Source organism: Rhineura floridana, chromosome 3 (genome assembly GCF_030035675.1).
Source record: "Rhineura floridana isolate rRhiFlo1 chromosome 3, rRhiFlo1.hap2, whole genome shotgun sequence".
NCBI classification, from domain to species: domain Eukaryota; kingdom Metazoa; phylum Chordata; class Lepidosauria; order Squamata; family Rhineuridae; genus Rhineura; species Rhineura floridana.
The window spans coordinates 195,184,575-195,445,809 of NC_084482.1; the positions used below are offsets into that span (position 1 = coordinate 195,184,575).

The window sequence follows — 261,235 nt, forward strand, 5'->3', positions numbered from 1 at the left end:
GGGATACGGTTATCCCTGGATATAAACTATATCGGAAGGACAGGGAAGGACATATTGGTGGCGGAGTCGCTCTATACGTGAAAGAAGGCATTGAATCCAGCAAGCTCGAAACCCCAAAAGAGGCGGACTCCTCCACAGAATCGTTGTGGGTGGTGATACCATGCCCCAGGAGGGACTTAATACTGGGAACAATCTATCGTCCCCCTGATCAAAATGCTCAGGGAGACCTTGAGATGAGATATGAAATTGAGGAAGCATCCAAACTAGGAAATGTGGTAGTAATGGGTGACTTCAACTACCCGGACATAGACTGGCTGCATATGTGTTCCAGTCATGACAAAGAAGCAAAGTTTCTAGATATTCTAAATGACTATTCCCTAGACCAGTTGGTCATGGAACCGACCAGAGGGACGGCAACCCTGGACTTATTCCTCAGTGGGGACCGGGACCTGGTGCGAGATGTAAGTGTTGTTGAACCGATTGGGAGCAGTGACCACAGTGCTATTAAATTAAACATACATGTAAATGGCCAATTGCCAAGAAAATCCAACACGGTCACATTTGACTTCAAAAGAGGAAACTTCACAAAAATGAGGGGATTGGTAAAAAGAAAGCTGAAAAACAAAGTCCAGAGGGTCACATCACTCGAAAATGCTTGGAAGTTGTTTAAAAACACTATATTAGAAGCTCAACTGGAGTGCATACCGCAGATCAAAAAAGGTACCGCCAGGGCCAAGAAGATGCCAGCATGGTTAACGAGCAAAGTCAAGGAAGCTCTTAGAGGCAAAAAGTCTTCCTTCAGAAAATGGAAGTCTTGTCCGAATGAAGAAAATAAAAAAGAACACAAACTCTGGCAAAAGAAATGCAAGAAGACAATAAGGGATGTTAAAAAAGAATTTGAGGAGCACATTGCTAAGAACATAAAAACCAACAACAAAAAATTCTATAAATACATTCAAAGCAGGAGACCATCTAGGGAGACAATTGGACCCTTGGATGATAAGGGAGTCAAAGGTGTACTAAAGAACGATAAGGAGATTGCAGAGAAGCTAAATGAATTCTTTGCATCTGTCTTCACAGTGGAAGATATAGGGCAGATCCCTGAACCTGAACTAACATTTGCAGGAAGGGATTCTGAGGAACTGAGACAAATAGTGGTAACGAGAGAGGAAGTTCTAAGCTTAATGGACAATATAAAAACTGACAAATCACCGGGCCCGGATGGCATCCACCCGAGAGTTCTCAAAGAACTCAAATGTGAAATTGCTGATCTGCTAACTAAAATATGTAACTTGTCCCTTGGGTCCTCCTCCGTGCCTGAGGACTGGAAAGTGGCAAATGTAACGCCAATCTTCAAAAAGGGATCCAGAGGGGATCCCGGAAATTACAGGCCAGTTAGCTTAACTTCTGTCCCTGGAAAACTGGTAGAAAGTATGATTAAAGCTAGATTAACTAAGCACATAGAAGAACAAGCCTTGCTGAAGCAGAGCCAGCATGGCTTCTGCAAGGGAAAGTCCTGTCTCAGTAACCTATTAGAATTCTTTGAGACTGTCAACAAGCATATAGATAGAGGTGATCCAGTGGACATAGTGTACTTAGACTTTCAAAAAGCGTTTGACAAGGTACCTCACCAAAGGCTTCTGAGGAAGCTTAGCAGTCATGGAATAAGAGGAGAGGTCCTCTTGTGGATAAGGAATTGGTTAAGAAGCAGAAAGCAGAGAGTAGGAATAAACGGACAGTTCTCCCAATGGAGGGCTGTAGAAAGTGGAGTCCCTCAAGGATCGGTATTGGGACCTGTACTTTTCAACTTGTTCATTAATGACCTAGAATTAGGAGTGAGCAGTGAAGTGGCCAAGTTTGCTGATGACACTAAATTGTTCAGGGTTGTTAAAACAAAAAGGGATTGCGAAGAGCTCCAAAAAGACCTCTCCAAACTGAGTGAATGGGCGGAAAAATGGCAAATGCAATTCAATATAAACAAGTGTAAAATTATGCATATTGGAGCAAAAAATCTTAATTTCACATATACGCTCATGGGGTCTGAACTGGCGGTGACCGACCAGGAGAGAGACCTCGGGGTTGTAGTGGACAGCACAATGAAAATGTCGTCCCAGTGTGCGGCAGCTGTGAAAAAGGCAAATTCCATGCTAGCAATAATTAGGAAAGGTATTGAAAATAAAACAGCCGATATCATAATGCCGTTGTATAAATCTATGGTGCGGCCGCATTTGGAATACTGTGTACAGTTCTGGTCGCCTCATCTCAAAAAGGATATTATAGAGTTGGAAAAGGTTCAGAAGAGGGCAACCAGAATGATCAAGGGGATGGAGCGACTCCCTTATGAGGAAAGGTTGCAGCATTTGGGGCTTTTTAGTTTAGAGAAAAGGCGGGTCAGAGGAGACATGATAGAAGTGTATAAAATTATGCATGGCATTGAGAAAGTGGATAGAGAAAAGTTCTTCTCCCTCTCTCATAATACTAGAACTTGTGGACATTCAAAGAAGCTGAATGTTGGAAGATTCAGGACAGACAAAAGGAAGTACTTCTTTACTCGGCGCATAGTTAAACTATGGAATTTGCTCCCACAAGATGCAGTAATGGCCACCAGCTTGGACAGCTTTAAAAGAAGATTAGACAAATTCATGGAGGACAGGGCTATCAATGGCTACTAGCCGTGATGGCTGTGCTGTGCCACCCTAGTCAGAGGCAAAATGGTTCTGAAAACCAGTTGCCGGAAGCCTCAGGAGGGGAGAGTGTTCTTGCACTCAGGTCCTGCTTGCGGGCTTCCCCCAGGCACCTGGTTGGCCACTGTGAGAACAGGATGCTGGACTACATGGGCCACTGGCCTGATCCAGCAGGCTCTTCTTATGTTCTTATGAATGCTTTAATTTGGATTTTTGCATTGTGCAGGGGGTTGGAGTCGATGGCCTTATAGGCCCCTTCCAACTCTACTATTCTATGATTCTAAGCATTTCAAATAAATAACTGGGGGAGTAAAATCCATCAAAATCAGTAGGACTCTCATCGGACAGAGCTGTATTTTCAGAGATCACAGCCATGGAGCCCTATGCTATGCATGTCTATTTAGAAGGCCTACTACTTACTCCTGAGTAATATTAGTCTCATGCAGCACAATCCTAAACCTACCTCTGAAGTAGGCCCCACTGACTTCAATAGGATTCACTCTGTAAGAGTGTGCTACGATTGAAGCCTAAACATCACATATATTTGGTTTTTATATTTTATAAACTGCTTAAAAGACTATTTGGGCATTAAGGAGTATTTATTTATTAATTAATAAAAACATCTCGTGTACCTGGAGGTGGGGAGTTGGTTCTGGCCTGCAAGAGAAAATCTAAGCCACGATCAATGCACTAGTTTTCAAAGTGTTCCCTTGTTATTGCTAGCTTTAGGGATGTCGCCTCCTTTAGGGTGCTTTTTGAGAATTAGGGTCTTGATGAAAGTGCATCAGCAACGCCAGCAGGAAAAAAAACCGGGGGGAAGGGAACGGAACAGCAGGGGGGAAATTCAGGGAGGGCCTAGAAGGGGCAAAGAATATTTCTAGGCGGGTGAAATACGCTAGGGTGCGCGGGTTCCTTTTTCCGGGGCGCTTGCCGCCCCCCCCCCGCGGTACCGACCCTGAACGTCGTGTTGGCTGGCGAGATCAATCGCAAGGTCGGATCGCAAGCAGTGGCAAGGTGGCCAGATGCAAACGAGGCCATTGCTCCTACACCTTTAAAAGCTCCCTAGAAGAGGGGATTTCACGCGCTGCAGCTCCTGAAATTCCCTCTTCTAAACAGCTGTTAAAAGTGCAAGAGGGGCGCTTACTTTGCTGCCTCTCGCTGCGCCCAATTTCTTCACAGGTTTACTGAAAGAAAACCAAAGCGCTCTTCTTCTCTTCCTCCATCCACTTCCGGAGAAGGACAACTGAAACTGAAAGCAAATCCATTGAGCAAGTGGCTCGTCAAGGGACGCTCATAAGCAGCCACTGCTCCTCCGGCGCCCGTCGCCACTAGTAGCCCTGGGATCATGGCCTCCAGCTTGGTTGAGGACTTGGTGTGCCCGATCTGCCTTGCCATTTTCCAGGCACCCCAGATGTTGGACTGCGGCCACAATTTCTGCCTGTCCTGCGTGAAAAGCTGTGTCCCCGAAGACCGGAGCGAGGGAAATTGCCCGGAATGCCGCGCCCCTTTCGGACTGCAAGACCTCACGTCCAACAGAGCCCTGGGCAGTGTAGCCAGGAAAGTCTGTCGATTAAGGCTTGAGTTCTGCGAGGACCACGAGGAGCCGCTCAAGCTCTTTTGTCGCCAGGATTGCGTCCCCATCTGCGTGATCTGTCGGGACCTGCCCGAGCATCGAGGGCACGAGTTCCTGCCCACCAAAAATGCTGTCGAATACGCGCAGGTTAGCGCCAAGGTTTTTCTGTTCCCAAGCATGTGAGCTGCAATCAGACAAGCGGCACAATCCCCTGCTTATTACTCGGAAGTAAATCTTGCTTGAGTTCAGTGGGGCTTATTTCCAGGGAAGAGTACGTAAGAATTGCAATTCTGTGCCTCGCACAAAAAGTAAGGGCCCTAACGTGAATTTGGGGCATCTTTAGACCAAACGAAACTTAATAGAACAGCATGCAAACTTTAGAGTTCTCCAGAAATCGTCAACAGGCTATATTAAACCATCTAAAGGAGTTAACAGAGAGCCAGTGTGGTGTAGTGGGTAGAGTGTTGGGCTGTGACGTGGGAGATCAGGGTTCAAATCCCCACACAGCCATGAAGCTCACTGGGTGACCTTGGGCTAGTGAGTCACTGCCTCTCAGAGGAAGGCGATGGTAACCCCCCTCTGAATACCGTTTACCAGTCGGAACTGACTTGAAGACAGTCCATTTCCATTTTTTTTCAAAGAGCGGGGTGGGGAAGTGTTGGCTGATGGTGAAGCTGTGGAGCCTGCGTTTGGTCACAGGCTTATATAGAAATGGGGGAGGAGGTGGTAGATACTTTATTCATTTCTGTTGATTTTATTAGATTTCTTACTTGCCCTTCCCCATAAGGCCCCAGGGCAGGTTATAACAATAAGATGAAACGGAAATGGACTGTCTTCAAGTCAATTCTTATGGCGACCCTGTGAATAGGGTTTCCATGGTAAGCGGTATTCAGAGGGGGTTTACCATTGCCTTCCTCTGAGGCTGAGAGGCAGTGACTGGCACAAGGTCACCCAGTCAGCTTCATGGCTGTGTAGGGATTTGAACCCTGGTCTCCCAGGTCGTAGTCCAGCACCTTAACCACTACACCATGCTATAAAAACAAATTCAAATAGTTCTATATAGCAAAACAATACAAGCATTTAAAAACAATTCCACCCATCAAAACAGAAATAGTTCCAATAGATACTGATTGGTTTAAAGGTATTCAGATCAGGCTTTGTTTGTGGGTGTTCCATGGGCATCCGGCTGGCCACTGTGAAACAAAATGCTGGACCAGACGGGCCTCTGTCCAGTGCCAGCAGCCAAGCTCCTCCTATGTTATGTGCTGGTTTCAGGTTGCATGTAAAGCTGCTGGAAGTGGCCACTGCCTGGGAGCAGGCTTCCTTCCATTGCAGTCCTGTGTATTGTGAGTATTTTAGGTTGTTTTTTTGTGTGTCTATGTTGGTGTTATTTATCTAGTCGCAGGCTATGGTCTGAAGGCACATGAGGCCAGCACCCGCAGGGTCAGGTGTGGTCAGAGCCTAGGTGAGAGACCATCTGGGAATCATATGTAAGCTGCCTTGGGTTTCTATGATGGAAATTTATATCCTGCCCTTCCTCCTTTTTAAAAAATTGACTAATAAGCATAATTAATAATAATATATACTTATCTGGGAGTAAGCCCTGCTGAACTCCAAGATTTACTTCTGAGTAAGCATGTTTTGAGCATCATTGATAGAATCTGTGAATCCTGAGATCTCGCTCAGCCTATCGTTTGAAACCATTTGTTTACTCCATTTATCAGTTGTCAAATAACCAGTTTTCTGAGTGGCATACAGATGAAAATGCCTTAAAAATTATAGTATGATTATGGCCACCCAGCAATATATATATATAGAAATGTCTTGTCCCACCCTTCCACCCCTACAGGGCTACTTACAACACTTTAAAATCATATCACAAAAATAAAGGAGAGTATATACTCCTTTATTTTTGTGATATGATTTTAAAGTGTTGTAAGTAGCCCTGTAGGGGTGGAAGGGTGGGACAAGACATTTCTATAAGTCAGCTAAACAGAACCTATCAAAATAGAGGCTAAGCCAAATTCAGTAATGATCAAGTGTATCGTTTTGACTATATTATGAAGCACTATGTTGTTGTTACGTGCCTTCAAGTCGATTACGACTTATGATGACCCTATGAATCAGTTACCTCCAAGAGCATCTGTCATGAACCACCCTGTTCAGATCTTGTAATGAAGCACTATATAACCAAGATTATTTGCCAAGAAATAAAATTATGTAGTTTGTATTTATTATGATTGCTAAACAATTTATGTGCTTTTTGTAGTCTGCATAACTTTTTCTCTTATGGCGACTGCTGTTTTTAAGAATGTACAGCCTGATCTGAAGGTTAGAACCTTGAAAGTAAGCCCTTATGAATTCACTTCTGAATTTATTGCCATGAAAGCGTAGAGGATTGCAACTTGTTCTGCTACAGAACCCTTTCTTATGGATTGCTTGCCCTCTAGGTTTTGTGTTTTCACAAGGTTTGCCTGGTGTTGCCCATTTGTTGTGAGTTTCGCTGCTTTTGTACTGTTTACAGTGGGTTGGCTTACAAGAATTGGTTTATTATTATGGGTTTGGGAGTTAAGATAGATAATTTCTATGAGTCCCCTTCCAGCTTCTGATTTGGAATCCTGTCCCTTGGAGTGAGAAACCCACTCTGCTGGTCAGATGAGTTTCTTTGGTTAATCTAATAGAGTGGCCAGGTGGGTTAATGGGTCTGTCAGGTGCCCATCAACTGGTGAATGGGCCAGACAGATCCTTTTGTCATTGAAACTCTTCAGGAGAGCCTTCTGCCCCTCCTGGGGCCTAGGAGAGGCTTGTGTAGTTAGTTGTGTCTGAGAAAGGATAGGAACTGGAGGCAGGCAGGGAGACTGGCTCTCTGCACCATGGCTTTGGGGTGCCCCCTGTAACCCTGATGGAAAAGCTGGATATTGGACTGCTGATGCCGTGAACCCCTCCATCCTAAGCTCAGGTTGGAATGTGTGTAAATAAACAAACCATATTTCATAAAGACACCACAGTTTCTGCTGACCTTCTTCCCAAGGAAACCAAACCCTGGGTGAGCGCAGGGACCCCTAGAAATATCACCGCTCGGAGATTGGGGTGGCGTGCACCATCATCATCTCCTGCCCTTCCTCCCAGTAGGAGCCCAGGGCGGCAACAAAAGCACCAGAAACATTAAAACATCATAAAAACAAACAAACTTTGAAACACGTTAAAACAAAACATCTTCAAAACCGTTACTTTAAAAAAAGCTTTCAAAACATCTAAGATTAAAAACATTTTAAAAAGAAGGTTTAAGAACATATTAAAAAGCAATTCCAACAATTCCAAGCAATTATAATTCTCATGGCGTGGAAAAGAATGTTATCTTACACGGGACTTGGCTTCGCTAGACCACACAAAAGGACCTGCTCCTAAAGGGGAGTTTGCAGCCTTGTTGTTTCTCTCCTGTCCTGTTTACTAACACACTACACTGTTTGTGGCCTATTCTGATGCTATAACCTTTGTGAGTAACCATTGCAAATCTTCATTAGAATTCCTGATAACAGGAATTGGTTAGCCCACATTAAAGTAGAAAAATGGAATTTAATGCAAGGATTCTGATGACGTTTTAAGTAAGTTAATATCATTTATTGTGCATTTGTAATAGGTAACTTTAAATGTTACTTATAAGCTACCTTGGAATGAATTGTATCCCGAAAGGCAGGGTATAACCTAATTGTAATAAAGCTTATTAAAGTTCATATAACTTTTTACTTCTGTTTTGATACTTTATTTTATACTTGACATCAGCGTGTTTCTCTTCTACACAGGGAAAATTGAAAGCATGCCTTAAATCTCTGCAGAAAAACTTAAAGGACATCACTGATGATGAAGCTTTTCAGCAGAATGAGATTGCTGAGCTGGAGGTAAATATACACAGAGGGCCCCGCTTTTCGGCATTCTGCCAATACGGCAGCTTTCAATTAGAGTAAGGCCCCGCTTATACAGCGCTTGTTCTGCTTTTACAGCGTTTTTCGGGCGTCGGGCACCATTTTATTGACTGAGTTCTGCTTTTCGGCGGGCATCTGGAATATAACCCACCATATGAGTGGGGCCCTCCTGTACACCACACAGCCATATGCATATTACTTGCGGCAAGGCAATTATTTTGGGTTTTGGAGGGGGCAAGTTTACCAGGTCAATTCAAAGACTCCTAGATACGTTCAAGGCTTGTGAGCTGCTTCAAGAGCACTTTTGCTCAGGGCTTTAATCTCAGCTTAACTGGTGAGTGGTGATTAAATCCTGATTCTTTGGCTTCATGATCTTGTTCCCTACTGAGCACAGGATCATGCAGCCAGTGCAGGTCTAAACCCTGCCCATCAGCTGTGGTCAGCGCTAGTGATATCAGTGGGTGGGCATGGTTTGGGCAAAATGGCCTCACCGGCCAAATTGGACCTCCGGTGAGGACATGATTTGCTCAAAGGCTGGAGGTTCCCCACCCCTGCTATATGATATTGGTCCTAATAGGTGTTGTAACCACTATCATCCCCATATCTGCAAGAGAAGTGAGCGTATCTGTGGTTGTGTGAACCTAAAACTGAATTGCAATAATAAAGAAGATTCTATTTCAAAAGTATGTAGCAATTGCAAAACATGTATATTTAATTTAGAAGGCTGATATATATTCAGAGATGTTGATGGTATGTGCTGTTTTAAAATTGATTTTGTAAATCTGATGGTATTTTTTGACCTTTAACAATAAAAATTGCTCCTTGCGTGCTTGTTTTTTTCTTGCTTGTAGAGTTGTGCTGAAGGCATCTTGAATCACATTTCCATAGAATTTGAGGCTCTCCGCCAAATCTTGCAGAAGAAGGAACAACGTTATAAGAAGAAAGTTCAGAAGATGATTGATGAGAACCTGGAGGAAATGCAGAATGCCTTAGAGTTACTGAAAGAGGAAGCGTCTGTACGTACTGAGCTCATTGCCAAGATTAAAGCAGCATTGGAAACTACAGACCACATTGCCTTCCTGAAGGTAAGAGCTAGTCTTATCAATGGTTTACCTACAAGACTGAATGAAATAGAGCCAGAGAAGAGCATGGGATCCAATCGGTCCTATAACTGTGCAATGCAATAGGGGTTCTTCAGGCACTCTTTCACATGGGGAACAGGTGGTGGAGGGAAGCACAGTTTAAAGGTTCTTGATCAAATAATAATAGTTGGTTCTAATTCAATATGGCTAGACTAGATCTGATTTAATATGACTGCCAATTAGCTTTCCACATAGATCTGAATCCACTTCTTGAGTTATTGTCAAGCCCTGTGTGGCACCTGTCTTCATATGTGCATAATGCCCACTTTAAATCTGTCTGGGAGTCATCCGGAAGAAGCCCTCTAACCCATCCTTGGGTATTCAGATGTTGCGTTGATGCCCAGTTTCCATCAGCCTCAGCCAGTGTGGCCAGTGGCTAGGGATGATGAGAACTGTCGACCAGCAGCATCTGAGGACTTAACGGTTGGGGATAGCCACTCTAATCTGTATTCCACATGGATCCTCTGGATGACTATAGCACTAATTTTTTTTACAGGCCCTCATGATTTTTGGTTTGTATTTTTGTTTTTTGTTGTGTAGCTCCTTGCGTGGGGTTGTTTTGCTTTTTGGTGGGTGTTTGATGAATAGTCATAAATATTACTGTTGTTTCATCAATTTTATTCAAAGGAATTTCTCTGCTGCTCAGCAGATAAAAGTGCCAGGGTGGGTATGCTTCAAAACTTGAAGGCGCATATATATACACACACACACATATATGTTTAATTGTGATTAACAAAACGGGTTTCCATTTTTCTAGCAAAGTGTTTTGGCTTCCACCTTCATCAGCTGCTAACATACAAATGTAATGATGCTGTTATCAGTTATAGGAGCACTGAGGGCAGGATGCTCAGAGGGGCTTCCTTTAAAGAAGCTAAGTGATGTTAGTACCGTCTTCCAGGCTCAGGCCCTGTGAGGCCAGGTTAAGGCACTCTGTCCTCAAAGGTCTACACTGTCATCTTGTCAGTGAGGGCTGTCCTTCAGGACAAGGATACCTGAAATGTGGTGCTGGACATTTTATGGCAGTTAGTGAGGGAATTATGAAAGATTGTGAGTGAAGAGTGATACTCTTGTTTGCCAGTAGGTGGTAATAATAGGGCATTTTCTTGGCCTTGCTTTGCCATTAAACCCGAGGAGAAGAAGCATCGGTACATTTGTATGGTAGCAGCTAATGAAGGCAGAAGCTGAAACATTTTCCTAGAAGAAAGCTCTGTTTTTTGTTCATCACAATTGAAAAAATGGAAGTGGACTGCCTTCAAGTCTATTCTGACTTATGGCGATCCTATGAATAGGGTTTTCATGGTAAGCGGTATTCAGAGGGGGTTTACCATTGCCTTCCACTGAGGTTGAGAGGCAGTGACTGGCCCACGGTCACCCGGTGAGCTTCATGGCTGTGTGCAGATTTGAACCCTGGTCTCCCAGGTTGTAGTCCAACACTCTAACCACTACACCACACTGGCTCATCACAGTTATGTGTATTTTTTTTTCTAGGCAATGAATGGAATCCTTATGGGGTCCAGAGCAAGCTTGGGTGAAGTTCTGTTTGTTGCCTATGTTAATAGGCAAATGCCTAAAGCAGGGGTGAGGAACCTCAGGACCGGGGACCAAATGCAGCCCCCAGGCCTCTTTATCTTCCAAGGCCACATCCTTCACTGGCCCTGCTTTGCACCCCAAGTGGTGTATTTGCCTGGGTAGAATGTGTCCTTGGCCACTGGTAATACCTGCTCTTTGTCTGTATGGAGGATACAGAAGGTATTGCGAGTGTATGTATAGAAACATTCATTGCCCCACCCTCTTTTGTGTTTTGGCCCCACCCAGAAGGGAATATGGCCCTTGAGCTGAAAACAGGTTCCCACTCCTTGCCTAAAGCATAGCATCACAGATGTTTGCCAGATGACCAAAGGGAGGGAATTCTACAAATGAGGTGCCACAAGGTTCAACATCTTGCACCAGGTTGTCATCGAGTGGACCCTCTGTGAATGTAGCATGGTCAAAAGTCATGACCTCACAGCTTGAACAATGCATACTATTAATTCTTTCATGTTTGTGGGATGTAGGGAGAAAAGAGGTAAGTGTGGTGAATATAAGTGTCACATGTGGCCTTGTCCAGAGGCCACATACAGTGTCCTGAAAATGTATGGAAAGGCATAATATGATAGGCCTTTGCAGGCAGAAGAAGCACTTTTAGCCATGAGAGTGGCAGAATGTAAACAGTCCTGGTTGCCTAGCCATGCCTTCTTTGATAAGCTCCTGCTGTAGACTAAGAGCTGATGAGAAACATTAGTTTAGAACTCTTTCCCTAGGGTAGCAAATGCCTTGGAGGAGGAGGGAGGGGAGTGCCAAGCTTCTGGTAGTTTCCAGAAGTAGAGAAAGATGTGTCAAAATCCTAGGCTGGCTGGCAAGCTCTCTGGCCTCCCACTGAAGACAAAACACACGCATCTACCAGGAGACCAAGGCCTTTGAGTGATCCCCGTTGCATCTTTGGGAATCAGTGCAGCATTGATTGTGGAGATCCAGATCCACCTATCAAAGGGGAATGTGTGAGTTTGCTCTGCTTTGCTTTTAATCGGTGGAGGCTGGTACTCCACATGGAGCCGCCATTGCTTTTAATGTTTATAGTCTGCATAAATGTTTTCCATCTATATAGTCAATAGAACTTATCAGTCTCTTCACACAAATGAACCTGTTCAGTATTGGTATCCCAGAATCTGTCTGGTTTGTGCTCTGAGTGAATCAGACCTCCAGGTTTATACAATAAGTAAATACACTTCCATTTTTCTCTTCCATGTAGGGCTTCAAGGACCTGATGGACCAGTAAGTTGTTTTTTCTTTAAGTGTTCATGTTTCACCTCTGTGTACTGTTTTTTTTTAAAGTCTCTTCCATGAGGCCCTTGGCATAACCCCTTAATCTCTAACTGAAACAGTCCTAAGTGTATTTATTGGCATCTGATTGGATGGATGGACGGACGGACGGACGGACGGATTTCATGGTAAGCGGTATTCAAAGGGGGTTTACCATTGTCTCCCTCTGAGGCTAGTCCTCTCCAGCTGGCTAGGGCCTGCTCAGCTTGTCCCAGCTGCACAAGCCAGCCCCTTTCCTGTCCGCAGCTGCCAGCTAGGGGGCAACTGGGCTACTATGCAGCTTGCCCACAGCATTCCCCCACCCCCTTCCTCCCTCAGACCTGACATCATATGTGACATCAGGTGTAGAGCAGATCGATGCAGGTGGATCTTACTGCTGGAAATGTTGTGTATTATTTATTGCATTTATATCCCACCTTTATCTCCAAGGTGCTCAAGGTAGCTTACATGGTTCCCCCCTCATCATTTAATCCCTGTAACAACCCTGTGAGGTAGGTTAGGCTAAGAGGCAGTGACTGGCCAAAGGTCACCTATTGAGCTTTGCGGCTGAGTGGGAATTTGAACCCTAGCCTCCCAGCTCCTAGTCCAGCTCTCTAACCGCTACACCACAAGCAGGACTGAACTCCCCGTGCATCAGCTGATGTGTGGGAAGTTCAATTCTACTTGGTCGCTACTTCCTACCTATCCCCATGGGCCAAGTTTGACGAGCCGGTGGGACCACCCACCTGCCAATCACCTGATGTCACACCATCAGATGATTGACAGGTGAGTGGTCCTGACCTTGTATGTATCTTTTTAGCATGCTCAATGAATCTGCAACAGAAATAAGACTTTCAATTAATGTCTTCAGTACTGCTCTGCTGTCTGTGTTGACTGTTGAGGTGTATTTAGATGTAATTAATTTATTTTTATTAACAGTTTGTTATTGCACCCTTTTCGCCTTATCATACCCTTCCTGTCAAAGATGCCCAGGGTAGCAAATAAATAATAGAAAAACACGGGCAATTGTCAAGCCCCCCCAAATGGGGAAAACACCTATCCTCACCCTAAAACAGATCAAACAAAGAAAAAAGCAGGCAATGTTCTCCCCAAAATAGGCAACCTCCATCAAACAAACTAAAAATTGGGAGACCAGGGGACCGTGGTGGGTGCCAAGAGCAATGTCTTGAAGGGCCATGGTCCCCCACAGGTGCCATATTGGGGACCCAAGGATTAATAAATAATTCCTGGTTTGAACAAACCATAGTCCTACTCTTATGTCTATAGTAGTGAGCTATCATTTGGGTAAGCCCTCCATGCCAGTGAAGGAGTGCGCACAGAGCTTATTTCCACTCCTCAAGCCATGTCTCAACCTTGGAGTCACACCCATTAAAAAAGACATCTCAACTCCTGTCTTCAGAGAGAGAAGATGCCTTTAGTAAGAGCGGTCTAGGGAAGTACTGCCTGTAGGGTAGGATCAGCAACTGGATACCTGAGGGCCAACCTGTCCTCCAGAAGGCTTCTCCGATTACACAAACACCACTTCCAGCTGTGCACCTCTTTCACTTTTTCCCAGGCTGAGGCAGAGCTCTTACTTGTAGCGACCTCTTCGATAATGAGAACAGCAAGAGAAGCTGTAGTGGAGGCTACCCCCTCAGTTCCCAATTAAGGGCTACTCGCTTCCTTGCACAAGCCAAGATCCAGGTAGGCAGCACTGCCTGAAGCAGCCTTTCCTAAACTCATGCCCTCCAGATGTTGCTGTACTCAAACCTCTGTCGTCCTTGGCCGTATTGGCTGAGGCTGATGGGAGTTGAAGTCCAAAAAAACTGGGGGGGAAGGCTGGCCCAGTGGTAGGCCTTTGTCCAGGCCTCTGTTGCAGTTCACAGTGGGGAGGGTTAAAGAGCCCTTTTGTCTGTATATTTCATTCATTTAGAAATTAACCAGAGGGATTGTTTTAATCGTCAGAGCCATAGGCAACCACAATTCAGTACATACTGTATAGGTAGGGGGTGTGTGAGTGTGATGTGCCTTCAAGTTGATTATGACTTATGGCGACCCTATGAATCAGCGACCTCCAATAGCATCTGTTGTGAGTCACACTGTTCAGATCTTGTAAGTTCAGGTCTGTGGCTTCCTTTATGGAATCAATCCATCACTTGTTTGGTCTTCTCTTTTTTCCTACTCCCTTCTGTTTTTCCTAGCATTATTGTCTTTTCTAGTAAATTATGTCTTCTCATGATGTGTACAAAGTATGATAAGCCCAGTTTCATCATTTTAGCTTCTAATTATAGTTCTGGTTTATTTTGTTCTAACACCCAATTATTTGTCTTTTTCGCAGTCCATGGTATCCACAAAGCTTTCCTCCAACACCACATTTCAAAGGAGTTGATTTTTCTCTTATCTACTTTTTCACTGTCCAACTTTCACATCCATACATAGAGATCGGAAATACCATGGTCTGAATGATCCTGACTTTAGTGTTCAGTGATACATCTTTGCATTTGAGGACCTTTTCTAATTCTCTCGTAGCCATTTTCCCCAGGCTTAGCCGCCTTCTGATTTCTTGACTATTGTCTCCATATAGCAATACAAAACACAAAAATGCAATTTAAAAATATAAGTAAATTTAACATATTTCACTGAACAGCATACAGAAAGAAACAACAGCCACAAAGAAACTTCCACATGAAACTTCCTCTCTGCAACAAAAGGCACACTGACCATCAGCACCACCACCCCTTGGTAAATTGATGTATAGGTACCATAGCCATGGTAAAGCAAGAGAACATCCCACTAGGCTTTTTTAATGCCTGACTCAACTTTGTAGCAACTAGAGCAAATTTGGCCACTTGGATAATGATAAATACATAATTGCCTGCTAGGAAATTTACATTCTACCCATCGCCAAAAAGCCACAAAACAGTTTACAATATAAAACACAATTACAACAAATATGGTAGAAAAACAAGTATTTCAGCGGGGGGGTGTAACATCACAATTTGAAAATGGTGCCTTATAGCAGGATTCCCTTCCTAACTGGGAGCCTTTTCTAGCCACAACAAAGACATGAAAGAACCACAATTAATTATTACTTTAGAACCAGGACATGCTTAAAGCCACTTTTGGCATAAAATATCTCCAGGATAGCGCATGGCAGTTGAGTCTCCAGTTTTGAGGTGTACCTGAATCCTTTCGTGAGCATGATTTACATTGTCCTTTTTATTCTCTGGCTTACTGCAGTCCTAGCTATTTCAAATTACAGGCTGACAATGTAGAATGCATACACAGAACTTCAAGAATTAAGGAGGGAGAAAATCCAAGAGATATAATCACCCACATCAGTAGCTCCATTCTCAAAAAATTTGATTTGATGTTCCAATTTTTTAAAAAAGGGGGCAAGCTTATATGCGAGGGTATGCAGATACTTGTCTTTCAGAATCTGTGCCCAGAAACACTTAAAAGAAGAAAAGATGTTTGTCTCTCTACTTCTCTGCTCTCTAAGCAAGGAATTAAGTACGGATGTGGTTTCCCATTTAAGCTTCTGCTTAACCTGACTGGTACAACCTATACTGCATCAACTCAACTGGAAGAAGGGGGGGGAAACCCTCCTTCAAACATTTAACATGGAGTTAGACCCATATCAAGTGGAATTGGGTGCTGATGAAGATAGTGGTGAGGAAGAGGAGGGACCCAGTTCCCTAGTCTTGCAAATGAAACCACCAAAAAAGATGGAGGCAAGAAATCTAAGACAAAAACACACACAGAAGAATTCCAGATTTGCAATGGATGGATCCATCTCAGCTTGAGCATCTCCTTGCATTGACTATTCAGTGGTTTCTATGTCAATTAGTTATTTCTTATTCTGGATGGGCCCCAAGGTGGGGGTGGGACATGACGGTGCAGTATTACATCTCCCCTTTACTCCTGTTGTGACAGACGTTTACCAGTCTGACTATGGCCGTTCCTGGTATGAGGAAGGAGGGAATCGGGGAGGTTTTCCCCCCTGAAACTGGCCAGGCCACCCACTTGTTGTGAATGCACAGGATTGACCGTTCTTGTTTTCTCCCCTTGCATGTATCTATTCAGAGTCCTTATGTTACATCTAAGTAACGTTAGTAATGTCACAGGTGGAAACCTGCGAGCTTAGGTGAGTAATGTTACTCACCTAAACTCGCAGGTTTCCACCAGCAGTCATCTGAATAGGCAGGTTTAAATAGTTGGAGACCCTGCCCAAGGATTCTTGCGAGGTATCAGGAAATTACCTGGGAAGTCAGACAGCAGAATATTCCCATAATATGCTATTTATTCATGGCTTGCACACTACAGATAGGAAATGCAGTCTAGGTGGCTGCAAAATCTGGTATAATAGCTCAAGTGGCATGGCTTTTAATGTGTTTTCTTATCAGAAGGTGTGCGTTCTAGTGAATCTGGTTCCTCCATCTAACTGCTCAACCTGGTTGCTCAATCACTTTTCAGATACCTAAAGGGATCCTGAATACACTATCCTGAATACACCATCCTGAAAGTTGCAACAATCCACTGCCTTTTAAGGAATTCTGTCCACTCAGGCAGATATACTGGTATCCTTCCGAGAAATGTTATCTCTATGTACTCAGTCAACTGCATCTAAGCAAAGATTCACTACAACTTACACAGGAAGGGAAGAGACTGCTCTTTGCTCTATGAAATAAAAGCATATAACAAAAATGTGAGCAATAACAGCAATATGAAGCAGATGAAAGCCAATATAGGGCCTGGCTCATAACTCCCCTTTGTTCTGTGTTCTGTTTTGTGGAGAGCAAAGTTCTGTTTACATTGATCATTTATAGGAAGCAGGTTCCTATATAAAGTGCTGTCTAGGCAGTGTTATATTTTAAAGCTGCTTCATTTGTTGTAGAATAACAGAAAATAAATGTGATGTCACAGGATGTTAATGACTTGGGCAGTCCAATTGAAAGACCGAGGGTGATTAAATCTATCAAATATTTGAATCCTGATCTGTTCCTTTTACAGAAGATTTATCAGAGTAAAAAAAAAATGGTGTTGTGAAGACTCATCCTCTGCCTTTGGGAGGGGGTGTTTAGTTTGTTTCCCCAGCCACCTCCAATCCAGAGGTGTTGCAATATGGGTCACAAACAGACTTGTTTACAAACTATAAACATCCCAGGTCATTATGTTTTGTTAAAACACAGATTCAAAATACATGATGCATTTTGGGACCCATTGATAGCCCTAATAACCAAGATACTTTGATGGATACCCTTTTGGGCACTTTGCAATTCTTCTCATGGGGAAACTTGTGGCTAGGAGGCAATTTCAATATAATCAGTGATACTCTATGTGATAAGAGTTTTGTATGTTTTTTGTAAATTTCCTATAGTTGACAGTGCCTTGCGCAAAAAGTAAGTAGCGGGCCAGACTCAACTCTATGGCATGCTATCGGGGATGTTTCCTTAGAATCATAGAATAGTAGAGTTGGAAGGGGCCTATAAGGGCATCGAGTCCAACCCCCTGCTCAATGCAGGAATCCAAATCAAAGCATTCCAGACAGATGGCTGTCCAGCTGCCTCTTGAATGCCTCCAGTGTCGGAGAGCCCACTACCTCTCTAGGTAATTGGTTCCATTGTCGTAAGGCTCCAACAGTTAGGAAGTTTTTCCTGATGTCCAGTCGAAATCTGGCTTCCTGCAACTTGAGCCCATTCTTCTGTGTCCTGCACTCTGGGATGATCGAGAAGAGATCCTGGCCCTCCTCTATGTGACAACCTTTCATGTACTTGAAGAGTGCTATCATATCTCCCCTCAGTCTTGGTGGTGCAAGAGCATCTAGAAAACAAAGCATACTTTGGAGAAACAAGGTGTGGCTTATTTGATTAACCCTGTGGAAAACCACAAACCATGGTTTAGTATTACGTGCGTGGGGGTGGGAAAAGGTGGATGTCATTCAATATAACAAGCGGTTGGAGGAGGTGCCCAGAATGACAAAACAAAAAGATGAAAAGTCACAGTTTTATTCCGTTTTTGCAATTAAAATGTGTAAAAAGCCCAATGCGTTTCGGCTAATCAAATCTAGCCTTCATTAGGGGCTGAAAGAGATGGATATACATTGAAATTACTTAACATGCTATTCAAAATTGTAACTTACAGTTTTAGTTTTTTTGGAGAGGGAGAACAAACGTTTTTCTGTCATTATGTTGTTATAACTCACATGCTTGTTTCAATTTTTTTCAAAATAATGATAACGTTGGTCTTGTTCAAAGGAATACAAGTAGTCCCTCTCCAAAAAAAAAACTAAAACTGTAAGTTACAATTTTGAATAGCATGTTAAGTAATTTCAATGTCTATCCATCTCTTTCAGCACCTGATGAAGGCTAGATTTGATTAGCCGAAACGCATTGGGCTTTTTACACATTTTAATTGCAAAAACGGAATAAAATTGTGACTTTATCTTTTTGTTTTGTCATTCTGGGTACCTCCCTCCAACCGCTTGTTAGTATTACGTGCAAAATATTACAGTTAATGTTTAGGGGCTCACTTCATCTTCTGAAAACCAATTCAAGGGTCTGAAACGGATCAGCCCTGCCCTTTAGCATGGCAAGACCCTTTTAGTACGGGCAAGTGGGTGTAATGCTACGAAATTGGCCTCCCTGGCAACCTAGTTTACATTGTTGTGTCTTCTTTTCTCAGAGCTGTGAAGGTTGAAGGAGACAAGGGCAATGCGAGTGAGGAGGAAGGAGAGAAGTCTGATGAAGAAGAAGCTGAAAACGAGGAGGAGGAGGAAGAGGAAGAAGAAGAAGAGGAAGAAGAAGAAGAGGAAGAAGAAGAAGAGGAAGAAGAAGAAGAGGAAGAAGAGGAGGAGGAAGAAGAAGAAGAGGAAGAAGAAGAGGAAGAAGAAGAAGGTGGTGATGGCTTTATCAGTGACAGAGTGGTACCAATGGAGCCAGGCCTCGAGGAATTCAAGGCCTCGCTGGATTTTGACACTTGGAAGAAGACATTGGCACGTATCAAGCCCAGGAAAAGAAACCCATCCAATCCTGTGTTACCACAGTGAACCACAAGGGGTGCTCCTGTGCCCTACTTTACAGGCAATGCCATCCTGGGATTTAAACAAAAATGGTCCTGGTGCAGTTATCTGCCTAGCTCCGAGTTTGGAAGATTACTTTTAAAAAATAATAAATTACAGTTTACAATTACATGGCCCAAAAGAGTAGTAATTACTGTTACAGTTACAATTGTTCTGAAAGTGACTGATTTCTTCAAAAGTAATCACTACAATTACATTTCAATTACTTTTTTTAAAAACACCTGCAAGGTGCTGGCCTTGGCTGCTGCACATCTAAGTAGACTAAAACAACATTAAAAATAAACACACACATACAGAAGTAGTAGAATAATTATTTTTATCCATATGAGAGCAATGGTGGTCTCTCCGCTGGGGAGGGAGGCAGAGGCCACTACTCAGAGCTTTGCACGCCAAACCAAGTGCAACTCCCCCCCCAGCCAGCAAGCATAATCTCTCTCGCTAACCACCTCCCAGACCCTGCCCTGCCACCAACTAAGGGACACTCAGCCAAGCAAACATTTTCCCCTGAGATGCAAAAAAGTTACAGTACTGCAAATGCAGCACAGCCAGAGAGGGGGGTGGTGGGCACTTTGTGTGCCAAGTGCAAACACAGTATTCACACACACACGTTGTCATCTTTCACCTCCACAGTTCTTTATCTCTGTTCTGCTGCTGCCTCCTCCTTTATCCATGTTCTTGTCCTCCGGGTCCTTTCTCCCTCCACTCCACTCTTCTCTACCACCATCCATTGTTCTCTCCGCTCCACCCCTGTCTCACTTTCCATCTCCTCCCTCGTTGCCTCCTACCCACCCACAGACCATGAGGAAGAGCGAGGCTGCACAGAAACCCAGTTTGAGGCACATGATTTTCATCCACAAATCAGAGGAGCAGAAGACTTCCCCCACCCCCAGTAATGCCCAAAAGTAATGCTGGAAACATTACAATTATTCCACAAAAATAATAAAATTACTCCTAGTTCCATTACAATCAAAATATAAAGGAATTGCCCACTCGTTCCTCAAAAAATTAATTAATTACAAGTAATTCGTTACTTGTAACAAATTACTTCCAAGCTCTGGCCTAGCTCCAAATGAAGGCCTGGAATTGAACTACAACACTGTCAGTGCCTGGATTTGATTTCTTCTTCCCTTCCCCCACCTACCCCCAACAATGCCACCACTACAGTTCTAAAGCAGGTTTAATTTTTTTATTGGGTTTTCCTATAACAATGGGTAAAGGAAGCTTCTGTTGAGGTCTTGGTGGAAAGCAGCCCTGTTTATTGTTGGCCTTTGAAAATATTCCATCTACCAGTCTTTGCCAACCTGGAGCCCCAGCCAGCTAAATGGAAAAGATTTAGAGGGCATGAGCTGGCTGGGGCTGATGGGAGTGTAGTCCAAAGCAACTGGAGGGCATCAGGTTGGCAAAGGCTGCCCTGGACAAAGAAGCCAGTATCATGCTTATCTGCCTCTGAGCAGCACCAGGAATTGAGCCAAGAGAGAGAAGGGGTAAGTGGGCAGTGGCTGTGGCAGAAAACGTGGCCCATGGGCGTATGGTCTTACCCAGGGCCCTCAGAGGTGTTAACTCATTCTTTCTGGGCAACACAAGTATATAGGCATTAAACTAAATACTTGATAGTTAAGTGACTTTCATTTTTTTAAAATAATCTAAGGCAGGGATGAGGAGTCTTTGGTCCTCCATATGATGCTGAACTACAGCTCTCATCATACGTTGGCATTAGCCATGCTTACTTGGGCTGATGGAAGTTGTAGTTCAGCAACACCTGGAAGGCCAAAGGTTCCCCACTTCTGTACCTAAGCCAAAATCAACATTCATTGTTCTGACCTGTATTTTCTCCAAGGAACTCAGAAGGTCATGTTAGCGTTTCCTCGCCCCTGTGGAGCAGAGCTCAGCCTGTCTTACCCATTCATGCATCTCACTTGTACTTCATTACTATATACTTCTTAAATTGATGGTTTATTAAAATGTTGCATAGTTCATCAGAGTGATTTTATTAGACATAATAAGGATTTATCTGTTGCATTTATATACCACTGTTCCGCCAAGGCACCCAAGAGTGGTCTGCAGTTTAAAATACTAAAGCAAATAACTTTTTATTTGCCAGGGGTGAGGAGTGTTGGTTAACTTGCCAGATGCACTTACGTATCAAACACCACAGTACTTAATACCTGCAGCTATAAAGTTGATTACGCATATCTCTGGACTGTCGCTACAGAAGCTAGAAGTTGATGCTCAGTGGATCGTGAAGGTGAATTTAAAATGTTCTGATATTTTGAATGTGGGTATTTATTATGAGATTATACTACCCACCTTTCCTCCAAAGAATTCACGGCAGCATACAGAGTTATCCCACCCTACCTGTGTTATCCTTACAACAAGCCTGTGACAAAGGAGGCTGAGAGGTGACTGTTCCAAGGTCCCCCCATATGAGTTTCGTGGCTAAGTGGGGGTGTGATCCTGAGTCTGCCGGTTCTAACATGACTCTAAACCAGGGATGGGGAACATCTGTGGTTTTCCAGATGTTGGACTACAACTCCTATCATCCCTAACCATTGGCCATACTGGCTTGGGCCTGATGGGAGTTGGAGTCCAATAACATCTGGAGGGCTACAGGTTCTCCATTCCTGTTCTAAACCACTACACCAGACTGACTCAGGCAACCATCTTAGATTTCTGCATTGTAGTACTTAACAGAGACATCTATAGCAGCCAGGGTCTTCAACATCTCTAGTGAGAATTTGACTCAGGTTTGCTACTAATAAATCATTGGGGGTTTGAATTCTGAGTTGCCCTTCTGTGAATGGAAGGGACTGTGAGCAAAAAGGGGAGGGAATTTTCATAGATTCCCTCAGCCCCATCTCCTCTCGCAGTGCGCAGAGGCTGGGGTATAGAAGAGAGTGCATTCAGAAGAGTTCTTCTGTAAAAGTGTCGTTTCCATATGATAAATGGATGCAGGACTCTGGAGAAAGGACAGAGAGCACATCTATGGAAATGAGGATATCACAACATTTTGTATGACTGCGCATGGAACGAAACATGCTAAAGGGAATGCTCTTCTGGCTATTTTTGTTCTGTATGTTCCTGTTTTACTGACTGATGTATTTTTCTTTAATTTTTTATTAATTATGTAAACTGTCTTGAGTGGCGTTTCAGTTTTGGAATTGGAATGGTGGGATGTAAATCCTTCCATGTGATCATATATATATTATAATGTGCACATAACTGACTGCCCATATGCTACTGAGCCAGAGTTACAAAGCCCTTAACAACTTGGGTCTGGGATTCCTTAAGACAGTGGTTCTTAACCTTTTCCACTGCCAGCACCCCTTGGATTTCCAAAATATGCTCTCGCACCCCTTGAAAAAATACTATTCATTGTTTTTAATTTTACTGCGTGTTTTGAAAATGAAACAGACTGCCTTCAAGTCAAAGCTGACTTATGGCGACCCTATGAATAGGGATTTCATGGTAAGCAGTACTCAGAGGGGGTTTACCACTGCCTCCCTCTGAGGCTAGTCCTCCCCAGCTGGTTAGAGCCTGCTCAGCTTGCCACAGCTGCACAAGCCAGCCCCTTCCTTGTCTGCAACCGCCAGCTGGGGGGCAACTGGGCTCCTTGGAACTATGCAGCTTGACCACAGCTGCGCAGGTGGGAGGGCACGTAACCCCTGAGCCACTCACTGTGGGGGTGATCTTTAGCTGGCCCTTGACACCCAGGAGACACGAGCGGGGACTTGAATTCATAGACTCTGGACTCCCAGCCGGGCTCTCCTCCCCACTGTGCTATACCAGCTGTCATAATGTGCGTTTTAGCTTCTATTTAAATGACTTTTTAAAATTCTTGAACAATGCCCTGCACCCCTAGAAAAAGTGTCTCGCACCCCCAGGGGTGCATGCACCCCAGGTTAAGAACCATTGCAAGGACTGACTCCTTATATCCTTGCTTGATCACTGAGATAGTGGCCTCCCATGGCTCGGATGAATAGCTTGCATCCACAAGGACCTGTGTGTTCGGTTTTGTGGCGAGACTCTGGAACGCTCTCCCGGCTGAGATCAAGCTGGGCCCCTACCTGTTGAGCTTCCGGCACTTGGTAAAGAAGTTTTTATTTCAGCAGGTATTTTAAGTCAGTTTTCTGAAACAGTCTTTTTTGGGCAATATCCATCTAAAATATCCCATCAGCACAAGAATATCCTCTTTGTCCAATGGCAGCCCCCTGCCCTCTCTTCCCCCCATGTGCATCCTGCACCATCCCCAAATCTGCTCTGGAGGATTGGGGAAGCCCCTAGAAAAGATTTAGCAGGTGCATGAGAGGAAGGAGGGAAAATCCCATTGTGCAAGTAGAAATCCTTATGCAGCCCACTTCTGCCTAAACCTTATCATTCGGCTTAAATTACTGCAATAAAAGGGATTTGTTTATGAATCAGCAATTGAGAAACCTGGGTGAGTCATACTTTTTCTCTTTTAAATATAATTAAGGAAGAAAGAAAATATAAACAACTTATATACTTTTTTTACGACAAAAAGCTGGCTTGAATTTGGACTTTTAAAGTTTAAAAACGGATGAGAGGTAATTATTATATTTTGGACTATTTTTCTCTTTGGACTATTTCTTGTTGGATGAATCCGCTGCTCGTATATGCTACTAATTGTTTAGTCTTGGCAACCAGAATTGTTTTGCATTCTTGGAAGCAGATAAGGACTGTGTTGTGCTGGCTGGATTTCAATAATAGGCCTGGAATATTAACTCTTCTTTTTGGTGGAGGGAAAAAAAGAAAAGAAATAGACTGCCCTTAGGTTCTGAAACAGTGATTAATATTAGAAATTAAAGGCCTCTTTTTGAAAATGACAACTAAAAAAACAACCAAGGCCCAGGGGCGAAGAGGTTCTATTGATACACAGGAAGAGGATATACCCCCAGAAATGTTTCAAAAAATAATGGAAGGGATTAATGCTATAAAACAGGAAATGAAACAGGAAATGAAAACTGAATTGACAGATATAAAAGACTATATTAAAACACAAGTGGATGAGATTAAAGGGACAATTGGGCAAATAAAGGAAGATGCAAAAAATACTAAAGAAAAGGTACAAACCTTGGAGAATAGAACAGATATACTAAATCTGGAACTAGAAAAAAATTTGGACTATTTAGCTGTGACTGAAATGAGAAATAAAGAGCATTGTTTGAGATTCCGTGCAATCCCTGAGGAAACAGGTGAAGACATTAGAGATAAAATTGTTAATGCTTTAGTAAAATTTCTGGACTTGAATGAAGATAGGATGGAATTTGAAATAGACAAAGTTTATAGAATTAACTCCAGATATGCAACAATGAAAAAAATTCCAAGAGATGTGCTTGTTCATTTCGTAAAGAAGACGACCAGAGATATGGTTTTACAGCAACACTTTAAATATACCTTTAAAATTGATGGTAAGGAAATACTGGTGATGAAGGAAATTCCTATTAGACTTTTACGTAAGAGAAAAGAATATGCTTTCCTTACAGAAAAACTTAAGCAATGCAAAATTCAATTTAGGTGGGACGTTCCAGAAGGAGTGATTTTTACATTCAGACAACAGAAATACAGACTGAATACTGTTCAAAAAGCAAGGGACTTCTTGAGAAAAGCTTCAAAAGACATGGAAGAAGATAAACTCAAAGATATGGATATAGTTCCTGGGAAACAAAGTCAACAAGGATATGCAGAGGAGGGGAAGGAAGATGATGGATCAAAAGGAGCATCAGGCAAATTTTAAAATACACGCTTAATGATGGATTACAAATACCTAACTTGGAATATAAATGGAGCCAACACGGCGCAGAAGAGAAAGAAAGTGTTTCATTATTTGAAAAAATTAAAATTGGATATAATTTGTTTACAAGAAACTCATATTCAGAAGAAAGATTCCAAATATTTGGTTTGTAAAAATTTGGGTGAAGAATTTATTTTAGCTGGACCAAAAAAAAAAAATGGAGTTGTTCTCTATATTAACCCACAATTGCTTCCTAAATTGGTATTATTGGACGATAGTGGTAGATTTGTGGGGGTTGAAATTACTTTACAAGGTACAAACATTTTGATAGTGGGTATTTATGCCCCCAATGAAGATAAAACAAGGTTTTATACAGGACTTATGGAAAAATTGTCAGAGTTTTCATATGAGCATTGGTGTGTCATGGGTGACTGGAATGGGGTAATCTCACCAAAAATTGATAGGCTTTCTGAAAAAAATATCAAAGAGACACAAGGTAAATTACCGAAGATTTGTTTTGAACTCATGGAACATTTAGAATTGGTGGATACCTGGAGATATATAAATGATAATGCAAAGGAATTTACTTATTTTTCAGAAAGACATAAAACATTTTCGAGGATTGATATGATTTGGATGTCAAAAATTTTAGCGAAGGATATTTTTAAAATGGATATATTACCAAAAACTTTTTCGGACCACAATCCTGTGATATTAACTTTAAAAAAAAAAAATCTTGGATTTAGATGGAGACTAAATGAATCTTTATTACAGAATGATAAAGTAGTACAAGAATGTAAGAAGAAATTAAAGGAGTTCTTTGAATATAATTTATATAAAGGAACAAGTGAAAATATTGTTTGGGATACTAGTAAGGCATTTATGAGGGGATACTTTATTAAATGTAATTCTGAATTAAAAAAAAAGAAACAACAGAAAATGCAATTAATTTTGGAAGAAATAAAACAAAAAGAGGAAGAATTGAAAAAGAATCCAGCTAAAGTTTCTATTGTAAATCAAATTAAAATGTTACAGAAGCAAGTATCAATGTTGACAGTTAGAGAAATTGAAAGGAAATTAAATTTTGCTAAACAAAGGACTTTTGAATTTGCAAATAAACCTGGGAAATGGTTAGCATATAAATTAAGAAAAGAACGTCAAAAAAATATTATTTTAAAGATACAAGAAGGAGATGAGACGCTGACAGATAATGTAAAAATCAAAAAGATTTTTCATCAATATTACTCAACATTGTATAAGTGTCAAGAAATTCCATCTGAAAAAATAGAAGAGTATTTATCTAAACAGAATTTGCCGAAAATTACAGATTTTCAGAGACAAGTTATTAATGGCCCTATTACGTCAAGAGAGATATCTGAAGCTATAAATAAAATTAAATTAGGAAAGGCGCCAGGACCAGATGGGCTATCTGCAATGTATTATAAATGTTTGGAGGAAGAACTCTTGCTACCCTTACAGTCTACAATGAATTCTATTTTGCAAGAGGGAAAGATACCGGATAGTTGGAAAAATGCTAATATAACATTAATACCTAAAGAGGACCAAGATTTAACTAAAACAAAAAATTATCGGCCAATATCTCTACTGAATAATGACTATAAAATTTTTACAATGATTTTGGCTGAAAGATTGAAAATAATATTGCAACAATTTATTCAGGAAGATCAATCAGGGTTTTTACCTAAAAGACAATTACGTGACAACGTCAGGAATGTTTTGAATGTGTTGGAATATTTAGAACAGCGAAATGATAAACAAGCAGCTTTGATTTTTTTAGATGCTGAAAAAGCATTTGATAATTTGAATTGGAAATTTATGTTCCAGGTTTTGGAGCAAATGGATTTTGGAGACAACTTTATAAAATGGATCAGATCGATTTATACATCACAGAAGGCCCAGATAATTGTTAATGGAGACTTAACGGATTCATGTGAAATACAAAAGGGTACAAGACAGGGATGTCCATTATCTCCCCTTTTATTTATTCTGGTTTTAGAAGTGCTGCTTAGAGATATAAGGCAAGATAAAAGGATTTCGGGATTAAAAATAAAAAAAGAAGAATATAAATTGAGAGCATTTGCTGATGATTTGATAATTGTACTAGAAAACCCTTTGGAAGGAATTCATATATTGATGGACAAATTAAAAGAATTTGGACCGTTAGCAGGATTTAAGATCAACAATCAAAAAACAAAGATGTTGGTGAAAAATTTAACTTTAAGGGAACAGAAAGAGTTAATGGACAAGACAGATTTTACAATAGAAAAAAAGTTGAAATATCTAGGCATCATCATGACAAATAAAAACTCAAAGCTGTTTCATAATAATTACGAAAAATTATGGACAGAGATTAAGAAAGACTTGCTAAGATGGGATAAACTACAACTGTCATTAATGGGTAGAATATCTGTGATAAAAATGAATGTATTACCGAGAATGATGTTTTTGTTTCAAACAATACCTGTAATATCCTCTGATTTACCTTTTAAACAATGGCAAAAAGATATTTCTAAATTTGTATGGCAAGGAAAAAAACCAAGAGTTAAATTTAAATTACTTCAAGACGCTAAAGAAAGAGGAGGACTGGGATTACCAAATTTGAGACTTTATTTTGCTGCCTGCTGTTTAGTCTGGATAAAGGAATGGATCTTATTGAGGAATAAAAGACTATTGGATTTGGAGGGCCACAATCTGAAGTGGGGATGGCATGGATATCTATGGTATGACAAAGTAAAAGTAAACGTAGACTTTAACAATCATTTTATAAGACGTTCTCTGTTGAAAATATGGAATAGATACAAACCAAGGTTTTATTCGAAAATACCATTATGTGTCTCAAGTCAAGAAGCGTTTTATAGAAGAGAAATGTCTGGAAAAGAGAAATGGTTAACTTATCAAGAACTATTAGAAAATGTACATGGAGAATACACAATGAAAGAGAGAGAACAATTGATAAAGGAAGGATATAGTTTTCATTGGTTTGCCTATTTACAATTGTTAGAAAGATATAAAATGGACAAGAAAATGTATGGGTTTGAAATAAGTAAATCTGATTTTGAAATAGGTTTGTATACAAATGATGACAACATAATTGCAAAAATGTATAAACTTTTATTGAAAATGGATATGGAGGAAGAACAAGTAAAAGAGTGCATGGTAAAGTGGGCAAAAAATTTTGGTCATAACATACAAATGGATCAATGGGAAAATATGTGGAAAAAAGGCTTGAAATTTACATTATGTTATAATCTTAAAGAAAATTTTTATAAAATGATGTACCGTTGGTACATGACTCCAGAAAAGCTGTCAAAAATGTATAGTAATGTCTCTAATGTTTGTTGGAAATGTAAACAACAAGAAGGATCTTTTTATCATATGTGGTGGTCATGTAAAAAGGCGAAATTATTCTGGGCACAGATAGGTAGGAAGATGCAAAAAATTTTAAAGATAAATATTCAGTCAAAACCAGAATTTTTTTTACTGGGTTTTATGGATAAACAAATAGAAAAGAAATATGGAAGAATATTATTATATATGATTACGGCAGCAAGATTATTATATGCACAAAAGTGGAAAATGGAATCAATACCAACAATGGAAGAATGGCTACTGAAATTAATGGACTTAGTAGAAATGGATAAATTGACGTGTTTACTTAGAGAAAAATCGACAGATACATTCCTTAAGGATTGGAAGCCTCTCTTAGACTTTTTGTCGAAAGATCAAAATAAAATGATGATACTGGGATTTGATGATTAATTAAGACAGCTTATGGAGAAAAGGGATTCTGTATGTACATATTAAGGGACAGGTTTGATGTATATTATATACTTATAGCTGATCTGTGACAAATCGGAAGTCAACCATTTTATTTTTATTTTTTGTTGTAGTATTGTTATGTTTTTTCTTACTTTGTTTTGTTTGTTTTTTGGAAAAATTTGAATAAAAACTATATAAAAAAAAAAAAAGAAATCCTTATGCTGATGGGACACACTATTCAGTGCTACTTTGGAATACCATGCATTGTGTCTTTTTAATAACTATTTTACACTGTGTCGACACCATGTTGTTGAGCGGTATATTTACTGTTGAAATAAATAAATAATAGATTATTACACTATTAAATTCCAACTGTTTGAAAGTAATGAGAAAGAAAGAACTGCGCTACAATACGTGAATGGGGATGCAGCCTGGAAATGATGGGGCATCACTATCAACACCACTAACTATGTCAAGTGCATCAATAGTTCATTGTGTTGCCATTTTTTTTTTTAAAAATGCCACAAGCCAGGTCTTTAAACTAAAGGAAGGCAGCAGGGAAATGGCTAGATTGCAGTGGTTTGCCAGTTCTGGCATAAACTGGTTTCTCTGTAATAAGTGAGTGAGCAAACGATGTCCATTCTGGAGAAGGCCCTGAGTTTGGAGGTAGCCTCAGTAATAAAGGATCAAAATGACTTCATGTGGATGATTGAATCATATGTTAGGCAACAGCCACAACACTTCTGCATCATCTGATTAGCATGTGATTTGTGGCCTACAATTGTGACAAACTTCTTGCATCAGAGACGTTGCGTCAGAGACCTTGAGAAATGGAAATTTATGAGGCGGCTTGACAAGAAGTTAGATGCTAGCTAGGAATAGAAAGTTATTTCAGGTCTTGTCTTTACCTGCACAGCTGTCAGACTAGATACAGTTCAACAGGAGTTCTACACTAAAAAATGGCAAACTTCTGGGTCAATCCTCAAATTCTGCAACTGGAATTTCCTTTATGTAAATAAGCAGGAGATTGTAAGCTAGCAAACAAACAAAAAGGATGCATTTTAGGTCTCGGGAGAAAGTTTTGTTCCACAGTCTAGGGGCAATTGATTCTAAAAGGCCCTATTTCTCATAGGGAAATTGTGACAACATAAAGTTAGAATTTTGAGGAGGGCCTGAGAAAAATATCAAAGCTGGTAGAAGGGAACCAATGAAGAGTGCCACTCTCTGAGATATGTGATGTCATGCAGGCCAGCAATAGATAAAGATAAACAAAAGCAAAATGAACTGGGAGGGTCCTTTTGGGGCAAAACATCTGTAAGCATGTCAAGGGAAGTAAAAAGGATTCTGGTGATATTTCACAGGACAATCTATAGATCGTACACCTATTTAATAACATAATTCTATACAAGTTTTCTCAGAAGTAAGTCTCATTGAATTAAATGGGGCTTATTCCCAGGTAGGTGTGTTTAGGATTGCGGCTTATGACAACATTGTCTTTTTGTTATTATAGTTATCCCCACCACCATCAAAATAGTTATACTCTGCCTTTCTCAGGCCACATTTTTATTCCACTATTATTCCAGTTTAAAAAGTCATGGTTTCCCCCAAAGAATCCTAGGAAGTGTAATTTGTGAAGGGTGCTGAGTGTTGCTAGGAGACCCCTATTCTCTTCACACAACTACAATTCCCTGAGTGGTTTAACAGTCAGTCCTTTTCCCCCAGAGAACTCTGGGAATTGCAGGTCTGTAAGGGGACTATGGCTTTCCTAACAACTCTCAGTATCCTTCACAAACTATACTTCCCAGAATTCTTTGGGGGAAACCATGACTGTTTAAAGTGGAATAATAGTGGAATATATGTACAGTGTGAACGTAGCCTCAGCAGTGACATCCAAGGCAGCTCACAGTAGTCTTTGTAAATCTATCATAATACAGTATAATAGGAATTTAAATTATTCAACAAAACCAGAGAATATATAGCAACAGCATGTATCAATGATGGAATCGTTTGTCAGTATGCACCATCTCTATAGGCCCTTCTGAAAAATAGTTTCACTGTTCATTAGAAGATCAACAATGATGGAGCCAGGCAGTTTTTCCTAGGAAGGGCACTTGCCCACCTGCCAAACTGCAACTGTTCGTTTCATGGCCTCTGATGTTGAGCTTGCTGCTGAATTACAACTCCTATCATCCCCGAGTCTGACCATTGGCCACACTAGCTGGGGCTTATAGGGTTTGGAGTCCAACAATATCTGGAGGGCCACAGGTTCTCCATTCTTGAACTAAGTGTATGGGTAAGGATGTATGGGAGAAGGCAACCCCAAATCTATTTAAAGTTTCAAAGCTAAGAACCACATTTTGAATTGGGCTTGGCAACAAAAGGAGAGCCAGTGACGATGGAACAATACCCACAAAGTTCTGTATACTGAGTCAGACAATTGGTGCATCTAAGCTAGTGTTGTCTATTCTGACTGGCAGCAGCTCTCGGGACTGGCAGTACTCTTTCCAACTCTGCTACCTGAGATCCTTTTAAGCAGAGATACAGGAACTTGAACCCAGGACCTTCTACATGCAAAGCATGTGATCTACCACTGAACAGTAGTCCCTCTTCCAAGAGTTACCTGCTGTCTGGCCAGTTTCAGAGAATATACTGGCAGCTGCATGTTGAACAAATTGCAGCTTCTAGGCACTGTTCAAAGGTTGCCCCAACAAAACTCTTAGCCAGTTGGAAAAGCCCCCTTAAGAAATTGTTTAAAGCACATGATACTTTTATTCTGCAAATGCTAAGCAGGTCTTGCTCTAAAAATGACCTGGAAAAAAGATCATCTAGGAAACAAAGAAGATTCCATATAATTACAAGCCATGGTTTGGCTATGGAATCTCAGCAATGACGGCAGTGATAATGTCAGAAATTTCACACAATTTAAAAATTCTCCAACGTGTGAACATGAGGAAGGTCTCTCATATAGATGTAGATGTAGATATAGATGAAAGTGTCATGCCAATAAATTTATTCCCGGTTTTTAGCAGATGTGATCTGTCAAGGTCTGGTTTTTGTTCTGCAATTTGTGGTTTGATGCAATCATTATCTCTAATCTCTCATTGTTGTGTTGTTGTTACTGTCCCCTTGGGGCCAAACTACGTGTTAGTTAAACAATTTGCAATTGTTGCAGCATCTGTGGGGACCAACCACAGCTGACAATTTTAGCAGGAGCTTTTAGGGAGCACATTTCAGATGAAGGATCTGCAGCTTCTTTTTCTTTAAAATAAAAGTGATATGCTTTAAGCACTTTCTTTAAAAATAAGTTTGAATAACATACTAAGTAGCTTGGTTCTTAGTTAGCTCCAGCATAGGTACCTACTCAAAATTGTGTTTGGTTATGATGCCTGATATGATAGCCCCTCACATATGAACATAAGAAGAGCCTTGCTGGATCAGGCCAACAGCCCATCTAGCCCTCCTGTTCTCACAGTGGCCAACCAGATGCCTATGAGAAGCCTGCAAGCAGAACGTGAGCGCAAGAGCCACTCTCCCTACTTCCCAGTAACTGGCATTCAGAGATATACTGCCTCTGACAATGGGCATGGAACATGATGGTTAGCAGCCATGTTGATAGCCTTATCCTCCATGAGTTTACTTCTCTTTTCAAGCCACCCACATTGGTGGAGGCCATCACTACCTCTTGTAGGAATGGATTCCATAGTTTAACTATACACTGTGGGGATGGGCTGTATGGCTCAGTGGTAGAGCATCTGTTCTGCAGGTAGAAGGGCATCACCAGAGAGGACTGGGACAGATTCCCTGCCTGAACCCTGGAGAGCCACTGCCAGTCAGTGTAGACAATGCATTTGATTTCTTCGCAGGGCAGAGGGACAGAAGGACCTGGCAATTTTGGTTCTCTCCATTTGTCATTTTCCTAGTCTTAAATTCAGTTCTCCACATTACTACAGCAATCTGCAATTTAAAAAAAAAGTCCTCAAGAAAATTCTTCAGCATTTTAGTGCAAATTTCTCCTAATAAACACATTTTTGTATGTAGTTTGAGTTCAACCCACACTTTTCAGTGCATTTCCCCATCATGTTCCTAACAGCAAAAGTCTGTTTGTATTTGGATTTGTTGTGCTCGGGCATCTGAGCACTTTAATCCCCTTTAATAGCCCAAACCTAAATTTCCAGTATGTGTATGAATCCCTCCTGCAAAATCCTAACAGTCTGGAAGCCCCCTACAGTTCTGCAACATTTGGATCCTTTTTCTCCTGTTTTCAGGCAGGAGATTAGTTGCTGTATGTTCATCTCAAGGACACTGCTTCTGATGTAAGCCCAGCCGAACCTTTCAAGAATTGCAGCCACTAACTAGGAAGAGCACAGATGCTTTGGAGAAAAACTTGGGGAAGGTAACTGCAGGGTCAGTCCTGGGCCAAGTGCTCTTCAACATTTTTATTAATGACTTGGATAAGGAGGTGCAGGGAATACCCTGGAAGACAGAAACAAAATTAAAAATGATCTTGATAGGCTGGAGCATTGGGCTGAAAACAACAGAACAATATTTAATAGGGATGTGCAAAGTTCTACACCTAGGAAAAAGAAACCAAATGCACAGTTATAAGATAGGGGATACTTGGCTCAGCAGTACGACATGTGAGAAGGATCTTGGAATTGTCGTTGATCACAAGCTGAATATGAGCCAATAGTGCGACATGGCTGCAAAAAAGGCAAATGCTATTTTAGGCTGCATTGACAGAACTATAGTTTCCAAGTCTCATGAAGTATTGGTTCCCCTTTATTCAGCACTGGCTAGGTCTCATCTTGAGTACTGTGTCCAGTTCTGGATACCACACTTTAAGAAGGATGCAGACATACTGGAACAGGTTCAGAGGAGGGCAACAAGGATGATCAGGGGACTGAAATCAAAGTCTTATGAGGAGAGACTGAAAGAACTGGGCATGTTTAACCTTGAGAAGAGAAGACTGAGGGAAGATATGACAGCGCTCTTTAAGTACAGTGGAGGGCCAAGATCTCTTCTCAATCATCCCAGAGTGCAGGACACAGAATAATGGGCTCACGTTATAGGAAGCCAGATTTCGACTGAACATCAGGAAAAACTTCCTAACTGTTAAAGCAGTACGACGATGGAATCAATTACCAAGGGAGGTGGTGGGCTCTGCAACACTGGAGGCATTCAAGAGGCAGCTGATAGCCACCTGTCAGGTATGCTTTATGTTGGATTCCTGCATTGAGTCGGGGGTTGGACTTGATGGCCTTATAGGCCCCTTCCAACTCTATTCTGTGATTCTATGAACTAGTCAAATCAGTTTAATCATGGCCTTAGCAACACTGTAAAATCTATTGCTGGTCCGCCACTGTTAGGATATCAGGCCATGCATCCTCAGTTTCTAGAGAGGCAATTGTCCTGACAAAAACAAGATGCAATATTAAAATTAACTATGGGTTTCCTTTGATTTCCTGTCATGTCATCTTTTTTTTACAGAATATATTTCTGAGTCAGTACAAGCATTTAAAAAAAAGGTTTCAGAAAGACAACTTTGTAGTTTTGGTTTCTGTAAACCCGTTGCCTCTTGTTCTCCATCTGATCACTCAAATGCCCTTTTCTTGTCAGCACAGATCTGAATGCAGCAATCCAGTGTGCAGTGGTTGTGAAAAAGGTGAATTCCATGCTAGGGATTATAAGGAATAGGAAAGGGATTGCAAATAAAACTGCCAATACCATAATGCCATTAAACCGATGGTGCAGCCACACTTGGAGTACTGTGTACAATTCTGCTTGCCTCACCTCAGAAAGGATACTGTAGAGCTGGAAAAGGTTTCAAAAAGGGCAACCAAAATGATCAAGGGATTCAAGCACCTCACCTGTGTAGAAAGGTTACAGCATTTAAAGCTATTTTCCTTAGAATAAACTGGGTAAGGAGGGGGGGACAGAGGTGTATAAATGATGCAAGCTGTGGAGAAAGTGGATAGAAATGTGTTTTCTCCCTCTCTCATAACACTAGAACTCTGGGCTGACCAATGAAGCTAAAAGTTGGATCAGATGAATCAGGACAGACAAAAAATAAGTACTTCTTCATAGGGTTGTGTGCAGCCCTTCTACCAGCCCCATGGGTCTGATCCAAGGGAGCATCAAACCAATCCGCCCTGGGTTGACCTGGGGACCACCACCACCACCCTACCCCAGATTTGGTCCCAAATAAATTTAGGGGTGGGGCTAGTGTTTATTTAGGGTTTCAGAACCTTAATTAAACATATAGCTGAGAGAAGGGTGGGGGAAGGAGATCGTGCCTCTCCTCCCCTCCCCCCACAACTGAGATGGAGGTTAATTCCACAGGGTGCTGCGAGGGCTTTCCCCCCATCAACACCTCAGTGGAGGCAGTGATGGGGGGGAGGCATCAGAGCATCCTGAAGAATCGATCCCTCTACTGAACAGCTGATGAGTGGAGGGGGTGATCCTATGCGATGCAGGTTTGCAAGGCGCATTCCTGCAGGGAAGCACCCTGCAAACTAGCACCCAAAGCAATCCAGTGGGGCAGGAGTGGCGCTCATTCAGGAAGCTGCAGCTGCCTCTTGTCCCTGCTTGATGCCCCGCCTCCACACAGCCTCAGGCCACTCTGGGTCATCCAGTATGACCAGTAACAATCCATGACTGTCAGCACCTGGCTTGGCCAAGGCCCAAAAAGGTCCAAAGAGACTTGGAGTCTGCTAACAATTCTCAGCACCTTTCACAAACCACACTTCTCAGGATTCTTTGGGGGAAGCCATGTCTATTTGAAGTGGAATAATAGTGGAATAAAAGTATGGTGTGAATGTGGCCTTAAGCCCATCAGACCTAATCCCACCCAGAGAACAAATCTTTGCCCTCTTCTCTGTATGCCAACCTTCCTTTAGATATTTGAAGAATGCTATCATGAACCCCTTTAGTCTTCCCCAGACTAAAGACACCCAATTCCTTCTCCCTTTTCTCATATGTTTTCCATACCCCTGACCATCTTTGTTGCCCTGTTCTGAACCCACATAGTGTGGTTAGGATGTCAGACTAGGACTGAGGAGACTTGAGTTCAAATCCTCACTCATCAGTGAAGCTCACTGGGTGATCTTGGCCAACTCACCATCTCTCAGCCTAATTTACTTCACAGGATTGTTGTGAGGTTCAACTGTTGGAGAAGAATCATGTACTCTGCCTAGAGCTCTTTGGGGGAAAGGTGTCATATGAATGTAATAAATACTGTAATACCATTTATGACATCAACATGTTTGGTTACTTCATAAATCTGGCCATTAGAGCTCATTTAAAACACATTTAAACGTTTGTGGAGGGTTTTTTTATTACTAGTTTGTTTCAGAATAAATAAACAATATAGTTGATTAAGAATGAAAGTAAAGAGTTGGTTCGCAAATGGATTGCTTCTTTCTTTTGTTCTTTTATTTTTGAATCTGTGGAAGCGAGAAGGAGCGAAACTATGAGTAGCTACAGATTTCAACAACTGTGAAGGTCAATACACCCCTTGTGTCACCATGAGAAGGCCTTTCTTTCCACTAGTCCTGGAGTGGAAAAGCTTTTTCAGGCTGAGGGCCACAATCCCTTCTGCGCAACCTTCCGAGGGCCACATGCCAGTAGTGGGTGGGACCAGAGGCAAACTGGATGGGGCCATTAATATAAATTTTATGTTTGTACATTAGACTAGTTTCTATACACGCTCGTACACTCCTCTGTGTTCTTCATCCAGGGAAGCAAGAGGCACTATCAGAGTTCGAGGACACCTTCCAGGCGGGCAAAAATATGCAGGATGCAAAGCAGGGCCACTTAGGGGTATGGCCTGGGGAGATTTCCGAGGGCCAGGTAGGGAGTTCTGGAGGGCCACATTCAGCCCCCAGGTCTGAGGTTCCCCACCCCAGCACTAGTTGCCTTCCTTTTCATGTTCTTCATTTGAAAGGAGAACACAGTGGCCCTCTTCATTAGTTGTTAGGGATGGAAGGATCTGTCCGTTTCAGTTCTCTGATGTTCTCATTTTTCCAAACTGAAATTCAGTTCAGATTCCTTTAAAAAATCCCTCATGAAAATTTGTCAGCATTTTTGTTCAAATTTCTCCTAATAAACACCTTTTTGTATGCAATTTGACTAATGTACACATTTTGCAAGCAAATTCCACTAATCTGTGCATTTTTGTAAACATCATTTGGCTGGAGAACTGCATTGCAAAATTCAGGTGTTTTGGTTTTCATAAAGCTTTCGGAAAGTGCTAATTTGATAGATTTGGCTTTAAATGTCAGTGGAATCGGATTTCTTGCCCATCCCTATTAGGCATTAAGAAAACATCTAAGGGAGGGCAGTAGTTCTGCCCTGTCATAGTTGCTGTTACCCTCCAATTCATGGAGTGTGAATTTCTAAAGCAGGGAACCTCCTGTAGTTGTGAAAGCTCCCTGTGTGTTTTAGAACCCTGTGCAGGGAGGCTCCGTTGGTACAGGAGGTTGGCCACTGTGAAGACAGGATGCTGGACTAGATGGGCCTTTGGCCTGATCCAGCAAGGCTCTTCTTCTGTTATGCTTTGGAGTTGCATTTGATGGTTGGTTTTAATTGTTGTCATCCGTCCCAAGTGGTGTGTAGACACCCAAAGGGCAAGATTATACATTTTCAGGAGTGGGGGCGGGATGAAGGTAAGGAATTGGCACAGGGCCAAAGGGTTATATACTCCCTCCCCTCCCTATGCTGCTGCCTTGATCCAACTTTATCTGCCCCATTGGTACCTGCCCGCTTTTTTGTAAAATTAAACGTTATGTTGAAGAAGATCATGCAGCCCACCAAAGAGCCCTTTTGGTCCAAAGCTGCCTCAATGATGGAGCCATCCCACTTATTTCATTCAACAGGGGAAGTAATTATCAAACTGAAAAATTAAGTGAAATAGTAGTAAATATGCGGAAGGAAAGGCATGTCTACATATTTTAGAAGAATCCCGTGGTGACAGTGAGTGACAGTCTGGACCTGGAAACAGGGTTTGCGCTGATGCTCATTTTGTCATGTGACATGGTTGACATCGTTTCCTGCGTCTGTGAAAGTGCATCCACTGCTAAAATCACTGGAGGAGGGGGAATATTATGGGAGCGGGGATGTTGTCGTGCAAGCCATGCAGCGCTGTCTCTGAGAGTTTTGCGGGCTTTAGCTGTTGAGCAATGCGGTTGTTGCTTTTCCTGTGATGTGTTCATGGGCTATTTTTGTGCTTGAATAAAACACAGCTGTGTCCCTCTGAGTCTACAGTTTGGAAGCTGGCTCTTCTGCAGAAGGACCGAAGATCAGTGGGAAGGTTTTGTCAGAGAGACTAAGAGTCGTGTGCGCATATACTTCAAAACAGGTAAGGAGATCCTAGGGGAGGGAAAGGATTGATGGAGCAATCTTCTCATTTGTTGATTCAAGTAAAAAGGAAATTGAATTATTCCATAAGCATACATTACTAAAATGTCCTGAGCAGAGCCTGGAATAAAGCAGTTCTCTGCCAAATCCCTCCACAAGGAGAAAAAGAAAGAGACAGAGACAGGGAAAAAAACCGGGTTGGCAGTACATTTATTTTGCTCAGTTCCAGCTTCCCTCTCTTTTACTTCTTCATGTATTGGAGAAGATTTTGAATGGCCTGTTTGATCTCCCTAAGTGAAACTAAAACATTTGTACTTGCTGGGAGAAAACTAATGATGACTGGTTCTCAGTTCAATTTTGGGCCTCCCCAATACTATTTTTATTTTTTTCATGCCACTGTTAATCCTTCCAACTTGACCTTTAAAAAAAAAAAGCAATTTCCCATTAAGTATTCTAGTGATTTTTTTTTTTTAGAAAAAACACAACTCTATGTAATCAACCAATCTTGCTGGGTTTAATGCATTTCAGTAGCTATTCCTAGGAAGCAGCGCATTCCAATGGCCATTCTCTGTCATCTGTTTTAGTCTCACTGTCTCCTTGACCTAGCCACATTTGGGGGGGGGGGTATGAGGTATGGACTCACCCTCTCCCCAGCATCTTTTGGCTCTTATCTTACAAGAACCTTCTTTATGGACTGAAGGGTTCCAGATTCTACAGAAGTCTTGCCATGCTGCTCAACAGAAAAGATCCCTGTGGCTTTCCCCTCATCTTACTTGCTGCCCATCTTCTCTTCTCAAATGCTTGTGAAAATGAGCCAACAAGTGAGTATGAAATTAGGGTTTCAGAAAAACAACAGTACTTTGCTAAAAAGACAGGAAGCTTTCTTTGACAAGGGCAGACTATTTGTCCTCTATCTAGCAATACTGTCTACTCCTGCCAGCCAACGTGGTGCCCTCCAGATGTTGTTGGACTACACAACTCCCATCTGCCCTAGCCAGAGTGGCTAATGGTCAGGGATTATGGGAGTTGTAGTCCAACAACATCTGGAGGGCACCTTGCTGGATGTCCCTCTTATATTCTAACTGGAAGCTGATCCACAGGTTCTCAGGCAGGGGTCTTTTCCATCACTTGCTACCTGATCCTTGTAACTGGAGATGCCAGAGATTGAACTTGGGGGTCTTCTGCATTCAAAACAGATGATCTATCACTAAACTATGGTTTTCCCCAGGGGAAGAAATCTAGAAATGAGAATGAAAACCCTGGTGGGAATGTATCTTGGGGACTTCTGTGTTACCTTGCCTAGGCTTTGGAGCGTGTGCGTGCACAAACATACACACACACACATGCCCCAAGGAGATTCATTTGGACAGGGATAACCTGGCTTCAGTTGTCCATGCTCTGGTAAGCTCCAAGTTAGATTACTGCAATGCACTGTATGTGGGGCTGCCTTTGAAGACGGTTCGGAAACTGCAGCTTGTGCAAAATGCAGCGACCAGATTGGTAACAGGGACCAGACTGTTCGAACATAAAAAACTGATTCTGACCTGCTTGCATTGGCTGCCTGTATGTTTCTGAGCTCAAGGTGCTGGTTTTAACCTATAAAGCCTTACACGGCTTAGGACCACAATACTGATGAAACGCCTCTCCCGATACGAACCTACCCATACACTATGCTCAACATCGAAGGCCCTCCTCTGGGTGCCTACTTTGAGGGAAGCTGGGAGGCTGGCAACAAGGGAGAGGACCTTCTCAGTGGTGGTGCCCAAATTATGGAATGATCTCTCTGACAAGGTGCACCTGTTATCTTTTCAGCGCCAGGACAAGGCTTTCCTCTTCTCCCAGGCATTTTAGCATGTGTTTTTAAATTGTTTTTAAAAATGCTTTTTTAAATTGGTATATTTGTTTTTAATGTTTTTAATTGTTGTAAACCGCCCAGAGAGCTTTGGCTATGGGGCGATATACAAATGCAATAAATAAATAAATAAAATTTGGTTGTCTCTAGTGTTGTGCTGAAAATGTATCCCAAAATGGCTTTTTAAAAAAACATTCTCCATCAATTAATAAGAAAAGAAATTGCATTGGAAAATTATTAAACGGAGTGGAATTTTGGTGAAATTCTTATGGATGGAGTTAGGACAAGATTGTGTGTGTGCTTTGGTAAGTGCCATAGCTCAGTGGTAGAGCATCTGCCTTGCATGCAGAAGGTCCCAGGTTCAATCCTTGGCATGTCCAGGCAGGGCTGGGAGAGACTCCTTGGCTGAAATCCTACAGAGTTGCTGCCAGTCAGTGTAGACAACACTGCGCTAGAGGTACCAATGGTTTGAGTCAGTATACAGCAGCTTCCTATGTTCCTTATTTTAACTTTTGAGAAGGCTGAGGCTTGTTTGTGAGTCCTTTCTTTCGTTCTATGAATCATCTCTCTGGAGGTCAGCACTCTGAAGCCCCCCTAGGTGCCCGCACTTACAGGAAAGAGTCTGACATCTTCCAGGGCAGCCTGTCCCACAGTCAGACTGTAGCATCAGGAAATTCTTCCTAATGCCTTTTCCTGTAATCTGAACCCATTCATTGAGCTTACATGTGGCAAAAATTGCATTTTACACATCGGTTGCCCACAATTTCCTATATGGAAGGGACTTCCATTTTGCATTGCATCTGTAGTGTATTTCATTGTCATTTTGACTATTTGTAACATTTGTTTGCATTGTACCACAGTTATATGCTCCATTGCCTGTTGTCTTCTTTCATTCATTCATTTGATAGTATTGACTTCTCCCCCTTTTTTCCATGGTTGTTTTGTGGAATCTGTCGTGCCAGCTTGCCAGCCTTGCCCTGGCCTGCATTTAAAATGGCTGTACACCAAAGCCTTGTGGGGATTTTTTCCCCTTGACATCTTCTTCTGTAACCTGCCAGTAAGCAGTTAAATGTTTAGTTTTGCCTCATCGCTGTGATTTGGCAATTTACAACCCCAGCTGTATGAGATTACAAGCTAGCTTCACACCTTGTTATCAGTAGAGGGGCCTGGTTCCATCAAGGCCATAAAATTCAAGGAACTGCCTTGAGAAACCAAGGCCTGGTGTTGTGGGAACATAGTTTTTTCATCCTTTGGATAAAATCTTAATTGGTTAATTGTCTCCGGCTGGGCGGAAGATTTCTTCCATAAGAAGGAGCTCAGAACTTTGGGTTTTTGTGTCCTACTTTGGGAGAACCACCATGTCCCATAGGTGATGTTGTGTTGTGGCTCCATTTCTATCCTGACTCGCAGTTCCCTGAGGGGAGAAGGCTATTCATCTATAGATCCTATGGTCTGTAAGTATAGCTTAGGAAAGAAAGCTTTGTTATTTTGATTTGTGCCAAAAACTATCTTACTTGTATTTCTTACCAAACCTTACCCAGTTTGGGCGTATGGTAACAAGATTCAATTTGCTGCTAAACCTTATTTTGTGCACCTCTTTTTTATCTGTAATACTTTAATGCTTTTCTTATTCTTTTTTAATAAACGTTAATTTACTTTAACCAATGTGTGTTCACCTCAGAGGGGGGTCAGTTCCTAAATTCAGTCCTTGCCATTCGACTACAACTACCATGTAAGGTTTTGCCTGAGACTTCAGAAGGGGCAAGGAGCGTATAAAGGCTCTTGTTCTGAGAAGCTCTGGTGTTTAACTGGTCTCTGAGGTTCCCTTCGTCCCAGAGTGGCTAACCAACTAGAAGGGTGGTGGCAGTTACTACCTTGCAGGGTTGGTGTGAGTGTGCACAACCTTGGCAAACCAGGATTTGCTGGGATCAATTGCCCAAGGCTGGGGATTGACTCCTGGGACAGTGAGAGCAGACGGGGAAGGCTACAGATTCACTACAGAATCCTCTCCTTTTTGGCAGTTCATTTGGAAGTCCATAAAGTGACATACATTTATTTTGTTACCCATCTCCTGTTCCCCACTCCCTACTGTTGGTCCCTACTCCTTTTCCAAGGGACACTTCTTCTCAGGCCTGTTATTCTACATAACGCCATTGATTTTCCACAAATCAGAATGGTCCCCAATAGACAGAAATGACAGCTGAGTTTCCTGTGCAAATCATGCATATGTCTATTCCCAATCTGCATACCTGTGACTGCATGTGTTGGAAGTGGGGCAAAAGCAACTCCTGTTTGGGTTCTTTTGTTTGTATTCCATCAGGAAGATAGATAGGGTCCTCCATCTGGCTGGACTTACCTACCTTTACCTGTGCACTTCTATATCTAACTTTCTTCCATTGTAAACTGATATGCTCAGGGAAGCTGACCTGGCCCTCCTTCGTTTTCTTCTTCAACTGTCCAGGAGAAGGAGATATCTTTGTCTTTGCTCTCTGTCCTGAGCCATGAGGGCAATACCCACGTCTGGGCATTGTGCCTCCAACTTAGTTAGTCAGAACTAGGTATGCCTTTCCTATCTACTATGTATTTCTATAAATAATGTAGCTTTTCTTATTTTACTAAGTCTTAAGTCTCAGTGATCAAGATACATGGTAAAAGCCTGCTGGTTAGGTAAATACACACACTGGCACACATGCAGCTCAAATGTTGGGGGTCTCTGCATATTTCCATAACAGCATGAACATAAGAAGAGGCCTGCTGGATCAGGGCAAAGGCCCATCAAGTCCAGCATTCTGTTCACATAATATCCAGCCAGATCTCTAGATGAAGCACATATGCAAGACATGGGCACAATAGCTCACACTGGAAGTAATACACAATGCTGGATCCTGGAGATAACATATGAACCAAAGCCTCTTTTTGGCCCCATCCTTGACAGGTGGTGAGAGCTGCATTATTACCCCAATCTCTGTACAAGAAGGGAAGTCAATAGAAGTGCTGCTGAATACCTCCAAAGAGATCCGAGATGTCTGCATATGGAACACTAAAACTTCCCGGTGGGATGTCGCTTGCCACTTTTCCAAAGAAGGCTGCAAAACATTCCTCAGTTACTTCAGAGAGAATGTCTCCGTGGCAGGGGAAATGTTTCTACTACAGAATGTAACCAAAGATGCTGGCAGGATTTACAAGCTTCTGGACAAACCTGGACACTGTGTGGACTGGATAAAAGTCTCCATACTGGGTAAGTCTGGACTTTTGCTAAGAGGTGGGGCTGTGGTTGCTCTGATAGACTGTACAGGCATCAGTAAAGGATTTCTTTTCCCTTTTAGGTCCCCTGATATCACTGGGATGTCAGGTGACGGAGAGGGCCTTCCACCTGCAGTCATCTGATGCCACAATGACATCAGGTGACTGACAGGTGAAAGGCTCCACCCATCTGTCAAAATGACCTGTGGAGGTTGGGGAGGTCAGGATCTGGCCTGCTCTCTGGATTCTGTTCCCCACCCTTGCTGTGGAGTTGCTATTAAAGGCACGAAAGTAGGCCTGGTAATTTTTCTGGTCATTTGGCAGCTCTACACCCTGTAAATCTGTTCTCATTTCTTCCAGATCCAAAGGTCACTCCAACTTATTCCCCTGCAGAATCAGGATCCTCCATCATCAAATTAGAAAAGCAAAGTAAGACGGCAGGGTAGGATAGGGAACTGGGGAAGGGAAAGTTGGGTGCCTGGGTTTATCTTTTGGCTATGCTACGGACTCTCCGTGATCTTGGGCAGGTCACTGCATCTTTTTCAAAGGGCTGCTTCTCATCAGATGTTTTGCACTTAGGTACCAATAACTGAGTACGTAATACATGTGTATTCCCATCATTTTAAGGAGATGTGTCTTCCACCCTCTTCTTGCCAGCTTTTGCCCTAATCACTGATCCTGCCCTTTAACTATGGCTTGATTTTCAGACAAAAATAAATAAATCACCTGCTGATTTCTAGATTGTTCTCTTGTTAAAGGTGCAAGGTGCAGACCAGCCTGGTATTTTTTTCTGATCTGTTGGCCTGATCTTTTCTTCTTACTGAATTATTGCAGTTTTACCCCTCTGTTCCTCCTCAGATCTCAGGGAAGTGTACATGGTTCACTGCCACTTGTTTTAGCCATATAAACCTATAGGCATGCTGTATGCATGTATTATCTGCCCTTCAGTACAAAAAAAATCTAAAGCAAGAATAGTCAATGTGGTACCTTCCAGATATTGTTGGACTCCAGCCCCCACCATCCCTAACAGTTAGCCATGCTGGCTGGGGCTGACAGGAGTTCTGGTCTAACAACATCTGGAGGGCACCAGATTGGCTACCCCTGACCTAAGTGTGCCTCAAACAGGCCATTGTTTCCTAGATGGAGCTCTAAACGTAAAGGGTTGCTATGTGTTTATTTTGAACAGAAGATGCCTACTCTGAGGGGAAAGGAGTCGGACTTTCCAGCATTATGTCAGTTTGGCCACAGACACTCAGTATTTCATCACTTCCTTTTAATGTTCTGAAAAAAAGACAAGGCCAATGAAGCTATTTTTAACTGACTCTGCTTTTTCCAGGGCAGGGGGCAGCTGGAGGTATGGAGATGTAAAGGGGATGGAATGAAAGTGCTCTAGAAATGAGGAGGGCAGAGAAAATATGTCAGGGAAGGAGAAAGTGAATGGACAGCATTCCAAACTGTCAAGGTTCTCCAAGTACATTTTACCTGCTACAAGGAACTTGCACAACTTGCACTGATTTAAAAAAAAATGAGTTGAAGATGTACTTGCACAATCAATACCACTGTCATTTGATGATTCCTTCCCAAAAACTCTGATTGTATATAAATGTGGGGGACCTGCAACCTAATGCATCTGTTAGGGTCCCAGCTGGCCCAGGTGCCATGCCCTCTTCCAGGATACTCTGTTCCATTGTTTTCCATTTTTACATAGGAAGGTGCCTTATAGCTCAGTGTTGTCTACACTGTCTGGCAGCAGTTCTCCAGGGTTCAGGCAGGCATCTCTCCCAGACTTACGTGGTGATGCCAGGGATTGAACCTGGGACCTCCTGCATGCAAATCAGATGCTCTGCCCCTGAGCTCTGGCCCTTCCCCGTTTGTCACTCCTGAACAATCAATCAGCATCCTATGACCACCACTGAGTATGCTGGGGAAGGGCATCTGCCTTCCATTCAGAAGGTCCTAGTTCCAATCCCCGGCATCTTCAGGCACGGCTGGGAGAGACTGCTGCCTGAAACTCTGGAGAGCACTGCCAGTCAGTGGGGGCAATACTGAACTAGATGGGCCGAGGGTCTGGCTCAGTACAAGGCAGCTTCCTATGTTCCTGTATGGCGCTGTTTTGATTAAATACAGATCCACACTCAGAGAATGAGTTCGCTATTAGTATATAAGAGAAATACCCCAAGGATATTAAATGCAATGTTTACATTTATTTTCCTTTTCACCCTCCTGCAGGTGGTGCACTTTGGCTGTACTCTCTCATTTTAATTCTAGTCTTATAGATTTCCCATGAAAAAGATTACTCTTGCCTGCACTGGTGGATTTCCTTGGGCACTTTTTTTACATACTGTAAAGCTATTTTCTTACTGTGCAATAAAGACTGATTCATTAATTTCATGCCTGGGCCAATACAGAAACAATAGAAATGCATACAATTGCCGTCCTGGGCTCCTATTGGGAGGAGGAGGAGGAGGAAGAAGAAGAAGAAGAAGAGAAAAGGAGACCACAAGGCACCAAAATTAAAGAAGTGATCTCACCAGGATAATAAACTGTGGCTGAAAAATTGCATCAGTGGTTTGCATCATCTCAAGCCGGTACAGAAGTATTGTGTGAAAATTGTGGCTGTGATGATACTACATAGATTTGTCTTTTCATCTCCTTTTGTCTAACCACCAATGGCAACTAAGGCAGATTTACGCCTTACATTTAAAGCACATCCTTCCTCTCTGCTTCCTCAAAAGCAGTTGGCGGCTATATAGACCAGCACACACATAGGGATGATGGGAGTTGGTGTTAGGGCTGGGGAAGAAATTAAATTTAATTCACTTTAAAGATGAATCTATCAAATTCATGCACTCCCCGAAACAATATCCACACCAAAACATACGTAATCTTCCAAATTCGCACTTATCTGAATTTTGCAATGCAGTTCTCCAACTGAAACAATGTTTACAAAATTGTATCTAAGTGTGCAAAAAAATGATTAGTGGAAATAACATACAAAACTGCATTATATTAGGGCCATTGCTTGCAAAAATGTGCACATTGGTCAAAACTGCATACAAAAATGTATTTATTTTGAGAAATTTGCACTAACTTGCTGAAGAATTTCATGATATTTTTTTAAATTGCTAATTGCTGCAAAAATGTGGAGAACTAAATATAAGACTGGAAAAATGAGACATTTGGAGAGCCAAAATGGACAGATTCATCCACCCCAGTTGTAGTCCAAACACATCTGGAGGGCACCAGGCTGGGGATATCTACCTGAAGAATTTCCAGCTATCGCACATTGGGTAAGACAAAAGATTTCCTACTACCCACACATGCAGGGTGATCCTATACATCTTTTCTCAGAAATAAGACACATTGTATTCAATTTGGTTTACTCCCAGGTAAGTTTCATTGGGTTAGACTGCAGCATTAAAAGCACATTTGAGTCTCTCAGCCTATTTGTGTCCTTTGCAAACGTTAATGCAAAAGATTATTCAGTTACACATTATAGCTACGTTACAATTGCTTTGCAGGAGCTCACAATCCAAACAAGGGACTTTGCAGTGCAATCTCATATATGTCTACTCAGAAGTAAGTCCCACCGAGTTCAGTCATGCTTGCTCACGAGGGCATAGGATTGCTGCCTTTGCTGCTCGTGTAAAAGCCCACCTCTAACCATCTAAGGGCTTCAGATGAGAAGTCAATGGAATATCATTTTTTAAAGAACATTGGGAGAGGATCAGAGGCCAATGTTATAATACGTCTTCTTCTCCACATCATCCGAGCTTGGCATCTCAAGAAGCAGGGAGATGTTGCCCAGCATAGGGGGAAAGGTGGATTTCATCCCAGCTCGGTATAGTTTGGCTTCATTTCCATCCCCGGTTGTTGCATGTCTGTCATTCCAGCAAGTGTCAGAAATATGCTGTGGAAAGGAAGAACAATCCCTGACTTAGCTGGACACTAGGCAGTTTGACGAGACACACTTGGAAAATTGTCTTGTGTGTTTGTTTATGGATGTGTGTTTATGTAGGCACACGTTCACATTGATTAGACTCAAAGGTGTGAAGTTGTTACTTTTTCATGCTGTAGTATCAAAGGTGTACCTTTGCTTCAAAGGTCAATGAGATCAGGATCTCCCACTTAACTTGTAGTTTAGCTGTCGCCCTGGATCCCTCTTCCTCCACTCCAGTTGATAATACAAGACTACGATAGAGCAGAGAAGATTTTCTTGGCTAACAATGGCTACTAGCCATGATGGCTATGTACGAACTCCACTGGCTCAGACCAAAGGTCCATCTACTCTACCATCCTGTTCCTACAGTGGTCAACCAGATGCCTCTGGGAAGCTCGCAAGCAGGGCCTGAGTGCAAGAGCCACTCTCTCCACTGGTGATTCCCAGCGCTTGGATCACAGAGGTATACTGTCTCTGACACTGTGGAGGCGGAATGTAGCCATTATGGCTAGTAGCAAATGGTAACATTCTCCTCCATGAAAGTGTCTGTCTTTTAAAACCATCTGGGTTGATAGTCATCACTGCCTCTTGTGGAAGGGAATTCCACAGTTTAACTATGCGCTGCATGAAGGACTTTCTTTTGCCTGTCCTGAATCTTCCAACATTCAGTTTCATTGGATGTCCCCGAGTTCTAGTGGTATGGGAAAGGGAGAAAAACTTTTTGCTATCCACTTTCTCCACATCATGCATAACTGTATACATCTCTATCTTACTTGCCCTTTTTCTAAACGAAAAAGCTCCAAATGTCATAATCTTTTCTCATAGGTTTCTCCATCCCTGCGGTCATTCTGGCAGCCCTTTTCTGAACCTTTTCCAGCTCTACAATATCCTTTTTGAGACGAAGTGACCAAACCTGTACATAGTATTCCAAGTGTGGCTGCACCATACATTTATATAATGGCATTATGATATTAGCATTTTTATTTTCAGTCCTTTTCCTAATGATCTCTAATACAGAATCCTCCTTTTTCACAGCTGCTACACACTGGGTCAACATCTTCATCAAAGTATCCACTACAATCCCAAGGCCTTGTTCCTGGTTGCTCACCACAGTTCAGATCCCATGACCACATACATGAAATTAGAGGAGGGGGGTTGCCCCAATGTGCACCACTTTACACTTACTTACGTTGAATTGCATTTAAAATTTTACTGACCCTTCACCCAGTATGGAGAGATTCTTTTAGAGCTCCCTCACAATTCCTGGACAATTTGGTATCATCAGGAAAGTTGGGTACCTCACTGCTCACTCCTAGCTCTAGCTAACTGATGAAAAAGTTAAAAAGAACATGTTCAGGAGTGTAGTCCAGGGTCTCAGGGGGTCTTAAACCTTTTACTTTTGGGGGGATCAGGGTTCCAGCAAGGTCCCTATGTCTCCAGCATCCTACAAGCCAATCAGCATGAAAGGGCAGTGTGTTAGTCACTGTGAAGAATCTTCTAACATGCTTCCTTGTCCTTTCCTGATGCTTGGAGCCAATCAGAGTGAAAGGAGGTGAATGAAACACTGAGAAGACTCTTCTCAATGCTAACACTCTTCTCTTTCATGCTTATTGGTTCCTAGGCAACCCTACAGCACAAAAAAGGGGAGGGGGCATGGCTGTGATTAACATGAAGGGACTCTGCACTTCCGAATTTACCCCTATACTACTGAACATGTTCCAATACCAATCCTTGGGGGACTTTGTTTTCTACATCCCTCCACTGGGATAATTTTCCATTTGTTCCTACTCTCTGCTTCTTGTTCCTTAATTTTATTTATTTATTTATTTATTTATTTATTGGATTTATATACCGCCCGACTAGCGATAGCTCTCTGGGCAGTGAACATAAAATAGCATAAAAAATACAATAAATAACAAAATAATATTAAATAATACAATCAAAAATCCAATACAATAATAACCAGTCACTGATCCATAACGGGACCTCTTCTCTTAACTATGACTGTTAAACTTACTCAAGAGTTTTTGATGACCATCAGTGAGCGACTTCATTAAGCTTTTTTGATATTTGAAATATTACAAGCACTGCATGCTTCCAGTGTTCTATATCTGCAAGAAAATAGCTTGTAAAGATCTCCTTGAACTTCCCACTGACTGCAATGGGAAAGGGAAGATGAGACATTATGAATGTCTTGGCTAGAAACATGGGACGGGGGTGAGAGTCACTTACCTCTGCTATGATCAGCCCAAGGAGGCAGAGGATCAGGCCAGCTAAACTCAGCTGGATGATATTGGACACTGTATAGTCTCTGTCATTTGCTGACTTGATGAAAGAGATACCCACTGCAGAAGAGAGGTGGGAACCATCAACTCTTTTTTTTTTAGGCTCAGAAACATAGAAGATAGCAGCCAAAGAAAGTGTGGGGATGTTCTACCCCTTAAGACGTAGGCTCACAAAATGGGGGCAGTATAGTGGGGTGAGGCTAAGATGTCTGCACAGCAGGGGGAGGGGGAGAAAAGCCTAAGAATCTTGGAGCGATCCCTCCCAGAAGCAGGAGAATCTGGGTAGGAACCCTTAAACTGCAGCACAGGCTTCCAGGTGAATGTCGCAGGCTATTTTTATTTATTTATTTATTTTATTACATTTCTAGACCGCCCTATAGCAGAAAGCTCTCAGGGCGGTGTACAACAAATAAAATCACAATTAAAATATGAGCAAGTGTGAAAAATATAACATGATAAAAATCCGAAATAGAATTGCCATGAGTTTATAAATTAAAATCCATATTAGGTTTAAAATTAAATTTAAAATGTTTAAAAAGCCTGGGCGAAAAGGTAGGTTTTTACCTGGCGCCGAAAAGATAACAAAGAAGGTGCCAGGCGTATCTCATCTGGGAGGGCATTCCATAGTTCGGGGGCCACCACTGAGAAGGCCCTAGATTTAGTTGTTGATCTCCGGGCCTCTTTATGAGTTGGGACCCGGAGAAGGGCCTTCGACGTCGAGCGTAGTGAACGGGTAGGTACATAGCGAGAGAGGCGTTCCACCAGGTATTGCGGTCCGATGCCGTTTAGGGCTTTATAGGTAAGAACCAACACTTTGAATCTGGCCCGGAAACATATCGGTAGCCAGTGCAGCTGCGCCAGGACAGGTGTTATATGGTCAAATTTCTTTGTCCCAGTGAGAACTCTGACCGCAGCATTTTGCACTAGCTGAAGTTTCCGAACCGTCTTCACAGGTAGCCCCACGTAGAGTGCATTACAGTAGTCCAATCTAGAGGTTACCATAGCATGGATAACTGAGGCGAGATTCTCCCTGTCCAGATAGGGTCGTAGTTGGGCTACCAGCCGAAGCTGGTAGAATGCATTCCGTGCCACCGAGGCTACCTGAGCCTCAAGTGACAGGAGCGGATCTAATAAGACCCCCAAACTACGTACCTGCTCCTTTAGGGGGAGTGTAACCCCATCTAGGGCAGGTCGAACGTCAACCATCTGGGCAGAGGGCCCTCCCACCAACAGCATCTCAGTCTTGTTAGGATTGAGTTTCAGTTTATTAGCTCTCATCCAGCCCATTATCGCGGCCAGGCAGCGGTCTAGTACATCAACAGCCTCACCTGACGAAGATGAAAAGGAGTAGTAGAGCTGCGTATCATCAGCATATTGCTGGAAACGCACTCCAAAACTCCTGATGACCTCACCCAGCGGCTTCATATAGATATTGAAAAGCATGGGGGACAGAACTGAACCCTGTGGGACTCCATATTGGAGTACCCAGGGACTCGAGTAATGTTCCCCCAGCATCACCTTCTGGAGACGATTCCCGAGATAGGAGCAGAGCCACCGCCAAGCAGTGCCTCCCACTCCTAAATCCGTAAGTCGCTCCAGAAGGATACCATGGTCGATGGTATCAAACGCCGCTGAGAGATCAAGGAGAACCAACAGAGTTACACTCCCTCTGTCTTTCTCCCGACAGAGGTCATCATACAGGGCGACCAAGGCCGTTTCTGTACCAAACCCCGGCCGAAAGCCCGATTGAAATGGATCCAGATAATCAGTTTCATCCAAGAGAGCCTGGAGTTGGCGAGCGACCACACGCTCTAGGACCTTGCCCAGGAATGGAACATTTGCTACCAGCCTATAGTTGTCCAAATTATCAGGGTCCAAGGAGGGTTTTTTTAGGAGCGGTCTCACCACCGCCTGTTTCAGGCAGGATGGGACCACTCCCTCTCGTAAAGAGGCATTAATCACCTCCTTGGCCCAGCCGGCTGTTCCATTCCTGCTAGCTTTTATTAGCCATGAGGGGCAAGGATCCAGAGCAGAAGTGGTCGCCCGCACCTGTCCAAGCACCTTGTCCTCATCCTCGAGCTGTACCAACTGAAACTCATCCAGTAAAACAGGACAAGACTGTGCTCTGGACACCTCATTAGGATCAACTGCTACAATAATGGAGTCAAGGTCCCGGCGGATGTTCATGATCTTATCACGAAAGTGTCGCGCAAACTCATTACAGCGGGCAATTGATGGTGTTATAGCGTCCTGGGGACCAGAGTGTAAAAGTCCCCGGACAACTTTATAAAGTTCCGCTGGGTGGTTAAGAGATGACTGAATAGAGACAGCAAAGTATTGCTTCTTTGCTGCTCTCACTGCCTTCACATAGAGTTTGGTAGAGACCCTCACAAGTGCATGATTACAGCCGTCGGGAGTTCGCCTCCATTTGCACTCAAGCCGTCTCCTTTCTTGCTTCATCACTCTTAGCGCCGGGGTAAACCAGGGAGCCAATTGAGCTCTGCAACGGAGAGGGCGCACCGGGGCGATCGTGTCAACTGCCCGGGCCATTTCTGTATTCCACAGCGTGGCCAGGGTTTCGACAGGACCGTCAATTCTATCAGCCGGAAAATTCCCTAGTGAGTTGTTTTCTTTTGCCAAGCATACCAGTGGGAATGGCAAGAGGGAAAGGGAGCAATCCTGAGTTGCTGCCCCACATTATCTGGAACAAGCATCATTGTTTACACTGCAATCCTAATCCCACTCACCTAAGGCTAGAATAAGCCCTACTGAATCTAAGAGGGCTTACTTCTGAGTAGGCATGGTTAGGATCACACTATTGCTCAGCTATTACAGAGAATCCAGACAGCGCTGCTGCCACAGTATTACATTCCAGAGTTTTTGGCATCCTCTATAATGAGGGTTCTCAATCATGCAGGGAGGACATTTGCTCTCCAACGTGTGGAGGGCTTAAAACAAGGAAACAGTGAGGTGTGTGATGTTCATTACATGAAGAATCTAAACAGCCCAATAGAGTTATAAGGGCCAAGCAATTGGTGATGTACTTTAAAGAAAAGGGGCAGTAGCTTCACGATTGACACAAGATGAGCCAACCAATCTGCACTGTGCAAATCCAACTTCTTCTCAGACCAACACACACACACACATACACGATGCTCTCAGACAATCTGTTTATTGACCACTCAGAACAGCTACTTTCTGAGTATTATTCTGATCTGTTTGCAGGGCTATTTCATGAGTATTCATCCTGATTTGTTTGTGGAGAGGTTACATGACATTGCATCAAGTGAGCGTTATCCTACCTCGTTCCAGTGCATTTTCCCATTACTTTCCGTACCGCAAAAAATCTGATATTTTGTGGAAGCTGGTTTATTGTGCAAGACCTCCGAGTCCCAATCAGCTGCAATATTGTGACCCTGAATTTGCTGTTATGTGATTGAACCCCACCCAAGAATAGTGACCATCTGGAAGTGCCCCCCAAATTCTTTGCTAAACAGTTTTTACTGATGCATTTGGCATTTTTATTGGTTTTACTACAGTATTGTGATTTAGGTTGTGTACTGCCTTGCAATATTTAATATGAAAGTGCAGTCTAGAAGTACCAAATAAATAAATAAAAGTAAACTTGCTTCCACATCAGGCTCACCAGTGAAATGCCAAGCATCTGTTGCTCTCCAAAGACTTACCCAACACTGGAGCAAAATATGCATTCACACAGCCCTTTATCCCCATTAATATAGGGTTATCCACATGATGTCCTCCCCATCCTAATGTAGTCCTGGACCTTTCTCCCTTAAAATGCAAGATTTTTTTAACCTGTCCTTTCAGATTTTTCAAGGATTGAAAAAAAAGCACCTGCATTTAAAGGGGGAAAGGTCCAGGGCAACATTGGGATGTGGAGGACTTCATAAGAACATAAGAACATAAGAAGAGCCTGCTGGATCAGGCCAGTGGCCCATCTAGTCCAGCATCCTGTTCTCACAGTGGCCAACCAGGTGCCTGGGGGAAGCCCGCAACCAGGACCCGACTGCAAGAACACTCTCCCCTCCTGAGGCTTCCAGCAACTGGTTTTCAGAAGCATGCTGCCTCTGACTAGGGTGGCACAGCACAGCCATCACGGCTAGTAGCCATTGATAGCCCTGTCCTCCATGAAGTTGTCTAATCTTCTTTTAAAGCCATCCAAGCTGGTGGCCATTACTGCATCTTGTGGGAGCAAATTCCATAGTTTAACTATGCGCTGAGTAAAGAAGTACTTCCTTTTGTCTGTCCTGAATCTTCCAACATTCAGCTTCTTTGAATGTCCACGAGTTCTAGTATTATGAGAGAGGGAGAAGAACTTTTCTCTATCCACTTTCTCAATGCCATGCATAATTTTATACACTTCTATCATGTCTCCTCCGACCCGTCTTTTCTCTAAACTAAAAAGCCCCAAATGCTGCAACCTTTCCTCGTAAGGGAGTCGCTCCATCCCCTTGATCATTCTGGTTGCCCTCTTCTGAACCTTTTCCGACTCTATAATATCCTTTTTGAGATGAGACAACCAGAACTGTACACAGTATTCCAAATGAGGCCGCACCATAGATTTATACAATGGCATTATGATATCGGCTGTTTTATTTTCAATACCTTTCCTAATTATTGCTAGCATGGAATTTGCCTTTTTCACAGCTGCTGCACACTGGGTCGACATTTTCATCGTGCTGTCCACTACAACCCCGAGGTCTCTCTCCTGGTCGGTCACCGCCAGTTCAGACCCAATCAGCGTATATGTGAAATTAAGATTTTTTGCTCCAATATGCATAATTTTACACTTATTTATATTGAATTGCATTTGCCATTTTTCCGCCCATTCACTCAGTTTGGAGAGGTCTTTTTGGAGCTCTTCGCAATCCTTCTTTGTTTTAACAACCCTGAACAATTTAGTGTCGTCAGCAAACTTGGCCACTTCACTGCTCACTCCTAATTCTAGGTCATTAATGAACAAGTTGAAAAGTACAGGTCCCAATACCGATCCTTGAGGGACTCCACTTTCTACAGCCCTCCATTGGGAGAACTGTCCGTTTATTCCTACTCTCTGCTTTCTGCTTCTTAACCAATTCCTTATCCACAAGAGGACCTCTCCTCTTATTCCATGACTGCTAAGCTTCCTCAGAAGTCTTTGGTGAGGTACCTTGTCAAACGCTTTTTGAAAGTCTAAGTACACTATGTCCACTGGATCACCTCTATCTATATGCTTGTTGACACTCTCAAAGAATTCTAATAGGTTACTGAGACAGGACTTTCCCTTGCAGAAGCCATGCTGGCTCTGCTTCAGCAAGGCTTGTTCTTCTATGTGCTTAGTTAATCTAGCTTTAATAATACTTTCTACCAGTTTTCCAGGGACAGAAGTTAAGCTAACTGGCCTGTAATTTCCGGGATCCCCTCTGGATCCCTTTTTGAAGATTGGCGTTACATTTGCCACTTTCCAGTCCTCAGGCACGGAGGAGGACCCGAGGGACAAGTTACATATTTTAATTAGCAGATCAGCAATTTCACATTTGAGTTCTTTGAGAACTCTCGGGTGGATGCCATCCGGGCCCGGTGATTTGTCAGTTTTTATATTGTTCATTAAGCCTAGAACTTCCTCTCTCGTTACCACTATTTGTCTCAGTTCCTCAGAATCCCTTCCTGCTATGTTAGTTCAGGTTCAGGGATCTGCCCTATATCTTCCACTGTGAAGACAGATGCAAAGAATTCATTTAGCTTCTCTGCTATCTCCTTATCGTTCTTTAGTACTCCTTTGACTCCCTTATCATCCAAGGGTCCAATCGCCTCCCTAGATGGTCTCCTGCTTTGAATGTATTTATAGAATTTTTTGTTGTTGGTTTTTATGTTGTTAGCAATGTGCTCCTCAAATTCTTTTTTAGCATCCCTTATTGTCTTCTTGCATTTCTTTTGCCAGAGTTTGTGTTCTTTTTTATTTTCTTCATTCGGACAAGACTTCCATTTTCTGAAGGAAGACTTTTTGCCTCTAAGAGCTTCCTTGACTTGGCTCGTTAACCATGCTGGCATCTTCTTGGCCCTGGCGGTACCTTTTCTGATCTGCGATATGCACTCCAGTTGAGCTTCTAATATAGTGTTTTTAAACAACTTCCAAGCATCTTCGAGTGATGTGACCCTCTGCACTTTGTTTTTCAGCTTTCTTTTTACCACTCCCCTCATTTTTGTGAAGTTTCCTCTTTTGAAGTCAAAGGTGACCGTGTTGGATTTTCTTGGCAATTGGCCATTTACATGTATGTTTAATTTAATAGCACTGTGGTCACTTCTCCCAATCGGTTCAACAACACTTACATCTCGCACCAGGTCCCGGTCCCCACTGAGGATTAAGTCCAGGGTTGCCGTCCCTCTGGTCTGTTCCATGACCAACTGGTCTAGGGAATAGTCATTGAGAATATCTAGAAACTTTGCTTCTTTGTCATGACTGGAACACATATGCGGCCAGTCTATGTCCGGGTAGTTGAAGTCACCCATTACTACCACATTTCCTAGTCTGGATGCTTCCTCAATTTCATATCTCATCTCAAGGTCTCCCTGAGCATTTTGATCAGGGGGACGATAGATCATTCCCATTATTAAGTCCCTCCTGGGGCATGGTATCACCACCCACAACGATTCTGTGGAGGAGTCTGCCTCTTTTGGGGTTTCGAGCTTGCTGGATTCAATGCCTTCTTTCACGTATAGAGCGACTCCGCCACCAATACGTCCTTCCCTGTCCTTCCGATATAGTTTATATCCAGGGATAACCGTATCCCAATGGTTTTCTCCATTCCACCAGGTCTCCGTTATGCTCACTATATCAATGCTCTCCTCTAAGACCAAGCACTCCAGTTCTCCCATCTTGGTTCGGAGGCTCCTAGCATTAGCGTACAGACACTTGTAAGCCATGTCTCTCTTCAAGTGTCTTTGGCACTTTTGGTTTGGCCTGTGGTAATTTTGCTCTTCTGAATTTATATCCTGTGCCCCTGCTCTCACAATGCCTACTTCTAGGCCTACCCCTTTTAAAATTTCATCATTTCTTTGGAGGTTTATTCCGAACCGGACCTTCCTCAGCTCCTGTCGGGTTTCCCCCCTCAGTCAGTTTAAAAGCTGCTCTGCTACCTTTTTAATTTTAAGTGCCAGCAGTCTGGTTCCATTCTGGTTCAAGTGGATCCTGTCCCTTTTGTACAGGCCCGGCTTATCCCAAAATGTTCCCCAGTTCCTAACAAATCCAAACCCTTCCACCCGACACCATCGTCTCATCCATGCATTGAGACTGCAAAGCTGGGCCTGTCTGGCTGGTCCTGCGCGTGGAACCGGTAGCATTTCAGAGAAAGCCACCTTGGAGGTCCTGGCTTTCAGCATCCTACCTAGCAACCTAAATTTTGCTTCCAGGACCTCACGGCTGCATTTCCCCATGTCGTTGGTGCCAACGTGCACCACGACCACTGACTCCTGCGGATCCCACTATACAAATGGGGAGACAGGGCTGTGCAAATCCACATTTTGTTCCTTTGTGGACAAGCCCAAACTTTAGACAAGGCCCACGGGACAAAAAGCTTGAGCAACTCTAGCTTAATATATAATCCATTTTATATTTTGGTAACTGCTGGAATTTGCAGAGGATCTTGATCCTCAAAGTTCCGAGCATGAGGTGGGTGGGCCTCTTCAAAGGGTGTGCACAAAGAGAACTTACTTGAGGCAGAAGATGCCAGAACTGGCCTGCCAGTTGAACTCTCTGCCTGATAGGCTGAAGCACTCCTTCCTGGTGGGAAGAAACGAAAGAAGGAAAGATATATGAGAGTCCAAAGTGCAAAGATGTACGAGCTTGCTGTTAGGGAGAAGGGGGGGAAATTTGAAGAAAGAAAGTAACAAAAAATCTGTCTTTCACAAAGTTGGTCTCCCATTACTGACCTTGTCATCAGCGAACTCTTGACCACATTCACACCATATATTTATCCCACTATTAATCTGATTTAAACTGTTATGGCTTCCCCCAAAGAATTGGTAGTTTGTGAAGGGTGCTTAGAGTTGTTAGGAGACCCCTATTCTCCTCACAAAGTTACAGTTTTCAGAGTAGTATAACAATCAGTCCTTCTTCCTAGAGGACTCTGGAGCTGTAACTCTGTGAGAGGAATAGGGGATCTCCTCACAACTCTCACACTGCTGAGGACTACAATAGGTCATAGGAACATAGGAATTTGCCTTGCTAAGGACTCTTCCAGACGACCTATTTATTAAGCATGCATCCTGATTTGCTTGGACAATACTTATGCAGGGGTTAGATTATAATTTATATCTGGTCTTCATTGAGCATTCTTTCTGATTTGCTTGCGACGGTGAACATACATCCTGATTTGTTTGTGAGATCCTCAAATGTCTTCCCGTTAATAATTCCCTCTGCACTTTCTTAAATGCAGAAAGTGAGTTTCTTTTTTAAGGTGGATTTGTTGCACAACGGCATGCAGAAGGTTTCAGGTTCAATCCCCAGCATCTTTAAGCAGGGCTGGAAGAGATCCCTGTCGGAAACCCTGGACAGCCTCTGCCAGTCAGTGTGGAAACAACACTGAGCTACATGGACTCTGATTTAGGCAGAGCTTGGAAAAGTTACTTTTTTGAACTACAACTCCCATCAGCCCAGTCCAGTGGCCATGCTGGCTAGGGCTGATGGGAGTTGTAGTTCAAAAAAGTAACTTTTCCAAGCTCTGGTTAGGGCACCTCCAGACTGTCAGTATTTGGCAGGAAGGATTCAAGTACATACCAGTGAATTTAGGTTTGTGCAATGAAAGTGGATTAACCAGTATGTTTGTTTCAGGGGACTGGAAACAAAACCTTATGAGGAGAGACAGAAAGAACTGGCTTTGCTTAGCCTTGAGAAGGGGAGATATGACAGCACTCTTCAAGTACAGTGGAGGAGCGATTTTAATCAGGAAATGATTATGCTGGGGGAAATGGTTAAGTCCCATCACATCCCACAGTGCTGTGGTTCCAATCTGATCTGGAGGCCTCACAGTTGCTTTTAACTTTTAACAAACCACAAGAGATCCAAATCATGCATCTCCTGCATTATGTCTAGTTTGGTTGTTTTTCTAACAATAGCAAATGAAAGCCAAATCAAACCACAACATCATGAACTGAAACACAGGATGAAGCATCATCCCTCAGTTTATGTTTGTATTTTTCTAAACCACATAAGGATTTTAAATATTAAGTGGTTTAGAAATGCTTTTCAATAAATAAATAATAGGGTCACACTGTGGTGCAGATCTAATCTAACTCTCTTACCCTTGGTCACTGTTAGGTTGATGTTAGCTGACAACATCAAGTCCAAAGCCAGCAACGTGATGCAATAAATCCCAGAATCCTCAGCTGTCACATTCCGGAGTACCAGTGAAGCATCCTCAGAAGACAATTTTGCACGATGGCTGTATACCTCTGTTTCATCAATGCTGATTACACAAGAGTCCTTCCACTGTTGGGTACCATTCTCTGCTATGCAGTTATCAGCCTTGAGTATCAGCACCAGCCGAGCGCCAGTGACAAAACGCCATCGCACCTGGAAGTAGTTTGGGACTGAAGTTGAAAAATTCAGTGAGGCAGAGAGCAAGACTGAATTACCTTCTGAGATGGAAATCAGGGATTCAGGAACAGTCAACAAAAAGGCAGCAGCAGGGCCTGGGGGAAAGAGGCGAAGGGGTTAACATTGAGAGCAGAAGCCTGACTTCTTGGGTTAGGCCAACAAAAAGCACCTTTCCCCAACCTGTTGGCAAACATACTGTCACTCAATGAGATTTCTCTACAGGGAGAAAGATCAACACTAGGCTTTGGGGGACTAAGTGAAAGGTGTTTTGTGTTTGTGGATTTAAAGAAGTTGAACTCCCAAAGCCAGTATTCCATATATGTTAAAATGTAAATGTACTGCCTTCAAGTCGATTCCGTCTTAAGGCGGAACTATGACTGGCCCAAGGTCACCCAGTGAGCTTCATGGTTATGTGGGGATTCAAACCCTGGTCTCCCAGGTCGTAGTCCAACACCTTAACCACTACACCACCAGATTCAATTGATGTATATTATATATATCCCTGCATCAAGGATACATTACACTCATAATTATATTGACACTAGGACAAAGGAAGCGAGGGGAAGAGCAAGGGTTACAGTGGATGGCTATGTAGAAATACCTTGGGTTTCAGGTGGGTTAGGAAGTGAAGCCTTCTCCCTTGGGTTTCTAAATGCAGTTTTCGGAAGTGTACATATCATACAATTCCTGGGAGCACAGGCTAGTTGAAGTCCGTAAGCCAAAACAAGCACAACATGTGTGAATTTAGTAGGTCCTTTAGTACCCACTTTCTTCCCAAAGTGGTATGCTAGCAAGAGTTGGCATACTGGCTTGAACAGGAGTGCTCTGCATGTTGTACATGCAGAAAAGCACTCAGGTTTTTAGTACATTAGGAGTGTCTGTCTGCAAAACAAAAGCTTGCACTGCATTTCAGAAGTGGCTGTCTAAACATTCTCCCACCTGTCACCTCTGGTATGGATGATCTCCATGTGAGCAAAATGTCACGCACAAAGAGGAAGTAAGTTATATGCTGTTTGGCTGTAATCATTCTGGCATGAATGAAAGGTATGCTGCGTTGTGCTTGGGGATACACTAATATTATTCCATTAGGGACACAACCCAGCGTTATAAAATAGCCTATTATTTTAAAGATCTTTTTTCTTTCACCCTTTATCATATCCACACTCTACTGCTCATTTTAGGCCCAAACCATATGTGATGTGAGAGATCCATAATCAGATCTCTCAACATTAAAAAAAAAAAAAGCAGGCACAGGGGGCCCCAAATTTGATTGGAGAAGCAATGCTTTACAGTTTCTCCAGTCTAAATCACACACACCCTCAAGCTGTGATTAGCCCCACAGGAGAGAAATAGAGATATAATATTCACTAACAGGCAAAAAAAATCTTTGCAGTTTAAGAACGTATCTATAGCCAACAGATATTTCTACCAAACTTTAAACAGTAGGGAAATTGGGCAGCTATAAATGCACCAGGGGAGCAGGAGACCTGACCTCCTCTCTGAGATATTGTACTGCCCTACAAATTTGGCAAAATGCAAACAATTTGGGTTGGTTTTTTATAATCCAATCTACTTCCTGTGTAGCTTGGAAGAATTTGGTAACATGTGCCTCTGAGCATACGGTGAGTGGTGGCAACACCTGCACTCAAGACTACATCTCCAAAGATGGAGAATTACATTTTTGTATGTTTGTTGGTGTTCTTCTTGCTTTGCTGCTTTCCTGTGTTACTACTATTTCTACAGAGCATCTAACCTAGAAAATTATATTTCATTATTCATCCTAGAAATCTGTGTCAAATTTATTTTTTATTAATTTCAAAGCCTTTTTATTGGTCAGTGTCATATGATGGTAAAGACAGCCTTTTGTGTTTCAAACTGGAGGTTATGTTTTATTTAAATTTTGGGTGCATTAGTAGTGAAACTGCAGTAAAATCAGACTGATTACAATATGTTGCTACTTAAGCAATGAATCTAGCTGTTGGGGGGGGAAACAAACTTGGCCTGCCCAAGATGCATGTGTTCAGCCTGCTATGCTTAAATCATCCCACTTAAGGAAGGATTGGCATGGTCAATTAAAAATATAGAGCACACCTAAACATTTGCTAGAATATATTTCACCTCCCACTGCTTTATCTTGTGCAAACTGAGACACTCCTCGTGTCCACTGGAGACTATTATGCAGAATAGTCAGTGCCATTATTCCACAATTGTTTTTTGGGGGGGGGTTGTGTAAATTATGCAAAGTATTGCTGTACTCCACATATTCAGAGAAACAAAAGCAAAAGAAAATGCTTCACTAAAATTGAAAAATAAATCAAGCATATTTAAACTGACTATCTGAACTATATCAGATAGAGGACATGTTACCCCTGGAGATCTTCTTGTCGGAAATTCCTTGGTGGGCCCCTTTACTTGCGATTCTTTTCACCCATATTAATAACACTGGTGAGTTCCCCTCGGGATGGCGAACCAGTATAATAGTTCCTATCTTTAAAAAGGGTGATCCTTCCCTTCCTAAAAATTATAGACCTATTAGTCTATTAGACATTACAGCTAAGTTATAGGCCCGTTTCCTTCTTAACAAACTTACTGAATGGGACTCTAGGTACTCGGTTATACATCAAGAACAGGCGGGTTTTAGGAAAGGGAAAAGCACAATGGACCAGGCCTTCATTTTAAACCACTTAATATATAAAGCTTTAAAAGGTTCACACTCTTCGCTCTACGTGGCGTTCATTGATTTCGCTGCAGCTTTTGATTCGGTGGATAGGGAACTGTTGTGGTTTAAGCTGGCCCAATCAAATGCCGACAGGAGACTAGTCTGGCTAATAAAATCTCTTCACCAATCAAATTCCCTAAGAATTCGCTTAGGCAGAAATGGCGCACTTTCGAGCGAAATACTGGTCCTAAAAGGGGTCAAACAAGGCTGCATTTTGGCCCCTTTTCTTTTTAATTTTTTTATAAATGATTTAGTCCCAGTATTGTCAGCTCCATCCTTTTTCCCCCCCTCTGTGGGCAGAGAAAAAATTTCAACTCTCTTGTACGCCGATGATCTGGCCATGTTCTCCATTAATAAAATCGGCCTTAGAAGATTGTTAATTCGATTGGAGGAATATTGTCAATCCAATAGGATCCAGATAAATCTCTCCAAATCTAAAATTATGGTAATTGGGAAACACAGCAATACTAAATCTGTCTGGAAGCTAAATGGAATCCCCCTAGATCAAGTCCAGAATTTTAAATATTTAGGGATCACTTTTAATAACAAACTTTCATGGAAACCTCACGTTAAAGAACTTAAACTAACGTTGTCTAGATCAGTTGGCCAATTGAAAAGGTTCTTCTATACTCGTGGAGGCCAACTAGTCCCTCCTATGCTGAAAATTTTTAGCACTAAAGCCTTATCCAAATTACTTTATGGGTCTGGTCTCTGGGGCCAATCATATAAATCTTTTCTTGAACCCATACAAAACACCTTTCTAAGACAGATCTTGGGGCTCCCTTGTGGCGCCCCTGCTGCACACGTTAGGGCAGAATTAGGCCTTCCCTCCATCTCTGCCAAAATAGATTTGGCGGCCCTAAGGCTATGGAGGAAAATCTCTTTGATGGATGACTCCTCGTATGTTAAACTTCGTTGGCTTGAACAAATGCAAATAGGAGGTTGGGCCCATACCATCTTTAATCCAATCATATAACTTTCCGAATAGCAACCTTTCATCATGGTCGCCTTTAGAGTTACGCAATTGGATCTATATCATCTGTCTTAATATTGTTGCTTCCTCCCTGCTAAACCAAGATCAGCACAGCACATGTCTTGTTTCTGTTATTTGGGCTGATTGTAGGGCAGTACAATATCTCAGAGATGAGATCATAAGAACATAAGAACATAAGAAGAGCCTGCTGGATCAGGCCAGTGGCCCATCCAGTCCAGCATCCTGTTCTCACAGTGGCCAACCAGGTGCCTGGGGGAAGCCCGCAACCAGGACCCGAGTGCAAGAACACTCTCCCCTCCTGAGGCTTCCAGCAACTGGTTTTCAGAAGCATGCTGCCTTTGATCAGGTCTCCTCCTCCCCTGGTGCAGTTACAATAGCTCCCAATTTCCCTGCTTTTTAAAGTTTGATGGAAATATCTGTTGGCTATAGGGATGTTCTTAAACTACAAGGTTTTTTTTGCCTATTAGTGAATTTCTCTGCTTTTTAATCTGAGAGGTAAGAAATGGGATCCTGTACAAGTTTGCTGAGAATGGATTGATCATTTGCATGCTTATTGAGTTCAATAGGATTTACTTCTCGGCAATCATGCTTAGCTGACTATGGGGGAGGAGGCAAAGAGGAAGGGAGGGAGGGCTGGAATGGGCAGGGGAGGAGGAAGAAGGAAGGGGGGAGAAAGAAGGGGGGAGGAGGGGAGAGGAAGGAGAGACAGAATAGGAGAGAGGAGGAAGGAGAGGAGAGAGAGGAATGCGAAAGGCAAGTCTGATCATTTGCATGCTTATTAAGTTCAATGGGATTTACAACCATATTTAGAATACATGAAACTGACCATGGGGGAGGAGGAGAAGTGGGGAGGGAAGGGAGGGGAGAGGGGAGGAGATTGGAAGGGGAGGGGGTAAAGGGGCAGGAGGAGGAAAAGGTGGAGGGAGGGAATAGGAGGGAGGGAGAGTGCAGGTTTGATCATTTGCATGCTTTTTTAGTTCAGTGGGATTTACTCCTGTACAGTCATGCTTAGGATAGGTGAAACTGACCTCAGAGAGGGGCAGGGAGGGGGAAAGAGGGGGAAGGGGAGAGAAAGGGAGGAAGGGCAGGGGTAGGAAGGAAGGGGAGGGGACGGGGAGGGATTGGGTCGGCGGGCACTGGGCAGAGGGAAAGCCCCTTTCCTTTCCAAAAGGAAAACATTGTGAACAATATCATTGTTTTTCAGGGTTTCCCCCACCTTTTTATTCTACAGCAGGTATATGTAGTCTCCTACCCAAATTTAAACCAAAGCTGTCCCTGGCCACATCCACACCAGACCTTTATTTCACTTTAGACAGTCATGGCTTCCCCTGGGAACTGTAGTTCGTGAAGGGTGCTGAAAGTTGCTAGGAGAGACCCTATTCCCCTCACAGAGCTACAATCCCCAGAAGAGGGCCTGACTGTTCAACCCCTCTGGCCACTGGAGCTCTGTCTGGGGAATAGGAGTCTCCTAACAACTCTCAGCACCCCTCACAAACTACATTTCCCAGAATTCTTTGGGGGAAGCCATGCCTGTCTAAAGTGAAATAAAGGTCTGGTGTGGGTGTGGCCACCTGATTAGCCAAGCCAAACCGCTGTGAGTCTGGCTTTTAGAACAAGGACAGCTGGTTTTTACTGAGCATGCCTGTGCTTATCATTGACTTCAGGCCTTGTAAGCAGAGACCTTATCCTAGTCCGTGTCTGTGTTGGAATTGCTTTTTTAAAAAATATGTTTTTAAACCTTTTTAAATATATTTTTAAAGCTTTTTTAAAAATGTTTTTTTAAAAGACGTTTTGTTTAAATATATTTTAAAGTCTGTGTTTATGATGTTTTAAAGTTTTGTGGTTTTATTTGCCGCTCTGGGTTCCTACTGGGAGGAAGAGCAGGATATAGATCAAATAATAAATAAATGAATAGACTTCAATGTATAATTTCTTAAATTAATTAAAAATCAGCCAGGCACTTTTTAAAAACTTTTAAACTGCAGAAGATGAAGGTCAGCATATGGGGCAAGGTCAGTAATAGGATTACAGGTACTCTGTGAACATGGCTGATATTTAATTAATTTCAACAAATTATGAGACCACTGACAGAAAAAGGAGTCTGGTTATTTTACTCTTGTTTTAGACTTTGAACTCTGGATTCTCTCTGAGTTTTGTGTATTGCCATGAAAACTTACATAGTTGGTGTACTGTATTGATCCTCCAGGCTTGCCATACCAGGAACTGCTGAGTCAGGTAAGCAAGCCTTTTTGAGTTCAGGACTGTAAGTTTTGTAAGGTTTTGTTTTGAAATGAGCTTATGGGAAGCAGCAGAATGGCATAGGGGGTATTTTAAATTTAACGATAACAATTTAGCCATATGCTCAGAGGTGCATGTTACAAAATTCTTCCAAGCTACACAGGAAGTGGATTGGACTGTAAAAGACCAACACAAATGGTGTTTGCATTTTGCCACATTTGTAGGGCAGTACAATATCTCAGAGAGGAGGTCAGGACTCCTGCTCCCCTGGTGCATTCACTATAACTGCCCAATTTCCCTGCTTTTTAAAGTTTGATAGAAATATATGTGGGCTATAGGTACGCTGTTAAACCGCAAGGTGTGTGTTTTTTTTGCCTATTAGTGAATCAGTATTCTATCTACCGCCCTCGCTGGATAGTCACCTTGTAGTGGTGAGTGGGCTTGTGTGTTTCAATGAACCGTGTGAGCGATGCCGTCGGGAGTCATGTGCTCCCAGCAGGGTCACCCATGGCAGTAAGGTCAAGGGAGAGGAACCAGACAAAGAACGATCCAAGAATGTCCTCAATGGCAGAACAGGCGGAGGATAACAATGTGTATGTTACAACGGCTGTGAAGGTGGATGAAGGCTGCAGCAGATAAAAGACTTCCAATCGTCGTGGCACCCATGCCATTGGATCAAAGTCTTTTTCTGTCAAGATTGTGCGTTGATCGTCGTGCGCCAATCTCCCCACATAAAACAAATTCACGCACAGGCGTCTTCCAACCAAAGTATCTTGGAAGACAATCTTACTCGGCCACGAGTGATCGCCAACCATTCTATCTACCAGGCCCCTGCAGGACTAACATTTTCAGTGTGAGGTAATTTTAATCAGAGCCACTGGAACAGCATAGATTAAACACCCACTTTCCCCAGCACCATTGCTCCGATCAAATTCACCCCCTTTCCTTTCTAGTGTTTAAAACGGGGGACAGGGAGATTTCCTGACAAGTGAGGTTTGATCCTTAGACTGTGATCCTTTTAGGGAACCATACCAATTGCACAATGGAATAACAAACAATAAAAATCAACCATAGCATTTGTGTGGCCTTTCTTTAAAGCTTTACCAGGACCATATGCCATTTCACACAGCACAGACACCTCCAGAATATTGTCAGTATTTTGCAGGAAGGATTGAAACACATACCAGAAATTGAGGTTTGCGTAACTAAAGTGGATTAAAGAGCTCTGTCACTCTGGTGTAACAAATCAACTTTAAAAAACAAAACAGACTTTTTGCAGTTGGGAGAGTGATGGGGAAATGCATTGAAAAGTGTGGGTTGGATGAACGATTAATGGAAAAATGTGTACATACTCTGTCACCAAATCAGGCTGAATGCAAGCCGAGTGCTCATTATCGTATAACCTCACCACAAAAAAAAATCAGTACAAATGCTCAACAAAGACTAGATGTAATCTAAACTCCTTGTAAAGTTTGTGCAAGCAAATCAGGATGAACGCTGAATAAACAGGTTGTCTGGAGGAGCCCAAGTGGAGATTGCATACTGAAAAGCTCTCCCGCCCAACTAAACTGCCTTTTAGAGCCCCCTTGGTCAACAAAGCTGAGCCATCCCATATTCTGCTCATTTCGAGCGCAATCTGCAGCCTGAAGTGTACAGTCCTGAGACAACTTTGCAATTTTAGTCATGCTGCATTCATAAACCTCCCCCACCACCCGTCTACAGAAGCATCTCCACAATGTATCCCTTTACTCACCAACCAGAATCCCAAACAGCCACAGCTTTGCCATTACAACTCTCTGCATTTAGTCCCCGTGTCTTTTGCTAAGCTAATGTCAGCAATCCTCCTATTGACGCTCACATGCTGTGTCCAGGGGAAGATCAGTGGAGCCAGGACTTCCTGCTGGCTCCAGGCAAACTTTGCAGTTTCTGCTTGAAAGTGAAATTTAGGGTCAAAAGTGATGAGATAATTATTCCTGAATTAGCAAGCACGTCTTTTGTTATGTAAACAGCAGCCATGGGGAAGCCTCTGAAGCCTGGAAACTTGCCCAGCCCCCACTGTCCCAATGCTGCAGTTCACATAACCAAAAGCATGTAAACTGCAGTCACACAATGTCACCGGAAGTTTGGACCTAAAACTTTATTTCCCTCCGTGTAAACAGCAAAGTGATGAAAGAGAGTATCCTGGAGCATATGCAGAGTGACTTTCCCCATCTGATAACCACAGGCCCACGCAGGGCCAGATTTAAACTTCTTGTGGCCCTAAGCTATAACATGAGTGAGGTCCTTCCCTCTTCAACAAGTATGTGCATTACTTATAGGGTTAGCACAGTTGATGCCGATGCTGACATGCGGGCTGTTTTCTACAAGAATCCAAAAGGCTGCATGTGTACAACATTCTATAGAATTGTTTACTGTTTACTGTTGTTGGCAAGCAAGCCGCAATAATTATATTCAATACCTACCAAAAATTATCTTCATTTTGTATGATGTGGATGGTTTCCCAGTAGCAATGTCGTAAACATTTTTGTTTTCTTTCTTTCTTTCTAATGCAAGGGCCCTCGTAATGTGAGGCCCTAAGCTGTAGCTTGTTTAGCTTGTACGTAAATCTGGCCCTGGGCCCATGGTTCATACAGATACCATTAAATCCAGAACCACTCCAATGAAGGTGTGTTGAAGTCTCAAAAATAAGTAAAGTTTGCAAATACAGAACTGCTCCTTGAGATAAAGAACACGCAGAAAGTCTAGGATCTGCCCACGATTTTGCTTTTGGTGTAGTCATCTTGCTTCTTTTGCTGTGAGGCTGGGCAAAGCTCAGGGGTAGAGCAACTGCTTTAGCTGCAGAAGTTCCCAGGTTCAATCCCTGGCATCTCCAGGTAGGGCTGGGAATGTCCCCTGTCTGAAACTCTGGAGAGCCACTGCCAGTCAGTGCAGACGATAATGAGCTAGATGTACCAGTGGTCTGACTCAGTATTCTACTGTTTCTTGTGTTCTGAGGAGGGGAAGCCCTCACTGTTAGAACTACTTGACAGAGTAGGAATATGTTAGGGAGTAAAGGCCTATGGACATTCTGTAGGCCAGATGTAGAAGTTAGCCATGAAGAAAGCAAATTGCTAAATTGGCCATATTCTCTAATCCTAGTAAAGGGCTAGGCTTGTTTTTCAGCTGTGAGAGGTAGTTATCTCAGCTTTATAAAGTTTCACTGGTTCCAGAGATTGATCTCTCTACCATTTACACCATTCTAGGGCTCATAAGCCCTATCTCTACCACCAGAAATTTACTTTCTCAAGAGGCCTGGGTAACAGCATCCCATTCTCTGCCCACCCCTTCCTAGTCCAAAACCTCTCCTTCCTGGATCATGATACACATGCTAAAGGGGCAAAGGTCATTGGGATCCTGTCATTAAAGGCATCCCAACCGCACACACTGATATGCCATAGGGGCTATTGCATCAGCCTCCTCTACCTCTGCAAAGGTTCCATTGTGACATCAACGTGGAACCTTGTAAAAATCATTAGGAAACTGCCAGGCTAGTTGGTGGGATGTGGGCCTACAGTTCACCAATACAGGAAGGGAAGAGATTATGGGTGTGCACCTCGGCCTTGATCCTAATTTTGGGAGGTCTTTTGGGACGATGGATCACAGAGGTTCGAGCTGCGCCTATAAGCAGAGAGGCAGCAGGTAAGTGACACCCGGCATGGGGAATGGACTCTAGGCCTTTTGTTGGTCGAGCCCATGTGAGGCAGTGTTTAGAGCGGGGTTGCTAACTTTTTTTTTTACCGGAGGGCCACATTAGCTTTAGGCCAACCCTCCGAGGACCAATATTAGACGTGGCCAAAGCAAAAGTAGGTGTGGCTTCTCCCTCGCACAGACATGTACATACAGCTTTCCTTGCCCCCCCAGACACATACACAACACATACAATACACACGTACAACTCAGACAGACCTATCACGTCTATGTAGCGCTGAGATCGCTCCGTCAGCACAAACATATCTGTTTGACTGATGGAGCAATCTCCCCTCTCCTCCCCCTATGTGCTGTGGGGCCAATTTGGGTGAAGCAAAAGGAGGAGGAGATCCATGTTCTGCTAGCGGGAATCGTTGCAATGGCTCCTCCTAGTCAGACGGTTAGTTGGATCTGTCATTATTTCCATTCCTGTGTGCATACAAGAGGGAATATGAATGATAATTATAAAAAATAAGGTGGTCCATAAAACAAAAATAACAGCTTTAACCAGGACCTTTGGGGGGGGGGCACAAAGGACAATTATCCCGGGCCTCACACATGGAGAGGGCCACATGAACATTGGCATTGCTGCATTCTTGCCAACTCTTTTCTTTCAGAATCCCACTAATTTGACTACCATGAACCTAACAGGGAAAAAATTACAAAACTCTACTGGCGGCCGTGTCCTTTTGTCATGACAGCATGAGCAAGATGGTTGTCGCCACAGGCAAGGTTAATAGTAGCAAACCCAGCCCAACCAGAGTCAGACTTTTTTTTTATCTCAGAAACATCAGTTGGGCAGACAAATGGACGGACAAACCGAATAATTATGCCTGTTTAAATATATATGCTTTAAAAACATTAAGTGGAATATAGGGCAAAATATTTCCCAGTTTACCAAAAACCTCAGCCTAGATCTGCCCTTGGGGTTGGGGGTGCCGATTGCATGGTTTACTTAGGGTGCCAATTGCTGGCAGCTATCTGGTTTATTTCCAAGCTAGGGATCCTTCGCTAGGGCCAGGCCAATGGAGAATCACCAAAAGAATGAACCTGAACACCTTTCAGAAGAGTTTCAAGGTTGTTCAAGTTTACTATTTGGATTTTGGCAACTGAAGCTGAGCCAATGAAGAGCCTCAATGGATGTTCTGATTGAATGGGATATTAACAATGCCCATTTATTTATATTCTTTTAACTGATAGCTGAACCAAGCCTTTGGGATAGAACACATCATGCATCTAAATCTATAACCATATATACCTGACCTAATTTCTTTCCACCAGCACCTGGTCTTTGCCCCACCATCCACCGTTTTATCCCCCGTGACTCCAAAGCCTTCATCCCTATACCCCGAACCAAGGGATTCTCAATTCTCTGCAAAGTGAACACTTCCTCATCCCGCTGTGAGTGGGTCCTGCTTGCTAGCAGGGGGCGCTCATACTATTTCAACATGGACCTGAAGGAGCACCTCATCCTATACAACATGGGCCTCATCATCACGCGCATGAGCAAGGAGCTGGAAGGGGAGTACCATGTCCTCTCGGGCATCAACAAAACCTGTGAGGGCCGGGTCTTCATGACGGCTGTGGGTAAGAGTCCCGCAGAGAAGGAGGATGGCAATGTAATGAATCACTAAAAAAAAGTGATGGTTGATGTATGGATTAGGGCAAGGGGTTGCCAATGTGATGCCCATGGGCACCAGTGAATCCACCAGTACCTTCTATGGCACCCACAAAACGATTCAGTAATATCTCCCAAAATTTCATAATGCGCAAGAGGCTGTTTGCTCTTCCTGATCAGTTCCAGCGTCTCCAACACTGAACATGTCAGTGGATGCCTCCTCCTTCCTTTTGTTCAGAAGAAAGGAGAGATGCAAAGAGTGCTGGCTGATGTAGGCACCTTTTTTCCTGTTGATGGAGTAGCTGATAGAAGGGTTTGCTTGCACCAATTTGTGCTTTTTTACATGTGGCAGCCATTGAGCCACACCCCTGTGGCAACCGCTTTGTGTTGTGCCATGCTCCCATGGCCGCCATTTTGTAACTGGCACCTACAGGCACTTCCACAAAATTCCAGATAGTGCACACTGGCTCAAAACACCTGGTGAATCTTAGATTAGGGTGTCTTATTTATTTATTTATTCATTCATTCATTCATTCAATTTGTATCTCGCCCTTCCTCCCGGCATATAAAGAGAGGTGATGCAGTGTAGTGAACAGAGCATTTGACCAGAATTGGAAAGACCTGGGTTTAAATCGCCACTCAACTATGAAGCCTGATGAGCTATAGTAGGTGTCTTATTAGGGTGTTTTGGCTACAGCACTAAGATCATGCTGAAGCTATGGGAAAAGAGTGAGTTTGCTTGGTGTGGCAGTGCCATTTCTAGGCCACTTAAAGCACAAGACTATGGATGACTCAGAGAAAATCAATAATCCTCTTAGTATAAAAGCTGAACACAGAGCATTTAGACATCAGACCATGTCCAAGAGGGCCTAGAGAGCAAGGTCAACTTGACCCACAGGAGACTGGCCCCACTGTTAACAGATGTCCTAATGAGGACCTAGGGCTGTCAATATCTGCTGTTTCTTAACCCTGTCTTTAATAAATATTTTGTTAGACCTTATCAAGCTGATGTCTAATTGCCTTGCTGTTATCAAATGTGAATCCTACCCCAGGCCTAGCTACCTTATGGTGCAACATGCATTCATGATCACATATGCACCCATATGCGAATTTCCACACATGTTGCCAAAGGGGGCACATTTGCTAAAATTTTGGGCCAGAGTCACAGCATGCCCAAGGGATAAGAACTTAAGACAAGCCTGCTGGATCAGGCCATCTAGTCCAGCATCCTGTTCTCACAGTGGCCAATCAGATCTCTGTGGGAAGCCTGCAAGCAGGACTTGAGCACAAGAGCACTCTCTCCTCCTGCAGTTTCCAGCAACTGGTATTCAAAAGCATATTGCCTCCAAGGATGTGGTCCTCCAGATGTGTGTTGGACTACAACTCTTCCACCATCCCTGACCACTGGCTGGGGCTGGTTGTAGTTGAACAACATCTGGAGGACTACAGGTTCCCCATCCGATGTAGACTAATATCAGGGAGGAAATCACCAACCATAGAATACAAGGAGAAGGAACTCAGGATTCAGCAGGTTGTAATGGAGGTCTAGACACAACAAGGCAAACGCAAAATGTAAGTCACACAAGTTTGGGCCATGGAGTGCTAGCTGAGTGAAATCAGGCAAACAGGGAGGGAAAGAGAGAGCTTGAAATGATGATATTTTCCTACAAGAAGTAGCACTGGCCACCAACTTGGATGGCTTTACAAGAGGATTAGACAGATTTGTGGAGGATATGGTTAACTAGCCATGGTTATGTTCTACCTCCACAGTCAGAGGCACTATGCCTCTGAATCAGAACTTGGAAAAGTTACTTTTTTTGAACTACAACTCCCATCAGCCCAATCTGGTGGCCATGCTGGCTGGGCTGATGGGAGTTGTAGTTCAAAAAAGTAACTTTTCCAAGCTCTGCTCTGAATGCCAGTTGCTGCAAATCACAAGCAGGTAGAGTACTGTTGTCCTCAGATCCTGCTTGTGGGCTTTCCAGAGGTATCTGCTTGGCCACCATGAGACCAGGATTTTGGACTTTATGGGCCATTGATCCAGCAGACTTCTCATATGTTTTTGATATTTACCAGTTTCAGAAAGGTGAGGAGCTGAAGCTCTGCCTGGGGTGTTTGCAGTGAGCTAGGGGTGAGGGTAGCAAGAGTTGGTGTGAGTTTGGGGGGGGGGGACACACAGACACCTTGGCTGATAACAAGATACAACTTGTTACCACAACCAACCAGGAAAAAGGCTATGATGGAGGAACCAAGGGTTGGCAAGCCTTCAAAGGTCCCCTTGAGCCCTGCAAATGTACAGTTCCCAAAGCAAGGAACTAAACTTTCCCAATTTGTAGAAAAACAGAAGAATAGCTTAAAGGGAGAATGCCAGACAATGTGTCCCCTTCAGGGCCTTGACCAAGACCAAACAAAATAACAAATGTGAAGAGGAAACAAAAGTGGGGGAGGAGAGGCAGAGAAGGGAAAGGCTAGTTAGAGCTGGAGTAATCTAGCCAAGGAAAAGGTTCCACAAAGACTGAACTGGCTTGGAGCAGTCTGGTTGAGGACAGGACCCATGAAGCCTGAACAAATGTGGTTCTCCTGGAGAGAACTCTAAAAATGTTCTCTTTCCTAAGGGCAGAAGTTTATTTTATTTATTTTATTTATTTATTGTACTTTTAGACCGCCCTTTAGCGACAAGCTCTCAGGGCAGTGTACAGCAGAATAAAACCACATTAAAATACAGGTGAGTGTGGGTACAATACAACTATAAAAACATTTTAAAAGCACAGTTAAGACAAAGATTAAAATAAAATTAAAATTAAAATGCCTGGGCAAAGAGGTAGGTCTTTACCTGGCGCCGAAAAGATAACAAAGAAGGCGCCAGGCGTATCTCGTCAGGGAGGGCGTTCCATAATTCAGTGGCCACCACTGAGAAGGCCCTAGATCTAGTTATTGCTCTCCGGGCCTCCCTATGAGTTGGGACCCGGAGAAGGGCCTTCGACGTCGAGTGTAGCGAACGGGTAGGTACATAGCGGGAGAGGCATTCCACCAGGTATTGCGGTCCAATGCCGTTAAGGGCTTTATAGGTAAGAACCAACACTTTGAATCTGGCCCGGAAACATATTGGTAGCCAGTGCAGTTGGGCCAGGACAGGGGTTATATGGTCAGATTTTTTAGTCCAAGTAAGAACTCTGGCCACAGCATTGTGCACCAGCTGAAGTTTCCGAACCATCTTCAAAGGTAACCCTACGTAGAGTGCATTACAGTAGTCCAATCTAGAGGTTACCAGAGCATGGATAACTGTGGCGAGGTTCTCCCTGTCCAGATAGGGTCGTAGTTGGGCTACCAGTCGAAGCTGGTAGAACGCATTCCGTGCCACCGAGGCTACCTGAGCCTCCAGTGACAGGAGCGGATCTAATAAGACCCCCAAACTACAGACATGCTCCTTTAGGGGGAGTGTAACCCCATCTAGGGTAGCTCGGACATCAACCATCTGGGCAGAGAGCCCCCCCACCAACAGCATCTCAGTCTTGTCAGGATTGAGTCTCAGTTTATTAGCTCTCATCCAGTCCATTATCGCAGCCAGGCAGCGGTTTAGTACATTGACAGCCTCACCTGAAGAAGATGAAAAGGAGAAGTAGAGCTGCGTATCATCAGCGTATTGCTGGAAACGCACTCCAAATCTCCTAATGACCTCACCCAGCGGCTTCATATAGATGTTAAAGAGCATGGGGGACAGAACTGAACCCTGTGGGACCCCATATTGGAGTATCCAGGGGTTCGAGTAATGCTCCCCAAGCATCAACTTCTGGAGACGGTTCTCGAGGTAGGAGCACAGCCACTGCCAAGCAGTGCCTCCAACTCCTAAGTCCGCAAGTCGCCCCAGAAGGATACCATGGTCGATGGTATCAAAAGCCGCTGAGAGATCAAGGAGAACCAACAGAGTTACACTCCCTCTGTCTTTCTCCCGACAGAGGTCATCATACAGGGCGACCAAGGCTGTTTCTGTACCAAACCCCGGCCGAAAGCCCGATTGAAATGGATCTAGATAATCAGTTTCATCCAAGAGGGCCTGGAGCTGGCGAGCGACCACACGCTCTAGAACCTTGCCCAGGAATGGAACATTTGCTACCGGTCTATAGTTGTCAAGGTTGCCAGGGTCCAAGGAGGGTTTTTTTTAGGAGTGGTCTCACCATCGCCTGTTTCAGGCAGAGTGGTACCACTCCCTCTCGTAAAGAGGCATTGATCACCTCCTTGGCCCAGCCGGCTGTTCCATTCCTGCTAGCTTTTATTAGCCACGAGGGGCAAGGATCCAGAGCAGAAGTGGTTGCCCGCACCTGTCCAAGCACCTTGTCCACATCCTCGAGCTGTACCAACTGAAAATCATCCAATAAAACAGGACAGGACTGTGCTCTGGACACCTTGTTAGGTTCAACTGCTACAATGTTGGAGTCGAGGTCCCGGCGGATGTTCGTGATCTTATCTTGGAAGTGTCTCGCAAACTCATTACAGCGGGCTGCTGATGGTATTATTGCGTTCTGAGGACCAGAGTGTAAAAGTCCCCGAACAACTTTATAAAGTTCCGCTGGGCGGTTAGAAGATGACTGAATGGAGGCAGCAAAGTATTGCTTCTTTGCTGCCCTCACCGCCTTCACATAGAGCTTGGTAGAGACCTTCACAAGTGCATGGTTACAGCCGTCGGGAGTTCGTCTCCATTTGCACTCAAGCCGTCTCCTTTCTTGCTTCATCACTCTTAGCTCCGGGGTGAACCAAGGAGCCAATTGAGCTCTGCAGAGGAGAGGGCGCACCGGGGCGATTGCGTCAGCTGCCCGGGTCATTTCTGTATTCCACAGAGTGACCAGGGTTTCGACAGGAGCGTCAGTTTTATCAGCCGGAAAACTCCCTAGAGCCTTCTGAAAACCCTCAGGATTCATTAGTCTTCGGGGATGGACCATCTTAATTGGTCCTCCACCCTTGCAGAGGGGAGAAAACATTGTGAGTCTAAACCTCAATAGGCGGTGATCTGTCCATGACAAAGGAATAGATGTAAAATCCCTCACTCCCAGATCACCATCCCCTAATCCAGTGGCAAAAATCAAGTCTAGATTGTGCCCCGAGATATGCGTAGGGCCAGTAACAAATTGAGACAGCCCCATGGCTGTCATGGAGGTCATGAAGTCCTGAGCCACCCCAGACAAAGCGGTCTCGGCATGAATGTTGAGATCCCCCAATGCCAAAAGCTTGGGGGATCGCAACAATAAATCCGCGACCACCTCTGTCAGCTCAGTTAGGGAGGCTGTTGGGCAGCAGGGTGGACGGTACACCAACAGTATTCCCAGTCTGTCTCGCTGACCCAACGCAATGTGGAGACACTCCAGACCATTAGCCACCTGGATAGGGTGCCTAACAAGAGGGATGGAACTTCTATAGACCACAGCGATTCCCCCTCCCCGACCCTCGGATCTACCCAGATGCTGAACCGAGTACCCAGGTGGGCATAGCTGGGAGAGATTAATGCCTCCCAGATTGCTCACCCAGGTCTCGGTAATAAATGCCAGATCGGCCGCCTCATCCACAATTAAATCATGGATGAGGGAGGTTTTATTATTTACCGATCTGGCATTAAGAAGCAGCAACTGGAGATCCGAGAGTTGGCTGATAGAACTACCAGCAATCCTGTGGATGTGGGGAGGACCGGAACACGGCACAGCCACCAATTGTCTGGGTCGAGTTCCCCTCAACTGGCATGTCCTCCTCACAAGTTACAGAATAATAGAGAGGATTGAATACTTTAAGTTTCCCACCGAGGGTGTATTTGAGTTGGAGTGAAAGTGGAGACAGGTCCCATGTGCAAATTGAATAATGGCTCATGGTATGGATATCTTGCTGAGCCACTCCCAGAATGCCATGCGCAAACCTGCTGGATGAGGAGTACCTAATTTTTACAGATGCCAGTGACCATTGATTAATTTATTGCAGGGGTCACTATTTTTCTTAGGCCAGTGGACACATTTGGATTTTTGAGTCAAGGGTACCACCCCCTTTGGTCACTTTTCCCTTCTTCAGATCGGTCCCCTTCCCTGCAAGTCAGAGAAAAAGCATGCACACACAAACTTTGCTTTTGTAAGGGATCTGGGTAAAAGCCGGATCCGGTACAAATAATCTGATCCCTGAAAAGCACATAGAGCTGAAAGAGGAAGTGGGAAAGAGTGTGACTCTTCCAGCTTCCTCCTTCAGTTCTATGTACTTTTCAAGCGAGACAAGGGTAACCACCCTTGCTAAATCATGAACAAGGGAGCAGGGAGGGGGGTTCAGAGGCTTCATGGGTGCCAGGGGAAGACCTCAAGGGTGTCATTGTGGCCATGGTGTCACATGGGTTACCCCTGACTTACAGGCAGAGCCAGTGGTTTTTTGGAATGGTGCGAAGGAATGGCCAAATAGAGGCAAGTGCTTAAATGTCAGTTAAGACATTTGTATATTTCTAGAGTCCTTGCTTGTTGTGGATGCAAGCATAACTCCAGCAGAGGAGGATTTCCAGGGTACATCACTGCTGACTTCCTCTATTTTGGTGCACAAGCCCTTGCTTTGCACAAGCCCTTGCAGAATGAAGCTTCTGGAGTCATGGTGTGCAGGGGTATACTCAAAATGCAAGTGAGGCTGCACAACTGAGTAACACCCTGAGCTCCTTTGAGGAAGGGTGGGATTAAAAAAAAATCAGTAAATTCTGAACCACCATCTAAATTAAGAACCTCACTAGCTGGGGGTGCAGTAGGAATATAGAATGCAAACCCGCAACACAATTTTTGACACATTTACTCCAGTGTAAGCCCAGTTAAGTTCAATGGGACTAATTCCCATTGAGGAAAGACAGTTCTGGGGCAGGAAGGGGCAAACTGGCAACCAGTCTCAGCCAAACAAATGAAGTGGGGCCACAACTCAGTGGTAGAGCATCTGCTCTGCATGCAGATTAAATTCCTGCCTTCTATAGGTAGGATTGGGAAAGAGCCCCATCTGAAATCCTGGAGGGCCTCTGCCAGTCAGTGTAGACACTACTGTACTGAGCTAGATGGCACACTAGTCTGTTTCAGTATAAGGCAGCTTCCTATAAGTGGCACGTGCTGTCTCCTTGTGTTCGTAGACAGTTGGCAACAGCTTTTAAACTCCTCCCCCCTTCTGCTTTTCAATTTCAGGTCCGTTGTTCCTATATCGGATTTTCCTGCTGATCCCTGGTATTGTGTTCCTGTGTGGACTGGGTCTGCTGTGGGACTGGCTGATAAAAGCCCGCAACCGGCTTGCGACCTCTGAGGAAGGGCAAGGTGCTAACGCAAGGATTCAGCACGTCATCCCTCCATTGGATCTGAGCAGAAACCCCTAATGGAAGTTCGGTCTCTTCCCCCATTCACTAAGGAAAGAACTTGAATGTGACCCTACAATCCATGTGCTCCGCATGTGTGGCTTGTACATATATCTCGTACGTTTTGCAAATATCCTGCTTGATTTTCCAAATATCCAGCCTATCTCCTGAAATCTTGATGTTTTCATTTATTTCCAAAGCCTTCGGTTGCTACATTTAATAAAGTTTTGTACATTGATCAGGTTTCTCATTGGTGCTAGATGGTTGGCTGACTTTTAAGGCTCAAGAATTTGTTCCAGTGACAAGAACTTGAATTCGGATTTGTAGCTGAAGTTGCAGCTGAGGGCTAAACTATACTTTATGTTAATGGCACGGATGCAATTGATATGTGGTGCACATTTTTAAAAGTGTAAATAGCAGCAGAGTGGCGACAGAGAGGGAGACTTTCTCTTTCCCCCTTGCTGTGGGGGTGTGCTATTAAAAGTGCCTCTCTCAGGCTGCTATTTGCATTAGGAGGAATCTTTCATTGGCACCAATGGAGGCTTCCCTCCCTATTCAAATAGACATTTCTGGGAGCCATTTTTCATAGGGACATCAGTCTGAGGAGGGAAAAGTTAATCCCTCTTTCTCCCCCTCCCCTGGCAGTCCTGCTACCGCTCAGCCCCCCTGCAGCTGTGAATTACACATTTTTAAAATTTGCACACTGCTTGCATTCATGCAATCAACCTCATGTCTACTTTGGTCCTGAGCAACTATCTGAGCGAACAGCAACAAAGGTTCAGCAGGTTTCTGCAAGTGGGTAGGTAAGCAGGTGTTTTCAGTACAACTGCATGTTATTCCAGTTCAGAGGTGGGGAACATTTTTCTTCCCAAGGGCCGCACTTCCACATCAGCAATCTTCTGAGGGGCTGCATGCTAGTGGTGGGCGGTCCCAGAGGCAAATGTGGGCATAGCCGTAGACAAATGTGGGTGGGGCTACGGATGTGACCTTTGTTCAGCAGGCTACACTCTTGTCTTGCACGATCCAGAGGTCTTTACATGGACAACGGCATACACATACCTCTCCATCCTCCACCCAAGCAAGCAAGCAGAGTTATCACAATTGAAGGACACATACTTGACAGGCAAAAGAATTTGAGGGTGCAGAGAAGGGCCAGTGAGGGGTGTGGCCTGGGGAAGGAAAGTGGCCCAAGAACATAAGGACCTAGACTCTCAAGTTATAGCAGTAGATCCTAGTGAGATGTCTGGAGCACAGTCTTGTCCTGTTTTGTTGGATGAGCTTCAGTTGGTTCAACTCGAGGACGTGGACAAGGTGCTTGGACAGGTACGTGCAACCACTTTGGTACTGGATCCTTGCCCCTCCTGGCTGATAAAAACTAGCAGGAATGGAACAGGTAGCTGGGCCAAGGAAGTGATAAATGCCTCTTTACGAGAGGGAGTGGTCCCGGGCTGTCTGAAAGAGGCAGTGGTGAGACCACTCCTGAAAAAGCCTTCCTTGGACCCAGACAATTTTAACAGCTACAGGCCAGTGGCGAATGTTCCATTCCTGGGCAAGGTCTTGGAACGGGTGGTTGCTAGCCAGCTCCAGGCGCTATTGGATGAAACTGATTATCTAGATCCATTTCAATCGGGTTTTAGGCCCGGTTTTGGCACTGAGACAGCCTTGGTCGCCCTGTACGATGACCTATGTCGGGAAAGAGACAGAGGGAGTGTAACTCTGTTGATTCTCCTTGATCTCTCAGCGGCTTTTGATACCATCGACCATGGTATCCTTCTGGGGAGGCTCGCGGAGTTGGGAGTTGGAGGTACTGCTTGGCAGTGGTTCCGCTCCTACTTGGCGGGTCGTCTCCAGAAGGTAGTGCTTGGGGAACATTGCTCGACACCGCGGGCTCTCCAATATGGGGTCCCGCAGGGGTCAGTTTTGTCCCCCCTGCTTTTTAATATCTACATGAAGCCATTGGGAGTGGTCATCAGGAGTTTTGGAGTGCGTTGTCATCAGTATGCTGATGACACGCAGCTCTACTTCTCCTTTTCATCTTCTTCAGGTGAGGCTGTCGATTTGCTGAACCGTTGCCTGGCCGCGACAATGGACTGGATGAGAGTTAACAAACTGAAGCTCAATCCAGACAAGACTGAGATGCTGTTGGTGGACGGGTTCTCTGATCGGATGGTGGATATATACCCTGTCCTGGATGGGGTTACACTCCCCCTAAAGGACCGGGTTCGTAGTCTGGGAGTCTTTTTAGACTCTTCCCTCTCACTTGAGGCTCAAGTAGCCTCGGTGGTTAGGAATGCGTTTTACCAACTTTGGTTGGTAGCCCAGCTACGTCCCTATTTGAGTAAAGAGGACCTTACATCAGTGGTACATGCTCTGGTAACCTCACGTTTGGATTACTGTAATGCGCTTTACGTAGGGCTACCTTTGAAGACAGTTCGGAAGCTACAACTAGTGCAAAATGCGGCGGCCAGATTGCTGACAAGGACCAAGCGGTCCGAGCATATAACACCTGTTCTGGCCAGCTTGCACTGGTTGCCAATATGTTTCCGGGCTAGATTCAAAGTGTTGGTATTAACCTATAAAGCCTTATACGGTGCGGGACCACGATACCTTGCGGAACGCCTCTTCCGATATGAACCGGCCCGTGCACTACGTTCTGCTACGAAGGCCCTCCTCCGGGTTCCAACTCACAGGGAGGCCCGGAGGGTGATGACAAGATCTAGGGCCTTCTCAGTGGTGGCCCCCGAACTATGGAACAGTCTCCCCGAGGAAGTACGCCTGGCGCCGACTCTGCTCTCCTTCCGGCGCCAGGTCAAAACCTTCCTATTCTCTGAAGCATTTTAAGTTACACTGATTTACTTTTTAAAATGTTTATTGTATTGGATTGATGATTGTATTTTAGTATTATTTTGTTATTCATTGTATTTTTATGCTATTTTATGTTCACCGCCCAGAGAGCTATTGCTAGTCGGGCGGTATATAAATTTAATAAATAAATAAATAAATAAATAAATAAATAAATAAATAATAAATAAATAAGAATGTAAGACAAGCCAATGGATCATGCCAATGGCTCATTTAGTCCAGCATCCTGTTCTCACAGTGGCCAACCTGATGCCTGTGGGTAGTCCGCAAGCAGGACCTGAGTGCAAGAGCACTCTCCCCTCCTGCGGCTTCTGGCAAGTGGTTTCCAGAAGCACACTGCCTCTGAATGTGGAGGCTGAACATAGCCATCATGCCTAGTAGTTATTGACAGACTTATGTTTCATGAAGTTGTCTAATTCTCTTTTAAAGCCATCCAAGTTGGTGGCCATTACTGCCTCTTGTGGGAGTGAATCCCATAGTTTAACTATGCACTGTGTGAAGAAGCACTTTCTTTTGTCTGTCCTAAATCTTCCAACATTCAGCCTCATTAGATGTCCCCAGGTTTAGGTGTTATGAGACAGGGAGAAAAACGTTTCTCTGTTCCATTTTCTCCATGCTATGCATCATTTTATACACTATCATGTCACCTCTCACTCACCTTGTCCTTAAAATATAAAGCCCCAAACGCTGCAACCTTTTCTCATAGGGAGTCACTCCATCCTCCAGATCATTTTGGTTGCCCTTTTCTGAGCCTTTTCAGCTCTACAATATCCTTTTTGAGGTGAGGCAACCAGAACTGTACACAGTATTCCAAATGTGGCCGCGCCATAGATTTGTATAGTGGCATTATGATATTGACATTTTTATTTTCAATCCCTTTCCTAATTATCCCCAGCATGGAATTTGCCTTTTTCACAGCTGCCGCACACTGGGTCAACATTTTCATCGTGCTGTCCACTACAACCCCGAGGTCTCTCTCCCGGTCAGTCACCGCCAGTTCAGACCCCATGAGCGTATATGTGAAATTATGATTTTTTGCTCCAATATGCATAACTTTACACTTGTTTACATTGAATTGCATTTGCCATTTTACTGCCCATTCACTCAGTTTGGAGAGGTCCTTTTGGAGCTCTTCACAATCCCTTTTTATTTATTATTATTTATTTATTATTTTATTTGTATCTCGCCCTTCCTCCCAGCAGGAGCCCAGGGCGGCAAACAAAGCACTAAAAACACTTTAAAACATCATAAAAACAGATCTTAAAATACATTAAAACAAAACAGCGTTAAAAACATTAAAAAAACAACTTTAAAAAAGAGTTAAAAACATTATTAAAAAACATATTAAGTAATTCTAACACAGACGCAGACTGGGATAGGTCTCAACCTAAAAGGCTTGTTGAAAGGGGAAAGTCATCAAAAGGCGCCAAAAAGATAGCAGAGATGGTGCCTGCCTAATATTTGTTTTAACAACCCTGAACAATTTAGCATCATTAGCAAAACTGACCACCTCACTGCTCACCCCTAACTCTGTATCATTTATGAACTAGTTAAAAAGCACAGCTCCCACTACTGATCCTTGGGGGACTCCACTTTCTACATCCCTCCATTGGGAAACTGTCCATTTATTCCTGCTCTCTGCTTTGCTTTCTGTGTCTTAGCCAGTTCTTGATCCACTAGAGGACATCTCTTATTACAAGACTGCTAAGTTTACTCAGGAGTCTTTGGTGACATAACTTGTCAAAAACCTTTTGGAAGTCCAACTATATTACGTCCACTGGATTTCCTCTATCAGTATGCTTGTTGACACTCTCAAAGAACTCTAATTGGTTAGTGAGACAGGACTTACCCTTGCAGAAGCCATATTAGCTCTGCTTCAGAAAGGCAGGCTTGCTTATTAATTAATTAATTAATTAGTTGATTTAAATCCCACCCTTCTTCTCAATAGAGCCCAGGGTGGCAAACAAAAGCACTAAAAACACTTTAAAACATCATAAAAACAAACTTTAAAAGACATGAAAGCAAAACATAAGAACATAAGAACATAAGAAGAGCCTGCTGGATCAGGCCAGTGGCCCATCTAGTCCAGCATCCTGTTCTCACAGTGGCCAACCAGGTGCCTGGGGGAAGCCCGCAAGCAGGACCCAAGTGCAAGAACACTCTCCCCTCCTGAGGCTTCCGGCAACTGGTTTTCAGAAGCATGCTGCCTCTGACTAGGGTGGCAGAGCACAGCCATCATGGCTAGTAGCCATTGATAAACATCTTTAAAAACATCTTTTAAAAAAGGGTTTAAAAACATATTAAAAAGCAATTCCAACACAGACGCAGACTGGAATAAGGCTTGTTCCATATGGTTGGTTATTTTATCTTTAACAATTCTTTCTACCAGTTCTCCCGGGACACATGTTAAGCTAACCAGCCTGTAAGATTGCCAGGGCCAGATAGAGAGACCTGGAGGACCTGAGGTTCCCCTTCCCTGTTCTAAAGTGATGTCACCCTGAGCTCCTTTGTAAGGAACAGCAGGATATAAATTTAATAAATAAATAGTTCCCATATGCCAGAGAGAGGGGGGAGTCTGTAGCCATCCAGATGTTGTTGGACCACAGCCCCCATCATTGACCATTGGAGTCCAACAACATCTGGAGAAATGCCTGAAATTACTTTTCTGAACTGGGATCTATAGTAGGGGGTGGGAGACCTGTGGCCCACCCCTACTATATGCCAGTTCTGAAGAAGTAATTTCAGGTGTTTCTATTGATTGACACAGGATTCATGATAGGGTGATACACCAGAGAGCAAGCCTATTGATCCGACAGAAGCACCAATGGCAATTTAAACAGCTGAATGTATATCCCCCTTCAAATAATAAAAATCCTGGGAACTAAAAACATTATATTAAAGAGGCAAAAACAGCACATTAAATGAAGCTCCCCAGCAGCTAATGTTTATTGCCATTGAGAGAAGTCACTTGAAGGTTACAGTTAAGTGGAGAAATGTATGAATAAGGTACACAGCTGTTGCACAGTTAAACGGTATTCAAAGTGTGCACAATTAGTGGATGAAAAAAGCCACACAAATCAATCAAGCAAATCAATCAATCTTAATGTTCATAAATGTGACTTCCTAACATTTTTGGCACAGAACTTACGGGAGGCAGCAGGCATACAGTTCTGATCAAGACATTCACTGGAATAAATGAATATAGCTCCAGCATGAAAAATGGAGTCAGATCGTCAGGAATAAGAATCTCAGCTGGGGGGGGGGGGATGAAGGCATTTAAAAGTCCCATTGTCATCATCAGTCTGGCTGACTGGTGGATATGTCAACAATGGAAATATTGCCACTCTGAAAAATTATGCACGCACAAGGTCTTTTGAATAACACAGCAGTTGATATGAAAAATACAACATTCCCCCTTCCTTCCTGCATAAAATCCAGTGTACAGGATGAGAGCTTTTAAAAGACTTGAAGGAGGTACTTTAGAACCGCTGCTGTCCATGATGTACTATACATATTATACTCTGGTCTCTGATAAAATACATTTTGTCAAAAACATGCACAACAGGCTGCCAATTTGCAGTGTGTGTCTGTATGTGTGTGTGAAGAGATAGCCTGCTCATGGCTTTCTGGTGCAGCTTGATGTGCTGAAATCAGCAGGGATGGAGATAAGGGTTGTCACTGGCTAATTTCTGCGGATCAAGCTGCTTTTGAAAGGTACAGGAGCAGGAGCTGGTTAAGAAGTTGGTAACCCTCCCTGCAGAACTCCCTGTGACTAGAGACCATTTTGCAACAGGAAAATAAACATGGGCAACAATGGCTGTAATCACACCAGCTTCACATCTGTGAAGAGCTATTGCAGTCTTCCTCAGCCTAATGCTCTCCAGATTTTTTGGGGGGACTACAACTCCCATCAGCCAGAGCCAGCGTGGCCAATGGTCAGGGATAATGTACGTTGTAGTCCATCTGGAGGGCAGTGGAGGCTAGCCCATTAGGGTGGACAGGGCGCTGTCCCACCAACCTCGGTCTGCCCTTAGCCCCAGTCCCCACTTGCCTGCATGTTGGCATACAAGCAATCCAGGGAATGGCACTGCCTGTCCGCTTCCTCCTCTGCAGTCTCCATGTTGCTCTTATGGAGCTCAGCAAGGAGAAGGATGGGGACAAAACTAGAATGAGTTGGCTCTGGCTCCACCAGCAGTTGGTCTCCTTGCCTTCTGCCCTACCAGCCCCCAATGGCCACCAACCCCCACTGCCAGAGGGCACCAGGTTGTGGAAGGCTGGACACCTGTTTGTAAACAGCCTAAACTTGGATGACCCTTTAAAAAACATGCACAGACATCATCCAAATGGTTTTCAGACCTAAGGTTGTATCCAATGCTAGTCCTACTCAGAGACTAGAGTAGACCCATTGAAGTTACTAGACATGACTAAGTTAGGCCCATTGATTTCAATGGGTCAATTTTGAGAATTTAGGGTAGGGGCAAATTACAGGCTTAAAATACAGCAAGGCAGTTTTTCTCACTGCATTTCAATTTGATTTTGCAAATCCTGGGCTATAAAGACTCTAGTCGCCAGAGCAAAGTGTTTCCATTAGCCATACCTAGAGGGGGAATAGATTGATCTGCAGATCAGTTGTGAAATCTCTTTGAAGCTGAATTTTTTTAAAAAAACCTCACTCAAGCAGCTCCCACCAGGTTTTACAGTAAAAAGGGGCGGGGTTTGACTTCAGAGCCCATGACTGGCCCAGTCATTCCATGTCCAGTGCCTCCTCTGGCCACCCCCAGTGGCATATGCGACCCAGTCCCTGAACCACCTCTTATGGACGGACCCAGAGAGGACACTGCCCCACTGTGAACCTCTGATGCCACTTCGCGCATGCTCGACCAGCAGCCAAACAGAAGATGTGGGAGTGAGGGTGACTCTGCCTCTGCCCTGTTGTAGCTTTTATTTCAATTTTGATGGGAATTTCTCAAGGGGCTAGGTTGCCAGAACCCTTTGGCTCTTTTCCCTCTCCGCCCCAGTTTTGACAGGACAGCCTGTCTATCTATGCAAAAAGGTGTAAAGTCAAGTCCCATTCTGGTAGCCAGTGAGAGTTCAGAGCCCGTGTAGTTCCATCGGATAAAGAGGTGAGCTTTGATCAAGGAGACCTGGGGAAATGGTCCATGGATCTGTTGTGCGGCTTGGGCAAGTCACACCTGCCCATCTGTAAAATGGGAATAACAAGCTTACCTCGCCAAAGTGGCTGAGAAGCATGGTTTGCAAATGCAAGAGACTCGAAAATGCATGTGCCATTGAATATATTGTACCTCCCAAGCCAATTTTACACCGCTTAGAGATTTTTGAAATATTTTGAAATATTAAGTGGTATACAAATGCATTTTAATAATAATTTAATAATAAGTGTCATGTGCCCCCGTTTTCAGAAGAGAGAGGTGGAGATGCGCTGGAACCGGCAGAACAGTGAGTCTGTTTCTACCCCTGGTGTCTCCACTCACTCGCACAGCTTGGAAAAGTTACTTTTTTGAACTACAACTCCCATCAGCCCAATCCAGTGGCCATGCTGGCTGAGGCTGATGGGAGTTGTAGTTTTAAAAAGTAACTTTTCCAAGCTCTGCTTACTCGCTACCTGTACCCACTCCTCCACTCACTGCTATTGGTGGAGGTTTCATCCCTCCAACTCCAACTCCCTAGAAATCAATTTCTTGTTTCTCCTGGTGTTGGCTCTTTAAATAATCAAAGTGAGTGAGCTCCCCCCCTAGTTTACAGAGTCTGATAGACAGAGATGAGCATGGATCTCTGTCCTCCCTCCACCTGCCCTCTCTTGTTTTAAAATGAACAACACTTGAAATCCTAATCCATTTACCAGGGAGTAAGCCCCACTGAATTCAATGTGGTTTACTTCTGAGTAAGCGTGGGTAGGATTGCAGCGGATGGGTGGGAGGGAAATGAGATGCTCCTCTACGATACACCCCCCCCCCTCTAATCAGGCATGTAGGAAACATTTCCACTATATACACCGTGGATTTGCCACTCAAACAGTTTTAAAAAGTAGAGACACGTTTGCTGTTGCGCCAGTTCCAGTGCATCTCCACTTCTGTTTTCTAAAAACAGCACACAACGCTAGTCAAACACTGTCCCTTTTTACTCTAAAACCTGATCGAATCAGCTCAAGTGCTTTTTTTAAAAATTCAGCTTCAGACACATTTTGCAAGGATTGGTAAATCAGCCCTTTGCCCATCCAGGCATGGAATGCTTTGCTGTAGGCTCAGAGACAGTGATTGGCCCAACACTTTGCTGTGGGCAGTCCTGAAAGGCTTGAAGTCAGCAGCAGGGGAGGAAGGTGTGGCCAGGAGAGGGCAGAGCCGCTTCAAAACACAGCCAGAAAAACTATTCTCGCTGCTTTTCAAATGACTAGTGTGCACACAGCCAAAGTCGGAGTGAAGCTGGTTAGGGGGACACTGTGTCTAAACTCAGTATTTCAGAAGAAACCAGTGGATTGTGGGCAATTGTGGGTAAAGTAAGTCCTGTGTACCTGAATTCAAAGTACAGGAGTGACTGAGTTTTAAGTCAGTAATGTGTCCCTACCCTTAGTTGGCTACAACCCCTTCACTGCAGCCACCAGACTTGTCTTCTTGTTTTGATGTTGCAATCTGAGCCAGGGACTCAGAGCTCCAGGTCCCACATGGAGAGGGGGTGGCTGCCCTGGGTACTGAGAAAGGGAAGCAGCTCCTCATGGAAGGATACCTGGAAGGTGTAGAGGTGACTCATGCTGCTGCTGTTGTAAAAGGAGAGCTGCCCCCCTTCGAAGTCCAAGTAGACCCCAACCTTATCCACCCTCCCGCAGACTGAGAGCGGGGTAGGGGGCTCACTCAGCGCATGGTACTCCCCTGCCCTCAACTCAATGGCCCACACCCCTTCCTTGGGCTGGAAGTTCAGGCGCTTCTTGCGTCTCACGGACTTTTTCGCTGCCCCAACCACCCAGCCTGTGCTGTCCCCAACTAGCACCTCCCAATAGAACCGCCCGGTGGTGAAGCCCTTCCGCCCCACCACACAAGGGCTGGAGGTGAAGCGCTCTGGCTTTCGTCGCCAGAAACGTCGCCCCGGGCTGAACTGAACCGCGGTGGCTTCCTCCACAAGGACCAGACTGGGGTGAGCTGAGTTGCAGTCCAAGGTGATGCATGCAGGGACTGCGATGGGTGGGGGAGAGAGAGAGAAAGAGAGAATGGAGACAAAAATTAAGTATGAAAGAACGGACTATCTTCCACACAGTTGACCTGTGGAACTTATTGCCACAGTATGATCTAAAAGTCAGTAGTACAAATGTGGTCCAAAAAAAGAATAAGAAACAAGACTTAAGTATCATGAAAACCCTAATCATAAGGTCGCCATAAGTTGGGATCTACTTGAAGGCAGTCCATTCCATTCCATCACACAGAAAAATGACATATAGTATCACATTCATTCATATCCAAAATTGTCATTCCACAAGAGCTCTGGATTTTGATCTCCTGGGGGTGAGGCAGCGCGATCTTTCTACAATGAAAGCATAATCTTATCTGCAGACTTAGCTCCACCATGATTAGGGAGCTCCCTTATACTGAGGGTAGTATAACCAGTTCCAGTGCGTCTCCTCCTCTCTCTTCTGAAAACAGGGGCACATGGTGTTAATCAAACCCCGCCTCTTTTTATGGTAAAACCTGGTGGGAGCAGCTTGAGTGTGGTTTTCTTTTTAGTTCAGCCTCAAAGAGATTTTGCAACTGATTGGCAGATCAACCCATTCCCCCTCCAGATGTGACTAATGGAAATGCTTTCATCTGGTGACTAACAGCCTGAATCAGACCACTCATCCTTCAGCAACATCAGCTCTCCAGGGTATCAGGGTAGAGATACACTTACTGTTGTGCCGTTCCAGTGCATCTCTGCCTCTCTTTTCTGAAAACCGGGGCACATGCTAGTCAAACCCCTCCCCTTTTTACTGTAAAATCTGGTGGGATCAGCTCAAGTGCAGATTTTTTAAAATTCAGCTTCAAAGAGCTTTCACAACTGATCAGCAGATCAACCCGTTGCCCCTCCAGGTGTGGCCAGTGGAAACACTTTGCTGTAGGCAACTAGTGTGCTCACAGCCTCAGACAGGGACATTTCCAGTCCTACCAGGAGAAGCTGGGGACTGACGCTGGGACCTTCTGCATGCAAAGCAGATGCTCTGCCACTGACCCTTCAATGGCCAAAACATTCCCTCTCCTTCACTCTAAATTATGAAGTGTACGCATTTATGCCAGGACTCACTAAATTCTCTGTGATACCAAGGCATCATCACACACCAGGATCTGGGTGGGAAACTCTAGCTCTGCACTGGTAGTGCATAGTGAGCCCATGTGGCAGGAAGGGGAGGAGACAGATTCCAGTCGCATTCCTCACACATTCTATACACATTTAGTTGGTCATATAAACAGGCCACACAAACCAGACTGAGGCTTTCCAACTGATCAGGGACCCTGCTTTTTTGCAGGACTCCCTCCCAACCACACGCTACAGCTGTTCACATGATCAACTAACTGATCAACACATGGCAGTCAGAGATGGGGCCTTCCACCTATGCCTGTTCACCCTGTCTTGGCTACTGAGTCAGAACTTCTAGGTAACAGGATGAGCTTATACCTTCCCTTTTGGGGTTTTAAAATACATTTGACCTGCCTCCCAGAATGCACCATGAATCACCTTACCTGGATGTACTGCACCCAAGAGCTCTTTCCAGGCATAAAACTGTAGAGGACCCTTGAACTCGCCCAGGTTCAAGTCTACAGGCACCACTCCATCTGCATCCTCTTCCTTTGCTGCTGTCCCCTGCTCTGGCTCCTCTTCTTCCTCCTTCTCCTCTTCTTTCTCCTGCTCCTCCTCTTCTTCCTCCTCCTCTTCTTCCTCCTCATCAACTTCCTCATAAGCGCTCGCCAGCCCCTCGTCCGCCTCATTCTCACACTCATCTGTGTCTTCGCTACTGGCTCCCAAGCCTTCTCCTGCCACCTCAGCTTCTATTTCCTCTTCCTCCTCAGCCTGGGCTCCCTGCTCCTTACGGACCCTGCGGGAAAAGAATTCTCCAAGTATCCGCCATTTTATATGGATTTGCTCCTGTCCTCCAAATCCTGACTGAGCTGCATTTTTGCGGCCTTCTGTTTTTAAAACAATGCAATGCAGATACAAGGACAGTTTGAAGTGGTCTCCAGGTGGCAGCAATATTCCAAGAAGTCACTCTTTCAGAGCCGAAGGACAGGGATAGCCAATTCCTGCCCCCAACTCTTTATAAGGTCAAGCGCCACAAGCAAAATACATTGTTTGAGTTAGGGCTGTACAACCCCCATCATCCCTGACTGTCAGCCATGCTGGCTGGGGCTGATGGGTGTTCAACATCTGGAAGGCTACAGGTTCTCAAGCCGTGAACTCCATGCTGGGAAAGCTTCATCTGCTTTCTGCAGAATGGGCTGCTGTTTAAAAGCAGAAGAGCAGGCCACGCTGCTTTCTTCATGATCAGTTGGCAACCCTTCCCTACACACACAATGAAGGGGCAAGCAGAATCTCCTGAATGGTCAGCATTTTTCTGGATGTCTATTAATGCTAGGAGAGGTCACAGGTCCCATATATTTTTCTAAGTGTTTCTTGGGAGAGGGAGAGAAATAATGAATTTCTGGGAAAATGAATTGGGAAGTGATCTAGGTTACTGAATAAGATTGATCTTGGAAGGAGGGAAAGAATTAATTTGAGTTTTATTAAAACAGTTTATCTATGCTATATAGTTTTACTCTGTTTTAATTTAGCTTTTTATATTGATCGATTATATGGATCTTCCCTCTTATACATTTTATGTAAAATTTCTTTTTATATTAAGTATTATATAAATTTTATAAATAAATACATTTTCTCTAGAGATGATTGGAGGGGTAATGAATGCGGGGAGTTGAATTGATTTGGAGCAGGAACTGTTGGGAAATTACCTAGAGGTAAATCTATTGAAGAGGAATTAATTTGGGGTACTCTGGGACGGAATATAAATTAAATGAAGAATTTATTTGTGGTATTTGGATAAGGAACAGGGCTGGTGCCAGGCATGTATGGACCCTCAGGCATCAACCCCCCCCCATGCAGCTGATGTGGGCTTAAAAAGGCCTGGCCTGGTAACATCCGCCCACCAGCACACTGCATGCCCACACCTGAGCACATGCTGACGTGGCAACGCAGAAGGCAGGGCATCTGGGCCTATTTAAGCCTGCATCAGCTGCATGGGGGGTGTTATCTAGGAGAGTGGAGCTCCATCTCCATGATCCGCACGAGCATCAGGTCGCAAGGCGTGGTTTGTGCCCTGGGGTAAAGGTTGATGCCTCTGCTGCCATCTTGGGGGGTGTCAATCCTTTACCCCAGGCCACAAATCACACCCCGTGACCCAACGCTGGCATGCATTGTGGAGCTCCACCCTCCCAACTCCAGCCTATAGATTTAGGCAGGGGTCTTTTTGAGTCTCAGGGGCCTTTGGGCCGGTGCCCAATCTGGTCACCTGCTGGCACCAGGCCTACTGGGAATTTGCATCCTAAATTTGAATCTACAACTAGCCTATGCCCCAAATGTTTTCAGTGCCTAGCAATGTCCCAGCTCTGCAATGACTTATTACACAAGAAAGGGCATAGCACTACTCACCTCTCCAGCAACTCCTTTGCTTCCTGAATGGAAAGAAAAAGAAAGGGGTGAAGTGACATTAACATCTGAAAATGGCTCTTTCTTAGGATTCCCACCTCTTTCCCTGGCACAGACCCCTATGCTTTTAACGGCTGCGTGACATACAAAACAGACACAGCTTTTCTCTTTCATGGAGAGGGAAGTTTCTGCTTGTTATGCTGCTAGTAAAAAGCTAAAGAATCTCTCTATTTTGTGGGGGGGAGATGGTCACCACTATGAGGGCTGCTGAGAGGACTACCTGGACCAAGCCCCCCCCCCGAGAACTCTGTTTGTATGTCAGAATGCACACAGAGCCCCTTCACCCTCTGGTCAAATATATGGATGGCAAGGTGCATTTCATCAGGTGGCCGGGGCGGAGGGGGCTAGACCTGCGATCTCACTTCATGTGACAGTCATCTGAACCCTCTATCAACTTCCTCCCCAAGCACACCCCAGCCAAGGATCCTTCTCACCTTGAGGAAACTGATTTGGTCCTTGCATTCAAGTCCTGCCTCCACTCGGCAGAGGATCTCCGACCAAGAGGCCACCCTCCCATTCAGTTCCTTCAGCTTGGTTTCCATCTGGGCCAAGTTCTTCTCTTGCCGGTTCTCCAAGGCCTCCTTTAAACCCAACTCTCTGTCACTCAGCAGCTGGTGCATCTTCACAAACTCCCCAGAGACATGGTCGGACAAGGACTCGGAGCAGGTCTGGAAGGGGAGAGATGTGTCACACCCAAAGGGTCATGCTCTGCTCAAACAGGAATGGTGCCCATCCAAAAGCCAAGAACAGAATCTACCGATCCTTCAGCCCAAGGGCCACATTCCCTTCAACCCTCTGGGGGCCACATGCTGGTGAGGGGGGGCAGAGGCAACAGCAGGCAGAGCAACATATGTGAATTTTATCTTTGTAAACTTGGCTATTTTCTTCACACTCGTACATCCCTCTCCATCCTCCAGCTAGGTAAGTGGTCTGCCTTCTAGTCGATCCCGTCTTATGGCTACCCTATGCATAGGGTTTTCATGGTAAGCAGTGTTCAGAGGGGGTTTACCATTGCCTCCCTCTGAGGCTAGTCCTCCCCAGCTGGCTAGGCCCTGCTCAGCTTGCCATAGCTGCACAAGCCAGCCCCTTCCTTATCTGCAACTGCCAGCTGGGGGGCAACTGGGCTCCTTGGGACTCTGCAGCTTGCCCACGGCTGCACAGGTGGCCGGGCACGTAACCCCTGAGCCACTCACTGTTGGGTGATCTTTAGCTGGCCCTTGACACCCAGGAGACACGAGTGGGGACTTGAACTCACAGACTCTGGACTCCCAGCCAGGCTCTCCTCCCCACTGTGCTATACCAGCTGTTTAGCTAGGTAAGTAAGAAGCATTATCAGAGTTCAAGAACATATTCCATCCAAGCAAAAACAGCCAAGGAGGGTGCAAAGCAAGGTTGGCGTTCAGTATGGCTGAGGAGGGTGTGTGGCCTAGGGAGAGTCCCGAGAGCCAGACAGAGAGGCCTGGAGGGCCACATTTGGCCCCAGGCCTGAGCTTCCTCATCCCTGAATCCACTTCTCCCTAAGACCCTCTGTCTATATATCAGAGCCACGCAACACTCTACAATAAATCATTCAATCAGGCAATGGATTGTTATCCTCCTAAGAACATAAGAATTGTCTTGCTGGATCAGATGCAGTGGCAGCTGGTGGCTCCATGTCAGCGGGGCAGTGGAATCTGCTCCGGGTTTTGGTCTGAACCTTCAAGGAGCTGTCCAGGGTGCTAAAGCACTAAAACCTGGAGTACATTCCACTGCCTCACTAACATGGAGCCACCAGCTGCTACTGATCAGAGGAAGGGGCCCATCACGGTTTCCAAGAGCACCCAGCCAATATTCACAAGAAGGGCATGAAAGCAACAGACTTCCCCTGTTGCAATCATAACCAATATTAGCCATTCATGGTCAGGACTGGAGTACATGATGGAGGTTATGGAAAGCGGATCCCCACTGGGCTTGTAACATACAGAACAGCTTATGATGGGATGCACAACGTGAGTGGTCAACAGCACTCCTGTTCCACGTTCCCGTCAGTTGCGGGGGAAGTTATGGGGGGAGACTCAGAGCACCACAGCGTTTCTAAACATTACAAGCCAAGCTGAGATCGTCGTCATCATGTGTACTCTACCCTACAAGAAAGAAGCAAAGAGCCTTCATTTAGCTGAATAGACTCAACTGGCATTTGGTGTTGTATTTCACAAACGGTGACACGTGACATCAGTGTCATCTTCTCAGTGGCTGACTCATCTGCTTTCACTCTGCTTCTAATCAGCAAGAAAGCACAAGGAAACACGTTAAACGAGTCTTCTCAGTGGCTAACATACTTCCCTTTCATGCTGATTGGTTCACAGGACACTGGAGACATAGGGACCCTGTTGGGATCTGGCTCCCCAAAAAGGGGACGACTACACCACTGATCGGATATAGAACAACAGACAGGCATAACTGGTATCCACAGCAGCAGATTACAAGATGACCAGGAATCTGACAGATTCAGTCTGGCATTTAATAGTCTGAGAAGCCCAATCACCCCATCATAAAAGCCAACATCACTGCTTGCACCTTTAATTCGATAATGTTTTCCTGCTGGCGGCATTGGCTCATTTTCAACCGTCTGAGACCCTGCTCCAGAGGCTCTAGAGATGCCTTCAGCTGGTCCTAGAGGAAAAGAGAGAACCAGGCGCAGTTTAAGGGCTAGCATTGTTTTGAAGGAGGCAGAATTGAGTGGGGAAAATGCCATGCATAGACACCGAGGCCTTTGAGGGTCTCCCCATACAAAGATGGCATGTGTTGATACAGTCAAAGGATGCTTGGACAGAGATACGTGGGATCCTTGTGCTTATTTACACATTTGGGGCCACGGCTGTTAGCAGCCATGGTTGCTCTAATACCATGATTTTAAAATATCTACTGCTTGGAAATAAAGACGGCAAGGCAAGCATGCAGTGGTAACATCAGGAAAAAAATGGCGGGAAGGCAGCTTGGGAAGGCTGGGCAACCCTAAATCCATTGCACTAGGTCCTCCTTTTTAATTTCTATAACCAGATGATAAGGTACAGGAGTGTCAATAGATGGGGGCAATTCCTTTGTCCTGGTTGTTTTGTATAATTTGGGGGGGGGCATTCAGCCACTCTGCCTCTAGAACAAAAAAGAAAAAACAAGGGTGGCTAACCTATGGCCCTCCAGATGTAGCTGGGACTCCAACTCCCACCGTCTTTGAGAATTAGCCTGATGGGACCTGGAACCATACATCTGGAGGGCCACAGGTTCCTCAGACCTTCTACAAAGTGAAGTTCTATAGAGTGGCTAAGGCTACATACACACTATACATTTAAAACACACACACCCAAGATTCCTGGGAACTGTAGTTTACCCCTCACAGAACTATAATTCCCAGCACCTTTTTAACAGACTGCAGTTCCCAGGATTCCACCCCCAATGTAATTAAGGTCTTAAATGGCACATCTGGGAGAAGTCCTCTGACTGAAAGTTCTCTGACCTAGAAGCTCCCCTAGTAGGTGGGGAGCCTGTTGTTGTTACTCAGCTTTCATTTCACCGCTGAATAACAAAACATCCAAAACATTTCTCTCACCTGATAGGCCTGAACTGCATTTTTGATGGGCAAGAAGTCATGTCCACGATGCTGAGGCAAGTCCCGGCAGATGACGCAGACAGGGCCCTCATCCTGGCTACAGAAGAGTTTGAGTGGCTCCTCATGTTCCTCACAGAAGTACCAGCCTCTGGTCCCACCGATATGAGGGCCCTCATCTAGCTTGAGAAGCCGGGCCTTCTCTGCCAGACTGCAGAGGGCTCGATTGACAGCCATACGGCGCAAAGCAAATGGCCGCCGGCACTCAGGACAAAGCCCACGTCTCTGGCCCTTGGGGATGCAGGGCTCTAAGCACTGAGCACAGAAGCTATGGCCACACTCCAGCATGTGAGGGTCCCGAAAGATGGAGAGGCAGATGGGGCACAGCAGGTCCTCGGTAAAGCTGGATACCTCTCTCACAGACGCCATATTGAGAACAGTCAAAAGAGAGACCAGGCCCACCGCTTCTCCTAGATATGGTCTGTTCTGTACCTATTAGCTGGGAGACTTGTTTGCATTTTTCTCTCTGCTGACCTAAAATGTTTTTCCGGGGCGGGAGGGAAGGGGAGAGATCCCAAAACATTTGCTTTCTTGTCTTTACTCAAGCTTGTTCTTTCTGATGCAGGCCTTCTTCATTTGTACAAAACCATCAACAGTCTGTGAACTATAATAATAGCAACCATAATAATAGCAATTAATTAAAAGAACATGAAGAACGAGTTTAATTATTCGCCCTCTTTATACATCTAGCTCACCCCTTCTTCTCAGCTGATCTTTATTTGGAGAGCACTAGGTTGGGGAAGTTCCAGACTTAGGGTACTTCCAGACTGTCACTGTTTTCAGGTGGGCTTGAATCACGTATTGGCAAATTCAGGTTGTGCACAATTATGGCTGACTGGGAGGTCTCGCTTCCTCCCGAGATCCAACTTTTTGCAGTAAGGAAAGCAATGGGGAAATGCACTGGAAGGTATGGAATGACACTTGCTTTAAATGCCATCTGACTTCTCTGCAAAGAAATCAGAATGAATGCTCATTAAACAGCCAATGTCATCTAATCTCCCTGCAAACAAATCAGGAATAATGCTCAATAAACAGATTGCCAGGGAGCATCCATAGCCCATCTAGTAGTGAGTTAATGACTTAGAAGAGATTTGACCCACAGACTTGTGCTATATAGCACACCAGACCATAATCTTCTCATATACCTTTAAAGTCACATAGCAATTCTGTTCGGCCCCAGTTCTGTAGTTCATCCGCTTGTAACACTGGTCTCCAAAGATTTTTTTAAAGTCCTTTTTTATTTTATTAGCATATACAACAATGTACAATAAAAACAACCAAAAATTAACAAATCTTAATACATGCTCATTCTGGGTTTTATAATTAAGTGCAAAGTAAGTGCAAACCTAAGCAAATTTACTCAGGAGTAAGCCCTCACCCTAAGGTCAATGGGACTCAATTCCCAATAAGTGTGTTTAGGACTGTATTCAAGTCTTTTTGGGAGTTTAAAGCATTTTCCCTGGATGCAGACTGCCCAGCGCAGGGAACACAAGGCTCTCTTACCCTTTTTAGCTGAAATGTTCTCCCCCAGCTTCAGCTGCTGTATCCCAATCTTCTCCTAGGATATTTACTCCAGGATTAGGATCAGTCTAGCATATCTTCTCTTGAATAAGTCTAGGTTTCTCCTTATCCAATATTGGTTTGCCTTTGTCCGCCTTAATCCCCCTTTCCCACCCCTGTCTTCCTCCCTTTATATTCAAGTGCAAGGGGGGCGGGGATGTGGGGGGAGAGAGATTTTAGAACCTGCAAACTGCAGTAAGGCTCACATCCACATGAGAATGATGATGTAACATTTCTTCCCTCTGCAAAACTGCCAGCACTCCAGCAAATCTGATTCAGCACTTTCCTTGGCCTGTTAGCGCTCCAGATGGGAGGTGGGGAGGGGAAACTGGTGAAATAATATTGCACTTGTGCCCTTTAAACAATGCACTAAGCATTAGGTGTGCGGAACATCATACGGAGACATTCCAAGAGTATACAGAATGAATGGAGTGGGGGACAGGCAAACAGTGGCAGCAGTGAAGAGGGTCTTTTGAAATGACACGTGACAAATGTATTGGCACAGGATAGCTTGAAGGTTTTAACAGCAGCAGCATGTGTGGATAACAGTCAACCCTCAGTCAAAGAAGATTTGACTGATACATTTGGGAAGGATTGTAGGTCAGTGGTAGAACTGCTGTGCACACAGAAAGTTCCAGGTTCGATCCCTGGCATCTCCAGGTGAGGCTAGGAGAGAATCCTGCCTGAAATCCTGAACAGCCACTGCCAGTCAGTGTAGGCAATGCTAAGCTAGATGGACCAATGGTTTAATTCAGTATTGTTGGGAGTAAAGCATCAATACACGTTACAAGTGACCTGAACTAGTGGGGGGCAATGTCAGAAAGGCAGTCTATTCTTCCCTCTGCCGAATCCTCCTCTAATGTGTTTGCCGTTTTTATTTATTTATTATTTAATTTGTATCCCGCCCTTCCTCCCAGCAGGAGCCCAGGGCGGCAAACAATGTGCTAAAAACACTTTAAAACATCATAAAAACAGACCTTACATTAAAACAAAACAGCGTTAAAAACATTTGCATTTTTGCAGGCTTTGCCTCTCCTCTTCCCTTCTCTTCCTGTCCTTGTGTTAGCTGGTAATAGCTCCCTGAGTGGAAGCCACATTGCTGTTTCAACACATATGACTTTAAGTGTTACACTTTAAGTAATAAACCTTAAGCTTATTTATCCTTTTAACTACCAGCTTTAACAGACCAGCTATTTCTGCAGTCTGCTGCAATATATATATATATATATACACACACTTTCTCTAACAAGCATAAGGCATTTATATTCCACCTTTGCTCCAAGGAGCTCAAGGTGGCATACCTGGTTTTCCCCTCCTCATTTAATCTCCTCAACAATCCTGTGACGTAGGTTAGGCTGAGAGTGACTGGCCAAAGATCACCCAATGAGCTTCATGGCTGAGTTTGGATTTGAACCTTGGTCTCTCAGGTCCTAATCCAACACTGTAATCATTACACCACAGTGGCTCTATGTTCCATTCAAATCCATGTTCAGCACATTTCCCCAGCATCTTTTGGTTTAATGCTTCTTTTGTTCTTTGTCCACTCTGAACCCTCAGTCTCCAAAGCACCTTTGCCAACCTCCTTTCTGTCGCGAACCACATCATGCAAACTGACCTTTCCATGTCTCTCTGAGAAGAAGCAGTGTCTCTCAACCATCTTTTGCTTACGTTATAACCCTTAGTTGTAGTACATTCAGCAACGTTGCATAACATCAGAACAATTCACCCAATCACAGGGAGGGGTATGTGGGCTACCAGATCAACATCAGACAATACAGAATTGTCTGTCATCTATGATGTAATAAAATGGGGGTATCATATTGGTCAGAAGAAGCAAGGCTGGATTTAGATCCCGGAAGGTGGAGAGGGCCACAATATGAAAACAGAACTCAATTAAAATTGGCATTAGGGCAGTAACATTGGGAGAGGAAAGTGTTTCTGAGAATACAATGTTTTTCTCATCCTGTGCAGCAGACAATAAACCGCAGGGACCTCTTTCAAAGATCTTAACAACATCCTAACATGCTGTCAACAGTATTCTGGAAGAATTTGCTGCTGCAGTACAGTCTGTGTAAAACTGCAGATGAAGCTATTTCATTAGTCAACTCTACTGTATGTTCTTATTGAATTGCTAATAATATTCAGAGTAGTAAACCTATTGAAGAAATCAATGGACATGGCTAACTTAGTTACATTAGTTTCAACAGGTCTACTCTGAGTAGAACCTCCAGCATGCCTCCCTCATCTTGTCTCTAAACTAAAAAGCTCCACATCCTACAGCCTTTCCTCATAGGCTTTTCCCTTGATCATTTTGGTTGCCCCTTTCTGAATCTTTTCCAGCTCTACAATATCCTTTTTGAGGTGAGGCAACCAGAATTGTACACAGTATTCCACGTGTGATTGCACCATCGATTTGTCTAACACTGTTGTGATATTGGAAGTTTTATTTTCAATCCCTTTCTTTTTGTGATTGTCACAAAGGCCAGCCAATAATTTCAGAGCACAGCTCTGCTCTGAAAATGGGGGGGGAGGGGAGTTGGTTCACTATTGATAGAAGGGCCAGCACCAATCAATACCATGCAAATACAGTGTCTGTTGTAAATGCGAGAAGAACAAAACAGGCTTTCCCTGCGACCGGCCCTTATGAAAAGATGGTATGGGTGTCTAAAATGCAATGAGGGCAGTTATAGCGGCTTCACTGCTGAAACAAAATACACCCAAGGTTAAATCCTCAACATCTCCAGGTAGTGCTGGAAAAGACTCCTGTCTGAAATGCTGGAGAGCTACCTCCAGTCAGTGTTGGCAACGCTATACTAGATTGACCAATGATCTAACTCAGTATAAGGCTGCTTTCTTTGTCCTTCCTGTGTCTGCATGCATCCTTCTTATGATTCTTTCCAATTTGTTGTTGTTCATTGCTTTTACAAAACGTCTCCAAGAAATTTACAAAATACTAAATACAGATGATCTCCATGATGAGCTTCCACCGGACCCTGAACACCTGGCTCTTCAGGCAGGCCTTTGGGGTGGGTTAGATTTTAGTGTTATTGTTGGAGTTTTAAGGCTCTAATGTGAACTGTATGTTTTTATGTTGTGCGTCGCCCAGAGTGGCTGGACAACCAGCCAGATGGGCAACTAATACATCTAACAAATAAATAAATAGAACAACTTATCAAACATCTAAAATCCATTACACAAGAATAAAACATAAGAATAATAAAAGTGTGAATCCATCAACAAGAATAAAAAGGACGAACCCTACTCCACCCTTCTAAAAGGTGAACACTAAACAGCCAGATCACACCACATTATGGCTGCCTGGTTGGCACTGACACGTGTCAGGGCCTCTTCAGTGGTGGCTCCCCATTTGTGGAATGCCTTCTCCAGTAAGGTATGTCTGTCTCCATCACTATTAACTTTCAGGATGAATTTGAAAAAAAATCCTGTTTACCCAGGCATTTGATGGCTGAAGGGGACTGTTCCTGGCAACCTGAAGATTGCTGATGAAAGAAAGTTTTCAGCTGTGTTTTACAATATCTTTATCTTTTTTTCCCCTGAATGTTTTTAATTATAATTGTATTTTGGAATGTTTTTTGCTGTTTTTAGTATGTTTTAATTTTTCTTGTTAAATTATTTTGTTTATGTATGCTGCCCTTCCTTTGGGAGGAAGGGCAGAATATAAATTCAATTAACAGCAACAATAGCAACAGCAACAACAACAACAATAATTTAAGATCCAAACACCTGGGTAAACAGGAATGCTTTGCTTGACATCTAAAGATGGACAAGGCTGGTGCCAGGTGCATTTCCCTGGGGAAAGCATTTCACTATCAAGGAGCTACCACAGAAAAGGCCTATTCTCTTGTTGCCACTTTTTACACCTCCCTTGGAGGAGGCACACAGTTAAAACAATTCATTGCTGTTACATGGGAGGGCATTGTCTCTAGAAAAAAAGGTTAGAGTCAAGTTAGTCTGAATTAGTAAAGTGTCCCTTGTCACAGTGGCCTCACTCTCCCTAGTCTTTCCCACTGTCAAATGTTTTGAATATAACCTCCTCAGGACAGTGATCTGTCTTTTCTGAGAAGGCCTTCTCAGTCGTTGGCTTCCCGTTTGTGGAATTCTCTCCCCAATGAGGTCCGCCTAGCACCTTTGCTGACAAGTTTTTGGCACCAAGTAAAAAGTATATATTTTCCCAGGCTTTTGATGGACAACAATGATGTTTGATGCAAATTGGGCTGCCCATGCTTTTTGCTGCTATTATTGGGGATTGTTTTGTGGATTTTGTATTTATTGTATTTATTAACTTTATATCCTGCTCGTCCTCCCAAAGGGAGCCCAGGTCGGCAAACAACAGTGATAAAACTCTAAAAACAGTTTTTAAAAAAATCTTAAAAACAAAACATAATTAAAATCAATAACTATGCAATATGGATGCAGGCTGGGATAAGGTATCTTCTTAAAAAGCCTGTTGAAAGAAGAGCTGCATGTTTTTATTATATAAATACATATATGTCTGTGTGTATATATAAAATCTATGGGTGGTATTTAATGCTGGTCCTACACAGAATAGACCCATTGAAGTAAATGGACATGACTAACTTAGGTTCATTCATTTCAATGAGTCTGCACTGAGGAGGACTTAGCTGAATACAACCTATGCTTAAATGAAAACCAGTGTTAATGTTTTATATAAATGTTTCTCTTTTTCTCCCTATGGTATAATGCAGGGGTTCCCAAATGGTGGTCCACTGACCACCAGTGGTCAGCAAGCTTCATTCAGGTAGTATGCAATATGTTCACATTATAAATATTCATACAAATTTTAATTGCCAATATCATAATGCCTTTATATACGTCTATGGTGTGGCCACATTTGGAATACTGTGTTCATTTCTGGTTGCCTCACCTCAAAAAGGATATTGTAGAAGTGGAAAAGGTTCAGAAAAGGGCGACCAAAATGATCAAGGGGATGGAGCGACTCCCCTATGAGGAAAAGTTGCAACATTTGGGTCTTTTTATAGTTTAGAGAAAAGGTGAATAAGGAGGCAACGCGATAGAAGTGTATAAAATTATGCATAGCATGGAGAAAGTTGGATAGACAAAAGTTTTTCTCCCTCTCTTGTAACACTAGAACTCGTGGACATCCAATGAAGCTGAATGTTGGAAGATTCAGGACAGACATAAAAAAGTACTTCACACAGCGCATACTTAAACTATGGAATTCACTCCCACAAGAGGCAGTGATGGCCACCAGCCTGGATGGCTTTAAAAGAGGATTAGACAAAATCATGGAGAAAAAAATCTATAAATGGCTACTAGCCATGATGGCTGTGCCCTACCTGCATAGGTGGAGGCAGTATGCTTCCAAATACCAGTTGCTGGAAACCGCAGGAGGGGAGAGTATTCTTTCTACTCAGGTCTTGGTTGTGGGTTTCCCATGGGCAACTGGTTGGCCACTGTGAGAAGACGATGCTGGACTAGATGGGCCATTTTCCAGATCCAACAGGCTTTTCTTATGTATTGCTTCTTTTATTTCTTATATTGTATTTTATTATATTACAGTTTGAATTCTAGGGAATGAAAATACAGTACAAGAAATAAAAGAAGCAATAAAATACAATTAAAAATCCTACAGCAGCTAGCACACCACATCACAATTCCTAAAACAGGCAGAAAAATCGTTTAAGTGGTCAGCCAAGACCATGAGCAATTTTCAAGTGGTCCATGGGGAAAAAAAGTTTGGGAACCACTTGTATAATGTATTGATGTTTATGTTTTTAAATGTAACTTGGAGACCATTTAGGTAACAAGTGATTAATAAGTTTAAATAATGATGATGATGATGATGAAGTTACTTGGAGACCTTTTTTGTGTAACAAGAGACTAATCAAGAAGGGCCTTGGTCAGTGGTAGAGCATGCCAAAGGTCCCAAATTTAATCCCCAGCATCTCGATAGGGCTGGGAGGGGCTCCTATCTAAAACCCTGGAGAGCCACTGCTAGTCACAATGTGGCACAGGGGAAGGGGGTGGAGAGGTGGGCGCATGATTGAACTTTACTTCGGTTTCCCGCAGCCAACGAAACCGGAGGAGGAGGAGGAGGAGGAGGGTGGGGCGTGGGGCCCGCAGCCAGGCTCTTGCCTATAAGCCCAGCGCACTCTCGTTAGCACACGCCGCAAGACTTCTGTTGGTTTCGTGCAGACAGTGCCTCCCTCCTCCAACACAGTTTCCCTTGAGTCTTTGGGTGCGGAAGAGCCGAGGCAAAGGCTATTGATTGTCCCGATCTTGTTGGGCCCTGTGGTTCTACAGGGAAAAGACATTAAGAGGGAAGCCTTGGCCGGCCGCCTGGCCAAAGAACTCGTCCTCCAAGTAGGTGTGCGCTGCTGACGGCCTACACTTTACTTTGACTGGTTTGTTTTGCTGCGAAACTCTTTCCTGCGGCACTCGGGGCGCCTTTTCTTTCCCAGCTTCTTCCGGGACGCGCCTGGACGCCGGTGTGGAGCCCGCTCAACTCTGTGAGCGGAGCTTAGTGGGCCAGCTAAATTGGCAGCTGCTCCTGCTGCCCTTGTCTGTTTCGATGCCAATTTGGGAGCAAATCGCTGCACCTTGGCTGCGTGGATGCCGTACGTGTAAAACACGTCTTCTCTTCCTCCCCCAAGAATCCTGGCAACTGTGGGTTGCAGCCACTGGGAACTGTAGGTCAGTGCGGGGTAAACTTTACTTCCTGGGATACTTCGGGCGGGAAATGTGCTTTACACGTAGCTATGTAAGGGGTAAACTACAGTTCCCAGGATTCTTGAGGGGGGGAGGGGAATTTGCTTTAAATGTATGGTGTGTATGCAACCCCTGTGAGCTGAAATCTGAATGCTGTTCATCTCTGTCCAGCTCTTTCTATTTCCAGTCTATTCACCCGCCTAAACCTTTTCTGCAGCCCGTTAGTGTTTGTTTACAGCAGGATCCGGGAACATTTTTCTGTCTCAGAAGGCCGTGTTCACTTTTAGGCAACCTTCCCGGGTCCACATGCTAGTGGTGGGCAGGACCAGAGGCAGAAGCGAGCAGAACAGCGAATGTAAATATTACCTTTGTACAGTTAGCCTAGTTTCAACTGGCATGCCCCTCTCTGTCTTCCATTCAAGGAAGCAAGAGGCATTATCAGAGTTCAAGGATGCCTTCCAGCCAGGCAAAATAATAATAGTAATAAAATAATAAAATTTTATTTCTAAGTCGCCTATCTGGCCGAATTGACGGCCACTCTAGGCGACGTACAGAAAATTAAAATATAACATATAAATACAAATCCAGCATCAGACCCTACTTAATCTAAACCCACCCACATCTTTACAAAGACTCATTGGCCCTTTGGACCCTGAGGGGGTGTGGCCTGGGGGGAGTCCTGCGGGCTAGACAGAGGGCTTGGCCTGGAGGGCTGCATTTGGTCCCCGGGCCTGATGTTGCCAACCCTTGTTGTACAGTTTCCTTCCCTGATAGGGTGCTTGCCAGCATACACTGGCTTGGGACTGATGGGAGTTGTAGTCCAAACCATCTGGAAGGCACCAGGTTTGAGAAGGCTGCTTTACAGCATTACAGCACCCATGTGCCTGCAGTCACCCCCATTTCACTGCCTCCTGGCTTCCCCTATAACGGTCACTTCCTCACTTAGAAGGGCCCGCACCGCACCGCCTTTCAGCACAGTGTGACAGCCGCCTCAGACAGCTAATTTTGGGTGACATGAAAGGTCAGCAAAGGGTTGCTTATTTAATTTATTACTGTGGTATTTTTACTGCCGTGGTGGGGGAGAGATGCTTGAGGGATTTTCAGTCTCAGGTGCCAAAATAAATGACTGGCCCTGGGTATTACGCAGTTTGTCTTCTGGGCAGGGAAGCCATTTGCTGTCTTGGCCCTCCAGATATTGTTGGACTCCAGCTCCCATCAGCCCCAGCCAGCATGCTCAATGGTGAGGGGAAATGACAGTTGTAATCCAGCAACTTCTTAAAGGGCCACAGGTTCCCCACCCCTGTTTTAGAGTACTTGACATTTCTGGCTTCCTCCTGTGGTATCCCTCAGCAATCTCACTGCCTTAAGCAGGAAGAAATACATTTTCCCTCAAACACTACAGCTAAACAGTACCTCTGCTTATCATTGTTCATCGCCTCTGGTCCCTTTTGCCCTTAAAGGTTGCTTTGTTGCCATGGATTGCTTCGTTGAAACCTGTTACTCTCTTTCTCTCTCGGGTAAATTTTGCTGCCACCATACATTCTCTTTCAACTTTTGTTTACCTTCTGCCAACCTGTATGTCTTCTTTGTGATAGCTAGGCAAGAACCAGGAGTGTGTTTAAACCAAAGATTTATTCAAAAGAAGTTACAAATGTAAACAAGACTACTTAAGACTTGGGTTTCAGAGCATACGGTTACAGATTAATGTTCCATTGTTTCCTTTAAGTTACATTCCCTAAATTTTCCTCAAATGCTTTAAGTAAACCCTGTCTACCTTACCCTCTGCCCTTCCAAACCAACCCTCTCATCACAAGATCAAGCCTTATCTAACTGCCAGATGTCATGCATGCTGATATAAACCACCATCCCCCATCCACTCAGCCAGTCAACGTACAGCATTCCTAAACTTTCTGACTCATTCACTCACTACTCCTCCCTTTGCTGTCTACTTACCAGATTCACTCTTTTACAGACCTATACCAATGTTATACAAGATAATATATGCTGTAAGATCACACCTCCCTCGACCACCACTCCAGTCGCTGTCACGGCCCTCTTCTTGGTACAGAGATCGCCAATGTGGCACTTTCAGGTGCTAGTGTGCCCACAAGTAGAGCCTTCTATGTTGGCACAAAAGGTCTCAGTAAATATTCCTCCCAGAAATCTACAATAGGCGAGAGGCTGTTTGCTCTTCCTGCTAGTGGAGGCCTTCTTTCTCAGTTTGGTCACTTGTAGCCCCCTGCTTTCCCACCCATTGCTTCTCTACCTTTTCAGTTCGTCCTATGATCTTTCCTTCATCGAACCCATGTGTTGTCACCTCAGGAAGCAGATCCTCCTCTTCAAGTAGCAGCTGAGCTCTGGAGCAGCTGCCATGGCCTCTGTCCGGGAAGTGTCCAGCATTGCCGAAGACCTGCTATGCTCTGTCTGCCTCTCCATCTTCCAGGACCCCCGCATGCTGGGCTGCGGGCACAATTTCTGCCTGTCTTGCTTGGAGAGCTGCGTCATCCCCAAGGGGCAGCATCAGGGGACGTGCCCCGAGTGCCGAGATCCCTTCAACCTTCAAGACGCCTCTCGCAACAGAGTCCTGGCTAACCTGTCCGAGAAGGCCCGGCTCCTCAAGTTGGAGGAGGGGTCCCAGTCTGGTGGGGCTGGGAGCTGGTATTTTTGCGAGGAACACGAGGAGCCCCTCAAGCTCTTCTGCAGCCAGGACGAGGCCCCTGTCTGTGTGATCTGCCGTGATTTGCCTCAGCACCAGGGCCATAGCTTTTTGCCTATCAAGAATGCTGTCAAAGGTTATCAGGTAGGAGTCAGTGGACACTTGTCTTTCAGTAAGCTAAAAGGTTATAACAGACTTCAGTCAGATGTCAGGCTTGTGAGATCTACTTTGTTTTTTTACTAGAACTCCCTCAAGTTTCACCAATTGGAGCCAGGTGCAAAAGATGGATAGTGGGGTGGGAGGTTAACATACTCTTAGAATTCACACACTTAGCCCAGGGATTTGCTGTCAGGTACCACAGGAGTGGGGAAACTTTGGCCCTCCAGATGCTGCTAAACTGCAATTCCCATTAGCCCTAGCAAGCATGGCCCGTGGCCAGGGATGATGGGAGTTGTAGTTCATCCGGAGAGCCAAAGGTTCCCGGCACCAGAACTCATGGTCCTGTCCCACAAAAAGCCCACTCTTCTGCAGAAGTGGCTCAATGCGTGGGGCAGAGCTAGTGTGCTAGCATCCTGGCAGGTGGGTTGCTGTTGCGTACCAGGAGGGAGAGGAGCGAGGCAAAAGGGGGGTTGGTGCAGTGCAAACACAACGGCGGAGCCAAATGGGCATTCCTGCTGATGTGTTTGTACCGCATCAACCCCCCCATCACCTCTCCCTTCTCCATCCCAGTGAGCCACAGCGACCCACCTGCTGAGAAGCTACCGCAGGACTCTTCCCCACCTGGCAAGTGGCTTCTGTCTTCTCAAGAATCTCAGTCTTGCCCTACTTATCTATGGTGCAAATTATATTTCAGAAGCAAACGTCTCCAGGGACCTAAATGTAACAAGAGCCATCCAAGGAGATTGTGGTTTTTTGCTCTTAAGCATGTTCGGGCTATTCTTCTAATTTTTCTATTCTTTTTTTTTTCTTTTTCCTGTTTTTAATGACATTTTTATCCTAGCCCCTTTGAAAGGTATACAAAAAGGCTGACACTGCATAAATTAAAACAGATTTTTAATGGCTCCTAATGGAGTCAGTCACTCACAGGTAGTTTTAAGTTTGGACATATGAAGCTATTTTATAGTAGGCTTGTTCACATGTTACAGTAGGGCCCCGCTTCACGGCGTTCCACATTACAGCGTTCCGCTGATGCGGCGGCTTTCAAGCAGAGGAAATTCCCCGTTTTAAAGCCGATTGTGACGTTTTACGACGTTTTCGCGTCATTTTTTTGTGACGCGGCCCATTATAGTCTATGGGGCCCCACTTTATGGTGATTTCTGCTTTATGGCAGGGGCCTGGTCCCTAACCTGCCATATTAGCGGGGCCCTACTGTATATTGAACACAAATACAAGGGTTTGTATTCAAGTAGTGCTAAGGTGAATGTTCTGTTAGTGCAAGGATTTCTCCTGGCACAATGAAATGTTCCTCCTTTCTCCTCCCCTGCATGTCCCCTAAGTCTGTTCGAGAGGTTCCCCCAACCTTCCAGAGCAGGTTTGGGGAGGGGGTTAATCCCGTTGTACTGGTGCTAATCCTTGCAGTAGCGCAACTGTTTGGTTAAATATGACCCAAGCTGTTTTTACTTATGTAGATGTGTGAAAGAGTGTACGGCTCAACTATTTTGTATACAGACTATCCACTTGTTAAATTGTATATGTGAATAACTGTATAAGTGTACAGCCAACCTATCTGTGTGCATAGGTACGCAGCTTGTACACTTGTTGAACGTAATATGTGAACATCCCTACTGGCTCAAGCCATGTAGCCCCCAGTGCTGTCTATTCTGCCTGACTGTACTTCTCCAGGATCTGAGGACCAAACCAGACATGAGATTTTTTATTGCTGTTCTCCCCCTTCCCCACTGACCTGATAGAAAGGGGACAATTTTAACTGAGAACCTGGCTTGGCAGGGAAAGGTTAAACCTCACCACTTCATGTGCTGGAGTCTCAGTAAAAATGGAAAAGCCCTGTGATTGCCATTCATAAATTAGTTAGTTAATTCACTAATAAACCTTCGGGTTAAGAACATACCTATAGCCCACAGATATTTCTATCAAACTTTAAAAAGCAGGGAAATTGGGCAGCTATAGTGAATGCACCAGGGGAGCAGGAGACCTGACCTCCTCTCTGAGGTATTGGACTGCCCTACAAATGTGTCAAAATGCAAATACAATTTGGGTTGGTCTTTCACAGTCCAATCCACTTGCTGTGTAGCTTGGAAGAATTTGGTAACGTGCCTCTGAGCATGTGGGGAATGGTGGCAACACCTGCCATCTCCAAAGATAGAGAATTATATTTTTGTATGTTTGTTGGTGTTCTTACTTTGATTCTTTCCTGTGTTACTAATGTTTCTACAGAGAATCTAAATGAGAAGATTTTATTTCCCTCATTATTCATCCTAGAAATCTGTGTCAATTTTATTTTTATTAATTTCAAAGCCTTTTTATTGATCAATGTCATGTGATGGTGAAGACAGCCTTTTGTGTTTCAAATTGGAGGTTATGTTCTATTTTTATTTTGGGTGCATTAACAGTTGAATCTGAAACTGCAGTTTGATGTAAAATCATACTGATTACAATATGTTGCTACTTCAGCAATGATTCTAGCTGTTTGAAAAAAGGGGATGCATATTTTCAGCCTGCTATATTTAAACCACTTCACTTAAGGCAAGGTGGGCACAGTCAATTAAAAACATAGAGCACACCTAGAATTTTGCTAGAATATATTTCACCTCCCACTGTTTTATCTTGTGCAAATTGAGACACTCCTGAGGTCCACTGGAGACTGTTTTGAAGAAGTCAGTGCCATTATTCCACAATTATGTTTGGAGTTTTTTTAGTGTAAATTTTGCAAAGTGTTGCTGTACTTCACATATTCACAGAAACAGAAACAAAAGAAAATGATTTCCTATAGGAAACTTCACTAAAATTGCAAAGTAAATCAGACATATTTAAAGTGACCATTTGAACTATATCAACTGTCTTAGTAATGTTGCTTCCTCCCTGCTAAAACAAGATCAGCACAGCACATGACTTGTTCTATTATTTGGGCTGGTTGCAGGTGTTGCCACCACTCACCATATGCTCAGAGGCACATGTTACCAAATTCTTCCAAGCTACACAGGAAGTGGATTGGACTGTGAAAGACCAACCCAAATTGTGTTTGCATTTTGACAAATTTGTAGGGTAGTCTCAGAGAGGAGGTCAGGTCTCCTGCTCCCCTGGTGCATTCACTATAGCTGCCCAATTTCCCTGCTTTCTAAAGGTTCATAGAAATATCTGTGGGCTATAGGTATGTTCTTAAACCACAAGGTTTTTTGCCTATTAGTGAATTTCCCTGCTTTTTAATCTGGGAGGTAAGAAATATTGATTGATCATTTGCATGCTAATTGAGTTCAGTGGGATCATGCTTAGGATAGATGAAACTGACCACAGGGGAGAGGAGGGGGGAGGGGAGGACTGGGATGGGAGCAGGCAGGACTGGGATGGGAGCAGGCAGGAGGGGGGGAGAAGGTTTGATCATTTACATGTTTATTGAATTCAGTGGGATTTACTCCCATGCAATCATGCTTAGGATAGATAAAAGTGACCGGGGGGGGGGAGGAGGTAGAACTGGAGTGGGCAGGGGAAGAGGAAGGGAGAGGAGAGGGGAAGGAGAGGAAAAGCAGGTCTGATCATTTGCATGCTTATTGAGTTAAATGGGATTTACTCCTATGCAATGATGGTTAGGATAGGAAAAATTGACCATGGGGAAGGGGAAGGACCGTATTGGAGGGGGACAAAGGAAGGGGGAGGGGAGGGCAGGTTTGATAATTTGCATGCTTATATGGTATGCAAATGGTATTTACTTCCATGCAATCATGCTTAAGACAGGTTAAACTGACCATGGGGAGGAGGAAGAGGAGCAGGAGGAGAGGGGAGCGGAAGGAGAAGATTGGAAGAGGATGGAGATGGGGAGGAAGGGGCAAGAGGGAGGGGATAGGAGGGAGGAAGAGGAAGGGTGGGTTTGATCATTTGCATACTTTTTGAGTTCAGTGGGATTTATTTCTGTGCAGTCATGTTTGAAAATGGAAATGGACTGCCTTCAAGTCAGTCCCGACTTACGTTGACCCTATGAATAGGGTTTTCATGGTAAGCAGTATTCAGAGGTGGTTTTACCATTGCCTTCCTCTGAGACTGAGAGGCAGTGACTGGCCCAAGGTCACCCAGTGAGCTTCATGGCTGTGTGGAGATTCGAAAGTTACTTTTTTGAACTACAACTCCCACAAACCCAATCCCTGGGGCTGATGGGAGTTGTAGTTTAAAAAGTAACTTTTCCAAGCTCTGGATTCACGTGGTGGTGATGAAATGCCTTGTGCTGCCATTTAACTACAGTACATTTCTTTTTAGTAGTTAATATACATTTGCCATTTATGAAGGAGTCGGAGTCGGACAGTAGAAAAACAGAGGAGTCGGAGTCACCTTCGTTTGGCGTACCGACTCCACAGCCCTGGAGCCTGCCAGGGACTCACCTTTGGACTTGCGGCTGCAAAGCATGTGCTCTGGAGGGAGGGAGCATGCATAGATAAGAACAGCCATATGGTTTATCTTGCTGACATTAGGACAGGGGACTGAAGGGAGCGGGCTGAAGAAAAACCAGGGCTTAAAGTCTGGGTGCACTGCTTAGGTATGCAAGGAGGAATCAATATTATGCTTTGATGTAAAATACCCCAGCATAATTTTCAACTACAGGTCTCTGGCATGCCTAGGTTTATGGTGCTGTACAGTAGGACCCCACTTATACTGCAGGTTAGGGACCAGACCCCCGCCGTAAAGCGAAAATCACCGAAAAGCGGAACATCGATCAGCTGTACTGTGGGGAGCTCCAGCTGACAGAGCTTGGCCCCTGAAGCTCCCCCCGCAACAGCTGATCGATGTTCCACTTTTCTGTGCATCGCCCTCTCTCCCCCCCCCTCGCTTGCTTGCCCTCGTTATGGTGGGGGAGTAGTGCTCCCCTTCCGCGGCAGGCTTCCTGCCATGGATCGCAGGGAGGGATCTGCCCACCCGCCCGCGCCTGCTCGCTCGCCCTCCGCTGCCTCCCTCGCCCTCCGCCGCCTCCCTCGCTCGTCCCGCCTTGCCTGCTCGCACTTCCCCTTGCCTGTTTGCTTGCTCTCCGCCGCTTGTCCTCCGCCTCCTCCCTCGCTTGTCCCCCCTTGCCCACTCGCTCTCCCCCCTGCCTGTTCGTGCGCTCTTGCCCTCTGCCGCCTCCTTTGCTTGTCCCCCCTTGCCCGCTTCCTCTTCCCCCTGCCTGTTCGCTCGCACGCTCGCTCGCCCTCCGCCGCCTCCCTCGACAATAAAATGGTGCCGGACGCCTTTCTCGGTCTCAGCTGCTGAGTGCGTTGTCAGAGCTTGGGAAGTTTCTTTTTTGAACTACAACTCCCATCAGCCCAACTGTAGTTTAAAAAAGTAACGTTTCCAAGCTCTGACGATGTGCTCAGGGCGTTGGGCGCCATCAATTTGCATCATGCTGCAAAATCGCCACAAAAATGGAACAAGCGACGAACATATGGGACATGGACACAATTCAAAACTGCCGCATTAGCGAAGCGCCGAGAAGCAAAGCGCCATAAAGCGGGGCCCTACTGTATAAGGTTTAAGTCCCAAAAATACCGAAGTGACTTTTCCCTACCCCTCTCTTAAGTTAGGAGCAATAAAGACCTGCACTGTGTTGAAACAACAACCCCCTCAATCTACATTTTGATAAGAATCATAATTGGAAGTGTGGGTGAAATATATGAATATCAAGACTAAAAGCCTAGTTCATACATGTACATCATTTAATTTTGCATTAGTTTATTCCTGCATGCTTGATAATCTTTCAGCAGAGGGCCCAACCGAGAGTGACCATGGGAGAGCTCTCAGAACGACCTTTTATTTTAAGTAAGGCTGGTAGCCATAGGCGACAAGGAATTCAATGCAGGCAAGCGAGTGAATTGGCAAAGGGACATAGGAAGCTGCCGCATCAGACCATTGCTCTATATAGTTCAGTATTGTCTACACTGACTGGCAGTGGCTCTCCAGGGTTTCAGACAAGTGAATTTTCCCAGCTCAGCCTGGAGATGGGATTGAACCTGGCACCTTCTGCATGCCAAACATGCTCTACCACTGAGCTACGCCCCTTACCAGTCGTGTGCCCCTCATCTGCTCCCTATGTAGAAAACGTTCGTGCAGCCAGAGGTGGGAAGCCCTTTCCTCAGCATGCAGCACAGAAATGCAGCGGATTGCTGCAGGAAGGACAGAGCTCTCCATCCATCTTCTGCCATCCCCCCCAGCAGGCTAGTCAACATTTTTGCAAGGCTTTTTTTTGTGGGCTTATTTATAAGGCGAATAACCCTGAATGTGGGAATGGACTCCAGAGACAAATGATTTTCAATGAGGCAATTGAGGCTTCCATGCCACCTCCATCTGTGGGGTTTGATCTCTGATGATTCATTCACACATGCGGGCCATCATTTGGTTCAACAGATGAACATGCATGTGCTGAACAACCCTGCAAAAGACATGCGGCGTGATCCCAAGCATGTTTCTGGAGAAGTAAATCCCACTATATTCAATGTGCCTTTTACTACAAACTTGGATTACTTCCCAGAAGGGGAGGGGGATTTGAGAACAGTGCAGGGAGAAGGGAAGAGAGCAGTAATCCTTTTCCTGTGTTAATGTTGCTTTCTCTTCAAATCCTTTGTGCATCTCCTGATTTTTATTTTATTTATTGGCTGTGTAGGATAAACTGAAGGCATCTCTGGAACCCCTGGAGGATGGTGTGAAGTGGGCCACAAATAATCATTCTCGACAGCAGGAGACCATAGAAGAACTGGAGGTAAATATAAAGGGGAAACAAGAGTGTCCTGGGCTTGCGCGAGTCTGAGAGAGGATGCCGCTTAAAAGTGAGAGACATAGAGACAGAAATTTGTAGACTACAGAAAAGTATCTGATGTTGTTTATACATAGCACTAAACCATAGTTTAATAAACTATGGCTTATTTAAAAAAATGGAAATGGACTGCCTTCAAGTCAATTCCGACTTATGGCAACCCTATGAATAGGTTTTCATGGTAAGCAGTATTCAGAGGGGTCTAACCATTGCCTTCCTCTGAGGCTGAGAGGCAGTGACTGGCCCAAGGTCACCCAGTGAGTTTCATGGCTATGTGGAGATTCAAACCCTGGTCTCCCAGGTCATACAACACCTTAACCACTACACCATGGGTTAATGTTGTGTGTACCTTGCCCAATAGCTTAATTATAATTTGTTGACTGCCAATAAATGGTGATCTGAAACCATGGTTTGTTCTTGGCTTGTGAACCTTGCTTTCTTTTAAAAACTACCAATTTGCATGGCTTGGTGTTATGTGTGAACCCAGCACGATTCCTTAACAATAGCTTCTTTGATCACCCCACTCCAGAAGCTCACTGCGCTACAAAGGTACGAGGCAAAAGCAGCTGAAAAAAAATTGGAGAAACAAGACGTGGTTTGTTTGATCATCTGGGGGACAACTCATGGCTTGTGGTTTGTTAAACAAACCATGGGATAGCGCTGTGTGCAGTGAGACCCTTTGTCAAGTACCACTCTTGAGTAGGTCAGGTCCAGCCCAGTGGTGGACATGTTGTGGGTATCTGCTTGTCAGCTTAGGTCATCTTGCCTCGGCTCTGCAGGCGTTTGTCATCTGCCACAGAGTGTTTCCCAGGATACTGAGACGCGCAATCATGTCTCTGAATATATTACAGATCTACACTTCCAGTTGTTGGCTAGCATATTAAAAACAAGAGGCTTTATGCCAGTGTGAACCTGCATTGGATTTGAAACTGCTTCTTACATATGAAAATGTTTTTAATATTTTAAAAATAAATTGTTTTTATATATGAAATATGGTGTAATTGGTTATTATTGCTGATGTTTTTATTGTGAAATCGCTTTGAAGAGAATCATAAATGGAATTAAGCAAACAAAGCAAGACTAAAAGATAGTGATCCTTAGTGAGTTTGATGGAGATTTGAACTTGGATCTTCCTGATCTTAGTCTGACACATTGACAGCTACACTGAGATATACATAATAATCGACATTAGAAAATGTTGGTACCATTTTGTATGTCGTTACAAACCTTCCCGATGCAAATTGGTAGTTTGTGGTAATTGATTTGGGCAGCCCATTCTCTAAGAATTATAGAAAACTAACCTATAAGCCCAAAAATGTAATTTCAGCGCTCTCTCGTTTTTCTGACCCACTCTAGAGTCTAACTCAACACCTGTGTGGCTGCATCTTCATTGCATTTGAGGAACTGCGTGAAATCCTTAATGAGAGAGAGCAAAGCATGATGGAAACAGTCAAACAGATGAAAGAGGACAACCAGGGAGAAATGGAAAGGAGACTGGAATATTTAAAAGCATTTATGTCATATCATACTGAGACCATCGCCAGGATCCGAGCTGCACTGGAGGAAACCAATGAATTTGCTTTCTTGAAGGTGAGTCTTGGTGCTGCCCAATCCTGTTTGTATTTAAAGATGTAGTAGTAGTCATAGTAGTCATGCCGTTACTAGTTGCACCTGTTCCGTATGTCCTCATTTAAGGACGTGAGCTCCCCTATCTCCCCAAAGGCCACTTGGACAGGTCGGCAGGATTGCCCACGTGACAGTCCTGATGGTTAGGACCTGGGCAAGGTTCAACGTTCTTGTGTTAATTTAGAAAGCGCTAAACATGGTCTGGCAAAGTGTGGCAATTAGCATTAATGGAAAAACTGATGCAGAAACCGAAGAGTGCAAAAGGACAAAAATGTAAAAATACATTTATTGCAGAACGGTGAAGCTTCATCGCGTACACTAATGAGGCAGCTAATAAAAATAAGGTTCCAAAAGCTTTTCAGAACCTTTGGATTTCATCAATGTGACCAAATAAAATTAATAGATTATTTGTTTGTATGCTTATGGGCAGAGAAAGTTGTTTTGGTGATGATGTATCCCTCTCACTTTTGGGTTATGTACATTTTGTTGTCAATAAAAAGATTTTTTTTTAAGTGCTAAACAACTTGGGCCAAAGTACTTTGAGGACTGACTGATTCTTTATGCTCCACCTCAGTCGCTGAGATCTTCTGATAGAGCACTCTTGGTGGTCCACCACCCCCAAGAGGTTCAGTCAGCCTTTACTAAGGGCTAAGCCTTTACTATGGCAGGCCCTGCCCTGTGGGACTCTTGCCCACAGCAGTCTGGCAGGAGTCATCCGTGCTTTCTATTAGATGTCTTTTAAAAACTGCTTTTCAGTGGGATTGAAGAATGGTAAGAGACTAGTTACTTCACTGATTGGACTCGATGCTGAGTTGAGATGAGGAGGATCTGTAATTTTGATTTCCTTTTCAGTTCTGTAAAACAAAAAACTGAAAAGCATAATTTAGAAAAATAAATTATTTCTTCATATAGGCATTTGGGACGTGATTTTTTTCCCAACCAATTTTTAACGTGTTGTGGATTTTTTTATTGATGTCATTGTTGTCTTGTGTTTTTATGTTGTTTACTGCTTTGTTATGTTTTCTATGAAAGTGCAGTTTAGAAATATTGAAATAAATAAATCACATCGTCACCTTACTCCAGGTAATCTGACTTCAGTGGAAGAATTGGGCGTGCAATTCCTTTGAAGAGGAGGAGAAATATTCCGTTGCACAAGGAGAAATCCTTGTGCTGAAAGAACATTGCCTGTAATGCTATGCTGAATACAACTTAAAACTTTTGTAGGATTTTTTTAAAAACTACTTCAGAGGTTCCATGCTGCAGTGCACTTATGTATGCCTTTAAAATATAGTGGTGGTGCCCTTTCCTCACTACATTACACCTACTTTTTGTATTCAAATGCAAATATATGCAGATTTAATAACAGAACTTAATGAGTGGTATTAAGATGCTGTAAATCTCTGCTATCTTTTCAGTGCCTTTTGAAGACTTTTCGTTGTTGTTGTTTTTTAACCCAGAGCCACAGCTTTTACTCTTTTTTTTATTTTTTATTATCATTAATTTTTATTCAAATTTTCAAAGACAAAAAACAAAACAAAAATAATTAAACAATAAAATAAAATGTTGACTTTCGATTTGTCGCAGATCAGTTATAAGTCTACAATATATAACAATCCTGTCTCCTAAATTATATTATAAAATCACTTTCCTCCAGTAGTTATCTTAATTAATCATCAAATCTCATAAACATTACTTTATTCTTTCCACAAAAAGTCAAAGAGAGGTTTCAGTTCCTTGAGAGAGATATCTTTCAATTTTTCTCCAAATAAACATGTCGATTAATCCATCTCGTTCAAATCTGTTAGGTCCAATAATTTCAATAGTCATTCTTCCATTATCAATGTTAATTCCATCTTCCATCTTCAATAATGCTGTTAAGTCCAGTAATTTCAGTAGCCATTCTTCCATTATCAGTATCCCATAATAATCTTGTTGTCATAGCCATAGTCCAAATAAACATATAGATTGATCCATCTCATCAAACCTGTTAGATCCAATAATTTCAATAGCCATTCTTCCATTATCAATATTAATTCCATCTTCCATCTTCAATAGTCTTGTTCAGTCCAGTAATTTCAGTATCCATTCTTCCATTATCTGTATCCCATATTAATCTTGCTGTCATAGCCATAGTCATATAATAAGAGTCTGATGGGAATTTCCTTTATCACAAATATTTCCTTGCCATCAATTCTGAATATGTTGCTGAAATATTGTTGTAAAGTCATATCTCTGTTCTTCTTTTTTACAAAATGCACTGGCTCATCTCTTAAGAATTTTTCCATTGTCACATATCTGTAGTTAATTCCATAGATTTTTTCTATGTCAAGCTCCATCACATCATTCCAGTCCAAAAAATTATCCAAGCCATTGATAACTTTATCTCTAATATCTTCATTAATTTCTTCAGAGACAACATTGAATTCCAAACAGTAAACTTTGTTTCTAATATCCATAAACTCCAGATCTTTTTCCAATTCCACATTTGTTCCAATCTCCAGGGCTTGTATCTTCCCTTTAATTTTTCTTTTCTCATCTCTAATCTCATCAATCCCCTCTCTCACAAGATCCCCTATTTCTTTAAGCTCCTGCGTCATTTTGCCAAATTCAATTTTCATCTCCTGTCTACCCTGTCTCAGGGTTTGTTTCGTTATCTCAATCTCATCCATTATTTTCTGAAACATAATTTCTTCCATGGTCTCAGCCACTTTCCTGATTGCCATTCTTAAAACCACAAAAACAAAAATTATTTCAGCCACAATTGGGTTAATATTCCAGGTTTGATGACATCACAGTGTAGACAGTACAGCCTGCCTTATCTCTTATATGTTCAGGAATACAAAACAAATTTAGTTCCCAGCTTCAAAACAGTTAGTGGCGTCGTGAACAAGTAGATACGTCAAAATGAAATAGACCAAAAAGAAAATAGTCCCAGACATATAATACTCCAAAGTTCATAAATCAAATTTATTTATTTTTTTCCCTCCTCGAAATAGAAATCCCTCTTCCGTTTGTATCTTTAGAATGCACTTCCAGGCCAGCTTTTTGCCATAAAAACAAAGATAGGCTTTTTCAATTTCTTTCCTCCTTAATTTCGTGAATAAAAGAGAAGAGTTATAACTCACCCAGAAATTCTTTATAGCTGATTCATTGACAAATCTCTTTTTGCTGCAACGATTTAAACCAAGTGAAAAAAATTAGAAAGAATGATGCTTGCCTGTTAAAGTCCGTTTTTCTTTGAAGAAAAGATAAACGTGTCGGTTAATCAGTTAGAGCTTGTTGGAAGTCCGTCCGGCATTGTTGGCTGAACCTTCTCTCATAAATTAATGAAATCCAGTCCTCCCAACAAAAACAGGCTTTTCTGGTTAATCTCTACATTTCTCCCTGCCCGGGAGAAAATATTTACCAGTCAAAAAGAACGTTCTGACTGATTTTAAAACTGAAAAAGCTTCTTCTGAGACGAGAGCTCGTCTCAAAAAGCAGGCACAAGCGAAGTCACCCTTCCCGGAAGTCCAACCAAGACTTTTCGTTTTCAACAAGCCTTTTAAGTTGAGAGCTATCCCAGTCTGTGTCTATGTCAGAATTGCTTAATATGTTTTTTAATAATGTTTTTAACCCTTTTTAAAAAAAAGTTTTTAAAATGTTTTTAACACTGTTTTGTCTTAATGTATTTTAAGATTTGTTTTTATGATGTTTTAAAGTGTTTTTAGTGCCTTGTTTGCCGCCCTGGTCTCCTGCTGGGAGGAAGGGAGGAATACAAATTAATTAATTAATTAATTACATAAATAAATAAATAAATAAAATCATCAGATGATGCTGCAGTCCTGTGCACACACACTTCTCTGACAGTAAGTCTCTCATTGAACAAAATGGAAAGTAGAGGCTGGTCTGTGCCCCACCAGCCTTAGTCTGCCTGCCTTCTGACTTACAACCAATCAGGGGATACTCTGCCTGTCATTGGTTGTGGCTCCACTTGGCAACACTACCAGTCCCATTGAGCACCAGGCACCACTGAAGATGGGACTGACTTCTGAGTACATTTGCATAGGATTGCACTGTCAAGCCCTTACATTCAATATCTTTAACCGAGTGATAGCCCCTGCTAACAACTGATTGGTGCCCTGATCTTTCCTGCCGCCTGATCAATAGATTGCAATCGGATGTTCTGAAGGGAAGGTTTGGTGGTCTAGTTAGCTGAGTTGTGCGACGCTGCTTTGGCAGGCACTTCCAACAGTTAACCTTGTTTCTTTTTCCTCCAGGAAGTCAAAGAACTGATGGGAAGGTGAGTATCTGCATTACACCCTACACTGTTTGTAGACAGTGGCTCTGATCCAACATCTCTATGCATGTGAGTACTTGAAGGGTTACCTCTGGTAGCCCTATAGGAATCCGTGCTTTATGGATTCCTGCGGGGCTACCACCCACTGCGCAAGGCAGTAGGCTTTTCAAGCTGTGACAGTTTTAACAAACTGATCAGCAGCTCCATGCTCCCCAGCCCCTCCCTCTGTACGTCCCTTTGTCTGTGTATGTTTTTGAAAGCAGCTTCCATTCCGCATTGCTAGATCATAGAATTGTGAGGTACCTTGAAGATCATCTAGTTCAACCCCCTGGTTGATGCAGGAACTGCAGTGCAGGGTGTCACAGGTGCCTCTCTCTAGCCTCTGCTTAAATATTTTCAGCAAAGGAGAGCTCATATTCTCCCATGATGTTAGGGCCACATGATGTATTCCATCTGTCTAACCAATTAGGAATGTAGGAAGTTTCCTTACACCATGTCTGGTCATTGGTACATCTAGCTCAGACACAGGACATCCGTAGCTTTCCCTGGAGATTGAACCCGGGACCTTCTGCATGCATGCTGAACTACGGCCCTTCCTGATAATGACCATCAAATTGGTTGGTACACTGCAAAAAGCAGACCAAACGGATTCCTCCTCCTTCCCTTTGTCATAATCTTTGCACTTGGGTACTGCAGAGTAAGAGCACGATATTTGGATAGCTTCCCATTCGTACACTCCTCGTGGCATATATCTATTCCCTGAACTTACAAAGTTCTATGTGACTGCCTTATGACTCTAGTCAACCAATGGTAAGCTGGTGACAGAATCTTACATGTTGTTTCCCAGCCCTGCTGTGAAATATCTCTTTCGCTGAAGATTCTGGGGATAAAACCTGAGACTTTTTACATGCAGCCCTTCCCTCCTTCCCCAATCTGCAACTATGGTCTCTTCTCTCTCTCTAGAATCCAGGATCGCCTTAGAGAACAGAGTGAAGAAGCAGGCAATGAAGCCAGTGAGGATGGAGAAGAGGCCAAGGAAGGGGAGATGAAAGACAACAAATATGAAAATGCTGGTGAAAATCTGGGTGAAGGCATCAGTGATGAAGGGGAAGCTTATGAAGAAGGGGAAGCTTATGGAGAAGCAGCTCAGGAGGAAGAGGAGGATGGAGCCGTTGTGCCTATGGATCCAGCCCTTGAAGAGCTGGAAGAGTTGCTGGATTTTGATTCCTGGAAGGAAATGTTGAGAAGCATCAGTATTGGGGAGTCCTATGCGCCAGACTTGCCTTGCGGCTCCCCAACCCCTGAGGAGGAGATGCTGCAGCCTGGAGGCGGTGCCCTCCCTGCGGCAGCGGAGGCAGAAGTGGTGACAGTTCTGGGGAAATCGGTTTGCTCTGTGGATGTCTGCACCTTAGCACCAGGAGAAGGTTCCCTTGCTAAACAGACACCTGTGCCAAGCAGTGACTCGAATACAGCTCAGGCCATGGCCGGAGCCCTTTTTCAGTCACCACTCTCCTCCAGCTTCCCAATGGCTGACTTCCGACAGGCACCCTTTTTTCATTATACTCCATGCGGTGATTACAATCCTACCGTAGTGCAATATGGGCCTGCCCGAAGATGGACTTCTCATCCCAGGTGGAGCCGTGGCATGTTCCAAAACAGGAGGATGCAACAAAGGCAGCCTTTTGGCCCCTGGCAGGGACGCGGCAGAGGATACTATCCAAACACACAGACTCCCCAACCCATTTTGCATCAGAACCACTGGAGACACCCACGGAAAGAGCGACCCAGAGAGTCCCAGGTCTCAGGGCAAGGAGGGGGCTGTTCCAGTAGGCAGAATCCACAGACCAGTGGGAGTAACGCCTCGAGAGGGGGGTCCACAAATAAAGAGCCATCCAAACCCCATGAGGCTCATGTTTTGGGACAAGGAAGAGGAGGTTGGTTCCATAAGCAACAACCCCGCTCCAGTGCAGATCAGAGTAGAGGGGGATCCCTAAAGAAAGATGCTCATACCTCAGAGCAAGCAAAGTCAGGACAAGGACAAGGGTCTGGAAAGAGACCCCCAACCCCCAACAAAGGGGGCGGAGCCTCAGGAAACAAGGGGTCTCAGAGCAGGCATCAGCCATCCCACCGTGGAGGCAGCGGTCGGGGCGCTGGTTCAGCCAAGGGCCCCCGGAACAAATAGCCATTTCCATCAGAAGTGAGTGCAGGTGGATGCGGAGAGAAGGGATTTCATACTAGAAGCAAGTATTAAGAGCCCTGACCTCAAATCCCATTGGAGAACATGGACTGCGCAACTTCATTCATTATCTCTCCACCTCTGTGCAACGCCTCTGATGGGCCAGCTGCTGGGGATCATGGGCGGTAGAGTGCTGGTGCACTCGTGTCCTGCTTGTGGGCTTTCCTAGAGGCATCGACCACTGTGGGAATCAGGATGCTGGAGTGGACCTTCCTTTTGTTCTGATCCAGTAGGGACTCCTCTGATTTTCTAGGTTGCATAGCTTGGCTGATTTAGATGAACCGACATAAAAACCTTTTGATTTTACAATGTGCCCTGATTAAGTGGGCAGATTTTTTTTTTTTACAAATTTGTGTTGCAAGTACGTAACAACTAAAATATGCTGGCGATTTGTGCCCTCCCAGGAGAGACAGACATTTTCCACTTTCTCTCACACAAAGAAATGCTTCTTCTAAAACAGAAACCTTTTTCATCCCAGGGGCCACATTCCCTTGTGGGCAACCTTCTGAGGGCCGCATGCCCGTGGTGAGTGAGGCCAGAGGCAACCATAGACAGAGCAATAGGTGCAACGCTTACCTCTCTACAGTAGGCTACATTCCAGCCTTAAAAAAGTCAGAGGTTTCCACACGCACGCCCCATCTCTCTGTCTTCCATCAGGCATGCAAGAAATATTGTCACAGTCCAGGGACTTTTTCAGACCGATCAAAAGTACTTGAGGAAGGTGTGGAGGCAAAACGTAATGACTGTATCAGTCTGCATAAATCTGGTGCCCCAGCTAGCACATCTGCGTCGTCCGAAACAGAGGGCCTGGAGGGCACCAGGTTTGCAAAGGCTGGTTTAGTGCAGCAGATAGAGTTGGAAGAAAGGCTGGCTCATTTGGAACACCGCACACCTTCTGTCCTCCTGTGTTTGAAGTGGCAATTGCCAGTCTGGGTACGTAAGACAGATTGTGGAGTAGCATTAACATTTTCCCAAGAACTATTTCTTTGTATTGGTGATTGGAGTATCACACTTTAACATGCTGGCTTGCGGTACACCTGTCCAAAAAGTTTAACTATGCAGAATTAGTCACCTGTTTAGACTTCTAGTAGCCGACACAAAAATGCCTTGGTTTTGACATCTCTGTGCCTAAAGTTATGCATTGATATATGGCTACACTCAGTTGGATTTTTATGGTTCTTTTGTTGTCTTATATACTGGAATATATCTTTTTCCTGAATAAATGCTATCCTTTTAAAAAATAACATTTCTGAGATCCTTGTGAATTTCAATGATCGGTTCAGAGTATCAGTTTGGGATATTCATAAAGAGTACCAGGATATGGCTAAGGGCTCCTGCTGATGATTGATTTGCTGCACAGAGCTTGCACTATATCTGGTCTTCATTGAGCATTTGTTCTGATATGTTTGGAGAGAGGTTATACAACAGGGATCTTCCCATTAATAATTTGGCCATTCCACACTTTTCAGTGCATTTCCTTATTTTCGTAGCTGCAAAACTCTCATTTTTAAAAACTGTAACGGCAATTTCCCTGTATCCATCCCACAAAATACTGACTGTCCGGAGGTACCCTAAGTTGTACTTGTAACCCAACCTAGAAACCAAGTCCCTCCTTGTCTTCCATCCATTTACCTGGCTACTGTAGGGAGGAAGAGCTCTCTCCTTTGGTACTTGAAATGCTGCCATCTCAGGTGCTAGGGATGCTGGGAAATGAGGTGTTTCCAGGGCGCTACATTTCTTAGCAGCCTTGTCACACGTAACAGTGCCATAGCAATGTCTTCAGAGCCCGGGAGAAGGAAGCACAGAGACAGAGAGATTCTGTTCCCTCTCTGCCAATACAGTGCCAGAAGCCATTGGTACCACAGCAACAGCTCACAGTAGTCAGAAGGAAGAGTCACACCCCAACATGCTGCCAACGTCACTGGGAATGTGACAAGGTTTGAATTGCATTGGAATAAAGAGAGCTATGGCTTTTTTTAAAAAAAAGTTTCCCAAGCCCAGGGCCAAGTTGAGGAAAGTATTTGCCAGTCCTCAAGGAACTGAAAGCCATAGCATAGCAGCACCTAAGCTTAGCTGATAGTGTTGGGTTGAAAGTAAAAAGGCAAGGGGAGCCGAAGTTTCACCTCCTTTGTGGGTTAACTAGGTAACTATCGTTTCCTACCTGGACCTAGCTGTACGGCAAAATAACAGCTAGTGAAAAAGAAACCAACGTGAAAACTAGCTGGTTTCCTCCTGATCTTCTGTCCCAGTTCATTCTCTACTTCCTCCTCTCTCCTTCTCGCACCCCAATGGCGCTCCTTATGCTGCCTGCTCTGCTCCTCTGGCAGCGGAGGTAATGGTGCCTTTAAGATGGTACTCGGAAGCTACCTTATACCCAGTCAGACCATTGGTTCATCCAGCTCAGTGTTGTTTACGCTGATTGGCAGTAGTTCTCCAGGGTTTCAGGCAAGGAACATTCCCTGGAGTTGCCAGGGATTGAACCTAGGACCTTCTGCGTGCAAGGCAGATGCTCTACCACTGAGCTACAGTCCTTCATGAGTGCAAGGTCAGAGTACCCAAACTGTACTGTTGTTCTCCTGGTAGGCCACGCTTGCCCCCAGGTCTCCCGATTCAACCCCCTCCCTACCCCCCACCTTAATTCAAGGACGAACTCTTGACAAGAGGTCTGTACAAAATGCAAAGCACTTTTATTCACCACATAAAGGGAAAGGACTAAAAAAAACCCCCCAAACATCTATATATTAGTGTAAAAAAATCTGTATTTTTTTCTCCTGCTCTTCAAATATATACACATCTTGATGCACAATACAAACACAAAGAGCTACAAGTATTCCCCAGGAAAACACAAAAAAAGGGTATCCGGCAGGGAAGCATGGAGGCAGTGAATCGAAGTAATTATGGGCATAATGTGCCCCTGAAATAAAAATATACATCTAGTTATGATGAGTCATTTCAAACAATTGAAATTTTTTTTAAAAAAAATTAGTTTTTCCTTGTTAAGTAAAAAGTCACAGCTAAGGCTACAATCCTACATAAGCTCACTTAGAAGAAAACCCCATTCAGCTTACTGATTGAACATTTCCTGATTGAACATTTTAGGATTGTGGTGTATATCCCCAATGAAAACAATGGGACGGGGTTTAAGCTGCGATCCTGTTTATCCCGACTTAGACCCAATGAACACAACGGAGCTTCTGAGTAAATACACAGGATTGCACTGCCCATCATAACTTAATTGCCTTTTTTGTTTTCTCTTGATTATCTTCTAATAAAGTGTGCCTGCCAAAAGCTGAAATACAAGGTACAGAAAGCACTAATTATTTTAGAACATTTTGAGCAGCTGCTGTGAAAATCCCCAACCTTTAAACTGCTTTCTACAACTATCCATTTAAAAACAAGCTTTACATTCTGAAAAATACTTGATGAAACAGGACTGCTTTCAATCGATGAAAAATTGTTTTGTTTTTGCTGTTATTAGGAAACCAAACAAATAATATTTTCCTCTCCTCACTAAACAGGGTACTGGCAATGGCAAAACTTATTGCATTGGTTATCTGTTAGGAGTTGCCTGTTCAGACACCTGATTTAGCACAGAGCTATGCACAGGCTTGTATGTACACAGATTCCACTGCTGCAAGCATGACTGTGGTGCTGATTTTCAGGTTACTTTCTCGGGGGCATCTCCATAATGGAATCGCAGAAAGGAAGAAAAACAAACACCAGATCCATTCCCCAACAGCTCTGCTTGCTTTGGAAAAGTGCATCCCTTCCCCCACCGCTTTGTACAGTTCAGTAGCTACAATCATGTCACCTCAAGTCTCCAGGAACAACAACAACAAAAGGAAAATGAATTTGCAAAGAGTTGGGCTGGGTCCCCCCAGCTAGTACAGATCCGTGACCTGTTGTGAAGGCAGACTGGAACAGTGGCCCTTTTGGAAACCCAGTGTCAATTCTGTCTGAGGTTGGGCCGTGATCGCATCCAGCCCAAGGGCTTGTTTTGTGACAGACTGGATCTTGCCAGCCTAGTGTCCTGCCTCCTTTACTTGTCAAAGCGGATAAGACCAAGAGGTCTCCCCGCCACCCCTTCCCCTAATGAGCACCTAGTGCTGGGTTCTCCCAGCCTACAATGCATTCATGAAGTACCTTCTTCCAGCCTCTCCAAACATCCAGTGCTCAGTTAATCCCAGTGTACTCAGACCCAAAGGGGTCCTGTTTGTTCAGCCAGTGTTAGTCCAGGTATCAGGAATGAAATCTAAACGCAGAAATAGCAGTCCCCAACAATTGGAGGCAACTAAAAGCTTCAGGTGTTGGCCCCCAGCCTCACAACTTTCTCGGGAAGGGTTGGCAGTAAGAGAGACAAGAGGAAGGGAACAGGATATATGAAACAGAGCCACAGTTCTCAAAGGTTAAAAGAGCCAGCCTCCAGAAAGCATGGTGTGGGTGGCAGTGAACAACATGAGCCTCCTGACCCCAGCACCCCAAATGTCTCTGAGATGTAATACTCACAATTCAGCCGATGGCCAGTGCTCAATGCAACAGCGGGGTAAGCTTGGCAGGGGAGAATGGAACGCACAGGAGTAAGGAAGCTGCCTTATGCTGAGTCAGACCGTCGGTCCATCTAGCTCAGTATTGTTGACACTGGCAGCAGCTCTCCAGCGTTTCCAAGTGGAGTCTACCTGGAGATGCCAGGGATTGAACCTGGGACCTTTGGCATGGAAACCATGTGCTCTACCACTGAGCCCAGCCCAGCCTTTTGGAACCTGTTATTCCTACCACAAGTAACACAGAAATCAGCCTTATACCACCGAGTCAGACTGTGGTTCCATCTAGCTCAGTGTTGTTGACACTGACTGGCAGTGGCTCTTTGGGGTTTCTGAGAGAAGTCTCTCCCAGCCCCACCTGGAGATGCCGGGGATTTAACCTGGGGCCTTCTGCATGTAAAGCAGGTGCTCTACCATGTTCCTAACACAATCTGTTGGAGAGCAATGTTTCTCAAGCTGCTCGCCTTCCCTTTCTAAAGTTTATTTTCCAGGCTCCCTCAAATCAGCCCTAACCATCTGCTCCTAAGAGATCCTTGTATGCCGTCATGTCTGCAGACTGGGGCATTAATCTGATACTTGAATCAGAAAGGTGATTTGAACAAGGCATCTCCCGCCCCATCTGAAACCACACCCACCAAGGAGAAAGCATTAGGACACAGAAGCAGCTCTCCCCAAATCAGGCTGGCATGATGGGGTGTATGGGGACATAGTCACTTCCACAAAGAGAAAGAGACATTGGGGGTCAGTGAGGATCCCTGCTAGAGGGCTGTAAAGTCATCCATATCCTAGCTGGTCAGATAAGGAAGGTGATACCTGCCTCATGTTCCTAAACCTCCCTAGAATATTAGATCCCCCTGTCCAGTTGATTCATGGTCCCCAAGGAAAGAGGTGCTGCTCGATAGTTTAGAAGGCCACCGGCTTTGGAGTATAACAGAAAAGAGTCAGGGATTTATTTTTTTTTAAAAAAGAGAATCAAATGTTCATCATCACAGCATTGTCACGTTGGCCTGATAGAATGAAGTTCATCCTTGGCATTTGGGAGTGTTCAAAAGTGTTTTACATAGATGAGCTCAGTAATCTTTACAACAACCCTGTAAAGTAGGCCTGTATTAATACCCCCAGTTATTGCAGATGAGAAGCTAAGGCTGAGAGAAGAGTAGCATCTTGCTTAAGGCCACCTAATGGACTTTGGCTGTGATGAGACCTGAACTCAGCTTTTCCAGATTTACATACACACAGTGTCTTGAACAGACTAGAAAGAAGTGACTGGATGAGCATTCTGTCTCCTGGGCCAATCAGAACACATTTTGTGGCGGGTTTAGCATTGCAGGAATGAGGTTAGGGAGGGCTTTCTAGGATAGCTACCTAGCAACCACCCCTGTTTTCTTAGGGAGGCTCAACTGACACTTTGAGAACCTGGATATACTGAGAAATAATACAAAGGACATATATAGAAGAGAAAAATGCAGAGGAAAATATGTGTAGAAATGAACGGACACCCAGTCAAATGTGGAAACTAGTAAAGTTTGTTTAGAGGAAGGTAGATTGTTTGGATTAAGGTAGAATTTCATTACACAGAATGAGGTATAGGCCAAGAAGGAAACTAGGTACATATATGAATAGAAAGGCTAGAAAATAGAGAAGGGGGAATGTGTTTGATAGATATGGCAGTTCTGAATCATGAGACTGAAGGATCGAGGAGGCTGGAGATTAGTCAGGGGAAAATTGCGCTGGGAAGACAGAAGATAAGAGAATGACATATCTAGGGGTGAATGGAGAGCAATGGGTGGACGAAGGCTGAGCCAGGGACAGACAGACGGACAGACAGACAGATGCTCCCCCAGGCACCCCAGCAGAGTAGATTCCCCAGCCTGACGCCTGCTAAGCCACATCCTGCCCGCCCCCTCAGCAGTCTCTGTGGTGCTGCCCAACTCCTCAGTGTAGCCTCCACTGGCCAGTGCCAGTCCGCTTCACACCATATTGAGGGCATCCTCAGCCAGGAAGCGGTGCAGGTGCTGGAAAGGTGGGCGGTCCTTGGCCTCTCGTGCCCAGCATCTCAGCATCATCTCGTAGACAGCCAAAGGGCAGGTGGGAGGACGGGAGAGATAGACCTGGGGATGGAGGGAAAGGAACGGTTACAAGGCCCTGAGGCAGGCAGGCCCCAAACAGAGCCAGGACTTCCCCACAGTCTCAATTTGGAGCAGGGCACATGCGAGTTTTGGACTTCATGTCATCTAGAGGTGGGGTTCCCGAACTGTGGTGCGTGGACCATTCATGCAGGTAGCCTGTGGCAGGTGCACCTTAAGTATTCATACGCATTTTTAACTGTATTTTTATCGCTTCCTTTAATGTCTTCTACTGTATTCTGTTGTATTACAATCTGAATTCTATGGAACGCAAACTGTAATTCAATAATGTACAATAGAAGAAATGAAAGAAGCAATAAAAATACAATTAAAAATCGTACTGCATCTAGCACAGCATGTTAAAAGTTGCTAGGACAGAAAAAAACCATTAAGTGGTCCACCAAGACCTTCAGCAATTTTCAAGTGGTCTGTGGGGGGAGAAGTTTGGGAACCACTGATCCAGAGAGTGTCTTGAAGCACATAGAGAGCATGTCTCAGTTACCAGAAAGCAACTCCAATCAACCTCTACTCGCATCTAGGGACACTTTCAGACTGTCACAATTTCCAGGTAGGATTCAATCATGCCAGCAAATTCAGGTTGTGCAATCAGAGTTGATTAGGAGGCCTTGCACAACAAACCCGCTTCTCCCAAAAGATCAGACTTTTTGCGATAAGGAAAGTGATTGGAAAATGCATGGAAAGTGTGGGATAAGGCTTGATGCAACATCATCTTTGTTTTTTACTAAAACTCCGAGGTGTATCAGCCAAAGCTTGGTGCAAAACAGGGAAAATATAGAATTCTCAAGGTGCTTCTGAGCACTTGCTCAGCCCAGGAATTTGTAAATAGTAGGACCTGTGGCGTGGTAGTTACAGGAACAAAGGAATTCCCAATTTCTTCTCAGTACCAGAACTAAGGCCTCACCTCCTGTGTTGCAAAAAAACAATCCTGGTTTTACCCCACAGCCTAGTTTCGAAGGAGGTAAGGAAATGTTTTGTTGTCATTGCTATTGTTAAAAAACTGAGAGTCAAAAATCCTTGGTGATCTACTGCAGAGGTCCCCAACCTTTTTTGGGCCCTGGGGGCACATTTGGAAATCTATGAAACTGCAGTGGGCTCCACAAAATACCCATTTTACAGAAGAAAAACTGACAATGCTCAGGATGCCCCCCCATTTTTTTAAAAAAGGCAAAATACCTACACTCATCCCAAACCAAACTAAAATAAAGACAAAAAAGCAGGCGCTCCCCCCCCATCAAATAACCAAAAGGAAAGAAAACCCTCAATTTTAAAAGAATTGGGGAGGGGCACAGGCTCTTGGCAGGTACCATGAGGGGCAGTAGCGATCAACTGCAAATCATTTGAGATGTATCTGTAGGCGGTGACCTTCCTTCTTCCCACCCCTGCCACATAACATTCCTAGACAGGAATTCCTAGACAGGTTGCGGTCTCTGGCCGCCCCCCCCCATTACCTGCTTGCCCTGGTGCCGGAAGAATTCGCCTGCATTCTCAATGACGGCTTCATCGGTGAGCTGGCTGTAGGGCTGCTCTTGGCACAGCATGAGCACCTCCCAGAGGGTGACGCCAAATGCCCAGACGTCGCTGGCTGTGGTGAACTTACCCTGAGGGAGTAACGGAACATGGTTATGAACATAAAGGGGAACAACCGCTGATGCCTGACATGCAGCTCTCTTTTCTCCATAGCGTCTGAATCAGGAGAGGCTAGGAACACTCTGGATTGAGGTCTGAATGCTGTAGGAGACTGGATGAGGGCCAATAAATTGTGCTTGAATCCTGGGAGGTTCTTTTGGGGAGGTGGTTCCCATGTCTGGGAGTTCAGCAGGTTACCTGTTCTGGATGGGGTCACACTCCCTCTGAAGGACAAGGTCTGGAGCCTAGGGGTACTCCTGGATTCATCTTTGTCACTAGAGGCCTAAGTATCCTCTGTGTCTAGGAGTGCCTTTTACTGGTTTTGTCTGGTTCGTCAGCTACTGCCATTCCTGGACAGGGATAGCCTGACCTCTGTACTCCACGCGTTGGTAACCTTGAGGCTGGATTACTGCAATGCACTCCATGTGGGGCTGCCCTTGGCCCTAGTTTAGAAGCTCCAGCTGGCGCAAAATGCAGCGGCCAGATTGCTGATGGGAGCACATGACCAACAACATGTGTGACCACTTTTAAGACATCTGTGCTGGCTGCTCATCCACTACCAAGCCAGATGCAAGGCCCTTGTATTAATTTACAAAGCTCTGAACAACTTAGGTCCAGGGTATCTTAGGGGCTGCCTGAGCCCATATATCCCGGCTCAATCACCGAGATCATCTGCAAGAGCAGCTTTGGTCGTTCCTCTGAGTTGGCAAGGCTCATTTAACATCAACATGAAGTCGAGCCTTCAGTGACCAGCCCAGTTCTCTGGAATGCTCTGCCAACAGAGATTCAGCAGGCGCCTTCTGTTTTAATTTTTAAGCACCTGCTGAAAACCTACCCGTTCTGTCAGGCTTATGCAGGCAATTATGAAGATGCTTTTTTTGCAACAGCTGACCTTTGCTTGTATTGTTTTTAATGTGTTGGAAACCACTTTGTTTTCAACAAAATAGCAGTATTCAAATATTTTTATAAATATTTTTTTTAAAAAGAGGCCACACATAAACACACCCTTTCACTGCCTCTCATTCTCTCACTCTTTCCCTTCACCTCTTCCATCCCTCACTCTCTGTTTTCATCATAACTGTGGCCCAAACACTTGGAAAACTTAGTTTCTGAATTGCCACAAAACTCTGTTTTTGCTGATCACCAGAGCTGCCCTTATGCAGATGCCATTCTGAATGGAGAAACAGCAACCGACTGAGGCAAGATAAATGAGAACAGAGAGCCAAAGCACAATGCAATCCTCAAAGCAGGGATAGTGACCCTGTGGCCCTCCAGATGATGTTGGGCTCTTAACTCCCATCAGCCCCGGCCTATGACCCCAAGGATGTTGTCCGACTACACCTCCCAGCATTCATCGGGGATGATGGGAGGTGTAGTCCAGCAATATCCTTAGGGCCAGAGGCTCCACACACCCCACTTTAAAGCAATGCTCATGGCTTTATGCTCTCACCATGAGGATGCACTCCCAGGCCATCCAGCGGATCGGCAGCACTGCCCGGCCCTGGATGCGATAATAGTCCCCAGCATAGAGGTTCCGACTCATGCCAAAGTCAGCAATCTTGATGGTGAAGCCTTCGCCCACCAGGCAGTTTCGTGTTGCAAGATCCCGGTGCACAAAGTTGAGGGAGGCGAGGAAGGCCATTCCTGAGGCAATTTGGGCCCCTACATGAACCAGAGTTGGATAGCTAAGCAGCAGAAAAAGAGAGAGGAGAAAAAGACGTGTCAGGAATATTCTCCTAAGACCCTGTGACAGAAGAGATGGAAGGGATATTCCCATCAGACACTGGGGTAGTTAGGTAAAGCACCTGCCTTTAGGAAACTCAACCAATCAAGCTAGAATGCAAATGAATTTGGCTGAGCTCATCTTAGGAATCTAGTTATCCCTTGAATATGAATCTAGTGAACATTACAATCTCGCTCTTTGCAGGCTGGCCCAGCAACTTTTAGCCCAGCAGGCCTCAACTAGGGTGGAAACAAAATGTCACATATATTTCAAAATCTTAAAAAGTCATAATTGAAATTTAACTTTTAATTTCAATCTGATTTTGAAATTTGACTCTATTCTGAAATGCTTAAATTTGAAGTCTACCCTCGGACAAGATTGTTAAGCATCAGCTTGCCAAATTCAATGCTTTTCTACCTCTTAAAAAAAATAACCCTCTTAAAACTGGGAATATTGACAAAAATTCCAAAAGAGTAGTTGTGTTGATCTCTTGTATCAAAAACATCCAAGAGATCTGGAGCACCTTAAACATGCACCTGACCACTGGCAGCCTCAGGGCAGGACTTCAGGGCCAAAGTCCAAGGCCCCACTCTGCAGAATGACAGGAGGGCCCCCAAATGAGGCTGAGCTGGCTTACCACATTTTGAAGCAAATTAAGTAGTAATAGACATTACCATTTGAACAGCCTTTGCCAACCTAGTCCCCAGCCCATGTTGTTGGGCGACAACACTCCTCCCATCAGCCCTACCTAGCACAGCTGATGGGAACTGCAGCCAACAACAACTGGAGGGCACCAGGTTGGTGAAGACTTGTCTAAAGAGTGCGAGGAGGGAACAGGACCATTAAGTTCAGAGTCTGGACTACTGTATCTGACGAAGGAGAATTTTCTCTACTAAAAAAGAAGTAAGGAATGCAGTGCCCTTCAGATGTTGTTGGACTCCCAACTCCCATCATTCCTGGCCACTGACCATACTGGCAGGTGCTGATGAGAGTTGCAGTCCAACAACATCTACAGGGAATCACGTTGGCTATCCTTGTATTAAAAGTTAATGCCACAATAAATCAGTTTGCCTGTAAGGTGCCACAGAACCCTTTGTTGGATTTAAAAATAAAATTAATCTGGAAAATATAAAAGTCAAATCTAGAGAAAGTTTGATTGCAAAATATTCCACTACTGCCACCCCCCCCCCCCAGATCTCAGGTTTGTCCCAGCCCTAGCCTTGGGCTGTTGGATTTTGCTTCCAGGCATGCAGAATTGTTACCCAATGGTTGGTCTCCCACTGGGGCTTCCGCCCAGCTTGTCTTCCAGCTCGTGTCCACTGAGGAACTGGTTGAGGTCGCCGTTCTCCATGTACTCCGTGATCATGCACAGAGGGTCATCCCGCACGCAAACGCCCAGCAGCCTGACAATGTTGAGGTCCTTCAGGCGAGACATGATCTTCACCTCCTTCAGGAAATCATTCCTTTATAGGCAGGAAGAGGACAGAAAGAGAGAGAGACAAGTAGGGTGACTCACTGATCTCATGGGAAGAAATATGGACCCTGGCATGGATTTATTAAACTGTTTGATTTTTTTTATCCTGCCTTTTCTCCACAGCCATTTCCATCACTTTATAATATAAGTTTCACTTCTTCATACCTCTCCCCTCATTTTCAGTAGCAAAGCCCTCATTTTGGCTTATGGCTATAGTCCAGGGGTGGGAAAGCTTTCTCAGCCCAAGGGTCGCATTCCATCATGGGGAACCTTCTGGAGGCCACATGCCGAAGGTGACAGGCCCAGAGGCAAAAGTCAAGAGAGTAATGGATGTGACTCTTTCCTCTGTACAATACATCACATTCCACAAATGCAAAAACCAGAGGGTTCTACACACACTCCACTCCCTGCCCACCCTCCAGGCAAACAAAAGGCATGGACACAGTTCAGGAACACTACCAGGCAAAAGACCTCCAGGACAGTGTGGGACATGGCCAGTGAAGGGTGTGGCCTGAGTAGAAGAGGGGCCCAGGAACAGCGTCAAGGGCCAAACAGAGAGGACTGGAGGGCCACAATAGTGGCAAAGTGCAAGGTTTCTTCATGACAGTCACAGCCACGCACCCTCCCTTTTTTGCTGCTGGGTGGAGAATGAGGTCCTTGTTAATGCCTTCACCCACAGGCATCCCTAGGAGCCAATCAGCATGAAAGGGGAGAGTGTTAGCTACTGAGAAGAGTTTTCTCAGTGGCTCACTTACCTCCTTTCACTCTGATTGGCTCCAATCAGCAGGAAATGACAAGAAAGCAAGTGAGAAGACTCTTCTCAGTGGTGAACACATTCCTCTCATACTGATTGGCTTGTAGGATGCTGGGGACATAGGGACCCTGCTGGGACCTGGCTCCCAAAAAAGGAAGGGGTCTAACACCATCCTGAGACGCTGGACGACTACACTCCTGCCCAGGCCTAAGGTTTCCCACACCTGTTATAGCCCATCTGTCCCCACTATCTGATCATTTATGCAAGAAAACCCCAGTAATTTTCTTCTCAGCTTCAAGGCACCATTCCCAAATACAGAGGCATATCCCCATCTAGCCTACACACAAACTATCTCTCTATAAGCTCTGTATTGATCTCAGTGTAAGATATAGATGTATAAATAGGATTATAAAAAACAGACATTGGGCAATACTGAAAGCTGAGTTCTGGAACTGGTGTAATCCAGGCAACTAACAAAAACTGCTCCCACAGAAGTTGTGCAAGGGCGCTGCCTGAGATTGCTTTGCGCACCTGACCCATACCATCTCCCAGGCTGGTCTCGAGCAGAGAAGATGAGATATGTGGCCACAGGGATGTGGTGTCTCGTGCTTTTTAGGTCCCTTCCTAACTTGGAGCCTGCGGCCAGGGACAAATTTCCTTGAATCACATCAGCCCTACCCAAAAGTGGGCCAAAACAAAACTAAAAGCAGGTGAAAACAGACTTAAGGTATAAAGAATAGCTGGGAATCCTCAAGTGATGAAACAGGACTGTAGAAATTCCACCAACAGGTGTTTTAAATTCATTCATTCATTTTAAATTTTCTAACCCACCATTCCTGCAAGGAGCTCAAGGCAGCATACAAACACAGTTCTCTCCCTCCCAATGTTATCCTGGAAACATTCCCGTGAGGTTGGTGAGGCTGAGAAACACTGACCAGCCCAAGATCACCCGGTGAGCGTCATGGCCAAGTGGGGATTTGAACCTGAGTCTGCTAGGTCCCATTCTGATACTCTAACCGCTACACCACGCTGACTTTCCAATATGAGATCAGTCTCTTCCACTAGATGGCCTGTCATTCAGAGGCAAAGCACATGCTCTGCATGCATGAGGTCTTTTGACCCCCAGCATCTCCAAGTAAAGGGATCTCTGGTGCTTGCAAAGGTGAGACCTTGGACAGCCACTGCCAATCACAGCAGATCAGGGATGGGGAGTCTGTGGACCTCTAGGTGTTGTTGGACTCCAGATCCCACCAGCACAGCCAATGGTCAGAGATGATGGGATTTGTAGTCCAACACCACCTGGAGGGCTGCAGGGTCCCCTTCCCTGCAGTAGACAGTACCAGGGCTAGAAAAGCCAAAGGTCTAACTCAAATAAAAGAAACAGCAGACAAAATTACAGTGTTCCTGTGATCTGTCGCTTCTTATATCCTTGGGGACCTTGTCCTTTGTATAAAACTCTTAAATACAATCTAAAAACACAGCTTTTGTATTATTAACCCTCCTTCCATGGAGAAAATGGGCCATATGGTGACTTTTAGCTTTGCCATTCAATGACCGTATAATGGGTACCTCTCTGTTTTATTATATATCTAGGCAGAGAGGTTTGTACGCTAACCTGGCATTCTTCGTGGCATCAGAGCGTAGAATCTTCACAGCCACCAGCAGAGGGCGCCCCTTGCGCACATTGAATGGGAACTCCAAGCTTGGAAGGTCCTGAGGGTTCTCCACCTCACACAAGTGAACCTTGTGAGGAAAGACAAAGCCAGTGAATCACAAGGGAAGGACAAGAACAGAAACCAGTCACGGCTGTCAAGGAGGAAGGGGCCCCTTTCGCCATCACCTGGCCCTTCCATCACAAAACAGCAGGGCTGGCCTAAGACATTTTCACACAAGGTTGCCAGCTGCCAGGTGTTTTACCTGCCCATTCAGTGTTTTAGCCTCAGGTTTGATAATCAGATAGTTTGTTCAACAAACTGAGTATTTTGTGAGGGGAATACATTTTTTTTTCATTCTGTGGATCTCATACCCCTGATCAGGTGTGCTCTACCCCCTTGCGCCCTAAACTCATCAAGCTCCACCCCTGGCATGCCAAAATCTATTCTGGCCCCGCCCATTAATCTTTCTCTAGCTCCACCCACTAATCCACCTCTGGCTCCACCCACTGATGAGACATTTTTACCCTAAGCAAACAGACAAAATATCTCCCCTTCCCCGCCCGTTTCACATTACCATCTTTTTAAAAAATAGTACATGGAGAAAGGGGTTAGAGTCCGAAAAATTGTCCCTCTGAAAATCGGCTACCTGAATCAGGGGCAGGAAACCTGTGGCCTTCCGGATGTTGTTCTCCCAACTCCCATCAGCCCCAGCCAATATCACCAATGGTCAGGGATGATGGGAGTTGGAATCCAACAATGTCTGCAGGGCCACAGGGCCCCCATTCCTGGCCTGAAATAACCATTCCACGAGGCCAGGCCCTGCGAAACAGTTTGACAACAGGAGATGGCAGGAGAAGGACACGTTTTCACAGATGAATTGGAAACAGGGCTGGGGAGGGAAGAACTGAGAGAGATTTTTTTAATTTTTAATTTTCCATTAATTCGCTTATTTGCTACCATTGCAGATAAGATTTTTATGTAGAAATTTTCTGCGGCTATTTATGGAAACGGATTTTTTTTAAAAAAAATCTGTATCTGAAATATTGATATTAATATTGATATTTTATCGATATTTCCTTTAATTTATGGATATTTCCTTGTCTCCCTACTTAAATCCACCCTGTAAGCCAGCCTTCGCCAACCTAGTGCCCACCAGGTGTTTTGGACTGCAGTTCCCCTCAGTCCCAGCCAACATGGCCACAACCTTGATCCAAAGTTCCTGCTTCTTACGGCTACTTTTAAGTAAAGAAAAAGATTTAGGAAGACCCTCATCATGAATCCCCCATGTCCTGTCTAGTTTGTCCCTAAGGGGCTGCCTTACCTAGAATCAGACCATTAATCTCTACCCTGATTGGCATCTTCCCAGGCTGTCACAGGTTAGTCTTTCCCAAACTTGATTGCTTAGACTCTCAGCTTTTACTTACTTCTCCTTGTGTATTTGGTACAGATTATAAACAGGGTCACTTTACAAAGTAGATTTGACTTGAGCAGCTGAAAGGTCTTCAAGTGCAAAACATTAGCGTCACTTAACACGTCCACCTTCTCCTCTGACATTTTTAAAGCTGTGTTAAATTATGTGTCAACTAAGATGGAGAGATTGATGAATGGATCCCCCATAAAAGAAAGTTATCCACTAAGAGCTGTTAAAGTTGGGCAATGCACTTAATTGTAGGGCCGATTAACTAGTGAATGTCAACGACTCAGCAGCAGGAACAAAAACAGAGCACAGCAGACAAAAGTTTCAGTTTCTTTCCAAGTCGATTCCTGCATTAAATAAATATCTGAACAATGCACTGGTGATTAACAGAGACCTACAGATTTTGGCTTGATAGCCAGCCCTGAACATCAGAGGATGCTGGTGGGAACTGCTGCCTCCTATGACACCATGAAAGGAGGAGGAGGATGGCAGGAAACGCTGCCTGGATAATCCTGGTTCCATGGAGTTTCTGTTGCTGTTTGGATGTGATTTTGTTCAGACAATTGTATGGAAGCTGTTTTGAGCTATGAAAAAGAAGTTTTTAAGGATGTTTTGTTTCAACATGTTTTAAAAGATGTTTTGTTTTAATATACTTTAAAGTCTGTTTTCATGGTGTTTTACAGTGCTTTTAGTGTTTGGGCTCCTACTGGGAGGAAGGGCGGGATATAAATTAATTAAATAAATAAATAATAAAATAAAATAAAGTAGGATACAATAATTTTTTTAAAACCCTGGACTTTAGGAGCATTGACTGCGAGAAAGGCAGGAGCTCAGCAGTGACAGAACACATGCTTTGCCTGCAGAAGGTCCCACGGTTCAATTCCCGGCATCTCCAGGGGGGCTTGGAAAAACCTCCATTTGAAACCCTGAAGAGTTGCTGCCTGTCAGTGAAGACCAGAAGTAGCCAATGTGGCGCCCTCCCAATGTGAGATTTCAACTCCCATCAGCCCCAGCTAGCATGGCCAAATGGTCAAGGACGGTGGGAACTGGTCTCCACCATTATCTGGAGAGCACCATGTTGACTACCCCTGGTGGAGGCAATACAGAGCTAGACGGATCGGTGGTCTGACTCAATAAAAGCAGTGCAAATGGGCCACTGCCCACCAACCTCAGTCTGTCCTCAGCTAGACCCCTACCTACATACTTACAACCAGTCACAGAATCACAGAATACTGGAGTTGGAAGGGGCCTGTAAGGCCATCAACTCCTTGCTCAATGCAGGAATCCAAGTTAAAGCATCCCTGACAGGTGGCTGTCCAGCTGCCCCCTGAATGCCACCAGTGTTGGAGAGTCCACCACCTCCCCAGGGAATTGGTTCCATTCTCGTATGGCTCCAACAGTTAGGACGTTTTTCCTGATGTTCAGCTGAGATCTGGCTTCCTATCACTTGAGCCCATTATTCTGCGTCCTGCACTCTGGGATGATCAAGAAGAGATCCTGGCCCTCCTCTGTGTGACAACCTTTCAAGTTCGAGAGTGCTATCATATCTCCCCTCATACTTCTCCTCACAAGGCTAAAGCTGCCCAGTTCTTTCAAGTCTCTCCTAGTAGGGCTTTGTTGTTGCCATCCTCTGAACCTGTTGCAGTTTGTCTGTATCCTTCTTAAAGTGCGGTGTCCAGAACTGTGGTGTTCATGGGGTGGCACACTGTCCGTCAGGTTCATCCTCCTTAGCTGGGTCTGGCAAGCATAGAATTATGCAAGGCCACCATTGGCAAACACAGAATCAGGCTCCACCTGCCATTGGCTCTGGCTCCACCTACTGTTGGGCTCCCTGCCTTCCGCCCTACCATTTCCAATGGGCAGTTTCCTATGTTCCTTTCTACTGTGCTCCACGTTTTTTTCAAACGTATATCCCGCCTTCCCACTGAAACAATTGTCCAAGATGATTTTCATAATCTTTAAAATCTACTTTTACTACTGATGGACTTACCTCTCCAAACTGCCCTTCTCCCAGCTTCTCCTTGAAGATGAGTCGCTCCCGGGGGAATTCGCCCAGAGCCATGTCCTTGCCAGCAAGAGCGTCCACAGCAACAGCAGGGACCGCATACGTGTTCCCACCAGTCACTCCTTGCAGGTTGATGATGTCGGCTTCAGCGTAATGAGGCACGTTGTTCTGGAAGCCTGGCTGGTTGCCTGCTGTTTCCGGCTCCATGTAGTCAGCCCCACATGCTATGGATGGAAAGGGAAAAAAAGAGCTGAGTTCATCTCGGCAAGTTAATACAAGAGTATATTTGCTCCACCCAAAGACAGCTGCTTTTGTAAGGGCCCAGCAGCTGTTGCAAGCTCAGAGCTAGCTGCCTCTCAGCTTTGGACAAAAGGAACCCAGAATAATCCTTGCCCTGTCCTGTCTGCACCCCCCTCCATCCACCCCAGAAGCTGCTGCATCGCAGAACCTGCAAAGCTGAAGGTTAAACGTTGTCTGAGCGAGAGAAGTTAGCCATGCATAGGATAGACAAGAGGAGGATGAACTGGGGGGGGAGCAGACATGGTGGAGAAAGAGAGATGGAGACAGACAGTGCCCCCTGGTGGGAGGGGAGAGAAATGGCAGTAGGCAGAATGTTCTTAGCTTGGAGTGTGGCCACCCAGTTCCCAGTCGCGCGCCACACACAAGCTTGGCGCCCTCCTTACCATTGGTGTTGATTGGCTTAACCAGGTTGGGTGGCGGGAAAGCAGGCCTTCCCATTGGCTGGGCATAAGTGGCCAGGAAGAGATGGTAAGCCGGGTTGCTGAGCAGCAGAGCTGTCGGGAGAAGGGGAGGGCGGGGGGTGGAGAAGACAAGCGGACGGATGAGGAACAGACAGACGAATGGAAAGACGCATACGAAAGGTAAGGCATGACACAGAGAACAGGCAGCACTTTAGGGATCCCCGTCCCTCCGTCCCTTTTAGGCCTCTCATTCCAAATACAACAGCAAGAGACACAGACACCAAATGACATGTAATATAAAATGATGGAAACATGTCATCATATGCGCTTTGGACAGAAGGAAGGAACCCCAGAGTCCCGGCTTGTCCAGCCCTCCTGCACTAACTCACAAAGTCCTCTCTTCTCCCAAAGAATCCAAGAGTTTCACCTTTATTTCCACACTCCTCCTCCCTGTTTTTCAAACATTGGCCCAAGTGACCTCTGAGACTAAGCGTGCTTTCTAACAGCTCTGGCTGGTACGCCAGCTGCAACCATTCCTGGCTGCGATAGCCTGACCACAGTGGCTCTTGCATTGGGAATCTCAAGACTTGATTACTGTAAAGCGCTTGACGTGCGGCTACCGTTGCGTCTGGTCTGGAAGCTGCAGCCAGTGCAGAATGCATCGCCCAGGCTGCTCACAGGATATGTTACTCCTCTGCCGAGTGAGCTGCACTGGCTGCTGGTTTGCTACTGGGCCAGGTTTGAGGTTCTTGTGTTAATTCACCTAGCCCAGCCTTTCCCAACTAGTGGGCCACCAGATGTTGTTGGACCACAATTCCCATCTTTCCTGACCATTGGCAATGCTGGCTGAGGCTGATGGGAGTTGTGGTCCAACAACACCTGGTGGCCCACTAGTTGGGAAAGGCTGACCTAGCCCTAACCAACTTGAGCCCAAAGTTCTTTAAAGCCTGTCTGATCCCTTACGCTCCACCTCAATCACTGAAATGCTATGACGGGGCACTTCTTGGGATTCCTCACTCCTCTGAGTTTCAGTCGGCCTTTACTAGGCACCGAGCCTTTATTTATTTTATTTTATTATTTATTTATTATTTGATTTATATCCCGCCTTTCCTCCCAGTAGTAGCCTAGGGAGGCTTTAGTGTGGCAGACTCTGACCTCTGGAACTTCCTGCCAATAGAGGGTCGAGAGGAATCATTCCTGCCTTCTTGTAAGCATCTCCTAAGAAGGGTGTTATTCAGACTGGCCTTAGCAATGGGAATTTCTTTTTTCATCGGCCGTTATTTACTGATGTTTTCATTGCTGTTTTTGTAATAGTTCATGATGTACACCACGTTGCTGGACTTTTTAAAATTGAAATACGGTTTAGAAATATTGAAATCAATAAAAACGTCACTAGGAAGGGCTGTAGCTCAGTGGCAGAGCATCTGCCGCGCATGCGGAAGGTCCCAGGTTCAATCCCCGGCATTTCCACGTAGGGCTGGGAAGGAATCCTGTCTGAAACCCTGGAGAGCCGCTGCCAGTCAGTGTAGCCAATATTTCTTAACAAATTAAAATATTTTATTAAATTAGTTATAAGCCACACTTTTCATAAAAGTGTATCAAGGTGGCATTACAACAGACAAAAACATGACAGAATTAAAAATGAATACCAACAGTGTTAAAATTCATATTTAAAGGCCTGTTTTTTAAACAGTTTTCAGGAGATGCCTGAGAGAAAGACGGGATGGTTGCTGCCGAACCTCTATTGGCAGGGAGTTCCACAGGGCAGGGCCTGTCGCGCTAAAGGCTTCAGGGGCTTTAGGAACCACTAAGAATGCCCCCACAGAAGATCTCAGTGATCGGCATGGAACCTTCGGAGTCAGTACTGAGCTACACAGACCAATGGTCTGACTCGGTATAAGGCAGCTTTTTTATGTTCTTATGGATGACCTCATGCTTCCCAACAGCACGTGCTCCATAGCTGTGAAGCTGTTACCCAGGCATCCATAAAGGATTTGGATTGTTCTAACCCCTAGACTTGTATGAGGCCTCCAATAACACAGATGCCTGCATATTCCTGCCTAATGCCATCCCTACAAAATCCTCCCCAGGGGTCCATCCACTCACTGCCTGCTTCCTCAACAGCTTCATCCTCCTCTTCCAGCTTTCCTCCCCCTCCCATTTTTAGCTCATTTCCCTCCTGTAATCCCACAAGCGGACCCTCACCAGAGTTCTCGGCACTGTGGGGCAGGTCTGGCAGTTTCATGCGGGCCCTGCTGGGCTCCTGGTACTCCGTCTCCCCCGAGTGGATGCGCTCGTAACGGTTCGAGTGCCGGTGGGAGCCCATCGTGTTGTTGATGACGATGGTGTCGCTTGGCGCAGAGAGGTGGACGGTGAGGTCATCGTCGGAGATTCGGCGCTGAGCCTACGAGGCAAGGGAGCTCAGACACTCGAGAGACTGTAATAAAGGTGGATCTGGCAGGAACCTCATTTCCCAGTCATTCAAGGTATTGTTCCACCAAAATCCACATTTTCTTCAAGAAATTCAGGACAGTCTTGACTTCCAGTTCTTTCTCCGCTTCAACTGTATTTTATTTTCTTACATCAATATCCTGCCTTTTCTTTCATGATGGAACCCAAGGGAGGGGACATGCAGGTCCCAGGCAGTCACCCACCCAGGCAAGGTGCTGGTTTTGTGTGCCTTCACGCCATACCCTGGGACTTTTCCCTCCACAGACTTGCCTCCTCCCTGCCTCAGATCATTCCAGAACTTGCTGGCTCTCTCTTGGTCTACCCAGTGGTGGTTTCCAAGCTGAGTCCCTAGGGACCCTGGGATCCTCAGAAACACATCAGAGGTTCCTTCACAAGATCAGTCGTGGCAGAGAACCCGCCAAAAAGGCCATTTGTCTTCCATGACCAATCTTCCTCTGCAATGTGCAGCTGTGGGGGAGTGTTGGGCACATTCAGAAGCTACTTTCTGTTTATAAAGGCTGTCAGTTGGGCCCAAGATGCCTGGCTAGTGCCCCCTGTAGCCTAAAGGTGTGCCCCACAATGTTCCCCAGGATCCTGGCAGTCAAAGGAAAGTCAGTGTAATTCCGGCCTAGGATGGGGGATCCAAATCCCCATGACCATGAGGCTCAGTGGCTGACCTTGGGGAAGTCACTATCTCTCAACCACAGTGTAGATAAAATGAATGAGGGCTGGGAAGAAAACCCTGTACACTGCTCCAAGTCCCATGGAGGAATAAAAATGTAATATAAATCAGTTTGGAAAAGGTTCTTTGAGGGTAGGAAGTTTGAAAACCACCCCTCTAATCTTATAGGCCTGTTTTTCCATCTAAGAAATTGTCTGTGGTTGGCAGAGGCTAGTCAGCAATCATGCAGAGATGCTGCAGACTGACTCTCCTCTATGAATTGGCCCTTTGGACTCACAGAATCAAGTTAATGAATGAATTTCTCACAGCACCCTAGCAGTTCTCTTGCAGTGCACAATTACGAAATGAGTGGAATAAGATGTTTAGATGAGCGCCGATGCTGTTTGCTTCTTTCTGAGAAAGATGACAAAGTTGCAGGCTTCAGAAGCATGCACAAATTATCAGGGGCGGGTGGGAAAGGGGGGGGGAGGAAATGGTGGTGGTCATCCTGGCTGAAAGCAAAGTTCCCCTGAAGGTTCTCCTGGGGCATTTGAAAGGCGAAGCAAGTTGGACCTAGTGGATTAGCTAAGATCTAGCCATTTCTCTGCGTAGGAAACATCTCTAGTGCAGTGATAGGGAGGGGAATGTTATGTTCTATGAATTTTGTGACAGCACTAACAGCCCACGAGGTAGGGCACAGCGCCCCCCGTGCCGATACCAGCATCACTGCAGCTTACCTGAATGGCGACAACGGGGCATCAAAGTCAGAGCGGCATGGGTGCACCACTGGGGGCAGTCCGGTGCTCCCGCCAGTGTGCCTGTGCAGCCCTGACCTCACTGATGCCCTGCCCTGTCCAGGTAAGGTGCAGCAATGCTGGTGTCAGGAAAGAGGCTCTGTGGCTCCCTCCCATCATTCACACCACTACTGGTTCATAGTCCATAAAAAACTGATTGGGAAGACAGGGGTCTAAGCCAGTCGCCCATGTAGAGGGTTACAGTGGGGGGGCCTGTGAAGTGCGAGGGGGTAAGGGTTGGTAGCCAATATTCTCCCGCATCCCTGCATGGGTTCGCTCAATTGCTTATGGTGCGGGGAGGCAGCTGAATTGTCCACCCTCAAATGTCCACCCTGTAAAAATATGGCATGAATCACGATTCTGAGCTTATCTTTTTCTAAACCTAGATCACACATCCAGATCCTAGGAACAGCAGAAGCTGCCTTATGTCACATCAGGCTATCTGTTGATCCAGCCAAATATTGTCTACACTGACTAGCAGCAGCTCTGTGGAATCTCAAGCAGAAAAAGGTCTTTCCCATCACCTGATATTCTCTTAAGCTGGAAGATGTCACAGCTTGAACCTGGAGCCTTCTGCATGCAATGGACATGCTTTACCATGGAGCTACAGGCCCTCCCTGATCAGTGAGCCACGCAGAAACGCAACAGATGGGATCTGCTACCGGTGAGTAATTCTTACTCCGACACACTCTGTAAGTAGCCCTTTATAACATTGTATCTGAAGTAAGCCTCCAGTTTTAGTTAGGTGGTGGGTGGGATGCGCCTCAGATGTTTGGATGAGAAACACAGTCTTAATCCACTTAGGTATGGGAAACCTTGGGCCCTCCAGATGTTACTCAACTACAACTCCCATCATCCCCAGCAAGCATGGCCAAAGGCCAGGGATTGAAGTAGATACAGATCTTTAAGTTGCCCACTGCCAAATAATAATTCAAACCCTGGTACTCATTGCATCATCGTACCAGTGGCCCAGCCCAGCTTACCTTTCCTAAGATCTTCTGCCAATATTGCCGCCAGAGGATGAGGAAGATCACAACCAACAGGAGAAGGATGATGGCCACCAGGCATCCAATCAGAATGGAGGTGTTGCTGTTATCATCCTTTGCAATGGGCTGTCCTGACTTTGGCTCCCCTTGACTCTCCAGGTCTTAAAGGGAAAGAAATACAGAAAAAAGAAAGTCCAACAGCGTCCTCCAAACTCCAACATTTTGAAACAGGTGGGTATTCTGAATTGAGGGGTGAGGTGAGGGTGGAATCAGGCCTTATACAGCTCTGCTCTCAGGTTTGAGGGCTACTCACCTTGGAGTGTGAAGTTTGAGCTGACATCAGCTTTCTCGCTTGGCACAGAACCAAGGGCCGGCCGGATGGGAGTGTCATGGCCTGAGGGATGAGGTGGGGCCACTACTGGAGGGTGACGGCTCGAAGCAGAGAAAGAGGGGTCATCCACAACTTCTGGAAGAAAAAGAAACGTGACCAATAGCTGAATGACAAAAGGAATGGATACAATAAAGAACTGTGGAACAATAACTTGAGAAGCCAGTGCTGTGGTTAGAGTGCTGGACCGGGACCTGGGAGACCAGGGTTCAAATCCCTGCTTGGCCATAAAAGCTCACTAGGTGATCTTGGGCCAGTCACTGTCTCTCAGCCTAACCTGCCTCACAGGGTTGTCGTGAGGACAAAATGGGGGAGGGAGAGCGCTGCATATATGCCACCTTGAGTTTGGATGGGAAGTGGGATAAAAATGTAACAAGTAAATAAATAAAACCAGAGAGAAGGAGTCAGAGGCAAGAGAACAGAAGGAGGAAGAAAACAGAACAGCAGGGCTGGAACTGTTTGCTTGGCAGCTGCTGTGTACCCAGGAAGCCCAGCCACAGTGGCGGCAGGAAGGTGGGCAACTGCAAAGGAGAAGTGGAAATGGGCAGGGGGGAGGGGAGGGGGAAGGCTGCTTAAATCTCTCCCCCCCCGGCAACCCTTCCCCTTGCCTCTTTCCCTGTGGTGTGGCTGCCAAATCAAGTGTGGGAGAGCAGTGGGCAGGAGGCAAGGTCGCCGAGGACAGGGTTAAGCATCCTCACTCCCATCCTGCCACTTCCCCTCTCCAAATAACTCCACGTCCTGACACCACTTTGCAAGAAGGAATGGTGGGGAGGCTCCCCAGACCTGCAGCAGCTGTCAAGCATATAAAGTGGGGAAGGAAGGAAGCCTTTCTATCTGGAGAGGAGATATTATATTAAATGCTGCTTAATGTCAAAATAGCTTCTAAGTCGTTTACAAGTATAAAAACCAATTACAAAACTATTAAAATGTCAACATCCATAAATAAAATGTTATATCTTCTACTACTACTATTATTGATATTTATTATTATTTATATTTCTCAGCCACTGTTAAGGGCAAGCCCAAGGCACCTTCCAACAAAATAAAACATAACTTAAAATCAGAAAAAAGCCACCACAATAATTAATAGATAGTAATAACTAGTGTGTGCTCGACCCTGAGCCCAAACGCCTCCCAGTTAATGGGGACACTGACAACAACGGATGTTTCTGTGACTTGGGGCTCTTGAAAGGCTTCTGCCTCCCTCCCCCTGGGAATCAACCAGCCCCAACTCACCAGAGAGAAAGGCGACTTCGCTGAAGAGCATCCACTCGCCAGCAAAGTGAAAATGGCACTGGACAAACTTGCCAAGCCGCCCGTCCAGGGACACGGTGAGGGAGCGGGCGCTGGGATCCCTCACATCCACGGCAAGTTGTTGTGAGACAGGCATGGGCTCCCAGGCCGTGGCCAGGCTACGCTTGAAGAGACAGTCCACCCTCCGGAAGATGCTCACCCCATGCGTGTGCATATTGTTGCAATGAACCTGCGGGGGTTGGGGAGTGAGGGTAGGTTGGATTGGAGAAGGGGAAATGAAACGGTGAGGGTGGGGTCAGAAATGAGAGGCAACTTTGAAACAAATGTATTCCTCTGCCATTTCCATCCTCCCTCGTCCACTTCTAATCTTACGTGTCCAGGTCTACACCCATCCACCACTATGACTATGCCCCTTTCATCTGATGTATTCTAAACACAAACCTTCTCTTTCTCCATCAGTCAAAAAGCTGTAGTACACACGTGTCTGAAAGTTACAGAAGAAGCTGCCATACAATGGTCTGGTTTGCATGACACAATAAGCCAAACTATGGTTTACGAGGGCCACACAAACATGCAGGTCATGAACTCGTGGGCATCCAATGAATCTGAATGCTGGAAGACTCAGGACAGACAAAAGAAATCCTTCTTCACACAGCACATACTTAAACTGTGGAATTCCCTCCCACAAGAGGCAGTGATGGCCACCAGCCTGGATGGCTTTAAAAGAGAATTAGACAACTTCGTGGAGGATAAAGCTACCAGTGGCTACTAGCCACGATGGCTATGCTCTGTCTCCACAATCGGAGGCAGTGTACTTCTGAATACCAGTTGCTGGGAATCGCAGGAGGGGACAGCGCTACTCAAGTCCTGCTTGCACGCTTCCCATGGGGGCATCTGATTGGCCACCGTGAGAACAGGATGCTAGGCTAAATGGGCCATAGACTTGATTCAGAAGGCTCTTCCTATGTTCTTCTGGAGAGCAGCTTGCAGACCCTTTGCTTGCAGACCCAAGTTTGCTGATGACACTAAATTGTTCAGGGTTGTTAAAACAAAAAGGGATTGCGAAGAGCTCCAAAAAGACCTCTCCAAACTGAGTGAATGGGCAGAAAAATGGCAAATGCAATTCAATATAAACAAGTGTAAAATTATGCATATTGGAGCAAAAAAACTTAATTTCACATATACGCTCATGGGGTCTGAACTGGCGGTGACCGACCAGGAGAGAGACCTCGGGGTTGTAGTGGACAGCATGATGAAAATGTCGACCCAGTGTGCGGCAGCTGTGAAAAAGGCAAATTCCATGCTAGCGATAATTAGGAAAGGTATTGAAAAGGACTTCCGGGAAGGGTGACTTCGCTTGTGCCTGCTTTTGGGACGGGCTCCCGCCTCAAAAGAAGCTTATTCAGATATAAATCAGTCAGAACATTTTTTTTTTGACTGATGAAATTTCTCCCGGGCAGGGAGAAACGTAGAGATCAACCTCAAAAGCCTGTTTTTGTTGGGAGGACTGGATTTCATTAATTTATGAGATAAGGTCCAGCCAACAATGCCGGACGGACTTTCTAACAAGCTCTATCTGCTTAAGCGATACGTTTATCTTTTCTTTAAAGAGAGAACGGACTAACAGGCAAGCACCCTTCTTTCTATTATTTTTTTTACTTGGTTTAAATTGTTACAGCAAAAGGAGATTTGTCAGATTGATCGGCTTTGGACAACTTCTGGGTGAGATATAACTCTTTTCTGTTATTCACGAAATTAACAGCTTATCTCTGTTTCTGTCGCAAAAAGCTGTCCTGGAAGTGCATTCTAAAGATAATAAACAGAAGAGGGATTTCTATTCCTGATTTCTACTCCAAGGAATATTATATTGTCTGGGACTATTCTCTTTTTGGTCTATTTTATTTTGACGAATCTGCTTCTTCACGACGCCACTAACTGTTTTGATGCTGGGAACTAAATTTGTTTTGCATTCTTGAACATAGAGAGATAAGGCAGGTTGCTCTGTTTATACTGTGATGTCATCAAGCCTGGAATATTAACCCAATTGTTGCTGAAATAAGAAGTGGTTCTTCTTTTTTTGTTTTGCTTTGTTTTCGTGGTTTTAAAAATGGCAATCAAGAAAGTGGCTGAGAATCTGGAAGTAACTATGTTTCAGAAAATAATGGATGAGATTGAGATAACGAAACAAACCCTGCGACAGGGCAGTAAGGAGCTGAAAATTGAACTGAGCAAAATGACGCAGGAGCTTAAAGAAATAGGGGATCCTGTGAGAGAGGAGAATGAGATCAGAGATGAGAAAAGAAAAAATAAAGGGAAGATACAAGCCCTGGAGATTGGAACAAATGTGGAATTGGAAAAAGATCTGAAGTTTATGGATTTTAGAAATAAAATCTACTGTTTGGAATTTAACGTTATCTCTGAAGAAATTAATGAAGATATTAGAGATAAAGTTATCAATGGCTTGGATAATCTTCTGGACTGGAATGATGTGATGGAGCTTGATATAGAGAAAATCTATGGAATTAACTGCAGCCATGTGACAATGGAAAAACTCTTAAGAGATGAGCCAGTGCATTTTGTAAAAAAGAAGAACACAGATATGACTTTACAACAGTATTTCAGCAACTTATTCAGAATGGATGGCAAGAAAATATTTGGGATAGAGGAAATTCCCATCAGACTCTTATTATATGACTATGGTTACAACAGCAAGATTATTATGGAATACTGATAATGGAAGATTGGACACTGAAATTACTGGACTTAACAGGACTATTGAAGATGGAAGATGGAACTAATAGGGATAATGGAATAATGGCTATTGAAATTATTGGACCTAACAGATTCTGATGAGATGGATTAATCGAAATGTTTATTTGGACTATGGTTATGACAATAAGATTATTATAATTATTAACGAGATGGATTAATTGACATGTTTATTTGGAGAAAAATTGATAGATATATTTCTTAAAGAATTGAAACCTCTCTTTGACTTTTTGTGGAAAGAATAAAGTAATGTTTATGAGATTTGATGATTAATTAAGATAACTACTGGAGGAAAGTGATTTTATAATATGATTTAAGAGACAGGATTGTTATATATTGTAGACCTATAACTGATTTGATCTGCGACAAATGGGAAGTCAACATTTTATTTTTTTGTTTAATCATTTTTGTTTTGTTTTGTTTTTTGTCTTTGAATGTTTTATGATTTTGTTTTCTATGTCTTATGAAAATTTGAATAAAAATTATTGTAAAAAAAAAAAGGAAAGGTATTGAAAATAAAACAGCCGATATCATAATGCCGTTGTATAAATCTATGGTGCGGCCGCATTTGGAATACTGTGTACAGTTCTGGTCGCCTCATCTCAAAAAGGATATTCTAGAGTTGGAAAAGGTTCAGAAGAGGGCAACCAGAATGATCAAGGGGATGGAGCGACTCCCTTACGAGGAAAAGTTGCAGCATTTGGAGCTTTTTAGTTTAGAGGCGGGTCAGAGGAGACATGATAGAAGTGTATAAAATTATGCATGGCATTGAGAAAGTGGATAGAGAAAAGTTCTTCTCCCTCTCTCATAATACTAGAACTCGTGGACATTCAAAGAAGCTGAATGTTGGAAGATTCAGGACAGACAAAAGGAAGTACTTCTTTACTCAGCGCATAGTTAAACTATGGAATTTGCTCCCACAAGATGCAGTAATGGCCACCAGCTTGGATGGCTTTAAAAGAAGATTAGACAAATTCATGGAGGACAGGGCTATCAATGGCTACTAGCTGTGATGGCTGTGCTCTGCCACCCTACTCAGAGGCAGCATGCTTCTGAAGACCAGTTGCCGGAAGCCTCAGGAGGGGAGAGTGTTCTTGCACTTGGGTCCTGCTTGCGGGCTTCCCCCAGGCACCTGGTTGGCCACTGTGAGAACAGGATGCTGGACTAGATGGGCCACTGGCCTGATCCAGCAGGCTCTTCTTATGTTCTTATGTTCTTTGCTCCTCCACAGCCTTTTTTATTCCCATGCTGCGCTGAACTCAGTCAGGTTTTGGCACTAACCACTAGCTGTAGCCAAGGTTTTAGCTACAACTCATACTTTGCAAGGAAAGGGTTTTAACTGCTTAAATCTGGGCTCAGATGTCATGCTAAGCCAAACCTTGGCTTAGCACACAGCATGGCGGGGGAGCAAAGTTGACTGGGAAGGAGCAAAGGAACGGCAAGCTCCTCTCTGGAAGCCCACCTGTCTGCAGAGTCCCGGAAAGTCGTTGTTTGGCTAACCGTGTTGCGTGACTCAGGCCAGTGAGTCACATCCATGGCCCATTGAGCTGGTACTGTCTGCGCTGCCTAGCTGTGGCTCCAAGGCCTCTGGCAGAGAGCATTTCCTACCACAGTCATGGAGTCAGGACACCTGGAGAGCGACAGGTTCCCTAGAAGGATGCTCAGCTATCCTTCTTACCTTCATGTAAGTGAAGGCTCTGAGCTGGTCAAACTCAAACTCCATCTCGACAAAGCCACTGGAGAAAGAGCTGTTCCTCCAGCCCACGTAGTCGTACCCGGGCCAAACGCGCAGCTCTTTGGTCTGGGTGAAGTCATCCAGGCCGACCACCCCGTCGGTCAACTGGCCAAGGCCCCCAAAGTGCAAGCTGTAGTTAGAATAGAGGCAGAGTTACAAGAGGGTCACCAAGAAAGAAGCAAGGGGGGAGGAACACTGGACATTTGGGTCCAACTGAGGTGTCCTTTAAATGCCGTGCCAGTGCAATGGAGGGCACATTTCTATGGGTTCATTCCATGATATCAATATACCATTTAAAGGCCTGCAACCATATGAGCAAAGTCATGACCCACAATCCAGGGATCTTGCAGTGCACAGTGGAGGGCTCTGATGGGGACATGATTCAGTCTGTTTCCCTGGCAGGGAGCCACCAGTGCTCTGTTTGAAGCCCACCTGGCTCAAAGACCTGCCACCACCCTCTTATCAGACAACGACTCCGAGTCCCCTGAAATATTTCTGTCTTCCCAGCATTACACAAGCCAAAGACTGCAAAATAAAGTGCCCTTTAACCTCCAGGGCAGCACAGCCTACCATACGCCGGCTCTTGACAGCCTATAAGAGGCTTCAGTTGGCTCTAGCTCTCCGCTGAGACAACATCTTCTGTGGGAGCTTGAGGCATCCAATGAAGGCAAGTCAAAGTACAGAGCAGATGAGAACAGGACCTTGGGCATCTCCAAGGGGACTCTGCTGGCCAAAGTATTCTCCTAAGGCAGATCCTGGAGGAGAATGCTTCTGACAACAGCATCCCCTTGGAGCTCTCTCTCTCTCTCTCTCTCTCCCTACCCCTTTGATCTGCCTTTGACTTGCCCTCACCAGACACTGCCTGCTTTCCTTATCAGACTCAAGATCCCATGGAACTAGACAGGCAGGAGAGACTATGGGGGAGGGGATAAGATGCCATTCCACCGAAAAGACCCGTGCAACTGCACCCCACTCATCGCTACAGGCCTTTAAATGCTACAGCTACACTGTAGGATCAGCAACACAGAAAACTGACTGCCATGGCACTACCGTAATGTTTAAAAGGTGCCACAACATTTTCAGAATTTGGGTTGGCATGGCAGAAGGTGGAATCTTTTAAGGCAGATGACAAAGTTGAAGTTAGTAATTTCTAGGCATATTTATTTAGTTCTGTCCCTTCACTCAGTCCCAACCCCACTCTCCCCCTTTTCCTCATGCAGTTATCTACTTCTATAGACCATCCATCTAATGTTGGGCTCCTCTTCTGTTAATGTTTCTATTGCTCATATCTAGAGGGGTTTTTTTAATCAGTACAAATCCCTTCATAGCCCTATCTCACTCCATTTGTACAATTATTTCCATTTTAGAGAAAGGAAACTGAGGCTGAGATACTAATGTACCTTAGATTACCCCTTGCACTCCAGCTATTTGAATTCCTCATCTATTCATTACACCATACTGAGAACCTCTCTTTGAGTGGATTCACACAATCTGGTTGCAACCCCATTCAAAATCAGATCAAACAGAAGTTTTCTTCCTCTTCTCTCAGGAGATGAGAGAATGATCTAACACAGCGTTCCCCAATCTGGTGACCTCCAGATGTTTTGGACTACAGCTCTCATAATCCCCAGCCGGTTCAAGACATCTGGAAGGCACTAGATTGGGAAAGGCTGATCTACCATGATCCCGTGGATCAACCGGAGCGGAAATCTTCCAATAACCAGGCTATTCTGTGATGCTTGCAGTTATCATGTGACTAACTTGGTCACCTGAACCTACCCTTTGAAGCTGGAAGTTTCAGGCCAGGATTACCATGCTTGTTGTTGTTATGTGCCTTCAAGTTGACTACGACCTATGGCGACCCTATGAATCAGCGACCTCCAATAGCATCTGTCATGAACCACCCTGTTCAGATCTTGTAAGTTTAGGTCTGTGCCTTCCTTTATGGAACCAATCCATCTCTTGTTTGGCCTTCACCATGCTTTTAGGCTACCCAAAAGCCCAGAATGCAACAACAGGTGGGGACATTCACTCACTCACTTGCTGACGCTGTGCCCATCATAAGTGGAGTCATTCAGGTAGACTGGTGCTGGGGCTAGAGGCATGACCTGGCCAAGAGGGGCTGTATACGACTGGAGGCCATCTGTGGGAGGAGACAAACACATTCAGAAGACCTCCAACTGGGAACACAAGCAGAAGAAAGGCCTCACGAGGATAAACTATACATAGCAAAGGCATCTGGGCATGTGAAGCAGACATGAAAGGCGAGTGTAAAGAGTGGTGATAAATAAAATAGAAACCTATGAAGCTGCCTCATGCTGGCTCAGACCATTGATCCATCTAGCCTAATATTGTCTACTCAAGCCTTTGCTCAACCTGGTGCCCTCCAGATGTTGTTTGACTACAACTCCCATCAGCACCATCCAGGCTGGCCAACGGTCAAGGATGATGGGAATTGTAGTCCAGCAACATCTGGAGGGCACTAGGCTGCAGAAGGATCTACTCTGTTCCAGATCTGCATAACCGCACATGAAATTGAATGATTTTAAAAGCGGATTAGACCAACTCATTATGGATAGGGCTATCAATGGCCACTAGCCTCGATGGCTATTTTCGACCTCCACTGTTGGAGGCACTTTGCCTCCGAGTACCAGCTGCTGGGAATCACAAGTAGGTAGAGCATAGTTGCACTAAGGTCCTGTTTTCAAGCTCTTCTTACGTTCTTATGCATTTTGACTGATGGTGGTTCTCCAGGGTCTCAAGCAAAGATTTCCCCCTTCACCTGCTACCTGATCTTTTTTTACAGTTACAGCCTTTGCAGCAATTCAAACGCAAATCAATCTTAATGTTGTGTGGCATGGAATATATAGCAAGAAGTGTTGGAGCATGACTTGCAGGGGCAATGATGAGCTTAGGGTGATATAGGATGTTCTTCCTATGGTTTTATCTTCACAACAACCCTGTAAGGTAGGTTAGAGTGGAAGAGGCTGATTGGCCGAAAGTGATGGAGTGAGCTTCCTGGCTAAGCAGGACCTTGAATTCTCTCCCCAGTCCTAGTTCAACACGCTCAGACAGCCTTCTCCAATCTGGTACCCCCCCCGATGTTCGACTCCCATCAGCCCCTGCCAGCATGCCCAATGGTTGGGGATGGTGAGAGTTGTGGTCCAGCAACATCTAGAGGCAGTAGTGTAGTGGCAAATTCAGAAGTGCAGGTCCTTTCACGATAGTCACAGTCATGCCCCTCCCTATTTATTGCTGCTGGGTTGAGAATTAAATCCTTGTCAATGCCTTCCCCCACAACAACAGACATTCCTAGGAACCAATAAGCACGAAAGAGAAGAGTGTTAATTACTGAAAAGAGTCTTCTCAGTGGCTGACTCACCTCCTCTCGCTCTGATTGGCTCTAGTCAGCAGGAAAGGACAATGAAACATGTTAGAAGACTCTTCTCAGTGGCTAACACTCCCCTTTCATGCTGATTGACTCATAAGATGCTGGAGACATAGAGACCCTGCTGGGACCCTGCTGCCAAAAAAGTAAGGGGTCTAAGACTCCCTGAGACCCTGGATGACTAAACCACTGTTAGGAGGGCACCAGGTTGGGAAAGGCTGCTCTAACCATTACACCACACAGGCTCTACTTGCGAGTACAAGAGACCTGAAGTGTGCTGTGCTGTGGGTGTCAAGGATGCAAAATCTGGCTCACTCACCTTTCCAAACACAGCCATACAGCTCCACACGCAGGCAGACACTCATGACGCGGTCCGCACGTGGGTAGAAACGGATGTAACGGGCGATAATTGGGGGGCCCAGATCCTTCAGTACCACATCCTGTGTATTTTCATTGCCCGAAATCACCTAAGTGACAGGGAGCAGCAGGGGGAAATTACTTTTTATGTCGTTTCTCAAAAACCTGGTCAGGCAAAGGCAATTCTACATTTTGACATTTGAGTAAAGGTACGATGGAGTGTTTGAAGCCAGGGATGGGGAACCTGTGGCCCTTCTCCAGTTATTGTTGGACTCCATCTCTCATTGGCCCCAGCCAGATTGGCCAAGCGTCAGGGATGATGGGAGCTGTAGTCCAACAACCTCTGGCAGGCCACACATTCCGGATTTAGGCAGCAAGCAGTGTTTTGTCAAGACTGTGGCTGGGAATCAGCGTATAATCCAACAGATCTGCCTGGCATCCTACCCTGTGGAATTCCCTCCCTTTGAATATTAGGCAGGCCCCACCTCTGCTATCTTTTCGGCGCCTTTTGAAGACTTTCCTCTTTCGACAAGCCTTTTGGGTTGAGACCTATCCCAGTCTGCGTCTGTGTTGGAATTGCTTAATATGTTTTTTAATAATGTTTTTAATCCTTTTTAAAAGTTGTTTTTTAAAAATGTTTTTAACGCTGTTTTGTTTTAATGTATTTTAAGATCTGTTCTTATGATGTTTTAAAGTGTTTTAGCACTTTGTTTGCTGCCCTGGGCTCCTGCTGGGAGGAAGGGAGGGATACAAATTAAATAATAAATAAATAAATAAATAAATAAATAAAATTCCTTTCTGTTTATTAGAGATAGAACCTCAGAGAGAGGTAAACCTGCTTCTGGGCTGTCCCACTCCAGAGTGCAGGCGGGTGTTTTGGATAAGATGGAATGCTCCTCTCTTAAAAACAAAACAAAAAAATCTCAATCCAAATAAATAACCATCAGGTCATCAAGAGGGTTTTAGCCTAGCCTGTTGCAGACATGCTAGTTTTCCATGTGCAGGCTTCTTTTTCCACCTTTTTTTTTTAGAGAGAGAGGCCAGCACTGGACAGCACGGTGGGGTGCTGCTGCTCCCCTGAACTCCAATCACAGGCATCACTGCTGCTTACTAGGAGGTGGAAGGAGAAGGGTGAGGCAAAATTGGTGCAGTGCAAGAGCACTGGAGGAGCACCAGATAAACTCAGCAGCTGCATTTGCAGAGTGCCAACCTTGCCACGACCTTGTCCCTCCCTCTCTATCTCCCAGTAAGCAGCAGCGATGCCACCAACAATCCATCATGTGACCCCACCTGCAGTCTGAAGTGGACCAGAAACAGGTTTTGCATCTGAGTAAGAATAAGACTTCCATGAACAGATGATCTGCCGTTTTCCACAACCTCTCTGAGCCTCAAGCACAGGTACAGATGAAGTCCTTTGACACTGCCTGCTCCGTTCTCGTCTAGCACATGTGACCTTCCTTCCCCTGGCAACTACTTCTCTAAGAGCTTCTCTAGATGCTTCAAACCCTAAAACTGCATCAAGGCTGCCCAGCAATCAAAATCATTTAATGAGAATCCACCACATTTCTGATCATTGAATAATTTAAACTTTACTTGATACAGAATCTAATGTTTTGTAACTGCAGAATACTAAAGCCTCTGCATTTTCCCCAAATTACACCATCATACAAGTCTACCCCGTAGAAGCCATTCACCACGGTTTCACATTTTGCAGCGTTTTGTCTCATTGTTTTTAGCAGTGACATCACAACTCAGTCTGACACTTGATCTTAGGAGCGGGACTGCTACAGATTCTGCTGATGCCACACATTCCACAAGCTCTACCTCCCCAAATCCCATTGGCTGCCTTCACCTATGCTGAGTCAGCTCCATCCCTCGATTACCTCATTGCCCCAACGGTCACGCCAAGGCATCCAACGGTGCCCGTCGCGGCTGTAATGGAGCCGGTACGCGCGGGCAAACTCCTTGCCGTGGCCGCTCGCGTGCCGCCCCTGCGTCCCCACCAAGGTTAAGAAATGCAGCCGCCGCAGGTCAATCTCCAAGTACTCAGCGTCATTAGGGTAGACAGGTCCTGCAGGGCACCAGGCTCCATCGCCCTCACTCAACGCCAACCTGGACAGTGAGAAGAGGGAGGGAAAAGTGGGTATTTTACAATATTTCATAAATAAGAGGCAGCATCCAACAAAGTAGTTCCATTTGCCCAAGGACTTCTGGCTGCGCAACTGAACCCTCTCCCTCTCCTCTCTCCGCACAGCCCTCATGCAGCACTTATATCTGTTCTGGGGTTTTCCCCAACCCTCTTAAGCAGATTTGGGGAGGGCCCAGGGGAGCGCACAAGGGGAGGAGAGGGAGGGAACTTCCATTGTGTACATGGAAATGCTTGCGCTAACAGGACTTCTTGGATACCACCCAACATGCATTCGGCCTACCACAGGATCATTTCACATGTGACATTGAAATCCCCTTTGTGCCTCTCTCAAGTGATCTATGGTAACATCTAATTACTGATATTAAGGTAGATAAAGCTTTGGAGAGGCATTTGTTATGCAAATGAGTATTCTGCTTAAGGCAGCTTTCACAAATCTGGCTGAAACAAGAGTCACTTTAAACATAGGTAAAAACTGTCCATGGTCTAGCAGTCGACTGTTAGAGGTCACATGCACAGGTCCAGCAATTTCTACAATGACAGGAAGTAAGGATTGCTGCACCATTCAAGCTAATCTGCAATCATATTGTATAACTGCAAAAATGATTACTGGGCCACTGAACTTTTTTGTTTAAAAAAATATAACGTTTCTAGCTCTTAAGACTTTAATGCCTGGTTAAACCTTTAGAGGAGATCTTGCAAGTAAACTGTTCCCAAGGTGTTAAAAGGTTTTATATACCAGCAGTAACATTTGAACTTAGCCCAGTAACAAATTGGCAACCAGTGCAGTTCTCTGAGCAGAGGTGTTATATGCTGACAAGGTCTCACCCACATCAGCAATCTGGCTACAACATTCTGCACGAATTGCAGTTTCCGGGTCAAGTGCAAGGGAAGTCCACCCAGAGTGCATTGCAATAATCCAGTCTTGAAATCACCAATGTCTGAACTACTGTGGCAAAGGTCTCCCAGTCCAGAAATGGTCACAGTCTTCTCCCCAGGTGCAGCTGATAAAAGGCACTTCTAGCCACTGAGACTGCCTGGGCTTCCAGTGACAAAGCTAGATTCAGAAGCACGCTCAGACTGTGTACTTGCTCCTTCAAGGTGAGTGCAACCCCTTCCAGGGCAGGCAACTGACCAATTTATCAGACACAGGAACCATGCACCCACAATGCCTCTGTCTTGCCAAGATTCAAGCTCAGTTTATTCCTTCATCCATTCCACCACTGCATCCAGGCATCTCCTGATTCTGATGTTATGGAGAAACAGAGCTGAATGTCATCAGCATACTGATGACACCTTGCCCAGAAACTCCTAATGACCTCTCCCAGCGGCTTCATATAGATATTAAAAAGCACTGGGGATAAGATGGTACCCTGTGGCACCCCATAGCGCAACTGTCAGGGGGCCAAAGAGCAATCACCCACTGCTATTCTCTGGACTCGGTCCTGTAGGTAGGACTGGAACCACCATAACACAGTGTCCCCAATTCCCATTCCACAGAGCTGGTCCAGGAGAATACCGTGGTCAATGTAATTGAAAGTCACAAAGAGATTAAGAAGTTGGAGCAAGGTTGCACTCACCCTGTCCCGTCCTCTATAGAGATCATCCATCAGGGCAGCCAAGGCTGACTCAGTGGCCTGAACCCACATTGGAATGGATCTAGATAATCCATGTCATGCAAGTAATGGGTTCAAATTGCAAGAAAAAGGATTTAGGCTATTAGGAAGAACTGTCCGATGATATGAGATCTTTGACTTGGAAGGTGGTAGACTCGCCTTCATTAGAGGCTTTCAAACGGAAACTGGATGCCCACCTATCAGGGATACTGTAATAGTGGGAGGGGGGAGTTCTGCATCTGCAGCAGGCTGAACTAAATGACCTTTGAGTTCCCTTCCAACTCTGTTTCTCTCTATAAGCACACACACGCACATGCATGCTGAATGTTTCCAACTGATCAAGAAAGAGGCTTCAGTGTTCCCTGTAACTTTTTACTCATCTCAATGGCTGGAGAAAGCAAAACAATATGTAAAAATATTTTAATTGTGCACATTATGCAAATAAGCTCATTTACAAAATTCAGCTTTCTTGGGTGTATATTGCACCAGATAAAGGCCAACACGGGTGTTTCTTTAAGGCCTAAGCTCAAAGGCCACCATCACCTGCTGTGTTTAGCCGCAGTCGAGTCAGACCATGCGCTGGAGGCTGAGAGGGCGTCATCCGGGATAGCGCGATCCTGCATGCCCAACGCATAGCGGCACGTAGCTGAAAGGGGGAAGAAAGCAAGAGACTGAAGAATGTTCTCTGTAACGAAGATCACTCTTTTGCCATCCCCAGTATACACACCCACCTACAAAAGCATTGATGTTGTCCTGTTAATACCAGCCTGGTCCAGTTAACGTTACCTGTAACAAGTTCCATTGAAACCAATGGGTTACAAGGCTAACCTCAATTCCAGTGCTTTTAATGGGACTTGAGAACATAACAAAAAACTCTGCTGGATCAGGACAAAGAGAACCCATTGAGTCCTGCATCCTGTTCTCACAGTGCCCAACCAGATGCTTATGGGAATCTAACAAGCAGCCCCTGAGTGCCACAGCCCCTCTCCCCACTTCTGGTTCCCAGCAAGTGGTGTTCAGTGGCATACAGTACATAGCCATCAGGGCTAGTAATCATTGACAGCCTTATCCTCCATGAATCTGTCTAATCCTTAAGAACATAAGGAGAGCCCCTGCTGGATCAGGCCAGTGCCCCATCTAGTCCAGCATCTTGTTCTCACAGTGGCCAACGAGATGCCCATGGGAAACCCAAAAGCAGGACCTGAGTGCAAAGAGCACTGTCCCTTCCTGTGGTTTCCAGAAACTGGTATTTGGAAACATCCCACCTCCACCTATGGAGGCAAAGCATAGCCATCATGGCTAGTAGCCACTGATAGCCTCTTCCCCCCAAAATTTGTGAAGACCTTTGTCTGTCCGAAAATATTCATCAGATGTTCACAAATTCTAGTGTTGTGAGAGAGGGAGAAAAACTTTTCTCTATCCACTCTCTTCATGTCATGCATAATCTTATTCACCTTTAGAATGTCCCCTCTTACACACCTTATAACCAGGCCTAGCACCCCCAAGAGACATGGTGGGGCAGATACTGACGCCCAAACACACCCCAACAAAGGCATGCATTGGACTCCTTTTAAAAATTATGAATATAATTTTGTACCTTTAAAAAAATTGATTTTTCATGGGAGGAAACGGCCACCACCACAAAAACTTCTAGTACAATCCCGTGCATGTTTACTCAGAAGTAAGTCCACTGTGTTCAATGAGGTTTTCTCCCAAGTTACTATCAGCCTAAGCAGCCACCTCATCTGGGAGTAAGCCCACTGGATGAAGCGAGACTTACTTGCACAAGATTGAGCATTGCATGTCCTGACTCTTAGCAGGACTGGGACCCTTGTCCAGAGAGCCATCTCCACTCCTCATTTTCCAGGCTAGGGCCAACTTCTACATACTTGCTGGTTACAATGCCCACTGATGATGCCTCAGTCCTAGCCTCCAATATTTAAGCTAGTGCTGTGCTGTGTATTGTCTGGGTTTTTCTCCCAGCCATTCAAAGAAACGGCAGCAAACCGCACCAGGGGAGCGATAATCTTTTACCTGCTTGTTGCCCTCCTCCATGGTCAACATAATTTCAGTTTTCTGACACTTTTATAGAGTGGGGGTTTAAGGGCTTCCCTTGGTGAATTCTGACTTTTATACTGTGTTTATGTATATGTGTATGTATTTTGCTTTGTAAATTAATTTGATATATTTTTATTGTACCTTGTGTATTTTATTGTAAACTGCTGTGAGATCTTTTAGATAGTAAGCGGTCTATAAATGGAAATACTAATACTAATACTAATACTAATACTAATACTAATACTAATACTAATACTAATACTAATACTAATACTAATCTCTGTATGCTTCCCTTATGCAATCACATAAAGCTGGGACGGAAGTGTCAGGAGCCTCCGGCAGCATCTACAGGGCTGGACTCACCATACAGGCAAACTATGCAACAGCTTAGGGTGCCAAAATTACACATGGGACATTGTTTACCCTTTCCCTTGCACAGGCTTCACTTTTTATAAAACTTGATCCTTCTGTATTTGTATTAATCACCAGTCCAATCCACTACTAAACACCTTTTTTTACATTCAAAATGAAATTATTGGTAGACCCTGTTTTAAAAAAAATTGCAGAAAGGATTTGACATATTCTGATTGCTTTGAAAAAAAAGACTGATGCCATTTCATTACAACCCATATGCATCAAGTTTCCACTGCCATTTTTAGGCATAAAAAAAAATCTGGGAGAATATTTGGGAAGCAAAAATGCAGCAACACATAGACTGGAAGTTTTGTTGAATTAATATTTTGGCCAACACTCTGAAAAGTTCTGAAGTGATGCACTTGCTTGAATGTTACTCTTTTGAAGCCGATAGGCAGGATGCGGAGGGTTGGCCACTGTGAGAACAGGATGCTGGACTAGATGAGCCACTGGCCTGATCCAGCAGGCTCTTCTTATGTTCTTATGTTCTTATGTTAAGTAACAAAAAGTCCCTTCCTACTGCACTTATAAGGCTTTTAAAAAATTAATCCAAGCCCTTTCAAGACTACTGGGCTCTGCTGTTAGAGAGCAATTTTTAAAAACCAAATTCTTTGAAAAAAATGTGGGAAAGGTTGAAAATTCCATCATTCTTTTTGAAAAAACCTCTAAGAATCAAACAAACACCATGTTGTTAGGAAAAGGGCCATTTCCCTACGTATAGGAAGCAGAACATTTCATACTGGGATGCCAGTGACTTCCACCAGAGGGCACTCTAATTTCACACAAGAGAGAAAGACACTGGAAAAGACAAGGTTGTCCTTTACTATAATCACACTAGGTGTTAATATCCTGTTAATATTCTGCAAGCTTTCACGTCAATGTCCTATTTTTTTGAACAATGTATGGAATATAGTCAAAAAGGCAAATTCCATGCTAGGGATTATTAGGAAGGGCACTGAGAATAAAACTTCCTGGGCCATAATTCTACCCTTCATACAGATCTAAGACGTAGCCACATATCCTGTACTCATGGCTCCATTTCAAAAAGGATATTGCAGAGCTGGAAAAAGGTGCAGAAAAAGATAACTTAACCAAAAGGATCGGGTTGGACTGGAGCACATTCCCTTCATGGAAAGGCTACAGCGCTGGAGGATTTTTAGTTTACAAAAAAAAGGAAGGGGAAATGTATAAAATTGTGAACGGCCTAGAGAAAACAGCTCTTCCTGTCTGGTAATACTAGATTTTGGAGCCACAGAAAGAAACTGATAGGCAGTGGATTCAGAACAGACAAAAGAGACTTCTTTGCACAATACGCAATTCGTTTATGGAATTTGCTGCCACAAGATGCAGAGATGGGCCAATGGCTTTAAGAAATTAACCGAATTTATGGCGGTTAAGGCTGCTAGTCAAAATGGCTATGTGGACCCTCTTTGTTTAGAGGAGGGATGAGGAACAGGCCTGGGAACCAAATCCGGCCCTCCAGGCTTCTCTAACTGGCCCTCAGGACTCTCCAGGGCCACACTCTTTCTCCAGTCTATACCTCTTAGTCTGCTATCCCGCCAAGCATCTGCACCCTCCTCATGTGCTTTGTCCTGACTGGAACACATCCTTGAGCTGTGATGACCCCCCCTTGCTTTTGTCGATGGAGCTATGTGTGTGGGTCTCTGTAGAAACATCTGGATTTTGTGCGGCTGGAATGAAGCCCAACTCACAAAGGAAAGAATGACATCCATTGCTCCACCCACTTTTAGCCTCTGCCCCCCCACTGGCATGTGGCCCCCAGAAGATTACCCAAGAGGAAATGTGGCCCTTGGGCTGGAAAAGGTTCCACACCCTTGGTTTAGAGGCAGTATATCAGTGAACACCAGTTGATGGGGTGGAGGGAACCATAGAGGAGGCCTGTTTCCTTCAATCCCTCCTTGTGGGCTTCCAGGTGGGGGCATCTAGTTTTGGCAACTCTGAGAAACAGGATGCTGGCCTAAACTGACCCTCGGTCCAATTTCTATGTTCCTAAGACCGCAGGCCTTCATCCTTAACTGCCCGTGATGGATGCCTGGTGTTTTGTAACCACTTACAGTAGGGCCCCGCTTTACAGCGTTCTGCTTTCAGGCGTTCCGCTGATATGGCAGCTTTCATTTTCCATTTTAAAGGGTTTTTCCCCCCCTTTTGCGCCGTTTTGCGCCGTTTTCGTGTCATTTTCGCGTGACGCGGCCCATTAAAGTCAATGGGGTTCCGCTTTACGGCGTTTTCCGCTTTACGGCAGGGGTCCGGAACGGAACCCGCCATATAAGCGGAGCCCTACTGTAATAGTCTGAGAAGGTGATAGTGAAAAATTGTGAGGTATCTGAAACTTGATGGGACATGTGAAAACAACTGCACCCTGGGCAGGTTCCAGCACTTCGCTTTTCATTGGCTGTCTTTGTGGTTTCATATTGTTATCTGTTATGGGGTCATGTAGCCCAATCCTAGGCATGCTTTGCTTGAAAGTAAAACATTCCAATGTGTTCAATGGGGCTTTGTTTAAAGTAGTTTATTTTAGGACATTGATACCTTCCAGGAAACTCAAGGAGGTGTGTATGGGATTCCTATCAAGGCACTGATCAGACCAGGCCTGCTTAGCATCAGTAAGGCTGCTGAATCTCATGCCTTAAGACCACAGCCAACCCAGACACCTCCAGATGGTGTTGGGCTCCCATCCGCTCCAGCCAGCATAGCCAATGGTGGTGGGAGTTGTAGTTCAACAATGTGATTGGAGTTGGAACTGAACAATCATTTTGGCTACCCCGCTTCAGACCTTACCTTGGGCTCTAAGTGTTTGTAAGTTTACAGCCTATGTTCTTTCATCTGTAGCAAGGACGGGCAAACTTTGGCTCTCCAGATGTTGCTGGGCCACAACTCCAATCATCCCTGTCCATTTGCCTGGCTGGCTGGGGCAGATGGGAGTTGGGCTCCAACAACATCTGGAGGGCCACAAGCTTCCCTCCCCTGATTTGCAGGATTATTTTTTTGTCCCTACAAGTGGAAGCTGCAACAAAATGTTGTTGTGTGGAATGCTCCCATTCACTGTTCCATTCGGTCAACCACACCCCTCTCCCCCATACTTCATTTCATTCCCCCTCTCCCTACCTACAATAGCCAGTCACCATTCCACAGCCATTGAGCATTCTCGTTCTTCACTGGGCTATTTCTGGAAGCTTCCAGAGGCCCAGCATGGGAGAAAGTCCCAGCAAAGAGCATTTTGGCAAGGGCCCCCTCTAACCCAGATCCTACCCTTATGCTAAGTTTGCTCATTATCCTTGCTTCATTTCCCAACCTTCCAGATCTTCTCTTCTCGCACACCCAGTCACTTAGTCCTGTCCTCCCATTCATCCTTCGGTCCCTTCTCTTCCTCTTCGACATTTCTCTCTCTCTCACACACACCATTATCCCTGGGGAAGATAATCCTGTGGGCTTCACACACCCTCCACACCACATTTCACGGACCCACCTAGACACTCAGCAACACTCCAGTTTCCCGTTCCCCAGCTGATAGTCACAGGCCCCGTCTGCCCCTTACATTTAAAGCAGTATCATGCCACTTTATGGCCAGTCATGGTTTCCTCCAAAGACTCCTGGGAGCTGTAGTTTGTTTAGGGTGCTGAGAGTTGTTAGATCCCAGAGCTACAATTCCCAGCCTGGTTTAACAGTAAGAGGAACAGGTGGTCTCCTAACAACTCTCAGCACCCTTAGCAAACTACAGCTCCAAGGATTCTTTGGTGTCGGGGAAGCCATGACTGTTAAAGTGGTTTAATAGTGCTTTATATATATAGCAAGGATGTGGCCACTTGGACGCATGTCTCACCTGGATCAAAGTGCCCTTCCAACTCAGATGCAGCGACGGAGGCCAGGAGCAGCAAGCAAAGCATTGTGGGTCCCATCATGCTATCTGGGCTTGCCGATTACACCAACAGCTGAATCTTCATGCCTATTTTCAAAAGATAGAAAATAGCTGTTAATCACATGCAGGTCCCACATGTGTAGCTGAGATCAACGGCTGGGTGACTCAATATGAATGGGCAACCCTCCTCCTGCTCCTTCTCTTCCTAGGGTCAGGCACTTTCTCTGTGCTAGTCAATAACATACATTCCACGGTCAGGAGTCACCAGCATCCTGCCATTGTCCTGACTTTCCTATTCAGGCCTGAAGGGAATGGAGTTGACACATGACAGTACTGCGACGCATGATTATCATAGGCAGAAGGGCCAGAAGCCAAATCTGCGGTTGAGCGAACTCTGTGCATTTGGGAGATCCCAAGATTGATTTAAAGGGCTGGTTGTTTGACTGGTCTAAAAAACAGCTTGGCTGGTGAGGTGAAATATTAAGGAAAGAGGCTCAAATGGGGGTCAAACAATGACACTGCTTATTAGAACTGAAAGGCTGTGTTTGCACATCATGATGATAAGCCAGGGTTGTTGGCTTATAACGGTTCATTATAAGTGAGAAGTATGCTGCATGCATACATGACTGCTCCCACTTCACTCCTCCCTCAGCACAAGAATTATTATTAATGTTATTGCTATTAACTACATTTTATCCTACCTTTTCTCCAAGGAGCTCAAGAGAATGTACTAACATGGTTCTCCCTCTTCCAATTTTATCCTCACAACAACCCTGTGAGGTAGGTTAGGCTGAGAGACAGTGACTTAGCCCAAAGCCACCCTGTGAGCTTCATGGCCAAGTGGGTATTTGAACCCTGGTTTCCCAGGTCCCAGACCGATACGCTAACCACTACACCAGAGAAGAAACAAACCAAGAAGCCACAATTAAGCTTGACTTCTCGTGACATCCAATTCCAGGATCATGGTTTGTTTCTACCCAGCAAGCCTGGATTTGTAAGCCAACAACAAACCAGGATTTAAGAGAGCGGAGGCTGGCGCCCACTGGGGCTGATAGGATAAAAGGCAGGGAGGCCAACAGTAGGTGGAGCCAAAGCAAACAACAGGCAGAACCAACTCATTCTAGATTTGTCCCCATCCTCCTCCTTGTTGAGTTCTACCAGCGCAACATTGAGACTACAGAGGAGGAAGCTATAAGCCAGGGACACCCCCTGGACAGCCTGTAAGTAAAAAGCAGGCAAGTGGGGCTGGCTGAGGGCAGACTGAGGTTGGTGGGGCAGTGCCCCATTCACCCAAATGGATCAGCCTCCACTTGTTTAAGGCAGCCAAGAGGTCCTTGCTTGTTACAGAGAAACAAACCAGGATCCCAGGTTCAGAAATCACAGCATGCCAAGCTTAATTGTGGCCTTCTGCTTTGCTTCTCCTGCTTATGGCCAGAGAAGGAACAATGTAGGCGCTCATTTACAATAAACCACAACAAGCCAGAAACCCTGACTTCCGTGACATGTGCAAACATGGCTGAGGCCCATGCTAATTACACAGTGAACAGACACATGTAAGGTTGCAAATCCTGCAAAGTTAAGTCACTTTAATCCCACAGAGCACAAAAAAAACATGACAGCCTGCTCTGGATCAGACCAAGAGGTCTGTCTAGTCCAGCACTCTGTCTCAAGTAGTGGTCGACTACCTTCCTCAAAGAAGCAGAAAGAAAAAGATGAAAGCAGCCATCCTGCATCCCCATGACATATGGTGTACTGCCGTTGAATATGGAGGTTGTATTTATTTGTCACGGTTAGCAGACACCGATAGATGTCTTCTCTATGAACTTATCTTAATTCTCTGGTAAACTCATCTACATGCAGTGGGACTGAGGCCACCTAACTGGTCAGGATTACAGCCCAATGAAGTGACTGTCATCAGCGATTACATTGTCATCTTAGATATAGCTATGCAAATCCATATGGTCCATCTGTTTCAATGGTGCAATTTTGGAAATCTATGTTTTGAAATCTTAAGTCGGGGTAGAAAACATGGTTCCCTGCAAGCAATGCTGGACTACAACTCCCATCATCCCTGTCAGTTGCCCACGTTAGCTTAGACTGATGGGAGTTATAGTCCAGCAATATCTGGAGGGTACTATCTTGGCTACCCCAGTCTGATCTATAAGTTCAGGATGTGAAATTGTAATGAATGCGAACTGCTATATAGCGACCCCTGGAAATATATTGCACTTAACTGGGAGTTTTTTCCCTTCATTGCTCGTATGGGTTTTCTCTTTGGATATGCAAAACAAAAATAAAAACTATTTGTTAAAAAAAAGAGATTGACCTGTTCTTGGCTTCAGGGGGCAGCCCAGACAGACACATTTTTAAAAAAATGTAATTAGAAAAATAAAGTGCGATACCAACTATAACAAGACACACAGCCGAAGTTGGCATTGCAAGCAAATGGGTGTTTTAAAGTCTCAGCGGCTGCTGTTTTTATGAAAGCAGTTTTGGAAAGGGGTAAATTAGAATAGGGGTGGGGGGGAGAAGGGGGCACTTAACCCTTTCTCTACCTGTCATTTTTCTACTCCATATCGAGGCTAAACATATAACTGGAACCTAAGAGGAGGCAAAGCTATTTGGGGGGGAATTGGGAGTTTCTTTCTTTAATTACATTTCTCCCATCATGCAGCTCAAGGCAGCATACGTAGGTTTCCAGGTAGCTACCCCACCCAGGCACTGGCCAGACCCAGAGGTCCTTAGCTTCAGCTTTCTGTATAATATGCCTTTTAAGACCATGCACAGGAAGTAGGCAATGGAGGGGAAGGGAAAAGGTTAAACACCATTCGTTGCCCCTGATGCTTCCCTGCTCTAAATCTCCCCACCCCCACCCCCAACAAAGCTTCTTTCCTAGAAATAAAGCTGTCTTTGGATTCAGAAACATGCATTTGCTAGTAACATCTAGTTTGGCCTTTGTTTCTCATTGTAGTTTATTGATTTATAAAAGGATTTATATACCTCTCCTCCGCAAAATGTCAGGGCGGTGTACAGCAACATAAAAACACTGAAAAGCAATGCAAAACAATCATTAAAATGACTGGCTACTCGAAACAATGTTTTAAATAGCTTATTCATGCTAAGAGTGGTCCTTCTAGTCCAGCCTCGTATTCTCACAATAGCCTATCAGGTGCCCCAATGGGAAACCCAAGAGCAGGACCTGAGCGCAACAGCCACTCTCTCCTCATTTGAGACTCCCAGTAACTGGCATTGAGAGGGATACTGCCTCTGACAGTTTAGGTAGAACAAATAGCCATTGTGGCTAGCATCCACATAACCTTATCATCCGTGAATTTGTCTAATCCTCTTTTGAAGCCATTGAACTGATGGCCACCACTGCCTTTTGTGGGAGCAAATTGCATAGCTTAACTATACACTGTGTGAAGAAATTCTTTTGCCTGTCTGAAATCTTCCAGCATTCAGCTTCATTGGATGTCCCCAAGTTCAGAGCAAGAAGAGCCTGCAGGGCTGAGGAATAAAAAACCCTCTTCCCTGCATGTCCTGGCAGATGCAATTAACAATGAAATTTAAAAAGCTAGACCTGCATCTACCCAAGGACAATCTCAGATGATTTGCTAATATTTGACTATGGTCAGTAACAGCCAGTCAACTGACAACATTTGATCTGTCAATTGGTGGACATCCCCAAACCCTATTGATTTTTGTCAGAAGCAGTTAAAGGGCCTCAGCTAGACCTTTGTCAAAGTCCCTGATCAAACTGTTTCAATGTGATTGCAAATGAAACTAAAGGAGGCAAGGTGGAATGCTCCAGTTCAAGGCTCCAGCCAGCTATTCACACCCTCCGCCAGGATACTTTATTCCATTCCTTCTCCCTGAGGTTTTCTCACTAGCCCCAACAGTCAGCTGTAAAATGCTCAGTCCTCACTGGTCTGTTTTTTTTGGGTTTATTTGAGGGGGAGAATCTAAATACTTCTAAATTATTTTTGTACTTCTACAAGTCCTGGGGTCCCCCCAAGTCTGCTCTCTCTCTCACACACACATGTGGAGCCCTGAAACAAAATGTTTCTAATTGGAATCCTTCCCTTGTGGGTTCCAGATACCTCATTCCATTTCTCTCTTACAGGAAGTGCCGAAGCTTACGGGTAGAGCATCTGCCTTGCATGCAGCAGGTCCCAAATTCAATCCCCGGCATCTCCAGGTAATTGCTGGGAGGGACCCCTGCCTGAAACCCTGGAGAGCAACTACCAGTCAATGTAGACAATACTGAGATAGATGGATGAACAGTCTGACTCAGTATAAGGCAACTTCCTCTGTTCCCACGTTTTCCCATTCCTTCCCCCAAAGGCCAGCATTCTGTCTCCAATGAGCACGCTCAGTCCTGGGCTGTTTTTGCGTGGTTGGGATGTGCTGTATCCCCTGGTGCCCCATCCCAGCTATGTCAAAATCTTGGATTTCTCCATTGATTTCTATGGGCAGCTCTCATTTCTGTCTCTGGGGGAAATGACTTCGCAGTGTGAACTGGGAAACCATTTGTCCAGACAATTAGATGGTTCTTTCTAGACATTTTATCTGTGTGTGTGTGTGTCTTCCTCCATTCCCCCTCCCACCTTGCTTAGTCTCCCCCCCCCTTCTCAATGGCTGTCTGCAGACACTGAGCATCCTCAGTCTTCGCTGGGCTGTTTTTGTGGGATCCATCCTGAAGTGTGGTTTTCTTTCTTAAATATTTTTGTACTTCTTGGCGTCTTTTTATACCTCATCAAGCTACCCCATCCTTGTACATATGTGGTGCTGTTTTGGCTATAGAAGTGACTGCACTAAAAAATGGAATCAGAATTCATGAATGATGATTTGAGAAGGCAGTTCTGAGATTGGCGCAGCTCAAACATTTTCTTCAGAACCGATATTTCCTGATAACCTGCAGCACATTTTCATTTGCTAGTCATTTGCCTTTGGGGACAAAGAGTTAAAGCCCTGATCTGGATTGCCACAGCCACCACCATGATTTTAGCTCCACTGTCAATTACTTTAATAAAAACAAAACATTCATATCACAGCTAGTTTGGCCCTCTGTGCTGTAGCATCCCATACAGGCCTTTTATTTATTTTGTTTTATTTATTATCGCATTTATATCCCATATTTCCTCCAAGGAGCTCCAGGTGAACAGGAGCTCAATGAACAGGTCACGTGGGGGCACCCTCAGTACCTGTTTTTGGAAATGCACTGACACGATTCCCAAACATGTGGATAATGGGCTCCAAGACAGAGACCAACTGCAAAACAAAAGTTTGCAGTTAATAAGTGACTTGATTGCTTAACAATCAGAGTACACACCCTACAAGATACTGGGCGCTTCAAAGAATGTTCCCTCATATGACATCCAGACTCCCTTCCTCATTAGCAATGTTCTCCTACTGCGAGGAAAAAGGACCCCAAGTAAACACCCCACCAACTCTGCACAGCTTCCCTAACAAATCGTAAGAATCCAAATCTCCTGTTTCCTAGGAACCAGGGCCACCCCCCTCGCTGTTTCTTGATCAGTAGGTTGGGGGTGTGGAGTGTGTGGGGGTGTGAAAAGGGCTGTAAGCCAGCTGCTCCCATAATCCTTTGCTGGAATGTCCCTTCCAACAGCTGTCTTGATCTAAGGCTAGTAAACAGCAGCTGACAGGCCATAGTAGGGGGTGCCAATGTGCAAGTCAAAGGGGATGAATCAAGGCATTGATCAGACACCCCCCTTTGTAGCCATCATGGAGGATAAATCCCGTATTTAAAGCTGTCCGAAACCTCAACATAATAGAAGAGTTGGACAAACAGCCACTCTCTGGGGTTGGAATGGTTCAGACTTCAAAAACCTCATGGCAGCTTGTACCATCTCTCCCTTTAAGAGATAGACCTAGAGCTCAGGAGGACAGCAGAACGCCTCAGGGTTCTGTCTCCAGCAACCTGGGGAAAGACCCCAGCCTGACATCCTGGAGAGCTAAGGCCAGTCAGCGTAGGGCGGAAACAAGACTAGGCTAGTTCAACAAATGGTTTGAGCTGGTAAAAGGTGGATTCCTGTGTCTCCCATGGGTGTGGATCAACAACAGGGGACTGAGGGGCTACAGGAAATTGTGGGGTGCCAACCCTGTCAGGAAGCCCTCTCTTCAATTCCCCTCAGCCCTTCAAGTTATCCGACATCTGATGTTATTATTTTTATCAGTCTTGTAGGTTGCACATCACCTTGCAGTGTTTTGTATGACAATGCGGTTTTAAATAAGTAATAATCCCAGATATGCAGTGGTATGCAGTAGTGAGGAAGATGGATTGTCCTCGTGCATAAAGAGATATTTTCCTTTGTTATTGCTGCACTATGGTACTGGTCTGTTTAGAGCACTGTTCTTCCACCTTGGGTCCCCAGATGTTGAGGGACTACAAATCCCATCGTTCCTGACTATTGACCATGCAGTCTGGGGATTATGGAAGTTGTAGTCCAACAACATCTGAGGACCCAAGGTGGAAGAACAGTGGTTTAGAGCAAGGGGAGGGGGCCTCCCTAGTCCAAATACTGCTGGACTACAACTCCCATCATATCTTTGACTATGTTTATGAGCTTTGCAGAAAGAAATTCATTTTAAAGGGGCTGGTTCACACGTGCATGTTACGTCCCCTGATTTCTGTACTGATGTCTGTCTTTAAAAAAACTGTTTTTAAACTCTTTAAAAATATGTTTTTAAAGATTTTTTTACAATATTTTTAAAGATGTTTTGTTTTAATATATTTTAAAGTCTGTTTTTGCCGCCCTGGGCTCCTACTGGGAGGAAGGGCGGGATATAGATCAAATCAAATAAATAAATAATATTGGCTGGGGCTGATGGGAGTCAGAGTCCAACAACATCTGGAGGGCCACAGACCCTCGCCCCCCATCCCTGGTTTAGACAAAGCAGGTTGCAAAGCACTCTCCTCTTGAGGTGCTTTCACACTGCACTTTATTCCGTTATTCTGACGATTTATTTCCTGTTAATTTGCGCATAAAATCTGAGCTTTCACACGACATAACGGGTAGCTCCGGAATTCTGGTGGAACGTAGTGGAACTTTAGTGCTAAATTCCGCAATAAATGATACCTGAACAAGTCCGATAGCAAGGCCGGGACACGGAAGATTGCGGGAGTTTTGCACTACTGCCGCTGCTCACGTGACAGGCATCTCAGCATGCAGTGTGTTCCCGCCCTTACCAACTGCCACCACCTGGAGAGCAGCCTATGCTGCTGCTGCTTAACCAGAGCTTCTGCAGCTGTGCTGGCCCACGATCACGATCGCGCCTCCTTCAAACCCCCCCACGCACCCAAAGAACAGGCCTCAAACCCGTAGGTGAAGACCTGTGTGAAAGACTGTTTCGCAAAATGCCAGTATAACAGGTACAGCAGCGTGAAAGGGATTTTTGAAATCCGGAATGAAGCGCTAGCTTTTTAATCCGTTAAACTAGCGCTATTAGCCCCATGTGTGAAAGCAGCCTTTGATTCAGAGTACAAGTGATGATTCCTCTGCAGCACCTGTATTGTCGATCATGGTGAGGCAGGAAGAAATGCTCTTCTAAGTAATTGAGCCCAGGGTAGCGTCGTGGCTTAAATGTCAGACGAGGAGTCAGGAGACCTAGGTTCAAATCCCAAGCCAGCTCAAATCCCGAAGCTCACTGGTTGACTTTGGGCAAGTCACTATCTCTGAGCTAAACCTAACCTACTTCACAGTGTTAGTTTGAGGATAAAACTGCAAGAGGAGGGGAGTACCTTGTACATTGCCTCTGAGTCTCCTGGAAGAAAAGCAGGATGGAAATGCAAATAAATAAACACAATAAATAAGAAAGAGGGTAGAAATATAAATAAATAAATAAAAATAATGGAGAAGAATGACTTGTATAAAAGCCACGTAGATGTTCAAGAGCAGAGCACTGAACTTTGCTATGAGACTCCCACCCACTCCTCATCAGCCCAATACGGAAATCTACTTAAACCTGAAATGGTGGCCCAGGGGGACCTCGCAACATTAAAAACATGTTCTGGGGCTAAACTCTGACTCATATTAAGCCTCCGCAGGATTAAAAGGTATCTGCTGTTGTATGAATGTTTAGCAGAACAAATTGGGGTGCTTCTTCCGTTCCTTTCCCCTCAGCTCCTGTCAGCAGCTGAGGGTGTCCTCATTTTGCCCAGCTGGTTTTTAACCCACTGCAACCCAGAGATCTCCCAGGGCCTCCTGGAGAAAAAGACAAAACGCACAAGGAGTAAGGAAGGCAAGGAATCTCAGTTATGCAGCAGGAATGCATGGCAGCTGGGATCCCAGTGCCAGCCCAGCTTAACTGGCCTGATGTGGAGAGCTGCAAAGCTCCATGGATGCCCTACAGTCCTGACTGCCTGCCAGCAGTAAATTAACCATTATATTAAGTAGGCTGCAGAGTATCAACACAGGTCCCCACAAAAGAGAAGGATCCAAGACTGCAACAAAGGCCAAGAATCTTTAATTGTCCTGAAAGGGTTTAACCTGAATGGGTAAAATGTAATTATTATATTTTTAGGGAGCTAGGCCTCAAGCCTACCCGAGACTGCTATCCCCTGAATGTATTTAGCTACATATATCAGATTTGAAACTGGTGCAATGGTTAATGGCTTCACACATGTATCTCCTCCCCAAGAACTGTGGGGATTCTAGTTTGGTGAGGGTACAGGGGCATTCTTTGTTATAGATTCCTAGCCCTTCACAGAACTCAGTTCCCAGAATTCTTTGCTCAGGAAGCCTGACAAGCCAAATAAGGTTTGACACTGTGATTGACTGAGGATAACCTCAGCACCTAGCAGGCAGGAGGACCTAAGGGGCATTGTGGTCAGCGGAAATTACCCCAGCCCTAGAATAATGGTTGCAATCCTGGGTTAACTGGTAATATCTAACCACATCACATTCCCAACCTGGGTAACTTGGGCAAGTGGAATTAAAGTTAAGAATATAAGAAGAATCTACTGGATCAGGCCAATGGCCCACCTAGTCCAGCATCTGCTTTCACACTGCCAACCAGTTGCGCATGCGAAACCCACAAGCAGAACCTGAGGGCAAAGAGCACTCTCTCCTCCTGCAGTTTCAACAACTGGTATTTGGAAGGATACTGTCTCTGCCTAGGGAGGCAGAGCACAGCCATCATGGCTAGTACCTATTGATGGCCTTTTCCTCCATGAATTTTTCTAATGCTCTTTCAAATACATCCAAGTAGGTGGCGATCACTGCCTCTGTGGGAGCAAATTCTATAGTTTAACTATGCACTGTGGGAAGAAATACTTTCTTTTGTCTGTCCTGAATCTTCCAACAGCAGACTACAAAAAAAAAAAACCCACAATCCCAACAACAAAGAAGCCAGCTGCCAAAAAGGGGGGGAGCAAGGGCCATTATTGTCTTTAGCTAACAATTTTTAATTTAGAAAAACAATAAATGGTGTGCATACATGTGTAATTATACAGCCACAAGAGTGGCTGCATACTATAGTCAGCATGGATTTTTCACATTCTGCAATGTTAAATTGAAAATACCCCCCATGCCATTCTGATGCTTCCCATAAGCTCATTTCAAAACAAAACCTTACAAAACTTATAGTCCTGAATCAGAAATGCTTCCTTAACAGCTCCCTAAATTTTCATGGCAATACACAAAACAGTCAGAGAGAATCGAGAGTTCAAAGTGTAAAAAGAGGGGGGGAAACCCAGACCCCTTTTGGACTTTTTTCTGCCAGGGTTCTCATAATCTGTTGAAATTCATTAAAAATCAGCCATGTTCACAGAGAATCTGTAATCCTATTACTGGCCTTGCCCCATACTCTGACCTTCATCTTCTGCAGTTTAAAAGTTTAAAAAATGCCTGGCTGAATTTTAATTAATTTAAGAAATTTTGGCTTGAACTCAATGATAATGTCAGGCATGCTCAGTAAGAACCATCAGTGTTCTAAAAGCCAGACTCACAGCTGCTGGGCTTGCCTAATCAGGGGGCCACACCCACACCAGACTTTGATTTGACTGTCTCAGTCATGGCTTCCCCCAAAGAATCCTGGGAAGTGTAGTTTGAGAAGGGTGCTGAGAGGAGACTCCTATTCCCCTGACAGAGCTCCAGCGGGTTTAACAGTCAGCCACTCTGACTAAAGTTCTGTGAGTGGAACAGAGCGTCTCCTAGCAACTCCCAGCACCCTTGACTAGCTACACTTCCCAGGATTCTTTGGGAGAAGCCATGATGTGTAAAGTGAAATAAAGGTCTGGTGTGGATGTGGCCAGAGACAGCTTTGGTTTAAATTTCAGTGGGAGGCTACATGTGCCTGCTGTAGAATAAAAAGGTGGGGGGAAAGCTGAAAAAGAATGATACTGTTCACAATGCTTTCCTTTTGGAAAGGAAGGGGCTTCCCCTCTGCCCAGTGCTCACCCACCCAATCTTCTCCCATCCCCCCCACCCCTCCCCCAGGTCAGCTTCACTTATTCTAAGCATGACTGCACAGAAGTAAATCCCACTGAACTCAAAAAGCATGCAAATGATCAAACCTGCTCTCCCCTTCTCCTCCCTCCTATCCCCTCCTTCTTGCCCCTTCCCTCTCCCTTCCTTCAACCCCTCCCTTCTCCTCCCCATCCCCTTCCAATCCCCTCCTTCCCCTCCCCTCCCCTCCCCCTCCTCCCCGATGGTCAGTTTCACCTATCCTAGGACTACAACCTGGGAGACCAGGGTTCAAACAGCCATGAAGCTCACTGAGTGACCTTGGGCCAGTCACTGCCTCTCAGCCTCAGAGGAAGGCAATGGTAAACCATCTCTGAATACCTCTTACCATGAAAATCCTATTCACAGGGTCCCCATAAGTCGGAATCGACTTGAAGGCAGTCCATTTCATTTTCAAGCATGATTGCATGGGAGTAAATGCCGTTGAATTCAATAAGTATGCAAATGATCAAACCTGCCCTCCCCTCCTCCTCCCTCCTATCACCTCCATTTTGCCCCTTCCCTCCCCCTTTCTTCACCCCTCCCTCCTACCCTTCCAATCCTCTCCTTCTCCCTCCCACTCTTTCTGCTCCCCTCTCCCCCTTCTTCCTTCCCTCTACTCTCCCCTCCCCCTCCCCCCCCCATGGTCAGTTTTACCTATCCTAGCCATGACTGCACAGGAATAAATCCCAGTGAACTCAATAAATATGCAAATGATCAGACCTACCTTTCCCCTCCTTCCCCTCTCCTCTCCCTTCCTCCTCCCTTCCTCCTCTCCTCCCCTCGTCCTTCCTCCTCCCCTGCCCACTCCAGGCTTCCCTCCCCATGGCCAGTTTTACCTATCCTAAGCATGATTGCACAGGAATAAATCCCACTGAACTCAATAAGCATGCAAATGATCAATCCATTCTCAGCAAACATGCACAGGATCCCATTTCTTACCTCCAGGACTAAAAAACAGGGAAATTCACTAATAGGCAAAAAACCTTGATGATTACAAATATATGTATGATTCACTAATAGGCAAAAAACCTTGCAGTTTAAGAATGTACCTATAGACAACACATATTTCTATCAAACTTTTAAAAGCAGGGATATTGGGCAGCTATAGTGAATGTACCAGGGGACCAGGAGACCTGACCTCTCTGAGATATTGTACTGCCCTACAAATTTGTCAAAATGCAAACACTATTTGGGTTGGTCTTTCACAGTCCAATCCACTTCCTGTGTAGCTTGGAAGAATTTGGTAGCGTGCCTCTGAGCATATGGTGAGTGGTGGCAACACCTGCAGTCAGCCCAAAGAACAGAAACAAGACGTGCTGTGCTGATCTTGTTTTAGCAGGGAGGAAGCAACTATATTAGAACAGTTGATATCATTCAGATAGTCACTTTAAATATGTTTGATTTACTTTGCAATTTTAGTGAAGTTTTCTATATAAATCATTCTCTTTTGCTTCACTTTTGCAACACTTTGCAACACTAAAAAAACCTCCAAAAACAATTGTGGAATAATGGCACTGACTGTTCTGCAGAATAGTTTCCAATGGACATGAGGAGTGTCTCAGTTTGCACAAGATAAAACAGTGGGAGATGAAATATATTCTAGCAAAATTCAAGGTGTGCTCTATGTTTTTAATTGACCAGCTACAGTCATTGCTGAAGTAGCAGCATATTGTAATCAGTCTGATTTTACATCAAACTGCAGTTTCGGATTCAACTGTTAATGCGCCCCAAATAGAAATATAGCATAACCTCCCGTTTGAAACACAAAAGGCTATCTTCTCCATCATATGACATCGACCAATAAAAAGGCTTTGAAATTAATAAAAATAAATTTGACAAGATTTCTAGGATGAATAATGAGAGATAATAATTTTCTAGGTTAGATTCTCTGTAGAAACAGTAGTAACACAGAAAAGAAGCAAAGTAAGAAGAACACCAACAAACATACAAAAACGTAATTCTCCATCTTTGGAGATGGCAGGTGTTGCCACCACTCACCATATGCTCAGAGGCACATGTTACCAAATTCTTCCAAGCTACACAGGAAGTGAATTGGACTGTGAAAGACCAACCCAAATGGTGTTTGCATTTGGACCAATTTGTAGAGCAGTCCAATATCTCAGAGAGGAGGTCAGGTCTCCTGCTTCCTTGGTGCATTCACTATAGCTGCCCAATTTCCCTACTTTTTAAAGTTGGATAGAAATATCTGCTTGCCGATCACTTCCAGAATAAGATCTCATGTATCCGCCAGGACCTAGATTCTCAAGTTATAGCAGTAGATCCTAGTGAGATGTCCGGAGCACAGTCTTGTCCTGTTTTGTTGGATGAGCTTCAGTTGGTTCAACTCGAGGACGTGGACAAGGTGCTTGGACAGGTACGTGCAACCACTTCGGTACTGGATCCTTGCCCCTCCTGGCTGATAAAAACTAGTAGGAATGGAACAGGTAGCTGGGCCAAGGAAGTGATAAATGCCTCTTTACGAGAGGGAGTGGTCCCGGGCTGTCTGAAAGAGGCAGTGGTGAGACCACTCCTGAAAAAGCCTTCCTTGGACCCAGACAATTTTAACAGCTACAGGCCAGTGGCGAATGTTCCATTCCTGGGCAAGGTCTTGGAACGGGTGGTTGCTGGCCAGCTCCAGGCGCTATTGGATGAAACCGATTATCTAGATCCATTTCAATCGGGTTTTAGGCCTGGTTTTGGCACTGTGACAGCCTTGGTCGCCCTGTACGATGACCTATGTCGGGAAAGAGACAGAGGGAGTGTAACTCTGTTGATTCTCCTTGATCTCTCAGCGGCTTTTGATACCATCGACCATGGTATCCTTCTGGAGAGGCTCGCGGAGTTGGGAGTTGGAGGTACTGCTTGGCAGTGGTTCCGCTCCTACTTGGCGGGTCGTCTCCAGAAGGTAGTGCTTGGGGAACATTGCTCGACACCGCGGGCTCTCCAATATGGGGTCCCGCAGGGGTCAGTTTTGTCCCCCCTGCTTTTTAATATCTACATGAAGCCGTTGGGAGAGGTCATCAGGAGTTTTGGAGTGCGTTGTCATCAGTATGCTGATGACACGCAGCTCTACTTCTCCTTTTCATCTTCTTCAGGTGAGGCTGTCGATTTGCTGAACCGTTGCCTGGCCTCGACAATGGACTGGATGAGAGTTAACAAACTGAAGCTCAATCCAGACAAGACTGAGATGCTGTTGGTGGACGGGTTCTCTGATCGGATGGTGGATATATACCCTGTCCTGGACGGGGTTACACTCCCCCTAAAGGACCGGGTTCGTAGTCTGGGAGTCTTTTTAGACTCTTCCCTCTCACTTGAGGCTCAAGTAGCCTCGGTGGTTAGGAATGCGTTTTACCAACTTCGGTTGGTAGCCCAGCTACGTCCCTATTTGAGTAAAGAGGACCTTACATCAGTGGTACATGCTCTGGTAACCTCACGTTTGGACTACTGTAATGCGCTTTACGTGGGGCTACCTTTGAAGACAGTTCGGAAGCTACAACTAGTGCAAAATGCGGCGGCCAGATTGCTGACAAGGACCAAGCGGTCCGAGCATATAACACCTGTTCTGGCCAGCTTGCACTGGTTGCCAATATGTTTCCGGGCTAGATTCAAAGTGTTGGTATTAACCTATAAAGCCTTATACGGTGCGGGACCACGATACCTTGCGGAACGCCTCTTCCGATATGAACCGGCCCGTGCACTACGTTCTGCTACGAAGGCCCTCCTCCGGGTTCCAACTCACAGGGAGGCCCGGAGGGTGATGACAAGATCTAGGGCCTTCTCAGTGGTGGCCCCCGAACTATGGAACAGTCTCCCTGAGGAAGTACGCCTGGCGCCGACTCTGCTCTCCTTCCGGCGCCAGGTCAAAACCTTCCTATTCTCTGAAGCATTTTAAGTTATACTGATTTAATTTTAAAAATGTTTACTGTGTTGGATTGTTGCTTGTATTTTAGTATTGTTTTGTTATTTATTGTATTTTTATGTTGTTTTATGTTCACCGCCCAGAGAGCTATTGCTAGTCGGGCGGTATATAAATTTAATAAATAAATAAAATAAAATAAATAAATTCTTAAACTGCAAGGTTTTTACCTATTAGTGAATCATACATATATTTGTAATCATCAAAAGGGATGGGGTCTAATTCAGGATGTTGCTCAGACCTACCCTCATGCAGTTACAGTAGCCTTCTGTTACTGCTGCCTGCCTCCTCCTTAGGGATGGGAGATAAATTTGATTCATTTTGCATCGAAAGGCACCTAATTCACCCTTTTCGAACCAACGTACAAACCGAAACACAGCTATTACACTTCTCCAAATTTTGCCGTACAGTTCTCCAGCCAAGTGAAGTGAACAAAAAGGCATTTGCTAGTGTAAAACGCACATTAAAATGCATACATTTGTGAAAATAGCATAGAAAAATGGTTTATATATAAAGGCTTTGCAAAATTTTGTACATTAGACAAAATTGCATACAAAAATGTGTGTATTAGGAGCAGGGATGTGATCTGTTGGCCCATACCAGTTTGTAAGTATTCCATCAACCTAACAGGCTGGTATCGATTCAAGTTCATTCTATGTCCCCTATCTGCTGCTTTTACTGATCAGTTTTTCTCCCCTCCCAAAACTATTGATATTAATATTGCAATTTTTAAGGAAATATCAATAAGGGAAATATCAATAACATTATCATTCTTAATATCAGCATTTTAGAGGTGGCTTTTAAAAAAAAGTTTTCAAAAATAGTCACGGAAAATCACTGCACAAAAAAATATGATCCGCAACGACAGAGAATAAGCAAATCAATGGAAAATTCAGTACCAATCCAAATCGGGCAGAATTCTAGCACATCTCTAACTGGGAGCAATTCACACTAAAATGCTGATGAATTTTCATGATGCCTTTAAAAAGAAAAAAAAACACAATCGCAAACTAGTGAAAAGCTGAACTGAAGAAAATAAGAAACTGAAGAAAATGACAAACTGAAATTGGCAGATCTGCCCCCCTCACCTCCTCCTCTTCCGGCTCCCCTGTATCCCTCCAGAGCCCGGCCTGGCACTTTTCCAATGCTCCTCAGAGTCACGCACACTCTGGGGAGCGTGGGCCAAAGTGGTTCCAGGCCCCAGCCTGGCAGGAAGGCGTGACTTGCATTCCTAGAAAGTTTCAAATACAGACGGGCGGAATTGCCCACTATAAGCAAGCGCTTATTGTTTGCCATCCACAGCCAGGCTACTAGAACGTGTGGGGGAGGAGTGGGGAGAGGCAAGGGAGGCATCCTTTCACTCGGCACCACAGAGCAGTCAGCCGTATCAGCAGGCAGTCAATCAGTCCTACAACTTTCCCTACCTGTTTTCCAGTCTGGACAGATTCTGTATAGTTCAGAGACTGCTGATCCGAGAAAAAGGTTTGATATACAGCAGTTGCCCCGCCTCCTCCTCCAAGCCCAACTCTTTACATTCACTGAAGGGTTTGTGGGTGGTTGTTGTTTTTGCCAACTTCTTAAATATGCTGAACTTGCTGCAAGGATGAAAATGTTTGTCTCCGCTCCAATTTTCACATACAAAATCCTCCACTTAACATAACTCACCACTCCCTTTGTGATATGCTTTTGCCCTTCAGCTTCCATACATACAAAGAAGCCAATCTTTAGCAACAGGTTTAACTGCATAAGCAAACAACATTCCCCACAAGGAAGGAGGAAACAATAAAAGCAAGGCTATGTCTTCTGCAAAAAAAAAAATAATGTAGCTAAAGGTCAGATCATTTTCTAACTATAAGTAGCTTAGGTAAAAAACACATTCAGATTGACAGGAGCAAGTAAAACATTTCGGAAGTTCACAATAACTGCAAGTAAAACAAGCTCCATTGTGAAACTCATATTTCACCATGAAATACAAATACAGATTTTGTGAAGAGAAGCTCCGATTTCCAGTGCCCAGAAACAAATTGCACAGGATTCACTATGATTCACCCACATTTCAAATATGAATTCGTAAGAAGAGCCTGCTGGATCAGGCCAATGGCTCATCTAATGGTCCAGCATCCTATTCTCACAGTAGCCAGATGCCCATGGGAAGCCCGCAAGCAGGCCCTGAGCGCAACAGCACTCATCCCTGCAGTTTCCAGAAGCATACTGCCTCCAACTGTAGAGGCAAAGCATAGCTATCATGGCTTATACTCCTTGTAGCCACTGACAGCCTTTTCCTCCATGAATTTGTCTAATCCTCTTTTAAAGCCATCCATGTTGGTGGCCATCACTGCCTCCTGTGGCAACAAATCCCACATGTGCTGTGTGAAAAAATTACTTTCTTTTGTCTGTCCTGAATCTTCCAGCTTCATTGGATATCCACAAGTACTCCTGTTATGAGGGAGGGAGAAAAAACCTTCTCTATCCACTTTCTCCACACCATGCATAATTTTATACACCTTTAGCATGTCACCTTTCACTTGCCTTTTCTCTAACCTGAAAAACCCCACATGCTGCAACCTTTCCTCATAAGGGAGTTGCTCCATTCTCTTAATCATTTTGGTTGTCCTTCTCTGAACCTTCATCCATTTATTTAAAAGGAGGGGAAAGCTGTGTCTCTCATATTTCTAATTTTGCTGGCTTTTCCATTCAACATGTCTAATTTTATCATGCCGCTGATTATATCTGAATCTCATGATCCAATAACTGAAGGGTTTGGGGGTTTGTTTGTTTCTTGCCAACTTCTTAAATATGCTGAACTTGCTGCAAGGATTAAAATGTTTGTCTCCGCTCCAATAAAAATTCCTTTTTGATCTACAAATGAGTAAAAAGTTACCAGGTTGACACCCAAATCATTCTTACTACCGTTTATTCTGCTGCCACATCTGCTTTTTATTATTATTATTATAATCATTTATTTATTTATTTATTTATTATTTGATTTCTATCCCGCCCTTCCTCCCAGCAGGAGCCCAGATCATCATCATCATCACCACCACCATGAAATCCTTTCACTCACTCCCTTGCCTGAAAAAGCTACTGAATTTCTTTTAAGAACTTACTTTTAAGAGCTCTGCTGGATCAGTCCAAAAGCCTATCTAGTCTAGTATCCTGTTCTCACAGTGGCCAAATAGATGCCTATGGGAAGTCCAAAACCAGGACATGAGCACTCTCGCAGTTGTATCTCTAGGAACTCATCTTCAGAGGCATACTGAATGCACTGATCCCGACAGAGATCCTTGGGGAATCCCACATCTTATATCCTTCTATTGTGAAAACTGTCTATTTTATTATTAATATTTATTATTAGGGCACTTCCAGACCTCTGCTACTTTTGGGTGGGATTCAATCACATTCTGGCAAATTCAAATATGCAATTACAGTTCATTGGCAACTACAGCTCTTGTGCAACAAACCCGCTTCCCTAAAAGATCGGACATTCTGCTAAAAGTGACAGGGAAATGCACCGGAAAATGTGGGATAATACTTGCTTTGATGCAATGTCATCTAACCTCCCTGCAAACAAATGTGAACAACTGCTCATTAAACAGCCAGTGCTATTATCTAATCTTCCTGCAAACAAATCAGGAAGAATGCTCACTGAACAGGCTATCTGGAAACACCCTTAGAAAGCAACTGCCAAGCTTGTCCCAAGACTTTTTTGTGGTCTCTTTTTGTCCTGTGAATTGCAGCAAGATCAATCCTGATTCAGCCAATGGATCCTTTAAAAAACTGATCTGGAAGTGAGTCAGACATTGTGACATGATATCTCATGATTGGGCCTCTTAAAAGTATCCGCCAATCAGAATTTAGATGCCCATAGATATCATCTATTTAATTAGATCACCCTTTCAGCCAATTTCTTCCATCTTCTCTTCATTTGCTTTGATAAATGGTCAAAGATCTTGGCTTGCCGCAACGTCTGTAAAACGAAGAGGAGAAGCAATCCATTTCATGCCAGCATAAAGCGTCTGAGCCAGTTACATTTGAGGAGTATAAATTCTACTGCAGCATAATAAGGCCTATGTTTCTAATTGATAAGACAAGTAAATAGGGAAATTCATAGAGCAGTCACCAGAAAATGAAACACAGTTACAATTTGCCACTTCTGGTGCCCAACGATTTGACTCTGTATAAGGTCATTTCCTGGGAGCTCAATTTCTATTCATGCTCCTGTGCCGTTTAACAGATTATTACTGACAACAGCTCATCATGTAGAAATTTAACAGGTGACGTTTTACCTAGCATGGAGATAAGGTGATGGAGAAAAGTTGCAATAAGTTAATACAGTATCTGTGTACCAATGCCAGGCCACTGTTAAAACACGCCTGCACATATTCATGACCCACGAGGCCAATGCTGCTGATAAACACAACAATAATCAATTAACTCATCCACAAATAAATGTAATCTAATTTGTTGCCAATTTAAAATAGATAAAAGTATATATTAGCAGCCCAGTGTTTGGCAATCAAACCGCTGCTTTCCTTGCCCACTGACTTCCTGGTAAAGAAATATACTTGACCATAACAAGTCATTCAATCACATGTCCTCCTTTCCTAATTAGAATGACTTACTCTGCATGTGTGCGCGCACGTACGCCCATGCATGCTGGGAGGAACTGTATGGATTTATTTATTAACATCTCTGAGCCAGTTGTTGCCAGAATTTGTTTTTGTAGAAGCCTGAAAAAAGTTGGGCAGTTGTCAGAGGCTGCCACCATTTTGCAGGAAGGATTCTGTCATATACAACAGGGGTAGCCAACGTGGTGCCCCCCAGATTTTGTTGAACTACAACTTCTATAATCTCTTGAGCACTGGTCCTGTTGGCTAGGGCTGATGGGAGTTGGAGTCCAACAACTTCTGGAAGGCTGCAGGTTAACCTCCCCCGATCTACAGGAAATTTAGATTTGCACAATTAAAGTGGATTAAAACACTCTGTTGCTACAAATCAACTTTTTTTTTAAAAAAAATACCTTTTTGGCAAGAAAAAAGTGATGGGGAAATGCATTAAAATGTGAGAGAAGGGTCAATTTACTGATGGGAAGCTATATAACCTCTGTGCAAACTGATCATGATGAATGCTCATTATTGTACAACCTCCCAGCAAACAAATCAAAACAAATGCTCAGTAAAGAGTCGGTCTCATATAACTGCTTTGCAAGCAATAATTGGGTCGCCTGGAAGAGTCCAGAATTGTTCTGAGCAAAAATCAGCAGCGGTGTTTTCATTTAGTGTTATGTTCTTGAACTGTGTACTCCACAGATGCGCGCTGCAGTACCTAGTGGTTAAGCTCAACCATTCCACATCTGGTTACATGCAAGACTGCAGTGTGCATGTTGGACTTTCCTCAGTTGCTGCGCTCTATACAGGGCCTGCGGAGATGGCTCTGTATCAGGTGGTGTGGCAGAGGACAGCTGTGGTGACAGGTCTCACGCTCACTTCCCTGTGCAGCTCCTCTTCCCCTGCTAGAGAACTGGACCACACTTGGACCACCACATGGGGCTATACCCACAGATGCAAAGAGAGAACAATCACTATTACCTTTGTCCACTAAGTAAACAATTAGAATCAACTATGCTCTGCCTCCTGACTCACTTTGGCCCTCCCCCTGGCCCTGTAGCGATACCAGACTTTTTAAAATCAAAACATCCTTACCCCTAATGCATCCTCCACCTGGCCACATGTTTGTTAAAGATGTGATGACATGGTTTTTTAAAAACTAAACACCAGGTGTGGGAGGGTGATTATCCTCAGGAACGCAGCAAGTGGGATGGTTTAAGCCAAGGCTGGGGAAACTTTGGCCCTCCAGATGTTGCTGAACTACAACTCCCAGCAGCCCCAGCAAGCATGGCCAATGGAGTTGTAGTTCAGCAACATCTGGAGGGCCAAAGGCTCCTGGTTTAAGCCTTGCCTTCCCAACTCTGATGTTCATAAAAAATCACCATCCTGCAGCAATTAGGATTGGGAGAAAACCTTCCACTAGTGCCAGTTGGAGGGTTTTTTCCCTAATTGCTGTGGAGGGGTTACCATTGCGGTTGCTAGGGAGGGGAGGTTTAAACATCTGTGTGGCCAGAAAGCAGATCAGAAACAACTTGTTTTCCATTTGTTCCCAGCTTGTGATGCCGCCAAATCTTGAACCCAAAGCGGATATAGGCAGCTAGTGCTTATTTCTTACTAAAACCTAAGGTCGCTTCCAAACAACCTGTTTATTGAGCATTCATCCTGACTTTTTTCTACAAAGTTGTAAGGAGGTTATATGACATAGACTCCTTGTTGAGCATTCATTCTGATTTGTTTGTGGGGACACTATATGGCTTCCCGTCAATCAATTGTTATCCCACACTTTCAAGAGCATTTTCCCATCACTTTACTTACCACAAAAAGTCAGGGGGGGGAAGAGTGTTGCAGTGCAAAAACAACAAAAATTGTGCAACCTCGATTTGCCGGCATGCTGCTTAATCTCATCCACAAAGTTGGAAATGCTCCAAATACTGCACTTTCGTAGTCAAAAGCATCAAAGAGAAACAAACATAAATGCAAGTCTGTTCTGGCACCCTATTTTGAATTTATTCGTGTTGATTGTAATAGCTGGACACCAGAGGGAACAAGGATGTGCCACAAATTCATTAATGTTACTGACACTGGGGAAGGAGGTAACAAACCTGCTCCCCCAAAAGATCAAACTTTTTGTGATAAGGAAAGTGATTGTAAAATGCACTGGAAAGTGTGGAATAACACTTGCTTTGATGCAACTTCATCTATCCTCCCAGGAAACAAATCGGAATGAATTAATAATGAATTTATACAGTATCTCACACTTCCTATCAAAAGGAGCCCAGGGCAGCAGACAACAAGGGAGAAAACACTAAAAAATATTTAACAATATATTTAACAACGAAACATATTTCAAAACCATTCCAATACAGATGCAGACTGGGACAAACATTTGTTAAATAGTTGACCTGATCTAATCTCCCTGCAAACAAATTGGGATGAATACACAATAAACAGGTTGTCTGGAAGTGCTCTAATCTTCTGAAGCAATACATGGAAAAATAACCCCTGAATCTTGATATAACTATTTCAGCCTGGTTTCATCATTTTCATCTGATTTAAACAGCAGTTCATTTTGTTGTTTTTAAAGATGTTTTGTGTATATTTTAAAGTCTCTTTTTAAGATGTTTTAGAGTGTTTTTGTTTGCCACCCTCGGCTCCTACTGGGAGAAAGGGCAGGATATTAAATAAAACAAAGGAAGGAAGGAAGGAAGGAAGGAAGGAAGGAAGGAAGGAAGGAAGGAAGGAAGGAAGGAAGGAAGGAAGGAAGGAAGGAAGGAAGGAAGGAAGGAAAGTGAGCTGAGACGTGAGGGGGGAAATGGACCCAGAGCAACAAAACAATGGGATCTAAGTGGGTTCATCTCCCCTAACTCAGACACTCCCTTATGATGTTAAAATTAGACCCTCACAACCGTGCTTTACACACGAACAGGGCACAGAAATGAAAGTGCAAACAGCCACTGCGACCCTCACTATGCCTTACAGTGTCATGTGGTGGTTAGAGTGCTGGACTAGTTTCCTCCTTTCCTTTTAATGGGTTCTAATACCTGAGTGTGTTAGGCACTGGTTAGATCATTATTTTTAAATTACAGAATTTATATACTGTCATTCAACAGTTTCTCCAAGGCAGTTTACCAAAACAAAAATGCATAAAATACACCAACGTGGTACAGTGGTTAGAGTGTTGACATAAGACCTGGGAGACCAGAGTTCAAATCCCACCTCATACACATCCCTAGCCAGCCCTCTGCACTGGGTTGTTGTGAAGATAAAATGGGGAGTGAGAGAATCTTGTACACCAGCTTGAGCTCCTTGGAGGAAAGGTCAGATATGCATTGTACTGTTGTTGTTGTTGTTGTTAGCAGCCGCAGCAGCAGCAGCAGCACACTGGCTGAGAGATGCCTAAGGCTGCCATGTGAGTTTGGAGCTGAAATATATCCTGAGCAAAAAGGCAGAAAAGTTAGGTGTGCATCCACAAAACTGCACAGAGAAGTCAAGAGTAGATGTCTGACAGCAAAGATGGGTTTCCCAATCATATGCTTCTCCCCAGTGTGCAAAAGTGGTGGTAGTAGGGGAGTTGAGGCAGAGAAGAGGGGGCATAGGTGCTTCACCCTTTCCCTGCCCTCTGCTTTTGCTCTGTAATTCCTGCCATCAATGACAATGTTCATGCTGTACTTGCAAGGAATCGACATTTCAGTCGTGTGGCAGCAGTGACACCTCCTCGTTGGAACTCCCTGCCCATGAATATGAGACAGGTGCCTTCCCTGTATTGTTTTTGGCACCTGCTAAAAACTTTTTTTGTTTGGGCAAGCCTACCCAGTCACGTGATTTCATTATGTTTATTTGTTTTAAAACACCTGATTTTATCTATATTTTGATCAATTTTATGTCAACTTGACTGTAAAGTTTGAGGTTATTGATATGTATATTTTCTATTGTTTTATGTAAACTGCTTTGCTGCTTTTGTTGATTAAGCAGCATATAAATCTTGTTAAAGAAAAGAATAGTCTTGGAATTAGACTGGGGAAAAAGAGGTTGACAGGGAGATCTTGCAAATAAGAGGGTAGCAAAAGGGTTAAGCAGCTACATGCACCACTTCTCCCTTACAAATGCCACCCCTGCTTTGCACATCAGAAGCTAACACAGGATCAGATCATCTAATTAAGAGAATATTTTAAATTTGCAGGCTTACATGGAATATGAATCCTCAATATTGCAAACGCTTGCTTGAAAAAATAAGTTAATTAAGAATTCTTTATATTATTGCCAGGTATATAGCTGTATCTAGATGTAAAGTGAAACCATATGCTATCTTTACATGTACAAGCAGCTACAAGCCTTGGGCTTTGCACTCTCTCTTCACCTTCCTCCGTATGTAAGAAAAAAATTAGAAACTTCTGATTGCAGTCAGTGGCTAATCATATTTTGCCATTGCATCTGAAACCAGAAAATTTTGATTTTCCACTAATCACAATTGGAAGCTTCTAATTTCTTCCCCCAACATGTGGAAAAAAGAGAGGCAGCGCACAAGCTCTTGGCTGCTCACGCATGACATTAAGATCTGTTTTACCACCATTTAGAAACAGCCACAGTGTTTGAATGGGTTGGCGCTACTGTGCAAGAGGTTGCTTTTTTCTAATCAGACACAAGAGTTTGAGTTTTGAGATATTGCATATTGCACAGTAAAACTGCCACTTTAATTTTTTTTTTTAAAAAAAGCATAGTAATGTACTCAATAAGCCATAATATAAACAGATATCAACTCTTGCATAGTTATATTTAGGCTCTTGTCAATGACATCACCGTTTCTTTTTTTAGTGTTTTTGCTGTTCACATATTCTCCAGTGCACCTCTCTGGCTTACTGCCAGTTCTCTTGCTCGGACAAGGGCCCTGTGCCAAGAGCCCAAACACAACCCTCCTCCCATCATGCACAGCTCCAGCTAACGTGTCTAGAGATGATTCATAAATTTGGAAAGCAGCCGGAGGGATTATCTAAACCAGCCTCCTCTGAGAGCAGGATTCCCTACACTTAAGCCATAATTACTAAGAGATCTCCTTCCAAACATGGTTTTTATTATTTCATTTCCTTTTAATGTTTTTAATGCTTTAGTGTGTTAGGCATTGGTTAGATTATTTTATTTAAAGTATTTATATACTGCCCTTCAGCAGCCCTTCTGATGCAGTTTCCAAAATAAAATAAAATCCATAAAATATACCAGTATGGCATAGTGGTTAGAGTGTTGGGACTAGGACTTTGGAGACCAGGGTTCAATTCCTCACTCAGCCGTGACCTTGGGTCAGTCACTGCGTCTCAGCCTAATCTACCTCACAAGATTGTTGCGGGGACAAAATGGGAGAGGGAGGAAAAGTTCCTCTAGCTCAAGAGGCCCTCCAGATGTTGTTGAACTATAACTCCCATCAGCCCTAGCAAGCATGGCCAATGGCCAGGAATGATGAGAGTTGCAGTTCAGCATCAGCATCATCTGGAGGGCCAAAAGTTCCCCATATCCGCTTTAGCTCATTCATCTTCACAGCTGCCCTGTAAGGAAAATCACTCTTGTTCCAGGTAGGGTTGCCAGGTCCATGGCCTGAGACTGATCCTGTATCTTTAGGAGAAGAGAAGGTCAGCCAAGTGCAGCTGTTCTTGCAACTCTGTAATGAGAAAAACCACAAGGTGGAATTCTCCCTCCCCCCCTGCACAACTTTTAAAGATACACAAGACCTCTTTGTTCCCAGGCCCAGCCTCCAAGAGGTCTTCTGTATCTTTAAAAGTTGGGGAGGGAGGAGGGAGAATTCCACCTCATGGTGTTTCCCATTGCAGAGTTGCAAGAACACCTGCACTTGGCTGACTTTCTCTTCTCCTAAAGATACAGGATCAGTCTCAGGCCATGGACCTGGCAACCCTAGTTCCAGGGCTGTGTGTATTCTATGCTTTGAGGATTGTGTCATGCACATGTGAAACAGGCACTGGATGCAGAATCTCAGCTTTTCTTTTCTTTAGTTTCCAGTCCTCATGTGTGGAAAGTCTTTTGCTTTTAAATATTCGGTGAAATCTCAGAAACTAGCAGAGGGGCTCAACAGGGTTTACAGAAGTCAGCACATAGTTTCATTGACCCATTTATGTCTCTGCCACTATCCAGGGCTAAACACAGTCTGCGTCTGTGCTGGAATTGCTTTTTAATATGTTTTTATTTTATTTTATTTTTAAAGATGTTTTTAAACCTTTTTTATATTTTTAAAGATGTTTTGTTTTAATATGCTTTTAAGGATGATTTTGTTTTAATATATTTTAAAGTAAGTTTTTATGACATTTTAAAGTGTTTTTAGTGCTTTTGTTTGCCGCGCTGGGCTCCTACTAGGAGGAAGGGCGGGATATAAATCAAATAATAAATAAATAAACAAAATAAGCATTCTCAATTTCTGTAAATCACAAAATTCAGTTTTTTGCATGCAGATTTTAGGTTACATTTTTCACAGAAGTAGTTATACCTATTTTCTACACTGGAAAGCCGAGGGGTGGTTTTGACACCTTGTTTCTCTGCATTGGGATGCTCCTGAACAATAACCTATCTTAACAGGGTTGTCTCAAAGACAAAATGAAAAAGAAACCTATCCATGCTACACTGAGCTCCTTAGTGGAATAGTAGATTAAAAATATTTTTCTTAAAAGAATATTCACCTTTAAAAAAAAAGAAATCAGGAAGAACTACACATGAAAGAAAGCACTGGAAATGAAAATCCATGCAGATTATTTAGGAAAAACCTTTGAAGAGGATGTCAGACTCCTGAAGGCTTGTGCACAAAGGTTTCTTTCGAACGAACAATTCATTTGGATTTTAATATTTTGCAAGATGAGCACTTCGTAGGTAGGCGGAAGCGCTATGACTCAGTGGCAGAGACCACAGGTTCAATCCCCAGCATCTCCAGATAGGGCTGGGAATGCCCCAAACCCTGGAGAACTGCTGTCAGAGTAGACAATATTGATCTGTATAAGGCAGCTTCCTATGTTCCCAGGTATCATTCCACACGAATCCTGTGAAAGAAAATTTTAAAGCAGACCTGAGGTTGAAACGTATTGGGTAGCCTTTAGCAAAGCACCCAGCCTGTAGGCAAGAAAGTGTAGAATACGGCATTACAATAAATAAATAAAATAAAAGCATGAGTTTCAAATCCTGCTGCAACTGATGTGCCGGAAGGATATAGAGCGATGCCTGGGACTCGTTAACAAAGAGTGGACAGAAGAGGCATAGCTCAGTGGCAGAGCATCTGCTTTGCATGCAGAAGGCCCCTAGTTTAATCCCCGGCATCTCCAGGTAGGGCTGGGAATATCCATTGTCTGAAACCCTGGAGAGCAGCTGCCAGTCTGTGTAGATAATACTGAGCTAGATGGACCAATGACTCGGTATAAGGCAGTTTCCTTCGTAGTTAATAGCCCTTTTCTGCAAGAAGGATCCTGGAAGACCAATTGTCAATCATTGGCATCAGGGTCAGTGGCTCAGGGATCTTGGCACAGACCATACATGGAAGGACTGGCTCAGCCGTGCAGTAAAGGCAGTCCCTAAGGGAGTAAAACTCTTCCAGTGGATGAAAAAAATAAATCCTAATGGCATGATGTTCTTTTGTTCTGCTAGCTCAGTTATACTTCAGGCACCATCTCTGTTATCTTTTCGGCACCTACTGAAGACCTTCCTCATTCAACAAGCCTTTTAAGTAGAGACCTTATCCCAGTCTGCGTCTGTGCTGGAATTGCTTTTTAAGGTGTTTGTAAAGCTTTTTTAAAAAGATGTTTTGTTTTAATTTTTTTGAAGATGTTTTGTTTTAATATATTTAAAGTCTGTTTTTAAGATGTTTTATAGTGGTTTTAGTGTTTTGTTTGCTGCCCTGGGCTCCTTTTGGGAGGAAAGGCAGAACGTTATTGTTGTTGGGTGTGGTTGTTGTTGGTGTTAATATAATTAACAACAACAATAATGCAGAAGGGAGAGTTTCAGGAAATGAATCTTATTATGCAGGGGTTCTGTGTAACTCTGAAGGGTACCGGAACCCCCCCTAGCTTTGTACCCAGCCACCACAACAACTGAAAACAGCTTGTGTTTATTGTTTGTTGTCTGATTTTATTGTTGATATTTTGTATTTTAACTTTTTTGTACACCGCCCAGAGAGCCACTTGCTATGGGCAGTCTATAAATGAAACAAATAAAATAAAGAAATAAATAAATGGCAACCGTGATTGAATTATAATGGAAAAGGAGGAGGGGGCTTAATGGCATCTGATTCCCACAGTCTGAGAGAACAGGACACTGGACTAGACCAGCCTTTGGCCTGACCCAGCACGGCTGTTCTTCTGTGCATGTGACAAGCTTAATCCCCTGACTCCTCGGAATTTTATGCACTCCCAGTGTAGCCTTCTAAAGGAGTAGCTAAGAGTAAGACAGGCCCTCTCTCCACATCCTAGTAGTTAAAGCAGTGATGGCAACATGCATCAGTGGGGAAGCTGTGGTCCTCTAGTTGTTGCTAGTCGCCCATTCCATTCAACCTCAGCCAACATAGTAAATGGCAAGGGACCATGGGAGTACTCCGGCAACATCTGGAGGGCAACAAATTCCCCATCCCTGCACTAAACTCTGATGTAATACAGTTTCAGCAAAGATGAGGACATCCAGGAAAAGACTCACAACAGGCCATCACACCAGCTCATAGTCAAAGCAGCAGCACTACCTAGGAAGCTACTTTATACAAGGTCAGACTATTTGTCTGTCTTGCCTGGCACTGTCCGCTCTGACCGGCAGCAGCTCTCCAGGGTCTCAGGCAGAGAAAGTCCTTCCTCATCACCTGCTAAGCCGGATCCTTTGAAGATACCAGGGACTGAGCCTAGGCTCTTCTGTAGGCAAAGCACAGGAACATAGGAAGCTGCCTTAGACCGAGGCAGATTGCTGGTTCATCTACTTCAGTACAGGTGGTGCTTACACCAGCGGCTCCCCAACTTTTTTCCCCACGGAGCACCCAAAAATTGCAGAGAGTCTTGGTGGACCACTTACTGGTTTTTTTTCTGCTGTTGTAGCAATTGTAATGCACCATGTTAGGTGCTATATGGTTTTTCATTGTATTTTTACTGCTTTTTATTCCTTATATATTGAATTCAGATTGTGATGCAACAAAATACAATGTAAGTAATAAAAGAAGCAATAAAAATTACAATGAAAAACCAATTTAAGTATTTAATGTGATTTAATGTAATCTCCCAACTTCAAACACAAATCCACAGATATGCTGTGGGCGGCCCAAATGAAGCTCACGGACCACTGGTGGTCCATGGTCTGGGAATCTCTAGGTCTATACTGATTGGCCATGGCTCTCCAGTATTTCAGATGGGAATCTCTCTCAGCTACTGAGCTGTTTTGCCACTGAGCTATGGCCCTTCCCCTCCGGCAACCACTGTAGAGCTATGATCACTCGAAACACTACCTGGAGACATGCAGCCATAGTATACCTGTTTAATGACCAAAGAGGAAAGAAACTAAAGCCCAGCCTATTGTTGTTATTTTATATAGTGGTTCCACTGTGCATGGCACTTTGCAATGTAACATAATAAAATAATCGCATCCCTGCCTCAAGAAGGTTACTGCAGGGCACGATGCACATTTTTAAAATAGGGACCCCTTTAATAAGCGTCTGAGTACCGGTTTTCCACTTCACACCAGGCAGAGAAATCTGCGGGGAAGAGGTCCTATGATGAGTGTTGCAGGTTCATTTTTAGTAGCCAATGCTGCTGTGGCAAGTATCTGTGCAGGACAGAAAAATCCCATGGAAATCATTCACCGTACAGAAGCTGCTTTAAGAGGCCTAGGCACAAGCTTCAGATAAAGGCTGCTCAGAGTGGACCCCTCCAGACACCCGTTTCATTGTGCATTCATGATGATTTGTGCTCATGGTACCAGGGAGCTTATATGTGATCTCCCTTTCAATACTGTTTGCACCTCCAAAAGTTCTGAGGCGGACATTTTGCTTCTTTTCCAATCAGTGCATGTATCGTACCTTCCAGATGAAATCCTGTAACTTTTAATACTACAAATGTTCTGGTCTATTTTATTATTTTTGACCCACTTTTGTTGTGCTATAGTGCAAGAGTCCTCCACATGGCAATAATAATTGCTGTAAACTGCCCAGAGAGCTTCGGCTATGGGGCAGTATATAAATGTAATAAATAAATAATACACTGGGGAAGCATCGCAGAACAACTAATAAAGCTGAATGATGCATGGACGGTCCAATTTACATCTACCACTAACAGATTATTATTGCATCAGTGACACTGCAGAATAAAAAGGTAAAGGTGTCCCCGCACTTATAGTGCGAGTCGTTTCCGACTCTTAGGGTGACGTCTTGCGACGTTTACTAGGCAGACCGTATATATGGGGTGGGATTGCCAGTTCCTTCCCTGGCCTTTCTTTACCCCCCAGCATATGCCGGGTACTCATTTTACCGACCACGGATGGATGGAAGGCTGAGTGGACCTCGACCCCTTTTACCGGAGATTCGACTTCCTCCTTCCGTTGGAATCGAACTCCGGCCATGAGCAGAGCTTTGACTGCGTTACCGCCGCTTACCACTCTGCGCCACATGTTGCAGAATACACCTCCTAAAAACCTCAAGTCTGGAGGGGCCCACTGTCAGTATTTTGCAGGAGGAATCCAAGTGCACACTAGAATTAAAGTGGATTAAATCATTATGTCACCCTAGTGCAACTCACCCACTTTAGAAAAAGGCTTCTTGCAGTTAGGAGAGCGACAGGAAAATGCATTAAAAAGTGTGAGATGAAAGAGTGATGAATAGGAAGATGCATATACAGTGCATAAATCAGGATAAATGCTTGTCATGTAATTGCCCTGCAAAAAAAATCAGCTCAATAAAGATGGAACATGGTCTAACCGCCACGTAAGCTTTGCGCAAGCAAATCAGGGCGAATGCTCAATAAACAGGTTGTCTGGAGGGACCCAAAGATAATTACCTTGATCTGTGGCCTGAGAATTTTGGAGTTTTTTGGGGGGGGGGATTTTACGACGATTGTGCGCTGACCTAGGCTATTATAACCAGCATGCTGACATGAGGCTGAATTCCTCCCAAATTACACTGAGCCTCAGTTTCCTCCTTAGAACATAAGGATCGTCATGCTGGGTCAAACCAAGAGTCCACTTATCTCAATATTTATAAGCTGACATTGGCCAGCCAGATGGGAAGGTCACAGGCAGGGCACCATGAGGATATTCAACTTTTTTCCCTTTCTTTTTTAAATGAATCCTTAACATCTGGTGACCAGAGGTAAACAGTCTCTGAACATGGAGGCTGAATTTTTGCAATTCTTTATGGATGGATTTTTTTAAAAAAACAAAAAAACTATTTAGGCTGCAATCCTATACCCACTTACCAGGAAGTAAATCCCAGATAGTCCACAGGGCAATGACCTGAAAATTGGGATTTTCCATCACTGCCCTGAACAGTGGAAATCCCCTTCCCTTTGCCTTACGTGAAACATCATTCTTCAGTTGCTTCAGATGCCTTGTAAAGACATATCTTTTCATCCAGGTTTTCCCTGACCCACCAGATTAGACCATTATTAGTGGATTCCTGTTTTTACAATACTATTTGACTGCTCTGATGTTTGTTATCTCTGTCTTGATTATACTGACTTGTTTTCATGTTGTATTTAGAGTTGTTAAAGTATCCGCTGGTTTAGAAATGCTCTTAAATAAATAGATAGTTCTTACTTCTGAATAGAGATGTATAGGATTCTGCTGTTAATATGGTAGAATGTGCCACAGTAACCGGGGGGGGGCACTGTAGGAGACTGCCCCCCTAGGGGGCATTAGAGTCTCCTTCCATGAATTTTCAGCTTTCAGCTAAAAAAAGGCTTGTTCCTTACCCTTTGAAATAACAGAGATCCTTGCTTAGGGCAAACCTGTGCTTATGTAATCTAGCAGCATAGATCCATTGAACACAATGAGCCTTACTTCTGAGTAACCATGCATAGGATTAAGTTATGAGACTACTTATGTATGTTGCTCTTCCTATTTCTGGAGAGGGGCAAAGGACTGTGCAACATGCTAATGTCATCCTGCAACCTGTCTTTCCTCGGGGGGGGGGCCCTTCAAGCATGTTTTTGCCCTGATAAGATGCGGACTAGAAACTTGCACTGCAAAACTGTAAGAGTCTCAGTTCTACAGTAGAATAATCAGTGCACTGAAGACTTGCTTTTATTTATTTGTTTGTTTGTTTGTTTGTTTATTGAATTTCTTAGTCGCCCATCTGGCTGGCTATCCAGCCACTCTGGGCGACGTACAAAATAGGCATACAAATATAATAGACATTAAAAAACTGAAAACAATAACGATAAAATCTAGCCCACCCAAAAGCCTGCCTGAAGAGCCAGGTCTTCACAGCCCGGCAGAAACTCATTATAGAGGGGGCATGGTGGAGATCATTTGGGAGGGAGTTCCACAGGGTGGGGGCCACAATTGAAAAAGCCCTCTCTCTAGTCCTCACCAGTCTGGCTGTTTTGACTGATGGGATAGAGAGAAGGTCTTTTCAGGCTGATCTTGTTGGGCGGCATAACTGATGATGCTGGAGGCGCTCCTTCAGATAGACTGGGCCGAGACCGCATAGGGATTTAAAGGTTAAAACCAACACCTTGAATTGGGCCCGGCAAGCAACTGGTAACCAGTGCAACTCTTTTAGCACTGGAGTCATGTGATCTCGCCGGCGGCTGCCTTTAATCAGGCGCACCGCCACGTTCTGTACCAACTGCAGCTTCCGGACTGTTTTCAAGGATAGCCCCAGGTACAGCACATTACAGTAGTCTAGGTGAGAGGAGACCAGGGCATGTACCACTGATGGGAGCAGATGATTGGGAAGGTAGGGGCACAGCCTCCGTATCAGATGGAGTTGATACAGTGCCGCCCGGCTCACAGCCGAGACCTGAGCCTCCATGGACAGCTGGGAGTCTAGAATGACCCCCAGGCTGCGGACCTGGTCTTTCAGGGGCAATTGTACCCTGTTGAGCACCAGGTCCAAATCCCCTAACCTTCCCTTGTCTCCCACGACCAGTACCTCGGTTTTGTCAGAGTTCAGTTTCAGCTTATTCCTTCCCATCCAGCCACTCACTGACTCCAGGCACTTGGACAGGGTTTCTACAGCCAACCTCGGTGAAGATTTAAATGAGAGACAGAGCTGCGTGTCATCCGCATATTGGTGACACTGCAGCCCAAATCTCCTAATGACAGCCCCCTTGAATCCTTCCTAATCTCTGCAAGCAATGCAATCACACTAAGATAGTATACGCTTGCATAAGAATTGATCGCGGCGTCTCACTAGACATGAGACTATTGGGTTGTCAGTGTTCTTAATGTCATTTTGCCTGGTTCATTATTTTACACTGCCCCAGCCAACTTCACCTCAGCTCCCCACAGACTTTCATTAAAGAGGCTGCTGATTCAGCTACCATATTCTGCAAGGAGTGATTATCTGCAGGGGCTCCTAAATGGGTGCAGTGCTCCATCAATAGTATGTTGCCTTCTTGAATATGTCAGCTTAGTTAACTATTGCATATTACAGTGAGAAGAGCCACAACAGTGCAGTGGCTAAGGGGGCTGGAAATCTTGTTACCTTGTCCTCTTTCATTCTTCTTGGGCTCACTTCCCCACATTTCATTTTCTAATCTCTCCATGGTCAAACTATAGGCTGTAAGATCCTCAGGACAGATATCTTTCTGCTTATGTTAACTAACAAACAATAAAATTGATAATGATGATGTTTGGATCAAAAATCCTATTTTTAGGAGTCCACCTGACTGCAGCATAGGGGGAGATGGGAAGTAGAGCCAGCTCCATCGGCTCTGCTGAGAGACCAGCTCCATTGTCTCCCGCTCTCTAGCTGTTCATTAAAAGAACTACTGTGTCACTTTAAAAACTGGTGCCTGAGTTTGCTTGTTTTCTTCTTCCCTCCTCCGCCCTTTTTCCTTTTGTGTTGCATCTTTTAGATTCTAAGTCTGAGGGCAAGGAGTGCCTCATTGGTTACTGGACTGATGTCACACTCCGGGAGCCTTTTCTTTTGGCTGAAGAGCAGGGTAATAATGCTTAAAAGAAAGAAATAGGAACTCAAAGCCAGTTCGCATGTTGCATTTTAAAGATGCGCTCATAAAATGTTTTATGGGTTCACATCAAGGCATAACACACAAGGTGTAAAAAGTGTATACAGGCATGCTTGTTAGGGAGCTGGAACCAGCTACAGCTCTCTCTAATGAGTGTACACATGGGGGTTAGACTGTCAGAGAGCCTCAGTTAATGCCATTTTTGCTCTGTTCATTTACACATGTAGTGCATGGCCTTGGACAAATTGCAGCCTTGGCTGCTATCTGTAAAATCTCCCTAAACAATAAGCAGAACTGGAGGCTCCATTGCTACTGTGACTGAGAAACAAGAGCCAGAAGGATTATCACTAACAACAAACTCACTCTCCAAGCAGTGATCCTTATGTAGCCAAAAACAGCTCCGTCCATGCAAAAGGGAAAAATATCAGCAGGCTTGTGGGAACCCCTAGGTTTGCAAAAGTACACAGAAATCTGCAGGAAGAAAAAAAAAATAAATGGGGAGCGCAAAACAGAGCAATGAGGACTAAGGATACTGAGTGCCACAGACTGCTAAGTTGGAAGAGAGGTGGGCGAGTACCAAAAATGGAACTGCATGTCCTGAACAAAGGGCATTACTGGCTGGCTGGAACTCCAAACAGGAGCACACCACACTGCATTTTGTTCCAGGTCCTATTTATATCCCATTAGTAGCAGACTCGTACCTGGTGTTGCTTGAGAATTCTAAGAAACCAAAAAAATCAGTGCAGTTTTTAAATGAATGATGTTTTAAAAGGTTCAGTCCACCATCTTGACTCCAAACATCAACAAAAACCTGTTCCTTGATCTCAGGGGCCATCATGCAAAATTTGGTTAAGATATCTTAAGAAGTGTTCATATACATTTTATTTATTTATACATATATAAATTATTTATACATATATATATATATATATACATATATCAGCAGGCCTCCTGTTGTAGCATTTTGCCAACCTCCTAATTTGCGCAGACTGTTGGTGAGAGCTATGCTTAAGCCACCTATCACCAATCCAGGGTCTCATCCTTGTCACTCCAAACACTGTATCACCTGTGTGTACCTCAGGGAGACAGCCACTTTTACAAGCACTAGGACAGGCAGGACATATTACATCAAACAGAACATCACCTGCAGGTCCTGCAATATAGTTTACATCATCGAGTGCAAAAGACCAGGATGTCATATCCAATATGTAGGAAAGACCACAACTGACCTACGCACGTGCTTCAGGAACCACAAGTCGGCAATTTTGACAAAAAAAGTGGAGCAACCAGTTGCAAAGCATTTTAACATCGAGGGTCACAGCCTGTTGGACTTTTCCATAACAGCGATAGAGATGCCAGCAGATCCAGCAGCATTGACCAAAAGGGAGAACTCTTGGATTTACTCTCTGGACACATTGGCACCACATGGCCTGAACCTGGAGGACAGTACCACCACTACTTAGCTTTTGCAAATGAAGCCCCTCTGAGCATTCCATCCTCAGAGCTCTATAACTGCCACCTTGGTAACAGCATTTGTATGTTGGCAGCTGATGAAGGCGGAAGCTGAAACGTTTTGTTAATATAATAAAAACCTCTGTTTGGTTAATCACAATTACGTTCATATATATTTTAGGTGATTAACGGAATCCTTATAGGGATCCAGAGCAAGCTTGAGTGAAGTTCTGTTTGTTGCTTTCAAAACTGTCATATATATATATATAATAAAAACCTCTGTTTGGTTAATCACAATTATGTTTATATATATAAACATAATGAAGCCCCTCTGAGATTTCCATCTCAAAGCTCTATAACTGCCACCTTGGTAACAGCATTTGTATGTTAGCAGCTGATGAAGGCAGAAGCTGAAACGTTTTGTTAATACAATAAAAACCGCTGTTTGGTTAATCACAATTTTCCAAGATATATAGGAGACTATTATGATTAGGAATACTATGTATTGCATTTCTATTTCACCTTTCTTGCAAGGAGCTCAGGGCAAAACACATAGTCCTTCATGTGGATCTGCATCCCCACAGCCCTATATGAGTTCATTCAGAGAGAAGTCCCATTTTGCTCAAAGAGATTTCACCCCCTCAGTTAAGCACGCACAAGATTTTGTAGTCCTAAGGTCTACTCGGGAACCAAACCCTGAGCAACTTCAACCCCTTCTTCCAGCCACCACTGGTGTGGGTGTCTGAATGTGGAGGGAGGGCCCATCTATTGTAGGACCCCTTAGCCAGGTGCAGTACGTCTCTGCCTTCAGAGGCACACATGACAGCAAGTTATACCCTCATCCTCAATACTGGTAGAGCACTATATTTTTTCTTGAAAAAAGGAAGCAGGTGCAGAAGAGGAAAAGGAGGGACCAGGATATAACATTTCACTACATAACTATACACACAGGTTAGCAGTGCAAGCCTATGCATGTTGATTCAGAGGTAAGATCAACTACAATTAGTTAGTTCTGCCTGTCATTGGCTCTGGCTCCACTTATCGTTGGCCTCTCTGCCTTCCCTCAAATCAACTTGACCATGCATTAAAATGAGCAGAAGAGGCTCTCCTGGTGGTTCCTGCGTTAAATGAACTGTGTAGTGTGGGGGCCTATGGAAGAGCCTTTTCAGTGGTGGCTCCTTGTCTGTAGAACAATCTGCAAACTGAAGTATGTCTTGCCCCAGCCTCAGTTTATTTTAGATGCCATATTTTTTTTAAAAAAACACCTTTTTTGGGGGGGGGTTAAAAGGCTGATGGGTTGTTTGTAGGATATTGTTAATTATGTAACTTATGAGAATTGTTTTAAGGTTTCTGTTTATAATGTATTTTTGTAAACTGCGCTGAGACCTACCACAAAAAGATGCTGTGTGGGCCAGGTGTGCTGCTTTTCAGAGTTCCAGACACTCCATTCCTCCACCACCGCAGTTTTCCATTTTCTGTCCCAACAATCTGCATGCCGTGGGCTCTAATTGCACTCCATTGTCATTAAGCTGTTTCCACACACACACATACCCTTTAAGTTTTTTTCCCCTTAAAGATATATTGTACTTCTACAAACCTTGGGATTCCCCCTGCTAATGACTCCCTCTTGGGCATGGGTGGTGCTGTTTTGGCTACACAAGCAACAGCACTCACACCTGAATTAGTGATGGCTGGATTTCATTGAGACTGGCACGGCGGAATGCAGGGAGCCCGAAAAGTAGATGGAGCCAGAGCCAATGCCAGGCGGAGCCAGTGCCAACCAATTCTGGATTTGTCCGAATCCTCCTCCCTGCTGCAATCTACCAGGGCAACATAGGGACTGAGGAGGAAGGTGGCAGGCAGCGTCACCCCCTGGAGGTAAACAAAAAGGAAGCAGGTGGAGACTGGCTGAAGGCTGACGGGTTGGTGGGTGGGGCAGTGCCTCATTCGCCATAATGGATCACCTCCACTGCCCTCAGCACTAGAAACAGAGAGAATAGTGGCTATATGGAACTTCCATATTTATACTGAGCAAGTAGGCCACTGAATTCCAGTTGCTGGGCAGCAACACTTGTGCAGTGCTCTTGCCTTCATGCCCTGCTGCTTTTGAGCTTTCCCAAAGGCATCGTCTGGTCCACATAAGAAGTTCCCTGCTGCACCAAACTCCAGCACCCTCTGCTCCCAAAAAAGTAAGGGGTCTCAGACCCCCATGACCCTGAACCACTACACCTCTTTTATACCCCTTTGCCCCTGAATCAATCCATCTGCATGCACAAGGTTGTATCCGAGTTTCATTCAGAACAGACCCAGTGAAATTGATGGACCTACCTAAATGAGCCATATCTATTAATTTCAGTGGATCTCCTCTGAGTATGGCTAATGCTTAGATAAAACCCAACATCCCAACTGAAGGTCAGAACCCCTTCATCAACCCCAGGGGGCTTCTGGCTGCTTAAGCACAGTTATTACAGGACAAGGTGGTTAAAAAGCATAGGCACTCAATAGACATGATAAATACTAACCCTAATAACAATAATACATAACTGTATATAGTGCTTCTCCTAAGTGCTCAAAGAGCTTTCCATGCATTATTGCTCTAATAAATCTTACAACAACCCTGTACGGTAGGCTGGTAATGGAATCCCGATGCATTAGATTAATAGTATTAGTTTTTAAGTGTAAGTGCATGGTTGCTGTCTCAAAACGCCAATGAATTATTTGACATCGTTATTAACCTAGCATTTCTTGGACTTTCTCCTATGGAGAGCAGCTTCTTTTTTTCTGCTGGAAATGAGAGGGAATGCTAAGATGGCATTTTCTGCACACAGGCAGGAAGCACAAAAGCTCACAACCCACCTGCCTTTCAAAACAGCTGCCGTCACCACTGAAAAATGGGAAACGAAGAGCAACTTTACCCATGCTGGAGTTTCAGGCTCCCGGCTATAAAACCTCACCGTAAAAAACCCAGATGAAGGGGGGGAAACATCATTCAGTCAAAAGGTGGAATCTGATCTCAGTTTTACAAGATACACATTGTGAGAAAATGATATCAGAATTGACACGAGTGCTAAAATAAAAGGTGTGTGTGGGGGAGTCACATTTACCTGAAAAACTTGTTTTTTCCTCATTGCACGATGCCGGGAGGCGGAGGAGGCATAGAACCTAGCCGTAGTTACCTTATGATGTTTCAGACGTGAGAAAATCTATACATACTGATGTGCCATCTCTATCATGTGTTGTTAGATGTAAACATACACTTATCTGCAGCAATTTATGTATTTATTTATCTCTATATTTCTTTCCCACATTTCTTCCAAGGAGCTCAAGGTGGTATGTATATGGTTCTACCCCTATCCATTTGAACCTCACAACAACCCTGTGAGGTAGGTTAGGCTAAGAGATAGTGACTGGCCCAAGGGCACCCAGTGAGCTTCCCGGCTGAACGGGAATGGAACCCCGGTGCCCCAGATGCGAGTCTAACCACTGCACCGGCTCTCTTGGTGCAAATCGCCACCCCACTGAAATGAACAGGTGCAGCTCAGGTTCTTGTCCCACACTACTACCTCTTTCGCCCCAAAAAGAGAGATAAAAGCCATGTACAATTAAAAGCTGCCAAAATCTAGCAGAAACGGATTTCAAAAACCATGCCAAATACATACAAATCATTTCGTACGCGCCTGCTTTGCTGCGTGTATATACAATTGTGAATCCAGTCGTACGCAGGACGAGTTGTACTCAGAGTGCATACTAATTATCACCCCAAAGCTCATTCCGTTCGTCATGTTTGCCGCAGCTCTTAATGGTGAGCGAAAGGCACTCTGCCCATGATCAAGGATACTCTCTTCATTACTTCACACGTTCTACGGCTAAACCCGAGACTGGGAAGATTCTGTTGCTTAAACGCTGGTAAACCCTAAGCCCCGATTTGCCCCTTAACTCCAGAGGGCACCCAGTTAAAGTCCAAAATCCACTGCCCTGACACAAATATACAAAGGAGGGAGGCAGCAGGTGACTCTGCCTTGAAGACAAGACGGGATCAGGAACTTAGAAGAAGCTCCCCTTTATTTTCCTTTCTTTAGCCTCATGCCTCGACCGAGTTCTATCAACAAATAGCATTTAAACACTTTTAACCCCGGCTCAAGGTTGCACACACAAAAAAAGGCGCACAGACGAAAATTTACCTTTTCGGGATTCTCCTCTTCAAACCAAGCAGCGTTAAATCCACCCCATTACGGGACGGGGTAAAATACGAAAGAAAAAAGAAATATAATAACTCCGCAAAGACTCAGAGACGGCAATCCACCCTGAACTTTTGGGGAGCTCGCTCGGTAATAATAATAATCCAGTTGGGAGGAAGACAGGGAAGGTGCAGAGAAAGACGGTGGGAATCAATTGTGCAAGGAACGGGCCAGCCAGAAACGAGTCCCGCTTCCCTCTGGCTTGCAACTGGCGAGAGAGAAGAGAGTCGTGCTCTGAAGTTGCACAGCCAGTTGCTCGGGGCTGATCTCATCCCGCAGAATTTGCATAACTCTCCCCGGTCGCTCGCTCCCCCTCCGGTGGGGCGGGGCCTCGGCTGCTGCCAGCGGCCGGGTGGTGCTGAAAACAATTGCAATGCAGCGCTCCCGCCCACTCTCCCTTGTTCCTTCGCTTTCTTTCCTAGATCCATCTCTCTCGTTTTACCCCCCCCTCCTGCCTCTCTGAAATTAACTCACGCCTTTTTGCTCAGCTGTTGGCAGGAGGTCTCTCTCCCAAGAGAGGCCCCCTCGCCTGGCGTGGTGGCGCTGGCAGCAGCAGGAGGAGGAGGAGGGAGAGGAGACGCTGCCGCCGCTGTTACTGCCACTCCTCCTCCTCCTGTTTTGTAGCCTAAGGCGAAGTTGGGACTCCAAAGGTCGGGCACAAATGATCTCCGCCCTCGGGCTCTTTTGTCTGGAGAGAAGGTAAAGGATTATATCTTTGTGAGAGATAAAATAAAGCCCCGTTTTAAATCACCTCTTCTGCACCCTACTCAGATGGGATTGGGAGGCTTCCTTTCAACACTCAGGACTCCAAATCAGAATTGGCATCATCATCATTATTGTTATTATTAACAATAGTAATAATAAATTTCCATGGTCATGCCCCGAAGCAAGTAGAGGCGAGGATAAACAGTGAAAGAATATGTGGATATTTTAGATACGGGTACTTCGTTACAGTACGTTATGAGACACTTATTATTTATTATTATGAGACACTTATTATTTATTTTAATGTTAATCATAATGAACTATGCATAACAGAGTGGAAATTCCTCCCCTTTTTTAAAAAAATCATGGCCTTCCTCCAAAGAGCTCAAGTTTATTTTGTCCTCACAACAGTCCTTTGAGGTAGGCTAGGATGAGGAAGAGTCAAAGTCACTCACCAAGACTGGAGTGTAGATTTCCTCAGTCCAATTCAAACATTCTTAACATCACTACACCATGCTCGTTCTCACTTTCTAATCTAGCACATCGTGGAGAGAGGTGGCACTTCTCAGAATTTCATCTGCAAGAAACAGAGGGAGCTTACAGTCTAAAAATACATAAAAGTTATGAGCCACAGAGCTGATTTCACAGATTACAAAAGGAGGCTATGCATACCCACAGAATTTGAATCCCAGGGGCAGAACATCCAAATGGAGTGTCTGTCTGTCCATCTCTCTCTCTCTCTCTCTCTCACTCACACACACAAGTTAGCAAGAGTACAATTCTATAGGAAGTGTATTTACTGCATTTATATTTCACCCTTCTTGAAAGAGCTCAGGGTAGCATACATGGTTCCTCCTCCATTTTATCCTCATTATGACCCTGTAAGGTAGCAGTTAGGCTGAGAGTGACTGGCTCAAGGTCACCCAGTGAGGTTCATGGCCCTGTGGAGATTTGAACCCAGGTCTCCTTGGTTCTATTCTGACACTCCAACCAATACACCACACTGTCTGTCTGTGTAAGTCCCCCATTGAAATGAACAGGTGCTGCCCTATATTTTGGTAGGGCTTAGAAAGGAGAACCTTCTGGGGGATTGTGCCCATGACTCAGAACTGCTGCCTCCAAGACTGCGTACACACACTTAAAGCACATGGCCTCCCCCAAAGAATACTGGGAACAGTAGTTTACCCCTCACAGAGTTACAGTTCCCAGCACCCTCAGCAGACAACAGCTCCCAGGATTCTTTGGGGAAAGCCATGTACTTTAAATTATTATTATTGTTATTAAATTTATAATATTCTGCCCTTCCTCCCAGTAGGAGCCCAGGGTGGCAAACAAAAACACTAAAAACACTCCAAAACATCTTAAAAACAGACTTTAAAATATAATAAAATAAAACATATTTAAAAACATCTTTTAAAAAAAGCTTTAAAAACATCTTACAAAGCAATTCCAACACAGATGCAAACTGGGATATGGTCTCTACTTCAAAGGCTTGTTGAAAGAGGAAGGTCTTCAGTAGGCATATATATGGTGTGTATAGAGCCCAACTCTTGCTATAATGCCAGCTAAAATACATCACCTGAGGCATCTGCTGCTCCTTCCCTCACAGCCTTTGGTTACAGACTTTCAACATGAGGGAAACTCTCAGGCTGCATTTATCATGGGGGCCCTCAGACTACTGCATCCTCATTTGGGGTTTTTTTTTAATGCATAGTTTATTGGTTTTTCAATTTTTTCTATAATAATACAAGTAACAAGCAAGAACAATAAAAGAGCAGGGAGAACAAAGCAGCAAAACAGTTATTTATTTATTTATTTGATTTATATCCCTCCCTTCCTCCCAGCAGGAGCCCAGGGCGGCAAACAAAAGCACTAAAAACACTTTGAAACATCATAAAAACAGACCTTAAAATACATTAAAACAAAACAACTTTAAAAACATTTTTATAGCTTTAAAGACATCTTCTAAAAAAATATTAAAAATATAGTTTTAAAAAAATGTTTTAAAAAATGTTTAAAAAGCAATTCCAACACAGACGCAGACTGGAATAGGTCTCAACTTAAAAGGCTCGTTGAAAGAGGAAAGTCTTCAAAAGGCACCGAAAAGATGACAGAGATGGCACCTGCCTAATATTTAAGGGGAGGGAATTCCACAGGGTAGGTGCCGCCACACTAAAGGTCCGTCTCCTATGTTGTGCAGAACGAACCTCCTGATAAGATGGTATCTGCAGGAGGCCCTCACCTGCCGAGCACAGTGATCGACTGGGTATATAAGGGGTATCCTGGTCCCAAGCGGTATAGGGCTTTGTACACCCAACCTAGAACCTTGAACTAGACATAAACTAAACATAAAATCATAAAACCATTAAGAAAATCAGACATATGTTTTTTTTAAAAGAGAGAGAAAATAAAAAAAAGAATAAAAATAAAATAAATTAGGAGAGAAGGGGTTGGATAGAGAAGGGGAAGGAAAGAGAGGGACTAGGCTCTGGCCGAGGCCCACATGGCGAAGGGCTCATGCAAACTTTAAATAGGAGTCCCAGATCTCAGAGTATTTGTGTTCTTTTTGCCTCTGGGTAAAAGTAGCTATTTCATATGCAGCAAGGGAAGAAGGGTCCTCTGATCAACGAGCCATGGGGGAGCCGTTCAATCCTTCCAGTGCTGTAAGACTAGTCACTTGACTACCAACAATGCACACAGGGTCTAGCTACAGTGTCCCTGTGTCAGATTCCAGGACATTGGGATATAATGCAGTAGGACAGGAACATCTGAAAAATTTAGAGATGTTCCTAGGACCGAGTTAATGAGTGTAAAGACTTTTGCCCACAACTGGGCCACTCCAGGGCAAAACCAGATCATATGTTTCAGTGCTGCCCCCGTCTCACCACAATGCCAACATGCATCAGGCCTCTAGATCAGGGAGTGCAAAGCCCTCTTGCTCAGTCAGCAGTTGCATCTTTGAGGGGGAGATGCGGACGAGAAGTGCCCCCCAAAATTTGCAGAATAAAGAATTAATTTGGGTAAAGTAGCAATGAAAAACGGAAAGTGGAATGTCTCATGTGGGTTGGGCAGCATGTACACCTGGAAAGCCATGTCTAGCCACCTGTTACCACATGACCAAGGCCTGGTCCAAACATCCAACAGAATGAAGGGGTAAGAACGGACTGTACCACTTTAGGCTCCAGGTGGGAGATCACATTTTTGAATGCTCCCCTAAGTTAAAAGCTCTCTGTAAATAGAAAACCAGCACAGTAGAGGAAAACTCTGGTCTAGCTTTTCTCACTGTTAAGCTGCAGACTGTTCACTAATGTCATTCTTATAGGTTCATTGTTGCATATTTAAGGACTGAGGGAAGTAACCAAACCCCAAACTCTGTTTGCTCTTAGGTAGACCTGGATCTGCTAGGATCACATATTAAAGGGGGACGTGTCAATTTTTAGAGCAAAAGGTGAAGGCAAGGCTAGCTCCAGAGCTGGGGAGCCCTTGGTGACCTGTCTGCTGGTGTCCCCCCATCATTGTCGGTGCTACCCCTCCTGGACTTAATTTGGCAGCAGTACTCTGATCAGCACTGGGTGGCGGGCAGCATTTTTATTTTACGCAGTGTCATTTAAGGGCCACTGTGGGAAATCAGAATGGTGACTTACTCCCCCCTTGTGCTGATCAGTGTCATCTAAAAAAAGTTTAAAGTGGGGAGGGAGGGATGGATGGCATGCATCAACAATGAGACCTGTTGGTGGGTCAGGATTCAGGACCCATTACTGCAGGGGGAAAACTTTGCCCACCAAATGTTGTTGGACTCAAACTCCCATTAGCCCCAGGACGCACGGCCAGTGGTCAGGAATGATGGGAGTTGTAGTCCAGCAGCACCTGGAGGGCCACAGGTTCCCCATCATTGAACATCATTGCATAATTTTGTAAACCGCTTAAAGACTGTTTTAAGTATTAAGGGCTTAATAACAATAATTAAAAATAAATAACTGGCTTGCAACCTGATCTAAGGTGGGTTACAACAGCAGCACTATCACTTTACAGCAATAGCGGCTGGTGGCTCCATGTCAGTGTTTCAGTGGAATCCTCTCTGGGTTTTAGTCCAGACTTTCAATGAGTTTTCCAAAGTGCTTCAGTTTGGACTACCCAGAGCAGATTCCACTGCCTCACTGACGTGGAGCCGCCAGCCGGCTCATGTGGTGAAGGAAGAAGATGGTCCCCAAATTCACCCAGGCAGATTGAGTCTGAAAAGGTGAAGATTGCTGCCCTGAGGCAGAGAGAAGAAGAGGGAGAGGGAGAATTTTAAGAAAGAAGTGGCCAACAGAGTCCATCAAAGGTGGGGTGTTTTGGGGGGGAGGGGGTGGATTGCATGAAGCAACCTTCCAGGACATGGAGAGTGAATCATGCTGTGATCAAACCCAGAATTTCCTGGCTTCAGGAATGACTTAGATCCTGCTTCTGTGCTGGCTCTGAGCTTTCCACAATGTCTCTCTGGACTGGAAATTACAGAATTAGTAAGAGTGAAAGCTAAGCTGGCACAAAAGCAGAGCCTGACGGTATGAAAGCATTTCTCAAGGTTAAAGGCTTTCCCTTGATTATGGTTGAGTGTGAAGCCAGTCAGAGAGACTGATTGTTAGTACACATGGATGTTGCTCATTTTATTTTATATATTGGGAAGGGGGGGTTGACATTTTGCAAAACTTACGAGCCTGCCAGTTTTTCTAGGAGCCAAATTTGATGGAGAGGAGATCTCAACATGCCGGAGTGGGGAGGGTTCCTGTTCTAATTGTTGTGTGCTAAATGCTAATCTTCCCACACTCTCAGAGCTGTTTTTACATTATTACCAGAGGGGTAGCCCTGTTTACCTGTTACAACAAAACACACTAAAAATGAGAGAGAAGGGGAGAAAGAGAGAGCGCTCTGTGGCATCTTAAAAGCTAACCAGATTTCTTGTGACATAAGCTTTCACACATCTGATGAAGAGGGCTCTAGTCTATAAACGTTTATGCCATAATAAATCTGTTAGTCTTTATAGTGCCACAGAACTCTCTCTCTCTCTCTCTCTCTGTGTGTGTGTGTGTGTGATTATTATTATTATTAAGTCCCATCTTCCAGAGCTGTGCCCTAGCATTCAAAGAGGCTCTGGCGCTGTGCCTCAGGAGGCTCTGGTTCAAATTACGGAAGGTTTTTCAAACAAATTAATCTATGGGAGCTTACAGCCTGCCTGTTTGTTGAATATTCTTCACCCTGATTTGTTTGCAGAGAGGTTAGACAACATTGTCTACTTACTGCGCATTCATTCTGATTTGTTTCCAGAAAGTTAGGCTGTGAGCACACTAGTTGCCAGAGCAAAGCATTTCCGTTAGCCACACCTGGAGGGGGAACAGATTGACCTGCCGATCAGTTGCGAAATTTCTTTGAAGCTGAATTTTTTAAAAACACACTCAAGCTGCTCCCACCAGATTTTACAGTAAAAAGGGGGTTGACTAGCATCATATGCCCCCGTTTTTCAGAAGAGGTGGAGACTCACTGGAACCAGCAGAACAGTGAGTGTGTTTCTACCCACAGATGACACTGCAATTGCATCAAGCATTATCACACACTTTCCAGTGGATTTTCCCATCACTTTTCTTACTGCAAAGTTCAATCTTTTGGGGAAACGGGTTTGTTGCACAGTATCTTCCAATCAACTATTAGTGTGCAACCTGAATTTGCTGGTATGTGACAATCCCACCTGAAAATAGCGACAGTCTGGGAGCACCCTATGCCTTTCTTATCCTACTCCACGAAGCTAAAGATGGTGCACAGCAGGGATGGAGAACTCTCTGGCCCATAAACCAGATTAGGTCTTCTAGGGTTCCTAATTTGGCCTGCAAGGCTGTTTCCCTTCCCTGGTCGTAGCTATTTGCTCCACTCCTGACATCACATGATATTACGTGTGGAGCAGGTAAAACCTGCTCAGAGTGTAAGCCCCACTGGGATCAGGTCCACTTGGGGGCTCCCAATCAGAGCTCCCAAGTGGAAACAATCCTTGCTGAAAGCAGGGCTCGCAGTCGGCGCTGAATTTAAATTCAGTCCCAGGTGCTAGCCCCACTTTTGGCAGGAATATTTGCAAGCCCAATTTGAATTCAAGCCATGACTGCAAAGGTAGAATGGAAGAATCAGAAATGCACTTTGAGAGCAACCACAATCTGCTCCCAATTCTTCCTTTAAAGTTTGAACCACCTGATGTCATATGGTGTCAGGTGATTGACAGGTGGGTGATTTGGATAACTGTAGTGGGAGAGAGCCTCATAATGTAGTGGGGGAGAGAGAGACCCATAAAGCCTCTGTTTGCACCATTGCTGTCTGAACCTGGCAAATAGATGATCTCATTAAAAAGAAGTAACAAAATGACTTATGGCACAAGGATCCCCCACTAGGATGTTATGGGATAGTGTTATTTTGGCTTTCCTGCTGCTGACTGAACGTTTTTACTGATCTCTGACCACTAACTTTTTATTGCATTTTATTACGTTTTTTAACTGTACACTTTATTGATTATTTTCATGATTTTTTTTATATGTTTTGATGTTGTGAGTTGCCTTGAGGGCCCTTAATAAGCGGAAAAAGAGGCTCCAGGTATAATTATGCAAGCCAGAGCAGCTAAACAGATGATGTTCACACATAAGGAAAGAGATCAGCTCAGTGAGTCTCTGAATAACCATTTCCTGATTGTTGTCCACTGCAAAATCTGCAAAATATGAGTAGGGCTTGGACTCTCAGGTCGCTTCCCGGGTTACCCTTTTATTGAACATTCATCTTCACTTGTTTGCATAAAATTTGCAGGGAAGTTAGACAACATTGGCTATTTATTGAGCATTCATTCTGATTTGCTATGCGAAGTTATGTCAAGCGGCTGCTATCCCACACTTTCCAGTGTGTTTTCCTTAATGCAAAATGTCCAGTTTGAGGGGGAAGTGGGTTTGCTGCAGAAAAGCACAAAATTAGTTTTTATTGTGCAACCTGAATTTGCTGGTATGTGATTGAATCCCAGTTGAAAATAGCAACAGTCTGGCAGCCTTCTCAGACTTCCCAAGGTTCAAGGTAAAATGAAGGGAGCAGTTGGCATTTCAACAAGCTTCGTGCTCTTCTCTGCCACCAGCGAGATGGAACCTTTGCAACTCAGCTACTTTTAAATTAAAGAGCAGACAGGATCCTGTTTGCACGGATCTCCTGTGTCATGTCTAATTTGGCCCGTAAAAAACGGAAAGGATTCAGAGGAGAGCTGCATAGATGATTACTAGTGTGGAATGCATGATTAACGCAGGGGGAAAAGTGGAAAGAATTAGGCAGGTGTAACCTTGCGTTAAGATTAAGGAGAGCACGGGTCATAATTTTCCAAGAATCAGGTAGACTGTTGTAAACAAGAAGAAGGCTGGGACTCTGAGAGATGGGTCGAGCAGCAATGCAAAAGTTTGCAGTGCAGAGGAGCAGATTCAGGTTATGCAGCATCAAATACCATAATGGTATAGTAAAAGGGCCTCTCCTGAGTGGTGGTTTTTTGTGGGTGTATTCTGCAACATATCACTGATGCAATAATAGCACTTTTGCGGTGGATTTAAACTGGACCATCCATACATCATTCAGTTTTATTAATTGTTCTGTGAGGCTTCCCTGATGTTACTACATTATTGCTGTCTGGAGGGGCACTATAGCGCAACAGAAGTGGAACAACAAACAAACAAATCTCGGGACATTTGAAAAGTACTGGATTTCAGAAGTAAGTTATGGACATGCACCAACTGGAAATGCAGTGGTATGTCTGGCTCAAAACTTTTGCTGGTGCAAAGAGTATTGAAAGCAGGATCACGTACCAGAGCTTGGAAAAGTTACTTTTTTGAACTACAACTCCCGTCAGCCCAATCCAGTGGCCATGCTGGCTGGGGCTGATGGGAGTTGTAGTTCAAAAAAAGTAACTTTTCCAAGTTCTGTGTATAACTGTCCTGATACCATCATGTGCAGAAATAATCATGAATGCACAATAAAAAGGGTGTCTAGAGGGGCCCTAAATCTGCAAGAGGGGAGAGTGCTCTTGCACCCAGGTCCTTCTTGTGGGCTTCCCACAGACATCTGTGAGAACAGAATGCTGGACTAGATGGGCCATTGACCGGATCCAGCAGGCTCATCGTATTTTCTTATGTACAAATTGAACCTGCAACAAAGTGATGCAGTATGGAGTGCTCTTCTTCTGCATACTCCATTGCATTCCCCTCTCCCAGCAATTAGTCAGCAATGCATCTGTGGCCACTGAGCCCACTCGGTCCCATTGGGTTGTAAGGGGGGGACTTTCTCCCACTTAGGATTTGTTTTTTTCTCATTTTTGTTTTATTGTATTGCATTTCTGCAAACCTTGGGGTTTCCCAGAGCCTGTTGATATCTCCCTCTTGTGCATGGGTGGTGCTGTTTCAGCTATAGAAGCAGCAGTACTCATCTCTGAACACTGGAAATAGAGCAGGGGTGGAAACCTCTGCCTCGCAGTCCAGTCTTGGCTCACCAAGGAGTCCAGTTTTCCTCAAACCATGCCCATTTATCAATCAGTTGGCATCACTGTGTGGCATCAGCTAGTGGGCAGGGTTCAATCCTGCTTGGGGCTGCTTTGCCAGCACATTCCCTGTGAGGAATGGGCTTGCTGGAGGAGCAGACCCCTACAGAGAGCAAGTCTGAACCCTCCGCTCATCAGCTGGTGAGTGGAGAGTTCATTCCTGCTGGTGCCACTTCACAAGTGGTGAACCAGATCCCTTCCCCCACCATCATGATGTCAGATGATTGACAGGTGGGTAGCCCACAGGGTTTAGGGAACTAAGGATCTGGCTCTCTGGGCCAAAAAGTTTCCCACCCCTGAAACAGAGGGAGCCATGATGCAGACACAATTGGAAAACTGTACAGTTCTGGTTGCCCCATCACATAAAAGTGATATTGAAGAAAGTGCAGGAAAGAGCAACTAAAATGAGCAATTTTCTTAAAGAGGAAAAACTAAAGCATTGGGAGCGACAAGATAATTTTTAATATATTATGGAACAACCTTCACCGAGCTGGTGCCCTCCAGATCTTTTTGACTATGTCTAGCCAAATGCAGCCATACCATGTTCGGGCTGGTGAGAGCATGGCTGTGCTGGCTGAGGCTGATGGGAGTTGTAGACCAAAACATCTGGAGGGCATCAGGTTGGCCAAGGCTGTTGTGGACAATGAGGAGAGAAAAGAGAGAAATTTCTGCCTGCCATCATAATACTAGCACAGCAGGTTCAGGACAGACAGAGAGAAGTCTTTCTTTTATGCAAAGCACCATTACCTTGTGTAGTTTACCGTCACAAGATACAGCGACAGGGCCAGGTTGTCAGTGGCTTTAAGAAACAAACAAATCTTATCAACAGCTATTACTCTTGTGATATCGAAAACTGGAACACCCATATTCAGAGGCAATATGTCTCTGAGTGCCAGATACTGGGGACAAACAGAAGGAGTTCATCACCCCCTGCTTGCAAGCTTTCTTCCAGTCATGGCATCCAGCTGGCGACTGTTGGAGGCAAACAGTGTAGATAGACCTTGATCCTCCAAGGCCCTCCTTATGTTCCTTGGTTTCATTTCCTAATTGTAAGAAAGTATGGGCATTTGAACCAGTTGTGAGTTGTGGAAGCGTCATCCCTGGAGGGTTTTCTGTTATTATTTCAGTGAGGAGACTGTTTAATGAGCAGCGTTACTTCTGTTCTCCCCAAACAGGCAAGGATGCTGGTGGCTCAGGTGGTAAGGCACCAGAGAATGGCTGATGATGGAGACTCTAATTCCCAGCACATTCTGGTTCTTATACTACCATGCAAAAAGCCCCATGTTCAATCCCAGGCATCTCCAAGTAGGAATACTCCTGTCTGAAACCATAGGGATCCACGGCTAGTCAGTGTAGACAATACTGAGCCTAATGGACCAATGATCTTACCTGGTTTCAGTCAGCTTCCTGTGTTTCTGTTTAAATCAGCCCTTCATTCAGAAACATGGGGATTAGCATCTTGCTTTATTTTTAGTGGAAGGACCATAGTTCAGCGGTAGACCACATTCTACGCATGCAAAATGTCCCAGAATCCATCCCTGACAATTTCAGGTACAACTGGGAAGCTCCAGTCTAAAAACATGGAGAGCCACCGCCAGTCACTGTAGAGACAACACTGAGCTGGATGGACGGGTGGTCTAACTCAGCATAAGACAGCTTCCTGTAAAGCAGCTACTGCCCACCTGCCGAAGATGGCACAGGGAATTGCACAGGGATGGCAGGGAAGCCAACATGGTGCCCTCCAGCTGTTGTTGGACTACAACTCCCACCATACGTGAGCATTGACCATACTGGCTGAGGCTGATGGAAATTGTAGTCTACAACATTGGGGGGCACACCACATTTCCTACCCGCGGGCTACATGGATGTTTAATGCCTGTCACATGCTGCTTGTATGGTTCCCTAAGGTATGTTCCTGAGCACAGATAAATTCAGAGTATTGGGTGAGATGGATCTTTGGTCTGACACAGCATGGAAATGAAATGCATACATTTTCTTAAACATTTGGATATGGGATAATCAGTAATCGTTCAGGTACCTTTCCAACTCTCATGATTCTAGAGTGGCAACTCCCATTCTGAATGTTGGGGCACACAATTGTGCCACAAGCAGATACACACACAAATTAAGTAATTAAAAGTTCAAGTGTGACCAAAGCCCATAATCACAGAGGAGGGTGACCATTGTGTCTCTCTGTGATTTATGCTGTGGCCGTTCATCCAATCATCCTCCACCACGATCAGCAATCCTGTATTACACACAGTTGCATTATTACTCCTTTCAATGCAGGGGCACAGCGGAATTCCCTGCCCTCAGAGGAGGATGCTCATTATGTTTCTGGATGAGTCTGAACTTTGATCAGGAGGTACGCTAAGAAAAGTGGCTTGTACATGCACATATAGGCTGGGTTCCTCTGAAGGCAGAATTTTTTTCACTTTCTAAAATTAACCCTTTTGGGGGTTATAAGGGAAAAGTATGTCTGTAATTTAAATAGAGAAAAAAGTAAATCTGACTGTCAGATGCTTGGGGAATGCTGAGGGGGTATAACCTACACTTGGGAATCAACAGAATGTGAAGGGAAAGGTAATTAGAGAGCTGGGAGCAAGAACCACAATCAAGTCAGGCACTTTTTAAAAAAAATATTTTAAGAGCAGCCGTGGGAGGGGCTCAGTTTGGAATAAATCCATGGTATTGGGAGAGGTTTAACTCTGCTCACGGCACCATTTCAAATACTCTCTGAAGCTGTTATTATAAAGCAGGCTTGGCTAACTTTTTAAGGCCTGAGAGCTGCATCAGCAACTTGCAAGCCCTCTGAGGACCACTTGCCAAGGAACGACATCCCCATCATGGCTCTGTGTTGGGCAGAGAGATTTGAGCGTTTCTACCCAGTTCAGTTCTATGCTCTGTCCCAGAACACTCCCACAGGTGTCTTACACTCCACTACCACCACCCAAGTGTGGGTTAGGGTGCTAGCACGAAAGGCTTGTTGGGCTGGATCAGGCCCACAGATCACCAATTCACCCTACCTGTTATAAAAGTCACATATACCCTATCACCACCCACGGCTAATACCAGCTTCCAGTGAGCATAATGGGGGAAAGGCATGACAGAAAAGGTTAAATTAATTCCCCTCCCCACACTCTGCACTACAGCCCTGATCCAAATTGCCCTCTCCTTGGGACAGTTGTAAACAAAGGGTCCATCCACACCATACATGTAAAGCACTCTTATACCACTTTAACAGTCATGGCTCATCCACACACACACAAAGACATACACACAGAATCCTGGGAACTGTAGTTTGTTAGGGGTTCCGGGAACTGTAGCTCTGTGAAGAGTATGCTACAGTTCCCAGAATTCTTTGGAGGAAGCCATGACGGTTAAAGTGCTATAAATGTCCTTTAAATATATCGTGTGGATGAAACAACAGACGAAGTCTGTCCAGTACGGTGACGTAATAATGGATCTGCTACATCACTCATCTAGTTTGGATCCTGGGATAACAGGCTCTTGTCTTCAAAACAAGAAGGGCATTCTGCTGAGAGTTCGCCCTCCTTGAGAGTTCCTGTGCAGATTCTCTGCCACTCAGGCACTTGATGTAAGAGGCCCCGGCAGGTAAAACATCAACCCCAAACAACTTATTTAACAGCAGCAAAGATCTGAGCAGGGCAGGTCTAGACGTCTCCTGCTGGATTAGCTGGAATGACTCAGAGCAGCTGGAAGGGGAGAGGGAGACACGCAGAAGCTGGAATTTCAAGTGGGTTACACAGCAGGGGGGAGAGGCAGGGAGACGGGACTCCCTGGGTCCCCAAGAGTGCAACCTAGCACATTAAAGCAGGCGGGGGGGGGGAGAAGCTGGCGGAGGTGACTCTGGGCCTGGATATTCCAGGAAGAGGCTGGGGAATTATCTCGTTAGCAATGTAAGGTAGATGAGGTGCTCTCTGGGAGGGGAGTTAGAGTCAAGCTGGGAGACAGAGTCCCTGGAGGTGAGGGAAGAGAGAGAAAGAGAACATAAATGGTACAGTCTGTCTATGTACATAGATCGCGAAGGCAGCAGGGAATCCTGGAAGCTGGACTCTCGAGTTGTCTGGGAGGTGGCAATGAATGGAATGGGCCGGCCCTGTCAGAAGGCAAGGGGAGGAGGCTGCCTTCAGCAACAGTTTTTGGAAGTACCATAGCTCAGGGCTAGCACCTGCTTTGCAGGCAGAAGGTTCCAGGTTCAGTCCCCAGCATACCCAGGTAGGGCTGAGGGAGACACTTGCCTGAAACCCAGGAAAGCTGCTGCCAGTCAGTGCAGAAATTACTGGCCCAAATAGGTGAATGGCCTGACTCAGCATAACACAACTGCCTATGTTCCGAATTATATAGGGCTGGGAGAGACCTCTGTCCGAAATCCTGGAGAGCTGCTGCCAGTCAGTGCATACAATATTAAACTGAATCAGGAGTCACCAACCTGTCACCCACAGGCTCCATGGCACACACAGAGGCCTTCAGTGGCACCCCTAGCAGGTAGTCCAGAATCTGAATTTTCTTTAAAGAAAAAAAAGCAAATCTCTAGCCCCCCTAGAAAGAAAGTTGTAGAGCAATATGTACAGGTATTCTTCTAATCAATTTGCGTGAAATGAGCTAGCCTAGCTGCTCCCGCCTGTCAGTGTTATTAGCCAATGAATGAAGTGAGTTGTTTGGACACCAGGCCGTAGGAATCCCTGGGGCCCTAAAGAACTGCTGAGGGTTGTTAGGAGACCCCTATTCCCCTCAAAAAGCTACAATTCCCAGAGTTCTCTGGGCAAAGGAACTGATTGTTAACCCACTCTGGCAATTGTAGCTCTGTGAGGGAAATAGGAGTCTCCTAACAACTCTCAGCATCCTTCACAAACCACCCTTCCCAGAATTCTTTGGGGAAAGCCACGACTGTTTAAAGTGGAATAATAGTGGAATAAATGTATGGGGTGAATGTAGCCCTAGTCTCACTCTCAAGCAACTCACTGGACAGCCCTGTGATGGTTGTAAGGCAGCTGTCCCAGCAGCACACACTGATATTTCTGACTCATCCTTTTCAATCCACCATGGATGAAACATCTTGTGCCAGCCTGGTTGAACACAGATTTCACCAGGCAGGTAAGACATACTTTGCATTTTCAAATCCCAGATTCAACTGATATCTCCAGTCAAAGGATTGTGTGCTGTTCCTGGAAAGATCTTTGTCTGCGGCCTTAGAGAGCTGCTACCTTTAGGGAAGGAGAAAGAAGAGCGACGGTCTGACACTGTGTAAGGAACAACCACCAACTCCAGTATGTATGTACAGACTGATTAGTCACAACATTCCCAGCATGTTTCAGTCTCCTTTCTTCGAGGGGGTACTCTTCAGAACAAAGCTCTGGGAACATCTTACTTCTGTTCCAGAAAGTTTGGCAAGCTGATTCAATACGGGACCAATTTTTATGCTGAAGAGAACACTGAGGCTAAAGGGAAAACACCCACAACAATGGCTAGGAAGAAAAAAGTGTCGAAAAGCAAGAGAAGGTGGGAAGGAACTGTATCAACCTGCCTTGCCCAAACGGCTGGGGAAGACAGGTTGGTACATCTCCTCATTCCCTGGCTCTTGCCTGGTTTGTGTTTCCTTTCTCCCCAGTCTCCATTTATCCTGGGATGAACTGGAAGGGTTGCCTTGTGGTTCAGGATGATATCTAGGGAACTCCCCATAACCCACTGTGTTCTAGTTGTCGTGTGTGTCCTTGCATCAAGCAGCCATGATGCCTATGCTCTGTCTCTAGTCTCCACTGTCAGAGGCAGTATGATTCTGAATACCAATTGCTGGAAACCGCAGGAGGCAAGAGTGCTCTTTTGCGCTCAGGTCTTGCTTGCAGGCGATAGTGGACTAGATGGGTCACTGGTCTGATCCAGCAGGGCTCTTCTCTTATGTATAATTTCCACTAGAGGAGGAGGAGCTTTTCATCTGGACATTTCATTATTCACAAGACAAATAATGTCATTTTTGTCAGAATCCAAACTGCAGTGGAACAGAAACAGTATTGTATGCAACAGACATGGTTTGGAATGGAAATCAATACTTCCTTGTATCCCTAGTTCAGTTGCAGTAACAATCATAGCATGCTCTTCATGCCATCTGTCCCAACCAAGAGTGGAATAAGACACTAAACCAAGTATGGGGAACCTTTGGACCTCCAGATGTTGCTGAACTACAACTCCCATCATCCCTGGTCCACTGATCATGCTTGCTGGGGCTGATGGGAGTTGTAGTTCAGCAACTTCTGGAGGGCCAAAAGTTCTCCACACCTGCACTAAACACGAGGCTTGCTTATACATGTGGAGAGGTGACACATCCATAGCACTGGTTGCACACTAAGCATTACCTCATGCCTACAGTCAGCTTCATATAGTGGTTGTAGTGTCACACTAGGTCTGGGGAGGCCCAGGTTCAAATCCCCACTCAGCCGTGAAGCTCATTAAATGACTTAATTTCCATATCTCAGTCAGCCTAACATACCTCACAAGGTTGTTGTGAGTACAAAATGGCAGTGGGGGGGAAGAACCATCTATGCTTTCTTGCATTCCTTGGAGGAACAACAGGATATAAAAAACATTTCCCCAGATGGTTGTGCTTGTACAATGGCAAGGAAAAGTTAGTCTGCATGTGCTCAGAGGCACCTTCTTCCTAATTATTACTTCACATATTACAGGGCTGAACCCCAAGACTGAAAAGAGGTACTGGTGCTTAATAGGATCTGGCTCAAATCTGGCCCTGTTCCCATTGCCTCCCAGTCTTCCTCTCCAACCAATTAAGCCAGGGATGGGCAACCTTTTCAGGCCTGTTGGCACATTTGCAAACCAGAGAAACAGACCACCACACACAACACATCCCACAACCAAGCACACATCACAATCTATATCCAGATATAAATTTTGTGAAATAAATAAATAATATATCAATCTTTTAGCATGGCAGCACCTACACTTCGGAACTTCCTACCCATTGACATCAGACAAGCACCGTCACTGTACTCTTTTTGCTGCCTGCTAAAAACACTTTTGTTCAGACAAGCCTATCCAGACATGTAGAAGCTGACATGCATTTTAATCTGGTTTTAGCTTAAGTGTTCATCTGAATTACATTTTGAATTTTTCAAATGTCTGTTTTTAACTTTTTTATTGACAATTTTCATACTTGTTTTATTTTTTTGTAAACCACTTAAAGGTTCTGTTTATAATCAAGTGGTATATACATTTTGGTAAATAATAATAAAAAATATTCTGTTGGCTGCCTTAGAATGTTTCTTCAAGCCTCATTTCAAAAGGAGGAGGGGGCACCCTGCAGGCACCAGGAAAGGCCTCTGAAGGTGCAGGCGCGCCTGCTAGTGCCATATTGGCAACTCCTACACTAAACTCTGCACCCACCACAGGAAGCTCAGGAGGCGCACTCCCCTAACCCATTAAATTCTGCCTTGCTCCAAAAGGACCCAAGAGACTCTGTTCTCCATGTCTCTCAATTTCTTCCACACCTTCTAAAGGAAAGGCTGGATTTAGACTCACCATTTCCATGCACATTGTGCGGCTGAAATCGTATTAGAAATCAATAGTTTCCCATGGGTTGTGCTTCAGAATAATCAGGATACGGAAAAGAGGGGGAAGCCGTCCTGTCTGGAGGGATGAGTCTGCCAGCATGGAACCATATGAAAAGGTGGGGATGGAGAATGAGAGGAGGCAGCTTGTAAGTCAGGAGGATGCGCCCCCTTTGTGCTGAGACTTCAATGAGTCCAATCAAGCAACCACACTCCAGTGCCTCTGACAGACAATCAGCTCCTCCCAGCAGGGCCCTCCACTTTCTGCAGAGTCTCTGGAAGAAGGGCTGAGGGGGGCATTAATTTGTGGAAGGAGAAAGGTGATGTGAGGGGGAGAGGATGCTTGAAAAGGAAGAGATGTGTGGGAGCCACTGATTGAACTACTGGCATATCTTCACCACAAGTGCAAACTGGCTTAATAGCCATACTCGGAACATAGGAAAGGTGCCTTACACTATTTGTCTATGTAACATAGGATTGGGAGAGAAAATTGATTCAGTTCACGTTTAAAGCCAAAACTATCAAACTCACACTTTCCAAAACAGTATGAAAACCAAAACACAGCCATCCTTCCAAATTCACACTTATCAGGGTTTATTCTACGCTTTTCCCCCCCTACTGAACAAGCACATTGTCCACCACCAAACTAGTTAAGTGATTTGTCCCATAATATACTATTAGGTCTTTTTGTGTGACAGTACTCACCAGTACAGATATGAGTACTGGCACCTCATTTTTTCACAAAAAAGTGCAGACTATTAATATAAGGTTATGAAGATTTGAAAGGAACTAGTCTTTATCTTCATTTTCTATTTCTTTTTATTGTTTCTCATCTCTTTGTTTTTTAGAAATTACCTAGCTCCTTATTAAATCATTCAACTGCATAAAAACGTTTTTTACCCTGCACAAAATGTGTCTAGCTGCACACTAGCATAAACCCTGGCACTTATTTGAATTTCATTATGCAGTTCTCCAACCAATGTGTACAAAAATGAATATATTATGGGAAAATGTGTATAAAATGAATAGATTAGAAAAAATAGGATACAAAATTGCATTATATTAGGAGAAATTGCTTGAGGAAATGTGTATGTTTGTCAAAACTGCCTACAATAATGTGTTTAATTGAGAGACATTCACACTAATATGCTAGAGAATTTTCATGAGGATTCTTTTTATTTTAAAAAATCACAAATTGCTACAGAAATGTGGAGAACTGAATTTTAAGATTGGGAAAATGAGAAACCGAGAGAATGGGAACGGGCAGATTATTCCATTCCTATTGTAGCATAACTATCACTAGAAGCTAAAATGATTAAACTGAGGTTGTCATACTTTGAACACATAATGAGAAGACATGATTCACTGGAAAAGACAATGATGCTGGGAAAAACAGAAGGGAGTAGAAAAAGAGGAAGACCAATCAAGAGATGGATTGATTCCATAAAGGAAGCCACAGACCTGAACTTACAAAATCTGAACAGGGTGGTTCATGACAGATGCTCTTGGAGGTCACTGATTCATAGGGTCGCCATAAGTCATGATTGACTTGAAGGCATATAACAACAAAGCTCTCCAAGATCTCACATGGAGGTCTTTCACATTAACTGCTACGCAAAACTTTTTTCTTTTTAAGTGGAGATGCAGGGCATTGAACCTGGAACCTTCTGCATTCTGGGGACTGAATCTGGAGGAATCTCCAGACTGCTTGTTTTGCATGTGTCTTCTGCAACATGTCACTGATGCAATAATAGGGCATTAGTGGTGGATTTATACTGGACTGTCCACAGAACATTCTGCTTTATTAGATGCTCCCCCAATGTTACCGCAATACTGCTGTCTGGGAGGGGCACTCTTACATTACAGTGCAACAGCAGGACAAAAAACCCAGAATATTTGTGGCATTAAAAGGTACAGGATTTCAGGACTGATTGGAAACAAAGCAGTATGTCCACTTTGAAACCTTTGCAGGCTCTAGCAGTAGTGGAAGTGCGACTGCCTACAACTGCCACAACACCATCATGAGCACCAACTATCCTGAGCGCACATTGCAAAGGACATCTGGAGGGCCCTTGCATGTTTCTGCATGCAAAGCACATGCTTTACCACTAAACTATGGTCTCTCTCTGCTGAGTCATTCCTCCCACCAAGAACCCTGGGAACTGTAGTTTGGGGGCAGGGACAAGGGCTATGTATCTCTAATTGAGAATTCAGGACTCTCACCAAACTACAGTTTCCAGGATTCCGTGGGAAGAGGCATCTCAGTTCCATTGGCATAAAACTGATTTATGTGTCTACTGTAAATATGGTCCTACCACCAATGGAATAAGGCAGATAGGTCTCCTTTAATTTGGGGGGAATTTTTAACAGATTATCCATCTTCTCAGCTTTTTGTATCTGCACTCTGTTCTTTTTCTTAAAACAGTACAGCAAAAGAACAAGGAGCTACCATAGACTGATGGGTCCATCAAGTCTGGAGTGATATGATCCAGTGTGACATGATTAAACTGGGGGGTAGGGAAGCCCGCCTTGTAATCTGCCCTCCTGTCTTCCCTGTTCAAGATACCACAGTTGTTCACATTAACCAGAGGTGAGGAATCTTTTTTTTCTGTCAAGTGCCACATTCCCTTGGAGGTAATCTGTTGGAGTCTGATTGCTGGGGGGGTGGGGGTGGAGCCAGAAGTGGGTGTGGCCAGATCCCTTCCTCTCTCTTCCACCCATTTCTCTTCTCTCTCTGCCACCCACCTTCCAACCATTTCCCATCCAGTTTCAGAGTAATAGCGATGGGTAATATTAAACTAAGCTGTTTAGGTGAGGAGGAGTGAAAAAACAGAGCAATATTGATATGTAATGTGATGGCCTTAAAACACAAAAGAATAAGAATAATTAGGAGGAGGAGTAATAGAAGTAGCAGAATAGCATCCCTCATAATGAAATTTTAAAATTGAAATTAGAAAATCATTGGCCATGACCTTTGGCTTCTGCAACATAATGAAATCTTGAATCCTGAAAAAAATTCAAAAATCAAAACGTCAAATACTTATTTCCCCCAATATTTTCAGTTAGTGTATAAATTTCAGTTTAGCTCTGTCCCTGTAATTGCTCAATAAATGTAAGCACCAGAAATGCTCCCTGTCCCCTTCCTTAAAAGGCTTTACATTTACATTTAAACAGACAAAACGGGTAGAGAAAATTGACAGAGGTCAAGGATGGACAAGCAAAAGTAAGAATGGGCTGAAGGAAAATCACATGGATGTGGACCTTCAAGCAAGAACTACCTCTCCTTCTCAGGTCCCAGGCTTGGGGTACAAACCTGGTGGTTAGATGCACTGCTACAGTGGGATTCTGGAAAGGCTTGTTCAGGATTTACAACACACAGCTGATGATAATTATTTTCCCCTGAACAATGAGGACTAAAGCTGCAATTCTCAGGATTCTAAAAGAGAGCCCACAGTCACCTAGGCTAATCAGCCAACTAGACATTTGAATGTGAATTAATTTAATCTTCAAAACTGTAACTAGATCCCCCCACCAAGCCACCCACCCATCCTTTTACGGGTAGTGGTCCTTGACTTTTGTGAATTTTGGCCCCTGGGCTTGGATAGACAAGTACAGTGGATAAGGAGGAATGGAGTGATTGTCATCTGCTGAAGCTCAGCTGCATAGCAGTGCAACACCTGCATACACACTACTCTTATCTTCAGACAGACTCTTCCTCCTCTCCAAATCCCAGACACCAGAGATAAGAGCAGATGGTTCCAGTTGGCTTGCTGGAAGCTGCAATGTCATTTTTTTAAAAATTGTTCTCTTCTGAAAGGGAAGCAGCTCAGCATACTTAAACTATGAACCATGTGCCAGCTTGAAACCTCCTCAGCAAAAAAATGAGGGTTGTTATGACTGGCATATCTTTGTCTCTCGTGCCCTTGTTCTTGGCCCAAGCCACCCATTCTCAACTAAGGGCTGGCAGCAACATGGGCCTTAGTTTCAACCACCTCTGGAAGATGTAAAATTCATGGAATCCTAGAGTTGGAAGGGGCCTATAAGGCCATTGAGTCCAACCCCCTGCTCAATGCAGGAATCCAAATTAAAACACACCCGATAAATGCCTATCCAGCTGCCTCTTGAATGCCTCCAGTGTGGAAGAGCCACCACCTTCCTAGAGAACTGGTTTGATTGTCATACCGCTCTAACAGTTAGGAAGTTTTTCCTGAAGTTCAGCCAAAATCTGGCTTCCTCTAACTTGAGCCCATTATTCCATGTCCTGCACTCTAAGATGATCGAGAAGAGATCCTGGCCCTCCTCTGTGTGACAACCTTTCAAGAGGTTGAAAGAGGATCAGAGCTGCCATCCTCCCCTACTAGGAATGTGGGAGAAATTTAATTCAGTTCACATTTAAAGGTGAACCTACTTAATACACATTTTCTGAAACAATGTGAAAACCAAAGCATAGGTCCTCAAATGCAAAGGTGTATCACTGAACACTAAAGTCAGGATCATTCAGACCATGTTATCCCCGAACTCTGATCTCTATGTATGGATGTGAAAGTTGGACAGTGAAAAAAGCGGGTAAGAGAAAAATCAACTAATTTGAAATGTGGTGTTGAAGGAGAGCTTTGCGCATACCATGGACTGCAAAAAAGACAAATAATTGGGTGTTAGAACAAATTAAACCAAAACTATCACTAGAAGCTAAAATGATGAAACTGAGGTTATCATACTTTGGACACATAATGACATGATTCACCAGAGAGGACAATAATGCTAGGAAAAACAGAAGGGAGTAGAAAAAGAGGAAGACCAAACAAGAGATGATTGATTCCATAAAGGAAGCCACAGACCTGAACTTACAAGATCTGAGCAGGGTGGTTCATGACAGATGCTCTTGGAGGTCACTGATTCATAGGGTCGCCATAAGTCAAAACTGACTTGAAGGCACATAACAACAACAAAGTTCTCCAACCAAACAATGTTTACAAAAATGCATATGTTAGTGGAAAGTGTGTGTAAAAATGAATATTTTTGTGGAAATAACATGCAAAAATGCATTACATTAGGGGGAAATACTTGCAAAAAATGTGTGCATTGGTCAAAACGGCATACAAACATACATTTACTAGGAGAAATCAGCACCCAAATGCTGATGAATTTTTGCGAGGATTTAAAAAAAATATCACAAGTTGCTATAGAAATGTGGAAAACTGAACAAGATTGGAAAGAAGAGGAACTGAGAGGACCGAAATGGACAGACCCTCCCAGGCCTATCCGTTTACAGGGCAATGTCCCCAGCACCCAGAGAGTTAACTCGAATGGCAGTTATCCTGTTTGCCTTAAGCCTGTCCCAGCCACTCCCTGGCTGGGGTTCCTCTCCCAGCAGAAGCCAAGGAAGGAGAAGGCAGAGTGCCAGCCTTCTGTGCCTGGCACACTCTCTTCCCCCCCCCCCACCGCTGTTTGGCACGTAGAGAACTGCAGCAGATGGGGGAGGATCCTGCAGAGGGCACTGCCAAGAAATGGCTGAGCAAAAAGTCTGCAAGATGGAGGAGGAGGAGGATGGAGGGGACAATGGGGGACATTGTTGGGGTTGGTTTGGCTTGGGTGGGTGTGACTAATTCAAGGTTTAGGAAGGCAGATGGGGAGGACAGCATGACAAGGGTACACGAGGGAAGCTGTTTCAAGGAGAAAGAGTGATTGATCAAAGTCAGGGCTGGCCTGAGACATTTTGCTGCCTGAATCAAAGGACAAGGCTGGCCACCCACGCACCCACACCCTGCAAATTCTGGTCACTTCCACACCATACATCTAAAGGACATTTCAAGCACGTCTAGGGTTGCCAGGTTCTTGGCCTGAGACTGATCCTGTATCTTTAGGAGAAGAGAAAGTCAGCCAAGTGCAGGTGTTCTTGCAACCCTGTAATAGGAAAAACCACAAGGTGGAATTCTCCCTTCTCCCTGCACAACTTTTAAAGATATAGAAGACCTCTTGGAGGCCGCGCCTGGCAACCAAGAGGTCTTCTGTATCTTTAAAAGTTGTGGAGGGGGAAGAGAGAATTCCACCTTGTGGTTTTTCCCATTACACCAAAGAAGCCTTGGAACTGTCGTTCAACCTTAGAGAGCTACACCCTTAACAAACTACAGTTCCCAGGATTCTTTGGGGGAAGCCATGTGCTTTAAAAGTGCTTGCAAGGTGTGGTGTGGATGTGACCACAATGTAGAGAAGCTGACCGGATGGGCAGTTGAATCTTACTTCAACGGTGACAAGAGTGTATCCTCTGTTGGCCCTGAGGTCAAGCAGACTCGCTTAGGGGATGCAGGGTAAGGCCTATGGGACATGCAGCTCTGGCCTCCAACACCTTACGGCTGCTCCCAGCATCTGCTGCCTCACTCCTTCTAATGGTAGGGCTGGCCCTGATGGAACCCCAGGGAGGCATCATGAACCAGTTTGTGAAAGAGCTGAGTTCAGGGTCTGGAAACAGGAAAGGAGCCTATAAAGTCAGGATTTGGGGTGGGTGGGGAGGGGGATGGTGGTCATACGAGCATTCAGAGTTGACCTATACTGAATTGGACCATTGGTCTATGTAGCCAAGGATTTTGTATTTTAATTGGCATCATGCAAGCATTTCCCACATCCCTGCTAGCTGGGATTCTTTTAAGTGGAGTTGCCAGGGACTGCATCTCAGATCATAGGGCAGGAAATGCAGCACAGCCTGTGGGTTGCATAAATAACTGTCTCTGGGCACTTCCAAACTGTTACTATTTTCAGGTGGGACTCAAACCCATACCTGTAAATTCAGGTTGTACAATTAAAGTTGCTTTGGTGGCCATCTTGCAGAACAAGCCCACTTCCACAGAAAGATGAGACTTTTTGCAATAAGGAAAGAGACAGGAAAATGCACTGCAGAACTAGAAAGTATGGGGTAACATTTGCTTGAGGCGATGTTGTCTAACCTCCCCGAAACAAATTAAAATGCATGTGCAACAAAACAGGTCATCTGAAAGCTATCTCTGACTCCCTTTGGGCTTCAGGAAACATGAAGAGCATCACATGTGCAGCCTGTGTGGCATTGTACTTTTTGCCCAGGCTTGGCTGTGCACTCTCCGTCCTCCAGTGAATGGAGCACAATGGTGGGAGATGCAGGATGCTCAAGAAGTCTTTCACACAGCACATAGCTAAGCTGTGGGATTTGCTGGCAGAAGACGTAGCAATGGCCATAGACTCAGATAGCTTTAAAATGGGATTAGGCTAATCGATAGAGGAGAAGGCTAGCAATTGCTACTAGCCATGATGGCTGTGCTCTGCCACCATAATCAGAGGCGGTATGCTTCTGAATGCCAGTTGCTGGGAATCACAAGTGGGGACAGTTCTCTTGCGCTCAGGTCCTGCTTGTGGGCTTTCCACAGGTACCTGGTTGGCCATTGTGATAATAGGATGCTAGACTAGGTGGGCCACTGGCCTGATCCCGCAGAGCATTTCTTAGGTTCTTGTACCACTTGCTGGGGAACAACAGCAACAACAGTGGAGCACCTCTGCCCTTGGACTAGGGGAAGCGATATCACTAGAGTGGGAGCGAGGCAATAGCTGCTGAAACACAGCACCTGTAAACTTGTGACGCTCCTGGTTGTCTAAATTTACCAAGGGTAGATTTCTGAAAGGGTAGAAAAGGATGTCTGGAGAGCGCCTGGCATTTTGGATCCAAGTAGCCAGCACTGCACTGTGGTAGCACGAAGCGCTGAAAGAAAGTGATATTGAAACCGACTGATGCGGGACACTGGAAACAGACAGAGGCCTTGAAAAAAAAGGACAACACACGCACCCCTCTGAGCAACAGTCAAAGCCGCACCTCAGAGCCCATTAGTTTCTTGCTGGCGTCTCTGCCTGTCTCTCTTAAGTGCATAAATGTGACAACGTGTGACCCAACCCCTCCCAAAGCGTCTGGGCTGCCAGCCGGAGAACTTTTCTGACTGGTTTCCCAGGGAGATTATCTCCAGAGAGAGGAAGGGGGGGAACTATACCCTGGGTAGGAGCACCGCTGCTACCATCCTTCTGTTTAGAGCCTTCACCCCCCCTTCAAGCCCAGCCCTCCAACCATGCTTTGTTCTATCCTCAAGCCATTGAGATGCATGTCACTAACTAAGCCTCTTGTTCAAGGTTTGGCAGGAATCAAGGCCTAGGCGCCTCTGGGAGAAAGACAGGCTCTCTCTACTGTGATTCCAGGAGGCTGCATGTGGTTAAATATAGTTGCAGAGAGGGGCGGAGGGGAAGAAAGAATGGCAGTCAGACAAGCAAAGAAAAAGACAGAATAGAGGCAGGCAGATGAACTAAAGGGACAAAAATCTGAGGGCTCTTGCATGCAGGGCTATTTATACTGCCTGCGAAAGAAATCACAATTCTGTGCCAAAGTAGTTCAAATTCTGCATCAAGAAATTTAGACAAATGATTGAAATCAAGCATATTTGCATATTTTCTCTTTTGAATAATTTGTTCTACCATTTTGAAAATTATTTTTGCATAATTTGTGCTGGTTTTGCTGGACAAGGGGAAGGGCAAGGCGTGGAAGCCCCACCCAAATAACCACTAGAAAGAAATCGTGTTTAGCCAGCCCTTTGACTTCTGAGATGTCAGCAGGCATTCCGCCGCGCGCCCCCTCCAGCTATCAGTCCTATCAAATACTAAGTGCCATTGCTTGTCTCCTCTCAAGTATCAATTACCTATTATCAGTATCAAATATTGAATTAGTAGTATGGGGTGCCAAAGACATGAAATATCCAACATTTGAGCATTTGGAGAATAACAGGAAAATCACCAAAACTAGAATTTTGAGGAGCAAATTCATTTCTACTCTGTTAGGCTACTGTCTGCATCCAGCCTGATGAAAATCAATGGAAATGAAATTCACATTTCTGGTTGCCAAAGGGCTGAAACCTTGTACCTTGAGACTGAGCACTTTTACTTGGAAGTAAATCTCTGCGATTTCCATGAAAATGGCTCTGATGTAATTGTGTTTAAGATGCCAGTCTAATTCGGCTGCAGTCCTAACTCCACTTTCCAGAGAGTAAACCCCATTGCACCCGGCTGGACTTCCTGAGCAGACCTGGTTAGTTAAGGACTGCAGCCTAAACTGCTAAAGCATTTCAACACTCCTAGTTGTTTCCCTTCTGTCTCTGTTTTTATTCCATGTCATCTGAGGCTCGTGTTTCTTGTTTGTCCAGTTTTTCTGCTTGGGTATAGCTGAATGCCTGAGTTATTGCAGGCCCCAACATACCCCGATGAATCATACACATTGTGACAAACCCAGACAGTGAGCTACATATAATGGGTTTCAACAGACAAACACAAAATGGGATGGTTTGCGCTGCTCAATCTGCTCTCTCTGTCTCTCTCTCTCTCTCTGTGTGTGTGTAAAAGAGAGAGAGAAAGAGAGAGAAATGGGGACTGAATTATGAGCTGGCATACTTGCTGCTAAGCTAATTTCAAAGTGTTAATTTGACATTTAAAGCTCTAAGTCACCTGGGGTATGTTGCACCTTCTTGCACATGTACAGAAGAATATAAGAACAAAACAGAGCACATCTCTCTAAACGCATAAAGGGCAAAAGGTCCTGTTCTCATTGTGGCCAATCAGATGCCTCTGGGAAGCCCGGAAGCAGGACATGAGCACAATACCACTCTCCCACTTGTGATCTCCAGAAACTGGTATTCAGAAATGCATCTCCCTCTCCCTCTCTCTCTCACACACACACATACACTCACTCACTGCTGGGAAAACATTGCTTCAGGTATTACCACCATCTGAGGTGAAGTTGTTCGTCACCAGAAATAGAGCCTTTGCAGTGGCTGCACCTGTGTTGTGGAAACGCCATCCTGAGATTAGTTAAAAAAAAACATACTTGTTCTGCCAGGCCTTCTGTGCATTTGCAAATGAGAAACCAACTGCTGTTTTTGGAGCTGCTGCTGTTTTAAATTGTGGGGTTTAAAAAATAAAGTAAAAGCAATTATTTGTTTTTGTCTTTTTAATGCTTTATGATGTTTTTAACTCATTTTGTTTTACTGCAAGCAGCTTTGAGAACATGTTGTGGAGAAGAAGCCTATATGTTTAAATATAAAGTGTCTGAAAAGTCACACAACTTTACCATATATGAAAAACTCTGCACAGGTACACCCAACCCACAGACTCCTATGGTTGTGAGACTCAGACTTTAAAACTCAGGAGCTCAAGAGTCACAACCTGAGAGGTCGGGATTGGAAGCAACCTGGTGAGGCAGATTCAATACCCAAAACTCTTGGTTTTCGTATGGTGCCATTTAGATGATATTAAATTATTTGGAGCCAGGGTATTTGAAAGACTGCCTCCACCTGTGCGAACCTGCCCATGCTTTGAGATTCCGCTCATGTATCTGCCAGTGAGAGTAATTAGGTTGGCAGCAACAAAGGATAGGACCTTCTTACCTGTGGCCCCGTTTGTGGAATTCTATCTAAACGTAGCCTCAGGGAAGGTGACTCAAAACAAATGGGTCTTTAAAGACTGGCCTCTTTCCATTCAGACCATCAAAAGGTCTTTAAAGACCCACTTATTTTGAGTTGCTTTCCCTTAGGTTAGGGAACCTTTGGCCTTCCAGATGTTGTTGGACTACAGCTCCCACCATCCCATTATAATTGGCCTTACTGGCTGGAGCTGATGAGAGCTGGACATCCAACATCTTGAGAACCACAGTTTCCCTAGCCCTGCCTTTGACAGACATGGGCACTGTGGCTTTAAACTTGTTTTGAAATAGTTCTTCGCTATTGTTAAAGTTATTTTGCTGGACTGCTATGGTTGTTGGTTATTTCATCATTGCTGGACTTGATTCTTCTATGGTATTTTGATACATTTTGATTTTGATGTGCTGTGTTTTGATTGATTGATTGTTTATTTATATGCCACCTTTCCACAGCAAGCTGTGCCCAAAGTGGCTTACAACGAAGAGAAGTCAGTTTACAAACCAGAATAAATTCAGGCAGGACAAAAGCCAACAATGTAAAAACATAAAATAAATTCAATATTACAAAAGAAATAATCTAATTTTATATGTTTTCATACACTGGAAGCCACCTTGTGGGGACATGACGCTAAAAGGTAATCTTCTTAAATAAAATTAAAATAGATAATATTTTTAGGAGAAAGGGGGACTCATACTGAGTCAGACCATTGATCCATCTAGTTCAGTACTATCTGCATCAGTGGTCTGCAAACTGTGGTCAGTGGGCCACCAGTGGTCCATGAGCTTCATTCAGGGGGTCCGCAGCATGTCCACATGAAATATTCATGTTGATTTTAGTTACATTTTATTGCTTCTTTTATTTCTCATAATTGTATTTTATGGCATTGTAATTTGAATGCAAAATGTAATTTGATAAAATGCAATATAGAATGCCACCCTGGGCTCCTGCGGGTTATAAATGAAATAATAAATAAATAAATATAAGAAATAAAGGAAGCAATAAGAAGACAATTAAAAAATAATGCAGCATCTTGCACAGCGCATCACAACTGCTACAACAGGCAGATAAATTGTTAAGTGGTCTGCCCAGAAGTCACCTGTGGGGGGAAAAGTTTGGCCTATACCGACTAGGTGTGGCTCCTCAGAGTTTCAGTCTCTAGTCTCAGCCCCACCTGGAGATCGTGGAAATTGAACCCGGGGCCTTCTGCATGCAAAGCAGATGCTCTACCAGTGAACTATGGCCCCTCCCCATTTTAAACTGTAAGATGAAGGGGGGGATGTGGTGGGGGGGTTAGGAGAATGCCAGGCTCCCTTCCCTAACTTCTGTTTTATCAGCACAAGATTTTACTCCCTCCTCTTGAAAGTTTGGCTCAAAGCCTGAGCCCCAGCAAACCCTGCCTAGTAACAACTGACCAGCCATTGGTCTGTACAGAAGGAAAAAGCCAGAAAACTCTGTGGCAGAAGTTCCCAAATTGTGGTCCATGGAGCACCACCAGTCCCTACCTAATACCTGTCCCTCCTATTTATCGTGGACATGAAATTATTTATTATTTATTTATTTAGTTGCATTTCTAAACCGCCCTATAGCTAGCAGCTCCCAGGGCGGTGTACAACATGATAAAACCACAATATTTAAAATACAGCAAGTGTGTATTGCGCAGACAATATAAACATTATATAAACAAAGTGAAAGAAAACTAAAAAAAAATAAGATTAAAAGCTTAAATACTTTAAAATGCCTGAGTGAAGAGGTGGGTTTTTACCTGGCGCCGAAAAGATGACAGAGAAGGCGCCAGGCGTATCTCATCTGGGAGGGCATTCCATAATTCGGGGGCCACCACCGAAAAGGCCCTAGATCTTGTTACTGTTCTCCGGGCCTCTGTATGGGTTGGGACCCGGAGAAGGGCCTTAGACGTCGAGCGGAGTGAACGGGTAGGAACATTGCGGGAGAGGCGTTCCATCAGATATTGCGGTCCAGTGCCGTTAAGGGCTTTATAGGTAAGGACCAACACTTTGAATCTGGGGCTTTATAGGTAAGGACCAACACTTTGAATCTGGCCCGGAAACATATTGGAAGCCAGTGCAGTTGGGCCAGAATAGGTGTTATGTGGTCGAATTTCTTCGTCCCAGTAAGAACTCTGGCCGCAGCATTCTGCACTAGCTGAAGTTTCCGAATCGTTTTCAGAGGTAACCCTACGTAGAGAGCATTACAGTAATCCAATCTAGAGGTTACCAGAGCGTGAATAACTGAGGCTAGGTTCTCCCTGTCCAGATAGGGTCATAGTTGGGCTACCAGCCGAAGCTGGTAGAACGCATTTCGTGCCACCGAGGCTACCTGGTCCTCAAGTGACAGAAGCGGATCTAATAAGATCCCCAAACTATGGACCTGTTCCTTTAGGGGGAGTGTAACCCCATCTAGGACAGGTCTGACATCAACCATCTGAGCAGAGGGCCCCCCAACTAGCAGCATCTCAGTCTTGTCAGGATTGAGCTTCAGTTTGTTTGCTCTCATCCAGTCCATTATCGCGGCCAGGCAGCGGTTCAGTACAGCAACAGCCTCACCTGAAGAAGATGAAAAGGAGAAATAGAGCTGCGTATCGTCAGCATATTGCTGGAAACGCACTCCATAACTCCTGATGACCTCACCCAGCGGCTTCATATAGATATTAAAAAGCATGGGGGACAGAACTGAGCCCTGCGGGACCCCATACTAGAGCACCCAGGGACTCGAGTAGTGTTCCCCAAGCATCACCTTCTGGAGACGATTCTCAAGATAGGAGCACAGCCACCGCCAAGCAGTGCCTCCAACTCCTAACTCCGCGAGTCGCCCCAGAAGGATACCATGGTCGATGGTATCAAAAGCCGCCGAGAGATCAAGGAGAACCAACAGAGTTACACTCCCTCTGTCTTTCTCCCGACAGAGGTCATCATACAGGGCGACCAAGGCTGTTTCTGTACCAAACCCCGGCCGAAAGCCGGATTGAAATGGATCTAGATAATCAGTTTCATCCAAGAGGGCCTGGAGTTGGCGAGCGACCATGCGCTCTAAAACCTTGCCCAGAAATGGAACATTTGCTACCGGCCTATAGTTGTTAAAGTAGTTATCAGGGTCCAAGGAGGACTTTTTTAGGAGCGGTCGCACTACCGCCTGTTTCAGGCAAGGTGGGACCACTCCCTCTCGTAACGAGGCATTAATTACCTCCTTGGCCCAGCCGGCCGTTCCATTTCTGCTAGCTTTTATTAGCCACGAGGGGCAAGGGTCCAGAGCGGAAGTAGTCGCCCGTATCTGTCCAAGCACCTTGTCCACATCCTCGAGCTGTACCAACTGAAACTCATCCAATAAAACAGGACAAGACTGTGTTCTGGACACCTCATTAGATTCAACTGTTACAATATTGGAGTCAAGGTCCCGACGGATGTTTATGATCTTGTCTTGGAAGTGCCTCACAAACTCATTACAGCGGGCTATTGATGGTAATATTGCGTCCGGAGAACCAGAGTGTAAAAGTCTCCGGACAATCTTATAAAGTTCCGCTGGGTGGTTACAAGATGACTGAATGGAGGTAGTGAAGTATTGCTTCTTCGCCATCCTCACCGCCTTCACATAGCGTTTCGTGGAGGCCTTCACAATTAGTTACGTCTGTGGATTTGTTGTCGAAGATGGGAGACGGCACATCCATCACACTGAATATTCATACTGATTTGCAATTGTATTTTAATGGTTCCTTCATTTCTTATTGTATTTCATTATGTTACCATTTGCACTCTATGGAATTATAATTGCTGCAATAGGCAGACAAAACGTTAAGTGGTCCACCAAGACCCTCAGCAATTTTCAAGTGGTCTGTGGGGGGGAAGGTTTAGGAAACACTGTGTTATGGCATTAGGGAAAATGGCTAAAATCATGACTAGCAAGTCCATTGATTTCAACTGGTCTAGTCACTGAGTATACATTAGTGAGATACGACCCTTTGATGGGATCATACTGTAACTCAGGGGTTACCAAACTTCTCTCTCTCTCTCTCTCTCTCTCTCTCTCTCTCTCTCTCTCTCTCTCTCTCTCTCTCTCTCTCTCTCTCTCTCTCTCTCTCACACACACACACACACACACACACACACACACACACACACACAGAGAGAGAGAGAGAGAGAGAGAGAGAGAGAGAGAGAGAGAGAGAGAGAGAGAAAATTGTGAGAGTCTTGGTGAACCACTTCATATTTTCCTGCCCATGGTTTAGCAGTCGTAATGTGCTGTGCTTTGTCTTCCTGGTACATTTGTGTTTTAATCTGTTAGTAGTAATTATGAGTTATTATGTTAGTTATTTTAGGTTATATTAATGTTTAAGATTAAAAAAAATGTTTTGTATTGCCTTAAATGTGTAATTTGATTCTTATTATGCTTATTGTTAATGTTAACATGTTAATGTTTAAGATGGTTTCTTTTAAATGTTTTGTATTGTTTTAAATGTGTAATTTGGTTTGTTTGTTTTTTCAACACTGTAAACTGCTTAGAGGCTTATTTTCAAGTATGAAGCGGTATACAAAAAAGGCTTAGTAGTGAAAAGGGTGTTGAGTGCAGGTGTTGCTCAACAGAGAAACCAGGAACGGCATCCTTTCCTCTTTGTAGTTCCCAAAGAGTTCCTCATTATTTTCCTGTTTCAGAGGCGTCATCATTATCAGTCTCATAGGCCTTTCTCTTCTGCTCTCTCCACATCCCACTGGGTTACAGCGTCATCGTTATCAGGGACTTATTCATTCATTATTCACCACTGGGGTTGTGAAACCCTCTTGGCCCATCTGACAGGATTGCGGCACGGCTTGGTGTTGGAGGGGAGAGAAACTGCTTGTAAATTATTCAGAGATTGCTCATATGCCCCTATGCCCAATCAATATGCAGGCAGGAGACACAAATATATCACTGTCGAACTGGAGTTTTCCAAACCTGATAAAGTGCATCCTCCCCGCCGCCAGATCTTATGGGTCTGCATCCTTCACACTGGGCCTTATCAGGCTTTGGTGCTGTCCCCTTCCTCAGTACAGCATCCAAGAATCTTGGTTCCTACACCTTCCCCTCCCAGGGAATGCAGAAATCATATCTGCCAGCAGCCAGCTAGGCTTGCTACATTTATTTAATTTATCTATTATTGCATTTATATCCCGCCTTTCATCCAAGGAGCTCAAGGTGGTGTACATAGTTCTCTCTCCCTCTCTCCATTTTATCCTCACAACAAACCTGTGAGGTAGGGTAAGCTGAGAGGCAGTGACTGGCTCAAGGTCACCCACTGAATTTCATGGCCGAGTGGGGATTTGAATCTCCCAGATCATGGTCCAACACTCTAACCACTGTGCCACACATCCAAAGCACATGGCTTCCCCCAAAGAATCCTGAGCACTGTCGTTTGTTAAGGGTGCTGGGAATTGCTGGTCCATGAACAGGAGTAAACTACCGTGCCCAGAATTCTTTGGGGGAAGCCATCATTGTTAAAGAGGTACAAGTGTGCTTTAATTGTATGGTGTGGGTATGACCAATATCCAGGGATTAAGAGTCAGCCCACCACCTCTCAAGGCAGCCTGTTCTACCGTCAAACTGCTCATACCATTAGGAAGGTTCTCCTGCTGCAGGAATGGAAACCTTTGGCTCTCCAGATGTTGCTGAATTACAACTCCCATCAGCCCCAGCAAGCATGGCCAATGGCCAGGGAGGATGGGAATTGTAGCTCAGTGACATCTGGAAGGCTAAAGGTTTCCCACACCTGCCCTACTGTTTACCAGAAATCTGCTTCTCTGCCATTTCTGCCCATTGGCTCTAGCTGGTGATGGATGGTGTGTGTTCCCTTCTCCCTTTTCTACAGCATTTGCCCAGTCCACTGCCATTTTTTTCATGGTTCCTTCCTTCCCACCCAGTGAATCTGACAAGATTGGTGGAAAGAATATCACCAGACACCAGCCTTTCCCCTTCCTCCGCTCAGATATTGTTGAACTGCACAACGAAGTGTGCAGGGGGTAGGGGGTGGACCATGAAGAAAGGGGCAGTGGGATGTAGAAAGCAGAGAGGGCCTTTTCAGTTGTGGTGGCTCCCTGTTGGTGGAATGCTATTCCCAGTGATGTCTATCTGGCACTTTCGCCGACATCTTTTCCACACCTGGCAAAGACTTACCTTTCCCCCACCAGGCTTTTAATGGACTGATCTGATTATGAATTTTGCTCTGCTGATAGTGTGCTGCCAGTTTCCTGTGGCTGTTATGGGCTGGTTGTTTTTGTACATATGTGTGTGTATGAATTGCAGGCATTTGTATGAGAACGCTAACATTTTATATTAATTTTTCATGGTATAATGTATTTATGTTTTTAAATGTAAGTCACTTAGAAACCTTAGTAACAAGCAACTAGTGAATCTCAACAACAGTGTTAAAAAGCACCTCCCCCATCACTTCTTCCAAAAGAAATATAGGCATAATGATTTACCAGGGACGGACACTTGAAAACGGCATATATCCTTGGAAAATTGGGAGAGATGGAGCCAATGAAGTTATCCTAATCAACCATGTACCGTTCAGCTCCTGGTGAGCCCTGGTGTCCTGCTAGGCCCTCAAAAACAGGATAAAAACTGACATGTACTTTGGAAGGAGTGAGAGAGGAGAATATTTGTAAGGTATGACTGTGAAATATTTGACCCACAGATGTGAAATGTTGCAGTATCCCTCTGTTCTCCAAAACATATAGACACTAATCATAGCACAGTCATGTAAATGGGTCTGTGGCCAGAAGTAATTATGAAAGATGAAGGAAGAAATCCTGACCTAAAACCCTCTGCATGCTGGGTGGTGGCAGGCCGGCACAAAGTGATATTAGCCACATCCACACTAGATATTTAAAGCAGTATTATACCACTTTAAGAGCCATAACCTTTCCCAAAGAATCTTTAGTTTGTTAAGGATGCCAAGAGTTGTCAGGAGACCCTAATTTCCCCCAAAGAGTTACAATTCTCAGAGTAGTTTAACAATCAATCCCTCTTCCCAGGGCATTCTGGGAATTGTAGCTCTGTGAGGGGAATAGGCATCTCCTGATTCACTAGAAAAGACAATAATGCTGGGAAAAACAGAAGGGAGCAGCAAAAGAAGAAGACCAAGTAAGAGATGAATTGATTCCATAAAGGAAGCCACAGACCTGAACTTACAAGATCTAAACAGGGTGGTTTATAACACATGCTACTGGAGGTTGCTGATTCATAGGGTCGCCATAAGTCATAATTGACTTGAAGGCACATAACAACAACAAACAACTCTCAGCATCTTTAACAAACTACAGCTCCCAGGATTATTTGGGGGAAACTATGACTCTTTAAAGTGATATAATACTGTTTTAACATCTAGTGTGGATATGGCCACATTGTTTTTTGCCTACTCAGGAAGAAGTGTGGCATCTAATTGGTAAAAACTGTTAAGGCTCTGAGCTGTGGTTAATCTGTAAAACAAGAAAAATGCCAGTCTTGACGCCTTCCTGGGAAGTGTAAGAAAAGCCCTGCTAGATCAGACCAAAGCCCCATCTAGCTCAGTATCCTATTTCCCACAGTGGCCAATCACATGCCTCTGGAATCCCACAAGGAGGGCACCAGGGCAATCGCCCTCTCCCACTCTTGTGTCCAAGTAACTAGTACTCAAAGGCATGCTGCCTCTGTTCCTGAAAATAGTATATAGATATGATTAGAGGCCAGTGATAAGTTATCTTCCTTGAATTTGCTTAACCCCACTTTTAAGTCATCTAAGTTGGTGACCATCAGCACATCTTGTGGAAGCAAATTCCATAGTCCTCTTCATAATGCCAGAAATGCAGAAACAGAGACACATTGGTAACAGCTACTCAGAAGTAGTGAGCAGTGCTCATCGTAACAGCCCCCATAGCCATGCCCCGGAGGAGAGTCCAAAAAATGCAGGCAGCTGTGTTGATCCAGCATCACACACACAGAGGAGCAATACATACGTTAATAGCCAGGCTCAGCTCAGTGAGATTTGCAAGTTGTACCCATGCAACCTGTACCTGTCTTCAACCAGCTGAAATGCAATCTTTAGCTTTTGATTAGAAATGCAAACAATCTTGCAAAGAAGTGTTACCATTGAAACTGCCAAGGTGAAGTAGGAACTCCATCAAAGAAAAGGAAAGAAGTATTAGTCACCCTCTGCTTGATTATTTCCCTCATTCTCTGATTTTCTGCTAATCTGTAAAAAAAAAAAACTAGGAAAAATGCACATCTATGATTCTGCTTGATCCTAGGGCAAGGAGAAGCTGCAGGCAAGAATTCTCACATGTAGTCTGTGCATACCAATAAATCTCATATGTGGCCTCCAGCTTTGTACACACATGCATGGGTCCCTGTAGGGGGCAGCAGCAGAGCCCCCAACATCACACCTGCAGCACGCCCCATGCCCCCTCTGGGTGGCCCTGCAAAGCTGACCACAGGGGAGGTGCTGAAGGCACTCTTTCTCACCCAGAGCGCTATTTACCCAGCACAGGTGCTGAGTACAGTTGTCTGATCCTCACATTGAGGGTGCCCCTGTTGCAGCTGTCACCCTCTTCCCCCAGTAATTCTCACTCACCTTTTCCCCCTGACCGCTTTGGGGCAACTTAGACTCTTTGAGGCTACCGCAGGTGTGAGAGAAGCAGTTGAAGGAACCACCAGAAGAGAAACGGAAGGAAAAGAAGCCACTCCCACTTTGCTCATGGCATAATCCTATATATACTCAGAAACTGAATTAAGTGGGCCTTACTCCCAAGTAAAAGCATATAGGACTGCAGCCTCAATGTCTCAAATCTTCTTAAAATATCTATACTGTCTCCAGGTGAAGACCTGGCAACCATGGCCCTATGGTATGGGCAATTTGTGTATGTTGAGAGGTCAAAGGTCACTGTAACTGCCAATCAGCTGATCATTGGTTACAGCAATCTCCTCTCTTTCAGTCCCAATCAGTTGAGTGGCACTGGGAGCATGCCCTCAAAGGGATTTGTTCTAACCACTGATTAATTTATTTAGAGGAAGTAGTTTGGATTCAAACCTTCCTCCAAACTGAGCATTTTTTCTGCAGAGGAAGTGATCTGGATTCAAACTGCTTACTCCAAATGGAATATTTTTCCCTCTGCAGATGTCATATTCCTCTAACAAAACATGTGAATTCAAACAGGGGAAACAGATCACTTAATTTTAAAAGCAACAGAAAGAATGACCTAAAACCTAACAAATTTATTATGGCAACAGATGCAGATCAAGTGGAGTCCACAAAAGCTTCTGCCCTAATAAATTGGTTAGTCTTTTAAAGTACCACAAGACTCTTCATTGTTTTGGCTGCAATAGACTTAACTGCTCTGGAAGTGAAACGAGTACTGCATTTCCATTCACGGTGGAGAAAGGGTGGGAAATACTGGAATACCCTGATCAGTGCCTATTCTCTTCCTTGGTTGTCCTCTTAAGCCTGTTCATTCCATGTCACTTTCTCCAGTCGCAACATCTTCCCTGAATGCTCCATTTGCTTTTGGCCTATAAAGCTCACAAAAGATAAATGCAACTCTGCTTTTGGGACACAAGGCTGCAGGATCTTATCTCTTGCTCTGAGAGAGAGGTTACTTTAAGGTGACCTGTTTATTGACCATTCCTCCTGATTTCTTCGCTTCCAGATGACCTGCTTTGAGGATTCCTTCTGATTCATTCGTTTGCGGGAAAGTTAAAGGACATTACATCAAGCGTTATCCAACTCTTTCCAGTGCATTTTCCTATTGCTTCCCTTATCACAAAAAGCCCAGGGTTTTTTAGTTGAGCGGCGGAGCAGGCTTGTTGCACAATAGCACCCAATTCACATTAACTGGGCAACGTGAATTTGCTGGTATGTGATTGAATCCCACCTGAAAATAGTTACAGTCTGGAAGCACCCAGAGAGAATGGCATAATATGGGGAGATCTGTTTTCCTATTGATGAACCAAAGCATGCTGCCCCCAGACTTTCCAGACCCCACCTTTCTTGTGGACATACACACAAGAGGTCCCAGCTGCCCCAAACCTCTGATCTGACCACCTGGCACTTGTCCCTCCCTCCCCCCAACCCAATGGATCCCCTCCTGTCCTCTACCAGATGATGAACTTCCCAAACCCTTCTCCTAACCCCTCTACCCTCCTCTCCCTTTCCTAAGGAAGCCGGCAGCCCCAGCTACTCACTTCCATAGCCACCTAACCAGGAATGGACTGTGGGGATATGGGGCGGGGGCGAAAGAGATGGATGAGACATGACCGAATGTGTCTTTTCCAGCGATGACCTTCGCATCTTCAAATGCAAACAAGAAACCGGAGAGAGCTAATAATACTCAGATCGGCCTGCCTGGAGTAAACAGTCCCCTGCCCTGGCTGGGGAAGCAAGGAGCTCGGGTGACACCCGCCTGGAGCCAGCGTCCAGAGCCAAGAATGTGCCCAGAACGGAGATACTGTTACTGAGCTGCTGCTGTCCTATGTGAATCGCCACTGTCCCTAAAGTCTCCGCAGTGGCCGATTTGCTATACAGGAGAGGCATTGGGGATGAAGCCTGCCTCCAAAAGGCATTGTCTCTTTTAGAAGCTCTGTCCCTTCAACAAAGGCTTTAGAAAGGGATGAGAGAAATCCATGGAAGATGGGTTGATCAATGGCAATCACAGCCCCCTGGAGCCCCATGTTCAGGGACAGTGTTCTGCTCAGCACCAGGTGCTACTTGTGGACTTCATCGGAGGCAACTGGATCACTAACGTTGAGGCTGTTTTGAATTGTTTTGAATGCTGCATTGTAAAATTGTTGTAACCAGTCCTGGGACTTTTGGGTGAAGGACGGGTAATAAATGTTTGTTAATTAATTAAGTGGGAAACAGGAGGCTGGACTAGATGGGCCCTGTGATTAGGAATGCAATTTCGGTTTGGCTCAGTTTCTCATTTTTTCTCTTCTTAAATTCACTTCTCCACATTTCCATATGAGTGTGTGGCTTTTTTTTAAAAAAAAGTCCTCATGAAAATTCATCAGCATTTTAGTGTCACTTTTTCCAGATATACACACGTTAGGATGCAATTCTGCCTAATAGGCACATTTTTGCAAAGTGGTTCTCCCTAATATAACACAAATTTGTATGCTTTTCTCAATGACGTGCATTTTTCTGCACACATTGCCCTAGCACATTATTTTACTGGAGAACTGCATTGCAAACTGCAAATAAGTGCAAATTTCAAAGGATGACTGTGTTTCAGTTTGCATATCGTTTCGGAAAGTGTCGATTAAGTAGTTTCACCTTTAAATGTGAACTGAATCAAATTTCTCCCCCCGTCTCTACTCTGGGCTCCCTATAACTCTGCTGCTGCCCCTCAGTTTCTGTTTTGTTTTGACCCATTGTTACTGCCTGCCCCCAGATCTTCATGCTTTCCTGCACTGCTTGTCCAAACATGATTGGGTCACCTTGACTGGAGCCAGTATTGATATGGAGAGAGATTAAAGCATCGATTTTCTGTCACTGCACCTCAAGCTATCCATTATTATTCCCTGATCCTCCTTAGATCAGGAGATGTAGGGGTGTCTTTGCTGTCTGTAGCTTCCTGACAGTCGCACAGTAGATATTATCCAGCGACAGGCACTCACAGCCCAGCTGCTGCAGTGCCTTCCAAGAGGAAGTGGTGGAATCTGACTTCTAAGTATGTGCAAAATATATCACCCTCGCCACTAAGGCTGCATACACACCATTCATTGAAGGCACATTTAAAGCACATGAGTTCCCCCAGAGAGTCCTGGGATCTGCAGTTTACCCCTCACAGGGCTGCCATTCCCAGCACGTTTAACATATGACAGTTCCCAGGACTCTTTGAAATGTATGGTGTGTACGCAGCTAGACATGGACTGTTGTGTTTGGGTTTTGCTTATTTATTTAAAATTAAATCCACATCACATTAAACCTACACCCAAATTCTACAAGATCAAAAGCTGAATTCTGCAATCTGCTTATATTATGCAAATTAAGCATGCATGATTCTGGATAATTTATTCTGCTTCTGGAAATTATAGGGAGGGCCAAAGGACTGATGCAAAACATAAACGTCTGACTGCTGGAGACCTTAGGATACACAAATATGAAGGAGGGATTCCCCCAAAGTAACTGAGATACAGAACAAATGACCCATGGAATAACAATACAAAAATAATCTAATGAACAAATCATGTTTTTAATAGGACTAATATTCGGTATACAAATTTCACATAGTGAGAAGATAATATAATTCAAAGTGTATGGACCAGGGCTCAAATTCTAGAGAAATCTGGAAAGGCTCTTTAACATATTCAGATCATTCCAGTTCTGAGATAACATCAAGCAGCTTTTCACCCAAACGAAGATCTATTTGAGAAAAATCTTATCCTATGCACCTCTCAAGCAAATGTTTGTTTCCATTGATCCATAATAATAACTAAAATGCTCCAAAAATGTAAAACATGCACAAACACCAAGAGGGTTATCTCAAACAAACCAAGAAAACTTAACAAGTGGGATCTGCAACACAACATTGCTGTTTGAAAGCTGCTGTTAAAGATTCCAGACCCTCCCGTCAGTCAGCAAGTGCCAGAAGAGGGCTTAATATTGCAAGTAGGCTATTGGCAACAGGGTTTTTTTTATATCACATTTTCTGCAGAAAGGGTAAATATGGATTAAATGGGGAAAAAGACGAGCTGCCGTTGTAATGCCAGCCATGACATATGTGGAGAGGCTGTGAAAAATCTGCATGCACAAGGAACACTGATCCCACAATAAAAGCCCTTCTGGAGGCCCCCCCAGCCCTCATTTGGCTATGTGGAAGGTTCCTTCCCCATCTTCTGAGGTTTCCCCCCCCTGAACATTTTCTGTACTTCTGCAAACCTTGGGGCTTCCTCAAGCCTCCTGCTACCTTCTTCTTGGGTGTTGCTGGCAATGCTTGGAAGGAACTCATTCAGATAAACTAATTCACTGAATTCATTCAAAACTCTCTGAATTACACCTGAAAGAAGTTCCTGTAATTTCCAGGTGAACGTGAATTAAGTTCCTTTCACAGTGGAACTTTGGGCAGTTTTAAATTCAGTTCCACTTAAATTTTAATTAAACAATTTAAATGTATAGGGATTTCATTGCACTTACCTCTGTGCTTGATTGTTGCCATTATGTTTACCATTTATATACATTTCAGGAAAGTGATACCGCTGTTTAAGCTTAAAGATAATAACTGTTGAGGAAAATAAATAAAACAATTGTTCACATTACACTATGCAATAAGCCTTCTTAAATATATTTTATGCTTTAGCAGAGAGTCTTGTAAAATTATTCATGATGGGGGAGGGGAATCCTAAGGATCATGTGACTGAATTGTGAGCTGAACTGTAAATTAACCTGGAATGGAATTAGCTCCTTTTTGGAGGGGGCAAACTAGAACTGGAACTAATTCCTTTTAGATAGAACCGTAACTAATTCCCTTTTTAAATTAACTTTCCAAGCACTGATGCATGGTAGCATTTTGGCTTCATAAACAATGCTCACAGGCTGTCATCCTGAACACTGGAAAGAGAGGGGGTGATTCAGCCAGTCCACCAGCTTCTAGAATTCACCAGGTATTTGCTCATGAATTTTTAAGCAGACTTTCGTATCCATAAGGGCTAGATACTTCCTTGAAAACACAAAATGAAAATAGTGATTCTCAGGAAGCTGAAAAATGTTGTTAGCATCACATTCTGTGGCCCCACAGAATTACAGCTTTAAGCAAACTGGGCCCCATCTTCCCTCTTCTTAGAAATCAGCCATGCCCAGAGGTGAATGAGTCCAGAGACCGAGGGAGTTGGTTGGCAAATCATTACATGGTTTCAAGGGCACAAAATCAAAACAGACTTGGGAAAACTCCACCCACTCCCCATCTTCCTGGAAGGCTGTTACTTAAAGAGCGAACTGCATGGCGCTGGTGTGTGGTGGTGAAAAATATTCAAAGACCTAAGTGAATCATGTTCAGCCTTTTCTACTCAGGTTCTATCTCTGCTAAACTAAGCAGTAGTTTTCAATCTTTTCAAACCAACAACCCAACTGTAGCCCACCCATGAAGCTGGGGACCCACTTTTTAATTTTGTGCAAATATATATGTATAGTGATTGTGCTGCTCTTGTGACCCACATTATGTCAGGTGGTCACCCAGTAGTGTATCCTGAGTGTCCCACCAGCTGAAGATCAAAGGTTGTATTCTATGCTAGCTCTACTCAGAGTAGACCCACTGAAGTTAGTGGACATGACTAACATAGGCTCATTAATTTCAGTGGTTTTACTTTAAGCCAAGTTTCATTGGATACAACCCCAATATCCTAAAGAACCAGACCCACAATTTGGGGGCAATTATTGATCCAGCATTTTAATTAGAGGCTCAAGCGATCTTTGTGGCTCAAAGTGCCTTTTATCAGCTTTGGAGATATGCCACCTAGGACCTTGGCCAGATGGAAATGGCTTCGACCACAATTACCATGCTCTGGTGACCTCTTGTTTAGACTACTGCGGTGTGTTGTATGTGGGTCTGCTGTTAAAAATGGTCCAGAAAAAGCAGTTGAACCAGACCAGGGCCACAAAAGTATTATCTGAGACTGCGCTGGTTGACCATATTACACCTGTACTAAGTAAGCTGCATTGGCTTCCAGTCCATTTCCAGGCCCAGTTTAAAGTGCTGGTTTTCACCTTTAAAGCCCTAAAATGGGGAAGGGCCATAGCTCAGTGGCAAAACATTTGCTTTGCATAGAAAAGGTCCCAGGTTCAATCCCCAGCATCTCCAGGAAGGGCTGGGAGAGACACCCTGCCTGAAACCCTGGAGAGCTGCTGCCAGTCAGTGTAGAGAGTAATGAGCTGGGTGGACCAATGGTCTGACTTGGTATAAGGCAGCTTCCTATGAAATGGCTGGGGACTTCTCGGTCGTCCCAGAGTGCAGGACATGGAATAATGGGCTCAAGTTGCAGGAAGCCAGATTTCAACTGGACATCAGGAAAAACTTCCTGTTAGAGCCATCCGACAATGGAACCAATTACCTAGAGAGGTAGTGGATTCTCCGACACTGGAGGCATTCAAGGGGCAGCTGGACAGCCATCTGTCAGGAATGCTTTGATTTGGATTCCTGCATTGTGCAGGGGGTTGGACTTGATGGCCTTATAGGCCCCTTCCAACTCTACTATTCTATGACTAGGCTACCTGAAAGAGCACCTATGTACCTACCCAAAGCATAAGATTCTCTTCGAAGGCCCTATTCTGAGCATCCCCTCCCTCCGTGAAGTGAAGCAGGAGGGCCTTTTCAGTAGAGGGACCCCACTTAATGGAGTAGCCTTCACCTGCGGCCATCTTGATGGACTTTTTTGGCACCCGGTGAAGATCTTTCTAATCACCCAGGCCTTTCAAACAACTTACGTTTCACAGACTAGGCCTCTCGGCTTTAAACCGTGTTTTGGGTTCTTAAAAATAATTTGCTTATGGGTTTTCTTTTCCTTTTACACTATATCTTAATGTTGCATTATTTTCTTCTGCCTTTTTTTTGTGTGTGCATTGTGAGGTGCCCAGAGAGCACCTGTTATGGGGTGGCTACGTAAATATAGGCTGCAGTCTGATTCTTTTCTCCCCGTCCCTTTCCACATTAGCTCTTCGTTCCAATCCTCCCTTCACAGCAAAGCTCAGCTGCCAAGGCACCATTAGTAAACAAGATGTTGCAGTCAGTTTCTGAGCCCTAGAAAATGTGCCTTTCTTTCTTCTTTACCAATTTACTTTTGACTACAACAGCTGTCTCTCTCTCTTTTTTTTTTTGCCTGATCATCAACTAGCCAAACATAGGAGGAGATCTAAATCCTCTGCCCTCTCTTCTGGGGTCACTGATTCTGTCTTTGGACGAGAAATCAGCTTTTTTAAAAGGGCAGATTCAAAAGGTTGCTGTCCAAATACACTCATTATAGTCCTCCAAAAACACAGGTGCACCATAAGCTCCACCTTCATTTAACTAAGCTCCACCCACCCAGTGCTCCTCCCATCAGCTCCACTCTGTCTTATTCATGTAAGTACCTCCTCAACCTATTTCTTGCCTTGAATTCTTAGCTCCTTAACCATTTCCTTGCTTACTCACTTCTTTTTTCTTTTTCTTTCATATATATTCTATCTTCTATATTCTCCAAGGAACTCCAGGAGATGTACATGGTTCTCTTCCTCCCCACTGTGTCCTCACAACGACCCTGAGGTAGATTAGGCTGAGACTGGCCCAAGGTCAGAGCTTTATGGCGGAGTGGGGAGTTGAACCCTGGTCTCCCAGTCCAGCGCTCTAACCTCCACACCACCACTGGCTCTGAGTAAGACTGAGTAGCACTTCTTAATAATTCTCTGCACATATTCCTCTGGAGATGACAAGAAACTCTGGGTGTGCATTCTCAAAGACAGGCTCATGTTCTTCATGCAGTTGGACGGAATTGTCCAGATCCTAGTGACTGGGTTGCTCACCTGCCTTCTGTGTGCATTGAAGACTCCCCTGACTCAGCCAGTCCTGGTGTGACAACTGTTTCCATGCCTTCCAGAAAGAGACAACTGTAAGGCGGACATTTGCGAGGAGGGGCCTTTGCTTGCAAGTGGCAACTGCTGCTGCTGCTGCTGAATACAAAACAGGTGGGGGTTCTGGAAGAGGAAGGGGGGGAAATACCCATCTTCAAGCTGAATCATAAAGAAAATCCAACCTTCCCCCTGCATATTAGAATTCACTTTTCACTGTATCCCTTTTCCATTAAAAACATCCCTATCATGTCCAATTGCACCTCACTGTTACATCTGATTTGCAGTCTTGAGGCTGCAGTTTCAAACTATATGGGACAGCGGCAAATCTGTTTGCAGGACCGACTGGAGAGAAAAAGTCTGCATCAGGATGGAAGCATCTGTCGAGTTCAGTTCTCTCGGTTTCTCATTTTTCCAATCTTAAATTCAGTTCTTCACATTTCTGTAGCAATTTGCGGGGGGGGGATCCTCATGAAGATCCGTCCGCATTTTTGTGGCAATTTCTCCTACTGAACACATTTTTGTATGTAGTTTTGACCAATGTACATATTTTTGCAAGTAATTCCTCCTAATATAATGAATGTTGTGTGTTATTTTCTCTCATATAGTCCTTTTAATGCACACTTTTCCTAATCTGTGCATCTTTGTAAACATTGTTTGGTTGGAGTACTGCATTGCAACATTCGGACAAGTACAAATTTCGAAGGATAACAGCATTTCATTTCTCATATTGTTTCATAAAGTGCAAATAAAGTGCAAATTTGATAGATTTGTCTTTAAATGCAAACTGAATCAAAGTTCTCCCCCATCCCAATTTTGAAGGGGTGCAAGTTTGTCCCACATATTAGATTTCTGAGGATGTCCGCTGTCCATGGATTGTGTGATGACATTATTGGGATCTTAAACAATTCTGTTTGCTTCCAAGGTCAGCTGGGTGGATGTAAATGTCACACCAGCAGCAACGTTTGCTGGATTCTCAGGAGAAAGATAACGCCACGTCCCCCTGTCCTACTGCTGACAGTGTGCCATCCATCACCTGTGTTGCTTGAAACTGCTTGCTACTGTACCAAGTCCTTTGTCAGCCAGAATCAGTCAGTGAACTTGGGAGTCCTAGGCCTCAATCCCATTTCCCCCCCTGTAATCTGCACCATTCCTTCCTAATTTAAGTGTAGAGATTTAGACAACTGGGTTTTTTTCCATTGAATTTAGAGGGATCACAGTCTGGCAACCATGATGTCTACGCTGGCATCTTCTTCATCTGTTGCAAGACAAGTTTTGTAGATTTTAGTGTTGTTTCAAAAACCTATAAAACCTATTTGAACAAAAGAGAGAGTGGGGCAAAACAAGTATGCATACAGTACAGAGTGGGAAGTGAAAGCTCTTTCACACCACTTTCGGTACGCATCAAACAGTCTCCTGCCTAAGGGCCCCTTCAGACTGTTTTTGGGGGGCTGGTGTCTTTTGCAACATGTCACTGACACAATAATTAGTAGGGGATTTATACCACCAGTGTGAGAGAGCCAGTGTGGTATTGTGGTTAGAGTGTCAGACGAGGACCTTGGAGACCAGTATTCAAATCCCTGCTTGGCCATGAAGCTCACAGGGTTATCTTAAGCCACTGTCTCTCAGCCTCATCTACCTCTAGGGATGGGAGAGAATTTTGATTCAGTTCAAATCTCAAGCCAAAACTATCAAATTTACACTTTCCAAAACAATATGAGATCTGAAACACAGCCATCCTTCAAAATTTGCACTGATTTGGATTCTGCGATGCAGTTAACAATCAAAGTTTACAGGCATGCATATGTTAGGGGAAAATGTGCATACAAACGAATATATGAGTGAAAATAACATGCAAAATGCATTATATGATGAGAGATGGCTAGCAAAAATGTATACATTAGTCAAAACGCCCGACGAAAATGTGTTTATTAGGACAAATTTGCACCAAAATGCTGGAGAATTTTCATGAGGATTTTAAAAAAATTTGCAAATTGCTGCAGAAATGTGGAGAACTGAATTTAAGTCTAAAAAAATGAGAAATTGAGGGAACTGAAGCTGACAGATCTTTCCATCCCTACCTCCCTCACAGGGTTGTTGTTAAGATAAAATCTGGAGGGGAAGAACCATGTTTGTGCTCCACCTTGAGCTTCTTGGAGAAAAGGAAGGATATAAATGTAATAAATAAATAAACACCAGACTCTCCATACATCATTCCACTTTAGTAGGATGCTGTGCAATGCTTCCCCAAAGTTACTGCCTTACTGCCCCTTACTGGAGGGGCACTCTTGCACTATAGCGCAACAAAAATGGGTCAAAATAAAGAAACTGAAACGTGTGGGTTAAAAAAACCAGAGGATTTCAGCAGGAAGTTACGGAACATGCACCGACTGGAAACAAAGGAGGAAACCTATCCTTTGCAGGCACAGATCGTGGTCCTGAATGCGCGATGAAGGGGGTGCCTACAGGGGCCCTAGGAAGAAGGGCAATGATAGTTCAGACATCTTGGTGTCCTCCTGGGAGGGGAGTCAGGGGCATTTCGAGGAGGGGAAGGATGATCTATGGCCCATTATTCCTGTATTCTCTGGGAGGATAATGTGATAATAAAAAGAGGGGGGTGGGGTAGTGTGGCCATCCCAGCTGTTGTGAGCTACATGGTCTCCTGCTAAGCGGCTTAACCCCTATCAATGAATGCTGATTAATGGGAAATCAAGGTCAGCTAGGGATGCAGGTCATACACACTTAACTGTCTGGGTGGGGGCGGAGACCAGTCTTCTGCCTGGAAGGGTGGGTGGGTGGCAACAGAAGGGGGAAAGAAGCAGACATGACTGCAGCCAATAAAAAAGAGTGCATGTTTACGTCTTGGAGGTAGCTGGCATGAAACAGGGAGAATCACTATAAAGCAAGGGTAGGGAAACTCAGCCCCAGAGGTGGGCATCAAATGTGGCCCTCCAGACTTTTCTGTCTGGCCCTTGGGACTCTCACCAAACCACACTCTCTCTCCCTAGGCTGCACCCCTTCCTGGCCTTCCGTTACACCCTCCTTGAGTTTTTTTGCCTGGCTCGACTGTGCCCTTGAACTCCAGTAATGCATTCTGCTTACCCAGATAGAAGATGGGGGGGGGTGAGCAAGCGTGAATAGAAACAGGCCTATTATACAAAAGTAGAATTGACCTGCCCTGCTCAGCCCACTTTTCCCTCTGGCCCCACCCACTACTGGCATGTGGCCCCTGGAAAACTTGCCCAAAACAGAATGCGGCCCTAGGGCTGACAAAAGATCCCTCACCTCTGCTATAAAGGCTAGCACTGTGTTACGTGGGTGTCTGCCTGCTGAGACTGTGAATAAAGAGATGCTACAAACTCATAATAAATAAATCACTGGAGTATCAGGATGGTGCCTGGAGGCTAAGCTATCTGTGTCTTGTAGGGGGCAGAGCCAGAGTGGGTCTGTTGGTGGAGCTGAGCCAGTTTCTGGTGTGTTTTGGGATGGATCTAAGCTGTTCTGGACAGATCTAAGGGACGAGACATGCAAAATCTGTTTATTCACCTATGTTGGACAAGCTAACGCAACAAATACATATACCTCAGTTAAGAAATCCTCCAGGAAAGAAGCTGCTTTTAACAAAACCTTTTTTCGGTGTGGGGTGTGTGTTGGGGTACACACTCTGACATAGTCAGAATGTGGCTCCCTTCTACTGGGTTGCAGCTGCAGCAGGCAGCTGTCTCACATGTGTCTGGAATGGTGCTCCTTGCCAGGTGGCGCAGGCTGCCCTGGAAGCACTGGTTACTGCAGACACATCTGCTCGAGTGTAAGGGAGGATGGCAGAGAGAAAGAGAGAGAGAGAAAGAGACCAAGCACGGGGTGGGGGTGGGGGTGGGGGTGGCTGTTCGAGTGTATGGAGAAGAGAACTGTCCTCAAACCTTTAGATTGCTATAGCAAGATGAATGGAAGTGGACTGCCTTCAAGTTGATTCCGACTTATGGGCAACCCTATGAATAAGATTTTCATGGTAAGCGATTTTCATGGTTACCATTGCCTTCCTCTGAGGCTGAGAGGCAGTGACTGGCGCAAGGTCACCCAGTGAGCTTCATGGCTGTGTGGGGTTTGTAATCCTGGTCTCCCAGGTCGTAGTCCAACACTCTAACCACTATACCAGGCTGGCTGCTACATGATAAAAGAAAAAAGGCAAGACAGGTGTCCCTGGATACATTTTGGAAGAAGCCTTCAAGTGGTCTGTATGTAAGGCTTACCTGACGTGGTTGTTTCATTTCAGACATGCTTGTTGTTAGTTTTTAATACAAAGTTTGCTGTATTATGTTGAACTGCTCTTCTGTTTTTTTGGTGTAGGAACCTATCCCTGTTCTTTCCATGTTATTCCTACTCTGGTATCAAAGTTTCTGTTAAAGAAGTAATATCCAGGAACGCATCTACTTCATTAACTGAGGTATTACTGTAGTCCTGCACAGTTACATTCTTGCCCTTCATTTCAGATGTTAGCAAAGACTCTGTAGTTAGGCTTTATTAAAAGCCATAAATCGTTTTGAACAGATGTGCTTACCTTGTACAGTTTTGATCTTGCCAGGGTCCTGACATGAGATTTGAATTGTCTCTGCTGACATTTAAGCAGACATGTGAACTCTGCTGTGATGAACCATGATAACAATTCATGTTTTGCTTGCTGTTTTCGTTAAAAATATGAGCACCTTTGCAATAAAAGTATACTTGGGGGGAAAGTGCGCTTCCCTTTTGCTCTTTTGGCAACTGGCTCAAAAGCAACAATAACAACCTAGCCAGGCTCTTTTTTTGGTTGGTTGGCTACTCTGACTTTCACACTCCACACAGTATATTCAAACTCTGAGGAAAATTTCCTTTGGCATATGGAATTTTGAAATGAGAGGAAAAAATATTTTTCTTTAAACATGGGGGGGGGGAGGAAGCCACAAGGAACGGCTATTAGATAGCTATCAACAAGGGGTGGGCAGACTTAGGGCCCCTCCAGACTGGTGTTTTATTGTGGGTGCATTCTGAAACATGTTCTTCACACTATAATAGTACATAAGCACTGGATTTATTCTGGTTCTTATGGGATTTTAGCAGGGCTGGCTCCAGGCATGACTGCACCCATGGGCTCTAGCGTGCCCCATGCACGCGGCACCGTTGCCCAACCCCCCATATAGGTGGGGGAAGCCCCACCGCCATTTTGGTCGATGGCAGTCATGTGCATGCAGCATGCACGTAATTCACAGGGATGGGAGAGATAGATGGGGCATGCGTGCAGGCTTATTGAAGCCCACACTGACTGTATTGGGGGGGGGTGTGCCTGGGAGTTCCACAATCCACAGCAGGTCAGGAGCCGACACTGCAGTAGATTGTGGAATGTGGGCGCTACCTTCCCATGCTAAGAAGGAGCTCTTCAGGCACCCCTCTGGGTTGCAGCGGCCCTCAGCCAGGGCCCTATCTGGCCTCCCTCTGGCGCCGACCCTGGATTTTAGAAGAAAGGTACATGATATGCACTGATTGGAAATGAAGTGGTATGACCACCCCAAAAATTTGGCAGGTGCGAATAGTGTTGAAAGCAGGATTGTGTATGCTCCAATAGCATCATTAGCACTAATAATCATGAATGCAAGATAAAAGGGACATCTGGAGGGGCTCTTACAGGAACTAGCGTACAGGATGTATACTTTTGTTTTTACTTGAACCCAGAGACAGGTGCAAAAGGCACTTGGAATTAAGGAACAACAAACTTCTAATGTACAGTCAACCCAATAATTTGTTTTCAGTACCAGAACTGAGCTAATAGTCATTTCACACAAAATCTACTCCTGTATCCACTAGCACCACCACCGTCCCAGCCACCACGAAAAATCTGCTGGATCAAGTCAAATGCCCATTCAGTCCATCATCCTGTTCTCTCAAGAGGCCAGCCAAGCAGAACATGAGTGCCACAGCACTTTCTAGTCTCTTTCCACTCGTGATTCCCAGCAGGACTGGCATCAGTCATGATCGGAACCTTGGGCACCAGTGTACCCCAGGCCCATGGCACCTGCCTGCATGCTCCGCCTACCTCTCCCGTTGCCTCACGTGAATGTCATGCATGTGCAGTGCGCACACCATTCACAGCAACGACAGAGGTAGGTCAGGCATGTGTGTGGGCTTATTGAAGCCCATGTGGTCTGAATAGGGAGGGTGCTTGGGAGCTCCCTCACGGCTATCTATTCAGGAGTCGATGCTGCTGCGGATCACCGAATAGGAGCTCAACCCTTCAAACCTAAGGAGGCCCCCTGAACCACAGGGGCCTTCAGCCAGGGCCCAACCTGGCTGCTCTCTGGCACCAGCCCTGATTCCCAGCAACAGGTATTCAGAAGCATACTGCCTCCAATAATGGAGACAGAAAATAGCCATCTGTCGAGCCCCAGGTGACCCAGGGGGGCCTGGATCAGGAGGTAGGGGACCCCCAGGGCCTCTTCCCAGCACAGAGTGACTCTGTAGGGGAGCTCTTCAAGGGTGCACCCCCAGCTCTGCAGATGGGAGAGTTGTCAGATGTGGAGGATGCTCCTGAAGATCTGGGGGGAGGAGACACGACCAACCACTCTCTGATTCCCACGGCAAATTTGCCTGGTCACATGGAGACCCCTCCTTTGCCAAGAGCCCCAGGAGAGCCATTGGAGCAAGACCTCGCACGCGCGCCAACTCCACCCCAAGATTCCTTGTCTGGCCCTTCAAACGCCTCCCTGCCAGAAATGTCTCCTCCCCCTTTAATGGAGCTGGCACCTGAGGAGTCTAGACTGTCCGATGAGCAGACGTGTGGGCGCCCTCTGTCACCTCGTGTGTGCCGCCGAGAAGAGAGGCTTGGCCAGATGGAGGTCCCGCACAGGAGTCAGAGATTACGAGCGAAAACCTTTCCTACTTAAGCCCGCACGCCCCTGATGAGGGTGCTGAGTCAACTTCCCTTACATGCTGCAGAGTAAGCCTGAGTAGTCTAGTGTGCACAGTATGCGGGCCTAGGTTTTGGCATGTTGGCTGAATTTGAATGGTGTGGTTGTATAGTGAGTGTGTGTTGTGTGTGAGTGTGTATGTTTGTATATATGGTTGTTTGTATTTTTGTATTATAGTTTACAATGTGCCTGGGGAAGAGATCTTTCTATCAAGTGGGGAGACTAGAGGGGGCCCCAATTGCCGTAGTGACGGGCAGAGGGAGGTATGGTGTTATGAGAGGGACATGCCAGGTAAGGGGAACGTGGCCCAGACATGTAATGGCTGTGCCTTGTTCCGGTCCCTCTCATATCCGCAGGGTTGTTGGTTGTCCTCTCAGCCAACCCTCAGATCTCCAGTTGCTGCTTCTTAATGCCAGATCGGTACAAAATAAAACCTCCCTCATCCATGATTTGATTATGGATGAGGCAGCCGATCTGGCATGCATAACCGAGACCTGGGTGAGCGAGCAGGGTGGAGTTAGTCTCTCCCAGCTCTGCCCACCGGGGTATTTGGTTCAGCATCATGGGAGATCTGAGGGTCGGGGAGGTGGGGTTGCTGTGGTCTATAAGAGTTCCATCTCACTCACCAAGCACCATGTCCATGCAGTTACGGGTCTGGAGTGTTTGCACCTTGTGTTGGGCCAGAGGGACAGACTGGGAATTCTTTTGGTGTACCGCCCACCTTGCTGCCCAATGGCTTCCCTAACTGAGCTGACGGAAGTGGTCTCGGAGGTATTGTTGAGATCCCCCAGACTATTAGTACTGGGGGATGTCAACATCCATGCCGAGGCTTCTTTGTCTGGGGCGGCTCAGGACTTCATGGACGCCATGACAACCATGGGGCTGTCTCAACGTGTTAGTGGCCCAACACATACATCGGGGCATACTCTCGACCTTGTTTTTACTACTGGACATGGGGATAGTAATCTGGATGTGGGGAGTCTTACATCTCTCCCTTTGTCATGGTCAGATCACTGCTTGCTGAAGTTTAGACTTTCAGTGGCCTTTTCCCTCTGCAAGGGTGGGGGACCTATTAAAATGGTCCGCCCCCGGAGACTAATGAATCCTGATGCTTTTCAAAGGGCTCTGCGGGATTTTCCGGCTGATAGGACTGGCGCTCCTGTCGAAGCCCTGGCTAATCTGTGGAATGCAGAGATGACCCGGGCAGTGGACACGATCGCTCCTGCGCGCCCTCTCCTTTGTAGAGCTCATACAGCTCCTTGGTATACTCCGGAGCTAAGAGCGATGAAGCAAGATAGGAGACGGCTTGAGCGGAGTTGGAGACGAACTCCCGACGAATGCAATTATGCGCTCGTTTGTGCTTCTACCAAGCGGTATGTAGGTGCGGTGAGGGCGGCGAAGAAACATTTCGCCGCCACTATTAAGTCATCTCTCTCCCGCCCAGCGGAGCTTTTTAGAGTTGTCCGAGGGCTACTCCACCCTGGCCCACAGGACATGGTAGATACATCGGTAGCCCGCTGTAATGAGTTTGCTAAGCACTTCCAGCATAAGATCTTATGCATTCGTCGGGACCTAGATTCCCATTTTATGACAGTTAGTCCTAATGAGGTGTCTGGAACACAGTCTAGTCATGTTTTGTTGGATGAGTTTCAGTCGGTTCAGTTCGAGGACGTGGACAAGGTGCTTGGACAGGTACGTGCAACCACTTCGGTACTTGATCCTTGCCCCTCTTGGCTTATAAAAACTAGCAAGGATGGAACAGCTGGCTGGGCCAAGGAAGTGATAAATGCCTCTTTACGAGAGGGAGTGGTCCCTGGCTGTCTGAAAGAAGCGGCGGTGAGACCACTCCTGAAAAAACCTTCCTTGGACCCAGAGGACTTTAACAACTATAGACTAGTGGCAAATGTTCCATTCTTGGGCAAGGTCTTGGAACGAGTGGTTGCTGACCAGCTCCAGGCACTATTGGATGAAACCGATTATCTAGATCCATTTCAGTTGGGTTTCAGACCTGGTTTTGGCACTGAGACGGCCTTGGTCGCCCTGTGTGATGACCTATATCGGGAGAGAGACAGAGGGAGTGTAACTCTGTTGATTCTCCTTGATCTCTCAGCGGCTTTTGATACCATCGACCATGGTATCCTTCTGGAGAGACTTGCGGAGTTGGGGAGGCACTGCTTGGCCGTGGTTCCGCTCCTACTTGGCGGGCCGTCTCCAGAAGATAATACTTGAGGAACATTGCTCGACCCTGTGGGTTCTCCAATATGGGGTCCCGCAGGGTTCGGTCTTGTCTCCCATGCTCTTTAATATCTATATGAAGCCGTTGGGTGCAGTCATCCGGAGTTTTGGAGTGCGTTGTCATCAGTACGCTGATGACACGCAGCTCTACTTCTCCTTTTCATCTTGTTCAGGTGAGGCGGTCGATGTGCTGAACCGTTGTCTGGACGCGACAATGGACTGGATGAGAACTAACAAACTGAGACTCAATCCGGATAAGACTGAGATGCTGCTGGTGGATGGTTTCTCTGGTCAGATGGTGGATACATACCCTGTCCTGGACGGGGTTACACTCCCCCTAAAGGATCAGGTTCGTAGTTTGGGAGTCGTTTTAGACTCTTCCCTATCACTCGAGGCCCATGTAGCCTCGGTGGCACGGAATGCGTTTTCCAACTTCGGTTGGTAGCCCAGCTATGTCCCTATCTGAGTAAGGAGGACCTTACATCAGTGGTTCATGCTCTGGTAACCTCACGTTTGGACTACTGCAACGCGCTCTACGTAGGGCTACCTCTGAAGACGGTTCGGAAGCTACAGCTAGTGCAAAATACGGCGGCCAGACTGCTAACAAGAACTAAGCGGTCTGAGCATATAACACCTGTTCTGGCTCGCCTGCACTGGCTTCCAGTATGCTACCGGGCCAGATTCAAAGTGTTGGTATTAACCTATAAAGCCTTATACGGCGCGGGACCACAATACCTGCAGGAACGCCTCTCCCGTTATGAACCGGCTCGTACACTACGGTCTACTACGAAGGCCCTCCTCCGGGTCCCGACCCATAGGGAGGCCCAGAGGGTAGTAACAAGATCTAGGGCCTTCTCAGTGGTGGCCCCCGAATTGTGGAATAGTCTCCCCAAGGAGGTACGCCTGGCGCCGACACTATTATGTTTTTGGCGCCAGGTTAAAACCTTTCTCTTCTCTGAGGCATTTTAATCTAAGTTATTTATGTAAATGTTGTAATTGGTATTTTAAATGATGTACTTTTATATTTGTTATATTGATCTTGTAATTTTATTATTGTATATGTTTCTATGTTTGCCGCCCAGAGAGCTGTTTGCTAGTCGGGCGGGATATAAGCTGAATAAAATAAATAAATAAATAAATAATAGTTAGGGATTACAGTGAGCTAGTTAGTGAAATCTATGAGATGCCTTGCCTTCGATGTTACTCTAATAAAACAGGAATTAATTCCAGTCTCGCCTCCGTTTCATGATTCTCACTCTGGGCAGGGCACCATCATAACTAGTAGCCGCTGATGACCTTATCCCCCATGAATTTGTCTAATCCTCTTTTAAGGCCTAAGTTAGAAGGGGGAGGGGAGCTTTGACATTGTTAGCAGTTGGGAATCAGAAACTGCTGCTTGAGCTTTTGCAAATCACCCAGAGATCTACCAATAGGTTCCTGAAATACCTTCTGTTTTGCCGCCTGCTGTATGCTGCCTCCAGGATCAGAGGTAGCCTGGCTCTGAATATCAGTTGCTGTGGAGCAACAGCGGGAGAGTGCTATTGCCTACATGTCCTGCTTGTGGGCTTCCCAGGGGCATCTGGCTGGCCATTTTGTATGCATATGATGATGATGATGATTTATTTGTTTATTTATTTAAAATATTTCTATCCCACCCTTCTACCCTACAATAGGGCACCCAGGGCAGCTACAATAAAATCACACACATATATAATAAAATACACAATAAAAACACATTATTAGATTTATTTCCCGCCCTTCCTCCCAGCAGGAGCCCAGGGCGGCAAACAAAAGCACTAAAACATTAAAACAAACTTTAAAACACATTAAAACAAAACATCTTCAAAAATGTTATTTTAAAAAAGCTATGAAAACATCTTCTAAGATTAAAAACATTTTTTTTAAAATAAAGTTTAAGAAAATATTAAAAAGCAGTTCCAACGCAGATGCAGACTGGGATAGGTCTCAACTTAAAAGGCTTGTTGAAAGAGGAAAGTCTTCAATAGGCACCGAAAAGATAAACGGTGCCTGTCTAATATTTAAGGGGAGGGAATTCCACAGGGTAGGTGCTGCCACACTAAAGGTCCATTTCCTATGTTCCATATGAATATGCATGTGCTCTCTGTGTATTTTTGTGTAGCGTGGGGGAGGGGAATGGCCATCAGGCTAGGCAGCCACTGGGCCTCTTAATTTTTACATGGGACAGGACAAATGAAGTATAAGCGGTGCCCGTGACTCTTTCTCTGAATTCTACATGTTTCCCACAGGTCCAGAATGGTTGATGACCCCCAACACTCTCCACACCAGCTAAATCAAAGAGCAGAGAACAGTTCCAATTACAAGACCTTTCCTCAGAGACTCCTAAGTACACCAGTGCCGTGTAAATTTAAATGGCATCAAATGAAAAAGCTTTTAAGACCTTTATATATATATATATATATATATAAATAGCCTGTGATTATGAATCAAGCTGTTTTAAGTGCACAATGAAGTCTATTTTACAGAATGGAACCCTTCATCGTGGACAAGGGCCATTTTTTATTACTACTACTACTATTATTATTAGCCTAGGCTCTCAATTCTACCCCTGTTTTAATCCTCTCCAAAGGAGAATCCCAACTTCATTACATACTGTCATGGAACAGAAATTCCTAAGGAACTTGAATTTGCATTTGCTATCAGGGCAGGGAGGGAGCTTTTTCTTAAAGGGCCCTTCCGTGGCTCAGGACACTCCTGCGATGGAGGAAGTGGGAGAAAAAGAAATCCCCACCCGCTGAAAGCTATGGCAGGGATCCAAGCAGAGAATAAGTTAATAGTTTAACAAGGGCCGCAAGCTTTGATGGAGAAATATGCAAACGCTGCTGAATGGGGAACAGGACGGTTGCTATGGATGCCTGTCTGGAGGTCATATAAATTTACTGCAAGGTTGGTTGGTGTTATTGGATTAAATCCACTGGGCGAAATGTTAACGGATAAATTGGGGCAAATTGGGGCAAGGGAATGCTTGCTGGGACTATAAGGCTGCCCTTTAACAACAACAACAACAAAAACCAGACCTGTGCTGGTCAACCCCACCATGTTAGGAAAAGGTTCAACAGCTACATTTCTGTGTGGCAGGCAGCTGTTAAAGGCAACTGAGCACAACCAGTTACAAAAAGAAAAGGCGAGAACCCCAACAGAAGGATTGTAATACATGTGAGAGCTGCAAGAAAATGTTGCAGCATGGGATGCTTCTGTTTGGGGGTCCAGTCATTCATGCCCTGTTCCAGGATACTCCATTGCATTCTTCCTCCCCCCTCCCGCCATTTCTTTTCCCCCTTCCCAACAGTGTGCCAGCATTCTGTGCCCACTGAGCCTGCTCAGGCCTCACTGGGCAGTTTTTGAGGTGGGGGGGAGAGTTCCCTAATGATTTTTTGTACTTCTAACCTAGCCCTGTTGTTGTTTGGCAACACCTCTCCACGTTCTTACGCAGAGGCTATCTGATCCTTTCTTTTAAGATCTGGAGATGACAACGATTGGACTTTTGTGTGTAAGGCATGTGCTCTGTCTCGTTTCCCAGTGTATGACTAAGGAGAAGTGGTGAGGGTGGCAAGCGTTGCTGTGCCACACTCACCATTTCTCAGCTCAGGGATGGGGAACTGCCGGCTGGGCTATAACTCCCATCGTTCCTGACCACAGGTGATGCTGGCTGGGACTGATGGGAATTGGAGGCCAAAACCTCTGGAGGGCACCGGATTGGGGAAGGCTGATATATAGGATTGTGATATAAGGCGTTCAGTGGCTATTAGTAATGAATAGCTAAATAAAGCCTCCATGTAGGGATGGGTGAATGTGTTGGTTTTGATTTCTTCACCTCCCATCAGCCCCAGCCAGCATAGCCAATGGTTAGGGATGATGGGAGCTGGAGTCCAACAACATCTGGAGGGGCAGAGATTTCCTCACCCTCCTGTGGGTGTTAGATTTGGCTGAGAACCAACATGGAAAAAGCATTGTTCAGCAGTGAACCTCCCTGGGCAACTTTGGGTAGTTGCCCTCCCTACATCTCACCTACAGCACAGAGCTGATGGCAAGGATAGAGGCAGGGACTACATCTGACACCCTGTACTCTGCGGATAAGAGGTCTTGGATAATGATCACAGTAACAGTAATAACAGTAGTATTAATAAGAACAAGTAGTAGTAGTAGTCCCCCTTTGGGATGCACACCTTAATGTGGTGAGGGGGTTTGAGAGTGTTGAAGAAGCTGAGAGCAATGCCATCAGGAGTCTAGACCAAAAGGCTAGACTCCTAGCAGGGGCACCCAAAGTGGAATGGTCAAAGCTGAGACACCAGACTAAGATGCAGCCAAACTCAGAGGAAGGCAATGGTAACCCACCTCTGAATACCTCTTACCACGAAAACCCTATGAACAGTAGTAGTAGTAGCAGCAGCAGCAAAAGTAGTAGTATTTAAGATGTTTTTAAAGCTTTTTTAAAAGATGTTTTAAAAGATGTTTCAATATATTTTAATGTCTGTTTTTATTGTTTTAAATTGTTTTAGTGCTTTTGTTTGCTGCCCTGGGCTCCTACTGGGAGGAAGGGCGGGATATACATTTAATTAATATAATAATAATAGCAGCAGCAGCAGTAGCAGTAATATTCATACATTTCCCCTCGCTAGATTATAAATTCGCATAAACATTTTGGAATCAGCTTGTTCTTTATATTTATTACAAAGCATTTATATCTCACTTTCCAGCCAAAAATGGCTCCCAGACCCACTTACAATTGTCAGTGATTGCTGAGACGGTCCCTGCCCTTCACACTTACAATCTAAAAGGCACAACCCAAAAGGAAAAAGGAGAGGGGGGAGCAAACGTAGGCCTGTTTTCTTAGTTATAATATTCCTGAGACGACCTACTGGAATTGAAAGATTTCCAGGAGAGGAGGCCCCAAAAGTAGCTGATCTCTCAGCAGAGCTGATGGAGAGGCCCCCCAGTCCCATCTCTCTCCCTCTCTGATTGCCCAAGGCCATGGTCGCTCATAACAGTTAGGGGAGGAGCCTGATGGAGCAGGTTTTACAGCAGAGCAGGAGGAGAGAGGACCTCCCGCCCCACCTCTCTCCTTCTCCAATAGCCTAATATTAGTAGTCCTCCTGGGTGGGTGAGCCTGCCTCATCCATGTTTTGCTTTTGTTCTTGTCTCAGACGCTGACCAGACAAAGGAAAGCAAGCGTGAAAGATTTACTAAAGCGAAACTCTTGTCTCTCATCAATAATTGGGGGGGGGAGTAGTTTGATTGTGACTGTGTGTTACGGTGCCACACAGACTTACGTTAAGAAACATAAATGTTTATGAGAAGTTCTTAAAAGGTGTTACATTCCAGGGAAAGTGCGGAGCTTCGGCAGAGTGAATCCTTTCTTTCGGGAAGCCAGAAGGCACAGCAAAACTTTTCATTAGAAAACATGTGACAGCATGCTTTGAGCTGCAGCCATTATGCTATAATCTCTGCCTCACTGCATCAAATCA

The 261,235-nt window shown here is 44.5% G+C and overlaps 6 protein-coding genes and 1 long non-coding RNA gene across 17 annotated transcripts; 4 read left to right on the forward strand and 3 right to left on the reverse strand.

Moving 5' to 3' along the window:
- The first annotated feature begins 3,761 nt into the window (after window positions 1-3,761).
- Window positions 3,762-19,350, forward strand: LOC133380951 (nuclear factor 7, ovary-like). Its single transcript, XM_061619220.1, has 5 exons — window positions 3,762-4,404; window positions 8,061-8,156; window positions 9,032-9,265; window positions 12,111-12,133; window positions 18,845-19,350. The coding sequence occupies exons 1-5, from the start codon at window positions 4,030-4,032 to the stop codon at window positions 19,206-19,208; spliced, it is 1,092 nt and encodes a 363-aa protein (XP_061475204.1). The 5' UTR covers window positions 3,762-4,029; the 3' UTR covers window positions 19,209-19,350.
- A 26,053-nt stretch (window positions 19,351-45,403) lies between these two features.
- Window positions 45,404-66,911, reverse strand: LOC133380952 (uncharacterized). 2 transcript variants are annotated; one of them, XM_061619222.1, is made up of 5 exons: window positions 66,744-66,911; window positions 58,745-59,032; window positions 57,156-57,224; window positions 49,392-49,504; window positions 45,404-47,129 (listed from the first exon to the last, which is right to left on the reverse strand). In XM_061619222.1, exons 1-5 carry the CDS (start codon window positions 66,790-66,792, stop codon window positions 46,947-46,949), a joined length of 702 nt encoding a protein of 233 aa, XP_061475206.1. In that variant the 5' UTR covers window positions 66,793-66,911; the 3' UTR covers window positions 45,404-46,946. The 2 variants fall into 2 exon arrangements, with proteins under 2 accessions (XP_061475206.1, XP_061475205.1); XM_061619221.1 differs by having other exon boundaries at window positions 58,745-59,134.
- A 1,618-nt stretch (window positions 66,912-68,529) lies between these two features.
- LOC133378846 (uncharacterized) lies at window positions 68,530-77,821 on the forward strand. Its single transcript, XM_061613460.1, has 3 exons — window positions 68,530-68,668; window positions 69,998-70,303; window positions 77,507-77,821. Exons 1-3 carry the CDS (start codon window positions 68,530-68,532, stop codon window positions 77,689-77,691), a joined length of 630 nt encoding a protein of 209 aa, XP_061469444.1. The 3' UTR covers window positions 77,692-77,821.
- Window positions 77,822-87,115: 9,294 nt separating this feature from the next.
- Window positions 87,116-95,358, reverse strand: LOC133380955 (nuclear factor 7, brain-like). Its single transcript, XM_061619227.1, has 6 exons — window positions 94,856-95,358; window positions 93,826-93,921; window positions 91,704-91,937; window positions 91,213-91,235; window positions 89,253-89,605; window positions 87,116-87,716 (listed from the first exon to the last, which is right to left on the reverse strand). The coding sequence occupies exons 1-6, from the start codon at window positions 95,279-95,281 to the stop codon at window positions 87,193-87,195; spliced, it is 1,656 nt and encodes a 551-aa protein (XP_061475211.1). The 5' UTR covers window positions 95,282-95,358; the 3' UTR covers window positions 87,116-87,192.
- Window positions 95,359-102,598: 7,240 nt separating this feature from the next.
- Window positions 102,599-122,152, forward strand: LOC133380953 (uncharacterized). Of its 4 annotated transcripts, none has more exons than XM_061619224.1 (6): window positions 102,599-102,838; window positions 105,458-105,983; window positions 112,636-112,731; window positions 114,142-114,375; window positions 118,671-118,693; window positions 119,654-122,152. In XM_061619224.1, exons 2-6 carry the CDS (start codon window positions 105,555-105,557, stop codon window positions 120,870-120,872), a joined length of 2,001 nt encoding a protein of 666 aa, XP_061475208.1. In that variant the 5' UTR covers window positions 102,599-102,838; window positions 105,458-105,554; the 3' UTR covers window positions 120,873-122,152. The 4 variants fall into 4 exon arrangements, with proteins under 4 accessions (XP_061475208.1, XP_061475207.1, XP_061475210.1 ...); XM_061619223.1 differs by having other exon boundaries at window positions 102,600-102,838; window positions 105,506-105,983; XM_061619226.1 differs by lacking the exon at window positions 102,599-102,838 and adding an exon at window positions 102,849-103,168.
- A 1,440-nt stretch (window positions 122,153-123,592) lies between these two features.
- On the reverse strand, window positions 123,593-202,946 carry DDR1 (discoidin domain receptor tyrosine kinase 1). Of its 7 annotated transcripts, none has more exons than XM_061619230.1 (19): window positions 202,624-202,946; window positions 166,864-166,909; window positions 163,828-163,950; window positions 158,058-158,160; window positions 155,636-155,864; window positions 153,715-153,862; window positions 152,048-152,150; window positions 149,951-150,137; window positions 145,486-145,732; window positions 144,175-144,327; window positions 143,859-144,022; window positions 141,175-141,373; window positions 138,952-139,062; window positions 138,254-138,492; window positions 134,807-134,934; window positions 132,226-132,426; window positions 130,691-130,925; window positions 129,063-129,212; window positions 123,593-127,578 (listed from the first exon to the last, which is right to left on the reverse strand). In XM_061619230.1, the coding sequence occupies exons 3-19, from the start codon at window positions 163,904-163,906 to the stop codon at window positions 127,438-127,440; spliced, it is 2,817 nt and encodes a 938-aa protein (XP_061475214.1). In that variant the 5' UTR covers window positions 163,907-163,950; window positions 166,864-166,909; window positions 202,624-202,946; the 3' UTR covers window positions 123,593-127,437. The 7 variants fall into 7 exon arrangements, with proteins under 7 accessions (XP_061475214.1, XP_061475216.1, XP_061475215.1 ...); XM_061619232.1 differs by lacking the exon at window positions 202,624-202,946 and adding an exon at window positions 199,833-199,851; XM_061619231.1 differs by lacking the exon at window positions 202,624-202,946 and adding an exon at window positions 169,068-169,088.
- A 282-nt stretch (window positions 202,947-203,228) lies between these two features.
- LOC133382406 (uncharacterized) lies at window positions 203,229-223,060 on the forward strand. The gene is made up of 3 exons (XR_009761951.1): window positions 203,229-203,379; window positions 221,963-222,127; window positions 222,712-223,060. It is a non-coding gene; the product is annotated as an uncharacterized LOC133382406 (long non-coding RNA).
- Window positions 223,061-261,235: the final 38,175 nt, after the last annotated feature.

Bases quoted from the DNA above. Each gene is read 5' to 3' on its own strand.
- DDR1 (XM_061619229.1), bottom strand. From the start codon at position 163,906: ATGATGGGACCCACAATGCTTTGCTTGCTGCTCCTGGCCTCCGTCGCT. The intron at 150,138-152,047 runs GTGAGTGAGTGA...TTCTAACTACAG, and splicing joins GATGGGCACAGCGTCAGCAA to CTTGCACTTTGGGGGCCTTG. The intron at 144,023-144,174 runs GTGAGTAGCCCT...TTTCCCTTTAAG, and splicing joins CTCAAACTTCACACTCCAAG to ACCTGGAGAGTCAAGGGGAG.
- LOC133380953 (XM_061619224.1), top strand. From the start codon at position 105,555: ATGGCCTCTGTCCGGGAAGTGTCCAGCATTGCCGAAGACCTGCTATGC. The intron at 105,984-112,635 runs GTAGGAGTCAGT...TTGGCTGTGTAG, and splicing joins ATGCTGTCAAAGGTTATCAG to GATAAACTGAAGGCATCTCT. The intron at 114,376-118,670 runs GTGAGTCTTGGT...TTTTTCCTCCAG, and splicing joins ATGAATTTGCTTTCTTGAAG to GAAGTCAAAGAACTGATGGG.
- LOC133380955 (XM_061619227.1), bottom strand. From the start codon at position 95,281: ATGGCGTCTGTGAGAGAGGTATCCAGCTTTACCGAGGACCTGCTGTGC. The intron at 93,922-94,855 runs GTGAGAGAAATG...CTTTTCCTCTAG, and splicing joins ATGCAGTTCAGGCCTATCAG to GACCAGCTGAAGGCATCTCT. The intron at 89,606-91,212 runs GTGAGTAGTGCT...CTTTTCCCGCAG, and splicing joins GCAAAGGAGTTGCTGGAGAG to GGTCCGTAAGGAGCAGGGAG.
- LOC133378846 (XM_061613460.1), top strand. From the start codon at position 68,530: ATGTGGGCCTACAGTTCACCAATACAGGAAGGGAAGAGATTATGGGTG. The intron at 68,669-69,997 runs GTAAGTGACACC...TCTTTCCACCAG, and splicing joins TATAAGCAGAGAGGCAGCAG to CACCTGGTCTTTGCCCCACC. The intron at 70,304-77,506 runs GTAAGAGTCCCG...TTTCAATTTCAG, and splicing joins GGTCTTCATGACGGCTGTGG to GTCCGTTGTTCCTATATCGG.
- LOC133380951 (XM_061619220.1), top strand. From the start codon at position 4,030: ATGGCCTCCAGCTTGGTTGAGGACTTGGTGTGCCCGATCTGCCTTGCC. The intron at 9,266-12,110 runs GTAAGAGCTAGT...TCTTCCATGTAG, and splicing joins ACCACATTGCCTTCCTGAAG to GGCTTCAAGGACCTGATGGA. The intron at 12,134-18,844 runs GTAAGTTGTTTT...TTCTTTTCTCAG, and splicing joins TTCAAGGACCTGATGGACCA to AGCTGTGAAGGTTGAAGGAG.
- LOC133380952 (XM_061619221.1), bottom strand. From the start codon at position 66,792: ATGCAGAGAGTTGTAATGGCAAAGCTGTGGCTGTTTGGGATTCTGGTT. The intron at 59,135-66,743 runs GTGAGTAAAGGG...TCTTTCCCCCAG, and splicing joins GCTGTTTGGGATTCTGGTTG to GCCCTGCTGCTGCCTTTTTG. The intron at 57,225-58,744 runs GTAAGAGAGTTA...TCTTCCCACCAG, and splicing joins CAACCTAACAGTGACCAAGG to GAAGGAGTGCTTCAGCCTAT.